Here is a 288,358-nt window from a genome sequence, read left to right as displayed (position 1 = left end):
TCACGACCTCTGGATTGGAAACCCAGCACGCCGCTAGTCGAAACCCATCCCCTACCGGTCAGTATTCCCAGTGAGCATATTTACTCTTTTAAGGGATCTGACTTTGCCGAGCCAGACAGGAATCAAACCCATCACCTTCCGCTTACAAGGCGAAACCCGTAACCTCACGGCCACGGAAGCTCGGCAATTGTCGGTGTACAGGACGCCACACTGTTTAATCATTTTCTGGCGTACATTCAATTTTGAAGTCAAAAACCAGTCATCGAATTGGAAAAATAAAATTATTTTTCAAATTTAATTTTCCTGAATTGTGTGCACCTACGTCGAAGACCAAGATTGTTTACTTTTTGCTCTTTGGTCTGACAGTCTTGGTCTGAAAGATTTGGTCTGACAGCTTTATCATGGATTTTGGTCTGGTCAGGCGAGGGATAGGACACATCACCTTCCTGATCGCCAATCATTTAAAATTAGGCCCTTTTGAAATGTTAGCCTTGATTTTAAAAAAACTCAATTATTGTTTTCGTAAAGATCGAAAAATTTCACAAATGTTCCATATTTCAACATTGAAAATTGGACCATTAGTTGCTGAGATATCGTCATTAGTGAATAGTGGGTTGTTTGAGTGAGACTTGGAAAACATCAATTTTCCTGTTTTTAAATCTTTGAATGGCAATATCTCAGCAACTGAGGGTCGTACAGGGGTCAACATAACATATTGATGCAAAATATAAAAAAAAATTCTCAGCTCCCCAAAACTATTTTTTTTTTCAAAAGTGGGCAAACATAGGCACTGATTTAAAAAAAAAAATAACTGCTACTTAAAAAAAGTTACCTAAAAATGGCTATAACTTGAAAACGGTGCACTTTATCAAAATTTCACTAAAATACTTTTTGATTGCATATTCGTTTTAACGTCAAAAAATGAAGCTGAACTTTTTTTCGATTTTTTGAAAAAATCTGCATTTATTCAATATTTAAATTTTTTGCCCATTCTGGAAATTTCTGAAAAGTTAGCATTTGATGTCCAAAAAAACAAATCATTAAAATAATTAATTTTTAGTGACAAAAAGTGAAATTAAAAATCATCAAATTTGTTTTTTCTTAATGATACCGATTTTTTTATTTTCATAAATCATTTTTGTATGGACAGCTGCCAAATTTGTATGGAAAAATATATGGACAAACTAAAGATGCAAAATGGCTTCTTTGGAAATACCGTTGGTGGTTTCAGTCGGATTAAAAAATACAAAAAAAAACAAATGACCAAAATCTCAGAGAATTGTTCTATTAGCTTCTGAAAATGACCAATTTTGCGCAGACGTCTGCAATCGAATATTGGATTCCTTATAATAAACATGAATTGTAATTTAAAATATTGTTATAGTAAGATTTTTCAATAAACTCCAAAAAACAAGGCGGAAAAATAAACTGCATTCAACAAGCAGTTTGACGTAACGAAAAAGCATAAGTTGTGTCCAAAAAGAGATTAAAAGAAAACAAATCAGGCCTAATTTACCTAAAACAAAATCAAAACGCTAATCCGATATGATGTATATCCAGTTATAATCGACGGCTCGTTTCGGAGCTGTCACCCCACAGTACAACACCCATGATAAATGAATAATCAATATGTACCCGACTAATAAAACTTCATTCGATTCCCATTTTCCGACAGCCGGCGTGGAACTCATTAATGGGGTGCGGCTTTGTGTTCGAGCGCTAGCGTTACACAAATAAACCACAAAGCTCATTGAAGCCACATCAGCACACAGCCCGAGAGCCAGCCAGCAGTGTCCACCAATCCCCCACCCGATCACACGTGGAAATAATCAATGCTCCACCGACATCAGCATGGCGATGGTGTGGCATGCAGTCATGTAGGCTGTCTATTTATTCATCCATTCATTAATTTATAGCCGTGTTTCCGCGGATGTTTTCATAATTCTACCTGGCGAGCGCGGCTTGTTACCGCGTACACACACTATCCACCGGCCTACCAAAGGGTCATCAGAAATGAGTGGAGCACATCCGCATGAATCATGTATTGATCCGACATTTGGTCTAATCAGAGCGTGCATTCATGGAGTCGTTGTGTTTTGATTTGCCCTAACCATGGTTGAATATTATTTTAATTTAGCTTGTAAAAATGGGCTAATAACGTTTGAAAATTAAATTGATCGTCAATTACCATCGAAAAATCAATTAAAGCTGGGGTTATGGAGTCACAGTCCCACCGGTATTTTAACTTATTTGGAGAAGCCAGAGTCGAGCTTAAACACTGTTTCAGACAAATGCCTAACGACAGGAAAAAAGGCGGTCCTCGTGGAAGGGACTGTTTCATCAAGAGTCGTTGTGCAACATGCGGAGGTGAACACAAAGCTCAAGCTTGCAACACAATCAACGAGAACATTGAAGTTAAATGCTTCAGTGGCGGTGGCGACCATTCGACCAAGAAACGAAGCTGCCCAAAACGTGCAGAGTTTGTAAAAAATTGACAGCAAGCGACGACGAGGCACCAACCAAATCGTCGCTCTCCACAATAACTTCTGAACCATTTTTTATATGAAAACAACACTGCTTGACTGCAAAACTCGCGAGAAACAAGTAAGAGCACTTGGAGGGTTCATTTTAAAATAAAATTCGTAGATTACTCGTTGTAATGATTTTGAATATTTCAATGAATTTAGTTTTTATAGTTTTAAGTTTTTTTTTTCTATCTTTTTTATCCAAATGTATTCAATTCATTGCAAAAGTTTAAAATAATTGGAAGTAAAAAATTAAATGTGAACAGATGAAGTGCATTATGAGATACCACTTGACATGTAAAAGAAATGTAATTATTATAAGAAAGTTCAATAAACATATCAATAATTTCAAAAAAAAATAATATTGGAATCCATCGAAAAAAATCAAAAATGGTTTTATAACCTCTTCCATTTTTCGTAACTCAACAGTCAAATTAATTGGGACATATAATTTTATGGGTAATTTAATGTATCGTCAGTGGGGGTGACTATGGGTCAAAAAACGATACACCTCTCGTATTTTCTTAATAACAAAAACAATTTAAATAACATCGAAAATCTTTCAACCTAGATTTGTTCTTAGATAGTTTACTAACATTTTCCCAAAATATGGTGGATTTTGATGAACACTACCTTAAATGCCAATTGTTTGAAAATTGACCCAATCTCACCCCTTAGAGGGGGTGACATTGGGTCAAATGAAACTAAAATGATGCTCAAATACAACGATATGGTAAAAACAAGTCATCCAACAGTGTTTCTTGTTCGAGGGAATCGTATTGACACGCTACAATGTTTGAAGTGGAGATTTTCAAACATTTGGGTAGTTTCCGAGCAATTGATTTTTCGAGAGGTCATTTTTGGCCAAAAACGTACCCCAACTTTAGACAGCTACCAAAATAACAGGATTTGTTCTAGGAACGAGATTTTTTCAGCGAAGTCATCTTAAGATATCCCCTACACAACCCTTTCAACAGAATTCATTTTCATTGAGAAGAACCTGAGAAATGGTAAAATTCGTAAAAAATCACTTTGACCCAATCTCACCCCCCAGACCCAATGTCACCCCTACTGACGATACTTCTAGAACCTTCAATAACCCGGAAGGGTCATCTTCTCATTTGGAACAATCTGCAAAAGTGTAGATAAGACATTGTTTTGTTATTGTGAGAATGAACCAAGTATTACTATTTCTTCCATCTAAAACTAATTTGAACTAATTCTTAACACCAACTTTACATATAGGCCATTCGACAGTTTTTATGTCTGTCTAGTATGTGCTTCCCCATTTATTCAGAATGCGAATAAAAATTATTGGTATTTTCATTGCTTAAGCTAATATTTACATTAAAACAACCATAATTCGATAGAAATGTTAACATAAACAAATCGGGATCGTGCAATTTTAAAGCTGACCTGACTAATTAAAATAACAATAACATGAACTTTCATCTTTACATATTTGAGTGGGTTCGTTTGTACTCACTGCACTAATAGGAATTAATATTTACATGATGCAATCCAATTAAATTTGTTGCATCATAAACTCTCACATTCTTTCCCCCACTCTCATTCCCCTCCCTTCCCTTCTGCTGGTTTCGATAACTTTAATCAGGCAGATTGGATTTCCGCATGACAAATCAAATCAATTGGCTTCGCTCGGTTTAACATAAAATCATCGCTAAAGGAAAAATTGACGCGATATATCTGATTATTAAATTAGCATATGGGACGCTGAGCGGGATGACGGGCAGAGACGGGAGCGGTCTTCCTGCCAACCTGTCCAATTTGTACCAAAGTCGATTGACACACATTGCCACATTAGCGGTAGTCTAGATTCCTACACGTGTGGCGTGGCAGTAACTGTGGCAGAACGCACGTACGGCAATGTGCCAATATTTGCCATCGTTGCTAATCCCTTCCACCACCGCTGCTGCAGCAGGTGGAGCTTCGTCATCGTTGATCAATACTCACCCTCCCCTCCCGAAGTAAGACCAGATCAACCTGGCGGGTGGTGGCGGTTAAATCGGAAAGATGCTTTGAATATTTTATGCAAATATTTGCGAGTTAGATCGAACACACATTTTCCAGATTCAAGACGATTATCGCGAAAGATGTGTTGCTGCTGTCTCAACCCCACCTCTTGCCCTCGTGGGAGGGAATAAAATTATAGATATTTATCATCGCGCGGCGACGACTGCGTCAGAATTTTCCTCGCGACACACATTCGGAATCTGCTGTAGCCATTTCGCAGGATCTTCCGTTAACCGTTTCATTGGGGGAATGTGTGTAAGTTTTTGATCAAAAATTCCACGATACTAATATTTTTTTGTAAAAACCGGAAGCTGAGAAAAAAGCAAAGCAAATTGGTCCTGCCTATAAGGATACATGTTATGTTTTCGTGACAAAGTGTGATATTTTGCCGTTTAGTTACACAGCAAAAAATTGTGTAAATTTTGAAGGTGTGAAATTAGAGGGTTTAATATTGTCTGTCTGTGTGGATCAATCGGATCGCGCACTGGACTCACAATCAAGAGATCACCGGTTTGAATCCCGAGCCAGACGCAAAAAAGTGTTAATATACACAGAAAAAAAAATCATGGTAATATTACATCTGGGAAGGGGTACATCTTTTAAGTCAGAAAAAAGGTGTAATTTTACCTCTGGAAATGTGTAATTTTACCACTTTTCTGGTGTAATGTCACTTTTTCAGTCTAAATTGAGGTAAAATTACATCATAAAAGAAGTAATATTCAACCTTCCAAAATTAAAGCTTCCAAATTTACATTATTTTTTTCTGTGTAGGTATTCGGTGCCCTCTCCCCGCGCCATACCTTCACACTTAGGAGACCCGGGAGGCGGATCCGTTGACTAAACCGCATGTTGTTACGTCGATTCCGTTTCCATATTATCTCTTTTTTGATGAAATTAATTTTAATTTAAACTTAAATAACATTACAAAGAAAAAGTGGTAAATTTACACACATTAAGAGGTAGAATAACACATTTTTCTGACAAAAAAGATATACTTGTTCTGAGATGTAATACACTCTAACCCCGATGGATGACACCAACTGTTGTCAAACAAACGGGATCACTATTTAGTTTGACACCCCTTTTACACGGAGATCACAAACACACTACCAAACGTTTGTTTTGATAGTGTGCGCGGTCGCCGTGTAAAAAGTTACAGTTCGTTTAGTTTGACTTTGACTAACCGAACTTACAAACTAAAAAAGTGTCAAATGAAAAAGTGATCAGCCACCGAAGGTTGAGTGTATTACCATGGGTCGTATGGAATCATCAGAAAACTCCTGCAGTTTTTTTTATTATTATCTGCTATAGCCATTGGCACTAGTGAACAACAAAAACATCCCCTCCCAAATCCCCACGGGACTGTATGGGCGTAGCCTTGGAGCACAGTGTGGAAATTTACGTTCTTAGATATTCTTGGTTGTACCGGGCAGCAATCAAATTGTCTAAGAATATTGAATTGACCATTGTGGCACCCCCTACAGCGTGGTGCAGACCCGTTATGCTATGCTATGCTATGCTATCTGCTATAGCATGTTATGGAATCTTGAGTGATATTTGTGTACTTTTTTCAGGTCGGATCACCCTTACTAGTATACAAAACAATGTTCAATTCAATCATCCGATCTATCTAGTCGAAAAGTTGGAAGAGTTGGCAACCCTAACACTAAGTTACAACTATTTAAAGGGTTTATAATAATGTAAATAAGCAAAAATGTCAATTGAAGGTATGGCATTTTAAACTAATAACAAATAAATTTGGAGACATTTGGTTGTATATGCCGAAATATAACTATTTCAAGTAAGCAGTTTTAAAAAACGGATGCCGCGATGTCTCACCACTTTGACCACATTTTGGAGAAATCTGGTTAAACCGAGTATTCATATAACAAATCGTCATTTTTGATTATGAAGTCGGTGTTTCAAGTTAAAATTTAACCCATTTAAATTCATTAAAAAACTGAGATGTTTTGAAATGTATTCAAAAGTTTTGCAAGTCGCTTTCCAGATATACCTAGCAAGTTCGAGAGATAAAACATTTAGACTTGTCCTGTCCAAACTCCCACCACGCACCGGTTGCAGCAACTCGACCTGAACTTGCGTCGTTGAACCCTCGAAAATTCATATTTCATCCCGCGCTGGCAGCGAGCCTCGCTTCGCTAGAACGAGTGTAGAGGTCCCTACACTTTTCCGGATCATGTACGAATAATATTTCACGGCCCGACCCCACCAGGAGTGCGCTGCCGGGGATTCCTTCCTCTTGACATATCATCCTCCCGTCACAATTTTGCGCAGAGTGGGGTGGGGAACGCAACATAATCACAGCCTGTAGGAAAGCGAAAAAAAAAATCAATCTTCTTGTGTTATGAATCTAATATCAGACATGATTGCTTTCCGCGTGGGAATCGGGCAGGCCGTCGTCGTTGAGCTCATCCTCGCATTCTGCACACGGCGGTGGCATAACATTCGTCAGTCCGTAATGTCGTGTTGTGTAATTTGCATATTTCAGGGAGGCTGCAGTGTAGAATTTTTACAAATTCTAGATAGGTTTATTATTAAGATTAGGTAATCTGGTTACAATGTAACTTTTTAAGAGAAATATTTTTACGCTTTATTTTTTTTAATTATTTAAAGTCTTTAAAACAAACTATGCACACATGGAGAAAAAAGAATTCCCAAAATCGTGAACAAGCGTTCATGAAAATGTGAACCAAGAACAAAGTGTTCAATTCCCATGGTACGATTTTGAAAAACGTACCATGGCATTTGAACACTTTATTCGTGGTTTTCATTTTCATGAACGCTTGTTCACGATTTTGGGAACCCTTTTCTCTCCGTGCAGTTCACCAACGTCAGTTTGGAAATTTTCGTCAAAGAACAGATGGACCAAACTAGAATTTCGAAGCGAATTATAAAATTGTTCTAGTTGCATATTCTCGTTTGAGACATCTGATCTTTGACGAAAATTTCCAAACTGACGTTGGTGTACTACGCTTAAAACGAAACGAAACTATTGGCACTACGCCCCCCGGGGCATGGCCTTCCTCTAACGTGGGATTTCTGCTCCAGCGCCTCTGACGAGACAGGAGAAACCGGGACCGACGTTTTACTTCACCATCCGATAGAAGCTCAGTGGATAAGGCGGGAATCGAACCCGCGTCTCATAGCATCATCGGGATCGGCAGCCGAAGCCGCTACCCCTGCGCCACGAGACCCACGTACTACGCTTAGTTTGTTTTTAAACACTTTATTTGTTAACTTTACTTTAAAAAAATCAATTATTCCACTAAAACACTTATGCGTACAATAAAAGACTAATTTCTAGGTACCTCGATGCTACTGCCTAAATCCAAAGATTGATCCATAACTATAGGCGTACAGGCTATATTCTTAGCTCGATCTGGCCATGGGAACCCATCCCTCTAAGCTATTCTTTGTTTCTATGTTTTCTTTTAAAAAAAATCGGAACGAAACCCAGTTTTTTCCACAAGAAAAAAAACGCAATTACCAAACCTGTCATGCATGTTGCGAGCTTAGTTTTGTCCCCAAATTCACGTGCTGTGACCACCAGCAGTGCACTGGTTGGTGGCCTGACCCTTGAGCAGTTTTTTTTTTTTTTTTTGTTTGTTAGGATCATAAAACTTCAACAAAAGAACGCGCTCAAACTCAGCACACTCACAAACACGCTGCAAAACATAAAAGTGAACGGGTTTGAAAACTAAACTAAACAAACAGACTATCCTTCGCCTTTTGACAGCAAGGAGCTGACGACAAAATAGTTGAGTGATCCGTTTTTTTAAAAGCTTCAAAAATCGATTAGTCATAGCGTTATTTCTATGCAATTTCGTTTTTTAAATTGAGTATTTTTATTAAATAATATCAAATTTATTTCTTGGTCACTCTATCACCTGAATGCTTGCCTCTTTCATGTCTTGTGACACAACCCTAGACACTTTGGAAGTTTTCTCTGCCATCAGGGGAACGCTTTTCCCATCTTTGGAGTGTACAAAGTTTTCCGCTTCACAGGAAAACGCAGCAGCACCAGAGTATTGTGCTGTCGGTACACAATCGTGCGAGTGTTTGTGCACACGGAGATCAAAGGTTGACGGTTGTTGGTCACTTTGAACTACCCTTCAATCCGGGTAAATTCTTTGACAGCAGCAATCAAGGTTTATTGATACTTGGGTGTTTCAATTGATTGCACAATTTTAAACAGGTTTTTCTCTCATTAAAAAAAGGTTTTGATGACATTGGAAGACTAAGTTCCATAAACCATTTGTGTTGAATTTCTCAAAATAAAATATTACACCATCAAATGTCTCACCTCCTAAATTTTCAACTTAAAGTTTGTATAAAATTAAACAATCATAAAATCAACAGAAATATTACCAAAAGTGATCAGTTAAATACATTGATCTACAAAGGCCAACTCAAAACTTTTCCAGTAGCCGCATTCCGCAGCCAATAAGCTTAAACAAAAGCAAAGCCCCATTCAGTAGAGAACTTTGCCCATTCAATAAAACACACCACCACTGTGCACACTGTGTGCTCTACTGCAGATAGCGGCAGTGAAAAATCACACCTTAACCGGGCTGAAAAAAAAACATAAGAAAAACTACCCCCACCTGTGCACCTGGAAAACTGCCCCTGACGCCACATTAACCCCCTCCCAAAAAGTTCGCCCAAAGGACATATCCATTCCGGGTCCAAGTTTTCCCCGTGCGTCAAAGTTTTCGCCTTCTCGCTCGCTCGCGACTTACTCTGAATGGCTGCGTTAAATTTCACAGAAAATAAAATCAACATTAAATTTAGCTTACAATAGCACGAAAAGAGCAAACATCGTAAGTTGATTTCCACTCCCGGAGAAGAATCGGTACTTTTCTACTCAGCCGTGTCGACATCGACTCCTGCTCCTGGTGATTCCATGTGGGTAATTCTCTACCAACTCACACGAAATCGGGAAAACTTTGTCCTAAGGGGTAACTTTTGTCCCTGATCACGAAACCGAGGTCCGTTTTTTGATATCTCGTGACGGAGGGGCGGTACGACCCCTTCCATTTTTGAACATGTGAAAAAAGAGGTGTTTTTCAATAATTTGCAGCCTGAAACGGTGATGAGATAGAAATTTGGTGTCAAAGGGACTTTTGTGTAAAATTAGACGCCCGATTTGATGGCGTACTCAGAATTCCGAATAAACGTATTTTTCATCGAAAAAAACACTAAAAAAGTTTTAAAAATTCTTCCATTTTCCGTTACTTGACTGCAAAAAATTTTGGAACATGTCATTTTATGGGAAATTTAACGTACTTTTCGAATCTACATTGTCCCAAAAGGGTCATTTTTTCATTTAGAACAAAATTTTTCATTTTAAAATTTCGTGTTTTTTCTAACTTTGCAGGGTTATTTTTTAGAGTGTAACAATGTTCTACAAAGTTGTAGAGCAGACAATTACAAAAATTTTGATATATTGACATAAGGGGTTTGCTTATAAACATCACGAGTTATCGCGATTTTACGAAAAAAAGTTTTGAAAAAGTTGGTCGTCATCGATCATGGCCATTCATGGTCACCCGCGACAGACACGGACGACGAAACAAAGAGAAACGCAAAAAGTAACTTTTTCAAAACTTTTTTTCGTAAAATCGCGATAACTCGTGATGTTTATAAGCAAACCCCTTATGTCAATATATCAAAATTTTTGTAATTGTCTGCTCTACAACTTTGTAGAACATTGTTACACTCTAAAAAATAACCCTGCAAAGTTAGAAAAAACACGAAATTTTAAAATGAAAAATTTTGTTCTAAATGAAAAAATGACCCTTTTGGGACAATGTAGATTCGAAAAGTACGTTAAATTTCCCATAAAATGACATGTTCCAAAAATTTTTGCAGTCGAGTAACGGAAAATGGAAGAATTTTTAAAACTTTTTTAGTGTTTTTTTCGATGAAAAATACGTTTATTCGGAATTCTGAGTACGCCATCAAATCGGGCGTCTAATTTTACACAAAAGTCCCTTTGACACCAAATTTCTATCTCATCACCGTTTCAGGCTGCACATTATTGAAAAACACCTCTTTTTTCACATGTTCAAAAATGGAAGGGGTCGTACCGCCCCTCCGTCACGAGATATCAAAAAACGGACCTCGGTTTCGTGATCAGGGACAAAAGTTACCCCTTAGTACAAAGTTTCACGCAAATCGAAGAGGGGTCGGGGCAACTGCTGTGTGAGTTGGCGGAGAATTACCCATGTTTTTTTTTTCGAGGTAGAGGAAGTTCTCTTCTTTGTTGGCACCAGTCAGCAGACTTTCGCACAACACTTTTCCCACCCGCACACCACGTGTGTGTGTGTGTGTGGGGAACGCGAAACTTGGGTGCGCAAGATAGTTGGAAAAGGGTATGTATTTTTAAAATATGAAAAATTAAAAAAAAATATTCTTATATTTACAATCATATTAAACTCAAAGTTCAAATGTTTTGGAATCTGTAATTTATTTTAAGATTTTGAAACATTTTTTCAATGTATCAAATATTTTATGCAGTTTTTTTCTTTCGACTCTGACCAAAGTTGGCAACAACAATAAAAAAAATGATGGCCATGGTTTCAAAATTTAAATGAGTCCAGTTTGCAATATTAAGATAAAAAAGTATTCGCGAAACTTTGTTTTTGCAAGATATTAAAATATACATCTAAAACTATTACCAAGATAAATTATAAAAAATACTATAAATTAGATTATATCCGGGAAAAATAATAAAAATTCTTGGAATTCCTGACATTTCATATTATATCATAGGCCAAGCAAAAATAATGCATTTTGAGATTGTTTAGTTGTTTCTAATTATTTTTTATATAAATATAAAATTTCAGCGAATTTCCCGAAGCAATGACCTTTTGAGCACTGATTAAAGTGCAATATTCATTTATGAAATTATGTTTTTGAGTGTTTCTAATACCAGTCCTCAGTGAGAAAGGGAAATACTCAATGTTTCTGTTTTTGCATTAAAATTATCAAAATATCGCTATTTTTTCGAGTGCTTCGTATACCAAAAAAAAAATTTTTTTGAAAACAATATTTATAGTTAAAATAAAATATAAGTAATATTTTTCTAAAGGTATGTAGAACAAGTAAAATCAATTATTTTTCAAATATTTTTATAATTCAGTATCATGGTTCAAACGTGAGATTGCAAAAATTGCGATTTTTGAAATTATAAGTTCATTGTTATCTTTAACTAAAAGCAATTCCCACGAAATAAGCCACTTAATTAATTGTATTTTTTGCATTGTTTAAATTTGCCTAAAACTTTGTGGGTGACCTTCTCTGTGGCAAAAGAAGTCATGTTATGTTTTCGGTTCGACCATATATTTCTCATACAGATACAGGGTTAAAAATATTTTACTGATAATTTAATTTACTTTTTGTCACTTTTATTAATTACTCAAAAACATTTTTTTTATGTTTTTATGTGTGTCACAAAAATGCCATCTGCAAGAGAACTTTTTTTAACGAGCTATGAATCTTTTGAAAAATTTGGTCAATATGGCATTTTTTAATGAGTTTAAAAAGGTAAAATCACTTGGCTCTGACAGCTCCGAGAGAGTAGACTTGTATGACGTGCGCGCAAAAGGCATCGTGCCTCGAGTTGTTTGACGGATAGAGATGTAAGAGACCTTCGAGACGGATGATTTCCAACTCATCCCCAGAAATCGGAAGCGGAAGAAGACCCCTGAGATCACCGGAGCTGTCGTCGGAGAAGGAAAAGTGGAGCAGAATGTGCTCAATAACAACAAGTTCAGCCCGCTAGCGAAAACGAAAACAACAACAATGCCAGCCCAGCAGGAAGAGGAGACGCCCCGGCGGTTTCACCACCCGGACAGTCAGCAGGTAAACAAAAGCAACGTGGTGAAGAGCACCACGGATTTTTACAAGCTCGTGGCAATAGTGGAAAGTTGTAAATTTGGTTTCAACCCGATTTACAAACTAACCCGATTTGGAACCAAGGTGACCTGCTCCTCTGTATAAGATTTTGACAAGTTGCAAGAGCTCCTCAAGAAGAAGAAAGTGGAATTCTACACCCACGAACGGCGGAGCGAACGAAATCATCGGGTAGTTCTTCGTGGTTTACCTGATGAACTGAAACCGGACGAGGTCAAGTACCTACTGAAGAGAGATCTCAAGCTGGACGCGCTGGAGGTGCATGTCATCAAGCGGAAGCAAAAGTCCACCGTGGATGAAACTCCGTACATTGTGGTCTTCCCCAAGGGATACACCAATCTGAAAAAGCTCTCTGCAGTGAAAGTTGTGGCAAGCACTATCATCCGGTGGGAGGCCTACCGGAACAAGCGGCCGAACGTGACCCAGTGCAGGAACTGTTTGCAGCTGGGCCATGGGACCAGAAACTGACACCTCAAGGGGAGGTGCAACAACTGTGGGGGTCCCCACAAGACGGACGAGTGCAAAGTCCAAGAAGCCGAGCCGAAGCGGTTTGCCAACTGCTCTGGAGCCCACGAAGCCACGGACCGCAGCTGCCCCAAGCGTGCGGACTTCATCCGGAGGCGCCAGCAGGCGTCGAAACTGAAACCGCTGGCAAGGAAGGCGGAGAAGCAAGGTCCAGCAGTTCCGGCGTTTACACCGGCGGAGTTTCCTCCGCTGCTGGGCGCAGTTCCGGACGGAAAATCGAAGGATCGCTCTCGCCCCGCAGGAAAAAGCCAAGGAAGCAGTGGCTCCCGAGACGGTGGAGCCACGAAGGAGGAAGCCGGGGAGGTGCTATACAGTTCGGCTGAGCTGTGGGGCATTTTCTCCGAGTACATCGGCAGGTTCAAGACCTGCAAGACCCGCTTGGACCAAGTAACACTCGTCAGTTACATGATCTCCAAGTATGGAGTTTAAGGAGCTGTTTTTTTTTTTTTTTTGTTGTTTTATATTAGTTATTTAACGATCCTCGGTCCCAAGCTGATAAAATCAAATTTGCAAACGAAAAAAGTTTTTGAGAGAAATTTCCATTTCGGCCTCAAAAACATTGTGACAATGCCAATGTTTGCCCATCACAGAAATTATTTTTTTTAGATCAAAAACTTTCACATCAAAATAACTCTTGCGCTTTTTTCAGGGAAAAAATAGGGTTAGGTTATTCTAGTTTTTCACTGAAAAATGTCTCAATAAAAATTAAAATGACTGATGTATTATTCGGGACAAAGATTTTCGGGTTAATTTTAATTTTAAGTGTCTTTTCGGAAATGTGGGGAACTGTCATTGATTCATATGTTCTACGAAATGCTTGCAAAATTTCCTTAAACAATCTCAAAACTAGATTTTTGTATTCAATTACTCATCCAAAAGTATCATTACTAGTTTCACTAAAACAGCTTTCAAACCTTGCGTCTCAACCAGCGAACTACAACTATGTAGTTGCACTAGAACTGAGTTGAATGGGGCGCGAAAAGTCATGTAGGATGTGTGCTGTTGCTGTTGCAAACATGCAGGGCAAGAGAGAAGAACTTTTCCACAATCACCAACGCTAGCGTGGAAAGACGTCGAGCAATGAAAACGTTGGTGTTTTCGGTAGAATTTCGTATTTTTCCCCAGCATTCAAACATGATTGGAGCTTTCGGGTGTGTGCGTCAGTGTTTGTGGGGTGGTAAAACTTTGTTCCCCCATGTATAGAGAAAGCGCGGCAAAATAACGAGAGGAAGTAATAAAAACTTGCCCGAAAGAAGTTAAAATTTAATTCCGCTAGTTTTTCGCAAGCTGCCGCAGCCAGCTCACAAACAGCTTTCTGAGCAAAACTCCATTCCTGGAGTCGCCAGGGGGGTGCTCCGTATCTGCTGCTGAGGGAGGGTGATTTTTTTCAAGATTTTAGTTTTCAGGTTTTTTTGTGTTCATTTTCTCTCACTTGCCAACTTTGCACAATGTGTTTGCACGATAAATTTGTTGATAGAGTGAAGCACAGCTATGAAGAATCAAGTTAACGAGGTTAAGAAGATTTGAGATTGTTTTGTTACTTATTTACTCAATAATAAAACTTCTTTTTGAATTATTAATATTATCAGAAACAATTTTGACTAGATATTAAAAGAGAAAATAAAATTGAATCAAACAATAGGGCAATACATTAAATTAAATTCTCAGCTCCTGATCTTTACCTATCAAATTGCTAATCCTAATTCTAAAATAGAACCAAGCACTAACTTTTGTCGCACAACTTAAGTTCGCATCATGAGTTTGGTGAGACAAAGTTTTCGCAACAGCACTTGGGCCAACGTCACTAACTTCTCGCACGTGTTTTATGACAAGTCCTCGCTCCAATAACCCCTTTTCACCCACGCACACAATGGCACCAAATTCAGCTTGTCTATACTCAAGGGAACAATTAGGGTGACACAATACGAACGCTAGAGCAATGGGGTAGTTTTCGCGACGATTGGAGCACAACACTAAGTGCCATTTGCTTAGAAGGTATAAAATGCACTTCTCGTGTCAAATTTGCTAGATTAAATGTTGTTGGGATCGTCAATTGGTGGGATTTTGAAAACAAGTGATTTAAGTACATTTTCCAGAGATTTTACTTTGATTAAGAAGCGGTCTTTGAATCCTGTATGTCATTGAATATTTCATGAATCAATTTGTTGATTTTACATTTTATTCTGCTTCATTAAATCAAATTGAAATCTAAGCAAATTTAATTTTTACTTATTGGGCTACATAAAAATACGAGATGATGGAGAATCATTCTGGCAAACATTATTTTAGTAAAGCTGAGCAAATTTCCTGCCATGGTCCTTATTAGACTACTTGATTGGACTGCTGATTGCTGAGAAAAAGCATCTTAACTTTTAAAATTAGCTTAAAATGAGTATCACCCAATTATTTTTCGGCAACCGACAGCCCAATTTACTTAGTCTTCAAATGATAGGTGTTTGAAAATATTTCTGCAGGTTTGAATTATTTTAATTAGCAAGAATGTAACATTTTTTATAATTATTACTTTAAAAAGCCAACAAATCGAAACTCTGTTATAAAAAAAATATGAAAGAAATTTGATTTTTCATTTAAAATTGTGTTTTCAAATGATGTCTGACTGTACTGTATGTTTGTAATATTCCAAAAATATTTTCCACTTTTCAAAAATCATAACTTTATTATGCATGTAAGTTTGCCGCAACATTATATATTATAAATAGCATTTCATAAAATTTGTTTCTTGTGACTTTTTATGAAACGTCCCAATCATAGACCTTCAACTTTGCCGAAGACACCAATCTAGAGCGTCCAATTTCCCGTCCCTGGAAAAAAAATCCTGGGAATTCCCGAGTTTTAGGAGATTTTGTAAATTTCCCGGGAATTCCCAAAATTTAAGCGGAAGTATTGATTTTGTTATCTTTGTGGCACCAACCTCTGAAAAAATTACATAACAAACATAAAATTAAAGAATTTAATTTGATTTAATTCACTTCAATTAACTCTTTATATTAAACGAAAAAGCTTGTCTGAAATTTTAATGTCGAAGGTTATGTCACATAATAATAGCCACGTAGCCTAGTGGTAACGCTTCCGCCTCGTAAGCGGTAGATCTTGAACCCCGATACCGGCTCGGACCAACACAACTGGTGATCCCTTCTGGTTTCGATTGCTTAGTAAAGGGAAGGTAGTGTATCGTCACAAACTGGACCTTATCAAGACACCTTAGGAAGACAACCTATGGAATGTTAGCATTAACCTTAACATGTTAACATTAAGTTGAATAATAAACTGTCACTGAATCCGCTTTGTAAATGCCGCCCCGATAAGATTAAAAATAAACCTTTACACTTAAGGTATTTGTTTCTATTCAATTCAATTGGTGCTTATTAGAATTTAACAGTTCTGCTCCAGGATGTTACATTTGCAATTCGGAGATTTGGAGAACCTTTCAACTGAGATCAATTCATAAGCCTTTACAGGGAGGGTATATGTTTCTAAGTTTAAATTTTGCTAGCTGCGTGCTCTTTTAGGGAAAATAAATTTTGAGAAAAACCCCTAGATCTATGGTATTCGTTTTTAAAACAATGTAACATCATGTATTTTTGAAGAAGTAATAATCATTTTTGATTTCCATAACCAGATGATTCCATTACTTAATTGGATGAAAATAAAGGACGAATTTACAATTTTATTTACATTTTGTTACATGGTTTCCACCATACTACAACTGGAAACTATGTAAAAAAAGGAAATCATAAAAAAACTACTTCATCTTATATGAAAGGTGCCCAAAGAATGCACACATATTCAAGCAACTTACTCCAAATGCTTGTATTTTTTTAGTCTACCAATAGTAGATAGATATTGATCTTTTTCCAGGATCAATCAATTTCTAATCGATTTCTAATTTAACGAGAATTCCCGGGAAATTTGCTGAAAATTTCCCGTATTCCGGGATTTCTGTAACCCCGGGAAACTGGACACTCAACACCGGTCAGAAAGTTCCTTCTCAATGTAAATATTTTCTTATATTCACATGCCAATTTCATATGACCAGCCCTCAACATTTTTTTAAGTCCAGTAGATTTGGAATTTAAGACTTGTATAGACAAAATCTAGAAGAATAAGCCACGTTGCATCATGAATCTCCATGCAAAATTGGAGGCAGTCAAAAAAATGCTAATAAATTATTAAAAAGTTTGTACCTCGAGAAGGGATTGTCTATCCGAAGTTTTGATTATCTGAATGTTTGTATGGGGGCTTTGGATAATCGAATCACGAACAAACTTTTTGGTCTGGGTTTTGTTTTGTTCTAGAGTAATTTAATTTTTTTAAATCCAAGGTGGTGCTATGATGTTCATCTGATTTTTTTTGTTTTATTTTGGAAAAAATATTACCTATTTCTTACAAAAATAACATTTTATGTGTATTTTAATTTATAATTAAAATTAAAAAGCTTTAATTATCATAAAAGCTGAGCTTAAAACTTGAACGATTCACATTAATGTAACCCCTTTCCAGTTTCTTTAAAAAAAATGTGACAAAGTGAAATGTTCCAATGTCACCTCCTTGTAACGTGGTTACATTTCGGCAGCCCGCATATAATATTATAAACACTTCCGGAAGAGGTATGATATTACTTTTTGGTTTTCCGGCAAAACTTTTGCGCGCACTCGCTGCTAATTCCCAGCAAACGCTAATGTGTTTTATGGGAAACTTTTGTCGCAGCTTATCTCTAGCCTAATTGGCTGCATTTTGAGGGAAAATTAAGGCGCAAAACTTTCCCTGCACCAAGTTTGCTTGTTTTTCGGCGTTTGTATGTGTGCTCGTGCGTTTTCCAAACTGACGCAGACATAAATTCCATGATAATTCTGTTATCGGTGGTCTACAAGTTCTTTTCTGGATTGGAGTTTTTTTTTTTCCCGTGCCATTTCCTCCAGTCAATTTTGCGGTGTGCACATCAACCCTCCTCAAAGGCAAACCAAAAATGGAAACGTTTTGAGCAAACCCCTTCATCCGTTCGAAAATCGTTCTTATTTTCGCATTTCCCGATGGAGATTTTCACCCCCTTCTTCCAAGCTCCTCGCAGGCGCCTTCAAGGGGCTGTAATCGCAGCCGCACTGCTTCAATCCCGAAGCAGGAGGAGATTCGGCGAGATGTCCCGGGGAATAAATGCGGTTAAGCTTCATCTGCAATTTTCCTGCGCTTAGCTTCGAGATTGAATTTGCAAAATTATGTTAAAACTTCTTATGCGAACGTAACGAATACGTGCCCGCCCAAGGTTGGAAAAGTCCCCCACCTCTCCCCAAAAAAAAGTATCAAAGCCATGGAAAAGACATCAGACGAGTGATGGGTACGTGTGTGTGTGTTTGTGTGATTCCAGAAAGAAGAGAGAGAGAGAATCCGTAATTCGGGAAAACCGAATGGGAAAATACCGTAACTCAAAGCTGGAAAAACGACAGAACGATTTGATTGAATACGAAACGCTCTCTGCGGCATCCCGGTTGATGGGTTCTGCTGCAGACGTGGTGTGTTTTTTTTTTTGGCTTTCTTCATCAGCTTGAGGAACAAATTAAATCAATTGTTTTTTTTCCTTTGAATTTTAATCTGAATAAGGACAAATAATGCAATTGTGGATGAAGTAAAGACGTCTCAGTTATCTCAGTCGTCTCAGTTAAGTGCTTCAAATTACTAAAATAAGAAAAAAATTGTGAAAATTCTCTTAACTTTCCAGATAACAGTATGGTGCTACGATGCTCCTGTCAACAGATACCGTGTTCTCGAAACTGGTCTTAAATAGGTTTTTTTGCTTAAAAATCACGTTTTAGACCGGTTTGAGCACGATAGCACCATAATTTCTTGGGGAAAGTTTTAGAGATGTGTTTCAATTTAAAGCTATTGTGTTGTTTTAAAAAATTGTAAAAATAATAAAAATAAAAATCAAAATGTAAAAAAATGTCATACAAAAATTAAATGCAATGCGCAAATTGTACCATTTTTTATTGTAGAAGTCATTGCCAAGTCTGATAAGCAAGCCATAATTATTTTTTATAAAGAGAGTGCTGCAGTTAAGCTGAGTAAAAAAAGTGATTTTTTTAAGGCTTGTTCTTAGGAAACTAGAAAATTTTGCTTAAAATAAACAAACAAATGCGTTAGAAGTGCGTCAAAAACTACACAGCAAAAAATCCGATGGTAAAATCGCATGCAAAAGCATGCACATCACCTTCGTCAAAATAAACACTTAATATTACACACTGCATGTACAATTTTTGTAAACACAAAAATAAGTTGCAACCGACGGGATTCAAACCCAGCACCAACAGTACGGACTGGCGCCTTAGCCCGCTTGGCCATCAGACCGATGGAGAATGGAAAGGATAAACGCATATATGAGTTTGACATTTCGGTCAAGTAGGTTTCCCATACTGATTGGGTACATATTTCAGGGTGTAAAATCACATAAAACTGCATAAAATAATGCAATATTTATTTTACACCCAGGCCTTTTACACGCAGCTGGATTACGATTTTTTTAGCTGTGTACTGTATTAATAAAAGTCTTAGACAAAAAATATAAACACTAAAACTCAAATTCATTCTTTTTCTTACTAACATTCAAATTGAGACAAAAAACCTTGCAATAAAAGCTTAACAGCAGTATATTCATTCAAAAGCTTCTTTTGAAATGAATTCTGAAATTTGAAGCCAATAGCAAATCTTCCATCGAATTTTGAGAAACACACGGAAAAAAGTTGAATTTTGGCATGTTGAAAATTTGGTAGGTTGAATATTACCTCTTTTGTTGAGTAATATTAGATAAAAAAAATGTGTAAAAATGTGAACCTGACAAATACTCATCAAAAACTGATGAAAATTCATCATTTTCTGGGGTAAAATTCATCATTTTTTTAACCACTAAATCTGTCATCGTTTCCTGGTGAATATTACCATCTTTTTTTCTGTGTATTCAGATTGTAGTCCCGATTTTCAACAGTTGGCGGTAGTGACTTAAAGATAGTTTGTAAAATATGTTTCATTTAAAAAAAGGAAATTCTAAACTCACCAAAACTTTGCATTGCCATTTTTCAATCAATTTCATAGTTTTTTTAAGCTTCTCTGGTCGAGTCATATCAAAAAGTTAATAAAAGAGATATATTTCCGTATTAACTTTTTAATAGGGCAATAAAATTGTATTATTATCTACACGATACGATTCTCTAATTTCAAACAAAAAAAAAAACAATCGATGAAATTAACGACCACACACTGCTTTTTCCACCATTACACCAGCATCAGTGTCCAAGCCGCTCCACCTTCCGATTCCGGAGCGGGGTTCACTATTTACAGTTTCGCTTACAAGATAGATTATCCTGCGTCACGCCAGGCACCGAGTACAGCAGCAAAGCACTACGTCATGGTAGACCACTTCAACGCAGCCCAGCGGTGGGTATTGTTTTTCCACACTTTAACTTTTTGTTCCACCCTCAATTTCCCTCCGCCGCCGCTTCGGGTATGGAGCAATTTTATGAGAAGTCTGCAGTTTTTCCTCACTTTTGTGGAGAGTTTCCCTGCGGGTGGCGGGAGAGGCGTGGGGTAGTAACAACGTCTTCTTTCCCAGGTCCATCTTCAACTAGCAGCGCTGTGGTGGTCCCAGAGAAGAAGATGATAAATTACTTATACTTCACACTATGGGCACTAGAGTGTAACAAAAATGACTTTTTGGCGGGCATTCAAGGGTTTGTTCCGGTGGGCATATTAAGCCCAAATCCAAAATATGAGCTTGATTGGACGTAACAGGAGCTGGCGCTCCGGCCTTCAATTTTAAATGGGATTTAACCCGTAAAAAAGATTGTTTTAAAAATGTTACTTTTTGAGGCATTTTGGCCACTGAAGCGTTTATTTTCAACATCATTGGCGTGTAGGCCAGATCCTTGCGCATCTTTTGGTATATATAACATTGAAATTTGGAACACTCTGGAGCTCGGTACAGACCTTCAAAGTTTGGCATTTTTTCGAAAAATCGTCCCCGGCAAAATCAAATGGCGTCTAGGGCGTCGCGAGGCGCGACGCATATCTTTTTTGCCGGGACCGATTTTTCGAAAAAATGCCAAACTTTGAAGGTCTGTACCGAGCTTCAGGGTACTCCAAATTTCAATGTTATACATACCAAAAGATGCGCAAGGATCTGGCCTACACGCCAATGATGTTGAAAATAAACGCTTCAGTGGCCAAAATGCCTCAAAAAGTGACATTTTTGAAAACATCTTTTTTTACGGGTTAAATCCCATTTAAAATTGAAGGCCGGAGCGCCAGCTCCTGTTACGTCCAATCAAGCTCATATTTTGGATTTGGGCTTAGTATGCCCACCGGAACAAACCCTTGAATGCCCGCAGGCCCGTAGCCAGGGGGGGGGCTTCCGGGCTGCAGCCCCCCCCGAAATTTTTTCCAATTTTTTTAAAATTGAACTACCTTAAAAAAATCTTAAATCAATGATTGTATGTTCTCTTCCCAGAAATAATTTGTAAGATAGAGAATCAAGAATTGATTGATCAAACTAAGTAATTTGCCTGTCCATTGCCGGGCTCAGTTTTTGTAGATTATGGATCCAAAATTTGGATATTTGAAAATTGAGCTGCAGATTTGAACATTGTTCCATTCAGTAACATCTCATTTATCTTGTAGTTTTAGCATTACATTGTTTAGGATGGTCCAAATCTGGGCTTACTTGGGACTATCCCCTGAAATCAAAGATTTACGCATCACTAGCCTAAGTTCCAAAATTTGAGCTTTTTCTGACCACTGACCACCAAGTTTGGGCAAAATCGTCAAATTGTATGGAGAAAAGCCACTGTTTCAGTTTTTGACCAATGGAAGGCGCAATAACTATCCAGTTCTTATCAATTTTCAGAACTAATATCTTCATTGAATTTGGAAAAACTTTCCCGAAGACACCTTATTTTTTTTGGGTTTTTTGTTAAAAAGTTATTAACCTTCGAAAATAGCAATTTCCGAGCGGACTGCTCTAAGGGGCTACATAGAAATAATTACCGTCAAAATAAAAAAAAAAAATCAAACCATCCACATTAACGACCCCCGGGTCTTTTGTGGTCTCTATTGCAAGTTTCTGCTCGAACCTAGGAGTCCGAAGGCTTGAATGGGGAGAGCACCCAAACCTCTTTTTACTCCAAGGAACCTTCCACTCCAGTGTTTGAACTGACGACCTTTGGATTGCGAGTCCAACCGCCGCCAGCGATTCCACCGGAGTAGGCTTGGTTTGGTGTGTTGTTTGTACTTATGGCATGGAGACGACTCCTACACCTGGATTGACTTAACGGCCTAACAACAACCAAGGCCGGGACCGACATTTTACTTCCTCATCCGATGGAAGGTTGGAGCAGATGGGAATCGAACCCAGAATCATCCGCTTACAAAGCGGACAGCGTAACCATTCGGCCACGCACTGCCACCGTAATTACCGTCATCTGGGGCGAATCGGGATACAGTCTGAATAGGGACAGCAAAAATCCTTAGATCTTGTTGTCTTATTTTTGATTGTAGAACTTAAGTATGACCCCTGAAGAACCATAAAATAATTTAGAATTTTTGGATTCAATGTGGCGGTCAAAATGGAGGTCAAGAAATATTTCTGGTGTTTTTTTAAAGGTCTAATAAACCAAATTTCCAGTTTTTCCTTTTTGGATGCTTTTGAAACCAAGCAAAAACTTGGTGTATTGGACCATTAAAAAACAGATGCCGAATTTGATGTTAAAAACAAGCAAATAAAACATGCCGATTTCATTTGTTCCTGATTCGGTTATCCGAAGTCCTTCGAACTTCGGATAATCGAAACTTTGGATAATCGAGGCTTCGGCTAGTCGAATTTGGATTGTAAAATTAATAGCCCTCCTTTATTTGCATTAAAACCATTAAACTGTTAATACATTTTTTTTCTCTACATTTTCAAAATTTATCATAATTTCTCAAAAATATTTAGATTTTGTTTTCAAAAACGAAAGCATTTAATATGAAAAACATTTGAGTGAATTTTGACTATTATCAGAAATACAATTCTAATTTTATCGTTTTGGTTTTAAGAATATGGTTAGTTACATATCTAAGACCTTAGAGAAAAATGTTTGAGAAATATCTGTGTGTATTTTTTTATTACTTTTTCGTAAACCTTTTTTCCGAAACCACTCGTCCAAAATGCTTTCTTTTGGTCACATTTTTTAGTTTCCACCGTGGCCAATCTCCAAGCTTTATTTAATATATCAAAAATCGGAAGATCAACTAAGTGAATACTTATTATCAACTAATTTTCACTTTGTGCATGAGCTTGCGATTTTTAAAGGAAGAAATAAAATGATAAAAATATTCAAAACGTTAAAAAAATCTAAGCTTGGATTCAAAAACTCTGAAATTAAATTAATTAAACATCACTTTCAAATTATATAATTTCTGATCAATAATTCATTTTTAAACTATTTAATTTCTATTTTTTTGATTTTACAGATTAGAATTTGCATTTTGAAAATTTTAAAATTTCTTTATTATTTTTTTTTTATATTTTCTTATTTCTGAATATCAATTGTAAATATTTTCCAAAGTTTATGTTGCCACCTTTTCAAAATGGACCAAAAACAGAGAGCAAATACAATATTTAAAAAAATAGCTTCACAATTTTAATGGAAATAACTTATTTCGATTAGATCTTTTTAGGACCAGCGACCAGGTCGGTCCGGAAAACAAATTTGAAATGTTTTTCCTGCTTTGATAATCATATACGACATGTTTGGGCTCGTTTAAAAATATTTAGAATTTTTGTAACATGTCGCGGAACCGCGGAAAGTTTTTTCTCACGAAAAAGGATTTCGCCATCAGCTAGATATTTTGAAAACTAATGATGCAAAACAACTGTACTGATTTAAAGTGTGTTTTGAACACTTTTAAAATAATAAAAATATAGCTTGTAGTTTTGATTTGTAACCCTCTCAACTTTGGTCAGAGTTTAGTGACATAAACTTCAGAATAATATTCGCAACGGCTAATTGCAGATTTAAAAATTTTACACTTTCAAATTTCTAAATTTTCATAATTTTTGATTTAAATTTTTTTGGTATAAGACAAAGAAATGCCAGAAATCAAAAATAAAAATAATAAAAACATAAAAAATTTAAGATAACAATTCAACAGAATAATATCAAAAAATCTGAAATTCCAAAAAATAAAAAATCTAAAACTGAAAAATTAATAAAATAATTGATACTTAAGAAATCCTAAACTAAAAAAAATATCATTTTAAAATTAAGTTATTCAAAATCCAATAAATTATGTTTTTTCAATCTTAATTTTTGGATGCTTTAAATATTTTTATGTTTGAATTCTAGTATTCCTAAATTAATTTATATTTACCAGAAAATTAAGTGATTTTCTTTATGGCTTTTCCCTTATTTCAGCATTTTAAGATTTACCGTTTTGATAGTCAGCTTCATGAGGCAATTCTTCAATATTATTTAAGCGAATACATTATTTTCAAACGTTATTTTCAGTCGCATCCAAATAAACAAATCAAAATCTCATCAACACATAGGGTACGTTATCCATTAGTGGACCCCTTTCCTATAGTGGACCCTCTGAAGGGTTTTTAATGGAAAATTCAATAAAATCACAATTTCAAGCGTGTTGTTGTCTACAAATCTTTTATTTGGCATGTTCAGCATCATTTAGAACAATGTTGACTGACATGAAATTGTCCTTTTCACCAAAATAAGTGTTTTGATTTGGACATCTGAAATCAGCCATGGCCACTAGCATTTTCACAACAAAACTGCATTTATATTTTATTATTGAATTAACCATCTAATCATTTTTTGACTGATTATTTAACTTCAGCAAGTCGAAGTAATGTAAGTTTAAGGATATTTACTAAAATAAAGCGAAGAAACGCAATTTTCTAGCAAAAAATATGAGGGTCCAATATAGGACAACGAAAATCCAAACTTTTCCAAAAGTGGACCCCTATTAATTAAACCTTTAAAAAATGAAGAAATTGTGTATTTAAGCAAAAGTTTCTCTAAAACATACAATAAATGCATGTTGTTATTAAGTTAAACGCATATTTTTTCAATTATGAGTATAAATATAGCTGTTTTCATGTTAAAAGTACCAATAATGCTGAAGCCGTAAGAATTTATAATTAATCAAAACTATAGTTAATTGTACTTAACTGAAGCACCATAATTGCAGTTTGAAATGATATTTTATAATAATAAATCAATAACAAAACTTTTTTTCCAATAAACATGCGTGGTTTTATCAGCAACTGTAAACAATTCTATTGTTTAGTATCGGTCAACCATTTATTTAATTAGTATGGAAAAAAATGCATCAAGATTACTTTTTTTAAATTATTTTTATGTTTACAGTGGTTTTTGAGACGTTTTCTCTGATCTTTTTCGGAAATAAATGTGTTTAAATGTCTGTTTGGTTTTTTGTTGTTTAAAGCCAAATTTGTTAACAAAAAATATTTGTTTATGATGAAAAGTGTGCAAAATCCATCTTTTATTCATTATATCTATCATTAGACCTACACCATGCATCAAAACATCAAATATTGGTTAAATTTGGTATAAAAATAACAGTTTGCCTATAGTGGACCCGGGTCCACAATCGGATTATGGACCCGGGTCCAATATAGGAAAAAGGGGTCCACAACAGGCAAAAAAAACTTTTTTTTCAATTGGCTATTTTTCTGCTCAAAAACAAATAACTGATGAAACAAATAGTCAAAATTGTTCGAAAGACTTCAGTTTTCATTGTTTTGTACAAAGGGTTACGAAAAAGTGCTTAAAATATTGAAAATTTGTGAAAAATGTGCTTTGGCTCTACTAGGGGGTCCAATAATGGTTAAAATACCCTATTGCTCCCGAAGAAATATCAAACGACGCTTTTTGTTTCTGTTCCTTTTCAGCTGCGTACCGCTTAAAAGAAGTCTTTTCGTAAACCTTTTCTTGACCGTTCCTTGAGATTTTTTTGTATGGAGTTTTAAGAGTCTCCGTACTACAGGACATTTTTTAAAATTTTGGTTTGAAAGTAAAATATAGTTCTTGTAGCAAAATTCAGACTAAGATTTGATTTACAGGAAAAATGTAATTGATTTAAGAATTCTTACATAAAGTATTGTTTACTTTTAAAACAAAAATTTAAGATTATAATTACACATGATAATTTCAAAAAAATCAGAAATTCCAAAAATGAAAAAAATCAAATACATAAAAAATATAAAATAATTACAACTAAAAAAATCCTTAAATTATAAAAAAAAAACATTTTTTATCATTTTTAAATAAAGATATTCAAAAAATAATTTTCAATCATTTCAATAAATTATGTTTTAATAATCTTATTTTTTTGATGCTTCGAATATTGGTATGTTTGAATTCAAGTGCAGACTAAGATTAGATTTACAGGATAAAACTAATCAATTTATGAATTCTTACATAAAGTTTTCTTTATTTTTAATTTAGCAAGGTTTCGTAAATATAAAATTTCTAAACCATAAAATGTGCAGGATTTTGTTCCTAGAGTCAAGATATTGCTTGAACAAACATCGATTTTAATAAATGGTTACAATCCTAAATTATTAAACATGTATATAGATTAAAATTTTATTAAAAAATTATCTTTAGAATTGAGATCTGATTAAATTTTTTTGTCATGTTTTAAAATTTTATATTTGCTCAAATTCTGGACCAATTATCAGAATACAATGAGTAATGAATTTGAAAATGGCGTTTAGTCGGAATATTAAAGTTAAACATGATTCGTTTTAATGTTTGATGCAATCGAGGAAAATTTTAACGGTTACATATGCATTTAAAAATGGTTACATATGCATTTAATTTAATACATTTTATCTAAATTTTTTAACACATTAAAATTAAACACAGGCACTGATTTTTTTTCTTCAAATATATATTTATTATAGGCCTACACAGAAAAAAAGTGAATTTACTCGACACGGAAAAAATGAATCACATGTAAACTCAGTTGATGTAAACTTGAGATTCGACGTAATTTTTTTTTGTTGCCATGGAGACACTTCAGAAGCTGAAATTTCAACGATTATATTTTTTTGTATTTCATTAAAATTATTTATTTTTGATAGCACCAGGAGCTTCGCAAAATATGAAATGGCTTCAATAGCTTAGAACAATTAAAATAAAACATTGTTTAAGTTTGTTTATAAAATTTTAAGAAAAACAAATATTCCAGTTATGAGTTTTATGTTGTGCTAGAAAAAATGAAAAATGTTAGATAAACCATCACAATTATCACACAGCTGAAAATGTAAATCCAGACGGTTTAAAATTTCTCTCAGTATAAAATACAGAAAACATAATACTTATGGTTAGATAAATCGATATTTCTTTTAAAAAAAATTTATGCTTTCAAAAATTTGATTCAAGTTAAGTATATTTTAAATTTTGCGACGTTTATCACGAAATTGGATTACAATTAAACAATTCAAGAAAATGTAAAAAAAAACACTTTCTCTACTCCTTTAATACAAACTAGCTGTTAAAATAAAGAAAAAAAATGACAAACGAGTTTCTTGAATAAATACATTGATAACTTAATATGAAAATCTTCGAAAACTTTTTTGCATACATTACATTAAAATTTTACAATTCATCTCAATAATTATACCACAAACCAAGTGATGGTATAAATGATTTGCTGATTTTTATACTCCTTGAATTTTTGCACCCAAGCCCCCCCCGAACAAAAATTCTGGCTACGGCCCTGAATGCCCGCCAAAAAGTCATTTTTGTTACATCCTAATGGGCACACACGTACGTGCAACCGCACGCACACATACACTAGGCCCGGAGCAGTAGGAGGCGGGAAATCCCAGAACCATACTTATCTACGAGGGGAAGTGGGGAAGGGTGGTAGGTACTACACAGCATTCTTTACCGTTAACCCAACCAACGGCTAGACAAGTTCTGTCCCCCCGGAGAGGACCCTGCCAAGGACAGGCAGTCGGTGGACAAACGAGAAGGTTTAGGATCTGTGATGGCGTCACCAAACAGAGCAATGTGGCGTGGTACTTTCCCCGAGAGCCAATTTCGTCACCACGACGACGTCCCGTCAAGAACTAGGCCTCAGGAGCTCCCTCGAGGGGTTTACGCGGCTGACACAGAGATCGATCTATCAAAGGAAGGAGGATGGTGGCCTGGTTCTGATGTTCGATTAAAGGTGATAAGATGTTAAAGGTGAAGCTAGGTCATATATGCAAGCTTTTGAACAAGAAAACAATATTCTGATGGAGCATTCTTTTGAAAAAAAAATCTTTCAATGTTTATAGCTCTATTTAAATTTTTGAAAAGGTTTTATTATGTAAAATGTAAAACGTGCTGTTAAAATGAAATGATTAAAAAATTATTAAAAGATTCTATCATATCAACAACAACAATTGACATTTAATACAACCGATGAAAAACATTGTTCGATACTTTCTGAACTTGACATGAACCGGCCGCCACCTTTCTGCCAGTCCCGTTACGGAGAGTAAATTACATCTCAACTGACAAGCCCTGAATCCGACACTGCATCGGACATTTGTATGACATCCTCCGGGAAAATGCTAGTGGAACGTAGGCCAGCTTTTGTAACCCATCGTACCCACAGTCAAATGACCTTTAAAATGCTCCCTTCTCCCCTAAGCAGCACAGTCACACCGAAGCTAATAAATGCACTAGGTTTGTCGTAAAATGTCATAATTAGCTACGCTTTACGTGTGTCCTCGCTAGCCCGCGTATGCGAAAATTTCGCATGAATTAAGTGGCAGTCAACACTACTCAACTCAACTCAACGAGTGCTGCTGCACGTCAAACGAGAAGAGTGCTCATCGGGACGATCGGATTCGGTGGTTAAGTCCTTGGACTGTCAATAAAGGATCAAATTTAATTCCTGGGATATGAGTTTCGCTCTACTGCCACGCTGCTGCTGGGGATTAATTGCATTTCAATGTTGCATAATTCACTGAACTGGCAAATGATGGATGACCTGATTATGTCAGGTTCCATCGTGCGAAAGCACCAATTGAAGTTGATAAAATTAAGAGCCGTGTAATTACAAACCCCCGGCTCAGATAAATCTGACGTTGGCATGGTGAAAAATAGCCACAGGGTCAACAATTGCCTGTTTATTTTTAAAAATAAGCACTCTTTGTCGAAACCCATGAACAAATGTCCGGCTGCTGCTGCCTTGATCTGGGCCCCGCGAAGACAAATGGTTCCGTACGGTGATTTATGGGGTTGCTTTCTACACTGTAACTGGGCTGGTTTTTAACACTAACGAGTATTTTGCACGAACAATTTTGATGTATGGCCCCGTTCGGCTAAACTGTGTTGTTAGCTTTTCTGTTTTGGTAAGAAAGATGTTTGAAAATAAACTATTGAGAAAATTACGCAAATCGATGCATCAAAGCAAAGAAAACATTTGAATTTGTTGGAAACATAATTTAAAATGACGAGAAAAACTTCTGTACATACAAATTGAGTAGTACATTTTAATGTTAGTGGTGATTTGGAAATTTATAAAATCCATGACATTATCATTGATGTTGATAATTTTGTCAAGGAGATGAGAAAATTTAACAAACGTTCGTTTTTTGAACATTGAATATCGGATCGATAGTAGAAAGGCCACATTTTAGCAACCAACTTTATGATTTTCAAGCCAAGAAAATACATGGCTTTTTCGAGTCATATATTTATACAACATGGTTGGAATATGGCTATTTCGAGTCGTATATTTACACAACAAGGTTGGAGTAATCCACCGAGTGTTGAATATTCAGTTTAACAACGTGTTGCATACAACATTTTTTTTGCAATTCCGAAAACCCCCCTTGAGTGGAACTTGAATTCAAATGTCCATGTGTTCAGTCAATTCGCCGTTCAAATAGAAACAATACAGAAAGGTTTTACTTTTCAATACATGTGCTGAAGAGTACAACTTTTCAGCACTCATTTTAGTGCAGAAAAATATAACTTTTCGGCCCTTGTTTAAAACAAAAACTCATCATAAGCTTAAAAGCTATTCAATTTCAGAAATAATAAATCTTTCCAAGCTTTTCAAGATAAATTATTTCAGCAAACATTCCTGTGATTCAGTAAACTCGGTGAAATATTTTGGCAATATGTTTCCCAAAAAAACACACTTGTTTATCAAGACCTGCACACGTGGGCGCGTGTGCTCTAGGAAATTGAATCAGCAGCCAAAAATTTATGTTCGAACGGATACCGTCAATAAGTGTGCAACGGAAAATCCTATTAAAATTTTAATTAAAATTTAATTTTAACAATAAACCAATTAATCCCGCATCCCGTTACTCGCTGCCGCAACGCTGGCTCCAGTAGCAAAAGCCAGGCAACTTGGTTCGGGAAATTGGGTGATAAACAAAGCGACGGGAGCATCATTTGCCACCCACACCGGTCCATCATAATATTGGTTTCGCGCGTAAACCATACCACACGTTGTGCGTGCGTGCATGTGTGCGTTGTTTGCAGTCAGCAATTTCCGTTGACCAGGACTCCAAACCGCATCATCATCAATTTGGACCCCCGCCCGGAGACGACACGGCGTCTGGTCGACGGTGCGTATCCAATAAAGTCGCAGCTGTTGATTTGCTGGTCATTAGCGTTGTCCTGTCTCCCTGCTGGCTGGTGGTGGCCAACAAACGGCTGTTGCATGTGCACAACGCCATGTCCTTGGCTTCGACTCCGTTTATTTCCTGCTCAACCACCTATGAAACCGCGAAGCAAATCAATTGACAGTGCAATAATCGCACAATATTGTGCGTGTATGGTAAACTGAAACACACCCACGCACACGTGTGTACATAAATATGTTTGGTGGGAAAGTGGAAACGCACCCCCTTTTACCTCCCACGCTCGTTGACTTCACGTGAGTGAGAGTAGGTGATGAAAACTGTACCTTATAATGTTTGAGTGTCTGTAGAATTGACATCAACTGAATTAAATGGTATCAACTGATTTTGAAATCTATTAAATATTGGTACATTTTTTTTGGGAGGGACATAAAAATGTTATTTCAAAACTTTAAAATAAAGTAAAAATCACATTGTAGTGACGTGTATTTTTCGTTCAGTGATAAACTGTCTGGAAATATAACAAACATAAAAAGTCAAAAAAGTTCATGCTATTTCGAATTTCTCGCGTAAAGAGTTTTCATTATTTTAGTTTCACAAAGATACCATACCCATATAGACCCCTGTTGATCGGGTAAATATCTGGAGTTTTTTTAAAAGGTCCAATAAACCAAATGTCTAGTTTTTGCTTTTTGGGTGTTTTTGAAACCGCTTTGAGTCAGGGGTATTAAAAAACACCTAAAAAGCAAAAATGGTCATAGCTTCCAGAAGTTCCTGGATGAACCCATGACAATCAAACATACCGCGTGTCCATCGTGGTTCATTGGAGCTACCTGAAGCTACACCAATATTGACCCATATAGACCTCTGTTGATCAAGTAGATATCCAGGGCATGACTTCCAGGAGTTCCTGGATGACCCAAAACAATCCAACATACCACAAAGTGTCCATCGTGGTCCACTGAAGCTACCACACCCATATAGACCCCTGTTGATCGGGTAGATATCCAGGTCATGGGTTCCAGAAGTTCTTGGATGAACCCTAAACAACCCAACATATCGCAGAGTGTCCATCGTGGTTCACTGGAGCTACATGAAGCTACACCAATGGATACCATACCCATATAAACCTCCGTTGAACGGTTAGATATCCAGCGCATAACTTCAGGGAGTTCTTGGATGACCAACTAGATTCCAACAGATCACAGAGTAACCATCGTGGCTCACTAAAGCTACCTGAAGCTATACCGATGGTGATATTCTGTCCATAACTTCCGGAAGTTCTTAGATAACCAAGAATATCCGAACATGCTTCGAGTATCCAGCGAAGGTCATTGAAAACAATGCGCAGTGGTCCAGATCGCAAAACTAAGTGGAATATGAATTTTCCGAAAAATTGTGAAGTTTTGGAGCTTTGGTGCCTTCAGAAGAGTTGTTTCAAATGGAAAGGGACAACTTTTGGTTTGGTTGGAAATTAGGGTGGTTCACTATTAGGGTGATTTTGAAAATCTAACTTTTCCGGAATATTTTTGGGATTTGTTTCTTCTTCTAAACAGTTGTTGGGCTTACCAATCCAAACAAATTTGTCCAAGACACCAATATTTCATCTCGTTATCCACGCCTTCTACGACCAAATTTATAGGAAACATCTGAGCAAACCTTCAAAAATCAGTTTGGTGAACGTGGCACTTCAGGGTAAAGTTTTAGAGAAAAGTGATATTGGGGGCACTTTTAGAGCTCTAAAAAATAAACATTTTTATGTTTTGAAAAGTCAATTTGGACTTAAGGGTCAAAAGTTACAGAATTTTAAGGATAAGGTGCCAATTTAAAACTTAAATATTTCGAAAAAGCACCAGTCAAATTTAAGCACCAAGTTGCATTTGATAGAGGAGATCTAGCACTACAAGCGCTGAAAAAAACCTAGGGGTGTTTTTTTTAAAACTCGAGTTATTTTCATTTGAAAAAGTTTAATTTTCAAGGGAAACCTTATGGGACCACCCTATCGAAATTCTAAAAGTGTCCAATTATATGTTTTTTATGTAATTTTGCCCGCTGAATCTGAATCTGCCCTCAGAATTGACCCAAATTGTCAAAAATCGATTTTTGGTCATATTTTGGGTTTAAATGATATTTTTTCATGGAAACCCAAAATGTGACCAAAAATCGATTACTCGACACTTTAGGTCAATTCTGATGGCAGATTCAGATTCAGCGGACAAATTTACATGGCAAATCATATAGACAATTTTCAGATTTCATTAGGTTTTCCCCCTTCATTCCCATAAGGTTTTCCCTTGAAAATTAGACTTTTTCAAATGAAGATATCTCGAGTTTAATGAAAAACACCTCTGAGATATTTTCGTTTGTAGAGCTGGATCTCTTCTTTCAAATGCAACCTGGCGTTTTAAATTTGGCTTGCGCCTTTTCGAGATATTTAAGTTTTAAATTTGTATCTTTTTTACGAAAAAATAGCTGTTACTTTTGACATAAAAATGTTTATTTTTTAGAGCTCTAAAAGTGTCCCGAATATCACTTTTTCCTAAAACTTAACCCTGAATTGCCACGTTAAAAAAACAGATTTTTGAAGGTTTTCTCAGATGCAATCTATAAATTGCTTATATAAATTTGGTCGTAGAAGGCGTAGATTATGAGATACAATTTTGGTTGTTGGACAAAGTTGCTTGGATTAGCAACAACTCTTTAGAAGACAAAAAATTCCCAAAAATATTCCTGAAAAGTTAGATTTTCAAAATCACCCTAATAGTGAACCACCCTAATTTCCAACCAAACCAAAAGTTGCCCCTTTCCATTTGCATCAACTCTTCTCAAGATACCAAAGCTCCAAAGCTCCAAGCTTTTTTGGAAAATTAATTTTTGATTTTATTTTGCGATCTGCACCACTGTGCAATGTTTTTTTCTCCCGTTGAACAGGTAGATATCCTACACAGAAAAAAATATGTGAATTTACTCGACACGGAAAAAATTAATCACATGTGAACTCAGTTCATGTAAACTTGAGATTCGACGTAAACAGTTGAATCACACGTAAAATCATGTTTTTACGTATAATTTGTTGCAAATTTACATCAAATTGCATTTAAATTTAAAGGTTTAATGGCGTGCAAAAGTGTTACATCATAAATGATGTAACATTCGGAAATATTTTTTTGTGTGTAGTCAAAACGGTAAAACCTCCACCCGCGTAAAATCAGTTCGCGTTATTTTGAACTTTTCGTGTAAATTGAGTTCGCGTTATTTTGAATTCGTGTTAAAAAAAACCGCGTCAAAAAATCCGTGCAAAAAGCCGTCGCGTTAAAACAGATTTGACCCTAGATTGCAAACTCAGACCAGAACTCTAATAGATTAGCATCCTGCGACAAACTTGCAAATCATCAAATTTTATGAAAGTTTTTGATTTTTTGCATAAACTTCAATAATATATTAATTTTTAAGGCAACCCATGAAATACTTGTTACTTTCCTGCTTTGGTGCACGTGAGTTCAATCTATAACCGCATATCGGACAATGTACAGCCCAAGTGAAAGTGCGTTAACTAGAATAAACGACTGATCCTGAACTGGTGCCGGGCGGACACCCGTCATTATGCATAGCACTGAAAGGCGCTCGAAACGCGTGGCGCTGATAACTGACGACGACAGGACTTTCGTGTCGTCAAGCCGCCTGACCAGAACACCACATCGAGTGGCTCTCCAAAAACGGCAGAGGACCCGGACCAGGAGGGGTTGACCAACTCTGACAAGCCCAGCAAGGGAATCTATATAAGTATATTATAAATCCAATTCAAAAAGCGGCAGGTACGTGACCGTTGACCACTGGGGGTGGTCGTAGGTGGTGAAGCCCTGGACGGAACGGCGTTTGGCGGTCCGCAAATATCTGGCTGTTGCGTTCGAGTGCCTATTGAATTAGGAATTGTTGGCCGGTGACAAGCTTGCAGCTTTGCATCAGATGTCACCGGCATCGCGTCGATGCATCGGGGGCACCGTACGCACTATGGGGTTTCAGGCGGCCATAAATCGAAAAACCGACATACTCTAATTATTTTTTTGGTATTTTTTTTCGAAAATAAACATTCTAACTAAGAAAAATCCGGAGTTTGAAAGTTGTAGGTTCAATATTCACTGAATTGCAGACCTTCAAAGGCGAAAATGGTAAGAAAAAACATGTTTTTTTGACAAAAAAATGATTATTTTTCATAGTTGTACTGTGTAGCTGTTTATGTATTTTTTCCTGCATCATTATAAATATTCAGAAAGGTAATTGATTCAACTTTTCAATAACATTTTACAAAACACACTTTTATGGGCTAAAAAAAATAATAAAAATCAATAAAGATGGATTTTTATTCAAAATTTAGTTTTTTTCAACTTTGTTAATGGAGTACTTTTTTTGTGTGCATTTGTGCGATCTGAAAATTTTGCAGCTTAAAATTTGAACCATGTCCTAACTTGTCTCCAAATTTCAAAGTGCACTTATGTGCACTTTTTGAGTTATGCCATTTTGAACATTTTGATTCATGCAAGAAAATTAATGATTTCGCGTATACGCTTGGTTAAAATCACATTATTTACCTGCGGAGGCAGAAATGACGTACCTGCTATGTATGTTTTGAAATTGATTTGATATTCATGACTTTGTTGGTACCGTAAACTGGGGTGACTTTGATAGCCCGGGGTGACTTTGATAGGTTTTTCAAATGCCCGTCAAATTAATATTTAAACATTTTTGAGAATTTTGAGTATGTAAGCATTAAGGGAAAGCTTATTATCGAACATATATGCAAAAATGTGACTGTTACATTGGATGTATCAAAAATAGTGGCCAAATCAAATTTCTATCAATGTCACCCCGGGCTATCAAAGTCACCCCAGTTTACGGTACTTAGGTACGTTTAATAAAATTAGAAATTCCTATTCTAAGTATTTTACAGAAACGATTCGTCGAATATTCATATCAGTTCGTTGTTGGGTTCTTTTGAAAGTATGGATAATAATACCGTAGTGTCCCTGTACGATATAACGAAGCACTATTCTGAAAACGTGAGAACTGCTTTCGAGTATATTTGTAAGAATTACAACATTGCAGAATTATCACATGATCAACTCAGGAAAAACCCACAGAGGAAAAACTACGCATGCTGTTCTGTAGCTTCAAAACGAGGTATACAAAAGCCCATAGAAGAAGTTCATATTTTAAGTAATCTAAAGACAATCGGTTACATAGTGATTTTGATTTAGAAGAATTTATCGTGGAAAACGTGAATTTTGCAAGTGGATCAACCAAAAACGTGGACGAGAATCCATACAATGTTCCATAAAATAAACCGTCTAAAATTCTAAAACACCGCAAAAATCAAATTTTAATTGGAGGGGGATGGGGGGGGGGGGGTCTTCAAAGAGAGGTGGATTTAAACTCAAGAAAAAGAGGAGGGAGATTGAACGTAAATCAGAAACTTTAACATAGCATAAACCGCCATTCCGTGCATCAAATAGACAGAGCAAGAATATCAAAATTCACCACTTTAATGCATGTGGCCTCAAATATATGAAAAAATCGAAAATTAAACTTTTTTTTTGGAAAAATATCAAAATTCATTTGTTTTCATTATACTAAGTACAAACAACACAAAAAAGTCACAAAAAAGCAAAAAAATATTTTTGGCCGCTCGCTTATATGGAAATACCCCATAGTGGTACGTTTGGGTCTCGTGGCGCAGGGGTAGCGGCTTCGGCTGCCGATCCCGATGATGCTATGAGACGCGGGTTCGATTCCCGCCTTATCCACTGAGCTTCTATCGGATGGTGAAGTAAAACGTCGGTCCCGGTTTCTCCTGTCTCGTCAGAGGCGCTGGAGCAGAAATCCCACGTTAGAGGAAGGCCATGCCCCGGGGGGCGTAGTGCCAATAGTTTCGTTTTTCGGTACGTTTCCACACGTTTTCAATTGAAACAGGTGGATTGGGTAGAGCTGAGTTTACCTGACCGCCAGCACCGATGACCGAACTCTGGTGACGTTGTATTGTTCTAAACCAGTGGCAAGTGCCATATGACAGAGTGTCCTTGACGATGGCCGTCGATGATCGCTTCCAATTCATTGCTAAAACGGGGCTGTCAGCGAAATTTGGTTGATTTGCCAGAACGTCCCAACAAAATCTAATTAAACGGTTTGAAGCAATTCTTTGAAATTTAATTTAAAAAGTAGGGAAAAATATATAGATTTATGATTTTTTTTTTTTTGTTTTATTTTTGTTTAAAAAAACACCAAAATAAATTCTTTAAAAAACAAATGATGACTCTCGACAAACCCACTGCACAGCTGCTTCTGCGTTTGAAAAACTTTCCCCAGGAAAGCTTTCCCCGTGGTAAAAAGCTACTGTATGCATCGCACATGCTTCCGCGAAAGCTGACTAAAGTTGGTGGTCTCTTGGCACCTCTAGCAAAAGTTGAAGTTTCGCCCGAGTTCAGGATCTTTGCCTGGGTCTTGGAAGCTGCAACACTGTCGTCTTTGCGAGACTGTTCCTTGGGTAGAAAACGGATCGCGTACACTTTTTTGGCTCCCGTGCAGTCAAACTTTGGCGTTGGCGATGACTCGGGGTGGTTTTCACGAGGAAATATACGTGGGAAAGCTACTTTTTTTTGCTCCTCTACCAGGTGCTATATGTTTCTCGCAAACACATATGTCTGTATTAGCCTTGTGGTTCCGGGTGCTCTCTCTCACACGCTTTTTTGCTAGAAAAGTTGGCTTCGTGAAGTGAGCATTAATTTTTCCTCTCCGTAAGCAGAAAGTGGGCCAACAACTTATTACAGAGAAAAAAGGTGCGCCAAACTTTGAAACGTCACAAATGTGCTCCATTCGCGAGATGCAATGAGGTTTTCCTGGCACTTCTGTGGTGTAACTAGCATCATGTATCCCACCCACACACACACACACACACAATTTGGCAGCTCTCGGCAAAATGCAAAAGTTTTCCCCCGTCCCGGGCAACGCCAAAGTTAAAAGTAATGCAAGTGCAATATGTTTTCGGGGTGTGGATTGCAGTGTGACGGTGAAACGATTGTTTTGCGACGAACAAGTTTCGTCGGGGCGGATCATAACCTGGTGGGAGTTTCTGTCGGAGTCTCGGTAAAAGGTTGAGACCTCAGGTATACATTTTGAGGAGATCATTTTTATAGTGCTTTGTAGTCAAAACGTATGAAAAAAATTAAGTAATTCATTATTTAAAAAACCTTACTAAAACCAAAAGGAGCACAGAAAAAAGATGAATTTTCAAGGTTGAAAATTTGGTAGGTTGAATATTACTTCTTTTTGAGTAATATTACCTAAAAAATGTGTAAAATGTGAACCTGAATAATATTGACCAGAAACTAATGAAAATTCATCATTTTCCGATGTAATATTACACATTTTTTTGACACAAAATCTTTTACCATTTCCTGATGAATATTACCATCATTTTTTTTTCTGTGTACATCCGGGGGGAGGGGGGGTTAATTTTGGCCGATTTTAGCGTGACATACTTTATGGATGACGCCTTACAGCTTTTCATCGGTCTGATGGCCGAGTGGGCTAAGGCGCCAGTCCTTACTGTTGATGCTGGGTTTGAATCCCGTCGGTTGCATTTTTTTTTTGTGTTTGCAAAAATTGTACATGCAGTGTGTAATATTAAGTGTTTATTTTGACGAAGGTGATGTGCATGCTTCTGCAATCTGCATGCGATTTTACCATCGGATTTTTTGCTGTGAAGTTTTGTTAATATTATTGGTCAATGTTAGTGAACCCCTTAAACATCTATCTCAAATCTCTCTCGTGAGTCGTTATCGATTCAATTCAATAAGGGATTGTACAATAAATTATGTTCGGACGATTATTGCATCTCACCGGATTGGTTCCTTTGGGTATCGTATACTAAACACCCGCACTCTTCCAGGAAACAAACAAAAAATCCGAAGATCTGCTTGTTAACACGCACTCTTTTAGATGAGTCTCCACAGTAATGAAAATAAATTTTAAATAATGAAATAAGTTTCAAATTTGGATAAAAAAAACAAAAATTGTTTGAAACTTTTTACTTTGTTCTACTAAGAAAACTTTTATTTTGCTATCTCTTTGGGATGATTTGAAAAAAAAATGTATTTTTTTCTGTGTATTATATCTAACTAATGAACCGGCAAATTTATAGTCCTGACCGGCAAGATCGTAAACAGCACAGTTGGCACGTGCCCGACTTTCTAGTATCGTCTAGGGGCGCGCGCGGGTGTGAATGGGTTATTTGATGATCATTTTCTTGAAAGTTACCGGCACATTAGCTACACGCGATCTCAAAGTCGTCTAGGGGAAGGTGGGGCAAGACGACCATATGGGGCAAGAGGAACAATCGCTCGTACGGCCTTAATTTTTACAATTTTGATTATTTCCAGTATGAGGAATTGTTGCTAGCAATGCAATTAGCTGATTCTACTACCACATAACCGCCAAAACGACGTAAACGCCACGGGGCATAAGATTTAATGAAGTTTTTTGAAAAACCTTTGTTTTCTTATAATATTTGGAAAGTACAAAATAAGGCTTAGGGTTCGTTATAAGGCTCATTTTATCAAAATTCTATTTTTCCTAGATCAGTAGTGTTCTTACCAATGATTTGCACCTGTTAGAAAGTATGATTTAACTTTTGGTTATTTTTGCTGAGAGCTTTTAAAAAATCTTGTTCCGGTGGGGCAAGTGTACCATATGGATTTTTAGTATGGAAAAAAATTCGAATTGCTGCAACAACATATTTTATTGGGAAATAAATACAAAAAAGTTCTTAAAAACTGATAAACAATTGTTTAAAAAATGTTTTTACAAAATAAAGTGATACTATGAAAATTTACTATTTATCATCTTAGTAATTTTTTTTTATTCGTAAAAACGATCAAATTTTTAGTAAAATATTATAATTTAACCTAAAAATGAAAGAAACGTTTCAAATACATTCTAATCCGATGTTTCAAAGTGATAGCAGTTCACTTGTTAGCAAATTAACATGTTGTTTCATGCATTGTTCCTCTTGCCCCAACGGGTTGTTCGTCTTGCCCCACTAGTTGAGTAGAACGTACGGAAAATCAAAAATTTTAAACTCGTTTTTTAACATTGAAAAACAGGATTTTTTCAAAATTTGTTCTATCAAAGTCTTAGTCAAGACCTGAAATAAGATGATTATGAAAAAATCCGACAGATGTTTTAACGTTTTTAATGGGTTTTGACGAGCATTTCCTTAGCTTGTTACACTTGCCCCACTTTCGCCTAGTTGGTTGTGGGTCTATGGTTGTAGCTATTTTTTCTCTAATGGGACCAATCGGCACTCTAGGTGTGCCAATTAGGTTGGGGAGGTTTGGGCAAACTGTTCACATGTTGGGGATTTCACTAAAATTATTTGACTAAATTATGTGCAAAATATTCTAACTGAACATAAAGCAAAAGCTATTATTTCTTCTCGTTTACTTTAGATCTAGCGACATCTCTTGATCAAATTGTGTCATGAAAGTTTCATTCAACTCCATTCTCCTGACGCTTTGGCATTTAACGATAATTGATTATTCTATATGTGGAACATTACCCGCGATCCAAATTGTTAGAATACTGCCATTAGCATCAACTTTTCCAATCGCCAAAATTGGCAGAAGGAAGTAGGTACTTTGGCTGGAAAAACTTTCACCCCCGGGAGACGCTGAATTGCGTGAAAATTGTTTTCTTCCCTCATCAGCTAGCAAAACGGGAAGACGGCTTCGAAATTAGGCTTGTGACGTGGGAACACGCGAACGCTTCGCGAGTTCGATACTTTCACGCAGTTAGACCGAACTTGTCGTAATGTGTGCATTTTCCGATCCCGCCTCTCCTGGGAAAATGCCCCAGAAGTCGTCCCACGACGACGAAATTTTCCTGCAGCCCTGCCCCGGCGACTAATAGGTTTTAATTAAATAATGCTTTTAGCGGGTGGCCGCCACCACCTGTTGTAAGTGATAGTACGGTGTGGCGGGTAATTAGAGCACCGAGTTGATGGTGCTAGCTTCTGCTGCTGGTGTATCGTTGCCGATGCTGCCATTAAAACGCGCGCGCACCCACCACACACTATTATTACAGCAAGGACACCTACGCGCGTTCCTTGGGATGATGCGGGAACATGTGGTACACCTGATCAGCTTGAAATTGCGTTACTACCGTTGTCTAATCATCCAATTTTATGTTTAATAAATTAACATTCATAGTGATTAGAAGATGATCTGGAAACAACGCCTTAAAAAACGAGCAGACTCCGATTTATAGAGATTTAAAGACTGCGACTCTGACTCCGAACTTAGCTCTCGAAAATGATGCCAACTCAATCTCCGGTTTCTCAGAATTTGCCGGCCCAGACTTTGACTTCGTCTCCGGGTCCTCAAAAAGTATCAAACTCTACTGACTTTGACTCCACAGTAGGGTGACAAGAAATATTGTAAATATCCATCATCATCATCATCAAACATTCGGATTAATCGGAAAGGAACTTTTAATACTTATTCAACGAAGTAAAGTCATATGGTTCTGAGGGTCAGTTTCCTCAATTTGACCTTGAAAAGTTCCATTAATTCCACGTATCTCAGGATAGTGTAGTCCAATTTTGAAACTATAAAACCAAACAGCATTCCGTAACATTTGGTGTTTACGTGAACTTCCTCGGTTCATATTCTAAACCTGAAATGTTAACTGAAGCTTGAAGAATGATTTAGGATGTATTTGGAGAACTGAACATAAGGAGAACTGTAAACTAGAAGAATGTTAAGAAGCTGATTCATTATATCAAACAATTTATCAATGCATTCTACCTATTTATGAATACGGATTCAACACGTATGAATGGAATAGTTTATTATTTATTTTTTATTTTTTTGTTAACAAACTTAGACAGCAGTTCCCTAGCACGTCGTGCTAGGGTTTCCAAAAAAATGTCAATTTTGGTAAATTTTCACAAAACCAATATTTTTCAAAAAAACGTAGCTTCGCTTCATTTCAACAAATCGACGTCGTCGTGCTATCTTGTCGCACCCGCCATTTTGACGTTCCGAGAAAAACGCGTTTTAATGTTTGACCTTGAATATTCAAAAACGAGAGCACGCAATGTAAACAATAACAAACACGTTTTGTTTGGCTCACCATTCTGTGCATTGTCCCAAAGTTTGGTTGAAGTTGGTTGCTGGAGTCCCGAGTTATAATTACAAATGTTTACGGTAGTCTAGCTTGTACGTGCGACAAACGCATCCTGACTTTTCTGGCCTGAAATCCCTTTGGCCTTTTGTCGCACTTACATCAATTTTCATGGAGTGACAAGATAGCACGACAAGATTGAAACTACTTTCATATGTAAAGTGACAAAAATGCACGGAGTTTTTTCGGTTTTTGTTGAATATCTCAGGATTGAAATCGAATTTTGGGGATCTGTGAAGGTCAAAAGGTGAGGCATTGTGAGCTGCACAAAATGGCTTTCTTAACTCAATTTGGCCCAAAATGCACGTACGACAAGTTAGCACGATGGCGACGAAATGTTAGCTCTCTCGGATATTTTTTATCGAATTTCTCAGGACATTGTACGTAACATACCCAAAAATGGGAGAGGTTCATTAACAGGATTTTTAGTTACGATTTTTGCCTTCCCCACTTTACTGAGGAAAGGCTACAGAATCACTCGAAAAATGAACTTTTTAATTTGACCTCGCAGACCCACTTTCACGTATGCCTATCGACTCAGAATCAAATTATGAACAAATGTCTGTGTGTGTGTCTGGATGTGAGTCCGTGATGCAAAAAAAAATGAACTCAATTTTTCCGGACTGGCCGAACCGATTTGGACCATTTTGGTCTCATTCGATTCGTCTTGGGGTCCCATAAGACCCTACTTTATGTTATGTAGTTTAAAAAAGTACTTTAAACATATGCTGAAAACGATTTTGGCTAATGTTCGGAAGATTGTAAAAAGGGTGGTTTTAGTAAGTCTGCCTGTGTGGATCAATCGGACCGCGCACTGGACTCACAATCCAGAGGTCGCCGGTTCGAATCTCGGGGCGGACGCAAAAAATTCTAAGTGTAAATATAGGTATTCGGTGCCCTCTCCCCGTGCCCATACCTTCACACTTAGGAGACCCGGGAGGCGGAGTCTTGTCGCAAAAAGAACGATACACGCCTGTGGATCCGTTGACGAAACCGCAAGGTTTAAGAGGGCCACATTATAAGGTGTTACGTCGATTCCGTTTAGTAAGAAAACCCATCATGTTATACATTTAAAAAGGTGTTCAAAAGACCTTTCAAATGAGCCTAAAATATCGAAGATCTGACAACCCTATAAAAAGTTATTAGCACTTAAGTGTTATTTATACACTGTTTGGAGGTCGGATCTCAGATATTTCGATAAAAATGATGTCCGAGTCCGTCATGCAACCCGTCGTTAGTTAGATAATTGGAAGACCTTTGAGAAGAGCCTACAACATCGAAGATCTGACAACCCTATGAAAAGTTATGATTACTTAAGCATTAATTAAACACTTTTGTTTAGGCCAGATCTCAGAAATTAAGCAAGAATCACCTCAAAGTGGATTAAGTAACGATTTTGAAAATAAAATCTGTTTTTTTTAACGTGTCGCAGGCAAAACAGAAAAATGACAAAAAGCGGAAAAATCTACTACTTTCACTAGAAAGTTTTTAATTTTGCACTTTAACAAGCGTATAATTGCTTGCAATGCCAATAGATCATTATTTTTTATCATTTAAGATCTTTGCTTTTTTTTTCAAAAACTAAATCATACAATTGACACACACAATGGTATCCAACTTTCTTCCAAAATTCTAGCTGAAGTTTTTTGGCTTTTTTATTCAGTATAAATAGAGAAAAAGACTCATTTATCCCTCAGCTTTATCATTAACACTCAAACGCTCGGGTAGTCATTTGACCCCTATTTTTTTCTTAGAAATCCCATAACTTTTGATAGAATTGACCAATTTGGATGCTTTCGGTTGCAAAAGATCCAGATTTGTCTATATTTTGAACTGCCAGATGGGGGACAAATGTGGTCCATTTTTACCGGAGATATTCCGGATTCTGTTGGGGTACCTCGGCCCTCCTATATGGGTATTTGGCCAATATAATAAAAACTTTTCAACAGAAAAATTTCGGAAATGATGCAAAACTACAAGGCATCATCCTAATACATCATCCTGCAAAAATAATTGACATGGTTAAGTCCTACGGGGCAGCGGAGCCGGTTCCAGTTGGGCAACAATTGACATCAGCTCAGTGAACCGTTTCCGGATAGAACCTGTTCCGGTGCCCGAAGGTCTTCAGCATGTCATTTATCTATGCAGGATGATGTTTTAGGATGATTCCTTGAAGTTTTGCATCATTTCCGATTTTATTCTGTTGAAAAGTTTTTATTATATTGGCCAAATATCCATTTAGGAGGGCCGAGGTACCCCAACAGAATCCGGAATATCTCCGGTAAAAATGGACCACATTTGTCCTCCGTCTGACAGTTGAAAATATAGACAAATCTGGATCTTTTGCACCAGGAAGCATCCAAATTGGTCAATTCTATTAAAAGTTTGAGTGTTAAATTTTACCAAATTTAACTAGTTCAAGCTAAACAATCAATTAATATTCAGAGCCTCGCCAATTTCTCCAACACCTGATGGTCAAATATTTACCATGAATGAATAATGGCAATCATTACGCAAACTAAGCCAATCTTTTCGATAAACAAACCTGCCTCTTCCAGCCACCCAGAAAGTAAATCAAGACTCTCTATATTCCACACCACCCAACACTCAGAAGACGTCACCGTTGAAAAGGAAACGTTTGTTTATTTAATTCATGGCGCGCCTCCATAAATTCCAAATTAGCTGTGTAAACAGCTTTCATTTCCGGCCATCCGTTCCGAACGATGAGGCGAACGATAAAAATGTCCGCATCGCCTAAACAAACCCGGCTGGAGCTGGCCACCTGCTCCGTCCCTAACCGCGAGAGATCCTCCAAAAACCGGCCCATTATTGCGGTCATCATCGGCATCATCTCCATTTATTTTGCGCGAAACTCGCGGCGGAGAATCCCCCATAAATTTCCATCACCTCTCGTCAGGTGGGGGCGCCACCATCGAACCCTTCCGGTGTGGTGTTTGAAAATCTTGGCTCTTTGGATGACTAATTACCAGCTTGTGAAAAGTGGCGCGTAGGACCGCCGCCGCCGTGCCTGACCCGCGATAATCAGGTTCGCCGGTCAAAACGCAAGCCATTAGCCACAGTGGATCGACGTCCGGGGAGCGATGCAGGACTAAGGTGGAGGGCAGTGGTGTCAAAACATTCAAATGTAATATCAAGAATTTAAGTTTTAACTGGATTGATTATAACCTTAAATTTCCTCCTTTATAAATCATTTTAATGCTACTTGGCTTTGGAAGTTGCAAATATTTTTCAAAGTTATTCCCAAGCAAGGTAAGTTTTGCATATTTTTAAGTTTTTCTTGACTTTGGAGAATACAATGTTCTAGTTACATTAAAACTAAAGTTTTATATGTTTCATATTAAATCTGGGGTTTACAAATGTATTGTAACCAAAAGCAACATTAAAAATAAGATCATCCCTGTCCCATTGTGACCCAAAAATAAACAGCTCTTCTAGCGCCACCACTGATACCCGCTGAGTGCAAAAGCTTTTGAGCGAATAAAAATAAACACAATAATAAAAATAATAAATTAAATAATCTAAAAATTATGTCCACCTCAGAATTATGACGCACCTTATTTGTCACCGCGCAAAAGTGGTGCGTCCGCGGATACCGGATTGTCGGGCCATTATACCCCCAGAGAGAGAGAGACTAGGTCACCCCCGGCAACACCTTGCTTCTGCCCGGCAACGGTGAATAATGACACCGTTCAGCTACCAACCCCGCACACACAAAAGTGTTCATCCCGACCGGCCGGGAGAATCGGCATAAACTTTTCCGACGAAGGGTAGCCGGCACTTTGTACCTGACGGCCACATCAACGCGGGAAAGCTGAGATTTATGAATTAATTTGCTTATTCAGCACGCGATGTCGTTGGCGGACGGGGTCATCGCCGGCGGCTAATTGTGCGTTGGCCGAGGACCTGTGGAATGAAAACGTTCGTTGATGGAAGTTTCAATCCCGGGCCGTCATCTTCGTTACGGCTGAGATGATGCTCAGTGTTGGCCGAGGAGAGGGGAATAAAATGAAAATATGAACGCATAAATCTCCGCCATCGTTGCCCGGCAGCAGTTTCCTTGGAATGACGCTCGAGTTAAGTAGATCCAGGTGAAGTGACTTTTCATTCAATGTTTTATTGGCACTTAACAACTGGGTGATGAAATTGTGGATAATAGAGTGATGCAAATACTGTGAAAATTTTGGTAATGTTTTGTTGCTTCAACGTACTGTAAATCATTCTAAGAAGTCGTTAAACAGCATAACAGTTATTACAAAAAATATTACAAAAAAATCAAATTTTAGATAAAAGTTCCTTTGACACAACAATTCCACATCATCATTTCAGGCTGCTAATTATTGAGAAACAAGTATTCTTTCAAATGTTCAAAAATGGAATGGATATGGATCCGTCACTAGATATCAAAAAACCACAAAATCGTGATCAAGGATCAAAATTGCTTGAAGTTTGACGGAAATCGAAGAGGTGTCGAGGCAACTTTTTCAATTACCATTCGAGATGATGGGTCTAGGACAGTGTTTCTCAACCGGTGAGGAATTCCCCCTTGGGGGAATTTGGGCATTCTTGGGGGGAAATGAGGATGCAAAAGAAATTCAAAATATCTAACGTGTTTGCAAAAAATAAATAATTTTTTGATACTTCCTTAGAAATCCTTCATGTTTCCATATGAATTACAAACATTTTGATCAGTTCTTAAAAATATCTATAAAAAAAATATTTTTATCACATCTTGATTTTTTTTGCAGTTTGTCGATCATAATCATTTTCATATGTTTTGTGATTTTGCTGTAGTTTTATTCTAAGCTGCTCTTTAAACAAAGTTTTGAAATAATTTTTTATGATGTTTTTTTAGAATTATGGTGTGGATTATGGTGAAACAAGAACAGTAAAAAAATTATCATTTAGCTGTAAGTTTCAATTTTGAGTTTTGACAAGCAGTTCCTTCATTGCAAATAAAAATAAAAACAATATATGAGCAATTCTCTACCAAAACCGGAAATGGATTTTATTTGTATTTTTTTATTTGGCTCAAACTTTGGCCAAACATTGAATATTACGCCCATTTAAAATGCTAGTCTTGATTTAAAAAAATTCAAAATAATTTCTCGAATGTTTCATGTGTTAAAATTGAAAATCGGACCATTATTTGCTGAGATATGGTCATTAGAAAACGGTGGGTTTTTTTGTGAGATTAAGAAAACTTCAATTTTTGTGTTTCTTTTTCTTAAAACAGCTCTATCTCAGCTATCCGAGGTCCAATCTTCAATGTCTCTTTGATAATTTCATAGCAAATTTTCTGAACTTTTCAAAAAAATATTTTTAGAAACGGTCACTCATGGTCACTAATTTAAAAAATTGAAAAGCTGCAAATATTTCGCTAAAATCAAACTTTCGGTGGCTATATCTTGAAAACGGAGCCCTTTATCAAAAAATCTGTCAAGTACTTTTCGATTGCAAATTCAATTTTGCATTAAAAAATAATGTTAAAGTTGTTTTTGCATGAATCTTCGATTTTTTTTCCAAAAATCACTGTTTTTTTTTTTTCAAAAAATCATAACTCGGCGACAGTTTTTTAACCATGTTTCTCTATGGCTCAAAAGTTGCGGATTTTCATTCCCTAAAACAGAAACAAAATCTCGAAAATCAAAAAATACGTATTTTGGCACATTGAGTTTAAGTGAAAAAAAAGTTGATAAAAAAACTGATTTTTTTTCCGTGTACCTATTTTTTTCTCAGAAAATTTTTTTGATCAGAAGTTCACTCAAAAGTTACAGCTGTTTGAATATTTACATACCATTTTTGTATGGACAGCAGTCAAAATTGTATGGAGACTTGTATGGGTGAACCAATGACGCAAAATAGCTTATTTGGTCATAGGAAAGGCCCCACAAAGTTTAAGTCAAATCAAAAAATAAAAATTGTCGAAATCGGCCGATTTCGTAAAGAGTTGCTCATATCTGAAACAAATTTTATGTAAGATCGAACTCTTTTTTAATGTTTTGTTTTGCTATTGTAATCTTCTATAATAAAAATATTGAATCAGACAAATTGAAAAGAACAAAAAAACATTGTATTCACAATCTCAAATTTAATATTATTGTATGATTCATTTAGTAATGATTTCAAAACATCAGTCTTATTTTAAAAATTTAATTTAAAATTATGTAATTTATTAAATTTTACTAAAAATACTTTTAAATGAGGGGGGGGGGGAATGAAGGTCTTAAAAATAAGTCAAAGGGGGAATGCAACGAAAAAGGTTGAGAACCGCTGGTCTAGGAGGCTTGATTAAGAAATTCATGTTTCGAGTGATTTTATAGCCTTTCCTCAGTGAGGAAAGGAAACAGTTTGTAATGTTTAGTACGAAGTTTAGTACGAGTTTCAAATTAAGCGGTTTTTTTAAATTTATTTATTTTTTGTAGGAATACAATTTACAAAAATTAAAATTTTGGAAAATCTCAAGAGATACCCCCTGTCTCGATTCTTAGGCAATAATAAGTAACTGTGCCAATTTTGAGCCAAATCGGTTAAGGTATGGGAAAAATTGCAAAAAATGTATGGGGAAAAACATCGCTTCAGGATTTTGACAGCAGGTAGTGCAGGTGTTGCCCAAAAATGTTCAAGTGTGAGATTCTTGTAGGAAATTCAATTCCTCTTCGGCAAAGTTGTAGGAAATTGATTTTCCTACAAGAATCTCACACTTGGACAATTTTGGAGGAGACCCGCGCCACATGATAGAAAAATACTGAAACGATGTTTTTCTGCACACAATTTTTTCGGGCGACTCTTAATTCTTAACCGATTTGGCTCAAAATTGGCACCTTATTTTTGGCTAAGGAATCGAGTCAGAGGGTATCCCTGATGTCGATTTTTTTATTGTCACCCTAATGGAGACTTCTATTTCAACAGTTATTAAAAAATTTAAACGTTTTTTTTTTTAACTTTAAAAGAATCAGCAGAATAAACTCATTTCATTGCTTGATGCCAGATTCACCACATTGGAGCCTCAGCAACAATTCCACCCCAGCTAAATCGATCGGTTAATCCTATCGGAAATAACGCCATCAATTTCAAAGTTTTCGGCGCAAACATTACCCCGTTCGGAAACTTTTACTACCGGCTCCCCTCAAGCCACCTCAATAATCGAAAGTGTCACCACCTGGCCCCCCACCTCTACCTTAAGATCCAATACTTATTCATGAGCGAATCCAATTTCCCGGCAACGCGCGGGACGGATTATGCTAATTCTGGGCACACCTCTCCAGATGAACGCAGTCCACCACTCCCCAACCAGTCAGCGCTTCGAAAGGCTTCATTACACGACCGAGTGATATTTGAATAGATTAGGTAAATCTATAAAATATTTTGCTTGAATATTTTCCGAGATCCGATGCAAACTTTATGCCATCCCATTTTCCGGGAAATTTGCTGTGCCGCGACACTCCCTCTCGTCGGCGCGGGTACTCCATCAAGTCACTGCCGACCCACTCGAAAAAGTGAGGGCTGGCATCGTATTTTATTTCAACCCGCTCCCCCTCCACAACACCAACCAAAAAAAAAACTCTCCGCCGTAATTGGTTCAGATTACGGAAAATATTTGGGGATGATTTTTTGTCGCACCTCTCGCACACCGGAGAAGCCCTCTTTTATCCCACTCGAAGCATTCTTGTGAACCTTTTACCCTCTTGTTTGTTGTCACCGAACCAGGACCAGTATAAACTCGACGTTCGATTTTCTCTACTTCCACCCAAATCGGTTCTCTTTATGATTCGAAAGATTTTCCACCGGTCACCGGGAAAAAAGGGGTTCTCTCGCCGAGTATTAGCATCTATTTTATTGAAAATATACATTTCCAGGCGTGTGCGTGTGTATTTGTGTGTGTGTGCTTTAATCCTCGGAGGATTTTGGGTTGATGGGGACGCTGCAAAAGTGTTTGAAATCATGGGAAATTGAGTTGAAAATTGACCGGTACAGGGTTAATACACGATCAGTGAGAGGAAGAATGACGCCAGTGGAGCGGATTTGTTGGCATTTTGGACCCAAATTAGCATAAAGAACTCGAGCTGTCAATCAACGGTGGAAGGGCTGTCGTTCTGAGTGATTTTATGATCACACGTGAAACGATACATTTTCTGTTTTTATCAAGTTGGTTTTTGGATACAATCATTTTTTATTATGGATTTCCTTGTATTTTATGTATATTTGATTATTTAAAAAGAAAAATGCTGTGATTTTTTGAAATTTCTAAAACTAAAATTGCAAGGAAGAACAATGAACAGTGATCTGGATCTCTTCGCACCATTGTCATTGTCTTTGTCTTTGGCATTGTTCCTCTGTTTAGAAGTTCTTTTTGAGCCACTTTGGATTAACGAAACACTTTACTTTTCTTGTTTTTAATGTTTTGGTTTGCATTTTTCATTCATTTTTTCACCATTACCTTTTTTAATTTGATGCTAGTTTTTCACATTTTATACTATAGAATGATACAATTCTCATTAAAATTGTAAAAAAACGTTGTGGCATAGTCTGGGATATCACGAAAAATAATGCATATTTATTTTCAAATTAAATTTAGGAAAAGTTAGTGAAAAACACTCATCATGTAGTAAACTACAGTTATATTTTTCAGTTAATCAATCTTTTTTTGTTAATGTAGTTCTTCAGAATACGATATGCTTTCACTGGAATCAACGGATTAAAGATTCAATTTAAATTACAAAGCCACTGATTGACCTGCCCAATGTTTGAACTTCACCCTCTCATTCTCTTTAAAGATAGCCTAAATCCACAGCGATAAACATCTAAATCCTCACTCAAAGTGTGTATTTTTCATCCCGGTTTGACTCTAGCAGGCCCTACACCTTACGGCACCATAAATCTCGCCACCAATTGATTGAGGTATTTACCCCCGAAGCGATCCTCAAAATCTCGAACCGCCCCCGCGGCGACGCTAGTTAAAATGTCGACTTTCGAGATTTACAGAGTAGAGTCCGCTTGTCGATCTTAATCACGGTACTTAATCAACCGGGCGTTTCCCTCTGTGACGAGCGAGATTTCGCTCATGGCTATGACACGGCATCGGCGGCTTGACAAAAAGTACCATTTTCCAATCAAAGATAAATCTTTCCTGCTCCCGCCTCACGCCGCCCCCTCCGGTCGATGGGGATGTCGAGGACGTTACGATTGTATGAAAAAGGGCGGACAAGTCAACCAAAATGGAGTGCCACGTCCCCGGAAGTCTTCTTTCCCCCCTGCACAGTATTAGAGCTACTTTAATTTCGCATCTCTAGCGAGGGGGAGGGGAGCGATCGCATTACAATAACAATGAATGGCTGAAATTGAAAAACTCTTCTAATCTCGAAATCGTTTTCCGCAAATCCCACTCTCTACTTTTGCTATTACTTTTCAATAATAAAACAAACATTTTCCCATCGCGAGCTGATCAATCGAGATCGAGCGCCTTTGGTTCGGATTATTGAGGGGGTGGGAAAATCGACCAAAAACCACCAACTCTGCCGCGACGAACGTGGTAGGAAATCTTCGACACTGGCTGGGCTCGGTAGCAACAACCCGTGGCAGTGCCAGAGCGGAAAAGGATGGACCACGATGGAGACTCTTTGGGGTTCCGGGCTGGGCGTTTCGTTTGGATGGTTCCGATATCGGCTTCGGTTCGCGAAGCACGGTGGGTTTGCATGGAAAGCCTGTAGGTTAAACAAGTTGTTATTTTTTTATAATTAATATGAATATTAAAAATAAATGGTATAATAATAATCATTTTCACTTCACACTTAGTAACTATAAATTTTATTTCGTATTTTTAGTACTCGGGGGTCAGTTTGAATTTTCAATATGATTTTAATTAAAATGATCAATACAATATATGTATGTTAGACAAAATAACAATATGAATAACAATATTTCAACTACTGTGTTTCGTTGATCACAGATAAAAAATAAAAATAAGATGAAAAAAAAATGGAAGATTTGATGATTTTGAGTCATTTTGGTCATTTTAGTAATTTTGGTCATTTTGGTCATTTTGGTCATGATGGTCATTTTGGTCATTTTGGTCATTATGGACATTTTGGTCATTTTGGTCATTTTGTGTCATTTTGGTCATTTGGATAATTTTGGTAATTTTGGAAAATTTGATCATTTTGGTCATTTTGATCATTTTGGTCATTTTGGTCATTTTGGTCATTTTGGTCATTTTGGTCATTTTGGTCATTTTGGTCATTTTGGTCATTTTGATCATTTTGATCATTTTGGTCATTATGGTCATTTTGGTCATTTTGGTCATTTTGGTCATTTTGGTCATTTTGGTCATTTTGGTCATTTTGGTCATTTTGGTCATTTTGGTCATTTTGGTCATTTTGGTCATTTTGGTCATTTTGGTCATTTTGGTCATTTTGGTCATTTTGGTCATTTTGGTCATTTTGGTCATTTTGGTCATTTTTGCCATTTTGGCCATTTTGGTCATTTTGGTCATTTTGGTCATTTTGGTCAGTTTGGTCATTTTGGTTATTTTGGTCATTTTGGTCATTTTGGTTATTTTGGTTATTTTGGTAATTTTGGTTATTTTGGTTATTTTGGTTATTTTGGTAATTTTGGTAATTTTGGTCATTTTGGTCATTTTGGTCATTTTGGTCATTTTGGTCATTTTGGTCATTTTGGTCATTTTGGTCATTTTGGTCATTTTGGTCATTTTGGTCATTTTGGTCATTTTGGTCATTTTGGTCATTTTGGTCATTTTGGTCATTTTGGTCAGTTTGGTCATTTTGGTCATTTTGGTCATTTTGGTCATTTTGGTCATTTTGGTCAGTTGGGTCATTTTGGTCAGTTGGGTCATTTTGGTCAGTTTGGTCATTTTGGTCATTTTGATCATATTAGAGCGTCCAATTTCCCGGGGTTACAAAATTCCCGGGAAACGGGAAATTTTCAACAAATTTCCCGGGAAATCCCGGGAATTCCCGGGAAATTTAAAATTTAGCGAAAATTATTCTAATCCTGTTTCTGATTGATCTTTTGCAACAAAATTGTATAGAACAGCAACTTTAATGGTCAAAATGAGTGTGAGGATCAATTAATGGCTTGACTGCTTGTAAAAAATCATGCAACTTTGAGAAATTATATAAACTTTCTAATTTTTAAATCTTTCAAATCGTTCCAAATGAAAAAAAATATTATTAGTATTTTTAATGAGAAGGATTTTTTGAAATCAAAGTGTTTGGACAGTGAAAATCTATGCTCCACAACCATAAAATTGCTTTTAAATTTGTCTCACTGACCATAAAAAAAAAACAAAAAATTCAACTTGATAATAAATAAAAAATCATTGAATTTACCTTAAAAATCTAATTTCTAGCGCTTTTTAACTTGAAACACTTTTTTTTACTTGAAAATTTGATACGAAGTTGTTTTTTAATGGTTTTTCATGGTTTTATGATATGATTTTAGTTATATGGTATTCAGCCTAATAAATCAATTAGATTAAAATAATTTTGAGTATTCAAAAGTGGTTGAAATTCAACGATATTTTTTCATATATAACGCCCTTGGTAGCTCACGTGCTTCATAAATTTATAACTTCAATCTTTAATTTCTCGAATACTTAGAAACACATTCTTTTCACACAAACCTTTTTTAAAAATTTGATTATATCAGTTCAATTTCCATCCAACATGTCCAAGGTAAATAAAAGTCAAGCAAATCTCAATGTTGATCTTGGCCGGAAGATGTAAATATCTTATTTTCAAATGATTTTCCAAAAAAGCATTAAAAAAGGTTGTCAAAATAAAAAAGTTCATATTCATTCCATAACAGCGCAAGTTTTGTTGTCCAACATATAAGCAAACAATATTCCTAGTAATGAATGCTTCAGAAATAATTATTATCTGAATTAAAACTTGACATGAAATTTACAGACAAGCTGATTAGTTAAATATTAACAGTAGATGGAAATAAATAAAATCAAATCAGGTTCTCCAATTATCACTTTTTGTATAATTTCAAAACATTGATGCCAAAAAGGTAGGAAAATGTATTCTTCTGCTTGTATTTCGGGAATTCCCGGGAAATTTACAAATTTCCCGGGAAACGGGAAATATTTTTTTTCGGGAAATCCCGGGAATTCCCGGGAATTTTTTTCCCGGGACGGGAAATTGGACGCTCTAGATCATATTGATAATTTTGGTCATTTTGGTCATTTTGGTCATTTTCGTCATTTTGGTCATTTTGGTCATTTTGGTCATTTTTAACAAGTTTTAAAGATTATGATTCCTGAATGCTTATTTTGTCGTTTTAAACCAAAACAAGGCAATACCTATATTTATTTAAACTACTCGCCATTTTCAAATGTTTGGCTAGATAATATCGAAGGCCGCCATCTTAACCCACTGGGCCCACAAAACGGGGTACGCTCAGTTTTTATGGGAGCTGTCAACATGCTCCCGGGCTGCATTTTGGTCATTTTGGTCATTTTGATCATTTTGGTCATTCGGTCATTTTGGTCATTTTGGTCATTTTGGTCATTTTGGTCATTTTGGTCATTTTGGTCATTTTGGTCATTTTGGTCATTTTGGTCATTTTGGTCATTTTGGTCATTTTGGTCATTTTGGTCATTTTGGTCATTTTGGTCATTTTGGTCATTTTGGTCATTTTGGTCATTTTGGTCATTTTGGTCATTTTGGTCATTTTGGTCATTTTGGTCATTTTGGTCATTTTGGTCATTTTGGTCATTTTGGTCATTTTGGTCATTTTGGTCATTTTGGTCATTTTGGTCATTTTGGTCATTTTGGTCATTTTGGTCATTTAGTCATTTTGGTCATTTAGTCATTTTGACCATTTTGGTCATTTTGGTCATTTTGGTCATTTTGGTCACTTTGGTCATTTTGGAAAATTTGATCATTTTGGTCATTTTGGTCATTTTGGTCATTTTGATCATTTTGATCATTTAGGTCATTATGGTCATTTTGGTCATTTTGGTCATTTTGGTCATTTTGGTCTTTTGGTCATTTTAGTCATTTTGGTCATTTTGGTCATTTTGGTCATTTTGGTCATTTTGGTCATTCAGTCATTTTGGTCATTTAGTCATTTTGGCCATTTTGGTCATTTTGGTCATGTTGGTAATTTTTTATCATTTTGGTCATTATGGTCATTTTGGTCATTTTGGTCATTTTGGTCATTTTGGTCATTTTGTTCATTTTGGTCAATTTGGTCCCTTGGGTCATTTTGATCATTTTGGCCATTTTGGTCATTTTGGTCATTATGGTCATTTTGGTTATTTTCGTCATTTTGTGTCATTTGGGTAATTTTGGTCTTTTTGGTCATTTTGGTCATTTTTGTCATTTTGATTATTTTGGTCATTTTGGTCATTTTGGTCATTTTGGTCATTTTGGTCATTTTGGTCATTTTGGTCATTTTGGTCATTTTGGTCATTTTGGTCATTTTGGTCATTTTGGTCATTTTGGTCATTTTGGTCATTTTGGTCAGTTTGGTCATTTTGGTCATTTTGGTCATTTTGGTCATTTTGGTCATTTTGGTCATTTTGGTCATTTTGGTCATTTTGGTCATTTTGGACATTTTGGTCATTTTTGTCATTTTGGTCATTTTGGTCATTTTGGTCATTTTATTCATTTTGGTCATTTTGGTCATTTTGGAAAATTTGATCATTTTGGTCATTTTGATCATTTTGATCATTTTGGTCATTATGGTCATTTTGGTCATTTTGGTCATTTTGGTCATTTTGGTCATTTTGGTCATTTTGGTCATTTTGGTCATTTTGGTCATTTTGGTCATTTTGGTCATTTTGGTCATTTAGTCATTTTGGTCATTTAGTCATTTCGGTCATTTTGTTCTTTTTGGTCATTTTGGTCATTTTGGTCATTTTGGTCATTTTGGTCATTTTGGTCATTTTGGTCATTTTGGTCTTTTTGGAAAATTTGATCATTTTGGTCATTTTGATCATTTTGATCATTTTGATCATTATGGTCATTATGGTCATTTTGGTCATTTTGGTCATTTTGGTCATTTTGGTCATTTTTGTCATTTTGGTCATTTTGGTCATTTTGGTCATTTTATTCATTTTGGTCATTTTGGTCATTTTGGAAAATTTGATCATTTTGGTCATTTTGATCATTTTGATCATTTTGGTCATTATGGTCATTTTGGTCATTTTGGTCATTTTGGTCATTTTGGTCATTTTGGTCATTTTGGTCATTTTGGTCATTTTGGTCATTTTGGTCATTTTGGTCATTTTGGTCATTTAGTCATTTTGGTCATTTAGTCATTTTGACCATTTTGGTCATTTTGGTCATTTTGTCATTTTGGTCATTTTGGTCATTTTGGTCATTTTGGTCACTTTGGTCATTTTGGTCATTTTGGTCATTTTGGTCATTTTGGTCATTTTGGTCATTTTGGTCATTTTGGTCATTTTGGTCATTTTGGTCCTTCGGGTCATTTTGGTCATTTTGGTCATTTTGGTCACTTTGGTCATTTTGGAAAATTTGATCATTTTGGTCATTTTGATCATTTTGGTCATTTTGGTCATTTTGATCATTTTGATCATTTTGATCATTTTGATCATTTTGGTCATTATGGTCATTTTGGTCATTTTGGTCATTTTGGTCATTTTGGTCATTTTGGAAAATTTGGTCATTTTGATCATTTTGATCATTTGGTCATTATGGTCATTTTGGTCATTCTGGTCATTTTGGTCATTTTGGTCATTTAGGTCATTTTGGTCATTTTGGTCATTTTGGTCATTTTGGTCATTTTGGTCATTTTGTTCATTTAGGTCATTTTGGTCATTTTGATCATTTTGGTCATTTGGATAATTTTGGTCTTTTTGGTCATTTTGGTAATTTTGGTCATTTTGGTTATTTTGGTCATTTTGGTCATTTTGGTCATTTTGGTCATTTTGGTCATTTTGGTCATTTTGGTTATTTTGGTCATTTTGGTCATTTTGGTCATTTTGGTCATTTTGGTCATTTTGGTCATTTTGGTCATTTTGGTCATTTTGGTCAGTTTGGTCATTTTGGTCATTTTGGTCATTTTGGTCATTTTGGTCATTTTGGTCATTTTGGTCATTTTGGTCATTTTGGTCATTTTGGTCATTTTGGTCATTTTGATCATTTTGGTCATTATGGTCATTTGGGTCATTTTGGTCATTTTGTGTTATTTTGGTCATTTGGGTATTTTTGGTCATTTTGATCATTTTATTTGGACATAACAATCCAAAGGCCGTCAGTTCGAATCCCGGGGTGGATGAAAGCTAAGGTGTAAAAAGAGGTTTGCAATTGCCTCAACAATCAAGCCTTCGAACACCTAGTTTCGAGTAGGAATCTCGCAATCGAGAACGCCAAGGCGAATAATTTGATTTTTTTTTTTTTTTTGTAATTTCGGTCATTTTGTTCTTTTTGGTCTATTTGGTCTTTTTGGTCACTTTGATCATTTTGGTCAATTTGGTCATTTGGTCATTTTGATGTCATTTTGATGTCATTTTGATGTCATTTTGGTGTCATTTTGGTCATTTTTGTGATTTTGGTCATACTGGTCATTTTGGTCATTTTAGAAATTTTGGTGTAGGCCACTTTGGTCGATTTTGTAATGTGGATAATAATGATCCTTTGGTCATTTCGGCCATTTTGCGATTTCGGTAATTTTGGCCACTTGGTTGATTTGGCATTTTAGCAATTTTGATTGTTTTGGTCTTTTAAGTCATTTCGGTCATTCTTGGTATTTTGGTCGATTTGGTTATTTTTTGTAGATTTGCTTATGTTTGTCGTTTTGGCAATTATGGCAACCTTTAATCATTCTACAAATACACATTATTTGGTTTTACCTTTCTACAGCGGGCTATCTAACATTCAAGGGTCCTGATTTTCGGTTCAATGAACAGAAACCACTCACTCATCAAAAAAATAAATGCACAATTTAATTGATAACATTGATTTTAGGCAACCCAAATCAATGAGTACAACGCAGCGCAACAGAGAAAAAATGTTTTCAGTTCAGAGTGATCGGCGACGTTCGGCCTGCCTGAGCCGTTCGGAGACTGAGCCGATCAGAGAGAGAAGGAGAGTAGAAAAGAGAAAGTTCGGGAGCGAATGGTTTCAAAGTGACAAACAGTAGGAATTCATCAGGGCAGTATCGCGTCGCCTGCTATTTGTGCTCGCGAATGGAGTGGTTGATTTTGAGCAATCAGGACCCTTGCTAACATTAAACCCTTTTACTCAAAATTTAATAACAGATAAACGGGAATTGTCTCAACAACAGCTTTCGATTGCTTGCCTTGAGATTAAAAGAATATAGCTTCTCACAAAAACCTTTCAATTTTTGGGTCGTATCATCATCTTCAATGATGAATCCTAACTAAAACTGGTTATTTCACTAACAAATTATCAGGTTCCTGGCACTTGTGAAACAAACTGACATGTCGGACGCCTCTAAAGTTGTCTCAACAACTCCTATCATAATTCTCAAGAAAAATATAATCTCAGTATTTAATGGTGCATCGATGATCAGAATTCAGAAAAATCGAGGTTGCCATAATAATTTTCGAAACTACAACTTTTGGATTAAATAATTGTTACAAATTATTATCGCTTGAAGCTGAATTCCCTATTATGTGTCAGAGCAGTAAGGAACAAATTTTGTTTCCTGAGAAGTTTTAACTAAAAATCCACGCATATCAACCCCACCGTGCAGCGGAAAACCGCCCTCAGCATGCTGAAATAAAATAAATATCCTTCAGATTTAGAGTGGAATTGGAAAATGTGCTTCACACCACACCATCCACTTTTGCTTTTCGACTCAATTTCACTACTGCTAAACTCCTGCTTTCCACCCTTCCCCCCTTAACCAGATTGGAGGAAGTGAATGTGTCGTCGTTGCCTGGCTCCCAGTGGAGTTGGGGCGCGCGCTCGGCATGCTTGTTAGAACGATTTCTCACCCAAGATATTACGTCTTCGTTTTTGGCAATAACTCTTCGAGTATTGCGTTTTTCAGCAGCGCTATTTATTTCGAGCTGTTTTTTTTTTCGTCCTTGCCTCCACCCAGCATGGCAAGATTGTTGTCTTGATTGATGGTAGACAGGCGAAAAGAGATTTGATGAATAGTTGAGATTCCTATATCTCGGAGCAGTTGGGATTCTGTCGAATGCTGTGGAGTAGGGGGAAAAGGGAACGGAACCAAACATTTTAAATTGAAACTTGTTGTTGAAGATTACGCAAGATGTGTGCTTTGTGGGAATGATTGAAATTTCTTGCTGATTTTTTTTTATCTCGTTGCTTTTTCTCGTTCTAGCAAAGCTGATAATTTATTTCCAAGTGTTTGATCCGAATTAAACCACCAAATTCATTCTGCTTTTGAAGCTTCCACCGATGTCTAACAAATCTAGCAGCGTTACGTTCTAGTAAAATCCGAGTATTCTCTCCATGATTGCGCGAATGTAACGTCTCATTTCACGATACTTCTACTGCACTGACGCTAATCATGCCCGTCGTAGCAGAAAGAAGTTTTCCACTGAAAACAACATTTCTAACAAATAAAGTGCACTGTATGGATGCTGTGCTGGTGCAGTGCAATGTGCATTCAACCGATCACATTCATTGTATGCAGTGAGTATCATGTTCCCAGATTTTCTAAGAAGCAGCAGAAATGCAACGCACCGAGCTTTCACTTGGAAAACTGCATTCACGAGGGACACACGTACGTCGAGAAGAAGCACTTGTTGTGGTGGTGCACTAGAATTTATCCAGGTCAAGTGTCAACTATAATTAGTGTTCCCCTGTCGAACGAAACACGTCTCTTCCTGAGGCACACGGCACACGAAGAATTGCAACTTCGGATGCTTCTTAAGGTATAAACCGATTATGAGACTATTATTTACTCTTGTCCATTGATCCGGATTGATTGAAACTTCACTATGGATTCCGATAATTGATTCAACTTTCGACACTATTGTCTAGAGTTTGAAACTTTGCTGAGCACCTTTACTCTGTCGACATTATAACGCTTGATCAAATTCAATCTTTCCCCTGAGCCGAAAGTAATAGTACCTCGAAGAGTGCTTCGCATAACTAAAACTCTCAAGATTTACAAGGCACCAGTTCTCGGATACGAGAGTCTGTGCTGCAAATGCATCTACCCATCTACCAACCAGTAGCCAGGTCAGTTCCAAAGTATGCCAAGTATCGCTTAATGAACAATGGTAAAAATCCCAATAAAAGCTCATCACAACCTATCCCATCCCATCCCTTATCCGACGTGATTCAAACCGACTGTGGAAGCATCGAACTCAAGAGCAACTCAAGTGTAAGATTGAGGAGCTTTTATTTTAAAATCCTGTACCGTACCGTCCTCACCGAGCCATGATCATCCATGGATAAAGGTATTGCCTGGTGCTGGTTCGAGAAAAACTTTCAGCTCTGATGTGTTGTACACCCTTATTTAAAACTCGAAAGTGTTTTTTGCCGCCCAGAGTTTTCTCTCAAAGCACAGTGAGCAGAATTGTGCCGAGAAGAGCACCGGAAAACTACTTCTGATGTCGATAAATTCTTGCAAAACTGCCTCTCAACTCTTTGCCCGTTACGGCATCTCATGGCCAAAGTGTGCCGGATGCAGTGCAGAGCAGCAGTGCAGATGAAAAGTTCCCGCTTGTTTCCCAATTTCGAATCAAGTGTGCCCGGTTCAGTTGACAATTAAGGGGGAAGAAATGTTTTTCGGACCGAAGGGTGAGAAAGAGGTATATTTAAACTGTGTTAACTCTCTACTGCCCCAATTTTTTTCGAAAATTTTTAGGAGGTCATTTTAGGCAACTTTTGTTTTACAAAAAACTTGAATTCTCTTGTTTATATTTTCCTTGTTTCATTTTAAGTATTTAATTTATGTTTGTTTCTGATAGTATTTGCCTTACTCTACCATCTCCAATCATTACCTTTTACCTATCTACACGGAAATCGTGAATTAGTTTCACGAATGCGAGAACCACGAAGGAATATATTCACGTTTATAGTGCAAATGCACCATACTCATGAATAAATTCCTTCATGGTTCTCACATTCGTGAACTTAATTCACGATTACGAGAATTGATTTTTTTTTCTGTGTAGTTTTTTTTCATGTTTTTACAGCCAATTCTTCCTTTTTTTTCTTCCTTTTTACAATATTTCAGCTGTATATAAAGGTTAATTACTTTATTATTCATCTTAAATTGAAAAAAATATTTATTTATTTTTACATTCAACTCACCCTACAAACATCAATGCAATCAAAAATCGGAGCGTATGGTACGGTATGTCCACGTTTCCTTCCTCCTATGTAGATTCTGTAAAATGTGATCCGTTCTCAGAATCCTCTCTGTGGTAAACACATCGTAGTAGGGCTGGCCGATTTAATTTTTGCAACACATTTACGGGTGTTCTCATTTGTACTGCAATTATGCATAATGGCAAGAACAAGGCTTGGGCGTAATTTATTCACAAGACTTTCCAGCATGTTAGATTAGATTAGATTTTCCAGCCTCTTCTTCATTATTTTTTTTTTTTTGCTTATTTTTTACATTTTCTACTGTAGAACGATACCATTTCATTTTGTTAAATAAGATCTCATAAGGACTTTGTTTTTATAATAAAGGAGGTACAAACTAACTCGCACTTTTCTGTGGTTGATACTTGTTTGCAGCAAATTCAATTTAAAAAAATATGCAGGCTGACTTTTCTGCAAACAGATGCAGGCAAACTGATTAACTGTCAAAAAGTGTTTGTCATAATATAATACCTCCTTAAGGCATAAAATCACAAAGCACTAAAAAAATGCTTTCAAATCACAAAGCAGACATTTGATGTCAATTTCTGACACGTTAATTGAATTCATAATATTCAAATAGCCATGCTTTGATCTAGTTTAATTTGAAAAATCATTAATTCTTAGATAATATATTAAAACCATTGACAGTAACTGTTGCAATGTGGATATTTTGTTGCTAACAAGCATTTAACAATCCTGCAAGTTTTATCAGAAATTGATCATCAGACCACCAGATTTGACAGCCACACTTCAAACCCGTTCGACCCCATCACGAACGCATCCATCAACTTCAAAGGATTGTAGAGGGGGGGGAGCTATTGTGACAAGAGCTTTTTCGGACAATGCCGAATGCCCTGAGGCGGAAAATTACCCCGAATGATGAAACGCTTCAGCAGACAAAGGCGACCGCCATCATTCCTTTTAAAGTTCGCTCGCTCGCTCGCTCTCTAATCTAATCTTCCCATATTTGTTTAGCCAAACATCATCAATCACGGAAGAACAAGCTCATCAAAACCCGCCACTTTTCCACCGGTCGCCGGTTGACCACTGGTCCAACGTTCCCAGGAGAAGCCTTAATAAATCCTTCTTTTAATAATCAGCAATCGTCGCCTATAAATACCGAGGGGAGCAGCCGATAAGCATCGTGTGACATTGTTGTGTATCTTTTATGACCACATTTAATATACGGCCTTCCTGGGAGACACAAATTTCCATAAATTATGCTTTTCAATAAGCAACACCATCTGGTCCGCTTTCCAGCGTCTTCTTCGAAGGGTAAAGGAGGGGTTGATGAATTTTCACTAGAAACACACATAAACTCAAATTTAGTTAAGTGTAAATAGACACACACGGGTGGAGAAGAAGAAAAAGCTTCCCCTATCATTAGCAAGAAGGGTCATCACTTTTCAAACATTTGGTCAACCGCCATAAGATGAGTTTTCCTTTTTTGTTCAAACACCCACACGAAGATACCGCAACCACATGTAGGTTTCCATCAAAAGTTTGATTATGAAAACTTGACCAAGCGTAAGACGATGATAGGGCGAAATCCGGGAAGGGTTTCCGAAAGTGTTTCTTTTTAATTTCCAATTTGAAATTGATAAACTGTGTGCGGGTTCGTCTTCTGTTCCTATTCCGGGAACCCACATCAATCTCATGTTGTTATTTCTCGGTATGCTAAACTTGTTTTATTTGATTAGAATGTATTTTTGCCTTGACAATACATTTAAGGGGTTACATACATGTAGAAAATCACAAAATTTCATGTTCAGAAAATTTATTGAATCCACTTAAAAGATGATTTTCAATCACTCCTGAAAGTTTCATGAAGATATTTCATGATTTAACTGAGTTAGAGACGATTTAAGCTCAGAATTTTGCCATGCGCAAAGCCAACTTTCTAACTTTCTGAGCGTTTTTCTCTGAACACCAAGTTGATTTACGGGTGCCACGATATCTCGAGATGTGAAAGACCAAATTGGCTGAAATTTTGGTTGAAGACTCTTAAGACATATCCCGTGTGCATGACGAAGCCTGATTTTGAAATTTTGAATTTTCAAAAAATAAAAAAATGGCGATTTTTTTCATGAAAACCAGTAAAATATTTATTTTTTTTTTTTAAATAAACTTTTTGAAAATCGGCCTTCGTCATGCACACGGGACCGGTTTAACGAGTCTTCACTAAAATTTTGAGCCGATTTGGTCGAAGCAATGTTGAGATATCGTGGCACCCGTTTTTTGAAACTGCTAACTTCAAATAGCTATATCTAGGCAATGATACAACCAAATATCTTCAAATTTGTTTTGTTAATAGATGAAAATGTATATTTTAATGCCCTGAAAACATATTTTGAAAAAAGCTTAATTGTGTGCTCAAACCGACCTCTGACATTTTTGCCGATTTACATGTATGTAACCCCTTAACACTAAAACGCTCGGAAAGTCACGCTAAACCTATTTTTTTCTTAAAAATCTTATATATTTTGGTAGAATTCACCTAACTGTATGCTTCCGATTGTAGAAGATTCAGATTTGTCTACATTTTTGACTGTCAGAAGTGGGAAAATTATGGTCCAACTTTACCGGAGATATTCCGGATTTCGTTGGGTACCTCGCCCCCTTCGTATGTGGGTAAATATAACAAAAGCTTTTTCACAGAAAAATACTGGCAATAATACAAAATTTGAAGGCATTACCTTTATGAATCATCCTGCAAAAATATTTGATATAATTAAGTCGGTTTCAATTGACGTTAGCTCGGTGCACCGTTTCCGGTTGGAACCAGTTCTGGTACTCCGTAGAACTATACCATGTCAAAAAAATTTGCATGATGATGTATTAGTGCATGTATTTTGAGCCAAATTGAATAAATAACGCCATTTTGTGCAGCTATCAATGGCGCACTTTTTGAACTTCACAGATCCCGAAAATACGATTCTATCCCTGAAATATTCAATAAAAACCGTAAAAATCCTGTGTAATGTTTTCAATCAACTGCGCCGCCGAGCGGTAAGGATTGGCGCATATGATGTGATATTAAAGTAATTTAAAGATCAAAGTTTATCTCTAACAACTATATTATGTTTCTAAATAATTATTGACATCGACGTTACCACTACCGCGGCCTAGCACTTAATAATCGAATCAATTCCCTGGTAAGACACTCGATGTCCCCAGGGGAAACCCAAAAGCCCACATCAGCAAAGCTGGCCGTGTGCTGCAAAAACTGCACCGCCGCGCGGAGCGCTCGTCTGTGCTGACGGTGTGAATAAAAGCACCTTTGGCCACTGTGCCCAACTCAAGTGAGGGTCTTTGCTATAATTTAAGTTAGGGTAGGTCGCACGGACTAAGTCCGGTGCACAACGCACCTAAGAAAGTAGTTGCGATCTTATCATGTAATATTACAAACAATTTCATAAAATAATGCAATTTATTTTTACAGCTGGATTACTACTTTCTTTGCTGTGTTGGTCAAACATTAAAATTCGTTTTTTTCTCGGAACGTAAAAATGCAACTAATATGAGTTAAAAAATGGACTTCGATATATCAACCGAACTCAAAGTACCGTAATCTGGGGTGAATCGGGACTACAGTCTGAATAGGGACAGCAGTCTTTAGAGCACTTTAAGCTTATAAATTTGGAAATGGATGTACACATTTTGTTGGCCTGAGTCTATTCTTACCGAAACCAACCAGAAAAATCAAAATATTGTGCTCCAACATGGTTAAAACTGCTGTCCCAATTCGCCCCATGTGTCCCGATTGACCCCAGTTTACGGTACCATGCTTCTCCTTTAAATGATTTCCCAGTACACTTTGCTGGAGACCCATGGTGCTTTATATTCAATTATTGAACCGAATTCTGTTTTTTTTTGTTTTAGAGATCATTTCTTTGATTCCTGTTATTAGATGTTCACCATCTTTAGATATGTTACGTAAAACATCCTAAAAATTTATAGGAAAATATTTTCAGCTGTGATCTTATTGACCCCGAGATCTAATAGGAACAACCAAACATCGAAAACAAGCAAGCGACCAGGCCTGCAAAATGTTTCCAACCCAGCGTACACATGAAGCAAACCAAAATGTCAGTTCACTGCTAGCATCTGACTGAAAGCCTACTGTGTCCGTTCAACCACTGCCGCCTGACTCGTGCCGGTCGGCTGCTGGAGAATGAGAGACGTGAAAAAATGAGCTTTACTCTCTCAATTCGTGTCGTATGACTGACTCGTAAAATCCTCTCTAAACACTATTTTGACTATTTTTAAACAATTGAATGGTTCTAGACTGTGCAAAACACTTAAAACAACCATAACTTATATTCAAAATTACATTTCCACGCATAAATACCAACTTTTTGTGTAAAAACTTGTTTCTTTATGTGTGTGCGTGCAACGTCGAATGAGCGTTGGTCGACTACTGCCTCGCATTGTAGCTGCTCAGTGAGCTAGGGCACTCACGACTGAGTCGGGTTTGTTTATGTCACGGTTTTGCGGTTCAGTGAATGGATCTGAAAAAATCGTGTATGCGTCGCCGATTTTCGCGTCAGGACCCCTGACATTTTCAGCTCTGCAAGCGACAATAAACCAAACTACTAAATATACTGAAAAATTATACCGGCCAAACCTAGGCCGACTCCTAGGTGTAGGAGTCGCCTCCCTGAGTAAAAAACTGCCTCGGTAGAGTCGCTGGTTGGCAGACTCACAATCCAAAGGTCGTCAGTCGAATCCCGGGGTGGATGGAAACTTAGGTGTAAAAAGAAGTTTGGATTGCCTCACCATTTCAAGCCTTCAAACATCTAGTTTCGAGTTGCAATCTCGCATAAGAGAATGCCAAGGTAATGCTTTAAAGCGAAAAATTTGATTTGATTTAGTTCTGACTATCCTAAACTTGAAAAAAAAACAATTATTGGCTAAAACATTGTTTTGGAATTTTAGTTCTTATATTGAGATCGTTAATATACAAACAAAATTGGATGTTCAACGCAATTTAGTCTGTTTACAATTTTAGTTCTCTGACATCGATCAATTTCGATTGATCCCTGTAGTTTTGGTAAAATTGGTATATTTCCTTAGCAAAAATCAATACTCAAACATCAGATTTTCAATTTAAAAAAATCTTGGAGTAAAAATAGAATTTCAAACGCTATTTTTTTATTTCAGCAGTTACATCGCTATTGAACATACTTTTATTGAAACTTTAGATAATATTTCCTCGGAACGAAATCAATTATGGCACAGGACAAAAGGTGCATGAAATAACACTGATTCAAACACCTAGCTGATGCCTAATCAAAGGTGTGGTTTATACAAGTGCCCCGTTCAAGCGTTAATTGAACAGATTGAAACAAGTTGTTACACTACATTGTTAGTGGTCGTTAATATATTTATTGCCAATTATTTTTCAAATTAATCTCATGCATACTATATCTCCATTTGCCGCAATAAACTCGCACCTATCGTCCTATAAACATTGTTTCACTAATCTTTTTTTTCCCCACATTTCGAAACAAAGCTCAATTGCACATTTAAATAATAATGAAACAAACTGAGTGCAACCGATTACCGCCGCGGGATGTTTTGTGTGGTTTACAAGCAACAAAGTGTTCATTTTTGTTTGCGATTGCGGGGCCAGCCAGCGCCGTTTAATTAGACGACATCGAGGGTTGCGAGCCCAATTTATCACGGAACTCAATTCCATAAATTACCGTCCACCTCCGGCCAAGGCCACGTATGTGTGTCTGCAGCCACTCAATTTGGTCAAATTTATGTCCAATCCAGTAGCAGTTTTTTTCTTCATCCGACGCAGCGCAGACAAACAAGCCGTATTTCACACCTTTTTTCCAGTGGTGGTGGTGGGTGGGTGAAGTTCCGGAGAGTGTGTCCGGCGAAAAGGTTACATTGTTGCTGGCCTCGTCGTCGAGCCGGATCAGGAAGTAGAATGTATTTCCACGCGAGAACATTCATCGGGTGGAAGCAATTTCGAGGCTCGGTCAATCCCTGGGATCCGATGTGTTCGGTAAAATTGAATTTCTATGTTGACAGCACACCACTATTACTGCCGGGGAGATTTTGCGACAGGGGTGCTCAAATTTGGAAATTAAACAAAAACCAAATTTTCCAAAACATTCCGTCTAATACCACATTTTACAACAGTCACTGCATGTTTTCACATATTTGAAACTATTTACCGGTACACATCAACCATAGCTTTTGCATCCAGATTTCTTTTACAGACATTTTTGTTTTACTGACATTTTTCTTTTACAGAAATTTTAGTTTTACAGACATTTTTGTTTTACAGACATTTTTGTTTTACAGAAATTTTAGTCTTCAAAATTACAGAAACTATCGATATGATTATTTATTCATCCCCAAAATTAATGTCTTCAAAGTTATTCACAACAAAGTTTGAGTATTTTTACAATCAGATTCTTGCAAGATAGGGTCCATAAGAAGACAACAACTTCCTTGGTTGCTGTCACCCTTAAATTCAGGCTCAAAATTTACTTACTTAACATGCTAGTTTCCTTAGATCGCTTTCATTTTTAGAAAAAATAATAATATTTTACTAATATTTTGATCGTTTTTGCGAATAAAATAAAATGCTTAGATGATAAATTGTAAATTTTCATAATATATCTGTTTTTTTATAGGGACAATTTATTTTAACAATTGTTTATCAATTTTTAAGTACTATTGTGTATTTATTTCCCGGTAAAATTTGTTAATGCAGCATTTCATACTTTTTTTTCTATACGAGTAATTCTCCGCCAACTCACACAGCAGTTGCCCCGACTCATCTTCGATTTGCGTGAAACTTTGTCCTTAGGGGGGGGGGGGGGACATATGGGACATTTATGCGAACATGGGCAGTAAAAAGTTTTAAAAACCCTGCCATTTTTCGTTACTCAACTGTTTAAATAAATTGAAACATTTCATTTTATGGGAAATTTAATGTACTTTTCAAATCTACATTGACCTAGAAGGGTCATTTTTCATTTAGAACATTTTTTTTTTCATTTTAAAATTTCGTGTTTTTTCTAACTTTGCAGGGTATTTTTTTAGAGTGTAACAATGTTCTACAAAGCATAGAGCAGACAATTACAAAAATTTTGATATATAAACATAAAGGGTTTGTTTACAAACATCATGAGTTATCGCGATTTTACGAAATAAAAGTTTTGAAGTTTGTTACACTCTAAAAAATTACCCTGCAAAGTTAGAAAAAACACGAAATTTTAATTTGAAAAAAAAATGTTCTAAATAAAAAATGACCCTTCTAGGTCAATGTAAATTCGAAAAGTACATTAAATTTCCCATAAAATGAAATGTGCCAAAAAAAATTCTAGTTGAGTAACGGAAAATGGCAGAGTTTTTAAAACTTGTTTAGTGTTTTGCCTTCCTCACTGAGGTAAGGCTATAATCCTGCTCTGAAAATGAACTTTTTATTAAAAGCTCCTAGACCCACCTTCATGTATACATATCGACTCAGAATCGAAAACTGAACAAATGTCTGTGTGTGTGTGTGTGTGTGTGTGTGTGTGTGTGTGTGTGTGTGTGTGTGTGTGTGTGTGTGTGTGTGTGTGTGTGTGTGTGTGTGTGTGTGTGTGTGTGTGTGTGTGTGTGTGTGTGTGTGTGTGTGTGTGTGTGTGTGTGTGTGTGTGTGTGTGTGTGTGTGTGTGTGTGTGTATGTATGTATGTGACCAAAATTCTCACTGAGTTTTCTCAGCACTGGCTCAACCGATTTTGATCGAACAAGTTGCATTCGACTTGGTTTAAGGTCTCATACATCGCTATTGAATTGTTTGAAGTTTCGATAAGTAGTTCAAAAGTTATGTATAGAAACATGTTTTCGCAAATATCCGGATCTCAATTATATGCACGTAAACGATGTCCAGATCCATCATCCGACCCATCGTAGGTTAGGTTTTTGAAAGGCCTTTCCAATGAGTCCAAAACATTGAAGATCTGGCAACTCTGTCTTGAGTTATGACCACTTAAGTGATATTTATGTACTTTTTTGAACCCGGATCTCACTTAAATGTATGTAAACTATGTCTGGATCCATCATCCGACCCATCGTTGGTTAGGCAATTGAGAGGCCTTTCCAATGAGTCCAAAACATTGAAGATCTGGCAACCCTGTCTCGAATTATGACCACTTAAGTGATATTTATGTACTTTTTTAAAGCTGGATCTCACCTAAATGTATGTAAACTATGTCCGGATCCATCATCCGACCCATCGTTGGTTAGGCAATTGAGAGACCTAGAGACCTTTCCAAAGAGTTCAAAACATTGAAAATCTGGCAACCGGGTCTCAAGTTATGACCACTTAAGTGATGCTTATGTACTTTTTTGAAGCCGGATCTCACCTAAATGTATGTAAACTATGTCCGGATCCATCATCCGACCCATCGTTGGTTAGTCAATTGAAAGGCCTTTCCAATGAGTCCAAAACATTGAAGATCTGGCAACCCTGTCTCGAGTTATGACCACCTAAGTGATATTTATGTACTTTTTTGAAGCCGGATCTCATCTAAATGTATGTAAACTATGTCCGGAACCATCATCTGACCCATCGTTGGTTAGGAAATTGAGAGGCCTTTCCAATGAGTCCAAAACATTGAAGATCTGGCCACCATGTCTCGAGTTATTACCACATAAGTTATATCTGTTTTTTTTCTGGAACTAAAAAAAGCTGAAATGTGTGTCCAAACCACTCATATTACCCATTTTTGGTAAAAAGTGAGGAAGGCATCAACCACATAGGTGGATTAGGTTAGTTTTTTTTTTCAAATTTCTATCTCATTACCGTTTTAGGCTGCAAATTATTGAAAAACACCTCTTTTTTCGCATGTTCAAACGTGGAAGGATTTGATAAAATGAACTTAAAAATGAACCCTAAGTCAATCTTGTGTACCGTGACGTTTACGTCATTTTGGTGGTTATGTGGTGGTAGAATTAACTAATTACATTTCTAGTAACAATTTCTTGTATTGGAAATATTGGAAATTTTAAGAAAAACTATCGTACGAGCGATTGTTCCTCTTACCCCATATGGTCCCCTACAATTTGATTGAGGCCTCACAGTTATTCACAAAAATTTCAACTTTAGTACATTATATTTTTCGAACATTCGAACAACAGTTTCGTCCAAACTGTGCCATCTTTTCAATTACCTCCCTTATCGGTTAGCTACCCCTGTCCAGACCCCGAACTCCGAACCAACTTACTTGATATGTTGCCCCACTTATCGTTCCGCAGAGACAACCCCGGGGAGTCCGTCCGATGTTATCTGCTGGCCATGGCTAACCCCAACGACTGCTGGCTGGGGGGGGAAAACATTACTTTTCACACGACATCCGAGACTCCGACACTGTTGGAGAATTGTTGTCTCCGAGATTGGAGGCCCTCCCCCACTCGGACCACCTCAGATGTATGTGTGTGATGAACTAGGTTCGAGAAATGTCAAGAAGTATGTTCGCTCGGTGTGGGCATCCCTTATCCAGACACGTCCAAATACGGTCACATTTATGGGGTTTCGGCAGGAAGAGAGGGGTTGTGGAGGGGTAAAGGATTGTCGTTACTCCGGTTGAACTAAGTAGTTCTTCTTACAACACAAGCGCTGAAGACGAAAGAAAATGTTTTCCACGAGGATTTTTTTTTTCGTTCTACTTTCTGAGGGCAACTTTGAAACCATATAAGATGCCCTTTTCCCTTCTTTTTGTCCTTTTCTTTAAACTCTGTTTGACACAATCGAGATAAATTCTCCAGGACACACTGCTGAGGGACGCGCCGTTATCGTGTCATCATGGCGTACATGTGCTTCCCCAAAGTTCGTGTTTTCTTCGCTGAAAAGAGTACACACTTACTGTGGGAGGGATGCCATGCCATGCCAAGTTTGCAACTGTCTTTACTTAACTACAATGTGTATGGGGGTAAAGTTTCCGTACACGCGAACTTCCTCTATAACTCGAAATGGATGAGTGCACGTGAGCTTGTTTGCTGAAGGGATGAGAAATTGCTTCAAACTTCTTTTTCTAGCATCAACCGTAAATTAAAATGCTATCAATTGAAGCAAATTATGCAATCTTGGCTAACGAGCATATTTCAGCTCATCGATTCATCAGAACACAGTAAGTTCTTCAGAACCAACCAGGCAAAAACTTCTGGTTGACGAAGAACAACACTCCAAACATTCCTACAGTTCACCACAGAGTGAGTGTATGGTTGATATCTGCAATGTGGGTTATAACTACCATGATGAAGAATCTGGAATAGTTGCTTTTCCAACCCCCCATGCAAGCGAAACGTTGGATTCGTGTTCTGGTTCGGAGCCGGAGACACATATTCGAGTGCTGAAAAAGCTTAAAAAATGTTATTCCTCAAGATCCCCCCACTACGAAACCATGGGAGGGCGTCTTGAGAGCAATGTAATCTCCTGGAGATGCAACATTGTCTGATGCGGGATATATTTGGTGGTGGTTGATTGTCATGTTTGTGGGTGGGGCAGCATTGCCATGGATGAAAGCATCGAGGGGAGGGCAATATAGATAAAAGTAATCGTTTGACAGTCGGAGTGAATGGAGCTTCATTATCGCAGCAAATTATTTTTGACAATAATTGCAGTTTAGATGGCAGTCGTGAAAAGGCAAGGAATGTTACTGATTTTTTTCCTTTTGAGAGTATGTTGACTTTTCGGCATAACATTGAAAAGTCGTCGTATATGCATTGAAAAGTCGTCGTACATGCATCCGCTCTGAGTGCTCTTGGTTGATAGAATTACAATATAGTTTTAAAGCCTATTTTCATGTATTCAAAAATCTTTATGTAGCTTTAGGCAGCATTTCTATTATTTTTATTTTAAACCATTTCCAACCAACATTTTGTTAGTCTTCAAGCTCCTCTATTGTTTAAAAAATCTCCAACCAACACAACCGATCCTTGCCTTCAGTTCAATGCTCTCCACTACTGGCCCAGGTGCCTGCAGGCGACCGTAGGTTCATTCCACGTGGAATTTCACAAACATAATAGACCAGACCACCACCGTGCTGTACCAACGAGAACCGACAAATGGCTCCCCAGCCATCAGCAGACCAAATCAAAACGAAACAAGCCAAATAAATCGGCTTCGCTTTTCCGAATCCTCTTTATAATGGAGCTCAAGTGCACACACAATAAGCCACCCAATACCACCCACCCACCCACGATTTCCCGTTGGGTGGCAATGCGTTTATTGTGTGTGCGGGGCTGGCTCCTCTCCGGTACTAGCTGTGGTGAGCCACCATGGTGCGAGCTATTAATCAAAGCAAATTTCTTTTCCCCTCCCAGCCGGTTCTAATCCAATAACAAATGTTCCGCTGTCGTCAATTCATTAGATATAATTCGATTGGATTCCGCTTATTTGGGGCTTGCTCGTATCCACCCGGTTTTTTGCTCATAGAAATAGACATAAAGAGTGACTAGGCCACGGGGAAAAAATGAATGGTTATTGTGGCATTGAGCTCGTACTAGAAGGGAGCAGAAATTGTTTGCTGCCAGGTGGAAAATGTGCGTCGAATAGATGTCGGAATTGAAATGTTGAATAGAATGAGCTAGCATTATGATTGGCTTTTTGGGAAATTTAGCCATCATTGTAGATTTGTATTGTCATTATTACTTGTTAAAAAAAAAAGCTCTGATGATTAAAAAACTTCAAATGGCTTTCATCTGCTACACAGAAAAAACTATTGGAATGGTAAAAGATTTTTTATCAAAAAAGTATAATTTTACATCATGAGAAAAGGGAAATTTTCATAAGTTTCTGTTGAATTTTACACTTTTACTAATTTTTAAGGTAAAATTCAGCTATTCCACGTCAAACAGTAAGTCTCAAATCAAAAGTGCTCCAATTTGGCTCAAATTTGGAGTGGGAGTTCTTTAACCCAAATAATTAGACCCGTATTTTTTTTTGTTTGGTGATTAGGGTGCACCTATCCAAAATAGGGTGGTCCAAAAACTTGCATTTTTCGTCGATTTTCGCAAAAAAGCACATTTTTCAAAAAATCATATCATATCTGAATATTTGAAAAGGCCCTATGAAAATTTAATTTGCTAATTTGAAGGCCCGGGACCAAAGAGCTCATATCTGAAAATATGTTTACCTCTTAGAAATAATAAATTAAAATAATATTCCCAAAACTTAAGTATTTCATTTCTGGAGTGTAACTGTTATGTATTAGTATGCACAAAACGGGTCAATTTTGCGGGCATTTAACACAGTAAAAAATAATGTAAATTTGGAAGGTGTAATTTTGTAAGGTTGAATATTACCTCTTTTATGATGTTATTTTACCTCACTTTAGACTGAAGAAGTGAGAATACACTAGAAAAGTGGTAAAATGACTAATTTTCAGAGATAAAATTACACATTTTTTCTGACATAAAAGATGTACCCCTTCTTAGTTGTAATATTACCATGATTTTTTTACTATGTAGGGCATAATCCTCTAGGTCAGCGTTTCTCAACCGGTAAGGAATTCCTCCCTGGGAGGAAATTTGGCCATTCTAGGGGAGAGGAATGAGGATTCAATAGAATTTCAATTGCTTTAAACGAATTTGCAAAAAAAAAACATAAATCATTATTTGACAATTTTATGCAACTTTCAGTTTCTTCGATTAGTAAGAACGACATTACTTTTTTCCTAAAATTTCATTTTTAGGACAGTTCTCCAGTAAAAGTTGAGTATTCGAATATTATTTTATAGTTTTTGATTTTTTTAAGTTTTCGGGAATACTATTTATAAAAAAAAAATCTGGAATTTTTGCAACTTTCAAGCTTAAAAAAAACGTAATTTTCAAGTTTTTTTTTAGTGGGTTTTTGTCTTTTTTCATATATTATTGTTTTTTTATGATTATTAGCAGAACACTGAATAGTATATTAAACAAGAGTAGTTTGGTGAAAATAAACAGAAACAAATTTAATAAAACTGTCATAAGATATTTTTTCGTTTAGATATTTATTGTTAGCAGGGATGGAACAATCGCGAAAAAATCAATTTCGCTTGCGAACTTTCTTCACCCGCGAAAGAGAGAGGAGGCAAATCACGCAAAAGAAAATCGCTGCCGAAATTCTCCAAGAAAATCAATCTGATGATGATTTTTTATGAATTTCCTTGTCAGCACCACTCAAAAATATTTATTTCACTTTGATACACACATTGCCCATCTACAAAATGTGACAGGTTGTTTTTCGACGTGTGACGTTACACTTGCAAGTGTAGTAGTGAAAAAGATGTTCCGCCGAATAATCAAGACGATGATTTTTTTAGATTCTTTTTACCGATCTTTCGTGCACGAGAGAGGAGAGCCATGCTCCCTTCGGATTTTTTTCTCTTAATGAACATGCAAAGATTTTCTTTTGATGATGATTATTCCATCGCTGATTGTGAGATTTATTTAATTATATATGATCAGTTAAAGACAAAATATAAAAAAAAAACAATTCTGTAGTTTTTAATTCATTCAAATATAAAAAAAATATGTATTGACAATTAACTAATCTTTAGAAAGTTAAATGAAATTTGCGTTCAAATAAAAATGGACAGGAAATGTAAATCACAACGCATTATAAAAAAGAAACCTGCATTGTCTGTACTTCAATTTATTTCGTAATTTACACATTGATTTGTTATGAAAATTGCAATCTTTATGCAAACATTTTAAATTTGTGATTTTATTTGTGCATTGAAACCAATAATTTCAAAATTGTGGTTGGGTGGGGGATTGCAGGGATGAATTATGTTCTTGAAAATCAGCCAAGGGGGAATGGAACGCAAAAGGCTGAGAAACACTGTGCTGAGCACGAATCCCAAACCTGAGCTTGATTGATTGCGATAGGACCTGGCGCTTTGACTTTGCATTTTAAATGAGATTTAACCCGTAAATTCAGTGCGTTTTTGATTTTGCCAGTTTTGAGAACCTTTAGGATTTTTGCATTTTCAAAAACCTCATGAACTCATGACCCGTGTTCCAGGGAACCACTTTGCCGAAGAGTGCGAAAAGATTCATCCACTACTTAAAATGTTACAGAATTTATCACTCCGCCGTTGAAAACATCCACATCTCTTCTGGCAACTCCTCGAGTAGAGCCTGCGTAGTCATTTTTTTAAAACGCAGTCTTGTAAAAAGACAAAAATGGATAAAAAAAAACGATTTTTGCAGATTTTTCGAAAAAATATTTCTCGAAAAATGATTGGATTACGAAGCTTGATCTTGAGCCGAAGTCAGAAGCAAATCCAATACCTCTCTTTAGTAAGAAAGACACAGACTTTTTTCATTAAAACTACGATAACCTTCAAAGTTTAGCGAAAGCCTATATTTTTTGGCACTAAAATTTCGTAATTACGCAGCTAATGATACCCAAAAAAGTATATGTCATTGCTTAAATTTTAAAGTTATCTTATCTCGAATTTCTGTGATTGAACTTCTTGCATTTTTTGAGTCTATTACGTAAAATAGAAGAACTTTTTTGATTTTACTTCCATATGAAACTGCTGTATATATTTTATTGAGAAATTCAAATACTGACTACAAGTTAATATCTTTTATGTTTTAATTTTATGAATATTTCAAAATCCATATTTTTTACATTTTCAAAATGTTTTATTTATTTGTTTGAGAGGACAAAGATCCGCAACTTTTAAACCATAAAAGCATGGCCAAAAATTTTGCCGACGAATAATGATAAAAAATGAGTTTTTTAAATATAAATTTTACACGCTTTTTTGGCTATATCATCATTGATTCCTAAAAATATTTTTTTTTAAGTTTGAGAAAACTTTCAAAAAAATTGCCAGACATTGAAGATTGGTCCTTTGGTTGCCGAAATTCAACGAATAAATAAAAAAAAAATCTTAAGAAACAAGAAAATTATTTTTTTAAATTCTCATCAGAACAGTCTTTTTTCAGACCAAATTCACCAACAAATAGATTCCTAATTAGAAGCTCTTAGCTGCAACTCTGGAAAAAAAGAGAATCTCCACACATCCCAAAACAAATGGTTCATTAAATGCGCTCCAATTCTTCCCACATATCCGCAGCAGCTGGAGGAAAGTGGTACCAGGGTGAGCCGGGATTATCATCACGTCATAATTTATCACGAATGTTCACTTTTCCCACATCCTTACTTTCGTCCTCAACCATCGTAGCATCGAATCGTGTGTGGTCTCCTTAATTCCAAGCCCGAGAAGAGCTTTTCACAGGAAAGTCAACGCGAGGAAAAAGGTTCGAGGTTCTACCACGTGGGTGTGGGAATTATTTGGTGCTGTGACTTTGGCTGAATACGACACTCCCCGGATCCAGAGTGGAACCACATTTACATGAAACCGACTCGAGACGGATGAGTTGCAACCCCGAGTGGGCGATGGTTTAGGTTTTGAAATTTGGGAAGGTCTTGTGCAGCGTGGAATTTGGAACCTGACTGCAAAATTTAGAGACTTGGAAAGCAGATAAATTAATTATATACTTTTGGGTTTCAACTATGAATTTTGATTAAAATTTTCATTTGGTTCCCAAAATTTTAAAAAATACCAAAAATTTAAGAAATGCTGAATTTTGCAAATCTTTCCAAATCAATGTAAATTTACCATATTCCAATGAGCTCTGAACCAAGTAGTAGATTCCAGCCATCCGTTAAAAACATGGTACACCACACTGGATATGACCGGTAAAACCATGCTAAGCCAAGTGCTGACAGTCGGGGAGAAAAGTGACTGACACATAAAAAACCTGCCCTGCTCGAAAAACAGAATGTAAGTCGAGAGAAGGGATCACCCAAAAATAAGGGGCCGACCAGATTGACTAATTAGCCGGGCTTAGTAGAGAGGAACAGAGGTACTGCCAACGAAATTAATTAAATCTGAGATTTATCGCTTTGGCTTCCAAATTTCAGATGACAATTTGTTTCAAAGATTTCACAGGAATAAACTTTTCTTCCATCAACGCTGTTTTTTTTTATTTCGACTCAAAAAACACTTCTTCCCAACCTGAAATTCAAATTCAATTTTCGGATTAAATTCCGTCAGCGTGCAGCTTTTGGATCCGACCTCGGATAAAAGATTTATTTTGTTCCCTCCAGAACGCAACTATCGCGAGTGGGAAAACTACATCTCTCATGTTTGCAGCAGTTTGGAGTATCATGCATAATATCCGTGTCTATCGTGGAGTCTTGGAGAAGCACTTTTTTGCACACGCGTGAAGAAGGATCTCGTTTTCCCGAAAGTGGATTTCACTGCCACTTCCTTTCATCAGCGACGACGACGACAACGAGCTTATACGTCACCACCAACGTGCTGGGAATCTGCGTTGCGTTTTGCTAACAGAAACATTCGTGGCAATGTTGAACACTTGGCGCGAATTGGGTGTTTTTGAAACAATTTTATGCCACTGGGAATGTTTTTTTTTTCTAAGCTGATGTTGCTCTAATGGAAAATGTTTTTAAAAATGTAATGCAAAAGTCAGTCGGTTTATTTTATTTTATTTTTAATAATCTTATTGTATGGAAATCGGCAAAAGTTGTATGGAGACTTGTATGGACGAACAAATGATGCAACAGCTATTTTTCGCTTAAAGCCCAATCTATCAGCGTTCAGAGAACTAAATTCAGTTAATTTTTTTTAAATAGCTTTTGTAAAAATCAACGAACATCACAATTTTTGAACCACCCTAACACGGTCTAACGATTTCGGTCAAAAAACCCTCACTCAAATTTCGGGCCCGATCGAACAACTTTTTAATTTCTTTATTAGGGGAAGGTGGGGCAAGACGACCATGTGGGGCAAGAGGAACAATCGCTCGTACGGCTGTAATTTTTACAATTTTAATTATTTCCAGTATGAGGAATTGTTGCTAGCAATGCAATTAGCTGATTCTTCTACCACATAACCGCCAAAACGACGTAAACGCCACGGAGCATAAGATTTAATGAAGTTTTTTTCAAAACCTTTGTTTTCTTATAATATTTGAAAAGTACAAAATAAGGCTTAGATGTCGTTTTAAGGCTCATTTTATCAAAATGCTATTTTTCCTAGATCAGTAGTGTTCCTACCAATGACATGCACCTATTACAAAGTATGATTTAACTTTTGGTTATTTTGTTGAGAGCTTTTAAAAAATCTTGTTCAGGTGGGGCAAGTGTACCATATAGATTTTTAGTATGGAAAAAATACGAATTGCTGCAACAACATATTTTATTGGGAAATAAATACATGAAAGTACTTAAAAACTGATAAACAATTGTTTAAAAAAATGTCCATACAAAATGTAGTGATATTATGAAAATTTACTATGTATATTCTAGGTAATATTTTTTTTCATAAAAACGATATTTTTTTTAGTAAAATATTATTATTTAATCTAAAAATAGAAGAAACCTTACAAATACATTCTAATCTGTATATATAAGTGATAACAGTTCAATTGTTAGCAAATCAACATGTTTTTTCATGCATTGTTCCTCTTGCCCCAACGGGTTGTTCGTCTTGAGTAGAACGTACTGAAAATCAAAAAAAATGAAATCAATTTTTTACATTAAAAACCTGGATTTTTTAAAAACTTGTTCTACCAAAGTCTTAGTCAAGACATAGAAAAAGATGATTATAATAAAATTCGACAGATTTTTTTTACTTTTTAATGGGTTATAACGAGCATTTCCTTAGCTTGTTACACTTGCCCCACTTTCCCCTATATCACATTTCTTTTCAAACGTTAAAATTGGTTCAGCCGCTTACGATTTTTGATAAAATGAGGTTGATAAATGAATTGCGAGACTAATTATTTTGCCTGAGGATCTTTTGAGACAAATCGAAGCACATTTTTTTTTGTAAGAATAATAGGTTTGAAAAAATAGTAGTTTATGCAACAAGTTGCGAAAACAATATTTTGTAAGCAAAAGTCGTACAATTATCCAACGAGGTTTACCGAGTTGAATAAATCTCGCTTCCTTTTTCAAAAGGTTCTATGTACATAGGAAATCCATGGCGACTTGGTGGTTTGGAAAAAAAATCTAGAAATACGATGAGTGCTGAAAAACTAAAGTTTTGCAACGAATTGCTTACAATATTTTTTGCAGTTCCGAATAACTTTTTGAATGGAATTTTATGTCAAACATTTATGTGTTAAGTCAATTTAAAAATGTTACTTTTCGATACATGTGTTGAAAAGTTCAACTTTTCAGCACCCATTTCAGTGCTGAAAAGTAGGACTTTTCGGCACTGGTATTAACAGGTCTTGATTTTCAAATCTGTTATTTTTGGTAGTTGAAAGTAGGCCGTTTTTCTAGAAGGCAGGAAAAATGTACAGTTTCACAGCGGGATTGCAAAAAGTTTTTTTTTTTCAAGACATTTTATAATATCTAGAGCAACTTATGTTTTCGATACTCTGAGATACGAATTTTTGAAAATAAAAACTGGCTTTTTCGACTCGCCACGCGCAAAAATGGAAAATTGACGAAAACGAAAAAAAAAATCGACTTTTTTCACTAAAACTGTGATAACTTGAACATTTCAGCGATGACCTATACATGTTAGGGTACCAGAATTTTCGTAATTGAAATACGCAACTTTCCGAGGAATCAAGTAAACATATTTTCAAACATAGGCCCTTTTGGTCCCGAGACCTTCAAAACAGCATTTTAAGTTTTCATACGACCTTTTCAGATGTTAAGCTAGATTTTTGAAACTTCTTACTATTTTTTTCTAAATAGCCAAACTAATCACCTTTCTTTTGCGTCTAAGACAGCTAAAACCGGATGAAATGGCGCGGAGTTATGATTTTTTAAAAAATGTGTTTTTTTTTGCGAAAAATGACGAAAATTGCCATTTTTCGGACCACCCTTACACGGCGTATGTAACCCTAATGGCCTAACAAAAAAATACGGGTCTAAATATTTCGGCCAATGAACCCCCAGAAAAATTTTGAGCCCGGTCGGAGAACTTTTTTTTCGAATCCTGCTGTTTTCGTATGGAATTGCTGTATATAAAGCAGTGATCCCCGTGCACCGCGTTCAACCGCGTTCTCTGTTTTCTTTACTCGATCAAACACCAGCACGGCGTGTGCACGCGTACAAGCAAACCTAAACTCAGCCGTGTACAGTCTGTACGCGCACACGAACCTCGAGTTTAAAACCGAACCTTGCACCCCGGGTACAAACCCCGTGCAAGCCGACGACGTAGAAAAGAGACAAAAATAGTTCCCTCACGCTCCCTCTGCTGTAAAGCGGTGTTTCATTCTCCGCTGCAGTCACACTACAGTGTTTGCCACAGAGAGAGTGAGAAGCAGTCATTTTTTCGTCTCTTTACACGCTCTTCGCTCGCACGACGTTGTACCCGAGGTGTGCACCCCGTGTTTACACCGCGTGTAAACTTGAGTGCGCCGTGCGGGGAGAACTCGAACATGGCAGCCTGGTGTGTTTGAGGTTCATCTGCACCGAAAACTTGTACGGCGTGTACGGCGTGCGCGCGTTTCGGGAAGACTGATATAAAGTTATCTTTTTGAGCAGGAATATAACCTTACCTCAGTGAGGAAGGCAAAAAAAAATAATGGAGACGCACGATTCCTCACCTGACTCAAAAACAACTATGCCTCTCCATGAAACATTATTCTCTAAATTCATCACACTGATCAACCCAGTGCGTATAAATACACCTCCACCTTCTTCAACCAAAATAGCAACAACAACTACATCTCCAAATCGCATCTCTAGCCGGGTAAAGCTCTCTCCACCGAGGCGAAATATGAATATCTGTATGAATTTCTTTTAATATTTTACATCCGAGGAATTATTTATGATTTTCTTCTTCTGTTGACGTAGCAATTTTTCAGCGCGCAAAACTTTACAGATCTCGGCTGTAGTCGCGCGCGCGCACACACACGCCTGGATGTCATGTCGAGTCAGATTCAAGCGCAGAAGAAGACGAAGAACAAGATTTGAGCTTTTTCCGGAGGGTGGCAGGCGGGAGTTGTTGGTTGGGGTTCAAGTTTTGCATGCAAGTGCACACGGGCCCGGCCCTCCCGCGGTGGTGCTCAGCATGACGCAAAAGTGCCGGATTTTTGCCAAAAAGAAAGATTACTCCGCGTGGTGTCAGAGAGAAGTTGCGAAAACGGATCAGCTTCCGGTTTCGGAAACCGTAACTAAACTGAATTCGAGGGGCTGCGTGGGAGGTTGGAGCTTTCAAGTTTTCCCCCCACCCAGAAACAGGAAACAGTTATAAAACACCAAGCTGAGCTGCTACTGTTGGGAAATTCGCTCGATTTGGCGTTGCTTGGTGTAAAAGTGCACCTGGGGTCTCCTTTTCTGCATCATTACCTTTCGCTTTAAATGGGAGATGATTTATTGCGGTGTGGCTGCGGTGAAGAGCCGGAAAAGCTGACTTTGTGCAAATGATAACCCCCGATCCGAAACCACTGCACCCGCCTCCAGTTTGCGTTTCCACCCACGTATTGAGCAGCTGATAGATGAGGATATAAATTTGGTGTGGCAATTCGCAAGCACATCTACGAAATGAGGGGTGGTTTGTGATTTGTCGCTTGCTGATGTTTAGATTAATTGATCATTTGGTTCACATTTGAGTCTGTCGAAATTTGGATGAAATCATCAATCAAGTTAAATTACTTTTGACTGTTTCCATTTTAGCTCCTGATTTGCTTAAAAATATTATTACTGTTTTAAAATTTCATCCGGCCCTTGAATACTGTTCACTTACTGTCCTTTTAGATATAAAAATAATAATAATTCCATCAACTAAAGTGCAAACAACGGTTGCCTGAACACTTTTTTTTAGCACTTGTCATTGAAAATTATAATCAAAATAAGTTCTAAATTAAAAAGGAAAAAACGAATTCTGGTTAATCTTGGTTAAAACACCCGATTGAAACATTTCTTAAAAGTTTTTGAAATAACTCCAATCAGATTAAACTGTATTTGGCCAACTCTGGTAACACAAATAATATCGCTCATTCGTACTTCATTCTTTCTAAGACTCTTTTCAAATAGAAGTCTCAATCTTCTTGAAGAATCCCTTCCACCGCATTTTTTTTTTTAGTTTTATTCGATGATTACCGTTTTCTTTGAGGAAGATTTTTACTTTCTTAAAATTTTCCTCGTATTTTTTTTTTCGTTGCAAATATTTTTCAAAGTTAGGTCAGAGTGGAGGGACGAAAAAAAAAACGAAACTATTGGCACTACGCCCCCCGGGGCATGGCCTTCCTCTAACGTGGGATTTCTGCTCCAGCGCCTCTGACGAGACAGGAGAAAGGAGAGTGGAGGGACATAAACTTCAAAAAATATTTGCAACGGCCTTATTCATTGACGCATTCGAGATCTGCCTGCCTGTCAAGGCAACAGAATCCTGTCCTTGATCGTTCCTTGTCGTTCCATCCCAAGCGAATCACACATTTCCAAGAAGTTCCATCAATGGTACAATCCCGGAGGGGAAAAAGGAAGAAAAAAATGACCACGCTGTCACGGGCGTCCCCAATCGCCTTAAACGCGAAGCTGGCGGGCACGTGGGCCGAGGCTGGAACAATCGGACATGTCCACGCGTTTCCTCCTCGCGGCTTCTTCGCTGAATGGGGAACGACCACCACCAAGCTCAGCTGTTTTGTGCGATGTTTATTTATTATTTTTACTCACGTTTCTCCGGGTGACCCGAGCTCAGATGAGTCCACCACGACGAGAAGCGTCGTACGCACGAGCGTCTCTTTTTTCCACCGCGAAGTGACACGTGGCTTGGATTGTGTGTGTGGGGGGGGGGGGGTACTCACAAAAGAAAGGCAATTCTCTCGAAAGTTGTCAGCTGATTCGCCCTCTGACGATATATATATTAGCGTTTTAGTTTTACACCAATAAAATTGGTTACATAAATATCTAAATTTTTTAAAGGTCCAATAAACGAATGAAAGACAAAGACAAAAGCTTTTACAGTGAAACCTCTTTTTATAAATTAGAAAAACGTAACTCACCACATTTTTCTAATTTGTCGATTTCTCTGGAACGACGCAACACTTTTGCAGTCTTTTGAAAACAATTTATAGGTTTTGTCCAAATCTACAAAATGCTTTTTAAAGCTTGCTGAAATATTGTATAATTTTAGAGAAATTGACGAAATGAAAAGGGTAACGCCACCGCGTAAAAAGAGGTTTCTCTGTAAGACCTTTTCAAAAATAAAACTTTTGATATCAATATGAGACAATCCATAAACCGCGTGGACACTGTTTTGGAAATCTCAACATTTTTTCAGCAAACAAAATCTATTTAAAAATTAAGACACACGTGTGAAAACATCGGGACGATAACGATAGATAATCGTTAACGTTATTGTTATTCCGATAATTCTATCGGCGGTAATTTTATCGACGATGACGGAAGATAGCTTATTTTTATTTTATTTCTAAAATTGACTTAATCCAACCAAATAAGTTTGAAATTTCAAAGCACTCTCTAAGAATTTCTTTTTGATATATTAGTAAGTTTCACAGAAAACCGTATTTTCTCGGGAATTCTCATTTTTTATAATACGCAGTATGGGTATTAAACGTTTTGAAATACTGCATGCATTTTCACTGTTTAAGAGTCCTTTTTTGATAATATAAGTAAATTTCAAAGCAAAATTCTAAAAAAATCACAAATTACCGTTTTTAAGTATTCAAATTTACATAATTTGCAATATGGGTATCAAACGAAGTGAAATTTGGTTTTCTTTTTCGTTGTTTTAGTATTTTTAGAATAAAATTCTCTAGTTTGCACAAAGTACCGTCTTTCCAAAAAAAACTCAAATTTTTACAAAATACCGTATTTTTTTCGAAAATACTAAAATATCATAATTAGCATCATGATTATCAAACGAAGTGAAATTTTGTATGTCTTTTCACTTGAATCGAGTTTTTTGGACAAACACTCAAAAAAAATCAAATTATTCGCTCTACAGCATTGCCTTAGCGTTCTCGATTGCGAGATTTTTACTCGAAACTAGGTTTTCGAAGGCTTAGGGGAGAGTGGGGAGACTTAATCCCCGAGGACACTTGATTCCAAGCCTGTATCTCGTCAGCTTGTTGGTAAAACAATTAGCTTTGTTCTAGAAAGTTGTGCGAAATTGACTAAAACTCATTGTAGAAAACAAAGAAAAGCATTAAAAAATGTTTAGATTAAATTACACACATATTTCTAAAAAGTGCTGCAAAAAACTTCCAAGAGATCTTTTTTCTTTGTTTTGATAAGTATAGAAAACACTCAAAAATTATTCAAAACAATATTTTTTATGCATGAATTGTTTGATAAACATATCAACTCCAAAGCCCTTACGCGTTTGACGTTAAATTTATCGTCATACTATTTTTACAATCAATTTTTTAAAAAAGTGCGTTTAGGGAGACTTGATCCCTGCATTTTTACAGTCACTGGAATCAGCCTCAAGATTAAATAATTGGGCTGGGTTTTCGTACATAGTTTCCTTTAGTATATTTGTACATAACATACTGCAGTTTGAACCATTTTTCAAAAGTTTTTGTAAACATGCTCAATTTTGGTCTAAAAAAGAAAATTTTAAGTTTTTAAATATTTTGCATGCTAAACTTGTTATATTTTGAACACAAACGTACAGGTTTAATGTGAAATTGCTATAACTTATAAGAAATTAACAGTTTGGATGAATAAGAAACATTTTGCTTAAGATTTCTTAAACATGTTGAAAGGGGGATCAAATTACCCCCAACATTTTGAAAATGCCGGTTTAAAATATTTTTTTAAAACGCTTGGTATGATTCGAAGAATTTATCTGTTGAAATACCCTTATTAGCCAAACATATTTCAATGTTTATGCTTTCAATTCATGCAAAAAGTTCATAGTTACGTGAGAAATTGACAGAGGTATGTGCGATACAAAAAAGGGGATCAAGTCTCCCCACTCTCCCCTAATTGTTGAGACAAATGCAAACCTTTTTTTACACCTAAGCTTCCATCCACCCCTGGATTCGAACTGACGACCTTTGGATTGTGAGTCCAACTGCCTACTAGTGACTCCACCGAGACAGGGACACAGGGAGACGACTCCTACACCTGGATTGAGTTAACGACCTAACCCTCTAGGTTAAACCGGGGCCAACATTTACTTCCCCGTCCGACGGAAGGCGTGGTCAGACAAATTTCGTCTCGAAAAATGCCACCGGGACGGTCTGGGATTGAACCCAAGCCGACTGGGTGAGAGGCAACCACGCTTACCTCTACACCACGATTCCCGGCTCAAATACTCAAATTTTCTTAAAATACCGTTTTTTCATAATTTGCATTATGGGTAACCTACACAGCAGTTGATACTTTGTCCAAAGGGATAACTTTTGGCCCTGATCACGAGTCCGTGTTTTGATATCTCGTGACGGAGGGTCGGTACGCTCCTTCCATTTTAAAACATGCCAAAAAAAGAGGTGTTTTCAAAAATTTGCCACCTTGAAATGGTGATGATAGAGAAATTTAGTGTCAAAGGGACATTTATGTAAAAAATTGATGCCTGATTTAATGGCGTACTCAGAATTCCGAAAATAAACGCATTTTTCATTAAAAAACACAAAACAAAAAGTTTTATAACTCGGCCGCTTTCCATTACTCAACTGTATTTTTTTCTGGAACATGCCATTTAAAGGGAAATTTAGTGTACTTTTCGAATCTAAATTAACCCAGAACGGTCATTTTATCACTTAAAAGAAAATTTTCATTTTGAAATTTCGTTTTTTTTAACTTTGCAGGGTTATATTTTAGAGTAGAACAATGTTGTACAAAGTTGTAGAGCAGATAATTACAAAAAATTGGATATATGAACATAAGAGGTTTGCTTATAAACATCACGAGTTATCACGATATTACAAACAAAAGGTTTCAAAAAGTTGGTCGTCGTTGACATGGCCGTTCATGGCCAAACAAAGAGAAACGCAAAAAGTTATTTGTAACTTGTGAGTAGATACTGAGCTCAATTTTCTCTTCATCTGAATTACTTTTTCTTATTCTTGATTTTCTGTGCTTTTGCTCATTGTTTTTTCACACTTACTACCAGTCTTTGTGAAGGGATACCGAGCTCGATTTGCTCTCCATCCGCATTGACCTTTACTCAACGATGATTTTTATATTTTTTTAGTAGTTAGATTCAAAACCGGGGATCGGGTAGGGAGCATCAGGGCAGTGGACAGTATGCTATAATGGCGGAGACTGGTTGTGGATAGTGGAAGACCAAAACTACGTAACAAGGGGAAAATAGTTTATTAATTGAACAATTCTTACGGATTGTACAATTAATGCATCTATTGACCTCTGTCGGTCTCCAGCTGTCTGCCGCGCCCTTTTAGGCCCCCAACAGGGTGCGAGCCCTGTTTTTCAGCTTTGTCAGACTTTTTTCGGAGTTATTGGAGATTATTGTCGGAAGGAGATTCTTTTCCTCTGAGGACACTGTGAGTGATTTTGCTTGTTCGCGTCCAACCACCCCTTTTGGCCCTTCATACGGCAGTAATTTGAAGATGCTCCCTTTAAGTCTGAGCCACTGTAGTTCTAGGCAACCGCTATATAGCTCATCCGTGTGGCCCTGTTGATTATCACATCAAATCAAATCATATCAGTACTCAAATTTTCACAAAAATACGGTATATTCGAAAATACTAAAATTTTTATAATTTGCAATTTGAGTATCTAACAAATAAAGTATTTTGTGAAAATTATTGTATTTCATTAAAAAAACTTAAACATTGTAAAAATGCAGGCAAATATTCAAATAATCGTTAGAAAATTATAAAAAAATCAGTACTTTAAAAAAAATACTTCATTAAATAGTCATGTCCGGAAAATCTGGAGTGGTTACACCTTATTCCCTTTGATTAGCAACTTATTTCTAATAGACTTCGAAAAAGTTTTGTTTTCTGAGATTTTTTAGAAATAGGAATAGAAAGTTATTGTAAAAGTGTAGCTCTTTATACTTAATAACGAATAGTGGTTTTATTCGTACATTGAACACAAATGATTTTTTTCGTGAATAGTCACCGAAAATAACAGATTAAAGGTTTAATTTAAATCCCAGATTCACTCCAAAGAATCATATTTTTCCGACGAATCGATTGTCATCGCCATCGCTTCATCCAACCGGGAGATTTTCTTCTAGTAAAAGAAACATGGGCCAGCTGGTGGAATGACCGGTGTATTGGCGAGTTTGGTATTGTCTCCCAGAGTTGCTGCAAAATGCTTTTCCTTTTCGGAATGAATGAATGAATAGAGCTGAATAAAGCAGGGCACTGTTTGGGCCCGTGTCTCCGAGAGTGGCCCATTCAGAACAGTTTAATGAAAAGCAGTTGGGGGGAAGTAACAAAAAATAGCACGAATATAAACTACAGTTCTTTCATCCCTCCCAGAAGAGTCTCTTAATTGAAATGTCAACAATATAATTTTTCTCTGTTGTTTTCCATCCGCAATTTTTTTTTAGTTCACTGTGGTCCCCGATTTCAGAGCGTCACGTTTTTTCCCCCCAGGCCAGCGAAAAACTTTCGTTTTGACCCCAATTTGCTGGACAATCGGAACGAGGGGATAGTGTAAGCTTTTCTTTTTTTGTTTGCTCCCTCTGATTCAAGCTTTGAAGTCATGAGTATCGTTTTCCCTAACCCTTACCTCTTCCATGAACATGCGGAGGAATAATTGTCGATGCAAAAATTGGATTGCAACTTGAACTAAGGGGGCGAGCGCGGCAGAGGGTTGGGGAAAATCATTCTAGCGAATGAAAAACCAGACAAAAATTAATGGCCATAGCGGACCACAAATAAACGAATCCAGTTCCTGTCGATTAGAACGACCAAATGAACTAAAACAAAAAAAAGTAACTGTACGTATACACACCACCAGTCAGTCAACCCGGCGGAAACGATAGATGAAAATTGGACCCCATGATCGAATTACGGGCAAAGTTTCGGGTGGGTTGAGCCCCGCAAAACCAGGAACCAGAAATTGGATTCGACGAACCCATTAGGGCTCTCCGAAGGGGAGGTTTTTGCTTCATCTGCTTCAATCATAACCGGAAAAGAGGGGTGCCGCTGGAAATAAATGAATGGATGCGGTGAGGAGCTTTGCTTTTTCCCAAGAAGAAGCTTTTACGAAACGGTGGAGACGGATGGTGGTTTGAGGGACAAAAAGCAATGTGAAAAAGCTTTGTACTGTAGAGATAAAGCTTGGTTATAGCGAGATTTGGTAAATCAGCTCTTAAAAGCTTTTCTTATTTTAAAACTTAATACACTCCTCTTCATTATGTCATCTCTATGTTTTTTAAAATGATGTTTTTATCGCGGTTGCTGTACTCCGAAATTTGACAAAAAAAACTAACTTAATCCACCAATGTGGTTGATGCCTTCCTCACTTTTTACCAACAATGGGTAATATGAGTGGTTTGGACACATATTTCGGCTATTTTTTTGAATCCAGAAAAAAAATGTACACACATATAACTTAAGTAATCATAACTCGAGACATGGTTGCCAGATCTTCAGTGTTTTGGATTCGTTGGAAAGGTTTTTCGATTACCTGACCAACGATGGGTCCTTTGAAATTTGGAATCAGGAATTTGAACTTTGAATATGAACAAAAAAACGAAAATGAATCAGGTGGAATTCGAACTCACACCTTTGGATTGGTGGTCTGAGACGCTAAGCAGTCGGCCATCAGAAGATTTACACTGTTGCAGTGAATTGATCCGTAGTGTTGAAACATGTTATCTTCTCATATTAAATACGCGCTGATCCCTGATTTGGCTGACGGGATTGGAAGTCTAAATATAGATCGAGTTTCCTTCAGATGCTTGCTTCTATGTTTAGGCGGGGCCGAACAATGCCCAGCGACCTCGGAATTGGACCGCAAGGAGCACTGTCATTCTGAAACGGGTCGTTGGAAGCAGCGCGAGGGCTATCACCACCTAATACCCGGGATTGAGATAAGTTGTATCAGCATTCGGCATATACAAAGTCTGATACAAACTATACTTTCCCATAATATCGCTACCGGTTAGCGGGTATTGGATTGGACCACACACCTGACCAACGATGGGTCGGATGGTGGATCCGGACATCGTTTACATACATTTAAGTGGGATCCGGCTTCAAAAAAATGCATCAATATCACTTAAGAGGACATATCTCGAGACAGGGTTGCCAGATCTTCAATGTTTTGGACTCGTTGGAAAGGTTTTTCAATAACCTAACCAACGATGGGTCGGATGGTGGATCCGGACATAGTTTACATACATTCAAGTGAGATCCGGCTTCAAAAAAGTACATAAATATCACTTAAGTGGTCATAACTCGAGACAGGGTTCCCAGATCTTCAATGTTTTGGACTCATTGGAAAGGCATTTCAATTACCTAACCAACGATGGGTCGGATGGTGGATACAGACATAGTTAACATACATTTAAGTGAGATCCGGCTTCCAAAAAGTACATAAATATTACTTAAGTGGCCATATCTCGAGACAGGGTTGCCAGATCTTCAGTGTTTTGGATTCGTTGGAAAGGTTTTTCGATTACCTAACCAACGATGGGTCGGATGGTGGATCCGGACATAGTTAACATACATTTAAGTGGGATCCGGCTTCAAAAAAGTGCATCAATATCACTTAAGAGGACATATCTCGAGACAGGGTTGCCAGATCTTCAATGTTTTGGACTCGTTAGAAAGGTCTTTCGATTACCTAACCAACGATGGGTCGGATGATGGATCCGGACATAGTTTACATACATTCAAGTGAGATCCGGCTTCAAAAAAGTACATAAATATCACTTAAGTGGTCATAACTCGAGACAGGGTTGCCAGATCTTCAATGTTTTGGACTCATTGGAAAAGCCTTTCAATTACCTAACCAACGATGGGTCGGATGGTGGATACAGACATAGTTAACATACATTTAAATGGGATCCGGCTTCAAAAAAGTGCATCAATATCACTTAAGTGATCATAACTCGAGACAGGGTTGCCAGATCTTCAATGTCTTGGACTCATTGGAAAGGCCTTTCAATTATATAACCAACGATGGGTCATATGATGGATCCAGACATAGTTTACATACATTCAAGTGAGATCCGGCTTCAAAAAAGTACATAAATATCACTTAAGTGGTCATAACTCGAGGCAGGGTTCCCAGATCTTCAATGTTTTGGACTCATTAGAAAGGCCTTTCAATTACCTAACCAACGATGGGTCGGATGATGGATCCGGACATAGTTAACATACATTTAAGTGAGATCCGGCTTCAAAAAAGTGCATCAATATCACTTAAGTGATCATAACTCGAGACAGGGTTGCCAGATCTTCAATGTCTTGGACTCATTGGAAAGGCCTTTCAATTACATAACCAACGATGGGTCGTATGATGGATCCAGACATAGTTTACATGCATTTAAGTGAGATCCGGCATCAAAAAAGTGCAAATATATCACTTAAGTGGTCATAACTCGAGACAGGGTTGCCAGATCTTCAATGTTTTGGACTCATTAGAAAGGCCTTTCAATTACCTAACCAACGATGGGTCGGATGATGGATCCGGACATAGTTAACATACATTTAAGTGAGATCCGGCTTCAAAAAAGTGCATCAATATCACTTAAGTGATCATAACTCGAGACAGGGTTGCCAGATCTTCAATGTTTTGGAATCATTGGAAAGGCCTTTCAATCACCTAACCAACTATGGGTCGGATGATGGATCCGGACATAGTTTATATACATTTAAGTGAGATCCGGCTTCAAAAAAGTACAAATATATCACTTAAGTGGTCATAACTCGAGACAGGGTTGCCAGATCTTCAATGTTTTGGACTCATTGGAAAGGCCTTTCAATTACCTAATCAACGATGGGTCGGATGATGGATCCGGACATCGTTTACGTGCATATAATTGAGATCCGGGTATTTGTGAAAACACATTTTTATACATAACTTTTGAACTACTTATCGAAACTTCAAACAATTCAATAGCGATGTATGGGACCCTAAACCAAGTCGAATGCAACTGTTTCGATCAAAATCGGTTCAGCCAGTGCTGAGAAAACTCAGTGAGAATTTTGGTCACATACATACATACACACACACATACACACACACATACACACACACAGACATTTGTTCAGTTTTCGATTCTGAGTAGATATGTATACATGAAGGTGGGTCTATGAGCTTTTAATAGAAAGTTCATTTTTAGAGCAGGATTATAGCCTTACCTCAGTGAGGAAGGCAAATCAGTTTTTAAGTAACTCAATCATGATTTAAAAATATGATCAAAGTAGGAAAATGCATTTTGAGTTTTTTTCAGTTGATAGCGCGTCTAATATATTTATTTTGCTTCCATATTTCTCGAGTACATTTAGAAGAAGAAACCTTAAGAACATGTGCCACAGCCTATAGACCAACACATTATTTTTTTAAATTGGGAACACACGAATCGGTTTATGAAAAATTGACAATGGCTGACCCTTAGTTCCGTTCATGATACCTAAAATGGTCAAATACACAATTTATTCTTAAAATTATTTGTTTCATTCCGGAACGCCACTGCTTCTGAACAATCATATCTGGCCCACAGGGCCAAAAGTTTGGGTACCCTAATCTAAATTAACCTAACTTTTCTTGCATGGTCATGTTTAGGATGCCAATTAATTTTCATCAAATTTCTTAAAGTCTTAAGTTTCATAAAACGTAAAAATGTCGACCGAGCCACGGAAACGCTTTCGCCTCGTAGGGAATTCAACCCATTTTAATCAGTCGTTCGACCAATTCTCATCACTTTTGCAGTTTCCCGCTATTAAATCAACATTTTAAGATACATCAACAATGGAGAGTTGCTTGCTCACTTTTATTTGAGCTATTTATTACTTTGGAACAGTCAAAAACACTTATAGCAGCTGTAATTCATGATCAAAGTGCTGATATGCCGATAATACACGCAGAAAAATGTTTTGTAGAATCAGCCTGTACGAGGTTTGAATCAACAAAATTTTTGTTGAATATAATCAACGCCGATTTTGCGTTGAAACAAACCTTGATTTTCTCAATTCCACAAAAGTCTTTTGTTGTTTAGTAAAAGCTGCTTTGACGTTTAGCGTTGATTCAACAAAAATAATGATTTTCAAATAAACAAAACGTTTTGTTGATTCAAATATGCCTTATTTTTCTGCGTATAGAAATAGGCTGTGAAAGGGTATATTTCCCCTAGATCGGGGTTCAAATCCCGACTCGGGGCAACTCATCTGGTGATCGTTTCCCTTCTGGATTCGGTTGCTCAGTAAAGGCCACTGTGCGGTCCACTTTGCCTCTACAGTCATCCCACATATTCGGAACACCCACAAATTCTGAACACTTTTGTAATAATTTGTCAATAGCAAACAAAATGCATCTTTTCTGGTGACCCTACTATTTTTAGGACCTTTATTTTTACATTCTCTTGCTATTTCACTAGTAAAAGTAGTACTTTTAAAACAACAAACTGCATTTCAAGACTAATTTATTCGGAGCAGCAAAACACTGCCTCCAAATTGCCTGTTCCATAATTGTGGGATGTTATTGTACCTCCCACAATTGTGGAACACCTGAATTTAACTGATATTTTCACAAAAAAAGTTATCAGACCATTCATAAAACATTACTTTGCTTGAATTTCATTGGTTTCAGTGTGTGAAGTCATTATTTTGTATGAAATGTTTACTCCTGGAGTGAACCAAAGTTTGTTTACATCCGTAAGAAAAATGTGTTCCGAATTTGTGGATTTCATGGGTCAATGTTTTTCTTTGAAAATTTGATGTAAAACGTAAAAAATTACAGTCGGTCAACACATTAATCGAAAGATCTCAATACAAGCTTTCACATGAAGGTAGAAACAAATCATTATGTTCAATAATCGATTTTCTATGATTTTTTGAACGTTGGCCGATCTGTAAACTGTTCCGAATATGAGGGATGACTGTATACTCTTCATGGGTCATGGTAAAAATTTACCATTTTTTATTGTCGATTCTTCTCTGGGCGAGAAGAGATTAAATATTATTTCTTTAAGCGTGGTAAACAGTTGTCGATTGAGCACAAGATAGAAAATTGTAGGAAATTCACTCAGTGTTTCAAACAATCAAAAAGACTTTTATAATTCAAAGAAAAGTTTTTTTTTGTTGTCAAATGCCTTTTATATTTTTTTAAACCTAGATTTTTTTGCGAACAAAATCTTACAAATTTTTTTTAGTTTTGTAATTTGTTGCTTGATTGAATATTATAAGTCAGGGGTGTTCAAAACTTATGAATGACGGGCTAAATATGAAGTTCACAGGAGCTTGCGTTCTGAATTGTATTTTTTTAATTTGAAAAATATTATTATATTATCTATAAACTAAAAAAATCATCGATCGATCGAAGGGGGACCCGTGGTGTAAAGGTAAGCGTGGTTGCCTCTCACCCAGTCGGCTTGGGTTGGATCCCAGACGGTCTCGGTGGCATTTTTCGTGACGAGATTTGTCTGACCACGCCTTCCGTCGGACGGGGAAGTAAATGTTGGCCCCGGTCTAACCTAAGGTCGATGACCATGGAAGCTAAGGTGTAAAAAGAGGTTTGCAATTGCCTCGACAATCAAGCCTTCGAACACTTAGTTTCGAGTAGGAGTCTCGCAATCAAGAACGCCAAGGCAATGCTGAAGAGCGAATAATTTGATTTGATTTTTAACTTTAGTGATAAATCGTTGTTCAAGGATTTTTCAAAAAATATTTCAACAATTTTAATAAAAATCTATAAATTTCATTCTGCAGTGCGTGGCCGAATGGTTACGCTGTCCGCTTTGTAAGCGGATGATTCTGGGTTCGATTCCCATCTGCTGCAACCTTCCATCGGATGAGGAAGTAAAATGTCGGTCCCGGCCTTGGTTGTTAGGCCGTTAAGTCATTCCAGGTGTAGAAGTTGTCTCCATGCCATAAGTACAAACAACACACCAAACCAAGCCTACTCCGGTGGAATCGCTGGCGGCGGTTGGACTCGCAATCCAAAGGTCGTCAGTTCAAACACTGGGGTGGAAGGTTCCTTGGAGTAAAAAGAGGTTTGGGTGCTCTCCCAAGCCTTCGGACTCCTAGGTTCGAGCAGAAACTTGCAATAGAGACCACAAAAGACCCGGGGGTCGTTAATGTGGATGGTTTGATTTTTGATTTTTTGAAATTTCATTCTTCCTACATGAAATGTTGGGTACTCTGATTCGCAACCCACACGTTATGAGGTCAAATCACAAGGTGGAAGGTTTTTAAGTACAAAATAAGTTTGAGGCCCAGAATAAAAAATCGTGCGTCATGATTTATAAAAAAAATGAGAAAACTCACTCTTTACGTGTTATCTACATTGTTTCTATAAGATAGATTTTTCAACACAATATTTGTTACATTCAATCGGGATCACAGTGTGGAAAAATTATTAGATTTATATCAACAAAATCTAAAAAGGTTCACAAAAAAACATAAACTTCGCACATTTCTGGAATGTTGTCTTATTTTAAATTCAGTCTGTTTGAAAAACATTTAAAACAATTTTAAGGTTGTTACAACTTTTTGGATTAATCTTAACATTTTTTTTTTTTCAAATCTAAGAGTTGTAAGATAAACATGGTTTTTTTCTGTTGAACACATGAAACGACATGATTGAAAACAATTATTTTCTCGGATGTCTCAAGAGAGTCCTCTCGGGGATCGATTTAAATTGAGAGAGTGTTGCCAAAGATAGTTTTCAAATTTTCACACATTTATTTACTTATTCAGCAATAAATACAATTAGTAAAACTTTAATTATAGTCAAAATGCACGCCCCCCGTGGATAATTCACTCGTAAGCACTCAACTCGGAGCGGTCCATCGTCGTCGGGTTGGGCTGCTCGTAGATCGGCGACAGTGCCTTGCCGCGGTGGTTGAACGTGTAGAACGACGGAATGTTTCCGAGCGTTTCCCAGGATTTGGCCTGCAGGTCGACCGTCGCCCGGATCTCCTTGAAGTCACCGACCACTTGCAGGATGTTGTAGATGATGAGGAACAGGCTGAGAATCGCTTGGAAAATTATCTAAAAGGCAAATGAAAATTGTGTGAGTGAGTGAAATGAGTACAACCGGAAGTATCAATTTTTCACTTACATCCACGGGGAGATTCGAAAACTCTTGGTCCGTAATTCTCAGGTAAGCACGATCTGAAAGGTAAAAACATTGCATGTTTTATGGCTATCAATCAACTTCAATCACATAACTTACGTTGTGCGGCAGAATAGGCAGCATGCAGAAGCGATACAAATCCGACGAAAAGGGCAAATTTGTTCAGGAAAGCCATTTTTAGTGAATTTTAAACTTAAGAATCAGCTGAACAATTTATGTGATTTTTCTTGTGGCGCACGGGGAGACAGATCTGTCAAAACAAATCTAGTACCTCATCTTGGTACTCTAAGGAAAATTATGCTTCCGTTTTTTCAATTTCAAAAGCAATTCGATTCGATGTTTTTTAACCGTATGCCTCAACAACCAAATTTGGGAACGCAGCTGTGGAGGTTCAACGTACACTCAACCCCCGGTGGTTGGTCACTTTTTCGTTTGACACTTTTTTAGTTTGCACCCCGTTGGTTGGTCAAAGTCAAACTAAAAAGTGACGAACTGTCACTTTTTACACGGCGCTCACGAACACTATTAAAACAAACGTTTGGTAGTGTGTGTGAACTCCGTGTAAAAGGGGTGTCAAACTAAAAAGTGACCCCGTTCGTTTGACAACAGTTGGTGTCAAACCATCGGGGTTTGAGTGTATAAAATATTTAAAATTCCCGCCGAATCTTAAAAAGCAGAATATTGAAATTAAAAGGGCAGATTTAGTTTTTTGGTCGAAATGGAGTGAAAAAAAAGAAGTTGTCTTTATAGATGTCGGCCATCGTGTCACTATTTATTGCTAGTACCAAACAGCTACCTCTGTATTATGAGTCCCCTGCGCTGTCCGATTGATCCACACTCGCAGGTCCAAAATGAAGTAAATCGGAGTGAAATTAAACTTGACAATAATCATACAAATATCTATGTTTTTACTAAAAATACAATAAAAATCTGAAATTTTTAAATCAAACCAAACAACAAATTCAAAAATATGTTGTTGGAGTTTATTTTATTAACGTGACTTTAACCTACAAAAATATGAAAAACAAACATTTCAGAAATTTCAAATAACATTTTTTTTTAAATAATAAAGAAAATTCGAGAGAAAATTTCAACAAAAATCTGAAATTTGGAAATTCAAAATAAAAAAATTGCAGAATTGAATAATAATTATAATATTAAAGTTTTTATAAATTCAATAGCTCAAAAATGTTAAAATTCGAAACGAATGTACAAGTCTGAATTCAAAAAGTTTGAAAATATAGAAATTCGTAAATACAAATTTCCGAAAACCTCGAAATTATAACAATCAAAAACTCTATTTCTTCCAAAATTAAAAAAATAAGAGCTTGGAAAATTAAAAAAAATTAGAATTTAAGAATTTCAGAATTGGGTTCTTAAATTAAGCTTAGATTGCTGATATTATTGTTTACAGCGATAAAGCTTATTTTTCTGAGTACAATGACCCTTTGTACGACCACAAAGAGTTTAAAATGGATTTTTAAATCAATTTTGAAAAATTAACCTCGCGGTCCTTCTTGACAGAAAAGTTCCTACTTGACAGCTCGTTCCAAGGGGACCATAGTTGATCCATCAAAAAAATGTTGTCTTGTCAAAAAAAAATTGCATTAAAATGAAAAAAAGTGATCAGAAATGGCTTTTAATCGTGTTTTTTACCGTTGTACATAAAAATTTACATAGGGCTTTAGTACCCAATTTAAGAATTTAAGAATTTAAGAATTTAAGAATTTAAGGATTTAAGAATTTAAGAATTTAAGAATTTAAGAATTTAAGAATTTAAGAATTTAAGAATTTAAGAATTTAAGAATTTAAGAATTTAAGAATTTAAGAATTTAAGAATTTAAGAATTTAAGAATTTAAGAATTTAAGAATTTAAGAATTTAAGAATTTAAGAATTTAAGAATTTAAGAATTTAAGAATTTAAGAATTTAAGAATTTAAGAATTTAAGAATTTAAGAATTTTAGAATTTTAGAATTTTAGAATTTAAGAATTTAAGAATTTAAGAATTTAAGAATTTAAGAATTTAAGAATTTAAGAATTTAAGAATTTAAGAATTTAAGAATTTAAGAATTTAAGAATTTAAGAATTAAAGAATTTAAGAATTTAAGAATTTAAGAATTTAAGAATTTAAGAATTTAAGAATTAAAGAATTTAAGAATTTAAGAATTTAAGAATTTAAGAATTTAAGAATTTAAGAATTTAAGAATTTAAGAATTTAAGAATTTAAGAATTTAAGAATTTAAGAATTTAAGAATTTAAGAATTTAAGAATTTAAGAATTTAAGAATTTAAGAATTTAAGAATTTAAGAATTTAAGAATTTAAGAATTTAAGAATTTAAGAATTTAAGAATTTAAGAATTTAAGAATTTAAGAATTTAAGAATTTAAGAATTTAAGAATTTAAGAATTTAAGAATTTAAGAATTTAAGAATTTAAGAATTTAAGAATTTAAGAATTTAAGAATTTAAGAATTTAAGAATTTAAGAATTTAAGAATTTAAGAATTTAAGAATTTAAGAATTTAAGAATTTAAGAATTTAAGAATTTAAGAATTTAAGAATTTAAGAATTTAAGAATTTAAGAATTTAAGAATTTAAGAATTTCAGAATTTAAGAATTTAAGAATTTAAGAATTTAAGAATTTAAGAAGTTAAGAATTTAAGAATTTAAGAATTTAAGAATTTAAGAATTAAAGAATTTAAGAATTTAAGAATTTAAGAATTTAAGAATTTAAGAATTTAAGAATTTAAGAATTTAAGAATTTAAGAATTTAAGAATTTAAGAATTTAAGAATTTAAGAATTTAAGAATTTAAGAATTTAAGAATTTAAGAATTTAAGAATTTAAGAATTTAAGAATTTAAGAATTTAAGAATTTAAGAATTTAAGAATTTAAGAATTTAAGAATTTAAGAATTTAAGAATTTAAGAATTTAAGAATTTAAGAATTTAAGAATTTAAGAATTTAAGAATTTAAGAATTTAAGAATTTAAGAATTTAAGAATTTAAGAATTTAAGAATTTAAGAATTTAAGAATTTAAGAATTTAAGAATTTAAGAATTTAAGAATTTAAGAATTTAAGAATTTAAGAATTTAAGAATTTAAGAATTTAAGAATTTAAGAATTTAAGAATTTAAGAATCTAAGAATTTAAGAATTTAAGAATTTAAGAATTTAAGAATTTAAGAATTTAAGAATTTAAGAATTTAAGAATTTAAGAATTTAAGAATTTAAGAATTTAAGAATTTAAGAATTTAAGAATTTAAGAATTTAAGAATTTAAGAATTTAAGAATTTAAGAATTTAAGAATTTAAGAATTTAAGAATTTAAGAATTTAAGAATTTAAGAATTTAAGAATTTAAGAATTTAAGAATTTAAGAATTTAAGAATTTAAGAATTTAAGAATTTAAGAATTTAAGAATTTAAGAATTTAAGAATTTAAGAATTTAAGAATTTAAGAATTTAAGAATTTAAGAATTTAAGAATTTAAGAATTTAAGAATTTAAGAATTTAAGAATTTTAGAATTTTAGAATTTTAGAATTTTAGAATTTAAGAATTTAAGAATTTAAGAATTTAAGAATTTAAGAATTTAAGAATTTAAGAATTTAAGAATTTAAGAATTTAAGAATTTAAGAATTTAAGAATTTAAGAATTTAAGAATTTAAGAATTTAAGAATTTAAGAATTTAAGAATTTAAGAATTTAAGAATTTAAGAATTTAAGAATTTAAGAATTTAAGAATTTAAGAATTTAAGAATTTAAGAATTTAAGAATTTAAGAATTTAAGAAATTAAGAATTTAAGAATTTAAGAATTTAAGAATTTAAGAATTTAAGAATTTAAGAATTTAAGAATTTAAGAGGAGCGGCCGTGGCTGACTGGTTACGGTGTTCGCTTTGTAAGCGAATGGTTCTGGGTTCGATGCCCATCTGCTCCCAACGAGAAAGTTAAGAACACATAAATTTGAAATTGAACGAAAAATCAAAGTCGCTCTAGGCCACGCTCAAGGCGGGGTTCGAACCCTCGTCCTTTGGATTGGTAAGCAAGAATGCTAACCACTAGGCCATGACGACTTGGTGAGCGTGGACTGGAATTAGGAATACTGTTACAGAGAGCGAGTTGTGGCGCTATAACCACGGCAAATAGTGTCCAGGGCATTCGTGGAAATACAATGTCCCATCCCAGAGGATCCCGGAGTACCAAACCTTCTTAGCATGGTGCTCCCAACGAATACAACCAAATCTCGGAGCGTATGGTGGTGTGTCCCCACGCTTCTTCCTTCCCTGTCGATTCAGAATTGTGTTGTTGTTCGAACACTCAGTGCTCAAACTCAACCCAATTACGAGTCATCTCTGTGATACGGCTTTACGCAGTAGGCCTGGCCGCTTTAACGCTTGTGATGTCTCAATGCTAGGCGTCATCTAACCTAAGGCACTCTCCAGGATCCCTTCGAAAGATTGGCTGCGCTAGGGTCTGATTAGATTAGATTAGATTAAGAATTTAAGAATTTAAGAATTTAAGAAAAAAATTAAACATTTGTACCCAATTTGTACCAGCCTTATTAAGTAATTTCCAAATTTCCAGACTTCCTAAATTCCTAGTTTCCGAATATCCTAATTTCTTTATTTCCTTATTTCCTAGTTTCCTAATTTCCATATTTCCAAATTACCTAATATCCTAATTTCTTAACTTCCTAACTTCTTAAACTCCTAATTTTATGATTTCTTAATTTCCTATTTTCTTAATTTCACAATGTCCCAATTTCCTAACTTCCTAATTTCCTAACTTCTTAACTTTCTAATTTCCTAGTTTCCTGATATCCTAATTTCCCAATTTTCTAACTTCCTAACTTCCTCACTTCCTAATATCCTAATTTCCTAAATCAATTTTCTAATATCCTAATTTCAAAATTTCCTAATTTCCAAATATTTTTTATTTCCTTCTTTCATTATTAATTTTTTTTAATGATAGTTTTTCTAGTTTTAGAATTTAAGAATTTCTAATTTTCTGTTTTTTTAAGAAATGTTCAATTATTGATTTCTTAATTTTGTTTATAATTGTTGTTAAAAGTTTTTGAATAAACATTTTCAATCTATTTAATTTTAACTTTTGAATATTTTTATTTTTTTTTATTTTTTCCTCGAAAGAACGAACTTTCCGAACTGTCAACTTTTCTTGGGGGGTCACGAAAAGAACACGCAACATTTCTTGACCGCGTTCCTTTCGACCCGTACTAAAAATTAAAATTATTATAATATTAAATTACCATTTTCCTGGTGGGGTTTAAAGAGTATCTAAAGGTCTATAGGCTGGTTTGCCGCGTGTCCTTCTCGTGAAAACGCGCAATATTTAAAAAAAAAGATTGCATTGATCTTTAATATATTTTTTTAAATTAAAGAAATGAATCTACTCATTTGCCATGGTCGATGAGGCAACACGCAAAACCAAAAACAAACATCGCACACATTTTGACAGCTCATCCGCTATGTTAACGAATCCCGTTACAAAAGCCGGACCGTCATCGTCGTCGCCGACTCGGCCCAGGCAAAAGAGGAGGCTTCACCGTCGCCATCGCGAGCGGCACCCGTTCATTATACGATTGTTGGCATCGAGTACCAGAAGCAAATAACGAGAGCGCTCGGCAGAAACGAGAAGACGTGTGAAGAAAAAGAAGACCAGGAAAAAAAGAGGAATAAAAAGGTGACTTTTTTTTTGCAAGTTGGAGAAAAAATCGGCAGCAGCAGCCTGCAGGAGAGGACAAATTAAAACGCGTGACGCAGCGACACCTTCCCCCGGGGACGATTATCCAGGTAATTCCGGAGCTAGAGAGGTTTGAAGGGAGGCCTGGGAACACGTTTTCCGCGGGGGGCCCACAATGGCGAGCGAAAAAGTGACTCGCGCGAGGAAGGCCATATTTGATTTTCTGTCGATGGGGCATTTTTTTCTTTTCGCTTATCGGGATTTTGCCCACGGCGGCGGACATTTTGGCCACGCTTTGGCAGTGGGGTGGTGCCGCTTACGGGTTCCGGAACCGGGGCCCCGTTCCGGCGTGACGTCAGGAGGTTAAACTTTTTCTTTTGTCTTGTGGCGGCGGAGAGCGAAAAAGAGGAAGCTCGCGGTGCGACGAAGAAAACGAAGCAGGCGGCGGTGACGACGAAGACGGAAAAAAAGGAAAAGAAGTTGCAAAGTTTAGAAATTTTTAACACTTCAAGCGCTTTGCCACTCGAAAGATTGAGCAGCTAAAAGTGAGAGTTCAATACTCCTTATTACGTCGTTTTGTAACAAATCACTTCTCGGTGAGTGTGTGTGTGTTTGTTCGTAGAATTGTCCCCTGCCTGGAATCTTTCCCAAATCTACTAAAATTTCTCGCCTGCTGCGATTGCATAAAATGTTAGCTTCCCCGACACACACAAATACCGTAGTCATGGCCAACGTGCCCGCTCCTCGAAGGACGGAGTTTCGAGGCTCTTCTTCGTCTTTTTGTTGTTCCTCGCCCGAGAGTAGTCCACGCGATCGTCGTCGTCGGAGTGTGTTGTACTGTTACTACCTCCTTGCCTACTTGGATGATTGCTCGTTGCACAGACGTACTCCATTTTTGACGCTCGCTGTGAACATAACCTCAAACTTGTGTGTGTCGGAGGAGGTTGGTTGGCTTTGCTGGTCGCGTTACGTGGTTTGGCGATAACCGAGTGTATTTTTTTTTGAGAGTTTGACGTGAGGATGAACTTGTTGCAGTTTTTATTTTGCTGTTGGGAACAAAATTTCAAATTGATGAAATAACTTGAACCTCAAAAAGTTGGTAAAAACAAACATTTGTCTTAAACAATCACATTTCATATTGCATTTATCTAATGAGGTTTACCGAGTTGGACAAACACGGCGATTGCTGAAAAAATCTCGGGTGAGTTTTCAAAAAGTCATAAGAGCCACCGTGAGCTCCGACACTTATTTTCGTTTTTCTTTAAATTGAATTCATTTGCTTATGATCTGATACGATATTACGGTCCTTTTTAGCAACGGAGAGGCAACTAAGTGGATCACAACGTCTCGATTATGTTTAAACTTTGAATCCAGTGGTTGTGCAGGCCACTCCAGAAGGCTCCGTTGTGCTCTTTAAACCACGATCGGATGATTTTAGCCGTGAAAGATTCTATCTCTGTCTGGAAAATGTATCTTCATCAACGGAAGAACCTAAATGCTCCACTAAAAACACTAAAAATAAACATGGTTCTCCAGCACACCACTGTAGTACTCCGCCTTCCTGGTTCCCTTTACGGCAATTATCGGACCAACACCGTACCATGAAATTGCATTCCAAATCATAACGGAAGCGCTCCTCTATGCTTCACTGTTGACTTAAAGCAGTCTAAATCGTACGATTCCTTGAGAGTCGCCTCGTCCGAATAAACGACCTTTTTTCCATTGGGCGATTCTCCAATCCTTGTGAGCCTTGGCACTTCGCTGCACGCCCATGCATCCTCATTCAATGAAGCTCTCGCCGTACTGTACGCGTAGATCCCGGTTCTTCAAGTGAGTCGTTTAAGGACGCCGTTGCTATAACCACGATGATCCTGCGATCCACTCTACGATTCGTTTCAGGCTCCGCTTCTAGCGACTGTCCAATGGTCTTGATTTGTCTATATTTTGGCGATCGGTGGTTTTCCAACTCCCAACTAGAGTTAAAGCTTCAAAATTGGCTCATTTTTCAAAAAGTTATGGGCATATTTGAAATTTGACAAATGTTTGCCTGACGCGATCACTTTGTCCAACCCCTGTATCTTCTATATATGATTCATAAAAAAAACTTACCAACGGGACGAAACCCGCTCTAAACGAATAAAAGGTGCAGGGTAAATGCTACAACTAAAACCATCATGACGAAGAACTTTCGATACCGTCAGTGGGGATGACTATGGGTCAAAAAACGATACGTAGATTTGTTCATAGATAGCTTACTAACATTTTCCCAAAATATGGTGGACTTTGATGAACACTACCTTAAATGCCAATAGTTTGAAAATTGACCCAATCTCACCCCTTAGAGGGGGTGACATTTTAAGTCAAATGAAACTAAAATGATGACAATTTCTTTAAATTTTCACCAGATATCGTGCCTTTCGAGCTAGGTACATGGTTCTGAAAGGCAAAACTCAACCAACTGTCAAATCTAATGCGGTTTTTAATTTGCTCGATTGAATTGAGCAACCGCGTCCGTGTGCCTTCATGTCAGCGCTGCTATAGAAAGTATATTAAACTGTTTCTGAATGTACGATAAAAAAGAAACATAATTTGTGATATTCTCTCGACTCGATTCCAAGTCTATTTTGCACAAATGTTTCTAAAGATTTTCCCCTGTATAAAAATATCATGTTTGTGTTCACCACTGAAATCTGCTATCGTAAAATGCATGAAGGTTACTTCACAAACCCCAACTGATAACGGTCGTGTACACTTGCCCACATGCCGATTGCGTCCCCCGTTGCAACACGCGATAAGAAAAACTCTAACCATTTTATGTGTTGCAACTCAATTTCAGATCCAAAATTGGTGGCAATCACGAGCGCAGCGCAGGTCGCGGATCCCCCTCCCCGGCCGGCCAGTTTTGGTGCGTGTGGCCGCCTTCCGGCCAAAAACCAGAAGTTTCCTACAACTCGCAAAGCTCTCCGCCGCGGATGAGTGCAAGCAGCAGCAGCAGCAAACTGTGATCCTCTGAACAAATCCCAGAAGCGTTCTGTCGAATCGAGTAAAAAACAAGAAAAAAAAATTACAGACTTTAGCCCCTTTTTCTCGACGGTTTTGTGTCGCAGAAGGAGTTTGGCGACGGTTCGACGGACGGTCCGCGCTGTGTGTGAGTCAGCTGTTTTTCTCTCGCGCGCAACACACATACACACTCACGTTTCAATTGTACAGAAAAAAAAGAAGAAGAAGACTTATCAAGCGTAATTACTCAAAGTGCATGGTGTTGAAAAAAGAGAAGAGAAAAAAAAAAAGTTTTTTACAAGTGATAGCAAAAGACACACAGTGAAACACACAAAGGCGAAAAGAAAAAAAGAATTTGGTGGGAGGTGAAGAGAGCAAGACTTTTTTAATTTATTATTTATATATTAGCTGTAAAATACCACAAGTAAAAATCAAGTTGAAAGTGTGCGCGTCATTGTGTGCGAGTGAGTTGCGAGCGCGCGGTGGAATTGGAACGTCAAACAAATGCTACCGAGATAACACACACACAGAAGTCTCTACGAAGAAGCGTAAAACAAACTCTTAAAAGTAGTGTGAATAAATCAAATTAAATTGTAAGCTACATTAAACCATAAGGAGTAATTTTAAACCGCAAAGCTGAAACACACGAGAGAGAGAGAGAGAGAGAGAGAGAGAGCGAAGGAAGAACCAACCAAGTTGTTTTTATACTATCAAGAAAAAGAAGATTCAGTGAATTTGTAGCCTAAGTGTAAAACAAAACAAAAAACGTAGAAGCAAAACTACCAGTAGAGGATAAGCCAAGCTCTAAGACGCACTCTACTACAATCACCATGATGACTGAAACGCTGAATTCGAACAACCACCTCGGCCAGAAGGGGTAAGGGCAGCTTCTTATCAGCTCTAGCAGCGGTCGGACGGACGGACAGACACTAATCAGTGTGTTGTTTTTCTTTCATTTCTTATCGTTACAGCGAGAAAGTGGACGACATGGGATGGAAAGCCAAACTCAAACTACCGCCCAAAGATACTAGAATTAAGACTAGTGTAAGTACGCAAGTCTGGTAGTTACGAGAATAAGAGTAAAACGATGTTCTTACCCCTCTTCGCAGGATGTAACGGATACTCGAGGCAACGAGTTTGAGGAGTTTTGCCTGAAGCGCGAGCTGCTGATGGGCATCTTCGAGAAGGGATGGGAGAAGCCCTCGCCGATCCAGGAGGCGGCCATCCCGATCGCACTAGTGGGTAAGGACATTTTGGCGCGGGCCAAGAACGGTACCGGCAAGACGGGCGCGTACAGCATCCCTGTACTAGAGCAGATCGATCCGACCAAGGATTACATCCAGGCGCTGATCATCGTGCCGACGCGCGAGCTGGCACTGCAAACGTCACAGATTTGCATCGAACTCGCGAAGCACATGCATATCCGGGTGATGGTGACCACCGGTGGTACCAACCTCAAGGATGATATTATGAGAATATATCAGAAAGGTAAGATTCAGTCGCCATTACAGATAAGCTTCCCCTTTACTCTTAAAATGATGATAAATCTCTCAGCCATTGAGATGCCCTTCGGGGGCACCATTGATGCAAAACCCAAATTGCCAATTTAACTGAACTCACTCCAAGCACAAAACTTCATCCCCACTACTAGATCTAAAACAGAGACACTAATGCGTTTCCTCGCCTCCCCCCCTCGCCAACAGTTCAAGTGATCATCGCCACGCCCGGCCGTATACTGGACCTGATGGACAAGGAGGTGGCGAATATGGCCAACTGCCGTATGTTAGTATTAGACGAAGCGGACAAGCTGCTGTCGCAAGACTTCAAGGGCATGCTGGATCATGTCATTATGAAATTGCCAAAAGAGCGCCAGATTTTGCTGTTCTCGGCGACATTCCCACTGAGCGTGAAGAACTTCATGGAGAAGCACCTGCGCGAGCCATACGAGATCAACCTGATGGAGGAGCTCACCCTCAAGGGTGTCACCCAGTACTACGCGTTCGTGCAGGAGCGGCAGAAGGTGCACTGCCTCAACACGCTCTTCTCCAAGCTCCAGATCAACCAGTCGATCATCTTCTGCAATTCGACACAGCGTGTCGAACTGCTGGCGAAAAAGATCACCGAGCTCGGCTACTGCTGCTACTACATCCACGCCAAGATGCAGCAGGCGCACCGGAACCGCGTGTTCCACGACTTCCGGTCCGGGCTGTGCCGGAACCTCGTCTGCTCCGATCTCTTCACGCGCGGTATCGACGTGCAGGCTGTGAACGTTGTGATTAACTTTGATTTCCCCAAGATGGCGGAGACCTATCTGCACAGAATCGGCAGATCCGGCCGTTTCGGACACCTCGGTGAGTTTTCAATACTACTAAACATAACCTCGAACCCCTAGAAAAAAAAGGTGCAGGTGGTTATGTTACACATGACCAGTATGACAAAGAACTTTGCAAGATGATTGTTGAAATTTTCGATAAGAATGTCCGGTCCAAATTTCCCCATGATTCCCTTATAATTACATAAGACAACTCTTTTGTGAATAGTTTTAAGACATAATAGGTCTATTCCCGTACTTGCAGAATTGCAGAATTTCTGCAGGATCTGCAGAATTCTGCAGCCAGCATAAGTCACTTTTTTGCAGCACGTTCCCGTACTTTTCAGTACGCTCTCTTCAACTCTCTCTTTTGCAGAAGTTCTGCAAGAAGAGAAGCGGCAAAACTTTTGCCTGGGTAACGCGTTCCAGTACTTTTTCTGCAATATTGTACACAGTTGAGTGGATTTACTCAAATTGGGTATTAAAGTTTTTTTAATTATTTCAAAATATAAAAAAAAATGGTTGCCGAAAAAGTAATTGAAGCAAGTTTGCCTCTAAAAAAGGGAAATTATTTTTTTATGCAGCACAACATTTTATAAAATCAAGGATGTATTATTTATTAAGTAACTAGAAATTAATTATGCTTAGGTAGAAATTATATATTAGAAACAACTCAAAACTTTTACATTAGGTAAACCATTTTACAAATGAGAGTGGCAGGTACGTTTAATAAACCTGATTTGAAAAAAGACAAACAAAGGTTTAATATAGAAGGGACCAAAAATACATGTTTTAATAGCAGAATGTTTGAAAGATTATTCAGGATAACATAAATAGATTATGACTGGATGCCTCACGAGAGAACAAATTAAAAAAAAAAATGAATCACAAACTCAAAAATTTTAAAACACATAAATTAAGAAATCTATAAATTAAGAAATCCATAATTAAAAGTATAAAAAAAAACTAATATTTTGAAATTGAGAAACTTTTAAAAAAACATAAATCAGATATTTGAGAATTTTAAAAATGCAAATAATTATATCAGAAAAATTAATAAATAATAAATCACAAATTCATAGTTTAAAAATTCGAATAATTAAAAACTAAATATTTCAAAATGTTTAAAATTTCAAAAAATAATCCTAATTTTAAAAATTCAAAATAAACATAATACAGGTCGAAAAAAATCGAAATAAAAAACAATAGTTTGAATATTTATGGGTGCAGAACACCAAAAATTCAAAAGCTATAGTTAAAAATAATAAGATAGAAAATTAAATAAATTATAACTTCAAAAATAAGTAAAATTAAAAAATTCTTCCAATCAAAAATTTTAAAACAAAATTATAAATAAAAAAGAAACAGTCAAAATTTCCAAACTCTAAATCGTTTAAATATGTGTTTCTAACCGAAAATATGACTCCATGTGTATTTTTATGATTCAAGATGGCGAAGAAATTAAGAATTTAAAAATTGAAGAATTTCAGAGTTTCAGAATTTCAGAATTTAAATTTTGACAAAATTACATCATTTTTTTGGTTCATATAAGAATACAAATTGGTTGCGCCGTTGAAGGTACAATTTACGATCTGCCAATTAAATTTACCTATTATTTTAAAACACATATTGAGTATCTTCAAAATCAATTTATGATCAAAAATAATTCCTAAACAAATATTTATTTGAAATTATTAAACTCAAAAGAAATGTGTCTTTTAAAAGTTTTTAAAAACTATTTGTTTTTAAAGTACATTTTTTTGTTGAGATACTAGCCGTGCTGTAACACTATGGCTTAAGTTTTATCAGGTAAAAATATTAACACTAAAAAAATCGCTTTATCATTTACATGAATAAACTAAGCCTGAAATCGTTAACATAAAAAATCGTTCTCAATAAAACCAGACATAAAAAAACAACCCCAAAATTATTTATTATTACAAATAATAATAAAATGCTTGATTTCACCCAAATTGCAAATTTTACGTAAGCGTGTACTCAACATCCATCACACCGATCACACCAAATTGCAGTAACTTTTCAACAAGAAAGAGAAGAGAGAGCTTGCAGAAAAGTACGGGAACGGTTTTGCTTCAACTTCTACCTCTCTCATTGCAGAAGTTCTGCCTGAGAGAAAAGTTACTTTTGTTGCAGAAAAGTACGGGAACGCTCTGCTGCCGTTTTTGTGCAGAATTGCAGAATTCTGCAGTACGGGAATAGACCTAATATCAACGTCCTATCGAACTAAGGGGACGGAAATTGCAAATGGAGCTGCAATAGAAATCAAGGTGAAATCAATCGACTTTCCCTCACCACTCGAAAGTTATCAAGATGCGGAAATGTTTTTGCAAGGCTGTTGCAAGCAATTGGCGGCAGCAAAGTAAATTTCAACAGCATACATTAAAACTGCCCTTTCAAGGGCTCTAATTGAATTCGAAATAGTTATTCTATATTTCCAGAAACAGAATTTCGCCGCGGCATAATAAAAAGGCAATCGCAGTAATCGATTTATTACTTCAGATAATGGTCAGATGCATGTGCAGTATCAAAAACCATAAAGTTTGATACCCATATTGCCCTAACTTTTATGGTTCGGCAAATGTCCCCTCATCGGAACATCCGCGGGGCCTCCGGCCACTCCGGATTGTAGCCAATACTTCCGAAATTTCAAATTTCATGTCCAGTATCAAAAACCATGAAGTTTGATACCCATACTGCCTCAACTCTTATGGTTCGGGAAATGTCCCCCCACCGGAACATCCCCGGGGCCTCCGGATTGTGGTCACTACTGCTGAAATGTCAGATTTTTTGTCCAGTATCAAAAACCATAAAGTTTGATACCCATATTGCCCTAACTCTTATGGTTCGGCAAATGTCCCCTCATCGGAACATCCGCGGGGCCTCCGGCCACTCCAGATTGTGGCCAATACTTCCGAAATTTCAAATTTCATGTCCAGTATCAAAAACCATAAAGTTTGATACCCATATTGCCCCAACTCTTTTGGTTCGGCAAATGTCCCCCTTCGGAACATCCGCGGGGCCTCCGGCCACTCCGGATTGCGGTCACGACTGCCGAAATGTTAAATTTCATGTCCAGTATCAAAAACCATCAACTTTATCGCAACCACAACCAACTTGACCCAAAGGGAACTGGTTCTCGATCAACACGGAGACCCCTTCCTGATGCCGTTAACCGGAGCCTTCCGGGATCAGCAGCTTGACCACATCGGTCCCTAACGTTCTTCCTTGATGGCCTGCAGCGACAATCCGTCCCGTTCCTGCGACGGCCCGAGCCATTTCGGTGACCGCTCCACGTCGTTGACCGGGGGAAATTTCTGCTGTCCCTTCTGATTTTGCAACTGCCACTCGATGTTGACTCTTCGGCTGTCAGAAAATTTTGAGCTTGAGTGGAGATGATTTTAGATACATCAATCTCACGTCTCTCGGAGAGGATGATCGGGAAAGGTTTGTTCAACCAATAAGCGTGAAGGAAAAGGAGGGGAAGTCTGCGAAGAGGGGAAATCACCACGTAACGATTTCGCTTCGCAAAAAATTGGGTTCCGATCTTTTTATTCATTCTCTTTACACATACTACACACCACCTAGAGCACCAAACAGTGCGTTGCAAGTGTATTTGTAGCAAGAAAGCGCCATCGACTGTGGATTTGCTCGTGTGTGTGTGTGTAGTAAACCACACTAAAATTGTGTTCGCGGAACCACACTAATATCGAAAATCGATTTTCCCCAAGATCGATCGGATGAGCAAACTCGTGAAGGGTAGTTGCACGGCAGAAACCAGGCGCACACAAATGAAGCTCCCCAGCCCGCGTTTGTGTGTATGCGTTGATAATTTGGTGCTCTTTCAAGCCCCAAACTTGCCACTCGATTTCCCTTCCGCACACACAAACACTCACTACCGTACCCAACCAGATTTTTAAAGAATACTCTTTCGTGTGAATTGGCCCTGAAAAGGGCCATTTTAACGTCTTATGACGATGATAAAACCATGCGATGATGACACTCCAAGTTGCCGGCAATTTTCCCTCCCGCGCCTGCTCTGCCTCTCTTTCCAATTTTTCAATTCTCTCCTTCCTCTCGGCGGCTCTGCTGTGCTGCTGCTGCTGCTGCTTCTCGATCCTCCTCGTGCAAAGCTTCGGACTCGTTTGAGCTTCAACCGGCGGCACGGCGCTCTTTTATAACCTCGCTTGGCTGTGACGGCTCGACGCTTTCGAAGCAGTGGCAGAGAGCAAAATTTGCTAAGTGCTAGATACTTGAATCTGATTAATGTGTTCGGGAAAGGTTGCGCTCAACCAATCAGCGACCGGGATTTTCCCGGTCTGAATTTTTATTTTTCATCTTAACTTTTGAGTACTTTAACAAAGTTTTATCAACTTTGTGAGGTAGTCTACTTGCAATTTAAGACTTCCCCTTTCGTTTGGTGGATAAAGCATGCAGATTGCTTGAATTGGGTGGAAGATATAAGCGTTTAAACGATTACACAAATCGTTACACTTTCGCTTCGCGAAATTTTGGATTGACACCCGTAGACAGTGCCCTTAGGACAAAGTTCTTTGTCAAAATCCAAATCCAGATAAGTCACCGAAAATTGCAACCGATTGAGTGGATGGCAGTTTCGAGATTATTTTTGTGTTGACCGGCCCCGTGGCCCAAATGGTTGCTGGTTCTGCCTCACAAGCAGAACTATCAGGGATCAAATCCTGGGAGTCTCCTGTTCACCAACTTTGAAATCGGTATTGATTCGTACAAGTGTTTTCGTAGTTTATGGATGGCCCTAAGAGGGACAAGAAAGATGAAAATGTTCGAAAATCTTGGCCATTTTCCGGGCAATTTTTTTTTCTGTGGGTTTGTTTAACATGCCAAGCTGAACCGAAAAGCGCTTTGAAATTTATTTTTATTTTTGAAAAAAAATACGATTTTAAAAAAGATTTCTTTTACAGTCCAGACTCGATTGTCCGAAGGCCTCGGAAAAATTTCCCTTCGGATAATCGAATCAGGAGAAAAAAAAATCGCTCTTATTTTTGATTGTTGAGCTTAAGGTGGTAGATGGTGTCTTTCACTTTTGGGGCAATGACTGTCAATGATGGTTCTGAATTCGGGCTTCAGAAATAGTAAATTAGAATGAAAAAATAATCACTGTGTGTGTGTGTGCAACCAACCAAACGGGACCACGCGATCGCTTCTTACAAATTGAGTTGTTTCCATGTATTTTTAGATCTACATTCTATACATGGAAATAACTCCCATAGGCATTTTGAAGGTGTTAGCTCTGCCGAGCTTCGGTGACCCATTTCTACGCTGGCTAGCCGAGCGCGAGGTACTTCAGCTTTATCGACAAGCCCCGCCCTGAAAAACGTTTGCATCAATCGGATTTAAACGTTATTTAGAACTTCAGAACCCTTGTCACCCCGACTCGAGCGACTTTGATTTTTCGTTCATGTTCAGAGTTTCAATATTTCCTATACTTTCTCGTTGGGAGCAGATGGGAATCGAACCCAGGACCATTCGCTTACAAAGTGAACACCCTAACCAGTCAGCCACGGCCGCTCTTAAAAAAAACTCGACAATAATCGAATATCAATTTTCTGGCTGAAAAGTTCAATAATAAAAAATATGAAAATTTTAAATAAAAATAAATCAATACGAAAATAAAAATTCAAAAATATGGAAAAACTAACGTTTAAAATTTCTGAAATTTCAAATTAAAAATAAATTTGAAAAATAATAAAGGAAATTTCAACAGTTTTTAATATCTGACATTTGGAAATAAAAAATATGTAAAATTTAATAATAATTTTATTATTAAAGTATTTATAAATTCAAAGCTCAAAAAAATAAAAATTCGAAACATGAAAATTTCAGAAATTTCTGGTTAAAATTCCAAAAGTTTTAAAAATCTGAATTTTAGAAATCCTAAAATACAAATTTACGAAAAACCCGTAATTCTTACATTCAAAAATTCCATTTAGGCCGTTGCAAATATTTTTGCGTTGCGGTGCTGTATTCAAAACATTTTTAAACAAGCCCAAACATGCTTAATATGATTATCAATGCAGAAAATGCATTTTAGATTGTTTTCCGTTGATTAGACTTCTATTTTCATGGACAGTTTGAAGTTTTTTGGAAAAAAATTTTTGCTCCCTTGATTTTTCAGACCAATTTTCAAGGGGGAGGAGCGACATAGACTTTGAAAAATATTTGCAACGGCCTTTTTGAAAAATAAAAAAAAAACTAGAATCATAAATTAAGAATTTAGGAATTAATTTAAGAACTGAAGATTTTAAAATTTTAGAGGTTTTGAGTGTTTGAATTTAAAAATTTAAGAAAAACATTTAAAAATATTTGTAGGGGATTTGAGTTGTAAATAGCTCAATAAGAAGTGAGCAAGCAACTTTCTATCAATAGTTGGGCAAAATTTGTTGTTTAAATAGTGAGAAACAGCAAATTGGATGGAGTTATTTCGTATATAAAAAGGCAGTTGCAAATATTTTTCAAGGTTTATGTCCTCCTTCCCGGCCTGTCGGCCTGAATAATCAAGGGGCAAAAAAATATGTTTTCGAAATACTTCCAAATTTTAATGAAAATTTAAGTTTAATTAACTGAAAACAAGTTAAAATGCATTTTCATGCCTTTATTATCATTTTTATCATGTTTGAACTGCCTTTCTACGCATAATTGTCCCATGTAATTTTTGGTCGATTCTGACTTTTTGTAAATTTTTTGTTAAGTTTGACGTTTATTTTCCGAAAAACAAATAAAATCTATTAGGGTAGAGAAGTCATCAATGAGACACGGGGAACAATGATAAAATGGCTCTCACAAGTCGTAGTTTCAACCAATCAGGCTCATATTTGGGGGAAAGGTGTGTCTACTGGATACACGTCTGCCATAATAGTGGCTTTGGTTATGGACGCTCCCTTACAAAGTTATTCATAAATGTTTGATTCTGGGGTGTAAAAGTAAATTATGGACAAAAAATACTTTTTCGCTCGTAGGCTGCCATTTACACTAAAACTAATATTTCTTCAAATTTCTTTCGACGTTCCATAGGGATTAAGTTGGGCTACAATGTCCTTTCATTAGATTTGGCCAAAATTTAGAATATACCCAGAATCCAGGGCTGTCCCATTGTTCCCCATTCATTTCAGCCCATGGGTAACAATGAGACACTTTGATTTTTTTTCAATAAACTTTTCAAAATCGATGGAAATCTTTCAAAACATGAATTAAAAGTGATTATTGGCATATTTATAGAGTTTAAACTTCATTTCACCAAATTTCAATACTTTTTGGTGTAACTTTTGTTATTAAAAGTTTCATGTTAGCAAAATTGCTCTAAAATGTTCAAGGCAAGTCACCTGCAATGGAACAATACAAAAACATGATGTTTTACTAGAAAAGTATTGATTTTCGTTGAGTGTCTCATTGTTCCCCAACTGTCTCATTGTTCCTGCCAAGTGCGTCTACAATGAGACAGTTGAATAACTCTGGCTGTAGATGTCGGATCGATCTCATATTTTGGTCAATGTTAGAACACATTAAAAGAAAGATAATGCAACTAAAAGCTCATTAAAACATGCTAATGAAAAAAATAGAAAAATCGTTGAAAGTTGAAAACCAAAAGTGTCTTATTGATGACTACCCTACCCTACTTTGTTCGGAAACTCATTGAAAACAACACCAAGTCTGTTTGTCCCATCGTTGTACTTCTACGCATAATTGTCCCACCAAGTATTTTCTTTCACGAATTTATCAGTTTTACGACGTTTTGTGTCTTGTTTACCTATTGTGTAGCAAGAGGATTACAAATAAGATTGATAAACTGCTAACTGGGATGATTAGGGACTTATGGGGTGAATGGGGACTCACGGGACAATTATGCGTAGAAACACAAAAAACGGACGAAAAATTTCAATTGCGTTTTTCTCAGTTGCACTTTTTTGAACATGGGACACTTATGCGTCGAACGGCAGTGAACACCTTTGAATTTTTTTTCGTGAAATAGGGGAAATTCTCGTATGTTTGGCAGGTTAAGCACTCGCTCCTAACTCCATCCAATTTGCTAATTTTCACTATTCAAACAACTAGTTTTGCAAAACTTTTGATAGAAACTTGCTTGCTCACTTCTTATTGAGCTATTTATCACTCGATTTCAGATGAAAACGCTTTTAATTAGCATTAATTGAATGTCGAAGTTCTGACCTGCCAACATTAGAGGCACGCTGGAATTATATGCTGTTCCCCTACCAATGTACAGTCCGACGAAAAGTTTTTTTTCCGCGAAAAAAAATCCGTTGATACCTCGATATTTTGAAAACTAATGATTGGAAAGCAACCGGGCGCCTGTAAAATGCATTTTTAAACACTTTTTTCGTCTAAATGTTGATACCTTGGCTTGTAATTTAAATTTTGTTTTGCCCCCCTTTCGACTTTGGTCAGAGCCGACGGACATAAACTTCAAAAAATATTTGCAACGGCCTTTAATTGCTGTTAATTTTTTTGAATAGGTATCTCTTTAGTTTTATCTCCGAAAAAAAAACCTCAAGCGCGCACACCGTCAAACGCGCTCATATCAAACTGTCAACTTTTCTTGGGGGGTCACGAAAAGAATGCGCAACATTTCTTGACCGCTTTCCTTCCGATCTGCATACTTAGCTTTAAAACTGATTTTATTTACTAGTCTTCCTAACATTTGTCTCTCCTTCCCCCCTTCCAGGTATCGCCATCAACCTAATCACCTACGAAGATCGGTTCGATCTTCACCGCATCGAGAAGGAGCTCGGCACCGAGATCAAGCCCATCCCCAAGGTGATCGATCCGGCCCTGTACGTGCCCCGGCCGGATGACCCGAACAGCACACAGGAGGAGCAAAACATTAGCAAATAAGTCTACCAACTCCCCTCGCCCCGAACTTCTCCATACAATTACATAAACAACAACAGCAACAACAACACACATCCCTAGAATAAACAGCAGTGCGCGCGCAGAACGAGAGTGCCGCCCCACGGATCCTCCGCAACAGCAGCAACATCAAGAACAACAGGAACACGAACAAGAAACGTCCAGCCGCGGCTGCCCCGAAGATTTTTTAACCCTCGACCAGAGGAGGAGCGCGCGTCGACGCGCGCGCCGAACAAACGCAGCAAGAGAGACACAGAGTCGTTTTCGGACCGGGGCAGATCTGCGTGGGGTCACGGCGGTTCCGTGCGCGCGCTGTAATACACACACACAGTTACACAAGGATTTAATTACTAGCGAGAGAGAGAGAGAGAGAAATGGAGTCTTCAAATTATTACAGAGAAATTTTGTTCAAGGAAACAAGGGTAAAAACCAACTTTTTAAAGATCGTTCTATGAGAAAGAGAGAAGCAGCCTCAGCGGCAGATATCGATGAATTTGAGCAAACCGGAAGAACCCTTGAACATGCTGCGCGTGCGCGCGCGACGAGTGAGTGCGGAAAACCAGTGCGTGGAGATCGAGTGCACGAGGAGATTTAGGAATGAACGTCGATCGCGTGGATGGGAAGCAGAACAAAAGAGGAAATCATCGCGTTGTGTGCGCGAGCAAGGACTAGAATAACACAACATCCACACACGTAAACTTTTTTATCTGATTAAGGAGAAGCAACAAGGTAGGATCGCTGAGAGCCGCGCGTCGTCGGCAAGGGCGAACCCTAAAGAGACGGTTCTTGTAAATAGACACACACACACTTTTTTCGTGGGAAAAATTGAGGTGAAAACAAAGAGGTCCTTTGCAGAATAATAACAACACTAAGAAAAGGCAAACAGGTTCGTCCAAAGTGGCGCGCGTGCGCGAAGCGAAAAACTGCAGGACTTTATTAGTTATTTAGTGGAACAACAACCAAAACACACAAACACACACATTCTGCATTCATCTGCACCGCCGCGGAAACTCGGAGCGAGTAGTAGTACTGGGAACACTGCAAATATAAACAGAGAGAGAGAGATAGATTTTTTCTACGCGGCCAGAAAGCGCGCAACGCCAGCAACAATACGGTGGGAATGAGGTTTTTTTTACAGCAAACGAAATAAAGGAAACTTGAAAGTTTACACTCTAGGAGGAGAAATGTTTTAGAACAAACAAAAACACGAAAGAGAGCAAGACTTGCGCGCGCAATGTCCCCGGGTCAACTCTCGCTTGAAGTTCCCCGCCATCGTCGTCCAACTCACGGTACTAGATGTTTTTCAGACTTTGTTTTTCCATCAAATTGTGTTAGTTTTCCGTTCTCACTAAAATTGTTAGCAATGTTTTCATTGAGCGTTTGCCAACACTAAATTTAGTTTTGTTTCTACTCAGAGTAGATGAGATGAAAGCTAAGCGCTCGATCGGGCAGAATCGCAGAGGTCAGAACTCAAATTCTGAACAATTCGTCAAATTTTAGGGCGGTTTGACCGATCGGCGCAAGCTTCATCTATTCCACACACACTTCTTTAGTCCAGAGTCTAATTTGGTTAATTTTGTTCAATGGTAGCGTGTTGGCCGAAAGATTCGCTCCTGTTTCGTGCGGGCAAATCAAGCGCACTTCAGCTTGGCTGAAGCATTTAACACTTCAAATGCGCGTGTCGCGCCGGAAATAGGAACAAATCTTTCGCCCAAAACAGCACACATAATTTCGTCTAGCCTAATAAAGAAGAAGATAATTGTTTACGCAAAAGTGCGATGCTGCAAAGGGGATCGAATTGTTCGCGTTACTTTTATAATTAGGGGTTTTGGGAAATTTAAACGATTTCTTTCGCGGAACAGGTAAACTTTGCAGCACCGCGTTTTTCTGGGACAATTTGTAGCGCGAAGAAGGGAGAGAAGAGCGGTGACTCTTCGTTTAAGAAGAGGGCGCTCTTGGAATAACACAAAACGAACGCAAAACGCAATCAACTAGTTCGTTTAGTCGCCAGTGGCGACATTCCATTGATGAAATCTGCGAATTTTGAACTCTGGTCACCCTAATTTGAATGGAAGTCCATTTTCGATCTTTTGAGAAATGCCAACTTTTGAGTTGATTCAGAATTTCTGGTTGAAGGTCAAAGGTAGATTTCCTGCAGCGTAACTAAAAAAACTTTCCGAGGGTGAAAAGTGATTAAAAATCGCAGATTTGTCGATTAGTTAAATTAGTTTGCCTCAAGAAAGGCAGAGCAGGAGAGAAGCAGGTCTAAGCGTCTTGGGCGGATTCCAAACGGCGCTGCCAACAGGGAAACAAGTGGTTCAAATTTGCGTAACTCGTCACACATACGCACGCAACATCCCGCCATGTGGCGAACCTCAGAATCTCCGGTACGCAAATTTGAACCGGCAGCTCGTTGGGTTTCCCCCTAAGACGCGCATTAGACGAGTCCAATAAAACAACATCCAGAAGAAGAAAAAAAATTGGACACAAAACAACAACCAAACATGTGAATTCAGGCATAAAAAACGAATTGTGATCTCTATCAATAACTGAAACAAACAAAAAAGAAGAAGAAGATAAACTAACGCCGAGGAGAGTTGATTTGTTAAACTTTCCTCCTCCGATTTTGTTTTGTTGCGCAGTCGCGCACACCCCTTCCAGTCTCTGTTAGTTTCCGTCTTATTTTCTTATAAGTGCAATCTCTAGTTTTGTATCTTCAGTATTTTGGACAGACACGACACTGACTGCCACACACGGTTCGTACTAAACAAAAAAAGTTACAGAGTTTTTATTGCATTAGTGTCAACACAGGTCGGCAGGCTAGCATTTGTCTCGTACATTTTATTGGTTCTGAAAGTCATTCTTTTTAACTTTACTACACTAACAGAGGAAGAGAGAGAGAGAGAAAACAATTACTTCAGAGTACCTGTTATTTACACGAAAAAAAAAATCAAGCCGTTAGAAAATACCAACTAATAAATGGCAATTTATTAAAAACAAGGGTCGTAGCACAACACCTTAAAGCGTGCCCTGAAAACTGTCAACCACGCGCGGAGATTCGCCACAAATCAAAGCCAAGTTTAATCCTTCCAAATGACGTAAATCGTCGCGCAACCGCGCGTTTTCAAGCAGTAGAATTTCAAATTCCCCCCTTTAAAGAAAAAACGTTTGGTCCCACGTGACCAACACCATAGAGTTAACAATGCAGTGGAATCAATCAGTCCAAACCAACAACAACACTTCAAACGAATACCCCCCTCATTCTTGTCATTTTGCCCCGGGATAGCAGTTTTGATTGGCTTTGATTTGTGTGAGAAAAAATAAAACAACATCAACAAAAAAAAAGATCGTTTTGACAAAACTAGTTCTAAATCTATTTCCTATAATTTCAAATAGAAAAGTAAGGGAAACAAATTAACATGGAAGAAGAAAAAACCGGAAGAAAAACTAGTGATGTGAGAAATACGCGAAATTACCGTACCTGATATTTGTTATTGTGAGGAATATGTTTAGAAAAGATTTTAGAGCAACGCAAAAAAAAAAACAACAAAAAAATAAAACTGCTATCAAACCAACCAACTCGAACCTCTCTTTTGCTTGCGGTGTAATGGAAAAGAAAGAAAATGTCCGTTAGCTAAGTATGGAGATCGGAAGAGTGCGGAATTTGAATTTTTTTGAATTAAATATACTTTATTGAATCTTTCTTATAATAATTACATTTGGTTTACATAATAAGTGGTCAGCTGTGGCTCTTCAGCTTTAGTTTGCTTTTCGTGATTTAAACACTGTTCATGTTCATAACTTTAAAAGTATATGATTTATCATTTTTGTAACACTAGGTACAATGAAGAAAAAAAAATTTATTTAAGAAAACATAACCTAACCTAAAACTAACTTAATCTTACCATAAACTAAACCAATCCTTGAATCAAGGGGTATTCAGATATAGCACATTTTTCCCTGAATTTCAAACATTTTTCTTGAATCTTCTGATCCAACATTTTTACTTCTGCTAATTCATGAACCTCACTTGATCTAGTCCAGCCAGGAACATTCAAAACCATTTTGAGTACCTTGTTTTGGACACGCTGGAGCTTCAATTTATGAGTTCTAGCGCAACACTCCCAAACAGGTACTGCATACTCAATAACGGGGTAAATTATTTGTTTGTATACTGCTAGCTTATTTTTCAAAGAAAGCTTTGATTTTCTGTTAATTAAAGGATACAAACACCTGATGAGAATGCTGCACTTGTTCAATATTTTATCTACATGCTGTCGAAACAATAGTTTCGAGTCAAGTATGAGACCTAAATATACAACTTCCTTTGACCAGGGTATTGAAACATCATTCATTTTAATCAAAACATCATCCTTTGGGACAAATCGGGCCGATTTGGAAAGTGGAAAAATGATGGTTTGAGTTTTGGCTGCATTTATGCGAATTTTCCAGTCGCCAAAGTATTCGGAAAGAACGTCAAGACCCTTCTGAAGACGGCCGACTAAATATCTGGTTATTTTACCCTTATAAATAACGGCAGTGTCATCAGCAAAAAGTGACAACACACCATTACCAGGAAGAGTAGGCAAATCAGATGTAAAAATATTGTACAGAAGTGGGCCAAGAATACTTCCTTGGGGAACCCCAGCATCAATGTTGAATAATCCAGAAGCAATCCCATTCAGAAAAACCCTGAACGATCTCTCCGAAAGATAGTGCTGGATAATTTTGATAAGATACATTGGAAAACCGTATAAATATAGTTTATGTATCAAACCATCATGCCAAACATTGTCAAAAGCCTTCTCAACATCCAACAAAGCCATAGCAGTTGATTTAGACTCAAGCTTGTTCTGCTTGATGATTTTAGTTACTCTCGTAAGCTGATGAGCAGTATTATGTCCCTTGCGGAAGCCAAACTGCTCGTTCAAAATTATATTATTATCGTTGGTAAAATCCAAAAGCCTTGAATAGATGACCTTCTCAAAGAGTTTGGACAGACTACTCAAAAGACTAATGGGACGATAACTTGTTGGCGATGTTGGATCTTTTTGAGGCTTCAAAATTGGTATGACTTTGCCCAGCTTCCAATTGGTGGGGAAGTAAGCAAGTTGCAAACATTTATTGAAAATATTGGCTAGATGTTGAAAGAACTGATCACTCTGTTTTTTCAACACTAGATTAAAAATGTTATCAAAGCCAGGAGCTTTCATATTTTTCATTTGTTTAACTACAACTTTGACTTCCTCACCAGAAACATGGGAATCTGCAGGAAATTCAAAGGTAGAGTCATTGATTGTTGAAATACTATTGGCAACTGATGTTTCTTTACGGCTGGTCATGGAAGCGCCAAGATTATGTGAACTAACAAAATGAAGCCCAAGTGCATTTGCCTTTTCCTCGGATGTAATCAAAGGAGAATCCTCAACAATAAGAGGAGGAATAGGCTTTGGTTTGTTTTTAAGAACTTTTGAAAGTTTCCAAAATGGTTTTGAATAATTTCCAAGCTGGCTTACATGTTTTGAAAATTCTTGATTTCTAATATTGTCAAGTCGGTCTTGTATGATTTTGTTCAAATTGTTAACTGAAATCTTTTTGTCATAGTCCCCAGTCCGTTGATATTGTCTCCTATAAACATTCCTAAGTCTAATCAAGTGTTTAGTATCTACGTCAATATCAGTTACCTTAAAATTAACAGGAACCTCCCGAACGTTGGCAGCCTCTGCTTGGTTGATAGCCTGCTGGATCACCTCCAGCGAACGATCAATATCGGCAGAAGTTTCCGGGTGTTGATCATAGTCGATGTTGCTGTCGACCACTTGCTGAAACTGCTGCCAGTCAACGTTGTGGTAATCTTTCCGGGTTGGTTGCCGCTGCGGAGTAACGGAAGCTCCAACCTCCACAACCACCGGATAGTGATCAGAACTCAACTCTTCAAACACCTCAGGATGAGCCACGTTCTCAGCCATATTGGTAATGAAGAAATCGATAATTGAGTGATTCCCAGACCGAGCCACCCTCGTTGGACGATCCGGACTCACAACGTTGTAGTATCCGTTTTGCAGATCGTTGTGCAGAATCACTCCGTTCCGATTCCTCCTGCTGTTGCCCCAAACTTCATGCTTCGCGTTGAGGTCACCAGCGATGATGTACTTTGCGCTCCGCCGTGTCAGCTTCTGGATATCGCCCTTCAGTTTTGCTGCTGAACCATCTCTGGCATTCACCTGACGTGGGCAGTATGCAGCAATGAAGAGTACTGGGCCAACCGAAGTGGGAATTTCCACTCCAACGGCCTCGATGATGTCCAGCTTAAAGTGTGGCAGCCGGCGTGGCTTGAGATCACGATGAACAGCGACAAGCACACCTCCTCCTCCAGACGTGGTCCTGTCGAGCTGCGTCGCAATCTTGTAGTTTTGCAGATAAACTTTTTCACCGGGCTTCAGATGAGTTTCCGTGATGGCAGCTACGTCGATCTCCTTCTCGCGAAGAAAATCCACCAGCTCTAAGTTCTTCCTCCTAATGGAGCAAGCGTTCCAATTCAGCAGCTTGAGGGACCTACGATCCATACTGGATGACGAACGAGGTCAGCACTTCAATCTGCTGGGTCTTGGTTTTGCATCCACGCAGTGCAGCGGACATCTGTTTGAAAATATTGAGGAGTTCGGTTGAGGTGTAAAGATCATTACCATTTTCCTCAACTGCTGATTCTTGGGTTGGTCTTGGCTCTTGGCTGAAGCCCGGTGGTGGCGGTCTCGGCTCCTGGCTGGAACCCGGCCGTGGATGATTCATCTCAGCTCTCTTTCTGGGATCCAACGGTAACGGTGCCAAGTTCGGGACCTGGCGTCGCGGTTGAAGAGGTGGAAAATTTTGCTCCACCAGGGCTGGAGGAGTTCTACGACGCTGAGGCTGATTCTTCGTCGATGCTTGCTGCCGAATTTTCACGAACTCAGCTCTCTTGGGGCACTTTCGGTCGGTTGACGAGTGCTCACCGTTGCAGTTGAGGCACTTCACCAGCGAATCTTGGATGCACTGGGATGTGATGTGCGCATCGGTACCACATTTGGCGCAACGACGCTTCAGGTGGCAGTTCTTACCTCCGTGCCCGAAGCCCAGGCAGTTGAAGCATTGTGTGACGTCACGATGCACTGGTCGGTATCGCTCCCACGACACGATAATGTTGAAAACCGCTCGAATTGCCTTCAGCTCAGGAAGCGTCGTCGATCCCTTAGCCAAATGCAGCAGGTAGAGCTGGTCACGGTACTTGATGTCTTTGTTGCGTCGGCTCATTTTGTGCACGGCCAACACATCCAGTTTCAAAACTTTTAGCTCGGCAGCTAATTCCTCCACTGGCATGTCGTACAGACCTCTGACGACGATTTTGTACGGCTTATCCATGACGACATCATGGGTAAAGTACTCCGCCTCGTTTTCGGTCAAGTAATCCTTGACCAGTTGATAGTGCTGCCTGGATTGCACCAGCACCTTAAATCCGTCCTGACACAGACGAATGTTGCCTTGGACTTTCCCAGACTTGATGAGTTCAACCAGCCCCGCTCGAAAGTCGATCGTTGCTGCTGATTGCCGCACATAAAAAGGAGGCAGTTTCTCCTTTCGCTGTTTCACTTCATTCTCCTTTGCTTCCGCTACCTGGTCCTCGTCAGGCAGTCCAGCAAACTTGTTGTTCTTCAAAAGCTGCTCCTCGTGCGATGAAGAGTTCTCCTCCTCCTCATCCATCGGTACAGTACCGTCGCTCTTTTTCGTCTTTTTGCTGTTCGATGTCACTTCCAAAAGCACCTTCCTCTTGGAAATCCCCGGTTTTTGGCCATCAGTTGGGGCCTCAACCTTCCTTTTGGAAATTCCCACTTTTTTGCCTGCTTGAGCCGCAGGTAGGGCAATATTGCCGGCGTTTTGCGCCGGGACGCGACGAGTCATGTTGATTCAGACAACCTTCACCAACGAATGCTCGGATAACAATGTGGGAAGAGTGCGGACAAGAAATGTTGCGCATGCTTTTCGTGACTCCCCCAAAACAAGTTGACTGTCGTTTTGGATAGGGACGCTAAATAGGGAGACTGGTTGAAGTGAATTTGACATATCCAAACGAGTATTTGCCTTTATGAACAGCTAAACCTGACAGTGTTGGCCAGCTCAAAATATACGTTGCCAGATCGATTTACCCAAGTCTGACCAGTCTCCCTATTTAAGGGTCTCTAGTTTTGGACGGTGTGCGCGCTTGGGATTCTTAGGAGAAAAAAAAAATTAAAAATAATAAAACAAAAAAAACACAAACTCAGGAGTTCAAAATTTCGCATTAACTTTTCAACAGGGCTAATTTGTAGACGTAAATAAACAATCTATCCCACTTGCTCTAGTGACAGTTCACGTTGAGTAAGAAAGGGATAGGCTGCTTGTTTATATTTAGGGATTCGCCTTATTGAAAAGTTAATACGGAACTAGCAAAAACGACTTTTTTCAAAATGCTTCAATCCTAAAGTTCTTGAATTTCTTGATTGTAAAATTTAAAAAAAGAATAAATTCCTGAAATTCTTCAATTCCTGAATTTTTCAATTCTTAAATACTTAAATACCTTATTAGTTAATTTTTTGATCATTTGACTATTATAATTTGTTAATTTTATAATTCTTTAAAATTTTAATTGTCAGTTTTATTCAATTTGAAAATTGTTGAATTGAAAAAATATCGTTACTTGATTTTTTAAATTGTACAAAATTTGAATTTAGATATTCTTAATACAGGAAATCTTTATCAATTGATTTTTTGAAATTAAAAAATCTGAATCTTGAATAGGGTTCTAAAGCCTTATGTCAAAAAAAAAAAAACATTTTAATCATTTTAATGCAAAAAAAAATGAATATTTTAGTATTTTAGAAATTTTGTATTTAAGTATTGTATTTACACGCAGAAAAATATGTTGTAGAACAGCCTGTACGAGGTTTGATTCAACAACGTTGATTATAATCAACGCCGATTTTGCGTTGAAATAAACCTTAATTTTCTTAATTCCACAAAAATCTTTTGTTGTTTTGAAAAAGTTGCTTTGACGTTTTGCGTTGATTCAACAAAAATCTTGATTTTCAAATCAACAAAACGATTTGTTGATTCAAATATGCCTTATTTTTCTGCGTGTATTAGCACTTGAAAATTGCATTTTTACAGCCGCCATATTATTGTCAAACTCGACTACAGCGAGTAGTAATGTTAATGGGAAAAAATAACACATTTTGTTCGAATAAAATTAAAATAATTATTCAGTACTTCACTGCATGTCTTTATTTGAAGAAAATCGAATGATTGCCTTGTTTAAAACGATTTCTAGTACTGTGTTTTACAATTTTACCTTGAACCAGTTTTCTTTTGTTATAAAAACTTTTATAAAGGCAATGAAAATGTTTGGAAATTTCAGAAATATATTTTATTTTTTTGTTTTTTGGCGTTGTGAATAATCATGCTTCAATTATGGACCCATTTTATGATATCTTTTTTCAGTAAATTATTGCTTAATTTCTAATCAAATCCAAATAAGCGAGCAAGAGGAGTGTACTTCTTAATCTAGTACTTCTCTCAAAACAACAACAAGAAAAACATCGCATTTTTGTCACCCCAAAAGTCACCAAAAGTTCGCAAATGTCAAACGCGCAATTTCCAATGTTTTTGTTGACATTCTTTGCCATGATAAGAGGGCACGAACCGACCTTCTAGCGATAGTAACGAAATTGTGCAAAATAATGAATATTTACCTGAAACGATGGTATGTTGGGAGGGAAGTTTGTCGCTACGCTTTTAATCTAACTATTTTTTAACGCTCCAGTGTGCCACGCAACCCGTACGCTGCCATAATCTACCGAGCGCTCGGTTCGTCCGAGGTGGCCACGGCGCTGCGGCCCTTTTACTTCGCCGTCCATCCGGACCTGTTCGGGAGGTACCCGCAGGAGCGCCAGGTCAACGAAGACTCCCTTAAACTGCTGAGCGCCCACCTGGAGTCGCTGCTGAGCCAACGGCGCGTTCTTCCTTCGACACCAAAAATACTCCCGTTCTACGTGCGGGCCTCGAACGCCCCGGAACACCGCGGCATCTTCAAGCTAGTCAAGGTTCAGATGGAACGAACGACCGACACCAAGCTGGTGCTGAGAAAGATACTGGAATCGTGCAATCTGTCCACGGAGTTTGTGGAGAAAATGGTCTCGACGGCGGCGACGACGACGGCTGGCGGCAGTTCCAGAGGACAAAAGTCAAGGTCAAGCAGCACAGGAGGAGGTGGTCAGACGTATCGGAGACGAGCCGAGCAGGATGAGGAATCGCCGTTCGAGAGTGAGTTCGACATCTTTCAGTTTCGGGTGAAGAAAGCGCGGGAGAACGAATCGCTCAAGTATTGGCTACGGAAACACTTGGTTACGGCGACGGTGCGGATGAGGGCACTGCAGGAGATGAAGGACGAGGACGAAAAGTTGCGGGAATCGATGGTGAAGTTGATGGGGGCGAAGGACATTGTGTACGACTGCGGCTGGAACGCGGAACACTTTGGAGGGTGTTTGAAAAGTCTCGAACGGTTGGTGGCGTTGCATCCGAAGGCGATCGCGGGTGTTAAAGATCGGGTGGTGGTGTTTGCGTCCTTCACTGGAGTGAGCCTGGATGGGCACATAATGCTGTTTACCGGGGACGTGCAGGAGAATTGGTTGGATGTAAGTCAAAGTCGCTTTTAATTGGTTTTAAATTGTTTAAACAAATTATAATTCTCGTAGCTTCTTCAAAACGTGGAAAAGCACGACGCGCACCTGCGCAAACTGCCCGCGTACGAGCACGCCTTGTCGCAGGTTCTACGCAACATTCGCGTAGGCCGACGCAAGTTCATGCCCAAAGCGCAAGCCATGGCGTACGCTTCTCATCTGCGTAAAATAACCACGAGCTTGCTCGATTACCTCAGCAAGGCAAAGTACCCGAAAAGTTGGCCAACCGATCTGTCCCAGTTTGAAATTGTGGTCGAAAGCGAAGCCGGTCCCCTGATGGTCAGCCCCACCGGCCAGCTCATCGTTCCGGCGACCTGCCCGGGTGTGCTGCTAGTCGACTTTCTCACCAATCACCTCGAGGAATCGCTGCACAAACAGCAATCGTACAATCTGCACAAATACGTCGAGCGGGATCTGCACGCGCGTTGCGTTCAACAATTTCGCCTCCTTTCGCTCAGCAAAGACGATTCGGTGACGCCCGACCGGATGATCGAGTGTCTGGAAAAACTGCTCACGGAAGCCGCAGGTTTCGAGCTGGCCGACGTGCATCTCAACGTGACGACGTACTACTCGGTGCTGACCGACGGGACGGTCTGCATTCCGTGGGATTGGAAATGAAGTTAATTTGTAGTTCAAGTCCCTGCTTTAATGTACAATGTTAAAATGCTTGGCTGCTTCCAAAAAAAGAGAGGAAGAGATAGCTTTCGACTGCAGATTTGTTGATTGTTTTTTGTTTAACTCTGAAGAACTACTTCATACTAGAAACTTTCTCGGAAAAGAACTGGTATCCTAGCTTTAGTAAATGTTTACTTAGTATTAGTACCAAATTTAAATTGATACGGACAAGACAATAAACAAAATTTACTATTTTATGTGATTTAAGTAGCTGTAAAAAGTGTTAATAAATTGTAGAACTTTAAATACATCAAACGTGTTTTTTGAATTTTCTCAAATTTGAAAAAGTTTTACAGAACAAAAAATTTAAACTCAGTTGTTAGAAGCAACCATTTTGAACACCTACAAAGCCGGATCTATTGTTTTATGAATATCGCACACTAGTTTTTTTTATCGGGTAAAAATTACCATCTTTGCCAACATTTGGATGAAAATCTGAAGATTCAAATGTATTAATCTATTAAAAAATCAATAGATTGCATGATTCTTGAAAAAAAAAAAAAAAAAAATAACACTCATTTATAAAAAAAGAGCAGATCTCTTTGAAATTCAAAGTTCTTGCTAAAATTACCATTCTTTTGAAAATTATCTATCTTCTTAAAACCAAACACAACTTAAAACTGAAAACATAAAACTTAAAACTTAAAACTTAAAACTTAAAACTTAAAACTTAAAACTTAAAACTTAAAACTTAAAACTTAAAACTTAAAACTTAAAACTTAAAACTTAAAACTTAAAACTTAAAACTTAAAACTTAAAACTTAAAACTTAAAACTTAAAACTTAAAACTTAAAACTTAAAACTTAAAACTTAAAACTTAAAACTTAAAACTTAAAACTTAAAACTTAAAACTTAAAACTTAAAACTTAAAACTTAAAACTTAAAACTTAAAACTTAAAACTTAAAACTTAAAACTTAAAACTTAAAACTTAAAACTTAAAACTTAAAACTTAAAACTTAAAACTTAAAACTTAAAACTTAAAACTTAAAACTTAAAACTTAAAACTTAAAACTTAAAACTTAAAACTTAAAACTTAAAACTTAAAACTTAAAACTTAAAACTTAAAACTTAAAACTTAAAACTTAAAACTTAAAACTTAAAACTTAAAACTTAAAACTTAAAACTTAAAACTTAAAACTTAAAACTTAAAACTTAAAACTTAAAACTTAAACATACTGCCGCTCGAAGCTAGTCCGTCCCAAATGTAATTTCGTCAATTTTTAGGTAATTATGTAGTTCGCTTCAAAATCATGTAAATTATCAGAAAAAAAAAACAATAAAATTTGGTACTTTGTTCTAGAAAACCAGAAGAAATCCACTTTTTCGTGAAATTCCAACACGTAGTCTTATGGGCGATACAAATTTGACATGCGTTTTGCTCGGCTTGCTGTTTTTACATATGGGACGGACCCGATTGGAGCGGCAGCATACATGTATGAACAAGCAAAAATCTATGAAATCGGCTGATTTAAACAATTTTTTTTTAAACTTTGGAAAATATTTGCAGCGGCCTAGATAAAAAAAAAACAATTTTCCAACATCCGGTTTATTATTTTTTTTATATTTACAGAAAAACCACAAACTAGTGCGTCCATCTCGGGAATTCCCGGGATTTTTCCAAAACCGGGAATTCCTGAATCCCGGGATTTTTTTTATTTTGTCCCGGGAATTCCCGAAATTGAAAACAAAAAAATAGATCAACAGTTGAATACTTAGTAATCGATAAGAACTTCAAAGCATTGAAATTTGTATTCGGCATATATCAGGATTAATTTGGCTTATTAGGGAAAATTGTTAAAATTTTAGTTTACAGATCCGCAAAATGCTTTGCGTCTCAAGTATTTTCTATTATTTTTTTTAAATAGACGTAGTATTATACATATTCACATATATTTAAACTTGAAAAAAGTATAATATTAAACAAATTAACTATTCATAAAAAAAACCGGCATCTGGAGCAAATCAGGATAAATGTAACGAATCAAGATAGATTTCCAAATTTATTGCTCAAAAATCTCCTGTGCCTATTCAGACTGCAGTCCCGATTATCCCCAGTTGACGCTAGTGACTTAAAGAAAATGTTTGACATATATTTCAAATATAAAACATAAAATTCTACACTTATCCAAAGTGTATAATTTTATTTCTTGTTGTTTTAGACAGTTTCATTGAAATTGTTCAAGCTTTTGTAGTCATGGGACCATCCATAAACCACGTGGACACTTTAGGGGGGGGGGGGGGAGGGGGGAAGGCGATTGTCCACGATCCATACAAAAAAGTTTTTTTTTTTGTATGGACAATTGTCCACGAGGGGGGGGGGGGGTGTAACAGATTACCAAAAAAGTGTCCACGTGGTTTATGGATGGTCCCCATGCTATATAAATAAATAAATAAATAAAAGAAATTAATTAAAAATTGTGCTGCATTTCAATTAAAAAGCACATCAAAGAACACATTTTTAAACTGTTTTAAACTATATAGGACTATAAAGACTGCTGTCCTTGTTCAGATTGAAGTGTAGCTTATTACCAAATAACATTTTTGAGTTAATTCTATGATTAAAGCTAGAAAAACATAACAAATATAATGAAAACATAGATTGTATAACTGTTTCAAAAAATTCCCGAGATCCCGGGAATTCCCGGGATTCAAAAAATATTTTTCCCGTTTCCCGGGAAATTCAGAACCCGGGAAAATTGGACGCCCTACCACAAACTTTGAGCCAAAAATTGATTTGTTGAAAAAAAATTGTTTTTGGAAAACACAGAAATTTTAGCCATTTTTTAGGACGTTGCAAATATTTTTTGAAGTTTATGTCCCTCGACTATGACCAAAGTCGGAGGGGGGGGGGGGGGGGGGGGCAAAAAAATAAATAAATAAAAAAAAGTATAAAATTTTTAATTACGAGTCATGGTTTCAACATTTAAATGACAAACGTGTTTTAAAATGCATTATACACCTGTCCAGTTGTTTTGCCATCATTAGTTTCCAAAATATCTAAGTATTGACGAACATTTTATTTTTGCGAAATTTTTTTGCGATGTCGTACATTGGGATTTCATAATTCAAAACATTTTTAAACAAGCCCAAACATGCTAAATATGACTATCAATGCAGAAAAATGCATTTTAGATTGTTTTCAGTTGATAAGACTTCTATTTTCATGGGAATTTTGCAACGGCCCCAATGTAAAACCAAATTTTCAATCGAAAAGAACTTCACATTTTTTTTATCAAGTGCACCATTTTCAAGATATAGCCTTAACTGAAAAAAAACTTGTTTTTTATTTTTAAAAAAATTTCTTCGAATGTCCAATCCTGAAAATGTATTTTTCGAAAAGTTCAGTAAATTTACAATAAAATTGCCTAAAAGGCATTGAAGATTGAACCTCTGGTTGCCGAAATACAGCGAATAGAAGAAAAAGAAGAAAATTTTAGTTTATTCGTTTTCCAGTTCCTGAAAAAGTTTTATTTTATCTCTGGAACATTTAAAATCGGGCAATTGGTTCTTAGATCGCAAAGAATTCGAACCAATGAAAATGAATTTCTCTGTGTGTCACAAAATTAGCCTGTAATTTTCAACTGACGATATTTCGGAAACTATTGGTCCTATTTTCATTGTTAAAAATTGTTTTTTTTTAATTTTTCTGATCTTTTCAATGAAAAGCTCCATACAAAAAAGATTTGTTTTGCATGGAAATTGAGGAGGGAGTGGGGGAGGGGGAAAATCACTAAGAGTGTCCACGTGGTTTATGGATGGTCCTTAAATTAAAACATTAATTTAATGGTGTATATAATTTATTTGACTCGTTGATTTGTCACGAAAAGCACACAATATTACGGTACGGCATCTTCTACGTGTGTCACATAAACTATGTTTGGTGGATCGACTTTTTCTCGTTCACTTACAGTATTTAACTAACAATTGCAAGACCACATCTAAGGCAATACAGTTTACACGGTGGTGATGATTTGACGTTGACGGGACGTTTGAAAGATTGGTTTAAAACGGTGTGTTTAGTGTATACATGGGTAATACGCTGTAGAAATCACTAGTAACAGAATGTTAAGCGGTTAGTTAAAACCAGCACGAGGACGATTTCGTTGGTGTTTCATAAGTATTTAGGTTCAAGCTAATTACACATTGATTTGTAGTTATTGTTAATACCTGGATGGCGAATATTTGCAACGGAAGATTTAAAAACTGAATAACAAATTTAATTTATACAAAGTAAATAATATTCTTAGTACTAAGCTGAAGCAATCCACGTGGTTGATTTATGCTTTCTTAACGTTAAAACAAGCAGTTGTATTTGTAAACTGGGTGGAGTTGTGGAGTGGAGCCAATGCGTGGCCTGGTGGATTTGGTCCCAGATTTGTTTTTCCTAGTAAGTGGTCACGGTGGAGATTGTCTGCTGCTGCTGTTGCGTCTGGACGGAACGGGTTCCCTGGGCGATTTCGCCGGCGCTGACCGCCTTATACTTGAGGAATGCGTCGTACCCGTAAGCGATCATGGCGCAGTAGCCGAAGAACTGAAAATTTGAAAATATGTTTTATTCTCTACAAAATTCCCAAAAAATGCTGCTTAGTTCCAAAACTTACCGCCGCTGCCTGGAACGCCTCGGCGTTGGTGGCCGCTGCCAGCGACGCCGCAAGCATGTACAGCAGCGTCCACGCCGCACAAAAGTACATCTCTATCTTGAGCCACGGAATCTTGTGGAACTTTTCGCACACGTGAAACAGGTAGAACACCAGCATTATGCCGGTGAACCAGAAGCCCATCATGGCCACGGTGTTGAAGAACGACCCCCGCGAGTGGTAGCTGAAGTAGGACACCTCGATGCAGATGAATCCGATCAGGTTCAGGACGCAGCAGACGATCTTGATGATGCCTGGGATGGTGCGGATATACTCTGGGTCGTACCGGATGTACGGCTGGGTCACGGTCGTCGTTTGCGTGACCGTCGCGGACTGCGTGTAATCGGCCATGGCGGGGCTGGACTTTCACTGGCTATGCAGGATTTGGTGTGTTGCCCCTGGGGGGTGGAAAGTAGATGGATCGTAAAAGAGAGCTAATTTGCATATATGATATAGTTGTGGATACTACTTTCAAGGTGGCACCTTATCAAGAAATAAAAAAATCAATAACCAACCTAGCTGACCATCGTGAAAGCTTCACCTTAAGTTGGTGCTCGAACCTGGCGTATGATGTCTTTACAGCGCACACACATTCAAGCGCGCAATAATAAAGATGACTCAAAATATCTTCTAAATTACTCACATCTGTTGCGCTCATCGTCTTCTACGCAAGAACATCTCGATTCACGCAAAATGACACCCAATTCTTGGGATGGGGGAGTGGTGCCCTGCTCAATTGATGGGATTCGTAAGCAACAACTTACCTGTAGAGAGACTTGACTAGAATGGGTATCGACTGGATCTTGGTCGGAAGCCAAGGACGACCTGCAAAGAACGCTGGAACGTCTAAGCTCAGGTTGATTTCTGCTCCGCCCGAGGTCAGGTTCTTTCTGGATACGCTTCTGCACACTACACTACGCGACGACGTCTTTGACAAAATGTGTGAAAATTTAAGAAAAGACAAAAATACTCGAGTTTCGACCACCAGTTTGCTCTTCTGCTGGTGGATAAAAAATACTATATGTTTATAGTGTATATCGGTTACACGCAGACAGACTGCGATTATGGTTGACTTTTGGAGGCGTATTCTCCGCGCTCGGTGAGTTGCTTGCAGCTCGGCTGAAGTAATCATCACCTCTCTATCACATCATATTACATTACGTTTTGTATTGCTTTTACTATTGCTCCAAGTATTGGTACGATACATCTGGATACATGTTTGAATTTGGCTTAATGAATCAATTATTGCTGAGTTTCAATTTCAAATGATTTTTATCAACCGAAATTTTTGCCAAAAAATCATTCAAAATTATTAGCCATTTTCAAAACCTACTCCAACAACGTGTATCCGCCAAACTAGCAACATAGTTGTTATGCGCCAGAGAGGGAGTCATGCATGCGGTTGAGCAAAAGGGTGTGAGTGTGCGGGTGAGTGGACCGTGGCCGTAGTTGTGAGAGGTCCACCCCACGATCGACGAACGTGAAGAGAGCGCGCGTAGAATGTCAGAGAAACAACAAACCAAAACAACCACCCACCCAGCAACCCTTGCCATGGCAAAGTTGAGAATCGACGAAAGAGTGCATACGACGATCGGTGCGGCACACGTGACATGGTGGCGGGATGTTTGTTGAAATAAAATAGTACCGAATTAGAATCGTTATTATTTTATTGATTTTTTTTTATTTATGCTGAAATAATTATGAAGAAACGAAGAAAAAACATCTAAGGACAAAATCGATATTTTCTAGCCAAACATTTCATCAGGGCACAATAGCAAAGTGTAAACATTCAGGATTATTTCACTATTTCATTCAAACACTCCCCACAATTATTTCACTATTTCATTCAAACACTCCCCACATGCCTTCCAAGAATCAGATTGACAGCAAACAATTTTTTATAGAAATTTTTTTTTACCCCAAATCACAAAAATAGTTCATTTTTCGCCCTTTACTTTTTCGTAGTTGAGGAACTAAAATGAGTTTTTTAAAGATATGAGTATTATTTTGAAAATTAGGGCGTCCAATTTTCCAGGGTTCTGAATTTCCCGGGAAACGAGGAAAAAACCCGGGATCCCGGGAAATTTTTCAAGCAGTTATAAAATATATGTTTTCATTATATTTGTAATGTTTTTCTAGATTTAATCTGGGTGCGGAATAGTGGTTCGCAAAACGGCCTCAATTTGGAACTGTCAAAGTGGAACCAATTTACTGTTCGCCAAAAGTAGAGAGTATTGTTATCGATCATAAAAAATTGTTTGTTTTTTTTTTGAAGAATGAAAAAAATGTGTGGCTTTTGAGGACCTGGAGTTTAAGTCAAGAAATCTTAAGAAAGTTACAGGTGAGATCGTCATTTTTTATAATCATGAATGGAAGTTATTAATGGAGTCGATGCGGTTTTATCCATCCAAAAGTTGTCTTTATTGCTTGATTCCGTTTGAAAACCTGGTATACTGAAAATCTTCTCTGTTTGTTGGATTAGTTTCGCTAGAATTAGCGATGTTTTTTCGCTGGACCAGAAAGAGCTGCAGGAATAAAAAATCAACCAGGGAATTTATCTGCAACATCGCAGAATGACACTCTCGCCGCAGTTCTTCGTCACCCGTAAAAAAGAGAAACCTCTTCTAACCGATCGATATTTGAAAATACACACTATTTTCCAGCAAAATATGTAAAATATTAGAAAAAATGAAACACAAGCTACTGATTATAAAACAGCTCATTTTCCAGTAAGAAAAAAGTCATGCTTGTGCTTGAACAGCCTCCTACTTTGTGGATGTAAACAAAGTGGGACCATTCGAAAATCACGTTACGCATTCTCTCTATTCATCACCCAGGATTTAATCATAGAATTAGCCCAAAAATGTTAATTGGTATAAAGCTACACTTCAGTCTGAACAAGGACAGCAGTTTTCAGATAGTTTAAAACTGGGTGATGAATAGAGAGAATGCGTAACGTGATTTTCGAATGGTCCCACTTTGTTTACATCCACAAAGTAGGAGGCTGTTCAAGCACAAGCATGACTTTTTTCTTACTGGAAAATGAGCTGTTTTATAATCAGTAGCTTGTGTTTCATTTTTTCTAATATTTTACATATTTTGCTGGAAAATAGTGTGTATTTTCAAATATCGATCGGTTAGAAGAGGTTTCTCTTTTTTACGGGTGACGAAGAACTGCGGCGAGAGTGTCATTCTGCGATGTTGCAGATAAATTCCCTGGTTGATTTTTTATTCCTGCAGCTCTTTCTGGTCCAGCGAAAAAACATCGCTAATTCTAGCGAAACTAATCCAACAAACAGAGAAGATTTTCAGTATACCAGGTTTTCAAACGGAATCAAGCAATAAAGACAACTTTTGGATGGATAAAACCGCATCGACTCCATTAATAACTTCCATTCATGATTATAAAAAATGACGATCTCACCTGTAACTTTCTTAAGATTTCTTGACTTAAACTCCAGGTCCTCAAAAGCCACACATTTTTTTCATTCTTCAAAAAAAAAACAAACAATTTTTTATGATCGATAACAATACTCTCTACTTTTGGCGAACAGTAAATTGGTTCCACTTTGACAGTTCCAAATTGAGGCCGTTTTGCGAACCACTATTCCGCACCCAGGTTTAAAATAGTTTAAAAAATGTGTTCTTTGATGTGCTTTGGAATTTAAACTTAAACAATTTTTAATATATTTCTTTTATTAATTTCTTTATATAACATGACTACAAAAGCTTAAACAATTTCATAAAACTGTCTAAAACAGCAAGAAATAAAATTATACCAGGTATTGTAAAACTTTGGATAAGTAAAGAATTTTACGTTTTATATTTGAAAAATATTTTTAAAATTATCTTTAAGTCACAACCGTTAACTGGGGATAATCGGGACTGCAGTCTGAATAGGTACAGGAGATTTTTGAGCAATAAATTTGGAAATCGGTGTACTGATTGTTTTGTTATCAGAACATTATTCTAAAAACAATAGCTTAAACAAACCAAGGGAATGATGGAAAGAGAGGAATCACAAATCCGTATAAATAATTTCAAGATTGTTCAGGTGTAAACCGAAAACGCGATCAAAAATTAAATTAGAAGAATAAGGCTTTTAACTGCTTATTTAATTGTCGCTGTACAGGCCGCCGCACGTTTTAATCATTTTCTGACGTACATTCAATTTTGCAGTCCAAAACCAGTCACTGAAATGTAAAAAATAAATTCTTTTTCAAGTTTTCTTTTCTTGATTTGTGTGCACCTACGACAAGGACCAAGATTGTTTACTTTTTGCTCTTTGGTCTGACAGTCTTGGTCTGACAGATTTGGTCTGACAGCTTTATCATGGATTTTGGTCTGGTCTAGGCGAGGGATAGGACACAGCACCTTCCTGAAACAAACAGCTATCTTAATTCGCTACATTTGTCCTGATTTGCTCCAAATGCCGGTTTTTGATGAATATTTTTTTTTTTTCATATCATACTTTCATAAGTTTAAAGTCATAAATATCTGTGAATATTATACTAAGTTTATTTAAAAAAAAAATAGAAAAAAATAAAGACAAAGACGGATCCGTTAACTAAAATTTTAACAATTTTCATTAATAAGCCAAATTAATCCTGATATACGCCGAATACAAATTTTAATGCTTTGAAATTCTTATCGATTACTAAGTATTTAACTGTTGATCTACTTCCATCCCCAAATCTAAATTTCTAGACCAAAATTTGGTTTGTTTTCAATTTCGGGAATTCCCGGGACAAAATATAAAAAAATCCCGGGATTCGGGAATTCCCGGTTTTGGAAAAATCCCGGGATTTTTGTCCCGGGAATTCCCGGGATGGACGCACTAGTGAAAATTAACATAAATTAAAAAAGCATTAAAGCTGAGTTGAGGAGAATGGTGTGTTTTATCGAATGATCAATCAAAATACCATCAGTCAAGATTCTTTTTCGCTCGAATCGCGGTTTTTGGTTTTGTGCCCTAATGAAATGTCTGGATCGATTTTTTTTATTATAATTATGATAAATATTGAACTATTTTGATTATATTAGTACACCGATGCAAATATTTTTTCAAAAGTTGGGGACCACAAAAAATAAAAATTTTAATAACTAGCCATAGTCTCAACACTTGAGTGAAAATATTGAAGAATGCATTTTATACTAGTTCAGTTGATTTGCAATCATTAGTTTTAAAAAAATGTAAGATTTGACAAACAAAAATTTTAGCGAAACTAAAAACTTTTCATGGACTGTACATCGAAAATATTCAAAAAAATTTTGAATAAACTTAAACATGCTAAAAATTATTCTAAACGCAAGGGAATGCATTTTCAATTGATCTAAAAAAATTGCACTTCCATTTTCATTGAATTTTTCAACTCTTCTGAAAAATATTTTTTTCTGCCTTCTGGACATTTTGCCTTAAAAATATTTTTTTAGAAAAAAAGTTCCTGGTTAGAAGTTCGTTTCAAATATTTATAATTCCACAATATGTTTATAAATTTTAACCTTGCCTATTTTTGCCTAATTGATTTTTTTTATGGAATTTTCCTTTTTTAAAGAACAATCCATTGCTTTTCTCACCCCTTTATCATAAACCATTTAACTACCACTTGGCTCCATTAAATCCCACTAATCCTCAGCTACAAATCCTGTCGGCTGGTCGGTCCAGCTGCCAATTCTTCAAACGAGACACTTTTACTTTCCATTCTCACCGAACCAAGCCAAACCAAACGAAGAGCTGCCGGTGCTGGGCGTTCCGCCTCCAAATTGTGTGCTCCACCGTGAAGTGTATTGAATTAAATGTTTTTTTTTGCCATGTGTGTCTCGCCGTGTGACAACCAACCATCCATTTCACATCCCTCATCGCCTCGTGAACATTTCTCACTCTCACGGCTAACCCACCAGCCACTTGGGTCCACACTCTGTGATGATACAGGTTTCACGTCAGGCCGCAGTAGCAGCAGCTGTGTCGTGATTCGGAGTGAGTGTTGTGAACATGTCACAGAAATTTCGGTTTCATTAGTCGCGCACATGTCGTCGATCATCTGGGAGAGGCGATATAGGGAAAAAGAACCCTTGCAATCGGGAAAAGTGATCATTTTATGTGGATGTAATTATCATTCATCGTAATATTTTATGAAAATAAAAAAAATCTTTTCCAATCACAAAAATTCAGAGCAGCTCATTTAAAATTAAGTTAAATGAAATGTTACAGATGGAAACATTATCATGCATAACATTGTTTCATTGTATTTTGAACTGACAATAAATTAAAAATACATTTAAAAATATGAAGCAAATGATTCTAAAGTAGGGTGACAATACAAAAAAACAGACATCAGTGATAACGTCATGATTCGAAATCCGGACACTTAGTAGCATATCATTTTTGTTATAGCTGACAAAAATCATGTAATAAGTCGGAAATGAAGAAATATCATCAGGATATAGTATTAACAGTCAGTTTTAAGACAATGCATGCAAAATATGTCTTTTCTAACAATTTTTCATCAGAATTTGAAAATTAAAATGACCTTTTGTGCTTCGAATCCCGGACACTGATAAAAGCTGATTCGAAATCCGGACACTTTTGCTTCGAATTCCGGACACTCGTTTTTGCTAATGAATCGCACAAATTTGGACTGAAATGTTAGTGAATAGCATTCTTTAGGTCTCAAATAAGCTGTTAAATCGATATTTTATATAAAAATTTGCTTGAATTTAAGGAAATCAAAACCATAAATTTCTGCTTTGCCTTCCCGGTGCTTCGGACGCCTATGAAATAATTCACGTGAAATGTTTCACATTTTTGGTAATCTAATAATTTTATTTTATTTAATTGTTTTGACATCAACTACAGCTTTCAAACAAACTTTAAATGAAAGTTGATGTTAGAATTCATCAAATAACCAAGTGTTGGAATTTATAATGCGAACTTATATCCAAATAATTCATAAAACAAGATGAGGTGTACGGGTTTCGAAGCGTCCGGGAATTCGAATCATGACGTTACTTCCTTGCTCAAATCTTTAGGCAAAAATAAGTAAATGTGCCAATTTTGAGCCAAATCGGTTAAGGTTAAGGTCGTTTTTTATCGTTGCAGTTTATATGGGGAAAATTGAATTTTTGTGCAGGGTGGCGAAAGTGTTGCCAAAATATCGTTTTTTTTTTCGAAAGTACTCAAATTTTCATAATTTGCAATATGGTTATTTTTAAATACTAAAATTTTCTAAAAATACCGTATTTTTTTGAACATACTCAAATGGTTATAATTTGCAATTTGGGTATCAAATGAAGCGAAATTTTAAATGCTTTTCACTTTTTTTTTAGTCTTTTAGAAAACACTAATTTTTTTAGAAAATACTATTTTTTACAAAATACCGTATTTTTTTTGCAAATACTCAAATATTCAAAATTTGCAATATGGGTATCAAACGAAGCGAAATTGTATATGTTTTTTTCACTTCATTAGTTTTTTTGTTGAAAATACTGTTTTTTGGCCTTGAAATTACAAAATACCGTATTTTTTTCGAAAAATACTAAATTTTTTATGATTTGCTAACGAATGTGAACGAAGCGGAATTCGATATGAAATTTCTTTATATTAGTTTTTTTTTTATTAAAATGGTAAAATACATTGTGAATATTTTAGAAATTTCTAAAATAACTCTAATAAATTGAAAAAGCATACAATATTTCGCTTCGTTTGATACCCATAAAGGGTTATTTTAGAAATTTCTAATTGAGTACTATCGAAAAAAGGTAATTTGTAAAAAAAATGCAGTAAAAAAATAATAAAAAGATAAAAAAGAATGTAAAAATTCACTGCGTTTTATACCCATACTGCGAATTCGAGTGTTTTTGAAAAAAAAAACGGTATTTTGTAATTGTATTAGTATTTTTCATAAAAACTCTGATGAAGTGAAGCAAATACAACTTTGCTCCGCTTGATAACCCAAATTGAAACTTTTGATAATTTGATGATTTTCGAAAAAATACGGTATGTTGAAAATTTTAGTATTTAAAAAAATATCTGGTGAAGTGAAGACCTACAAAAAAATTGAGTAATTTCTGAAAATACGGTATTTTATGAACAATTCTGAGCATTTATACTTTGAAAATTACTACATTTTCAAAAAATATTTATTCTTGGTGAAAGTAATGAAAATTATACACGATTGTATTGAATTTAACCGATTTTAGAAAGATTTCAAAAATGTGTTATCGTCCATTATCGGCGACAGGATTATCGCCGATGGGATTATCGAAATAACGATAACGACAAACTATCGTCCCAACGATGACGATAACGATTATCATTATCGTTAGACGATAATATTATCGACGATAGTTTTATTGATTAGCAACCTTGATCCACACTAGGCCATTTATATTGCGTTTAATAACAAGTTTTATGATTAGAGGTGGATCGATTTTTTAAAAAAATATTTGTTGTAACAGATTTGTAAGATAAACATATTTCGGCCGATTTTTGAGTAACATGCATGGTTCCAGAGCTTTAAGGTCACCCAATTGTAAAAAATGTTTTTAAAGTGGAATATCTTTTGACAATCAAAATAGATTTACAAATTTTAAAAAGGATTTTGAAGGGAAGGACATCCTCTAAAACAGGGGTGCTCAAAGTTTTTGAAGGCCGGGCCAAATTTGAAGCTCAAATGAGCTTGCGGGCCAAATTTACATAAAAGGCCATTTAAAAAAAAATAGGTTGAAGTTGTCTGAAATTTCCGTTATTTTTAAAACACTTTCATTAATAAAAAATAACAATATAAAAGACAAAATGTCACTTTTTTATCAGAAATGTTGATATTATTCTCGACGAAAAAAAACACTTTGGCGAATAACACGTATTCATCGAAAACAAACAAAAATTCAACCATCCGACCATGATCAAAATGATTCTGAATGCAGAGGAATGCATTCTTAATGGATTTCAGTAGCAAGTTGCACGTAAATTTCCTTGATATTTTGAAGTTTTTGAAAAAAAATTTTTTTGCTCCTAGTTTTTTGATCCAATTATTAAAAGCTTTGTAAAATATTTTCATCAGCCTTGTTCGTCCGATTTCAACATTTTGTCTGCCTGAATCAAATGGTAATCAATTAGATTAGTTATCCACCTGTCATGAGTTTGAATCCCGAGGGTTTCTAAGTGCAAAGTAAATTTGATGGTCATTTCATGAAAAGGGTCATTATGACTTCTCATTAAGTTTTAAACTTCCTAGCTCGAGAAAAAGGGGGAATTTCCATACAAATTCCCCCTTTTTCTCGAGCTTGGGAGTTTAGGTGTTAATATTGAAATAAATACTTATTATGCAATTAGCGCAGATTTCTACCAAAGTCTAATTCGAACCTGTTATAAATATTTCTAAAAATGTTTGATGAAAGTTTGGACAATATTAACTAGTTTACTCAAATTGAAACGTGTGAAATTGTTTTAATTATTATGATTATTGGACAAAATATTTGTGTCGTAAAATGGGGATTAAAATATCAATCTTATTTTTATAAACAAAAAAAGGCCAGCATAAAAATGTAATAATTCTAATTTTGAAAAAGTATAAAATTGCTTTACAAGTGTCAAACGTCAAATCTCGTGACGGAGGGGTGGTACGACCCCTTCCATTTTTGAACATGCGAAAAAAGAGGTATTTTTCAACAATTTGCAGCCTGAAACGGTGATGAGATAGAAATTTGGTGTCAAAGGGACTTTTATGTAAAATTAGACGCCCGATTTGATGGCGTACTCAGAATTCCGAATAAACGTATTTTTCATCGAAAAAAACACTAAAAAAGTTTTAAAAATTCTCCCATTTTCCGTTACTCGACTGTAAAAATTTTTGGAACATGTCATTTAATGGGAAATTTAATGTACTTTTCGAATCTACATTGTCCCAGAAGGGTCATTTTTTCATTTAGAACAAAATTTTTCATTTTAAAATTTCGTGTTTTTTCTAACTTTGCAGGGTTATTTTTTAAAGTGTAACAATGTTCTACAAAGTTGTAGAGCAGACAATTACAAAATTTTTGATATAGACATAAGGGGTTTGCTTATAAACATCACGAGTTATCGCGATTTTACGAAAAAAAAGTTTTGAAAATCGGACCTCGGATTCGTGATCAGGGACAAAAGTTACCCCTTAGGACAAAGTTTCACGCAAATCGAAGAGGGGTCGGGGCAACTGCTGTGTGAGTTGGCGGAGAATTACCCTTTAATGTTTGCCTCAAATCCTCTTCACTTTTATCGCTTTTTTTCGACTCGATAACTGGACTTGATTACTGGAATGAATCAGATTGTTCCTTTGCTATTTGTAAACTGAAAAAGTTTTTCATGCCTATTTGAACACTATTAAAAATTGTGAGACAATCAGTTATAACTTTTATCATTATAAAAAGCTATGTGCCTCATTGGCTAAACAGCAACCTGTTTTCTACTCGAAAATCAAAACGCAAACTAGCCGTTAGCAGAGACGACTAGCTGGCAGGCATTTCCCAGCTGTTTTTAAGTGGATCTTGTTGAACTTCTAGTTCGCTCACGTCGCGCCCGGCCCGGCTCATAACAAACATGACGGACTGTGACTCTTGTGACTGCCTACCGCGGACCTGGTGTTCGTTCCTCCGCCCGGCCAGATCCGCTGGGGACACGAGGACGCCACCGATCAAGCGCAATAATTATACCACACGAATTTTCTCTCACTCTGGCTCTCGTCTCAGCCAAGTCTACCACGCTGCTCTAATTGATGAACATATGCCCAGTTAGTTTTGGCAAGTTCTTTGCAAAATCGTCTTTGAAATGGTTTGATTAAAGATGATAATCCTAAACTCTTTTAAGTATATCATTATTTATTTTTAAATTGTTTTTTATATTTTGTGCAGCTTTTTTAAATAACACGTTTAAAACACAACAAACAACAAACGCATAACATCATTTTCAAAGTATTGGAATCACTGCGTTTTAATATTTACTCATATTTTTAAATTGATGACTAGATTAAGCCCAAAATGCACGTGCGACAAGCTAGCACAATCACGACGATTTGGTATTTATGAGTATCAATGAATGTTCAGATATTGAAAAATCTGACTCCCCAGAGAACCGGTCATTTATTTTTCGGTCCACCCCGCCACCAGCCAGGCACGGTGAACAAGCCGAATGGTGGACGCCCTCTCGGTGGGACACGACATCCGTCAGTACTTGTTTGAGTCTGCAGCAAATCACAGAGCTCTCAAATTCGCGGTCGCGACACCATCATCCCGAGACGGCCAGACGTGCCCGGCGGTGGTTTGCAGCTCATCTCATCCCTCAGGGCGTCGTCGTGAACTTTGAGCCGACTTGGGTGCGTGCGGGTGGCCACTTTCATTGATACTCAAGAACCAGCTGCAGCTCCCAGTCTCAGGGTCGGGGTCAGTGAGCAGACAGCAGAGGAGGTGGAGGCGCACGGTGATTTATGCTCTTCCGCCACATGCTTTCGCTTGCATCGGAGTTGCGCTAGCTTCCGTGGCGTTCAACCACGATCAAAGAACTTGTTTGGTCCCAGTTATTCATGTGAATCGCAGTCGTGCTGATTCTGGTTCGAGTTGCCGAAGTTGGGCCAGGTTCAGGTCAAGTCGTCGTGAAGAGAACCAGAAGGTGGCCGGCCTGGCCTGGTGTGTGGTAGAGTATTGTGTAGTGTGCCTGTGAAATGTGCCAAAATAGACAGGGGTACGATCTGTTTATTTTCATCATCTCGTAATATAATAACAACATGTGTTCCGCCGGCCGAAGCCAGGATCAACAGTGAAGTGGCTGTAAATGATCTCGGGTGTGGTGTCTGTCTAAGGTGTGCGAGAAAATGGCAAAAGTGATATAGTACACTGAAGAGTTCAGAAGGTGGGATCGCTCAGGGCATAAGTGATTACCCAGTGGGGCTTTAGAACTGCTGCTGCTGCTGTTGGTGTACCTTGGCAGAACAGTACCGGGAAACGGTGAGTTGGGTGTAGGGTTTTGATGATATTAGGAAAAGAAATAAACTTTGGGTACAATTCTCACTAAATCAAATTATAATCTGAGATTAAAGAGCTTTTGAAAAAGAAACTGATCATTGTGAAACCAACAATTGATTTGAATAAATTTAAGGTCGTAGATCGAAGGTCCTTCACTTATGGGACAAAGACTGTCAATGATGGTTCTGAATTCAGAGTTCAGAAATAGTAGATTGAAATGAAAAAAAAAATGCCTCTACAAACAACACAAAGAAACCCATTTTTGATTGAAACATTCTGAATCAAGATTTGAATGTTTTTCTAAAACAAACATGGCCGCCAAATGACCGATTTGGAATGATGCCTTCCAGAGCCTTAACTTGTTTACGTTCTAAAAATATGTTTTTTTATTATGTTGAAATATTATTACATAGTTGAAGAGCATTTAACGAATGACAGAATGAATACATTAATCGAAATAAATAAAAAAAATGTTACAAATTCACGCTTTGGGCATGAGTAAAGGAAATTGAATGTAGTTTTTTTAAAGACCACAGAACAATCATTCATGTTGCTAAAATATTGGAATTTGGTCCAAAATAATGGTTTCTATGCTGCCTATTTCGTGCTTTCCATTTCATTAGGGCACAAAACTTTTGTAAACAAGAGTGTATCCCTCTCACACCTTATGCAAACTGTCATTTGAGTGAAAGGGATACACTATTGTTTACAAAAGTTTTGTGCCCTTTTGAAATGTTAGGCTCCATTTCTGAAAAAAAATTAAATTATAATATTTAATTGAGGTTAACATGGGATCTTAATAAAATTAACCATTCGAAGGTTGAGTTAAAGTCACTTTGATTCAGGGCTGCCAAACATCCTGCCCGCGGGTCAGATCCGGCCGTGATGGTTCTTGAAAATTGTTCAATGACTGGTCTTTTAGACAGTTCATGAGATATTTAATAAATAAGCTTGAGATCAAATTTTCAAAATTTAATAAGAAACATTCATTTGTTTTTTTTTGTGCTTAAGTAATTGAAAGTGCAATGCTGATTCAACGTAAAAGTTTGGTTTTTGTCATTTTTGAATACCCTATTTTTATTTTATTTTTTTTTGTCCGAATTATTTTTTTTTTATCTTTTCCTTAATAATATATTCTTTAAAATAAATTATAGAATTAATAAAAATACAGAAAAAATAAACCAAATTGAAAATTTTAAACCATGAGTACCGTCATCTAGAGCGAATCGGGACTAAAATCAAATAGTCAAATAAGTTTTAAAGCATTTCAATGCTTGAAATTTGGAAATCGAATGCAATAAAAGTTTTGTAATCTTTTTTTCAGAACAACTATTCAGGGATAAAATTTTGCTTGAAAAAAGTTTAAAAAAAATATGTCCAAGGAATTATGTAGCAAAAACACATTTTTGATAAACTTCAATGCTTTTAAGAAATTTGAAGAACAATGAATGAAAGACAATTCGACTTGTTATTTCCTATATTGTTTAAATTTTTAGTGAAATTGAAATCATTTTAAAATATTTTGTATAAGGCCGATGCAAATATTTTTAAAAGTTTTTGTCCCTCGGCTCTGGCCGGAGTCGAGGGGGGCAAAAAAATAAAAAAATATAAATATTAAAATAACATGCCATAGTTTCAACATTTGCATGGAAAAAGTGTTTTAAAATGTATTTTACACTAGTTCAGTTGTTTTGCAATAAAAATTTTCAAAAAAAGTTAAATTTGACGAAAACAAAAATTTTAGCGAAAAAAAAACTTTAGCGATAGTAGACATCGAAAATTTTCAAAAATTCAAAAGATTTTTAAATCAACCCAAACATGCTAAAAATGATTCAGGGGAATTCATTTTAAATTGATTTTAATTAATTACACTTAAATTTTCATAAAAATATTGAAGTTTTCTGAAAAAATATTTTTTTGTCCCCTGATTTTTCGGGCCAACATTGAAGGGGGGGGGGGGGACAAAAACTTTAAATAAAATTTGTACCAGCCTAATTTTGAAATCAATATGAGCATTTGAACAGTAACACTTTTTTTGCACAAAAGTTTTTTTTTCCAAGCTTTATTTGAATAAATTTTATGATTGCAAAACAACAGGAGTCATGCATTATTGCTATTTTCAATTGTCAATATAGTTGTGTTTTTGAAACTTAAACAATAAAGTTTTAATGATTTTTTTTCAAATGATGATAATATTTTATTTCATTCAATCGACAAAAACAATTACAATAAACTTAAACAATTCCAAATTGCAATTATTGAAAAAAGTTACTCTGTTAAAATCAATGTACGGGAATCTTGTTTGTAAGTAATACTTTTTTATTCCTTTGTTTTATTCTAAAATCTTATCAAACATAACGTCCGGCCCGCCACTGCTTGATAAAAATTAAATTTAGTCCACAAGGCCAAAAGGTTGGGCCCCTGCCTTAACAACAAATAAATAAACAACATAATTCGAAGATTATTACTGTCTCAAATAAATGAACAAACAAAACAGCATAAATCGTCGCAATTTGCAACACGTGCATTTAAAAAAAAATAAAAAAAAATTAATTAAAAATGCAAAAAACTGCCCTAAGTATAATTTCAAACATTTTATTGATGAAATGTAAAGGCTTTTTTCATTTTTATTTGAAGCTATACAAGAAAAAAGAACCTACACCCAAAGGAAAAATATATCTCAAAATCTGCAACATTGGATTTGCTGCAGAAAATGTCATATTTTATAACATTTTTTGCAGCAAGCCCGTAGATCATTTTTGCCCGCGTGTAAAAATTTCAGCGATCTGCAGTTCTCACCAACACATATAAAGCTGGCCCGTCCCCGAGCAACACTCCAAAGAGAAGCATATGTTGGTGCTCTTTCACTAACTTTTCATCAAGCGTCCATGGCGCGGTGGTAGCGTGTCGGATCAATAACCAAGAAGTTGGTGGTTCAATCCTCGTTTTGCTAAGTGTTTTTTTTTTGTGAAATACAACCAAAAAGCCGTCGGTAATGACGATAATTGTCGGTAACGGGCAAAAATGTCATACTCCTATATCGCAAAAAATGCATGAGGACAGATTTCATGCAGATTCTGATATACTTTCATGCCGCCATGCATCACAATCATGCGACTGCCAGTTGGGTGTACGAGATGAATGTGGCAAATGAAAATATAAAATGGACTACTGTATCGGAACAATGAATGAAATATGAAGTCATAGTTATAAAAAAAAAGATTAACTTTAAATTTCAATGGATTTAATAAGTTTCTCAACCATTTTAGGTTGAGCTAGATACAATTTCCAAACGATCTTTGAAAATGCTTAGGGATGAACACTAGCCAAATTCATTAAAAAAGAAATTGAAGTAATTTGCACCTTTGAAAGTTATAAAACGTTCACCAGACAAAGTGGAAACATTTGGACGTTCAAGCAGATTATGATTTCTTGTGCCATGTTGGTGAGAAGAAAGTTCGAATTTAGTATTTGTATGAGTTTGGTTTGATAAACTTTTATTGTAACACTTCGGAAGAAACCGGTCAAGAAAAATTTCAAATGAGCATCAGCGGCAGCGAAAACAAGCTAGAGAGGGTGAAGAAAAGCCCCAACAAAACGTTCCCTCTCTTTTGTTCTGCCGATCGTAAAGCTGTTTCTTGACTCCCTTTCTTTTGAAGAGCATACCGGCCCTATATATGAAAGAACAAATTTGAATAATGTAAATTCCTCTGACAGGCATGATGTTTTTTTTTCTTTTGCATATAGATCAACGGTATGACTTCTAAGTGGAAGGTTGAAAATCGATTTAAGAAATTTGTTTTATACTATTTGAAGTTTATATAGAAGATAATCGTAAGTATTTCCCCAGACGGCAGTTAAGTAAGACAGTAAAAGGTTGAATAAAGAATGATAGATCAGAATAAGAACATTTTTTGACATACCGTACTTGTATAAAGGGATGCAAATTACTTCAATTTCTTTTTTAATGAATTTGGTTAGTGTTCATCCCTAAGCATTTTCAAAGATCGTTTGGAAATGGATAGGGGAAAATTCAGAATGCAGAATTATATCAATAGAATATAAAAAATAACTAAAATCATCTATCGAATAATGATGGAATGCTCTTACCAAATTAGGATTTTTAAACAAACAGCTTAAATTTTTAAAACATTTTTCTTTAAAATTCCCTGTAATAAGCTTAACTGAGATTCAATCTAATGGACACAGTTGGATGAAACAAACGTTCATTAAGATTTTTTTTTCGAGAATTCTTAGATAATTTATTATCATTTATGCAATGAAATTTGTACGAAAACTTCTGAGTGTATGTTATTTTCCCAAACTTGTGTTACACTTACTTTTATTTCAAACCTCATGAATATTCTAAAAATTTACTAAAATTCCTTCTAATTCAACATTCCGCCCACCGTGCCATAGTGTAATAATTTACACAATCAATTTCCACATTAACCTAAATATTGCGAATATTTAAACGCCATAGTCATACCAGCGGTGTTTCCCTTCGGCCCAAGCTGGATCGTGTAGGAAAGTTCGCGGCGGGAGGGGTACGTGATTTTCCCGCTTTCCCGAGTTCGGGGCCGTACATCACAACGAGAGCAGCATCATTTGTTAAACTTTGCAACCTTTAGTGTATACAAACAGCAGTAGAGTGTACTCTGAAACTTTTTGATATTTTCTTTCATTTTTTTCCATAATTGGGTTGTGTGGAGGGGAGAATGGGGGAGTGGATAGGAAATGATCCACGCTCTTGAGAATGGATGTTTACACCATTTGGGCGTTTTGTTTACGTTCCTAATTACTTCAAAGTGGCTCGCGTATTCAGCGTACAGCAGCAACAACAACGCCAGAGATCAACAACATTTTTTGAGAATGAAAATGTAGCCATGATCTGCTTTGGGAATGCAAGAGCATTTTGCGCTAGTGTTTGATTGGGCTTAGGTCAAATTTGGTAATTTAGCCTTTTTTGCAAAAATAAATAAATAAAAAATAATTTTACAATACACTCAATACACTGGTTGGTCACGTTTTTTGTTTGACACTTTTTAGTTTGTACTCGTTGGTTTGACAAAGTCAAACTAAAAAGTGACGAACTGTCACATTTTACACGGGCTTACACACACTACCAAACCAAATATTTGCTAGTGAGTGGGAGCTCGGTGTCAAATTAAAAAGTGACCCCGTTCGGTGACAAATCAACGGAGTTTCAGTGTACCTACAGTTACTTATTTGGAAAAAGATCACTGATAAATTTGGAGTCCATAGTGCCATTTGTATGTGAGTAGAAACTAACACAAAATTGTACACCCAAAATTCAGAGTCGAGATAATCGTTCTCTCAAAATTTATTGAGGGCTCAGTGCCAAAAGCGATAGAATAATGGTACCAACTCACACCATCATAACAAATGAGTTCATTCGTTAGTTGAATCAATAAATCTCCAACAAGTGTCATACATCGACTTCTGACTTCTCCTTGGTCACCAAGCTGTGGTGGCCGAGGCAGCTAAGTCATTGGATTGGTTTGTCAAAGGTCTCTGGTTCGATTCCCGTTGTCGACACTTTCGGTTTTTTGTTTGACGGATGAACTTTTTTTGCAAATGAACCTCGAGAGAATAGTTCTATCGCCCATCTCGAGCTGTGTTCTCTGCGTCCGTGAATGGTACCACTATTCTCTCGACTCGAGACCATCATTCTCTCGGACTAGCGCTGCATGTTTTGGGTGTACTCATTCGTTCGTTGTGGCTGATATGATATAAGCACAGAATTGATAAGTTAAAGGTCTCGGGATCGAATCTCGTAACTGAAACTTTTTTTGCAGCTTAGCTTTTTTTTTCAAATTGACAATGAAAATAATGAAAATTATTTTTTAAACTTCTTTTTGTTAATTTCGTTAAAAACAGTTGTTTGGAAGAGAACACCTATATTGGTATATTATCTCTTTATGACGTTTCTCACATTTTTTTTTGCTTTATTCTGGGTTGAAAATATGCAATTCCAAAGTCCGACCCCATCAAAAGGATCAACATGCATGGCATATTTACCGTGGTGGGCTGCGAGGATCTTTTCGCGCCGCGAGGCCAACCTTGGCATGTATTCTAAAACCGGTGTCGGATCTACATCGGCGACGTCGTCAGTCTATTTTTTGATCGGCGCGTCGCGCCTCCCGCCCCCTCAACCGTGTCACCATTATTATTCGCGCCATTTTCACCTCAAAGTGCTTTTTATTTAAAGCTTAAAATTCAACGGCCGGGGGAAAATCTCGGCTAGGGTTGGGTGAAGGTTTTGTAAATTTAATGTCACAGTGTTATTTTAATTGCTCTCACGCAGATTAAGACATTGTGAGTGAGCGCGTCGAGGGGGAGATCGTCGTCAAATTTATTTCGCTAGTCGGTGCTTCTAACTTTCTATTGGTGGGGGTGGGCAGCTGACGTACGTACACAGTCCGCGAGCTTCTGATCGTGATGATCTGCAAGGTGGAGAGATGCTGCTGGTTGGACTTCTGGTAGGTCGGATCTGATATTGCTGTGGGGGTGGCGCGTTGGTTTGCTTATTTAAATCATTCTTCTTCCAAGAAAGTAATTTATTACACCGTGTTCGGAGATCTTGACATGATGGAGGTTCCGTGTGGATATTTCGGGACAGTATTATAAACAAATGGCTGCGATGCCGTCGAGAATGTTTTAATTTTGGAAAAGATCACACGAGACCGATCGCGATGCCATTTGGGCTAGGGAGCGGGGATGTCCTCTTGCTTGGGTCATCGGAACGCACATGGAAATGATTTTACGATTGAGAATGTTCACAGCGTGGTATTTTTTCAAGGTTGAACTTTTGAATGTTCTGTTTCATCAGCCAAACAAAACCAACTAAGCGAAACTTCATCTTTCTCTCAACCCCCTTTTTACGCTTTCGTTGTACTTTTACATGCAACGTTAAGCTTACTCAAATCCTTCTCTACTATCTTTCTGCGAACAAAAACATGTAAATCTGGTAAAATCTTTTGCTAAATGCTAAATGTATGACAGTTTTGAAAAAATGCAAATTATTCAAAAGATAATATTATAATTGCCAACTTCTTTTTCAATCAACGTTTGCATTACCTTGAAAAAAAAAAAGATGTTAAGAACCTTTTCATTCACATCAACAAGCCATTTCACCGACACTCAATCCGGTATGCACCTGTTACCGGGTTCAAGATCGCCACTCCACGTGCGTCAGCCAATTTATACGACCATACCATATTTATACGATTGTCGGAAGGCGCTTGTAAATTGTTTGCATCTGAGGGAGTTGAAGATCCGACCCGATGGTCTTCCGGCAACGTTTGCGAATGAAAAAGTGTTCTCCGAAGTGGAACCAAAAATGATTCACTTCATTTGGCGCATCCAATCATCCGTTGTTGGTCCCGGCGGAAAAATCAAGCTAATTATTAAATTCCCCTCACGGGACCACTTTTTTCTCGTCATGTATGCTATAGTCTGCTCGTCGGATTTGGACTCTTGGCAGCTACCACTCAGAGAGAGGAGGCTGCCTTCGGCGGAGACATCTTGAACTTTGGCGCCCGAATCTTGAACAAGAAACAGAAGTTGTCTTATGACGTGCCAAATAGACAGCCAGGCAGCGCATAATAAATTTAATTAAATTTTTCCCTTACATTTTACAAAATAATAAGGCCAACGTGCGATCATGTCCCGGTACCGCGTCATCTTTGGCGGCCTAGACTTGGGCTGGGATGAACCGGGTTGGCAGGTTTGTACTTTATTATTGCCGAAATGGCCGTTGTGCACTTGTTTGCGCGATGATGATAGTTGTAGCCATAGCCGTGCAGTATCCCATCGTTTATTTGCCAAACGACCACCCAGCCCAAGTCGGTGCTGTATAGACTGACGTAAAGTGACGATGAGTGATATGAATGGGTGTAAGGTGCACGGGATTGTTGAAGTTGCATAAGCAAATAAATGTGTGGTGTGGCGAATTTATAGTAGAAACATCTTAGTTAAACCATTTTCTAGCCTTATATATCCGTATGGAGGGGAAATATACCCATTTTAAACACTCTAAGCCGTTCGACCAATTCTCATCACTTTTGCCGTTTTCCACTATCAAATCAACATTTTCAGATGTACCAACAATGGAGATTTGCTTGCTCACTTTTATTTGAGCTATTCATTACTTTGGAACAGTAAAAAACACTTTATGAAAGCTGTAATTCATGATCAAAGTGCTGATAGGCCGATAATAGAAATAGGCTGAAAAAGGGTATAGTTCCCCAAATACTTGTAAGATTTTTTTGTTCTGAATAAATTGATCAAATTGATTCAAAAAATCCATAAAAACTAGGATAGAACTACTCTTAGTGCTTAGAAATAATCAGATTTTTTTACAATCTAATTATTTTCCAATTTCAAAACACAACTCTACATTTTTACGTTGATGTCAGTGAACGCTTCAGTTTCGCCAAGGTATGGCAGGTATGGGCTCCCTGAACATGCACCCATCGACTGTATTGAATTTTAGTGAATTCCCTGCCAATAAATAAAATGGTAAATTTCAGGTAAATATGCTATGGAACTATCATGAGCGTGTTCAGCGAGTCAAAATCTATCTAACCTTGATGAAATTGAATCGTTTACTGACATCAACTTCAAAAATGTCGTGTTGTGATACAGTCCAGACTCAAGTTAATTTCGGATAATCGAATCACAAATTTTTGTTGTTGTTTTCTTATTTTTGATTGTCGAGCTTAAGGGGTAACATACATGTAAATCGGCAAATGTCAGAGGTTGGTTTGAGCACACAATTAAACTTTTTCAAAATCTGTTTTCGGGTTATTAAAATATACATTTTCATCTATTAACAAAACAAATTTGAAGACATTTGGTTGTATCATTGCCGAGATATAGCTATTTGAAGTTAGCAGTTTTAGAAAACGGGTGCCACGATATCTCAACATTGCTTCGACCAAATCGGCTCAAAATTTTGGTGAAGACTCATTAAACCGGTCCCGTGTGCATGACGAAGGCCGATTTTCAAAAAGTTTATTTATAAAAAAGATAAAAATATTTTTCTGTTTTTCATATTAAAAATCGACAGTTTTTGATTTTTGTATTTTTTGAAAATTCAAAATTTCAAAATCGGGCTTCGTCATGCACACGGGACATGTCTTGAGAGTCTTCACCCAAAATTTCAGCCAATTTGGTCCATCCCATCTCGAGATATCGTGGCACCCGTAAATCAACTTGGTGTTCAGAGAAAAACGCTCAGAAAGTTAGACAGTTGGCTTTGCGCATGGCAAAATTCTGAGCTTAAATCGTCTCTAACTCAGTTAAATCATGAAATATCTTCATGAAACTTTCAGGAGTGATTGAAAACCATCTTTTATGTGGATTTAATAAATTTTCTGTAAAATGAAATTTTGTGATTTTCTACATGTAACTCCTATAAGTATGACCCCTAAACTACGCTGAAAAGATTTAGAATTTTTTAATCAGGGTCGCATAACTCGAATTTGATGTTAAAAGCAATAAAAAGTAGAAAACAAATTGGGTAATTCTCTACCAACTCACACGAAATCGGGAAAAGTTGCCCCGACCCCTCTTCGATTTGCGTGAAACTTTGTCCTAAGGGGTAACTTTTGTCCCTGATCACGAAACCGAGGTCCGTTTTTTGATATCTCGTGACGGAGGGGCGGTACGACCCCTTCCATTTTTGAACATGCGAAAAAAGAGGTGTTTTTCAACAATTTGCAGCCTGAAACGGTGATGAGATAGAAATTTGGTGTCAAAGGGACTTTTATGTAAAATTAGACGCCCGATTTGGTGGCGTACTCAGAATTCCGAATAAACGTATTTTTCATCGAAAAAAACACTAAAAAAGTTTTAAAAATTCTCCCATTTTCCGTTACTCGACTGTAAAAAATTTTGGAACATGTCATTTTATGGGAAATTTAATGTACTTTTCGAATCTACATTGTCCCAGAAAGGTCATTTTTTCATTTAGAACAAAAATTTTCATTTTAAAATTTCGTGTTTTTTCTAACTTTGCAGGGTTATTTTTAGAGTGTAACAATGTTCTACAAAGTTGTAGAGCAGACAATTACAAAAATTTTGATATATAGACATAAGGGGTTTGCTTATAAACATCACGAGTTATCACGATTTTACGAAAAAAAAGTTTTGAAAAAGTTACTTTTTGCGTTTCTCTTTGTTTCGTCGTCCGTGCCTGTCGCGGGTGACCATGGACGGCCATGATCGATGACGACCAACTTTTTCAAAACTTTTTTTCGTAAAATCGCGATAACTCGTGATGTTTATAAGCAAACCCCTTATGTCTGTATATCAAAATTTTTGTAATTGTCTGCTCTACAACTTTGTAGAACATTGTTACACTCTAAAAATAACCCTGCAAAGTTAGAAAAAAACACGAAATTTTAAAATGAAAATGTTTGTTCTAAATGAAAAAATGACCCTTCTGGGACAATGTAGATTCGAAAAGTACATTAAATTTCCCATAAAATGACATGTTCCAAAAATTTTTACAGTCGAGTAACGGAAAATGGGAGAATTTTTAAAACTTTTTTAGTGTTTTTTTCGATGAAAAATACGTTTATTCAGAATTCTGAGTACGCCATCAAATCGGGCGTCTAATTTTACACAAAAGTCTCTTTGACACCAAATTTCTATCTCATCACCGTTTCAGGCTGCAAATTATTGAAAAACACCTCTTTTTCACATGTTCAAAAATAGAAGGGGTCGTACCGCCCCTCCGTCATGAGATATCAAAAAACGGACCTCGGATTCGTAATCAGGGACAAAAGTTACCCCTTAGGACAAAGTTTCACGCAAATCGAAGAGGGGTCGGGGCAACTGCTGTGTGAGTTGGCGGAGAATTACCCAATTATTATTTTTGTTCGTTATTCGATTAACCGAAGTCTCATACAAACCTTCGGATAATCAAACTTCGTATAATCGAAACTTCGGATTCATTTGAATACTGTTTATCGAAGCATTTATTTTTACAAGTAGTGATGTAATACGTATGACAAATATGTCAATAAAATTTATTGTGGCATTTAGTGGATATTTCATGCTGATTTCAGACAAAACTATTTTTGACAATTTTTTTTGTATATTGATTAGAAAGAATAGTTTTGTTAACAAATCGCCTGCTGTGTCTTGTGACATAGACCATTTTGGTCGAAAATGAGTTAATGATGACGTTTTGCTATTCTTAACAAACACTACAAGATGCTTTAACCCGATTTTGGGAACTCGCTTCCGTTTCCCGGATATCGCAATACACACTTGTGACGTAAACCAATTTATCATCAAAATGATGGTGCACACTTGTGACACGTCATGCATATTGTTGGAAAAGGTAGAAATTTTTTCTTGTTTTTCACAAATTTATGTCGATACACTCTTTCAAAAGGCAATGCAATCTTTTGTGTTTGATAATTTACTGATTACCAAATTATTTGAAACTTGGAGCGTTTGTTAAGCGATGGTAAACAAACCGATTGCTTCAAAAAGTTTGGCTCTATCGTTCATAGTTTTGAAAATATTTATCATCAAACTTTAAAAATACATTTTCTCGAATAGGACTTAATGGTCGTTGTCACAAGATAGCACACAACAGACGAAATATATATTTTTGCAGCCTATGTTGAATGCAATGATTCATAATTAATTACAAATTAATGTGAAACTTAAATCATTTGTTTTTTTTAGACTTGATGCACGTCAACCAGACAAGAATAGAACAAGATTTTTGCGATTTTTCATATTCTTCAACGGTTTTCCCCTCAGTAAAAAGAAATGATCTACTGTACTTAATGATTTTCATCATAGAAAATGATGATATAATATTTTCAATACCATCTCCACACAGCCGCCCATTCCACAGAGTCCGAACATTTTTGTATCAACCACACAAAAAATAAATAACAATTGTGTGTCGGCGATTAACTCGTAAAGCGTGGCATCGTTGCGAACGAAATCCGATAGTTGAACATGTGTAGCACATAAAAAAAGAATCTAACTCCCGAAACGCCACCCCACACTGACCACTGACTGCCGAATCCTTGGGGTTTTTCTTCGCTTTTCTTCTGTCTGTCTGTCTCTCAAACTGTTTATGTGACGATGGTTAATGTGCGTCGCCATGTGTGTGTGTGTCGCTTCTCCATAAACGTCCGCACGCGTCCAGCTGGCGTTCAATCATGTGGCAGTGGCCTAGGTCTCACGCCGACCACCGACCGTCCCCAGACTTCAAGAGAGAGCACAGCATCCGTTGCCGGTTGCCATTGTCGTCGTTGAATCAAAACTCGCTTCTGACCGGGAGGGTTGCACGAGAGAGGTGTGGTAGGATGATGAAGAAACCGCCTTCGAGCTGACCAGGGGCCTTTGTTGACCGACAGACTTGGGGTGAGGACCAGAGGAAGCTCTCGAGATCTTCATTGGACGGTACTCTGCAATATCCTTGAATCGGAGGATGTGGGGTGGTTCCTGCGTGAAGACTGCAAATAAGAATCGCAATTGCAATATGGTCAATGAAAAAAATATCCCCTTTTTTGTGCCACTGAATAATAATGTTTTTAATTTCGACATTTATTTATAGATTATTTTTAATTCTAAGCTTTGTTTATTTCCTTTGTTTAGTTATCCACAAGCTCCAAACATTTTTGGTGATCATACAAAATGGTCATGTGGATGTTCGAAAGTCGGTAACTTGAGATGGAATTTGACATATTTTATCGTGACATTACAACGCCAACGGTTTGTCTATTTTTTCAGTTTTTTGAAGGGCGTCCAATTTTCCCAGGTTTAGAATTTCCCGGGAATCGGGAAACATATTTTTTAAAATTCCGAATATTCTCGAGACTTCGGATTTTTTTTTAAACAGTCATAAAATCATGCTTAAAATTATAGACTTACTCAATACCATTAATTGGTGATAATCTACACTCCAATCAAAATAAGGACAGCAGTTTGTAAATTGTACTCTATAATTACTTTACACACTTCTTGATAAAGTGCACCGTTTTCATGTTGTAGGCATTATAAGGTGATTTTTTAAAGTGTTTACTTTTCTGCAATTTAAAAATATTTCATGAAGGGAGAGGCAGAGAATTATTCAGCTAACTGGTTATTCCCCATATTGTAAAATTAGGCAATTTTACCCTATCAAGTGCAGTCATGTACGCCTTGGCTTTGACTTTGGTAGAAGGCTGTTTTATGCTAAATACATTTTTTTAAAATGTGTATGAACATTTTGTTACGAGGGGGAGGGGGAATTCAAAAATACTACGTTTTGCGTTGCGTATGTGAAATTTTTTTCCGTCTCATTTTTACGAATCATCATGATTATAAAAAAATACTCCAAATATATACAAATCTACGTATTTAAATAAAACTAAAAAAAAAATATTGCAAAATGGCTATCAATTCAACGGAAAACTTTCATACATTCTAAAGTAATACAGTCCAGACTCGAGAATATTAGGCCTCGATTATCAAAGGTTTCGTATATCTGAAGTTCGATTATCCAAAGTTTTGTATGGGGCTTAGGATAATCGAATCACGTAAAAATTTTTTTCGGATATTAATATTTCTTTCTTTTAATTTAAAATTCGATTTCTGAGACCAAGTTTTATTTAAATTTTAATAGTTGATTGTCTAAAAAAAAGTAACTAATAGCATTTTTCAATATTTTATCACTACAATTTTGGCAGCCATTTTGGCGTGGTTTAAGGGTCATATTTAAGCTCAAGAATTGAAAATAATATGCATAACGATAAAAAAATGTGATTTGATTTTCCGAAATTACATTTTTCCAAGACCTGCGGAAAATCGAGTCTGGATTGTCGTATTTTTTTAAATACTAAAAAAATTTCATAATTTGCTCGTTTTTTGTAAAAGTAATTTTTTTAAAAATCAAAATCAATTCTTTGTTGAGCTACTTTTTTTTCGTTTCATTGCATCTAGAGCGGGAGTAATATATTTCGAGCTTTCAAAAGATTTAAACAGTGTTGGTGTTCTCGCGCTCTCGCAAGAAACAATCCTCTCTCTCGAGTTCTCGCCGTGAGTCTCGAGCTGCCGAGAGAAACTCACCGATTGTTCGTGCTCTCCTTCGCTCGTGAACGGGCATTCTCGCGAGTCAGAATTGCCCGTTCGCGAGAAGTTGAACGTGTTAGAAACGAACAAAAAAACAACACATCGATTGAAGTTACACCTCTATACCGGTTCGCATTCATAAGCCTGATAAACAAATTGCTAGCTTGGAACGAACGGCTAGTACGAGGCGCTCGCGAGCGCTCACGGCGAGAGTGAGAACGCGAACGAAAATGCAAGCGCGAGCGAGAAGAGAAAAGTACTATAAGTTCTCTCTCTCGCTCGCGAACGAGAAATGCTTTCCTTCTTCTCGCTCGAATTCCAACACTGAACTTAAACGTATTTTTTTGCATGAACAGAAATCAATAATTTGCGTTCAACAAATCGGGAAACTAGTCGCAAATCTATCAAAAAGTGTTCAAATTTCATTTTACGTTTCAAAAACTTTACAATTTTACCACTTTGTCCGTGTAGGTCCACCCTACCGCACTAATTTCCCTGTTTGAAACCGATCCGGTTTTTCCTATTGTCGGCCTATACTGCAGCAGCAGTAGCACCAACCACCGACCACGCTGACCACCACCGTCAAACCCGAACCGAGCGAAAGGAGGAGGAAAAACCGTCGGAAAACTTTGTTATTGTTTCGCTGTGTGTTTGTTGTACTGACCCCCGACCCCGTGTCACACGCGGGCCATCCACGAGCAGCAGTCGGCAAATGCCCCCCGAAGAAAACGGAGAAGAAGTAGCAGCAGCGGTGCTTCCTTTTTGGCCTTTGTCCCCCACCCTTCCCTCGGATGTACAGAGAGTCCACCCATCAGCATCCAATCTGGTGTATAGAGTAGCAACTCTCGTCCTGGCAGACTCTGGGCACAGCGGAGAAAGACGACGCGAAACGGCGAAACAAACGAAACAGTTCGAGCGCCAGCAGCAGCAGCAGCAGCTGTGTGTCGAGTTCGGGTTTAGTCAGTGTTTTTAGTCGAGCTTGCCACTTTACGTCGAGAGCGTCGTGGACGTCGCCCCCCGACTAATCGGTCGAGTTGTGCTTAAGAGCGAGAAGTAAAAGGATAAACGCGCGCGAATTCGTTCTCGTCTTGTGCCGCAAAGTAGGTTGAGTGGTTTTTATTATGCTGAAATCTTGGTTTTAATTGTGCATTATGTAATGATTTTTGTGAGGCTTGGATAGTTTTGCCGGAAGCTTTAGTTTGAACGGTACGACATTTGGAAGAATTCTACCATGATGAAGTGGAAGTTCGTCACATGGAGTATATTAACGGTTTTTGAGAACGAATGGTGCAGTTTGTCAGTTGTGAGCAGTGAAGGGACGCAACAGCAATACGACAAATCGAACAATTTATCGCCAATAATCTGTTGATTATGCGGAAAGTCCCAGGCCAAGTATCTTTTCTCTGCATTTTATGGCCGTTGCCAAGTACGACTTTTTCGTGCCGTATCATATGTTTCGCGCTGGAAAGCAAAGTCCAAGAACAAAGCCAAAGAATTTCCGAGGATACTGATTTGTACATGTACAGAACAAACGGCAGTGGTCGCAACAACAAAGATTCAGTAGCATAGGGGGACTGGTTCGTTTATGTATGTTTGGCGTGTACAGCAGAAGCAGCATCACTCCCCAAATAGGCCAAGGGAGGCCAAGTATTGGCCACTGTGTGTACCAGAATCCGGGACCTGGTATAGGATGATGATGATGATGTGTTGCCAAGCGTTCAAATCGTTTTGACTATGGCCCGAGATGCAGAGAGTGAAGTGGTGGTTGGGATGCGGTGGACTATGGTTTAGTTACAAAACATGATGCTGTGCCTGCTGCTGTTGTGGCTGCTAGTGTACATTAGCATTTAGAGGAGTGAATTTCAACGAGCTGTTTTACGTTGGATGGAGCCGCATGGTGGTTTTGGTTTGATTGCGTGGTGAAACGCTAAAAGGGTAGAGCGTGATGTTTTTTTTTGAATATGGAAACGTGTATGGTTGAGCAAGCAGGTTTAAAGCTAGTGGTTTTAGTTGTTTTTCAGCGTTTGACCTATCGGAACAGTGAGTTCTGGTGAGTTTGCATCAACACTTTTTATCGTTGAGTTGATCTCTTGGTACTCTCTTTTAAGGTTTGGATGAATTAAAAAACGCCGGATAACAAGGTGAGCTGAACTCAGCTTAATCAACGTTTGTGTCACTAAAGTTTTCATAATTTTGTAACATTAAAAGAGAACTCTAGAGTTCTTTGTGGAAAGGTATTATAAGCCATGGAGAAATTCTCAAGGTTTTTCAAATCGGTTTTTATGTGCATTGCCTATATTGATATAAGCCATTTTCCATCATAAGTTTTTCCATACAAGGCTCAATTCCGTTATGCGGGCTGGTCATATGCGAATTCGCGAATATTCGAAACTATTGCTCTGTGGCCATACTTTCATACTCTTAAAAGACAGCTATGAAGTAAGTTCGTTTTTCGTTCTTTGTGAAGGGACTTATCTGAATTTCGGGATTCCCAAAATACGTAAATACGATATAAAAAAAATGTTTCATGAAATTTTACAAGGTATCTTTTGCGATAGGATTGTACAAATCTGGTACCGGAGATATATTTTTTTAAATCACGCTTTTATGCTAAATTTAATTTGCAATCGAAGATGACCTCACACTTTTTAGTTGATACAGAGCACCGTTTTCAAGGAGCGAGTTGTGGCGCTATAACCACGGCAAATAGCGGGGAACCGTCAACTGAACTAGTGTAAAATGCATTTTAAAATACTTTTTGCATTCAAATGTTGAGACTATGGTTTGTTATTTATTTTTTTTTATTTTTTGACCCCCCTCGATCCCGGCCAGAGCCGAGGAACAAAAACTTTGCAAAATATTTGTTTTGGCCTGGCCATGTATGTATTATGTATGTAATATGTATTTTTTCAAAAAACTTTAAAATATGAGTTCTCTCAGATTTCGGTCATTACATTTTTTTGTATTTTCAATCCGTCTGAAATTTTTTTGGTGCCTTCGGTATGCCCAAAGAAGCCATTTTGCATCATTGGTTTGTCCATATAAATTTCCATACAAATTTGGCAGTTGTCTATATACAAAAATGATTAATGAAAATTCAAAAATCAGTATCTTTTGAAGGATTTTTTTGATCAATTTGGTGTCTTCGGCAAAGTTGAAGGTATGGCAATTTCACTAAAGTTCTTTTTGATTGAAAATTTGATTTTACATCGAAAAATTAAGTTGAAAAATGTTTGCGACCAACATATCATTGTTCAAAAAAATCAGTATTGATTCAAAAATGCATAACTCGGTCAAAGATTTTTTGCACAGCCTGAAAATTTCTGAAGAGTTGGCATTTAACGCCCCCTTAAGCATATCAAAAAATAAAAAAATAAATAGTACTTTTTTTGCAAATCAAGTTTTAGTGACAAAAAGTTAAATTAAAAACTAACTTAATCCACCTATGTGGTTGGTGACTTCCACACTCTTTACAAACAGAGTGTGACATGATGGGACACATACATTTGAACACAAATTTCATCTATTTTTTTTTAGATCCAGAATAAAAAAGTACACAAATATCACTGAAGTGGCCATAACTTGAGACAGGGTTGCCTGATCATCAATGACAAGTTTACAAACATTTAAGTGAGATCCGGATATATGTGAAAACACATTTTTAATACATAACTTTTGAACTACTTATCGAAACTTTAAACAATTCAATAGCGACGTATGAGACCCTAAACCGAGTCTAATGCAACCGGTTTGACCTAAATCGGTTAAGCCAGTGTTGAGAAAACTGAGTAAGAATGTTGGTCACACACATACACACACATATACACACACATACACACATACATTTGTTCAGTTTTCGATTCTGAGTCGATAGGTATACATGAAGGTGGGTCTACGACGTTTCTGAAAGAAGTTCATTTTTCGAGCAGGATTATAGCCTTACCTCAGGTGAGGATGGCAAAATCGCCAATTTTTTTTACCGTGTATCATTTTTTTCAGTGTAGTTCTTATCCATACCTACAACTTTGCGGAAGACACCATAACGATCAAAAAATTCCTTCAAGAGATACAGATTTTTGAATTTTCATAAATCATTTATGTATAGACAACTGCCAAATTTGTATGGAAATTTATATGGACAAACTAATGATGCAAAATGGCTTCTTTGGGCATACCAAAGGCACCAAAAAAGTTTCAGCCGGATTAAAAAATTCCAAAATTTAAATTAAAAAAAAAGATCGATTTCGTAGAGACTGATCTGCAGTAATGTTGATACCATTCCAAATTCATTAATGTCGTTGTTATTAATTAATTTTTTTTTTCATCTACTGTTCAGCTTCGAAGTTGTTAAACGAAGATAATCGCCGAAGCACAAGTGGAATGTGGTTTTTGGGTGCTTAAATTATGGCCTTTTATGGCATGTTTACAAACTGCAGTGCAGTGCTTGTGCTTTCAAGATTCTTATCGTCACAGTTGATTTGTTACCCCTTAGCGAGCATATTATGTTAAGCACTGGAATATCGTTCCTTTGATCCAATGTACTGCTCTGCCAAATTCTGACGTGAGTCATTGCACTGTTTTGATTTCCCATCCCCACACACGTCCAGCTTTCCTTGAACACATTAAGCAGCCTCGCCAGCTCCTTTATTACGATGAGCTGATGATGAAGAGCAAACCATCGGCGAAATTGAAACACATGTCTCGGTTCATTTTTCAATTTGTTTCATCCCAGACAAGCTAGTAAATACTAATGCCCACCACCATCACCCACCGGCTGCCAGGGTGGTCTCTCGTTGAAAGATTTTCCACCCACCTGCAGCATCTTCAGCCGAGAATCCAACAAACTAATGACGACGACTAAGACGTCTGGTAAACTCGCGGAACGCACCTCTTAGTAATGTTTTTTACCTGTGACATTTTTTGGTGCGAATAATGTTAATTTAAGTTCAAAAAGAAATAAACCAAACATGTCATGATTTTATAAAAAAATATATACATTGTTTTAGAAACTTTATTAACAATCCATTTCAAACCAGGCGTTGCGCGACCATAACCACCATCATCATCGTCGTCGTTACGATTTGTTGCTGTTGCTTTTGTGGGGGTACACGAGAGGAAAAAAAAGGAAAATTTATTATTTTCCTCGCTCCACATGGTTCCGCCCACCCACCCAAAACGCCACCGATTGACAGCTTGTTTCGGCTCAGTCTGGGCGGGGTGGCGTGGCGTCGTGAGTTGGCCGGGGGTCTGCACCGTGACAAAATTTATGAATGAAATTTTATTTTTGAACCGAACCACCCACCCCCTTCCTTGCGTGGTTTCACACACACACACGTACATACAACATCACACGTATACATTAACATTCATCGTTCGTTTGAGCCGTCCCACTCATCGGAACAGGACGAGACAAGATGTGCGGTTTTGGGATGTATCGAAATTTTTGTCATTGTTTTTTGATGTTTTTGCGTTGTGACATCTTGTTGTTTTCAGTGTATTTTGGTGATTTTGTTTTTGTTTGGTTTTCACTGGTGTGCGATACAGTCGTATCGGAGCGGTTGTAAAGTACCTTCAGGTATCACTCAAAGCTGTTAAAATTGTCATTAAGTAATTAAAACTGAAATTGATTATCTTTTGTTTTACTCAAGGATTATTTGTAGTTTTTGTTCATTATTCTACAGCAACTTTCATCTATGGAAAAGATTCATTTTCAATTTGTTGAAATTATTCCACAATCATTAGATTAGTTTAAAATGCATAGGTCTTGGCTTTTTTTAAACATTTGATATCCTTTACTTTGCATTTGTAATGGATTTTATCTGGCTGGATCTTTGGTACGGATTTTACAATATTGTTAAACATTCTTTTGTTTTGCACATTTGAAAGGGGCGGTTCGACTTTGCTCTTACGACCTTTCATTACACGCTTTCAAATGGGACGAAAGGCCGTAACAGAATGACGAAGGCAAACACTGCCTGCCTGCCTGGACATAATTTGAACCCGCTGACATTCTATATAAATTATACAAAATATAGCCAAGTTCAGAAATTTAATTTCTCGTAGAAATTTCAAACTGAAGTCAAAACGGAGCAGTCTTTTCATCAACTTTTGATTAATTTCGTTTTTAAATCGCTTGAAAAAACAGCTACAAAAAGTTCCCGACAATTCATACTGAAAAGCTGATAACGTTAAATACAGATTATAAAACGGAGAGTTGGTAGCCTAAAATATCCCATACACAGTAAAAGCTAAGGTTATTTTTTAAATCAGTTGGTTGAATATAATTTCTTTTTAAATGTAATTTAACCTCAATTCATAAGGAATTTGTGAAATTTCAAATAAAATTATGTAAAATTTTCTCGATGTAATATCACTTTGATTTTTGTTGCTGTGTTATTAACGTTAAAAGATAATGTTATTGCTAATTTTTATTTGGTTTTTCTAATTACAGTTTTTGTTAATATTTTTATTCAGACCGATCTTAGAGTGCATAATTGGCAAAGGGAGCGCGTGGTCGTAAAAAATATGCGGAGTGAAAAGTGATTTCTTTTGTGATTTTCAAAGCCCTTCCTATATCATCGTTGATCGGAAGGTACGGCGTCGGGTGGATTGTGTTTAAATTTTTCGAATAAGGTTTAATTTTTTATTGCAGTGAAAAAGCCAATTCTATATAATGAACGAAAGACGCACGGACAATTTGGATCGTTGAGTTAATAGTGGAGCAAATTAACTGTGTGTTAGTGATTTATTACTACGGGACAACGTACCCTCTGGGCCAGGAGGCCCTTAAGACGCCCCTGCCGGTTGGTCTTAGAGCCACGACCGGACAGGGGTGGGCTCGGGGCCTCTTTTGCGCGACTGGCGTGGTTTTCAAAGCAAGGAGCTCTAATTTGCAAGGCGGCTCGGATAATCAAAAGGACAAACCCTGTAATAATCACTTTTAGACGGTTTTTATTTTACTCACTGTGGGCGTGTGTGTGTGTGTTGCGGGGGGCATGCTGGAGGCTTCTTGAAGATGGCGGCTTCTGCGGTTGGCCGGTGGGAGGCCACGTGCGGTGCGAAGTCGGCCGTTCTCGGCGATCTGGATGGCCTGGTGCTGGAGTTGTGGTGCACGGTGCACGATGCCACGTCCGCTTGCTGGAACTCGTGGCGGTCTTTCGGCTACGGTGGGGCCGAAACTGGCGTTGTTGGGTGTCACCGGCGGCGTACGTGCTGTCGCCAATCGCCGGTCGTCGAGCTGCTACCTGGACCTCGTGGGTGATCGCCTTTGTCGCCGAGGTACATGCGGTTTCCCTAGGCAAGCGATCCACCAACAGCTTGGGATGCGTCGGTCGTCCTGCCAGCGGCGGGACGAGGCTATCCGACGACGGCGCTGTTCGCGCAGCTTCTAGAGTCCGGTCTGCCCTTCTGGGCAAGGTGCTTGACCGCGTGGGCTTTTGGTCCAACGAACGTGCTATCGTGGACTCAAATTGGTAATTACGGGCCCTGAGGGACCAACCGTGCACGTAGAAGGGAGAGGTTAGCGAGCTGGCCAGGAATTTGGGGGATCACACTTGGGGTTTACAGTTTTTTTGTTAATTATACCTGATACAATTGCTTTCTCCCGTGGAAGCAACTTTTCCACTTCTCACAACGCAGTAGGTATAGATTTGCACTTGATCACTTGATGACGGGATGACGATGTGGTTCGATCAGTAGTTGGTGTGGAAAAGGCCTAATCAGTGAACCCAAGATCAATTGTTGGCTCGCTCTCGCCACGAAACCTCTTTTATTCCCTTTTTCCTTCTCCCATGCATGCCCTTAATCCAACTGGCAATCTCCCTTTTTGGGTCACGATGTATACCCCCCCAACGTGTGTGCTGTTATAGTGTTTTTACAAATATGGTTCCCTTCGGTTCGCGAGTAACGTGTGCTTTATTTGATCTTTTTCCCTAAACTGTGCTCTGTTGTAATATGTTTGTGAATTAACCTTTTAATTTTAACGAATGACAAATCATTTTAAACAAAACAACACAAACACCCCTATTTCTTAAAGCCCTACTAACAAGTTAAATCGTTAATTTATAGCAATAAACCCTACTCCTATTTGCAACCATAAGCAATGGTTAGCAAAATGGATTGCTGATGTCGTAACGGTAACAGATTTTGTGTGTTAACCAGAAAGACCTTCCCATAGCATCGTTGCTCGGAAGGCTCGCCGACGGGTCTGTTATGAAAGTCCTCCCCATAGCGTCGTAGCTCGGGAGGCATCGCAAAGCCAATACCTTATCCCACTAACCCAAAAAAAATAAATCACGTGATGCTTGAAGGAGATGCTGTGGATTCAACGGTCTCAAGCGGTATCAACAAGTATATAGCGAAAAACTAAGTGCTTGATGAGTCTGCAACTTCAACTATCGGACTAACATTCCTCCCTTTCGTTGAACTGCAGGCTTCTTGGGAGGGCGCCGGTATTGACTAATAAAGTCGGGGTCTTCAGGGGTTAAACAGTGAACGGATGGTTGGCTCCCACTGATCATTTTTGATTCATTGTTTAACTTCAGGTGATCTGTCAATAACGGAGTAGCAGCTCATTGGCAGTCAACCATGCTCATGCTCATGCTCATGCTCATGCTCATGCTCATATTTTTATTCAGACCGATCTTATTTTATTCAGGATTATTTCCCTTTACTGTGGCCAACGAGGAAGGTGTTATAATTAACGGTGATAATTTAAACATTTTAATGTGACAAATTTTGTAAAATGAATTATGCATCAGTACAGTTGTCATCAATCTTTTTTTTTAAATTTTGATATTTAAAAAATCCACGAACCGGATTGATATTTGGTTGCTTTGAAATGTGTTCTACAACTTTCCCGAAGAGAGTATGTTGCTAGCTTGCTCCTGGGTAATTCTCCGCCAACTCACACAGCAGTTGCCCCGACCCCTCTTCGATTTGCGTGAAACTTTGTCCTAAGGGGTAACTTTTGTCCCTGATCACGAATTCGAGGTCCGTTTTTTGATATCTCGTGACGGAGGGGCGGTACGACCCCTTCCATTTTTGAACATGCGAAAAAAGAGGTGTTTTTCAAAAATTTGCAGCCTGAAACGGTGATGAGATAGAAATCTGGTGTCAAAGGGACTTTTATGTAAAATTAGACGCCCAATTTGATGGCGTACTCAGAATTCCGAAAAAACGTATTTTTCATCGAAAAAAACACTAAAAAAGTTTTAAAAATTCTCCCATTTTCCGTTACTCGACTGTAAAAAATTTTGGAACATGTCATTTTATGGGAAATTTAATGTACTTTTCGAATCTACATTGTCCCAGAAGGGTAATTTTTTCATTTAGAACAAAATTTTTCATTTTAAAATTTCGTGTTTTTTCTAACTTTGCAGGGTTATTTTTTAGAGTGTAACAATGTTCTACAAAGTTGTAGAGCAGACAATTACAAAAATTTTGATATATAGACATAAGGGGTTTGCTTATAAACATCACGAGTTATCGCGATTTTACGAAAAAAAGTTTTGAAAAAGTTGGTCGTCATCGATCATGGCCGTTCATGGTCACTCGCGACAGACACGGACGACGAAACAAAGAGAAACGCAAAAAGTAACTTTTTCAAAACTTTTTTTCGTAAAATCGCGATAACTTGTGATGTTTATAAGCAAACCCCTTATGTCTATATATCAAAATTTTTGTAATTGTCTGCTCTACAACTTTGTAGAACATTGTTACACTCTAAAAAATAACCCTGCAAAGTTAGAAAAAACACGAAATTTTAAAATGAAAAATTTTGTTCTAAATGAAAAAATGACCCTTCTGGGACAATGTAGATTCGAAAAGTACATTAAATTTCCCATAAAATGACATGTTCCAAAATTTTTTACAGTCGAGTAACGGAAAATGGGAGAATTTTTAAAACTTTTTTATTGTTTTTTTCGATGAAAAATACGTTTTTTTCGGAATTCTGAGTACGCCATCAAATCGGGCGTCTAATTTTACATAAAAGTCCCTTTGACACCAGATTTCTATCTCATCACCGTTTCAGGCTGCAAATTTTTGAAAAACACCTCTTTTTTCGCATGTTCAAAAATGGAAGGGGTCGTACCGCCCCTCCGTCACGAGATATCAAAAAACGGACCTCGGATTCGTGATCAGGGACAAAAGTTACCCCTTAGGACAAAGTTTCACGCAAATCGAAGAGGGGTCGGGGCAACTTTTCCCGATTTCGTGTGAGTTGGTAGAGAATTACCCTCCTATAAAACGTTTTAGATGAGTTTTGAGGACGCTGTGTCTTCTTTCAAGAGCAAGTTAGCACCATATACTCTCTTCGGGAAAGTTGTAGAGCACATTCCAGAGCATACGAATGTGAAGGGACCATCCATAAACCATGTGGACACTTTTATGGGAATCTGTTACGCCCCCCCCCCCCCCTCCCCTCGTGGACAATTGTCTATACAAAAAAACTTTTTTGTATGGATCGTGGACAATCGCGTTTTGCGTCATGATGGTCATCCTTGTAGCATTAAGACTGCACCTTTTATCATGCTCATTGTTCCCTAATTAGGCTTCATCCATAAAGTACGTCACGCTAAAATCAGCCAAAATTTACCCCCCTCCCCTCCTTTGTCACGCTTTTCCTATACTTATAACACGCAATGTCACACTTTCTCAGACTCCCCCTCCCCCCCTAGAGTGTGACATACTTTATGGATGACGCCTTACTGAGTGTTCCATCTTGGCAATTGAACTCAATCACAACGACTAATAATATCGTTCCCTTTATTGATCAAAACCCTTCAAGGTTCAAACCCACGGGAACAAATCAATTTTTATCATCTTGATAAGATTTGCTTGCCAGCAAACTCACTTATCTCTAATGGTGCATTGCAATGTCCATTCAATAGAATAATTGACCGACGCACCGTGCATGCGATAAGCAAATTAAACTTCTCTGCTTTCAGGCACAGTCTGGGTTCGATTGTATGCCTTGGAATGATTTTCATGCTTTACAAAGGTTCATAGTTGGGTGATTAGTGTACGGTCGAGATTGAAAAAAAAGCAAGCTGTATTGATTGCTCCCTGGCGCACGTTGAGGTAAAAGCGGTTTGATTTAATTTAGCCATTCAATTGAACCCCGCTCTGATTGATACACACTGGGTTGATTTGACATGTGACCGGGGTTTGGTGGGATTGTCTGCTGGTCACGAGAATTGCATCCATTACCAACAGCGTAGCGCAGGTTTGGAGTGTTCTTTATGGATCTGGAAAAAGGTTCGCTTTTTGCGGTTCAAGTGCTTTTTCCCCGGTCAAATTGGTCTTTTCTCTCGAGAGATAGTCAGAAGTGGTCTGTATTAGGCCATAGTGCACTTATTCTATCGTTTCCCGTACCGTGCTGAAAGGTTCCCGATATAAATAAACTGATGAAAGCATTTTTGGTGTGCTCTTCTCGTTGCAGGAACTCGCGTGTACCTGGATGCTACAAATTAAACAAGTCCCGCAGCAGCATCCGACGTATTTCTGAAGAGCGGGAAGATTTTAATTGGCGCAAAAGTTCAAACGGTTACGGCGAAGATGAACCGGTGTTGCTGACACCGGGTTGGTTGATTTGGTCGCGAAAGCCGCGTGGTATGACATAAATTCGGCCGTTGCGCGATAGTGAACAGATCGACAGCAGGTGATGTCGGCCGCGGACAGGCGCAGTAATTTAATTAAATCCCAGTGCGATACTATCGTGTCGGGCTCGGCGATTGATTTGCTCGCGATCACGAGTGACGACGACGATGGTCGCCAGGAGCACGAGGAAGATCAGGGTAGCGGCGTGATCAAAAATAGCTACCACACGTTGTCGGTCAGTGGAACGCGGAACGAGGACCATCACAGCAAGACCATCAACGCACGCCGCCGGTGGAAGCTGCTTGCCAAGGCGCTACGCCACGACTCAAGTGAGGATGATCAATTTTCAAAGTTCAACCTGATCGAGTTTGATCGGGCGGGCGATGAGAAAGACGAAAATATCTTCGTATACCGTTTGGCCGACCGGTACCGGCTGAAGATTCGATTGATCGGTGAACGACCTTGGACGGCCAGCGAGCTGATGGGATTCAACAATACCGGCAATATCTGTGTGTGGCCCTCGGAAGAAGCCCTGGCCTATTTCATACTGTCCAGGCTGAACATATTCGAAAACACCAACGTACTCGAACTGGGCGGTGGAATGACCTGCCTGGCCGGTCTCATACTCGCGAAGTACGGACTCCCTTCGTTTGTCCACGTTACCGACGGAAACGAACTCTCCGTGGAAAACGTTCGGAAATCACTCAACCTGAACAAATTTAACTGCACCATCAAAACGTCCGTACTCAAGTGGGAATCCGTAGGAAGTGATCACGATGCGAACCACCCGGAACGAGCCCGTTACCAGTTCATTCTGTCGGCGGACTGTCTCTTCTTCGACGAATCCCGGTCGCACCTAATCGATGCCATCTGGCTGTTTCTGGCCGACGATGGGATTGCGCTCGTTACGGCACCCCGTCGGGGTCACACTCTCACCCACTTCCTGAACGAGTGCGTGGCCAAGGGCTTCTACTACGAGCTGCTGCACTGCTACAACGAGGCGATCTGGAACAAACATCTGGAGCTGATCAAGACCGAGGGCTACGACGAGAACATCCACTACCCGCTGCTAATAAAAATGTACAAAAAAGATTACGACCTGGACCACGCCTGATGGCAGCCCGGCACCAGCAGCAGCAAATTCCAAACCCTACTTAACAAAAATGAAACGAGTTTTGCGATCTCATGGCACCAATCAAAACTCCGTCGACGGTAGTTCAAGTGTAGTGTAATAGAAAAAAAGGGATTGAAGCAAACTAAACGCTTACGTATTTTGTGCAAATCAGTGCAAATCTAGTCATTAGTAAACCAACAAATACACTCTAGTCAATTGTTCACAAAAATGCGATACGCAGGGTTGCGATTATTGGAATATTGTTGTTGTAGTAAGACTTAGGTAGTTGGTTTAACTTAATAATGTAGGAGTGAACATTTGAGGACAGGATAGAAAAAAACTCATTTGACTGAATGGTTGTTGAGATGAAGAAAAATGAAAATTAGTTTGTAATTTGATGTTTGCTTTCACTTGCTTTGGAACGGACCTAAAGTTATTTTTAGAAATAACGTCATGATTCTAATTCCCGGAAGCTTCGAAACCCGGACACCTCATCTTGTTTTATCAATTATTTGGATATAAGTTCCCATTATGGATGTTAAAACTGTGTTATTTGATGAATTCTAACTTCAACATTAAGCTAAAGTTTGCTTGAACGCTTGAAAATATAATAAAGAGTTTAACAAAAACGCGAAACACTTCACTGAAATATTTCATAGCCGTCCGAAGCACCAGGAAGGCAAAGCAGAAATTTAAGGTTTTGATTTCCTTGAGTTCTAGCAAGTTTTTATATACAATATCGATTGTTTTGATGTTAACAGCTCATTTGAGACATAAAGAATGCCATTCACTAACATTTCAGTCCATATTTGTGCGATTCATAAGCAAAATCGAATGTCCGGAATTCGAAGAAAAAGTGTCCGAATTTCGAATCAGCTTTTATTAGTGTGTGACCGAGCCACCCAAGTAACATTTTTTCCAGGAGTTCTACAAGAGCTCTTCAAGATAGCTACAGCATAGCAGTTTGGACCGCGGTAGGATAAAATTCTCTTCAAAACTTCTTCAGGAGTTTGGAAGAGTACTTGAAGAGAATTTTATCCTACCGCGGTCCAAACTGCTATGCTGTAGCTATCTTGAAGAGCTCTTGTAGATCTCCTGGGAAAAAAATGTTACTTGGGCACGTAGCCCAGTGGTAACGCTTCCGCCTCGTAAGCGGTAGATCGGGGTTCAAATCCCGGCTCGAACCAACACAACTGGTGATCTTTTCCCTTCTGGAATCGATTGCTTAGTAAAGGGAAGGTAGTGTATCGTCACAAACTGGACCTTGACCTTATCACGACACCTTAAGGAGGCGACCTATGGAATGTTAACATTAACCTTAACATGTTAACATTAAGTTGAGAATGAAACTGCCACTGAATCCGCTTTGTAAATGCCGGCCCCGATACTCTTCAAGGGTGTTCCCCTCAGGAACTGGGAAAGATTTACTAGAGATTTACTTTTATGACACTCGGGGTTCGAAGCACAACAAGTCATTTTAATTTTCAAATTCTGATGAAAAATTGTTAGAAAAGACATATTTTGCATGCATTCTCTTAAAACTGATAATTCTACATTTCCAACTTATTACAAGATTTTTTGCCAGCTATAGAAAAAATGATATGCTACTAAGTGCCGGATTTCGAATCATGACGTTATAGCTGTTTTCAACCTTTTTGTAGCAAGAAGTTGATATAAAATTTGTGAAATTCTTCTTTCTCTAATTCAAAGGGTAACAAGGAAACAATTATTTTATGGCATCGTATTTTGTACATTTTTTTTGTTGTATGACTGTATGGTTTTGTAATTTTTTTTTTTGAATTTCTTCATATTATTTTTCTGAAATACTTAAATTGAGTAAGGGACCCAAAAATGCAGTCAATTTAAGAAGTAAAACTGAAACAATGATTAGAAAAATAATAACAGGAAAGTCAACTAAACTGAAAAAATGTTGAACCAAAGTGATTGTTAACGGAGCGGAACATAATTGTGTAGTATTTTGTTATTTATATAAAAGTTGAATTACTGCAACAAGTTTGAGCCACTGTTATGTAAATGCAAAGTTTATATTTAATAGACATCACAAACACAGTTTTGTATCGTCGGATTAGCCACTCGGATACACGTCAATTCAAGTTAAGCATAGAATATCTAGTAGTTGTTATTATCTTATAGTAGTTAGACTAGAAAAAGCGAAAAAAATAACTGACCATAATCACTCAAACTTCCACCTTAGCAACTTGCGTTACAAAAGTGCTTCGATTCCAAACAGGTACAGTACACACACCCACACGTTGTTGTTAGTTTAGCGCTAGAAAATGTTAAGACGACCAAAGAAGCTTAGGTACAATACATATATCAAGTGCGAGAAGAAAAGTGCAATTGATAGAGCCAGCTCTGAAACTGACTCTCTAATTGCGGATTGTTTGTTGCGAGAACGTGACTTTTCGGAAGAAATAATAAACCCAGCTGCTCTGTTATGAAACTTAATCTGTCGTAGACGCTTTTAATAAATATCCGAAAAATAAATAAATGAGAAAATGCCTTTCACCACTTAGTATGGATGGAGTCGCTGTGCCGGATGCATTTGGGTGTGATAACCTCCCTGGGTGTGGGTGTGCGTATGACTGTGGGGCAACATTCCAAGGCCCACCCCCAGCGGAGTTGGTCCCAGACTGTGGTGGGGTGCGATGGCAATCGGTTGCTGGATTTGCGTTTGCGGGGGCGGTGGCATCAGCGGAACCGTCGGTGGCATCGGATTGTGGATTCGGGCGTGATGATTCAGGATGTCCGCCGTGGCGAACACTTTGTGGCACTCGATACACTTGTAACTTTCGGTAGACCGATCGTTGAGGTGGATCTTCTTCTTGTGCGCTACCATATCCCGGTTGCGGCTGAAACTCTTTGCGCAAATATCACAGTGGTAGCTTTTGATGCCCGAGTGGGACACCATGTGCCGGGTGAGGTCACCGGAAGTGATGAAAGCTTTGTTGCACGAGGGGCAGACGTGGTCCCGCTGGTTGGAGTGGATTTTCTTGTGGGCCTGGAAGTTCCCGAGGGCGGAAAATTGCTTGCTGCAAATCTCGCACTGGTACGGCTTTTCACCTGGAGGGCATCGAAATAATGTTGAGGTCTTGGTATCCAATTGTGATTGAATAATTTAACCTTACCGGTATGCGTCCTTAGATGTATCGACAGATTGTGCTTCTGAGCAAATCGTCTGGTGCAATAACTGCAAGCAAACGGCTTCTCTCCACTGTGCGTCCTTAAGTAGATAGTATAAGATATATTACAAGAACTAAAATGTTTCAAAATAAATCGTTTACCTCAAGTGCATCTGTAGTTGAGCGGCACATTTGAACGTCTTATGACACTGGTAGCAGGTTTGTGGAAGCTTTGGTGTTGGCTTGGGACCTCGCTTCTTACGGTCCTCCGGTGGCTTGGGTTTGTATCTGCTTCTACTGGATTTCCTGCAAAGCAAGATCATGTTGATGATGTGTCAACTAGCTTTAAATATGTTAAGCAGCCATACTTTTTTGTAACTTTTCGCTCGGAATCCTCCGCTTTCTTTGCAGTCAGCAGCCATGTATCATCCGTCATGGTTTCTTTGTCCATGGAATTACTGTACACTCCGGTCATCAGCCCAATGTACTGTCTCAGTCTCATATCCGAATTTTCACACTGTTGCTTCAGATGGAAGGCGACTCCCAGCCGGTACATGCAATTGTTGCAAATCGTCGGCGGTAGACCATCGTTTTTGGATACCTAAATTATGATTCATTAAATTTAATCAAAAATGCACAAAACAACTTGCTCACAAACCTTAATATTGGCACACATGACCAGCATATCCGCAGGGGCCATGGCCACCAGATCCGTGCTGAAGATAGACGTAAACACACCTTCCTCCAAACAAACCCGACACAATCTGCTAATGTTATAATCCATGGCCTTTAATTATGCCACAACTTTAAACCATTCTCGCCCAAAAACCCAGCACGAAAAATCCAATTATTGATGGGCCAGCTCGGGGTGCACTGTTTATGTTTGGCCACTCACCGAGAATCGACGAAAGGTTGTCACTTTCGTTCCGGACACTCACGCCGCGTCTCTGTGGCAGCCATTTTTGTACATTTGAATCCATCTTCTATTTGGCGCGCGCATGCAGTACCTACCTACTTGTTGCATGCAAGTTCACGTGCACTGCGAGCAAACCACGTGTTGCGTACGAGTTTTGTAGCCGGGGTGATTTCCGTTTGATCGATATCCTGACCGGAAGCGACAGGCGCGTAGCAACCGGCGATTTAGTTTATTACTGACGCCGATTTTCAAGTTTAAGGACGGTTGGACGAACAGGCTGCGTTTTAACTATGAATCCCGAGGAGAACCCAACTTCGATCAGTGTCCAGGCGGATGAGTTTAACGCGTCGATCGTGGACCAGTCGGGGGTGCTGGAGAAGGATCACCCGTTGCTGGAAAGGTTCCAGCAAGCCCTTAAGGCTCACCTGCTGCGGGTGAAGGACCAACTCGAAGAAGAGATTGCCGAGTTGGATCATCGGCTGGAGCAGAATGAAAAGGACTCCGAGGAGGTCGGTGCCCGGCTGTATGATCTGCAGGAGGAGATCGATAGCCAGAAGGAGCTGCTGGATATCTACGGGAAGGAGATCATGGAGGTTTCCGCTAGACGGAAGGTTGCCGAGGAAATGGCTGCCGGTTACAAGAAGGAGTATGATGAAGAAAACCTGAAGCTGAAGGAGTTTAAAAGGATCCATAACGAACACCTGGTGGAACTGGATAATTTGACCATCCTGGAGGCCGAGTTCTCCAAGTGGGACCAGGAGATCAAGGACGAAATCGCGGTTGCCAAACGGGTTGCTAGCAAAGACGTCAAGGACCAAATGGCAGCGGCAGAGGAAAAGAGAAAGAAAGATTTGTTGGTGTTCAATCTGGATGCGGAGGTTCGCAGGAAGGAACGTGAACTAGAGGGAATCGAAGAGCAGATCAAGGAACAGGAGGGTGCTACCGACGTGATCAATAGAAGCTTGGCGGATGCCAACTCAGATCTCGAGGTGCTCCAACATGAGCACAAACGACTGTTCCAAGCGTGGGGAGAAGTGATCGTAGCCATTCAGCAGCGTGATCGAGTCCTTTCCAGAACTAAAGAAGAATTGGAGTATGTAGCATAAGTTGAGGAAGGCTTTCTCAAAATAAAATAATTTTGTTTACAGGAAAGTTTACGAGGAGCACAAGGTAATCAAGAGCAAGACTGATATCACCAAGAAGACCGCTGCCAAGGAAATGGAACAAAACGAAAAGTTGTCAGGGTTCAAGGCAAGAATCCAGGGCGATATCAATGTACTGGAAAAACAGGGTTTGTATACTCGATTCGCACTGAGTTCTATAAATAAAATGTTTATTATTAAACAGTTAACAAAGAGCAAGAGGAGGAGGACAAGTTGACGCGTGAGTTGGATCACTACGCGTTGATTCTGGAACAAACCGAAGCGGACATGTTGAAGGCTCAGCAAGAGGGACTGCTGATCGCGAACCACCTGAAATCGCTTCGTCAAACGTTGAACCAGCAAAATCAGAAAAAGTTCGAACTCGAAGAGCAAATACTGGAGCTTCTGCAGGATCAGATTACCACCGATAAGGCGGGAGAATCGCAGGGCAAGACACTGCGTGAAACGCAGGAGAAGCGTAGGGAGCTGGAAATCGGAATGTCCGATACGGAGCACAAGCTGTCTATTGCACTGCTGGACTTGGAGAAGTGGCGCGGAATTGTGGAAAAGTCCAAGGGAGAAGTTTCGCAAATTAAGGTCTAGTTGCTTACACATGCTTTGGAAGTTTAGTTCTGGAAGTTTATTTCACAGAAAGAGCACGATTCTCTGGACAACGAGGCGAGAAAGTACGACGACGAAATCAAAATCATTAAGGAAATCATTGCGACCAAGTTGCGCAAGCTGGACTCGTTGAATCGTCAGCTGGAGCAGTTGATTACACAAGCCGGCGGTCACGAACTGAATCCGGACGAGCTGAAGCTGCTGGACGTGCAGCACGATATCCTGGAGCTGGACGCCAAGATAAAGGAAGCACAGGAAAATTGGCTGAAGCTGCAGAACAGTGTCGTAAGCCTGTCGGAGAAACGTGTGCAGCAGTTGAACGATATCAATTATTCACGAAAGAGTAAGTCTAGAGTCTCTGGTTTTAATAATTTGATCAAATTGTCTTTCTTTTCAAACAGAGCTGTTGTTAGTCGAGCAAAAGGCTATCAAAATCGAAACGCGCCTTGAGGAAGTCTTGAGCGAGAACCGGGAGATTGTACGCTCTCTGTCGACGCTTAATTCACGACTGGACACGGTCAGCCTGGAGCTGTTCAAAACTAAGAAAACTCACGAGAAGGAAGAAATGGAGTGTGAGATTTCGCACCAGCAAACCACGGAACGTTTGAGAGAGGCGGAGCTGTCCGTGCTGAACCTGGAGCAAGATCTGGCCGATTTGGGCAAGGAAATTGACGAGTGCAAGCAGGAAGTGCTGGACAAGCACCGCGAAGCGTTGTCGTGGGAGACCAAGTACAAAATGTCTTACGAAGCGAAGAAGTTCAAGGATGAAGAGTCGGCGCAAAACAGCGAGATCGGCATCATGAAGGCCGAAATCCATCGCATGCAGGTGCGATTTACGCAGCTCAAACGGATGCAGGAGAAGCTGGTTACCGATTTGGAGAATACGGTTCATCACAGGGAACACATCTTCGATTCCGTCAACGCAAGGGAGAAGGTTTACGGGAGCAAGTTCAAGTCTCGCTCGACGATGCAGCACAAGATTAACGAGTTGAAAAACAAGCTGAAAATAGTCTTTGGAGAAATTTCGGACACCGAGAAGAACTTGATCGAGATCGATACGGCTCAGAAATTGCTGCAAGCGGAGATTGAAAACAAGTCGCAGCAAATAGAGGAGGAAAAAATTCAAACCAGTCTGATAAAGTCGGAAATCGAGCAGGCTACACTGTTGAAACAAGAGGTATTTCACAAGCTTTGTTAAGGTGAATTGGTTGAATATTTCTTTTTTTCAGAACTTGGATTACATCGTACGTCACCAGTATCGCGCTAGACGTTACCGTGCCTTTGCCGGCGCTAATCAGCTGCCCAAGTTCCGGAACGAAATCCTGATTCAGGCCGACTTGCAGCGCCAGCGCGAAATCAACGAGACCATCGGTGGGATTGTGGAGAACTTGATGATTGATTTTCCCGGACAGAGATTTAACCTGTCCAAGATTTGGCAAACTTTGAAGTAATTTTTTCAAGTGAAATTTTGGTTTGGTTTGGATTGCTTCAGTGTGAATTTCGAGTGAGATTTATTCAAAACAATTAAATAAAGCTTTTATTTCCGAACAACAATACACTGTAGGTGCTGAGGTTTGTTTTACGTAAATGCATATCAAAAAGAAAATTCTAATCTAGGAAGGGGAAGCGTTTGCAGTACTCTGGGTCGGAAGTTTGCAGGTATTCGTTGAGCTTGGTATAGTATTGGCCGCCTTCCTCGTTGACGTGCAGGTCATGCGCGAGTTCGTCCATTTCTGCGCAACAAACCGCCTCGTGGAACCCGCCGAGGAAGCTCAGGAACCGGAATGTGTTGTGTTTGATTCTGAGCACGTGGTTGTCGTGGATTTCGTGGTGCCGTTTGTTGAGTGTTACCTTTACGGCTCCGGCAGGTTGTTGTACCATAAGAAGAGGTTCCACCGAATTCAGTTCGAGGTTTACACCGGGTTCATCAAAAAACTTCATCACGTAGGACACTACCAGGAAGCATACCGCGTTCATCGGAAAGGCTCGCAGCAGAGTTGAGGCCAGACCTCGGGACAGGAACGAAAGTCCTTCTTCGGCGTAACTTTTCCGTAAGCAATCCTTGATGCCGTTGTACTGTGGCTTTCCAGTCATGCCGTCCGCTTGCAGCCTTGATTTTACTACATCGATGGGGAACGTAAATAACCAGGAGATGGTTCCAGCCAAACCACCGGCCATTAGTATCGTAAACGGCGATGGATCTGCTACGGATCGGACCATCATTTCGTACGAGACAAAGTAGCTGGAGAATCCGGGCATATCTCTCGCCGCGGTGATCCCCAGGCCTCGGAATACCCCTCTGAATCCTTCGTTCCGCCAGATAGATCTCGTACATTGCATTGGTCCCGAGAACTTGAGCGCTCCCTTCGGCAGGTTATCCTGTAGCTGAAGTCTCGTTTTCACCAGCTCCATTGGCGAGCAGATAAAACTCTGCGCAAGTCCGGCCGCTGTTCCGGCCAAAAAGTGCGAGTACAGTGAATCCGGATCGGAATTGTTTCGCTGAACATTGCCGTACACTCCGAATACGATTGCGTTGACTGCGGCCACCCCGGCCATGGGACTAGACATGCCGCGGTACAGCCCACGGACGCTTTCTTTGGCGATGATCTTCCGGAAGCAATCCAGCGTGCCCTTGTACAGTGGATTTCGGTGGTCTTGGGTTTGCAGGTGGACTTTGATCGTATCGAACGGGTAGCCCACAACGACGCCGGCACATCCTGGAAATAAGTGGACCGTGTCATTGGGGATCAACCTGAGGGTTCAACCCGAGCACAAACAAGTTTACGAATGTGATGAGATGCAATGATTGCGTGGATGAAAATATTTATTATGCTTTGGCGAAAACAACGCTGACGAAAGGTCGATGATGATGAGGCAATATTATGTGAAAATACCCATTTAGGTGATCTTTACTTTTGTTGGAAGCAACTTGCCATGTATAAACAACACAATCTCTGTTGAAACCATGTGCTTACACAACAGTTTGAACACTTTTGGCCAAAATGATTTTAATTTAAAATTTTAGATGTTGCGTACATAACAATGGTATAACATGCAATTGGTAAATATAAGACATTACAAGTTAAAACGGAGATCATGCGAAACGGACAACCTTTTCGGTTTATGAACTCATACCTCCTAGACATCCTGCAGCAAAATCAAGCGCCATTTTAGTTTCTATCGGTGGATTTTTAACACTGAAGGTTTACTTAGGCCAAACGCAAATTTAACAATTTGACAAAGTTGGTTCAAATGGTGATCAGGATTATTTTAACCTGAGTTTTGGTACGAATTATTTGATCAGCCTTAGATGGAGGTTGGCGATCTGTAATCGATGTGAATATATGGTTGAGAGTTTAGTTTTGGAATTTTCTTAATGCGAAAATCAGTCTAAATTAAATATTTCATAAAATTTTATTAATAATGTTTCTAAAACAAAGGGTTATGTTGAAATTTGTAACAATCTACAACATTATGTTCTACTTAAGTTTATTCTACTCGAATCTGAAGCGGGAACCACCCCTCTTAAAAATTCTCTACCTTGAGTTCTTCTTCTACGACTTTTCTTCTAAGTGCGTCATTGACGATCTAGAAATTCACAGTTAAACCGAATTCTACTTGATAACAACTAGATAGAGCATCAAAATTTGCGCCGATTGCCGGTGTGGTTACCAGGACATAAAACCGAAAGCAAATTCAAACTTTGATGAACTGTTCACCTTAGGCTGATAAGACATTAGCACGTAGTACCACGTTGGGCACCGAAGGTTTTGCCTTTGTGCGGAGTGGAAAGTTTTTGCAAACTCAAGTTGGGAAAAAAGTTTCTGGAAACTTCTATAGTTTTTGGAACGGGGAATTTAGAGGAGAATGCACTTAAAAAGCTCAGCGAATTAAAGTTCTTACCTTATACTAATAGCACGTCGAATTCGATACGGTGCAATTAGGGGGTGACACAATGGTCATGAACTGTCTATAAGCGGTTTTAATTTGCAGTGAATGCACATCAACACCATTTCTGAAAAGTATCAGCCCTGTCGTATGTGCGTATCCAGGTCAACCCGTGACTGGACAACAACTGGTTCAATTTCACTTGGTGGGACACTAAGGACACGCTAGAGTTCTTCTCTTTCTCACTGTTTGTTAAACATTAATCCAACGATTGAACTTTCACAAACTTTTTGCGCAGTTAACTGCCCGGTAATCTCTCAGAACAAAAAAAAAACCTCAACTTGGACTATCGCGGTTCGGGTCCTGGACTAATACTCTCCTCGAGGGGGGTCTCGGCCGAGGGCGTTTCGACCGCGCGTTACGACGTAAACTTCCAGACTGTGACTAAAAATCCGAGTGTCGTCCCTATACTGAACAAGTACACTGGACCACGCAACGACTGACACTGATCATCGACTCGACGGAGGAGAGTTTCGCTGATCTCTGGCCGTTCCAGGATTGGCTGATCCGTGCTTGTAAACACGAGCGTTATCAGCCGTTAAAAAGATGAAACAAAAAGTAAGAGCATCATGAAGAGTCGTGGATTGATAAGGATGAGCCAGCAGCAGCATCGGCAGGACGGCTTGGTGGGGGCCTCAGGAGGGATCCACGAGGATCGTCGCGATGTACTGGAGCTCGGAGGGAAGAAGAAAGTACATCGATCTTCGCGGAAGAAGGTTATCTCCTCGTGCTGAATGGGCACTTGAGGCGTATTACCGTTAAACTAGGCAACTGGACTGATCAGTACTGGCAGGCATAACGTTGCGAACGATTCGCGATCCTTGTTTGTCAACTGATACAGATTTTTCAAGGTTGAGTGCGTTTACGCAGTTTCCTTGTTTAAATTTCTTCTATAAACTAGAATTAAACATTAAGATTATCCTACCCTTGCCAAAACCAGTAATTTCAACCGAAGTAGCCACTAAAACACCACGCCCCTCCATCTGTTATCACGTGAGTCCAACTGAAATTTGGCTCCTCCTCCCGGACGGTAGACGCACGTGCTCAAGCTTCATGATCACGGGATTGACGCACGAATTGAGCACGAGTTTCAATTCTGGTGCAATTAACGAAACAAAAAACAACATTTCGTCTGGACGATTACTGATATGACCAAATCCGGCTTTTCAGGCCATATAAAAAAAACTTATAGAAGGATGTCTGACTGTTGAACTTTTGTTTGACAAGTGCCATCTTAGGTTCGTTTAGAGAGACTCCTAGTAATATATTTCTCCCATTCAAGTTGTGAAAGCATCACGCTCGAGTTGTGTTGTAACTGATACAAGGCTCGTACGCGTGTAGCTGAATCAATGAACTTAACAAACTAGCGTTTGTAATATGAGTGATGATGTAATTTCAAAACTGCGTGAAACAATATATTGAGCTACATTCCGCTGATAGTGGAACTTTGTCATGGTTTTGCACTAGTTTTTACTGGCGTAGAAAAGTTTTGTATGGGTTTTAGGTTAGCCACCTAGTTGTAGTTCAAAGTAAGTCACGAAAATCTGTACTAAACTATGCTTTTTTCATATCCAAAAGAATAAACAATCATCAAAATAATCGGATTTATACAATCTTCATCAATTCAAACCAGATTGCATGCAAAAAATGCACTATATTTGTTTAAACAACAGTCTGTGTCAAACCATCGGGGTTTGAGTGTACATAAACATCGATTTTCAGAGGTTATAGAAAGACTGTTATGAAAAATATCATAACGTACTGTCAACTGGAGTGAATCGCACAGTCTGAATAGTGACAGTTGTTTTAGAACACTTTGAAATTTGGAAAACGATGCACTAGTTTTCTTGTTCGATGTCTGTTCTATATGAAACTAGTCAAAAATATCAAAATATTGTGTTTCCATGTAAAATTATCATTTGAACCCAAAATAGGACCAAACATTGATTTGTTGACAATTTGGCTCAATTCTGAGGGCAGATTCAGATTCAGCGGGCAAAATTACATGGAAAATCATATTTTTGGACAATTTTCAAATTTCGTTAGGGTGGTCCCATATGGGTTTCCATCGAAAATTAGACTTTTTCAAATGAAGATATTTCGAATTTAAAGAAAAACACCCCCGAGAATTTTTAGCGTTTGTAATGCTGCAACCTGGCGCTAAAAATTTGACTTGCGCCTTTTCGAGATATTTAGGTTTTAAATTTGCTTCTTTTTTACCTTAAAATGCCTGAAAACCTTAAGTCCAAAATGACATGTCAAAAAATAGAACTATTCATTTTTCAGAGCTCTAAAAGTGCCCCGAATATCACACCCAGAACTGGACATCGGTATACGAGAGGATAAAGAGAACGATTCGGTAGTAAAATGGTACTGTGTGCGGACTGAGAGGATAACTCCCAAAATTAACGAGAGTACTTTACTCATGGGTTCATCTTCAAAAATAGTTCATCTATCAAAAAAAAAAGTACCGGTACTGAGACTCGACCCCAAGACCTTCGGCATATCGAACCGTGCCTTTGCCGTATGGGCCACCATGGTTAGGTGACTAAGTGGCGGTCATTTGTCCATATAAGCTACTCAATAGGATGAACTGTTCCAATGAACGAATGAACACGCGAGAGGACTATACTCTCGCAAAATAGCACATTCCTATCCTATCGTTCTTTACCTTTGGGTGCACTTTTCTCTAAAACTTAACCCTGAATTGCCACATTAAAAAACTTGATCTTTGAAGGTTTGCTCATATGCTTTCTATAAATTTGGTCGTTAAAGGCGTAGATTACGATATACAATTTTGGTGTCTTGGACAAAGTTGCTTGAATTGGCAAGTCCAACAATTTTCTAGAAAACAAAAAAAAACCCAAAAATATTCCTGAAAAGTTAGATTTTCAAAATCGCCCTATCGTGAGGCAACCTTATTTTCAACCAAACCAAAAGTTGCTCCTTTTCATTTGCAACAACTCTTCTGAAGACACCAAAGCTCCAAAACTGCACATTTTTTTCGGAAAACCAATTTCCACTTATTTGTGCGATCTGGATCACTGTTTAATGGAGACGCATGGTGCTTTATTTCTCATCAACAATATTTCCTTCCCCTAACAATTGTTCCACCCTGTGCTATAAATTTCCCAAAACAAAAAGAAGTCCTCCACTGCTCTAATCAAACCCCCACCGTCCTTGAATGTAAACACACGGCGGCGGTCAGATTATAATGTTTTGTTTTGATCGAAGTAAAACCCTCCCCACCACGTGCACCTGTGCGTGTGTGTTGGTGTGGAAAACTCGCACATGCGCTCCACCCCATTATGGCAGCGAGACATTTTCCGTGCGCTATAAAGAAATTTCTTCCCTCATTCTGGTGCGTAAAATTTGTCACACCGTCTCGAGTCGCGCTCGAATTCCCGCAAATTTCTGGATATCGCGATTGATCTCGGTTCCGATTTCGCTGTCGTCAGCACGGGGGAACTCTTGTGAGTTGAGTTTTGTTGTGTTTGCGACGCTGATCAATTGGGAATCGCTCTTTGGCGATAGATTTTAATTTGTGCCAATTGAAGTGTGACATCGCGCGGTTTCGTCGGTGTGGGTGTCTCCCCCCAAGTTGGTGTGTGAAGAAGATATTTTGTGACGGGCGACAGTCTCGTTCAGACTATCGTCATTCTAGTGCTGAATCCGCAGTGTGTTGTGCAACTCGGACGTCGACGGCGATCTCGTGACTTTGGCTCGTTTTCCGATCGATCGATGAAGTGTTGGTGAAAAAGGGAGCAATGAATCACTTGCAAATTTCGACAGATCCGACATTGCTCGGCGTTGAGCTGCCGGAATCGCTGACGACTTCGCCATCGGTTTCGACGTTCTTGCCCGAGGAGGACGCCTCCACATGTCTGCTCCTCCCGGGAACTCCGAGCCCTCCGTTGGACTTTACCCACCCGCTGACGCCCAGCATGGGCAACGCGGACAACTGTGAAACGGGAGCCGGCGATGATCCGGCAGCGGAAACCAGCTCTTCAGGCAGTTCCGGAATCGGCATGGTGGGCGGCTGCACTACCGGCGCCTCCAACCTGTTCAACAACCACAGTGACTACCAGCATCTGCGCAAGAAGAGTGGAACTGAGGAGAATGGAATGCATCCCACCGGAGGGGTGATGAGCATCACCCTGACGAAGGATATGCCCGGCTTTGTGCACTGGAATTGGCCGCTGATCCGGAAGTGTACCTTCTTTGTGTTTCTGTCCGGAATCATCGCCATGGTGGGCATTGTGGTAGCGATGATTGCGACGCTGCCCAAGTCGTGCAATCCAGCGTGAGTAGATTGAGGGATATTGTTTTGCGTTTCAAGTAGCATGAAGGTCATTAGAGGTGATGCTGCGGGTGGAGACGTTTGCAGAAAGGCTTTCTCTGGAGGCTTATGTTGGTTTTTATTTGTTTGACGGTTTTATATTTACCTTTGGGATAGCAATCGTCATAACAATTCACTTGATAATATTGCGCCTCCATTAAACATTTCGTTGTCTATTTGATGGAGACACATGATTTCACCAATTTCTTACCCCACAAAATAAGGGAACTGGTTATGATTTAAAAATTCAAACAAAATAGAAATAGATTTTTGAAAATCCATTTCAAAGAAATTCTAAATCAATCAAACACTAACCTACTTGTTTTTAAAGAACTGCTATTTTTAACGAAATAAAAAACAGTCTGAGCATGAAGCACCAGGCGTCAACAGAAAAACGTACTGGGAACTCATTTCCAACTCAAGTTGGAACATGTAGTATACTTTTAGTAGAAAGATAGTGATAGTTTTAAGTTTTGCAGAGTGTGTTCTGTGATTTATAAAAAAGATATGTTAAAAAGGGATGTTTTCCCATACAAATTTCCTTCAAAAGTTTAATCGCTTTGCACAAATTAGGGACTGATACAATTAAACTATTTTTTTAAGCTTGTATAGAATCGAAAAAAGTACAAACTAATTTTAAGCTTGGAAATTTTCATGATTTTTACACCCTACCAATTTTATAATGTAATATTTGTAAGCGATTTTCATACTCCCTAAGCTTATTGATGATATGTTTATGGGTAACTCATTAAAAAATATGTTGAATTGTTGATGCTTAGGGATCATTCTTCTATTACGTAACGCAATATCAGGGTTTCTCCTCCCCCAATTTTTATTACATTTCGTAACAGATCCTAACACTTTTCCCCAATTCCAGCGTCACCTGGTACAAAGGTTCCGTCTTCTACGAGGTATTCCCGGCCAGCTTCCAGGACACCAACGACGACGGGCTGGGCGACATCCGAGGGTTGATTGGCCGAGCGGAGTACTTCAAGGGGCTCGGAGTCGGTGCGGTCCGGCTTAACTCGATCTTCCCCTCGAAGCACTACCCGGACCACTTCCAGGAGGTGACCTCGCTGACGGCGGTGGACGAGGTGCTCGGCAAGGTTGAGGACTTGCAGAAGTTTGCTGCCGTGCTGCACGAGCGGAACATTTCGCTGGTGCTGGACTTGCCGATCTATCCGTTTGTGAACCACCTGAACCCGCCCACCATTGATGTAGACCATTTGCCGAACCGTACGAATGACGATGTTCCGACGAGCGAGTTTCTGCGACTGGCGAGGTCCGTCAAGGGAGGAGAGGAGAATGTTATAACTAGCGTGCTGAGATTCTGGCTGGCAAAGGGAGGTGTGGATGGATTTTACATTAAGGGGTTGGAGCACTTCCACGATGATCCGCTGCTGTTGGAGAATATCAAGGAGTGGAAGTACACACTGGGTGGAGATCGCGTTCTTATGGTTAGCAAACAGTTTATTGATAAACTAGCTGAACCAATTGTTGGTGAGGTTTTGAATCACGTCGACTTGGTGGACGTTCTTTTGGATATGACTAATGGGACGGAAGTGACAGCGAATGTGATCAGAAGTGCCGTTGATGGATCGTTGCTGAAGCACACTGAACATGCGTGGATTCACTGGAGTGTGGGAAGTGTTCACGAGCGTCGTTTGTCTTCCGGTCTTAGTCCTAATGCAACGTTGGCCGCCACGCTAACGCAGCTGATGCTTCCGGGCACGGTTAACATTTTCTACGGTGATGAAATTGCCCTCGAGGAAGCTCACGATCCGACTGGAGAGCACACCGATACGCAACACCTGCACCACCTGACTGCGATGGCATGGAGTGGTAGCCAGAATCAGTTTACCGGAAGAGGAACGTTGCCCTGGTTGCCGAAGAGTGCATCCGCTTCGTTTCATCACTTGGACATCGTGCTGGAAATGATTGCCCTGAGGAAACGGTCACCTTCGATCTACCTGAACGCGGTTATCAAGGAGGAGCAAATGTTGCCCAACACGGACGTCAAGTCGAGCCAGAATGATATTCTTGTGCTGCAACGGTGGTACCCGAGACGGAACTCTTTTGCGTGCATTACCAACTTTGGGGTGAAGAACGCCTCATTGGACCTGACGGCCATGTTTTACAGTGGAGAAATTGTCGCTGGTACGTCGACCATACGGGAGCGAGTTTATTTTGAAAAGTTCAACGTTGATTCGCTAGAGACGGTGATTGTGAGATTACACAAGTAAATAGAAAGGGTGACAACAGATGGTTTTTTTTTTGTTTTTGATTCATTTTGGATTTTTATTTTATGGAATTTCTTACAAAGAAGAAAATTCAAATAATAACTAGCCTACAAGTAACTTAACACCCTAGCTTGTTCTGTACATAAGTCAACCTTAGCTGTGTTGTATAGAGTAGAGAGAATGTTAATAAAAACTATTAAAAATAACTGTAGGAAAAACATAACGATTACTTTACTACACCCTACACAAACAGAATTCGTGTTTTTATTCCTTGTTGCTGTCAGTGATTCCCTCAAAATAATCGCTACCATCTTTTCGCTCCAAACAATGAAAAAATAAAATAAAATATCGTTTTAAATAAAATTCAACGTAACCTAAACCAATGCACTTGTGCACCACTTAAATCGAGGTTTCCTACAATATAGGTATTTTGAGCAAACATGTACCTCACACTATCGCAAATTCGCCCCAGGTTATCGGTTAATGTGTTTTTTTCTTGTGTGTGTATTTTCAATCCAATCAAACTCTTATGGCGCACTAAACTTAGAATTTCGATTCCAAAGAGGGCTGGGGCTCCTTCCTGACAGATGAATACCTAACTATACAGTTAACGTCTCAAATAGAAATTTCTGATTGAATTTTACCCATTCTTGCATATTCTAGGTCATTAGTCTTGTCCTCCTTGTGTGTGTGCATTCAATATACTCTCTATCTAGGCTAGAATTCCTTTGTTTTGTAAACGGTTTCTACTTAATGGATAAATTTGGCACTAATTTTATGGATTTTTCTTTTTCGAACTACAATCAAACCGTTAAGCGTTTGCACTGAGGATTTTCTACCATGTTTCATAAATCGTGAATTAGTGTGTGTAAAAGTGCCAAAATTGTAAACTTCCGGAGGGTAGCTTCCGAAAAAAGAGAATTCCATTCATATTGTGCCTTTTTGTTTCGTGTGCAGAGTGCGGTGGACTACACTCCTAACGTGATTTTTTTTTAATCTGTTACTATTTCTATCATACAACAGAACTAGGGTTGTGTGCCTAAAAAGAGCTTTTAGTGACAAAAAATCCTGAGTAATTTCCGCTAGAGAAAATTAATAATTCTAACACGTGCGCCTTTTGATTACCATTTTCAAAAAAAATATTCTGTTATTCGATATCGTTTCCGACACGCACACCATTTTTTCCCGTGTGGAAAATCGCAAGAATGCTTGGAACGAACGGGTGGGACAAACTTTAGTAAAAGTAAAATCAAAAGACATGACGCGGAAATAAAGTTTTGAATGTTTCGCGAAAGAGGGAGTGGGGCGCGCGCTTTTCGGTGGGGTCACATTGTGTTTACGTTCCAAGATCTTCCTTCCGGTTTTCTCGAGATTCGGCGGTGGCGTCTCCTAAATACATAGCAAAACTTATAGGGGTCCATTTTATAAAAATGCAAGTAACTGAATTTTCTCTCCCGAATCAAGACGGCAAACATCTTAGCGTTAGCTTAGCGTTAGCATGACACAAAAGGTTTCCGAATGTAAAAGTCTATCGTGTTCCACGTGTGCGCACTCCGTCGTCTCGTCTCGTCTCGTCTTCCCTTCAACATGTGTGTTAGGCACTGGGTTGCGAGGAGCTGTAGCTCTTCTGTTTGGCCGGCGTCGGGTCCATCACGTAGTTGTTGCCCTCGGTGGCCGTCTGGCCGGGCAGCGGCGGCAGCTTGTCGTTCGGATGCCGGTGGCTCACGACGGACGTTTTGCGCGGCTTGACGAGCTGGGTGGTGCTGAGTCCCGACACCGGATACTTGGTCTTGGGCGCACCGGCAAGGATGTTCTGCTGGGCGGAGGGGGTTGTCGGAGCGAGAGCGGGCGCGTTACCAACACCCGCCGGACTGCCGTTGGCGGCGGTGCCCATTTTGGGGTGTTTGGGCATAACGAAGGCACGCGTTTGCTTGAGCAGCGACCGATCGTGCATCAGCGCGGAAATCAACGGGAGGTCAAGGTTTTTGCTCTTCTCGCGCAGTGTTTTGATGTCGATGGAGGTGTTTGTGCTCAGCGTGCTAAAGTCAAAGTCCGGGTACTGCTTGCGGATTTGCGCCTGCAGTTTTGCGCTCGGTCCGGACGGTTTCGTCGGGGTAGGTTTCGCGGGTACTGTAAAAAAGGGAAGGAATCAGTACTGAAGGGGTGGACTTTGAGGGCATATGTAACCTACCTTCGGGAGGTCTTTCAACCGTAACGCCAGTCGCCGTCGCCTTTGCGGCGGGTGGAGTTTGCTTCTCCGGGTTGGGCAGCGGGATGGGTGGCTTCCGGATGGCTTTCCTCGTTTCGTATGGCGGTGGTGGAGGAGGTGGAAGGCGACGAATTTTGGGCGTACTCTCGACCGAGTTCAGGATGTTGTCGTCGGAGCGGGATCGGACGAACATCGACGACGAACTGCTGGACACTGGTCGGGGTCGAAGCGGTGGAGGTGGTGGAGGTTCATACGATGAGCAGAGGCTAGCTATCGATGGGCTGTACAGCGGAGAGTAAGCGCCGGGCAGCTGCACGTAGGTGTCGGAGAGGTTTTGGGTTGAGGCGTATCGCGAGTTTGAGGACAGTGCCATCGAGAGGTAAGGGGTGCTTCGGTAGATTGCATGGTTCTTGCACGCGTCCCAGCTGCGGTTGTGGGCCCGAACAGTGTGATACGCAAGGTACGGCGGCGGTGGTGGGCTTTGAGCCATAGCTGCCAGGATAGAGCCTTGCTTCGCGTCAAGATACTCCTGTTGACTAATGGAGGGATCTTGGATCGGGTAGATGACGTAGTCTACGTCGCTGTACAGCTGCTGTTGGTACAGTTCAATCTGGGAACGTGCCAGTTGGCCAGTGTACACGGTTGCTAGCGTGTGCGCCGGTGGTGGAGGTGGAGGTTGTCGTGGAATCGAAGGTGGTGGAGGCGGATGGTACTGACGTGGCTTGATTACCGGCACAATCACACAGGCTCGATGTGGAGGCTTCGGAATCTCCGGATACGGTGGCGGAGGCGAGGTAATGCTTTTATGGTACGGAACCACCGGGATACCGATTCCGCTGGGCGTTGACGGAGTTGTTGTGACAGTGGTCGTCGGAATGGGAGACTGCGAGAGATTGCTGATGTTGTTGATGGTTGGTGCTGCGAAGCTTGGTTTGGCCGTTTCTCCTACCACACTGGTGTGTGCCTTGAGGATGTTGATCGCTGGTCGGGTGGTGATGAAGCGTGCTGGCACCTCCTCTGGTATGGATGCTTGAACGCTTGGTGGTGCGACTGTCGCTACAACGGGTGGTGGAATGAGCCGTTCTCGGACCATACTGGTTGGTTTCTGGGGGTACGGCGGAGGATCTCTCAGTGGAATTACCGGTGCCTCGTCCGGACGTATGTCGGGACCGCGCAGTCCGGTGGTTTCGTGATGAGCATTGTAAGGCGGTGGTGGTGGAGGAGGTGAGTCATCGTCGCTTACCAGACTCAGTATCGTTTGCCGCTGCGCGAGTGGCAAGTTACTGTCGATCCGTTTTGGCGGAGCTGGAGGTAGAACTTCATCGTCGTACTCGTCTTCCGTTGGAGCCGTATCTTCACTGCCTTGCAGGTAGCTCTCTCCTTCCAGTGGCAACGGTAGCGTAACGTAGTCACAGTCGGAATCCAACGTGTGGCTGACCGTTTTTCGAGACGGGTAAGTTCCTCGACCCACAATCAGATCGGTTAGCTCTTCCGCGCTAAGAAGCGTGTGCTTGTTATCGGTAGGATCGCTGCCATCGCCTCGGAATGATCCCGCAGCGGACACATTCGAGTCCGAACGCATTCTGAACTCGTTGATGTCGCTGTTTAACCGCGTTCGGAAATCCCCATCCACAGAATCGATAGGCTCGAGAGGTTCCGCAATTTCACTCTGACACGGTTGGAAGCTTCCGTAGTGCGAACTTTCGTGCGATTCCGATTCGGCAATTTCCGACGATTGACCGGTCATTTCGCTGCTATTCATCGTGTACACTCCACTGGTTTCCGTAGGCGGTACATGAGCGAGGGTGTAAACTCCGGAGTTGGTTTCCTCTTCCTCCTCGTTGATGTCATGGTCCAGGCATGTGCTCGTGGCGACACTCAGCGTGCTGTTCTGCGCTGTGTGGCTGTAACCCAGCTCAAGGCTGCTGCAGGTGGATGTTTGACGTCGTTCGATGGAACTGCCGGCATTGTTTTGAGGTAGGCTCATGCAGTCCGTCGCTACGACCACCGTGCTACAGGTGGACGAGCACTGGGATCCGATGTTGTGCTGTGATGAAGGAGACGACTCACAGTCCTTTACCGAACGATCCTTGGGTTCGGTGCTGTCGCTGCTTGCCGATCGCGTTGTGGTGTTTGACCGCATCGAGAGAGCCGCTAGGGTGTCTTCCAGATCTTTCAGCGAGACTTGTCCCACCGATGAGGTTTGTCGACTTACGCTGGGACAGTCGAGCAGATGGGCCAGGGCGAGACTTTCCGTCGATGGCGCTGCCAGCGTTGCCGTTGGTGGTGTGTTGATCATAATTTCGAGCTCATCTTCGGAATGGACGCGATCGCTTACGATGCCGGAGGTAGTATTCGAGCTGGTACTGGAGATGACCGATATTCGCTGGTCACTTTTGCTTTTGTAGGGAAGGTTGAGCGCCCGGGAGTACAGGTACGGATACCCGTGAATGCAGCTGCTTTCCTCTTCTTCGCGCTTGATTGCTTCGGTGAGTCGCGGTGCAATTTTCATGGAAAATTGGTGCGTCTCCCGGCACAAGGCTAATATCATTTTGTTCTTGTCGTCGTTGGCGGAGTACAGGATGATTTTGTTGTCTCCCGATCGGATCTCGAACTTCTTCCGATCGAAGCTGAGCTTGCCGATGCTTGGCCAGTTGAACGTGGTCGCCGTACTGTTGTCGAGCGCGATACGGATTCCCTTGGCGTAGATGCTGAGCGAAACCGATCCCAGCCCGGGCTCGTTCTTGGACTGCTTCATTCGGAATGTGTGCGCGTTGATGACCTCGTTCAGGTTGCACGCCTCGCGGATGTAGTGAGTTTCGGCGTCCGCTCGGGACATTCCGCGGTTTTCCCGATGGCAAGATGAGAGCGCCGAAATGCCCCACGCAGACCGCAGCATCGGGTTGATGTACTCCTCTGGCCTGAAGTATTCGGTGCTGTTGGCGGGTCCATTTGTGCTGCTGCTGGTGGTGGTTGCTGCAGTGGACGTCGAGGCGGTTGAGGTGGTGGTGGCGACGGCTGCGACAGCCGAACTGCTGCTGGTATTGTTTGCGTTGCTGGTGGTCGTCGGAGTGCTGCTGTTGCTGCTGCAACTGTTGGTGGTACTGCCGTTGGTGCTTGCCGCCGTACTGCCGCCCCCTCCGTTTTCCTCCTGCAGGTCACCCAGGTCGGCCTGGAGCGAGAGGCCACCGAGCAGCAGCAGCGACTGTTCCGAGCACTCCTTCGGCAGGTCCCGGTTGACGGCATTGTACTTGAGCTGCAGATAGTAGTTGTGGCGGGACACCTCATCTCGCAGCATCAACGGGCTCTCGATGTAGAACTGCACGCGGAAGTGTAGCTCCAGGAGAGGTTTCCCGTTTGCGTCGAGGCCCTGTGGATGGAGGGGCGGGTGGGAAAAGAGAACGCCGTTTAGTACACGTGGCTAACGTTTGAGGAACGGAGTTGTTCACAGTTACTTACGTGTGTGTGCGACGAGCGCCAGCTTTTCGGACCGTACTTGGACAGTTTGCTCTCGGGATCGGCAAAGAGGTACTCGCCATCTGTGGAACGATAGAAACCGAGTTGGTATAATTAGCACTTGATTGAAAATATTTCAAGGACTGTTTGTTGGTTTCTGTACTGCTGCGAGATTCGGCTTTTAATTGTAAGTAGCGGTTCCGTGAGAATTTGTGTCATTCCACGAGGACGAGGCGCAATCAAGTTCAACGTGGAATAGGTCACCCTGGTAATTTTCGAGACCGCAAAGCTACAAGCAAATTTCATTTGCGAATCAATTTTCAAACTTTACGACATCATAAATCGGAATCGCCGCGATGATCGGTTCGCTGCGAATATCCAGCTTGGAATGCGACTTCAATGCAATTGCTGATAAAAATTGTGTGTATGAACAGCAGTTGTGAGTGGAATGTGAGTGTGCATGTGGTGCGACGAGGGGTGTGGTAAGTACATGTAAATATTTATAAATGGCGCCAGCTTCGCATCATTCGCGATGAGTCGCAATGTGGAGAACACACTCTGACGGCGTCTACATCTGTAGAGTGCGCGTAGCTCAACTCCCCGATACGCACTATGGGGCTGGCCTTGAATTCTGGTGACGTCAGACGCTCGAGCAAACCCTTCGAGGGACCCCTCGGCCAGCCAGCCATATGATCGCGCTGAGGCGTTCAACACGTCGTCAAACGCGCCCGTTTAAAGTCGATCGGAATGCATGCTAATTAAACTTTTTTTGCGTTTAGGAAAGTTTGCACCACAACAGTGTGATTGTATTGGTATTGGTCACCATAGGAGGAGAGGGGGTTAGTGTTAGGTATACCGCGCGAATTCAAACTCGTTCTGCTGGCAGTCATTAGATGGCGGCTTGACGAGGGACAGACAGGTGGAACGCGCACAACACACACACACACGCGCTCAAACGTAGTATCAAATATCGCAAAAGTGTGTGCTTTTTTTGCAGTTTCGCTGCCGCGGTACAGGTACAGGCGGCATTTTATGATGACCATCACCGTATTTGCAAAGTTGGCTACTTTGGCCGTGTAGTGGCGTTAGAGGGAGCACACACTCACTTTGCATGATGCCAATTTGGTGGATTGCTAATCTGGGCAAATTTGGTGCGAATAATTTGCCATTCATTTTTTATTATTTGATTTTGAATAGTTTAGCTCTCTAATTTTGCAATAAAACATAAATAAAATAAATGATTTTATCGAACCCGGAAATTCAGGGGCAAACTTTTTTTTTTAAAAAAATCGAAAAAAAAAGATGCGCTATTTTATTAAAAAGTTAGTTTGTTAGCAGGGGCAGGTCAATATAATTGAGCATCTAAATATTTTCATATTACAGTCTAGACTCAATTATCTGAAGCTTCGATTATCCGAAGTTTTGATTATCTGAAATACGATTATTCGAAGGTTTGTATGGGACTTCGGATAACCGAATCACGACCAATTTTTTTTGTTTTTAACATCAAATTCGAGTTGTGCGACCCAATTTTAGTCAAAATTGATGGGCTGATTGTCTGTTCAATCACATGTCGCATTTTGTCAATATTTCATCACCGCCATCGTTGATTTAAAAATTAGAAGCCACTTTAGTCAAATTAACAATTTGTTTTCGTGATCCGATAATGGCCTATCTACAATCACTTAGCTTAGAATAGTTAAGTAAAGTAAAACTTAGAAAATGTACACAACTTACGGCCGTCATCCACAATCAACTTAGAAAATTTGCTGGGCTGATATACGTTGCTATGCAGTTGTTTGTTTACCTTTGATATGGAAACGTCAACTTACCGTAGATTTTGAAATTTTCCAAACCATACGTCAAGTTTCTAATTTTATTCCTTTTCATTGTAGAAGATCAGATTCATTTCCATTGATTCAAACTCCTAAGCTAAGTGAAATTTTCTAAGTTAAGTGGTTGTAGATAGGCCATAAGCCGAAGTGATTTTTTTCCGAGGCCTTCGGATTATCGAGTCTGTAGACTGTATGTACAAAAATATTATATTTGAATGTACAAAATTAATTAAACATTTAATTTGACAAACCTGATTCGCTTTGAACAGCCCCAAAGTTCAAACAAGCCCCAACGTGCGCGCGAATGCGCAAAAAAGAAAAGAAAACGAGAACAAAAATTTGGAATATTCAAATCTTTCTTTTTCTTTCTGTTCGCGTTCGTTTCGTTTTGTGGCTCCCCTTCGCTCCCTCTCCCTCCCCCCTCACGCTCCCAGTGGATTTCTTCCCGGCCATCGTCTTTCGTCGTCGTCACGAAGCCAATAACCGAGGGCTTGAGCGTGCGCGCGCGAGCGAGCGTTTCGAGAAACGAGTTTTATTCGATCCGCGCGTCGAGAGTCGCGCAATGTGTCCACTTCACCACCACCACAACCACCTCCGAACCCCGCTCACCATCGCGAGTGTTGAGGTTGCGCGTTTCTTTCCCTTCTTTCGAATCCGACTGGGCCGACTTTCGCTCCTCACACAAAAAGCACACATACATACACATGTAGTGGCAGCCACGAAGATAGAAACAAAACCGGACTCGCCCATAAGCCTTGAACTCTCCCTCTTTGCGCGCGCGTTTTGAATTTGACACACACACCGGCACACAAATACACAGCCAAGAAATCGTTTCGTTATGACAAAAGGAAGGCTTTTCACATTTTTCTTCTGCCCTCCAAAACGAGAGTTTTCTCAACCGCGGTGTGTGTGTTTCTTGGCATGTCCTGGCCATAGCATAAATTCCCCCCTACAGCCACACACACACAAACACACACTCACGCCGATGCACAGAGAGGAAAAACAAACTCGTTAAAATTTTAATCGCGATCGCGTCCAATTTCGGGGGCCCCTCTCTGGACCAGTTTTGCGCGACGCGATCGTCCAAAAAATGTCTTCCAACAGTTTGGTCGGGGTTCCTCGCCGACGACAGCGTTCAAGTCACCCGGGGTTGATGTCGAGATTTCGGTCGGTTGGTTTCGGGTTCGGTGGGGAGGGAAATGTCGAGACCCCGGGAACCTTTAATTTACATAATCGATTTGTATTTGTCATCATCAATTTTACTTTTGGACGTTGATTTTCCGTGGTACGGTTCTCTCGGTTCTGACAGCGCACGCAGGTTTCGGTGAGCCTTCTTCGGGGAACCAGCTTTTGAGGGGGGGAGAGACACCAATGTTTGCCATAAGTATCAAATTCTTCAAACGTTTTGGGTTAGTTTGAATATGAGCTTTTAACAAGTTCCCAATGTTTGAAATATAATTTTCCACCCAAGTAACATTTTTTTCCAGGAGTTCTACAAGAGCTCTTCAAGATAGCGACAGCATAGCAGTTTGGACCGCAGTAGGATAAAACTCTCTTCAAGTACTCTTCCAAACTCCTGAAGAAGTTTTGAAAAGAATTTTATCCTACCGCGGTCCAAACTGCTATGCTGTAGCTATCTTGAAGAGCTCTTGTAGAACTCCTAGTTTATGCAACAAGTTGCAAAAAGAGGATTTTTTCAGCACAAGTCGTACATTTATCCAACGAAGTTCACCGAGTTGGATAAATACGAAGAGTGCTGAAAAAATCAAGTTTTGCAACGAGTTCCATATAACATTTTTTGCAATTCCAAAAACACACACTGAGTGAAATTTTATGTCAAATTTTTATGTATTTTGTCAATAAATCGTTTAAATCAAAAAAATGTTGAAAAGTGTTACTTTTCGAAACAAGTGCTGAAAAGTTCAACTTTTCAGCACCCATTTGAGTGCTGAAAAGTAGAACTTTTCAGCATTTATTTTGCTATTCGATTTTGTTATTTTTGGTACAGAAAAGTAGGCTATTTCGTCGTTCAAGAATGACAGGAAAAGTAAGTAGTTTCACGACGGAATTGCAAAAATATTTTTACCGGAAAGCTCGTCCAATTTCCCATAAGTTTGTCTTTGACCACATTTCAATTGGATGTATGGGCTTACAGATATAAGCTTATTACATTCCTCATTACTGAAAACATAATGTTTCTTCAGTGATACAGTCATCCCACATATTCGGAACACCCACAAATTCGGAACACTTTTGTGATAATTTGTCAAAAGCATGCCAAATGCAGCTTTTCTGTCGACCCTACTATTTTTAGGACCTTTATTTGGACATTCTTTTACTATTTCATTAATATAAGTAGTACTTTTAAAACAAAAAAAAACTGCATTTCGAGACTATTTTATTCAGAGCAGCAAAACGCTGCTTCCAAATTGCCTGTTCCATAATTGTGGGATGTTATTGTGCCTCCCACAATTGTGGAACACCTGAATTTAACTGATATTTTCACAAAAAAAGTTAGAAGACCATTCATAAAACATTACTAAGCATGAGTTTTATTGGTTTCAGAATGTGAAGTCATTATTTTTTTTTTAAAATATGTACCCCTGGAGCGATAAAAAAGATTGTTTACATCGTAAGAAAAAAGTGTTCCGAATTTGTGGATTTAAAGGGCCAAAGTATTTCTTCAAAAACTTGATATAAAACGTTAAAATTTGCAGTTGTTCGATACAGCATTCAAAAGATCGCAAAAACAGCTTTCAAATGAAGGTAAAAGCGAATCATTATGTTCAATTATCGATTTTCTATGATTTTTTGAACATTGGCCGATCTGTAAACTGTTCCGAATATGAGGGATGACTGTAGTAAATTAGCTTATATCTGTAAGCCCATACATCCAATTGAAATGTGGTAAAAGACAAACTTATGGGAAATTGGACAAGCTTTTCGAGACTGAAAAATCAAGTCTGTCATATAGAAATTGCCAAAAACCATCAAAAACCTATTTTTTCAACATTTTTATTTTTAAACCGCTGTAACTTCACAAGGATTGGTTTTTTTTTGAATTTTTAGTGCAATAAACTATTTAAATTTGACTAAAATATGATCGCAGAATTCGAATTTGATAGTAAAAGTAAGGAAATAAAAAAAATGACACTTTTTTGGTTCATGATTCGATTATTCGAAGCCCGTACAGACCTTCGGATAATCGAGTCACTACATACTAGAAAATTAGCTTAAAAATAGACCAAATCATTAACCTGACAAAAAATTGTATTTTTGCAACACTTACTTCATTTGCTTTGAAATTTGAGTATAATTTATATATTTTTTTAAACAAATGCAAATTTTACAAACTCAAGTTCATATATTAAATTTAAAAAATCTCACTTACTTTTTAAAAATTTTCAAAAAGAACTCAGAATTTTATACTCTGATATTTTCCTTATTCTCAATTTTCCACAGTTGATATTAATTTTTTTCAAAGTTTTGTAACGTCATGATTCGAAATCCGGACACTTAGTAGCATATCATTTTTGTTATAGCTGGCAAAAAATCATGTAATAAGTTGGAAATGAAGAAATATCATCAGGATGTATTATTAACAGTCAGTTTTAAGAGAATGCATGCAAAATATGTCTTTTCTAACAATTTTTCATCAGAATTTGAAAATTAAAATGACTTGTTGTGCTTCGAATCCCGGACACTGACAAAAGCTGATTCGAAATCCGGACACTTTTGCTTCGAATTCCGGACACTCGATTTTACTTATGAATCGCACAAATTTGGACTGAAATGTTAGTCAATGGCATTCTTTAGGTCTCAAATAAGCTGTTAACATTAAAACAATCGATAGTTTATATAAAAATTTGCTAGAATTTAAGAAAATCGAAACCATAAATTTCTGCTTTGCCTTCCCGGTGCTTCGAACGCCACTGAAATATTTCTAGTGAAATGTTTCGCATTTTTGGTAAACTTCTAATTTTATTGTATTTAATTGTTTTGGTATTAACTACAGCGTTCAAACAAACTTTAAGTGAAAGTTGATTTTGGAATTCATCAAATTACACAGTTTTGAAATTCATAATGCGAACTTATATCCAAATAATTGATAAAACAAAATGAAGTGTCCGGGTTTCGAAGCGTCCGGGAATTCGAATCATGACGTTATCGATCTCATCTTAAAACCGCTCGACCATCTCTACCGTTGCCCCCCGGTCGGCCAACGAGGAATCTCGTCCCCGTAAAGGCACAGGGCGAGGCTCTGAATGCTGTCGAACAGGAAATTTGCCTCGGGACATAAACGGGCGCGCGAGATATCTTCTACCAGCTAGCTGGAGACTTCGCTGGTGGAAGAGAGAATCGAGTTCGAGGGAATGCGGCGACGACGACGAGATGGCAACGCGCGCGCGCTCGCTCTCGAAGCGAAAGATCAGGCAAAAGAAGATTGTACGATCGAACAACAACAACAACAACCGGCCTGGAGAGTCGCGCGATGGAGGAGGGAGAAGAAGAAGCAGCAGCGAGATGCTGAAATGAAGCATTTTGGGAGGAGAAGGAGGAGATGGAGGGGAGAGCAGAAGCAGGGTTGGAAAAACGAAGCATGAATAAAAAGGCAAAGGAATTTCATTTCACGAGAGGCATCAGGAGAGGATCCAAAAGACATAAGACGCGTGTTTAGTAATTCAGGTAGCTGTTGGACCCGTTGTTGTTGTTGTTGTTTTCGTTTGGGCTGATGTTGATGGTGTTGTTGTTGTTGTTGTTCTGCCTGCCAGCGTTTTTCTTCTTCCTCTGTCTCCCTCTCCCCGACGACGACGTTCGCTTATAATTTGTGTACCCATTTCGTCGACAACCTGGGCCGCGTCCTGCCACGACGACGATGATGATGGCTTTTCGAGGTTCGGGCTTGGGCGCGAGATGGCTTATCTGCCACATGTACCAGCCAGCGTATTTATGACAAGATGGAGATTTTGTGCATCGTTCGCCCCCGAAAAGCGATCATCGAAAACGCTGTTTTTACAGGGATTTACCTCGGAAAAAAGGCGAATGTCTAGATCTGATAGCGTGCCCCCTCGTGAGGCTAATGATCGAGATCGAGGGGGAAGCGATCGCTATCAAGGGAGGTCATACTTTGTAAAGAGGTTCAAATGTTAAGGGACGATCGAGCGTCGTGCACGCTCCATTAGTTTCACCCGAAAAAATGTCGAGAGAAAGAAAAAGATGTGCACATAAATTCTGCTTGCCACTATAAATCACTGGATCAGTGTCTTAAATTGCAGCCATCCTGGGCCCGTGGAGCAAGAGCAAGGGAAGAGGAATCAATTTCCAAATTTGATGAAAGGACGTGAATGTAAACTTATCGAGTGATTTCCTGACGATGCCTTCAATTAAGGTTTTGAGAACTGTTTGAACGAAACTCGTAAATTGGGGTGCGGTGCGGAGTCGTAAAAATTATTCGAGTAGGATTTAAAAATTGAATTTTCACGTATTTTTTTTATTTGGAGTGCAGGTTTCTGGTAGGCAAAATTGGTTAGACATGGCTTTTGTGTCAATATGACCACTAAAATAAGAAAGACTGGAGTGCGTGCAGACGACGAACCTATCATTTTGATAACAGAGCAGTTCTCTACAAAATTGATCTTTTTTCTTAAATTTTAATTTTTGTATTTTTGAATCTTGCTGAAATTTTTATAGTGCTTTTGGTATGCCCAAAGAAGCCATTTTGCATCATTAGTTTGTCCATATAATGTTCCATACAAATTTTTCAGCTGTCCATACAAAAATGATGTATGAAAATTCAAAAATCTGTATCTTTTGAAGGATTTATTTGATCGATTTGGTGTCTTCGGCAAAGTTGTAGGTATGGTACACTCAAAAAACATGATACATGGTAAAAAAAATTGATGATTTTTTATTAAACTTTTTGTTACTGAAACTTGATTGAAAAAAAAAGACTATTTTTTTTCTTATTTTCTGATATGTTTTAGGGGACATAAAATGTCAACTTTTCAGAAATTTCCAGGTTGTGCAAAAAATCTTTGATCGAGTTATGAATTTTTGAATCAATACTGTTTTTTCCTCAAAAATCGAAATATTGGTCTCAAAAATTTTTTAACTTCTTTTTTTTCAAAATAGTCGCAGTTTTTAATTTTTTTAAATTAGTGCACATGTTTGCCCACCTCTGAAAAAAAAAAAAATTTTGAAATGTTGAGAAAATTTGCTATATTTTGCTTTTTTGAACTATGCTGATACAATCCTTAGTAGCTGAGATATTGCCATGCAAAGATTAAAAAACAGGAAAATTGATGTTTTCTAAGTCTCACCCAAACAACCCACCATTTTCTAACGTCGATATCTCAGCAACTAATGGTCCGATTTACAGTGTTAAATTATGAAACGTTCGTGAAATTTTCCGCTCTTTTCGAAAATAATTTCAAATTAAGACTAACATTTCAAAAGAGCCAAACATTCAATATTACGCCCTTTCGAAAATTTTGAAAATATTGAGTTTTTAGTGATTTTTGGCACATTTATTGAGTTTTCACTTCATTGAACCAAACAAATACAGTTGTTTTGTATAGATATAAGGATTTAGTGTAATTTGAATACTTTTCAATATAACTTTTGTTGTTTGAAGCTTCAGGTTTTGGTAATTTCTTTAAAGAAGTATGGCGTTTAGAGCAACTCTGGGCTTGGATTCAAATACATTAGGAAAAATCTAAATAAAATTTAAATTTGAGACAAAAGAAATTGAGCAATTTTATTGAAAAAATACCTTTCAATATTTATAAAAATTTCATCATTTATATTGTTTTCTTCAGTTCATAGATTTGTACATAATTCCGGGGTGACATTGATAGAAATTTGATCAGGCCACTAATTTTGATGCATCCAATGGTACAGTCACATTTTTGCAAATATGATCGATAATAAGTTATCCTTTAATGCTTTCATACTCAACATTTTCAAAAATGTTCAGATATTAATTTGATGGGCATTTGAAAAACCTATCAAAGTCACCCTAGTTTACGGTACTAATTTAGTAACTTTCTCAAAGAAAACTTTGATGATTTATAGTAAATTACGAGATTGCCAAAGGTTTTTTTTTCTAAAACAAACATGGCCGCCAAATGGCCAACCTCGAAGAAGCCTTAAATCTCACAGCAGCAACATCCTTCATAAAGTCACAAAATCTTCGGCTTGAGGTGCCTGACTTACCGATGAGCACGGCCAGCCCGAACAGCTCGGTGTCCAGCATGCCCTGCTTGGAAAAGTGCAGACATGTCTGGGCGTAGACTTCGCGGACGCGACTTTTTGCTTCGACTAGGAAGTACAGGGTGCGTGGCTGGGGCGTTCCTAATAATCTGCGGAATTCGCGGAAAGAAATGCAAAAAAAAAAGACACAAATTAGTTTGGTGTTGGGATTTCGCTGGCCGCTGGTGATTTATGGTGGCACACGTCCGAACGAGGTCACACAGATTAATCACGTGGCAGGCCACCTCTCGTGCCGGGGGCGATCGTTGACTTTTACTTACTTTAAGGCTAGAAATCTGGTACCCGGAGGTAGAGGGCGGGACGGTGGCGCGCAAACCTCTAAGGGTGCGCTGACAGTGCAAAAAGCTCGCATGCTGCATCGTTACCAGCTGCAACTAACTTTTACGAAAGAGTTCCTGCAATTGAGAGAAAGCAAACAGAGGGTGAAAAAGAGGGTTTTTATTTAAATCACTCGTGGTTTGGAATGTTTGGGGACGGTGGGACGGTGGAGGGCGGGGTTATTATACGCTCAACATTGTGTTTGTGAATGTGTGTGTGTGTCTTATACAACTTTTCAATATCCCTGATGTTAACGGAGCTGCTGGACCTGAATCGGGGAGGGAAAATTCGGTAGTAATACACGAAGGCTGATGATTTTCTTCGTAATTCAGGGAGAGCTTGAAATTGGAAAACCACCAGCCATATAATTATCCTTTCGTTCGTGCTGCTTCTTTTCGAAAGGGGCTTCGCGGAGAATGTTGCCTCGAATTCCGTCCACAGAAGATCCTTCAGCTGCTGCAGCCTGTCTTTCCGAACTTCAATATTCGGGAATGGTTCGCTCACGTTCAGAACATTTATTACGCTTTTTTTTCTCTCCATGCCCTCTTCTGTTCAGAAGGGACTGCTGCAACGATCGCCTTCAGCGAACTTGACGCAGCAGCAGCGATGGAATTCTTCGTCTTTCTTCACGTTCAGTTTTCTCCACTCTCTGAAGATCTCCGAAGACCTGACCACAACGGGCAGCCTCTTCAGCGAACACGAACAGATGGTGAGTTGTGAAAAGAGGTTTTTTCCTACATCCCTTCGGGTAATAAACCAAAGGAATGTGGATCCGTTTTTTGTTGCTGTTGGACTCGTTGGTCGCGCGTTCTTGGTAGCGTGATCGTGGTTTGGGCTTGGGCTCTGCTCTTTTTTTTATTGTTATTATCGCGTTATTATTCTCTTCGAAGAGGCCCTTGGATCGCGCGCTGTTGCTTCGCGTGAGCTGGAGTGCTTTTATGTCGGGGGGTTCGACGAGGACCAGCAGCACATGTGCACGCTAGGTTCTTGACGGTTGCTGGTTGGTAGCATCTTGAGATTGGAGGAGGACCACAAAAAAAGGATGGCGAGTGCGATCGGAGCACACAGGTTGCAGCTGTCTGCACCGGACAATGTGTTTGAGCGGTGAGGAACTATTATTGAGTACGTTGCAGTAGTCAGAACGGGAACAAATTGAATGAGTTTGTGAAATTCTGAGTGTTTTGTTGAAAAATCTAAAAAAGTACACTGAAATAAAAAAATACAAAATTTCTTTCTTTTAGGAATTTTGCCTGGTTTTCTTATTTAGTTATTGGGATTTATGGATTACTAAATAAAAAAGAGGCAAAATTCTAAAAATTTTGGAATTTGGTACTTTTTTTTATTTTAGTGTAAGGGGTTTTACTTTTAATGATCTAAATATCTCGTAGACGAAATAAAAAACATTTTTTTGCACGTTTGAAATTTCCAAAAAATTATGCCAAAATTTAATTGATTTGAGCAACTTGAGCCTCTACACCCAAAAAGTAAATTATTCATGTTTCATTCAACTTTCAATCACTTAAGGATTGGAAATTAAAACTTTTATAATTGGGTTGGATTTGATGATATGGAATGTTTCATGTGACCTGGCCAATGCTTTGAAAAAAAAAATGAGTTTTCTGGGCTTACTTATTAATATACGACACTTTTTGTTATCAAATTAAGTATGCAGTAATTTTTGTTATCTCCCAGATGATGTTTTGATACTTTAAATAGCGACTTAAATTTTAATGATTTAAGATTTTCATTTTATAATTGATCAATTTAAATACTTGGTTCGCTGGGTCTATGACGCCACAGTCGATTAATACAATGAAAGTAGATTTTTTTTAATTGTCATTGAAATCATGATCCAAAAATGTTCTCGGCCTGTCTTATTAGGCTGGTAAAAATTTTTATTTAAAATTTTTGTTTTAAAATTTTGGTTTATAATCATGTTTGCCTGTTTGAGTCAATCAAAAATTATTTAGGTGTATTTTCGATGTACAAAGACGCAAACAATTTTTTTGTCAGATCTTACATTTTTCATAAGTCAAAAGTCAATGATTGCATATAAACTGTACAAGAGTGTAGGGTAGGGTAGTCATCAATGAGACACTTTTGGTTTTCAACTTTAAACGATTTTTCTAATTTTTTCATCAGCATTTTTTAATGAGCTTTTAGTTGCATTATCTTTCTTTTAATGTGTTCTAACATTGACCAAAATATGAGATCGATCTGACGTCTACAGCCAGAGTTATTCAACTGTCTCATTGTAGACGCACTTGGCAGGAACAATGAGACAGCTGGGGAACAATGAGACACTCTACGAAAATCAACATTTTTCTAGCAAAACATCATGTTTTTGTATTGTTCCATTGCAAGTGACTTGCCTTGAACATTTTAGAGCAATTTTGCCAACATGAAACTTGTATCAACAAAAGTTACACTAAAAAGTATTTAAATTTTGTAAAATCCATATATTAATACCAAATAACTTTGTATTTTTGGTTAAATGAAGTTTAAACTCTATAAATATGCCAAAAATCACTTTTAATTCATGTTTTGAAAGATTTCCATCGATTTTGAAAAGTTTATTGAAGAAAAATCAAAGTGTCTCATTGTTACCCATGGGCTGAAATGAGTGGGGAACAATGAGACAGCCCTAGATTCTGGGTATATTCAGAATTTTGGCCAAATCTAATGAAAGGACATTGTAGCCCAACTTAATCCCTATGGAACGTTGAAAGAAATTTGAAGAAATATTAGTTTTGGTGTAAATGGCAGCCTACGAACGAAAAAATATTTTTTGTCCATAATTTACTTTTACACCCCAGAATCAAACATTTATGAATAACTTGTCAAGGGAGCGTCCATAACTAAAGCCACTATTATGGCAGACGTGTATCCAGTAGACACACCTTTCCCCCAAATATGAGCCTGATTGGTTGAAACTACGACTTGTGAGAGCCATTTTATCATTGTTCCCCGTGTCTCATTGATGACTACTCTACCCTAATGCATTTTCCATTGGTTTTTCCATTATAATATTGAAATAGCGGCTGTGATTTCAATTTTTATATATTTTTTTATTTTGTTGCACCTCCTTGACCAGGGGGAGGGAGAAAAACTTTTAAAAAAATTTGCATCGGCCTTAAGCTGAATGTCGAAATAAACATTGAGCTTAAGTACCCAATTATTCAGATATAATGGTAAAGAAGCTAACGTGAATCGCTCTTTCATCAAATATAGTCAGAATAAAAAGCTCATAATGTTCCTTAGTAGCAAACTTTTCGAACATCAATTTCTACCAACCATTGTTTGACCTGTGAAAATTACTGTGCAATTTGTTAATTAGTTGGAAAGTACAGTCCATACTCGATCATCCGAAGGCCTTGGAAAAAATTTACTTTGGATAATCGAAAATTTGGCATTGGTAATAGGTAACCAACCATTCAATTTTAACTGAAATGGGGTAGCAGTAATTTAATTTGATGTGAAAAGTAAGAAAAACACCATAAAAAGGGTTGAATAGAAAACATGTGGAATAGTTAATTGTAAACTAAACCTGCAAGCAAGTTTCAAACCAAATGAACAAAGTAAATTGTTTCAAAAAGTAGTTTTTTTTCCAATCAAATTATTTTTTTTGCTAAATTACCATTTCATTCACAAAAAAAACAATTATCTACGATAGAAAATTATGATTTATGCATTGAATATTGAACACATCTTCTAAGGATCGACATTGAGGGCTAGTTTGAATTTTATTTATATAACTTTATGTATTTCTCGAATAATTCTACAGGAATTAACAGCAGCTAGTTCCTTGATAGGCTTAATTCATGGTTTTTCATATGTTTGAAAACTGTGAACGTCTTTTGGAAGCTATAATTCAAATTTGCTGATAAGCTGAAAATTGGGGACAAATGAGAATATCCCTAATTTTGATTAAACCTAAAACCGTTGGATTGTATGATTCAAGAGCCTCCAAATTTGGATTAGGACCAAAAAAACATTAATAATAAATAAACAATGTTTTCAGTTTACGGTATCATTAAGTTGAAAAAAAAAAAATATTTTTTCCGCAAATTTAAGTAGTTGAAACAAATTCTAGATATGAATTATGTGCAATTTGAAATTAGGGATCAAATTTTGGCACGAATAATTGTTCAAAACTCCTTGCAAACTACCGGTCAATTGTCTAACCACTCTTCCTTAACTCTCTATTGACAGTGGTTGATCTAGAGCACCACTCATTTTTAACTCAAAAACAAAATATCATGACGACGAAAAGATTTTTCAATCTGGACTGCTTTATGTAGAATGTTATCCGTCAGCCATTCAAAATTCATCAATTTTGATCAATAAAGTGTCTAATAGTAATGTAAAATGAAAATAATCTCGAATTTGCACTGGGCGAAAAGGGGTTAACTAAGTTAATTTAAATGCAGATGAGCTTTTGAGATCATAGAACATACTACTAAACGCCTAGATTTGAGATAAAATAATTTGCAAAAAGCTTTCAATAAGATGTTAGGAAAAGATAAGTGCCGAAAATAATTTAAATGAGTTTAATTTTAAAGATAGCATTACAATTCTTTGAACCAATAACCGAATAGGATTTAGAGTTTTTGAATCGTCCGGATTATTTTTATGGTATTTTGGATAATAGAAGAATCCAATTATTTTAAGGATAAGCTATTTTCATAAATAATTTTTTGTGTAGTTTTTTTTTGGCTTTTCCAAACATGGACAAAAATATCAGCTTAAGAGTCCATCAGGAAATAATTATTGTTATATCCAGTAGATAATTTCCTCTGCTTGAGTCTTAGAATTGTCAAGCTTCTCGTTCAATTCTGCTTCCAAACCTGTTCTAATCAATTTTACTGCTTTTGAAACACTACAATCACAGCTCCACGAAAACCACAATTCTTCCCAGTTCCAGCCATCACTGTTACTGCACGGGACAGGTGCATAAATCTGCTTAGTTTTTTGTTCTTCTTCGACACAGTCAAGTGTACATCGGTGCAAACAGTAGCCAACACAACCGCGTCAGCACATGTAAAGAGTTGTAATTAGCAACCGCACACACACACACCCAAGTGCCACTGGTCATTCCGCGCACCGCGAAGTAACCCCGGGGACACTCGAGGAGTCTTCTGACCGGGCCCCGGCTTCGGGCTACCGGTGTTACTCCTTGTGCGGTGGTTGTGTCGTTGTTCGTCGTAAATTTTTAACGACCCCCGAGACTCCCGGTGTTACACACCCCACCGAAAGCCCGATCTTCCGATCTTCTCTTCTTATGCTGTTTTTTTATGTACTGCCCGTTGCATGCCTGCAAGTCACACAGAACCACTCGTGGCAGTCCTGTCTTCTTCGAGCCAGCTCTACGTGAAGCTTCACAGCGACGAATTCGCGCGATGTTCACGAATCATCTCACCAGGATCCTCTCATCAACATCATCGCGCGCGTCTAGCTTCGCTTCTTTAAATGCCTCTTCTTGGCCGCGAGCCAGCAAACACACCAATTTCTTCGGACCTTTTCCTCTGCCCCGCTGTGCCTTCTCATTCGCGAATGGAATGCGTCTCGAGCTTTTTTCCTCTTCTTCTTCTGCTTCACTCTCTGTCTTCTTCGTCTTCTTTGCTTGCTTGCGCTGGTTTGCCCTGCCAGCTTGCTTGCTTGCGCTATCCGAGAGTTTGATCACCGCACGCGCGTTCTCTTTTCAACCGATTCCGAACTTCGAGCAGCTTCAGCACTCTGTGGTGAATAGCGACGAGCTAAACCGAACGAGGTGTCGTAAAATTTTGCTTCATTCAGCGAAAAAAAAAGTTGCAATAATCTGGCGAGAGAGACGGATATCCGCCTCGACATTCACAAAACACACTTTTGGTTCCAGCGCTGTTCGGGATCACTGTCAGGGCTCATCGCTGAGCGGACTGCATTCCTCACGAGTAATTACAGGTCTTCTCATACGAGCATGCACACAAACACACACGATCATGCACACATTCCACAAGTACTCCGCATTCGAAAATGCCTCCAAATCCAGCGCTCTGGCACCAATTCCGTACGCTTAGCACTATCGTAGCACGTAACTAGCTCTGTATCAGCACCAGCAGCTCCGTAACCCCTTTTCAAAGCAGATTTACAGCCCCCCTCATCAGCAAACACGCTTAGCATAAGATTAACTTTTCGGAGCTTTACGCTCGCGAAACCACTTACATCACTGTAACACACAGGGTGACGACAAACAGGAAAAAAAATAAAAGAAATCCAATTCCACTAAACTCGTTCCAATCACACTACAGGCCACAGTGTTCACACACTTAAGGATCTCCTCTATCGTTCGACGCGACTCTCCAAAATGGATCCACTTGCCCCAATACGCGCGGCGCGGCCACGGCGGTCAATTCCGTGTGTGTTTCTCTGTCGTGTCAGAGCGTCGACGAACGCGTACCGTTCAGCTAGAGGGTAGCAGCACTATGTGAGAGCGCGCAACGCTACGCGAGCTGGCCAAGCCGCAGAGAGCGCCGAACGAAGCGTAAGTCAACGCGAGAGAGAGCGGCATTCCAACGCAAGAGAGAGAACGTGCACGCGCGCTCAGTGAGCGGTTCAGCGCGATCGCACCAATACATACGCGCCGTGCCATGGCACAGCGGATCGCTCTGGAATGCGGCTGGCCTTCAAATCGGTCTCCTCCGTGTGTAACTTTTATGAGTAAACTCAAACAAAACGAAGGTGCGCGCTCTATTAAAAACGCTACAGAAGGCAGCGGCAGCAGAAACAACCAGGAGAAGCTCTCAAAGTCAGGAGGTAGTCGCGGAACGCCGCGTGGCTTGAATCTCCAGATTTTCAGGGAAACGCGAAGAATCTACGTTCCACGGCTATCGCCAAGAGGGGAACCTCCAGTGATAATTACATTTTTTTGGTCGAGTAATATATTTATTTTGCTCCACCAGACCTGCCCGTTTGGCCAGCTTTCGGGCGGAGACCTTCTAAGGACAGGTACCGACGACCTGGACCTGGATGCCCCGAGGGTAGAACCACACTTTAGAGGAAGAAAAACGTTCGTAAACGCACGGCCAACGTGGAAACTATTCAGCTCATTTACCACAAAAGGAAGTTTGACCTTTGAGAGACGGCGTGTGTGTGCGCGCGAGCTGCGGCCTCAAAATTCCAGCGAGTCCAGCTTGGAAGTCCGTCGCGAGCGAACGTATGATTGATAATTATTAGGGTTAGTGAAATTTCACGATTTCGCGGACAGCGTGAAATCCGCGAAATTTGGCTTTTTCCGCGAAATCCCGTGAAATTTTATGTTTGTGTGAAAATGTAACGATTTTTCGCAAAATAATTTATCAAACTCAAAAATGAATAAAAACAATCTTGTGAACTGCTGTAGAATTAAGCGAGTGAATACCCTGGTTAAATTACTAATATAGGGATAGTGATTTTTGACGATTTCGTGGACGGCGTAAAATTCGTGAAATTTATCAATTTTCTAAAATATGAGGGTACCAACCTAATAAATATTTCATCCAAAAGACTATTTATTTAAATTTTATTAGTTTTCAATTAAAAAGCTTGAATATATATGTATGTCAAGTTGATATGAACCATTTAAAGAAATGTTCAGATTTTTTATTTTTTTTAGAAACTAAATAAATTTGGTAATATTTTCAATTGATGTATTAAAAATTATACTGCTATTTTATTTTAAAGGTATAGTTTTGAAAGAAATTAAAAGAATTAAGTTTTGTTTTATTCAAAATAAAATTAAGAATTTTTTATTCTATCTTTGGAATCACATTTTAAAAACATTTTTTTGGCCTGTTTATGTTAACGATATTTGTTTATTTCGGTGGATAATTCCCGTGAAAGTAAAAAAAATACAACTTTTCTGTTTACTTTAAAATAAAAAAAAAGCGATTTTGTTAACTTTTTTTTTTTTTTTGCAAATTGATTTTAAATTTAGTTTTTGAAAAGTGAGCTAATTTTGACTGGACAAGATTGTTAAATCTTGCTTTGATATGAAATTCAATAAAATGTAAAATGATATAACAGATGCAAATTAGCGAAAATAAACTAAAGTCGAATATTAAAAGAGCAGTTCAATTAATGAGAATACGCGTGCCCTACGCGTATTTCAAAATAAATATAGAGCCAATCCATAAACCAGGAGGTTTATTTTTTTTTAAATTTGGAGATTTTTTTTGTGTCGCATTTAAATTTAGTGAAGATTTTTCTAGTTCATTGAAGAATAATATTTAATGAAGCATAAAAAGTAGTTTCTGTGTTATTTAAACAATTATTTAAACAATTTTCAAGTTCCGCGAATTTTGCGTGAAATTTGGTGTTTTGAAATTGAGGTCCCCGTGAAATTTGTAATTTTCGAGCGTGAAAAATCACTAAGCCTAATAATTATCAAAAAAACTCTTCATAAACGATCATGTTACATCTACCGAGGACGTGAGGACGCGCATTCGGTTGAAATCGATCCCGCGGGCTGTTGGATTCTTGGTCGAATGAAAAATGGTAACAGGGTGGCACCACTTTGAAAAACACTCAAAATTATATTTGCCGATAGGTTAAGAGTTTATCAAATGCAGATATGGTAATGCTTCGGTTATAATCTAATCTAAATTTACCATGGCGTTGTCGTGCTATCTTGTCGCATGTTCGTTACAAAGAGCGCGTTTTAATGTTTGACGTTGAATAAACAAAAACAAGAGCACGGAATTTGAACAAAAACAAACACGTTTTATTTGGTAGACCATTCTGTACATTCTCCCGATGTTTGGTTAGTTTGGTTGCCGAAGTCCTGAGTTATAATTACAAATCTAGACTTTTTTTAAAGGTCCTGTAAACTATTGTGTTTCATATGTTTATTAGGATGGCTAGAGATGGTCGATTTTTCAGAATATGTTTTTCAAAGTTGTATGGGAATTAGTATGGAAGTACCTTTTTTGCCTTCCTCACGTTACTGAGGAAAGGCTATAAAATCACTCGAAAAATGAACTTCTCAATTAGACCTCCAAGACCCACCTTCATGTATACCTATCGACTCAGAATCAAATTCTGAGCAAATGTCTGTGTGTGTGGTGGGATGTTGATCAAAAAATTGTCACTCGGTTATCTCGACATTGGCTGAACCGATTTTGTCCGTTTTAGCGTCATTCGATCCGTCTTGAGGTCCCATAAGTCGCTATTAAAAATTATGCAGTTTGGTTAAGTACTTCAAAAGTTATGCTAAAAAAACGAATTTAACAAAAGTCCGGAAGATTGTAAAAAGGGTGGTTTTTGTAAGAAAACCTGCCATGCTAGGGTAGAGGACCCAGAAATCGCCCACTTTATAGTGGCAATCTAGGAAATTTGATGAGAATTTGATGACAATTTATGGTTTTCGGTTCTATTTGTTGTAGAACGTTGATAAACTATTTGATTTTAAGTTTCCACAAGGTTTTTATCTTTTACATATTCATTTTTGATAAAATTTTGCATTTTAATAAAGTGCTCTGAAGAGCCTATTTTCGCCCCCCTAAATCCAATTTTCGCACACCCTTGGAACCAGTTTTCGCCCACGACAAAAATCAAGAAATCAAATGAAATTATGACACAAAGCTAAGCAAATATGGTCTCATATTGATACACAACATGTTCCCGAAGCTAAATTTCATTGATGTGCACAAAATGTACATATTATAAATTGCGGTTCAAAAAATCCCAGGAGTTTTTTTTTAGATATCCTACTTATTTTGAGATTCTCTGTCTATTATTACTAAAACCAAAACATGTTCTCACTCACACTTAAAAAATTTGACTGAATCAAAATTTGTGATAGAACTCATGTGTCCCTGTTTACCCAAGGGGCACACAGTTACAATTAGCTCCATGTTGTTGTTGATTTTGTTAGGGGAGCTTTAACCCATTTGCTCCTGAATTTACTCAATGTAAAACATCGAGTACCTCTTAATAAAAATATTAAAGCACATGTGTAACTACTTCTCTGCCTGTGTGGAACAATCGGACCGCGCACTGGACTCACAATCCAGAGGTCGCCGGTTCGAATCCCGGGGCGGACGCAAAAAAATTCTAAGTGTAAATATAGGTATTCGGTGCCCTCTCCCCGTGCCCATACCTTCACACTTAGGAGACCCGGGAGGCGGAGTCTTGTCGCAAAAAGAACGATACACGCCTGTGGATCCGTTGACGAAACCGCAAGGTTTAAGAGGGCCACATTATAAGGTGTTACGTCGATTCCGTAACTACTTCTCCATCCTCTGCTTAATTTGTTCTCCTATGTACCAGTAAACTTTTACAACATTTGAACCAAAACTCCTTATGAATGAAAGTTATTTAAATAATTATTTAACCTTAAAAAATAATCTAGAATGTTCCAAATATATTTTCAAGCACACTTCGCTGCGATTAGAAAAGTTTTTATGGCAAACGAAAACTGGTTCCAGATAAAATCTTAAAACACCATACTAGATTTCGCTCTGGTCGAAAATTGGATCGAATGTTTTTTCATGACCCCAGAAATCGCCCATTTTATTTTATTGAAATAACCTTTGGTAAACGTTTAAAACAGGTAAATCACTAAATTTCCATGAAATTCAGACATACAGTGAACTAATGAATTATTCATTCACATTATTTTCGAACAAAATGAGTTGTTTTCCCTCATTAACATTATTACCCGCTGTAGTCTAAATTGACAAAAATATGGCGGCTGCAGTAAGGCTTTTTTTGAAAAGCTTATAAAAACTTAAAAAACAATAGAAATTCATTGGGAAAGTTTCAATTAGTACTAGAAATGAATGAATATGTAAACCTGCATAATAAATTCAACCAAAAAACGGTATGAGTTTGCTAAATACAGATTAAATTCAGTAGGTGGGCGAAAACTGGAGCAGGGCGAAAACTGGGTCCCCTACCCTATACATTTTTAGAAAGGTATTTAAAAGACCTTTCCAACGCGTCCAAAACATTGAAGATCTGACAAATCTATCAAAAGTTATAAGCACTTAAGTGTTATTTATACGCTTTTTGGAGGCCGGATCCCAGATATGTTGATGAAAACGTTGTCCGGATCTCTCATGCGACATATCGTTGGATAGGTATTTAAAAGACCTTTCCAACGCGTCCAAAACATTGAAGATCTGACAAATCTATCAAAAGTTATAAGCACTTAAGTGTTATTTATACGCTTTTTGGAGGCCGGATCTCAGATATGTTGATGAAAACGTTGTCCGGATCTCTCATGCGACATATCGTTGGATAGGTATTCAAAAGACCTTTCTAACGCGTCCAAAACATTGAAGATCTGACATCCCTATCAGAAGTTATAAGCACTTAAGTGATATTTACGCACTTTTTGCATTTTGGATAGCACCCTTTAAATGTGAGGAAGGCACCAACCACCTAACGTTTGGATTAAGTAACGTTTTTACATTTTAATTTTTATCATTTTTATTTCCCACGAAATTTTTCAAACCAACACAATAGCGTTATAATTGAGAAAATCCCCTATATTTTTCCCAAAGAAAGTATTGTGCTATCTTGCTCCTGTAAAAAGATATAGCGTGCTCAAAACTGGTCTAAAACGTGTTTTTTGCTCGGAAATCCCGTTTTAGACCAGTTTTGAGCACGCTGTATCTTTTGACAGAAGCAAGATAGCACAATACTTTCATCGAGAAAGTTTTAGTGAATTTTCTATTGAATTGGTTTGAAAACTTTAGTGGAAAATAAAAATGATAAAAATCAAAATGTAAAAAGAGGGTTTTTCCATACTAATTGCCATACAAAATTTTAATGCATTGCGCAAACTGTGGACGCATCCAATCGCTCCCAATTTTAGTGAGTTGTTTTGAGGCCCAAAAGGCATAAAAAACTATGTTTTGCTTTAATTTGATGTTTTTTTTTTTAAATTTTCCATATATTCGACGAGCCAGTCTAATGTTTATATGAAATATAAAAAAAAAACTCTAGAAATGTTTACGGTAGTTGAGCTCGTTCCTGTGTTAATCGCGTTTTGACCTGAAATCCCTTTGGCCAATTGTCGCACTTACATTAATTTTCAGGCACGACAAGATTGAAACTTCTTTCATATGAAGAGTGACAAAAATGCACGGAGCCTTTTTGTTTTTTTTGAATATCTTAGGATTGAAATCGAATCTTGGGATTTGTAAAGGTCAAAAGGTGAGGCTGCACAATATGGCGTTCTAAACTCAATTTGGCCCAAAATGCACGTGTGTTAAGATAACACGACAACGACAATTTGCAGTACGGCATATTGCATTGCATACATTGAAACATAATAATCATTTCAGTGGCCAGGCTTACTGTGTTGAGTTAACTGCAAGTAAAATTCGTTGGAGTGTATTGAGTTGGAGTGCAAATCGTGGCTTTCATTTCAAAAGGGTAGGCTTTTTAACAAATAGTGCATCCTTCTGACACCTTATGTAAACTGTCATTTGATCGAAAGGATGACTCTTTAATTGTAAAGCTTATGTGCCCTTTTAAAATGTAAAAGATTTTATTAGAAACATAGGTGTTGGAATAAGACAAGTTTCCACCATTATCACTAATATGAGATATCAAAGAATCTTGAAAAGCAAAGAATTTTTAACATCACTGTTCAGTTTCCACCATGATCAAATTCTTCAACCGCAGAAGTTTCCTCGTATTACTCTCGCGGCAACAGATGATGGATAGAAAGAAAGATTATCAACTCAGCGTTCTCCTCTCCTTGAACACGCAGAATGAAAGAAAATACCAGAAAAAAGCCACATTTTTTCTTGGCTTTTTCTCCTCCTCTGATGGCCCGGATCTTCCACGACAGCACTGCAGGTCGGGTCGTAACGAATTTCTTGTCTTGCGCTTTCGTTTGCTCGTCGTGGTCCGTCCGCGGTCTTTAGCCATGGCAGATTCTTCTGACCTGGTCTGCCGCTCTCCCGCCTTGACGTGACCCGCAAAGGGTGGGGTACCTCTGCGCGCGAAGATCCGGACGCAGTATGTCGCGTGTTCATCGTGTATAGCCTCTTCTGAGGTTGTCCGAGGGTATGACGCACCTCGGATTGGTATTTCATCAAGGTCTGTCAGTTTGGAGCGTCGGTCGCGGGTTCGTGCGGTGCGCCATGTCTTAGGGGGGCATCTCTTGCAAGAGTTTAGCGTCAACCTTCTTGGGGGAGGGGAGGGGGAAGCCGTGGTAGTGCATTTTGTGACAGGGAGAGGGGTATCGACAAGCGTGTTGAAAATAATATCGGACACCAGCGGGGCAAAAAAAAAAAGGAAATTAAACTGACAGTGAAATGGGAGATTTCATCACCCAGAAAACAACGGCGCATGGGCGCATTGACGTCATTTGGATTTGGCTTATGGAGGTGACCAATTTGGGATTCCACTGTAGTTTGGCTATTTGTTTTGGTTCGTTTAGATTATAATTTAATTGACGGATCGAGAGAGCACCAGCGAAGCGTACGCGCGCGGCCAACTGGTTTTGCGTGCCATGTGCGCGAAAGTTTGCGATCGAAACACGATACGTATGTTTTATTGACCAATTTTGCGTAAATTTATCCTTTGGTTGTTTTTTATATCTCATCTGTATTTAAAAAGTATTGGAATCGGGTCTCGTGGCGCAGGGGTAGCGGCTTCGGCTGCCGATCCCGATGATGCTATGAGACGCGGGTTCGATTCCCGCCTTATCCACTGAGCTTCTATCGGATGGTGAAGTAAAACGTCGGTCCCGGTTTCTCCTGTCTCGTCAGAGGCGCTGGAGCAGAAATCCAACGTTAGAGGAAGGCCATGCCCCGGGGGGCGTAGTGCCAATAGTTTCGTTTTTTTGGAATCGACAAACATTTGCAAAAAAAAATTTTTTAAAATAAATATAAAAAAAATAAAATTTGGCTTGCAAGCTATTTAAAGAGGATTCCATCAAATAAAAGCATTTTTTTTCTAAGAAGTAAAAATTACAAAGAAGTAAAGACAATGTCGATTCCTGAAACCTTGAATTGATTTTTGTATAGGAAACCCCAATTGAATAACATTCAACTTCTGCAGATTTTGACCAAATATCACCGAATTTAAATTTAGGAAGTGTCAACAAAGTTGATTTCAAAAAGGTGTTTGTGTTGTGTGTGGTGTGCAATTAAACAAACATTCGAAAATCAGTCAATTTATTTTTATACTTTCTTAGGGATCTTTCGTCAACCATACGGCCTTTAAATTGCAAATTCAACAATATTTTTGAGTTCAGATTAAAATTTTGTGTAATTTAAAGCCTATTTTAAGCTACCTATTGTTTACCTGTTACACTCTCAAACAACTCATCCTTTGTTCTCAAAGTTATAGAGCAAGCAAAAAACTGAAAGCTTCGAAAAACTGGTTGAGAGAGAATGATCTATATTGCATTGACATTGCAAGATAATTAAAAACACCTTTAGTGAAAATTAGTCGAGCAAATCGGGGACATTCACCAAAATTCAAAAGCAATTCATTTTCTCAGATCACCCAAAACCCAACCTCCCAAACATGCTTGACCCACATGATCGATTTCGCTACGCCGAAGCCATAAAAATGTGCGTATCCACGGAATGTGTTCCAAGCCAAAACCGCCCTGGCAACTTCGGGTGGTGGATGCTCAATTCGCGGCCTATATCTCGCCAGAAATGCCGCCCCGGCCATCATTTTCTCGCTGCCATTACAATAATTCTTGCCCGGGTACCCGTGATGTGTGGAATGCGAAGCATCTGGGCCGATGATCTCTCCACCCCTCCTTTGCCTGGTGGTGCAGCAGCACTAACATTTGGTGCATTTCACGGTTTATTTATTTCAACTCTGCTCGATATGGATACAGTGCCATCATCCAGTGTTGCTGCCACCACCCGCAACTCCCGAACAGCTCTCCCACAGCTCGGTGGGACGATGCTGCCGGTCAGGGATGGGAAATCACCGCGATTCGTGGCGTAGATTTTTGTGAGGACCATTGCGAGTTCCGGGCCTTCTTACCCCAACCTTTCGATGGCTTAGCGATGCTATTCGCGATGTAACGTAACATTCCCATGCCTGCCAGCTCGCGATGCGTTCCAAGCGCATTCCTGCAGCGAACGATGCCTTCCATCGCTCTTGCTGTGCTGCATCCTTCTCCTCCCGTGCATCAGAAGAGGCAACGCACATTCCAGCATACTTTTTTTTTGTCTGTTCATAACGTCATGATTCGAATTCCCGGACGCTTCGAAACCCGGACACCTCATCTTGTTTTATTAATAATTTGGATATAAGTTCGCATTATGAATGTCAAAACTGTGTTATTTGATGAATTCTAACATCAACTTTCATTTCAAGTTTGTTTGAACGCTGTAGTTAATGTCAAAACAATTAAATTAAATTAAATTACAAGATTACCAAAAATGCGAAACATTTCACGTGAAATATTTCATAAGCGTCCGAAGCACCGGAAAGGCAAAGCAGAAATTTATGTTTTGATTTCCTTAAATTCTAGCAAATTTTTATATAAAATATCGATTATTTTGATGTTAACAGCTTATTTGAGACCTAAAGAATGCCATTCACTAACATTTCAGTCCAAAATTGTGTGATTCATTAGCAAAAACGAGTGTCCGGAATTCGAAGCAAAAGTGTCCGGATTTCGAATCAGCTTTTATCAGTGTCCGGGATTCGAAGCACAACAAGTCATTTTAATTTTCAAATTCTGATGAAAAATTGCTATAAAAGACATATTTTGCATGCATTCTCTTAATACTGACTGTTAATGCTACATTCTGATGATATTTCTTCATTTACAACTTATTACATGATTTTTTGTCAGCTGTAACGAAAATGATATGCTACTAAGTGTCCGGATTTCGAATCATGACGTTATTCATGACAGGATCCGAAAGAGCCGTTCTTTACCTCCGCGACGAATCGTTGAAGAGTTCCCGATGTGGTGTAGCTCATTGACTCGTACTAAGAATTTTATCGCCGCATCAATTCCGTAGAATACGACACGCATTGCGCCTCTCCGGAACCAGCTCGGGCTCAACGACATCGCCCCACATGTCATTCGGCGGCGTTGTTGGTGGCGGGATGTTCTCGATAATTGAAATACGGAGAGGAGTAGCTACTCGTCGGTTGATGTTTAGGGCATCTCTAGAAGACCCTGGAGCCAGCGTTACACTTCCCGAGCATGGGTAAATAACAAGGGAAATGCGTAATAATACCTTTCTCTGGTATCAATACCATATTTTGGTATTCCTGGACCCTTTAAAATTTGTCTTAAGGATTATGTAAGAGTAACATTTGGTATCATACCAATTTAAGGTATTATTTTGATAATGCAAAATTGCAGAATTTGTCAATGGTCGCATACCACATTTTAGTATTCTTTTGGTATTACAGTATTTTATCAAATTCCTCTGAAACTATGGGAAAATTTTGACCAATTTTGACAAAATAATTGATTTTGCGCTAAAATGATGTTTCAAAGCGAATTTAATTGAAAACCGGAAATTTCCAACTTGATTTTAATCATTTTTGATATTCCCCCTAAAGAAATGACTTGAAATTGTGGAAAAGGCAGGGTGCCACATTTTGGTATTATTTTGGTATTGAAAGGTTACATAAAATTCCTCTGAAACTATGGGAAATTCTTTTGATAAATTTTGACGAGATAAATAATTTTGCGCTAAAATGACTTGCAACCCAAAAATGTTAAAGCTGATTTTCAAAAATGTTTGCTACGCCCGCTAAGATTTTTTTAAATCGTTTAAATTTCTCTAAGTTGGGATTACCAAATACTTTGAATAACGTGAAAATCGACAGATTATTGAATTTTGGTGAATTTCACTCCAGGTTTATTTTAATAACCCTTATTGTTCAATCTTGTTATTTTTCAGAATCTTCAAGAACTTCAAGCACAGGCCGTTCATCAATGACAAATGCATTCGATGTGGTCACTAAGAACAACATGGAATCTTCAGGTGAGTAGATTTGGCTGTTGCATATGGATCAGCTATGAGACGCGGGTTCGATTCCCGCCTTATCCACTGAGCTTCTATCGGATGGTGAAGTAAAACGTCGGTCCCGGTTTCTCCTGTCTCGTCAGAGGCGCTGGAGCAGAAATCCCACGTTAGAGGAAGGCCATGCCCCGGGGGGTGTAGTGCCAATAGTTTCGTTTTCATATGGATCATTTCTGTTTTTTTCACTAACTGGAACTGCTGTACAAAAAATGGTATGAAATTACCAAATTTTGATATTACTTGTTAGAGATGGGCAAAAAAAGAGCGAACCGCTCAAAGAGCCGGTTCACTGAAAAGAGCGAACGAACCGTGGCTCACAAAAAAAGAACTGCGGTTCTTTTTTAAACTCCGGTTTTGTGAAAGAACCGTTTCAATATGGCATGATTTTTGTTATAAATATAATTTATTGTATTTCCGAAAAATGTAACATTAAATTTGTTTTTGAGAATTGAAAATGCAATTTCAAAAATGTCAATGCTTATAAAAATTAATCCCAAAAGTATACGATTTTCTAAACAAAATTAAATAAACTTTTCAGTGTGCAACTGATAGTTCATTAAAGTAAAAAACGTTCAAATTTTAATGAAAATAGAAATCTTATCCACTGAAAACAAATTAAAAAGCATTTCGGTTTAAAAAAAGTTTATCAATACTTCGATATTTTGAAAACTAATGAACCTAATGGGGATGTGCAAAATGCATTTTTAAACTCTTTTTTCATTAAAATGTCTTGCTATTATCTTTTTTGCGACTTTGGCCAGAGTTGAGGGACATAAACTTCAAAAAATATTTGGTATGGAAAAATTTATAAAAGTCCAATGTGAAATAAGCATAAGCATAAGCATAAGCATAGGTGCCCACCCGCAGTTGCTACTCCGTTATTGACCAGGACCTCCAGAAGTTACATCCACGAGCCGTGGAAGATAAGTGGGAGCTATCTTTCCTCGCTTCGCAACTTCTCAAAGGCCCCTATCATGCTGATCAATACCGGCGCCGGACACGACCAGTGGTAGGGTCACGGGGAAGTGGATGGGAATGTTAGTCCGATACTTGAGTGATAGAGAACGCCCAATCGACTGCATCTCCGACAAAGTATCACATGAGTTTTGAGGGGGTTAGTAGATGGGTATGAGGTCAGGATTCACGAGTGGCAGTGATGTGACCATGAGCATTTTGTTTATCGGTTGAAAATTTTAAATCTTAGGCAGCCGGCTGCGGAAAGATAGATAATTGATCATTTAAAAAGTTTTTTTTTATCGAACGCGTGCCAGCCGAGCAGTGGTGCTATGGGCTGGACTTATCAGTATATTTTTACAATTTAGATAACGCGAGCAAATTTCAAAAATAGTAAATAAATGACGTTTGTCATAAAATCGATCGATGCCAGTTGGAATAAATTTTTACGATCATTTACGATGAAAATTATCGCGAAAAGAACAGGACTGCGCGTCCCCTGAAGCACTGCACTTATGATGTCCAATAAGTTATAATAACCAATCACCCCATGCACACAAACAGCGACATAAAAGAAATGAAAATGAGCATGCAAAAACAAGACAGCGCGTTCGCGTGGTCAGCGCACTCTTATAAAAGTCCAATGTGAAATAACTTATAAAATCACACGATTCTTGAAAAAAACCGTATTCATTTAAATTTTGAAAAAAGAGCGAAAGAGCCGGTTCAAAGAGCGGCTCGTTTTTAAGAGCGAACGAAAATGAGCGGCTCCTAAAAAAGAGCGGTTTTGCCCACCTCTATTACTTGTGCTAATACCAGCAACCAAAATGTGCTCTTGGTTGCCCATTAATAGATGGTAAAATACCGTGAAATCATACCAAAATCATGTATGTGGAAGACCATAGGAATACCAAAATCTGATTTTCCAAGGGCGCTGGAATACCTAAAAATAAAACCATGGCAATACCAAGTTTTGGTATTCAAGCAATGTTCAAAAATCCAGAAGACCTCAACTTGGTATTGAAATGGTTTTATTTTGAGGTATTATTTTACCCTTGGAATAACATGGTATGGTATTGCTGTGTCCTTCCACAGACAAGACTTTGGCATGATTTTATGGCATTTTACCATCTATTACTGGGCAATCAAGGGCACATTTAGGTCCCTGTTATTTGCCCAAGTAATACCGAAATTTGGTATTCCCGGTTTGCTCGGGTTAGGGGGTGCATTCCTGGCAGTCTAGCAAAGCTTTCAATGACTCTTCTTTTGACCTCCACAGACCCACAGTCACTCTTCATAAAAATCAGATCTGATCGTGTACTCTTGACACACCCTGCAAGTGCGAAATTTGGCTAAAGGGAATTTAGTAAGAGGACGTTTTGTCACACGTGCACGCCCGACTACTGTGAACAAATTTAATTATAGCTCTGGACTCTGGCAACCAAATTCAACCAAACTTCGTGGCAATGCACAGAACGGTCAGCAAAAAAAAGTTTGTTTGTTATTGTTTACATTGCGTGCTTTAGTTCGAAGAATCGAAAAGCAACATACGACAAGATGCCCTTCTGGGCAAAATTTCGACTTAAAACTACTCAAAATAAAATGAAAACTTCTCACAAAAAACTGCGGTCCCAATTAGAGTCTTCTGGAGCCCAATCTAAGCGCGTTACCAGCCCAGATTCCCCGGCTTAATGGCATTTCGCAGCCCGAAGGCAAGAATTTTAATTACAACTCTTCTCCACCGCCAGCCAACCAAGCCGCGTATCCATTGATCGGGTTCCAACATCAAAAAGGTGGGAATTTATTCTCCCCATTCTCGGCTGTTATGATAGGTTGGAATTTCCCGTTCCATGGTGGACGCGGATTGTGCAAAATCTATCGCGACGACGATCTGCCCGCCATCATCATCATCATCAGACATCAATTCTGGACTCGCGCGGCTCGCATCGCCCCGACCGTGGAATGTGGTCTGGGCCACTTCTCTGTCACTCTGGCGGATGGCGGCCATTAAATGGACACACAATGCCAAAGCAGTTCAAATATCAAAACGATACACCTCGATTGGCAGCGCAGCAGCGTCAAGCGGTTATGACGGTTCATGAATGTCTTATGCTGTAAGGTTAGAGCCGTTTTAGTTTTTTGGGTTCAAATTTACATGATAATAAAAAGAGTTCCTGAAAAGGATACAAAATTTAGACAGCCTCAATCTCACCCCTTCCAACCTTACAAGTTTCAGCACTTCTGTCGAATACTCCACGTTCAAATCTATGCTCGTCGAACAAATGACCAAACAAAAAAACCTCAACTCCTGCCAAGAGACTTCACATCAATGAGCTGTTTGGTTGTTAATTTTCAGGTTGATTTTATTCAAAGGTGCTCATTAACGTTCGCAACAGGTGCTACCCAAGTCCCTGAATGTGTTTGTGTGTGTGTGTTTGCGAATCTCGAAATTTGAATGCCATAAAAATAGTTTTTTTTTGTTTTGCTACCTCAGCTAATAAGAAATATTTCAAGTCTCGTCGAAAACCCATTCAGGGGGGCTAAAATTATTGCAATATTCATTTCGTGAATACATTGTATATGAATGTTTTCTCCATTTTGGTTCGAAAAATGTTTATTTGACACATTCTCCGGCAATGTACACCTTAGGATGAAATTTTGAAAAGAGTGTATGAGCTATTTGGATATTTTTCCTCGATTCTAGACTACTTGAAGCTTCAATAATCATGGTTTTCATTAATTGATCATTTGAATATCATTTTGTACAAGTTGGTTAGGTTATGCATCAATTCGTGATAAAATCATCGTTTTGAAACATTTTTCTAAAAACTTCTGGTTTTCAGCGAAATAAAATCCAAAAAATATTCTTTTGATTGCATTTTGTAGGTTTTTAGTTGTACTAAACGGAAATGTCATGGGTTTGCAGTTTATCTTAAGTTAAGTATTTTTTCAAACTAGTGTAAGTTTACCATTTTATTGCGTTGCAACGTCACGAAAAAGGGACATTTGTTTATGTCAACAAAAAACTAAACATTCAATCATTTTGATATTTCGGATGCTCTTTGTACTTGGAAAGAGCTTTCAAATGCAATCTAGAGCGACTTAATTGGTTGTCTAGATCCAAAGTTACAACAGGTTTAAGTTTGCGTTGCAACGTCACGAAATTTTAAATCATATTGGTCACATGACAAAAAAGGTGTATGCGTAGTTGGTTGTTGAAGATAAAAGGGTACTAAATATTATATATTTGTTATATAATGTTTCCGAGCATATTTACAGAAGAATTGTACATGGGTCATTCACAAATTCCGTCATTTAAGTTTGATGCAACTCGAAAAAAAAAGTATTTTATGAAACTTGTTGAACAAATCAAAATAGACCGATGTTCTCAAGGGGGAAAAGTTCTAAAACTTTCAAAAAAGTAATCACGTGGTTACTGGATGGCCCCTTTATGTTAAACTGATTTACGTGAGGGTTCATTCTAATACAACACAATGATTTTTTTTTATCCCACACCCTTATGTAAGTCAAATTACAGTGAAATTCATTAAACAATAAAAATCACGTGATTCGATTGTTTTTTTTTTCACAAACTTTTGTCACTCTGTTGTTGGACGAACCCTTACTTAAATAAGTTATATGCAACGTTTTGTTGTTCACAATTAAAAATGTTATGTTGCGCAGTTAAACAGTTATATTATTTCCTCAAATTTAATTTAAAAAGCACAAAAGTCAACAAAATAAGTTACGTTGTTAGCAGATCACCCCTTAGGGGCCAGGAACAAACGATATGGGCACTTTATTTATAAATTCAAAATAAGCCCTCCTGAAAACTTGAAGCTCCTCACCTACCTTCTAAAACTTCCACGTGTTTTGTAAGTTGCCCAAAATTATTAAAATATTAAGGGAGCGTTCTTGCATTACGTAACAAAACATTTATATTTTTAGACCCCCTCCACCCCCTGGAAATACATTTCCGATACACTTTTTTTGTATAAATCCTCGAACCCTCCTCCCTCCCCCTTGATATTACGCCGTTACGTAATGCATGGACGTCCCGTTACATGGATAGAGGACGGGAGAGGGGGGGAGTTTCCTTCGTGATAATGGAATAATACAAAAAAAATATTTTGAAAACCCTTTGGAAAACTTCGTAAATCGTACTGCATCTGTGAAAGCAGAATAGGGGGAGGGGGGGGGGGGGGTTCTAACATGGGCAGGCCAATCAATTCACATGTCCTTGTACTGTCTATTAATGTCTTATGATCAAATTTTAACCTACAGTTGTTCAGCCTAACAAAAACTATGATTTATTTTGAAACTATAATTTCGCAACGAAAAATCCTGTTTTCAAAAACAGAGCGTTGCAACGTCACGAAATGTAAGCGGTCTTAAAAAATCGAGGATTAATTTTTTCGAAAAACTAATGGTTGCATTCGATTTGTTGGCCAATTTTACACTAAAAATGGAAGAAGAACCCCAAATTTGCCGTTTAACAGAGCAGAGTTAATGGCGAAACATGAATTGGGTCAGGATTGAGAAAAAGTCACGCGTTGCAACGTCACGCTACATATCCCCCTCTCAAAAATAGAATATTCGCTTAAAATAATGTTTCAACATTGTTTCATATAGGAAATTTAATGTACTTTCCGAATCTGTAATAACATATGTACCTTTTCAATGTAATTTTTGAGTTACAGCCGAAATACTGAAAAAAGAAAATTCAAAGCGTTGCAACGTCACGGCGGAATGTGTCATTTATATATTTGCTGGAGTAGTGCGTGTGACAGTAAGTTGACGCTGTCGTGCTATCTTGTATTACGTCGCTTTTTGACGTTCCGAGAAAAACGCGTTTTAATGTTTGACCTTGAATAAACAAAAACAAGATCACGCAATGTAAACAATAACGAACATGTTTTGTTTGGTTTACCGGAGACCCGGGTTATAATTACAAATGTTTGAGGCAGTCGGGCGTGTACGTGTGTCAAACGCGTTCTGACCTGAAATTCCTTTGCCCAGTTGTCGCATTTCCGGGTTTGTCAAGATAGCACGACAAGATTGAAACTTCTTTGATATAAAAAGTGACGACAATGCACGGAGTTTTTTCGGTTTTTATTGAATATCTCAGAATTGAAATCGAAATTTGGGAATCTGTGAAGGTCAAAAGGTAAGTGTTGTTGAGTTCTTAACTTGGACCAAAATGCCTAGCGATAAGATAGCAAGACAGCAACGAAGTGTACTCTTCAAATTGAAACTCTTGATGAATATTAATGAACAAGAGTGCATTTTTTGCAATTTTTCGTGTACACGCAATTTGATCAAGTACATACTAATGTCAAATGATTAAAATTACATGATTTTTGTATAATATAGTTAAGTCTATATGAATTTATTTAAGTTGTTTATTTGGAAAAGAGGAGTTGGCTCATTTCCACAATCAGGGCATTTTAAAGAGCTGGAATTGGAGTCCATATTCGCATTCTACGCATCTCCCGAAGTCGGAGTCAGAGTAAAATCGCTGTCAAAGTTACCCAACTTCTAGCCCTGTAGTTCAGGTTATCTGTGGCAAGACTCAACGTAATGTTTGTACAAAAATGCTTAGAGCTAATGAAGTCATGCCAACTCGATGCTGAATATGATTTCTAAGTAGAAATGAAACTTAGATTCGGGACGTAAGGGTACTATAATCCTCACAACAAAGCATTTCCCCCCACGACATGCTAAGCAATTTTCACCCGTCCTGTTAGCAGGTCACCCAACTTTGCATAACCGTGCACGCTGCAACCAACCCACCGGTAGCCCATTCTCGGCGATGACCTTTTCCTACAATAGCCACAATCGACCCCACGATACCCGGTTGGCCTCGGCCATATCCGCAGTCTAGCGCGCGCTCTCTCGCACCCATAAAATACCAAACTCGTGTCCTCCGTTATCATCTTCGCGTGAGTAGCCCATAAAAATTCCTTCGCTCGATGGGCCCCTAGTTCGTGGGGCCCAAGAACGGCCATCGACTCTTGCGGTGAGCCCCGGACATTCTTGAAAATTTTCCCCGCCAGCCGATCGAGCGCAGCTCAAGCTCACGTCAAGTCCGCGCCAAGATCTCTTGTGGCCGGGCCAATTCAGGAGAGCAGGCCAAGAGTCCACCTCGCTGAAGAGATATTGCTGAAAACCGTTGATCGCGCGGGCAAGAAACGAAAATCGGTTTGCAGACTCCGAGTTGTTGTTGCTCCGTTTGCTGAAGCAGAGGGGTGGGCCAAGCCACGGGATGATCGTGGAACCAGGGCGGGACGGGACGGAGATAGCTAGACCACGATTACGCGACCACATTCTGCCCTGCGGCGAAAGAAATATTTTTCTACGTTGGCGCACTAACACTTATATCGTGGTGGAGCTTTAGTTGGAGGACAGTGCTGGGAAAATCAGTCCAAATTTGAGATATTTATTCAAAAATTGTTTCAATCCATGAAGAGCAAAAGTCGTATCAATTGCTTACAGCGTATCCTAGAAAGTTTAAAACCGTCCAATTTCACCAAACATTTTCCCAACACTGCCCCAACAAGGGCCAAGCCTACAAGGCGGGTTTGTAGCGCTAAAGTACGCCACCGAGCCTGTTGAACTATCGCTCTCCAGCTCTGTGCTGCTATAGAGGCCTACAGACGCGGAGGGAAATCGGCTCGAGTCTGTAGTGTGTACCACAAATCGGGGCTGGTCAAGGGGGAGGTTAAAATAACGAATACTTCGAATAAAATAGAAAAGGTCAAATTTTTGCTGCAAAAGCGAACCACATACCCGGGGTGATGGCGGTAGGAGTGGAGTTCAGCCGGAGTATTGGATGGTGGAGTTGGTTAGTTGATTCGTACGAAGATTTGTACGGTGCGGTTTGGCAGAGTGATTGAGAAATATGGACTTTGCCGCTAACGCGAAAGCGGTGTAGAAAAGTTTGCTTTAAAGACAGTTGTAAGAGGTTGAATTTTATTTTCTGCTGCTTACTATCACAAATTGAAGATATTTGTGATACTATAACGATAAATTATAGATTGAAGTAAAAACCAGCACACAGGAAATAAAAATCTGTTCGCAAAGTCAAGAATGAAAATTCTTGAAACATCTAACATTCAATTGGACGAATTTCTTCAAATGTTTATCTTAAACAAAAACCTTAAAACCTTACTTTCAAGCTGATATGGCAGCACTTGCTGCTACTACAGAAATTATTAAACGATTTCTTCTTAACCTCCGAATTATAAGCTCATGAGGTTTTGAAAATTCTTCAAATCTCAAAAATTAACAAAAGCAAAACAAAATTAATTAATCCTTTTGAAATTGTTTGTCTTAAGACGCTATAATTCGCAACTAATCGGGTTCAAACATGCGATTCGGGCTCTATATACCAAGAAGATCATCCCATGTAATGACATAATTTATGAGCTAATTCTCCCAAAAAGCTCTTGCTTAGTCTGTTACCATCATAAAAATCATAAATGTTATGAAAAAGCCCATTATAATGAAGTAAGAAAAGAGCTTTCTGCGGGTAACAGTTCAAACCAAGTTCTAACCTCAAAGGGCACATCATTTTGCATTCCTGAGGGCACGGTAGACCGCAACAGCCCAGCGTGTACGTAAATCCGCTAAAAGTAGCTAGCTGACTCACGAACATGGTTCAACCCGCCCCATAGAGAAAGATACGATAGAGAGTTCAACAAAAACAACAACAGCTACAGAAAAAAAAACCGGGAGGTAGAGAAATAGTGCCAGAAACATAACAGAAAATTTACAAAGCAGAAAATCACGTGTTTCATAAATAAGCATTCCACTGTTATTTGTAGCCTCGGACCTCCAACACCCCACCGCACCGCATACCTTCAACGTAAAACCCTCACGATTTTAAAACCGAGAGCCTACGAAGAAACAGCGCTAGCGTAAAACGTTCAACCACAACCTTAAAACCGAAACTACTACAACCACGTGGGGTCTAGCCAAGCGAGCGCGCGACTCCGCGCGGTTTAAGCCATACCAACACAGCTTAAGCAGGCTGAGGTTGTTGATTACGCGGGTGTGCGGGTGTGTGTGTGTGTCGAGCAATGTTTTTGTACCGAGCCGATACGCGGTAGTTTCCAATTTAGGCGCTTTGCTTGACTTCAATTGGCTTCTAGTTTTACGGTACTGCATACAGAGTGGGGCTGCTACTATAGTGTGTAGCTTAGATAAGGTAGGAGGTCAGGCGTCATTGTGAGGAGTATTGTTTGAAGAGTTCAACTTTGCTAAAAGACATTTGGCAAGTTCAAGTTTTTTTAGAATACAAAAAAAACCAATATTTTAATGTGGTATTCACTAGTAAATTTGGTATTTTGAGGAATATGAACTGATCAGATTTTTCAAACAGAAAATATAAACTATAAAAAAATCCAGGCAGATTTTTTACATAACTTGTATTTAAAAATCGATCATTCTTCAGTATTTTTTTAGTTATACTGAATGACTGACAAATTGTTTTGGATTACATAAAAAATAATTACAGAATCAATTAGAAATACACTTATTCCAAATCCATTTAATTTTTTTAGTTGTTAAAAATTAAAATTGCATGAGAATAAATCTAAACAAATATGTTTATCATTTCTAAAGCCAATGCTCATTTCGTTTACAAAAAATATCATTTAAGAAAATTGCATATTTAATAACTTGTGCGATCGATTGAAAACTGTTAAGAAAACATTGAATTACGTTTAATTTAATTACCGTAATATTAATTGGGCGTAATATTCAATGTTTGGCCCTTTTAAAATGTTAGTCTTGATTTAAAAAAAAATAAAATATTTTTTTTCAAAAAGATCGGAAAACTACAAATGTTTCATGTAATAACATTGAAAATGGCACCATTAGTTGCTGAGATATCGTCATTAAAAAACGGTGAGTTGTTTTGGTGAGATTTAGAAAACTTCAATTTTCGTGTTTCTTTTTCTTAAAGCAGCTCTATCTCAGCAACCCGAGGTCCAAACTTCAATGTCTCTTAGACAATTTTATAGCAAATTTTCTGAACTTTTCAAAAAAAAAATATTTTTAGAAACGGTCACTCATGGTCACTATTTTTAGAAATCGAAAAACTGCAAATATTTCGCTAAAATCGAGCTTTCAGTGGCTATATCTTGAAAACGGAGCCCTTTATCAAAAAATCTGTTAAATACTTTTCGATTGCAAATTCAATTTTGCATTAAAAATAATGTCGAATTTGTTTTTGCATGAAACTTCGATTTTTTCCGAAAATCACTATTTTTTCAAAAATTTATAACTCTGTGGCAGATTTTTTGACCATGTTTCTCGATGGCTCAAAAGTTTCGGATTTTTGTCCCCTAAAACATAACAAAAAATCTCGAAAATCAAAAAATACGTATTTTGGGAAATTGAGTTTTAGTAAAAAAAACGTTGATTAAAAAATCTGCATATTTTTTTCGTGTACCTATTTTTTTCCCAAAAGTCCTCAAAAGTTACAGCTATTCGAATATTTACGTACCATTTTTGTATGGACAGCTGCCAAAACTGTATGAAGACTTGTATGGGTGAACGAATGACACAAAATAACTTCTTTGGTCATAGGGAAGACCCCCACAAAGTTTGAGCCAATTAAAAAAATACAAAAAATAAAAATGGTCGAAAACGGCCGATTTCGTTGAGAGTTGCTCTCATGACTTTATTTATATATTGCATGTTTATGACGGTAGCACAATTGTTGAAATGTATACAGCATTTTTTTTGATACCTTTTGTTTTTTTATTAGACCAAAATTTTGTTTTTTACCCTCCTTTCTCGATCTAGACCAGAGTAGAGGAATGAAAATTTTTGGATTAAATCCCTCAAAAAATATTTTGTTATAAAACTGCCATCAGTCAATAAGAATGTTATATTCGATTATTTTTGTCATAAAAATGTAATTTATTATTCTGGATTTGTTTAAAAGGATATCGTTTTATCTACGGTCATTGCATTACTTTTAAGCGCTCTTCAATTATTGTTTTTGTTATATAAATCTATTTTTCCTTGATTTTTTTTATTTCAGTAAAACTTTCTCTCAGTTATTTTGGGCATTTTCAATTAGAAGGTCCCAATTCATATTTTTGAAGTTTTTTTATTCAAATGGGCAGAATATTTAGAAAAAGTTTCAATATTTGGTATAGATAAGGCCAATGCCAAAATTTCAAAAAGTTTGTGTCTTTCGTCTTATCGAATCTTATAGCTCTGAGTAGAAAAAAAAGCTCCTTTAATTAAGGCTGATTTGATGACACTAAGAATAACTAATTTATCATTTCCAGAGTATTTTTTCAAAACAACCTATGAGTCGTGACCTTTTGAGAATTTCGTCAAAAGAAACACTCAATATTACACGCTGCATGTACAATTTTTCTAAACACAAAAAAAGTTGCAACCGACGGGACTCAAATCCAGCACCAACAGTTAGGACTGGCACCTTAGCCCGCTCAGCCATCAGACCGATGAAAAATGGAAAGGATAAACGTATATGTGAGCTTGACATTTCGGTCAAGTAGGTTTCCCATACTGATGGCCTACATATATCAGGGTGTAATATTACACAAAATTTCATAAATTAATGCAAAATTAAATTTATACTCAGGCCTTTTACACGCAGCTAGATCATTACTTTATTTGCTGTTTAGATTTAATGTATCTTATCAACTAGTTGTTTCATCAACAAATCAAACAAGGAAAATTTAAGGATTTTGTCTCAGTTCTTTAAAAGTAAAAGGTTTATTTTAAATGACAACATATTTTTTTGAATATTTCAACCACAAACTGCTTAAAACTTAAACGGTAATCTTTGTCAAAATTTGCTGGTATTTTTTGATTATTTTTTTTAACAATTTTATAGTACATTTAAGCATGTTTTTTGCCTTCCTCACCTTACTGAGGAAAGGCTATAAAATCACTCGAAAAATGAACATTTTAATTAGACCTTCTAGACCTACCGTCATTTATACATATCGACTCAGAATAACCAGCTGAGCAAATGTTTGTGTGTTTGGCTGTATGTAGACATGTGTACCGAATCAATGTCACTAGAATATCTCGTCACTGACTGAGCCGATTTTGACCGTATTGGCCTCATTCGATTCGTCTTGGGGTCCCACAACTTCCTATTGAAATTTATAAGATTTAGTAAAGTACATCAAAAGTTATGCTTAGAAACTGCTGCATGTAAATTTCACAATTTGCAAAAAAGGGTGGTTTTTGCATGAAAACATGCCATATCATATATTTTTAGGAAGGTTTTGAAATGACCTTTCTCGTGGATTAAATTGGATTTTCGAGATCTGACTTACCTATCAAAAATTACAAGCAGTTTAAAAAATGATCTAAATTTACATAACATCAAATGGTTGGGTCTGATCGCCACGAAAAAACCGTGTAGAGGGATGCCATTTTCTTCAAAGGCGGTATCTGTATCATCATGACAAAAAGTCTGTAGGTAGTCTGTTTTTTTTACTCATCACTTATTTTTATAAGGACCTCTTAGGTGCTGCGATCACGTTAGGGGAGATCCATAAACCATGTGGAAACTTTAGGGGGGCTGGAATCTCTAAATTAGAGGAAGGCACTAACCACCTAAAGGTGGATTAAGTAACGTTTTCATTGTGAAACTACCAATTTTTCTTGTTCTTGTTTTCATTGTTGTATTCAACATGTTTCAAAACATCGGATTTATCCAACTCGTCAAGGAAACATATATGACTTATCAATAAAACGGACCTCAGATTCGTGATCAGTTCAGATCACGCAAATCGAAGAGGGGTCGGGACAACTTTTCCCAATTTCGTGTTAGTTGGTATAGAATTACCCAAATATTATAAAAAGTTTGTTTTTCTCTTAAAATAATCGGAAAAACTAATCTTTATATTGAACATACTTCTATCAAAAACTTCCAACCTTATCCCTCACGTAACACAAATCCCGCTCCTGACTAATCGCGAAAACAATAAAATTCCTCATCGCCATTCATTCTCCCGGATACTCGCGGCGTTGGGGTCTGATCCGGGATTACTTCGGCTCGACAGCCCCCAGCTGGGTACAATTTCATCGCAAAACGACTGCTGCTGTTGCTGCGCCTATCGGAAGTATTAATCGCATGTGAGGGAAGAGGGTGAAAGGGTAGGGATCTCTGGAATGCCAAACATTCGCGCCCGATGAAAGACCCATTCACGCGGGGCACACAAAAGCCGGATGATGCGGCCGCTGGGGCCCAGGTGGAAAAATATTTATCTATCCAACGCGATAAAAATCGAAAGCCAACCAGCTGTGGGCTGCTCGCGCGGGCCACTCGACTTAAGGGGGTTGATATCAGCATACCATTCCGGTCGCTCACCACACTTTTACCCGGATGATGATGATGATGGCCCGTTAGCAGGCTACTACCGCGAGACGACAAACTGTTTTGGTGGTGAGGATCCACTAGCCACTACCGCATTGCTGGACCTTTGAGGTAAAGCTCAAAGGTAGCAGGAGGTTCAAAAACTTTGACTAATGGGCGTTGGTGACAATCGAGTGACATCGCGAGGAACTTGAGGTTCGAAGACTATCTTAAAATGGTTAAACATTTGTTCCTGAGTAATTCTCTAGAATAAGATTAAAAAGATAAGTTTTGTTCAACCAATTTATACAATTTTAAGTGTTTCAAACATAATACCATGAACTTCCACTGATCGTTCGGCTCAATTAAAACCGTTTCTCACGTGGGCCAGAAAAAATAATCACCTCGACTGTGAAACATTAAACCCCATCTTTACTGCTAGCGAGGGAGATTGGGGGAGGTAGCTATCCAACCAAAAATGGGCATCGGAATGCTAGTGACTGTATCTAAATTCCAATCTAAAGCTCATCACTCACCACACGTTGTTGTTGCGGTCCGCAGCCGGCGATGCCTGAGCTGTCGTTGATTTGCATATCTAATTAATTAAGCTCTCGCGTTCCGTTTGTGTGTGAAGGGTGCTGCTGCCTCTCGAGTGGGTGGGGGTGAGTCTTCTCCAACGCCCACACATGTGAGCGTGTGTGTTTTGTTGGAATATGATGAGGATTGCGAAGCAGATCGCTTTATAATTTGCATTTTCTCGACGTTTTTTAATCCTCCTTAGCGGGTGCTATTTTTCGAAAACCAGCTCGCGGGGATCCTCTCGGACGACGGCTCTGGGCCTGGCATCATTCAATAAATAACAAAACGTATTCATTCATAACTCTTGGCCGGGGACGCCCACGCGCCCGAGGAGCAAACAAAACGACGATTTCGAAAGGCATCCATTCACCAGCTTCGATCTGCCTGGTTTTCAGGTCGTCGTGCCCCGCGAATCTCCCAATTAAAGTTAATTAAATAACCGCTCATTTTCTGAACCGCAGCCAAATTCGCAGAGGAGGAGGACTCAATCATTTCCCCGCGCGATATCGAATTCCGGCGTGGTTAATGCTAATGAGAGATATTTCCTCACAGCGATGAAATATTCCTTCATAAATTACCTTTTCGGCGAAGAGCCCGCAAACTGCCAAAAAGGGGAGTTCCATGGGATCGTCCTCTTCGCCCAAGACGATCAGCACGACCTCAATGGCGAAGCTTGCTGAAAAAAAAACAGGATTTTCGAGTCCCCACCTGCCCCCGTGACAGCCGCCCCGCGTGTTCGCCGATTTATTGCTCGATATGATTAATTGAATGTCATGTTGGCTAGCGAGAAATTAATTAAAGATCGAGCCATTGTCTGGTATGTGGCCTGTGGCCGGCGGGGTGTCGCATTCCCAGGCCTTCGAAGACCTGCGTTGACGTCCTGCTGCAGCGCGCTGTCTTCGGGTCTACGCACGTTGAGACCGGCGTGATAAAAATTGCAGTCGTGAGCTGGGGCTTTCAACTTGCTGTGATATCTCTCTAGCTGGGAGAGCAGATTTTTTTTGTTCGTTTCGAGGTTAATTAATTTATATCCGCATTTATCGAACGTGTTCGACAGTTGATCGTAATTAGTGTCTGGCGCTACTCGGCAGCGAGTGTGTCATTTTGCGCGCGCCGCACGGAAAAGTGTGGGAAATTACGCGGGTTAACCGCGAGTGAGTTTGGTGGGAATCGATTGCTGCACCGGACGAAAGTTGATTGAAATGTCGTGATCCATTGGCCAAGTTATGATTTTCATACTGGGAGTCTTGTCCATTTATACTTGAAGCTGAACAGAACGATTTCCCACAAATGGTCAGTTTTAAAATTTACGAGACAAAAGCACTTTCAAATTTCATTTTTGCAATTTCTATGTAAAACTAACTTTAAATGTTGTTCTCGAATGACGAAACGGAAAACTTTTCATCACCAAAAATAACAGTACCGAAAAGTACTTTTTGCAACTCCATTGTAAAACTGTTTACTTTTCTTCATCATAAATAACGAATCGAAAAAAAGAAATTTCCGGTACAAAGAAATAAAAGTTTTCTTTTCAGCACTCAAATGTATGATAGATAGTTGACTTTTCAGAACTCCTACTCACAGGGTGTTTTTTTAATTGCAATGTTAACGGCAAATAACATTCAGAAATGAAACAAGGTGTTCTCGTTCCAAAACTAGATTTTTGCAGCAATCGTCGTATTTATCCAACGACTCATGCTGAAAAAATCGTATTTTTGCAACTTGTTGCAAATACTACTATTTTAATTGAAATGGACTGCTTCTGAATTGTGAACAGATCTTTTTCGATTTTTGTTGTGTTAAAGATTTCAAAAGTCCTTTACAAGTACTTACGGTGAAGTTTTTTTTTTGAAGGAAAATTATACAGCAACAAAACAAACACACACACATTTTGATTTATAACGCTGTCATTAGGTGTACATGTCGAGCTTACCTGGAAAAGAAAGTTAAAGTAAATGTTAGTATTAAAAGAAATCAGACTTTAACAACTGTACTCACAAGCTCAAGAAAAAGGGAGAATTTATATGGAAATTATCCCTTTTTCTGATGCTTGGGAGTTTAGGTGTTTCCGGTTTAATAAGAATATTGACAGGTCTCGGGTTTCATCAGCAAAATTTGAAAAAAAAAAAAATATATAGTTCAGAAAATGTATTAAATCCACTAAAAATATGTTTCCAATAACTTCAGAACCCAAGTTCACATAAATATCCCACATACAAAAACAGCAACCTGCGAAATCCGTGAAATAAGTTTGTCCCATACATCAAGCTACGTGTTAAATCTATCGTTATTTCGATAATTCTATCAGCGATTACTCATTTTTAAAATCATTTTAAAATCGACCTTATTTAACCAAATTGTGTTAAATTTTCAGTGCTTCCACCAATAATATATATTTATTGAATGTAGTAAGTTTCAAAGCATAAATACTCAAATTGTTCACAAAAACCGTATATTTCTAAAGTACTGAAACATTCATAGTTTGAAATATGCGTATTGAACGAAACAAAATTTTGATTCTTTTTACCTGATTAATGTGTGTTTGGAAAATACACATTTTGCTAGGAAAATGTTTTTTTTTTGGAAAATGTATCAAACGAAGCAAAATTTTGCTTGCATTAAAACAAAATTAATATTTTTTTGGAAAATACAAAAATTTTCACAAAATATATTTTTTTTTCAAAAATACTTAAATTTTCAAAATTTAAAATTTGGGTATCAAACGAAACGAAATTTTGCATGCTTTTTCACCTAATTAATATTTTTATTAAATAAACAAAAATCACAAATGGCATTCGTTATCGTTATCGAGTCTCGAACAGCCTTGGAACAGAGGCAGTGAAAGTTTCATGCACATATTTCATGATTAAAGTGGGTTACAGACGATTAAGCTTCAAATTTTCCATGCGCGAAACGAATTTTCTGAGCGTGTTTCTCGAAACACCGAGTTTATTATTATTATTTTTTTAAAAACATCATCATGGATCAAATTGGCTGAAATTTAAAGTAATGACTCTCAAGGAATATACTGTGGGCCAATTTTGTTTTTTAAACACAAACATCGAAAACTGTATTTTTTACATTTATGACTATTTAGATGAGGGTTTATCCTCTTTAAGGAAAAATCATGTACATAATTCAAATCAAATCAAATTATTCGCTCTACAGCATTGCCTTGGCGTTCTCGACTGCGAGATTCCTGCTCGAAACTAGGTGTCCGAAGACTTGATTGTTGAGGCAATTTCTAACCTCTTTTTACACCTAGGCTTCCATCCACCCTGGGATTCGAACTGACGACCTTTGGATTGTGAGTCCAACTGCCTACCAGCGACTCCACCGAGGCAGGACCCAGGGATACGACAACTACACCTGGACTGAGCTATCGACCTAACCCTTTAGGTTAGACCGGGGCCAACATTTACTTCCCCATCCGACGGAAGGCGTGGTCAGACAAATCTTGTCTCGAAAAATGCCACCGGGACCGCCTGGGATCGAATCCAAGCCGACTGGGTGAGATGCAACCACGCTTACCCCTACACCACGGTCCCGGCCACGGTATATAATTGGGGTTCTTTTTTTTGTAGCAGCACATTTTGATAGCTTGAAAAGTTTTGCAATTAAGTTTTAGATTAGATTAAGTGGCTAAATTCGAAGATTGCGTCGATTTAGAATATACTCCTCGTGATGGTTTGCGTTAAAATTCAAGAACATAATTTATGAACCTGTTACTCCAGGTCTTCAAGACGATTTTGTAAATATCAGAAATAGGAAGATAGCAAGCAATCTATCGAGTTTAGACATCGAATTTTAGTTGACATTGAGTTGGCTACTATGCATCACAATCTGTAAGATTCAGTTAGAAGACACTATAAACACTGTCATTCTCTAATTAAAAGTAAAAGTTGCATAAAAACAAAATAATGTTCATCAATTTGAAAATCAAACAACAATCCCGATCATAAAAACAGTTTTTATCACGCTTAATTTGCATCTTCAAAATAAGCAATTAAAAACTTTCTGAAACCATCGCAACCAAACAATCAAAATTTCATCGACAACCGGGAAGAAACCTTCCCCGCCTTGGCGATCTTGATGAGGTATGCAAACCCTCCCCAAAAAGCCGCGATTGCGCTTGTGCTTGCACTTGATCGAGCCACGGTTTTATAGCGCACCTCCGATCGGCCAGAAATTGGCGCGCACGCAGCATGATTTCGGGCCCCGCGGGAACCTATAAAAATTAATCAGATCATGGTGTTTTTTGATTGCCCGCAGAACGTTGAAGAACGGTGATGCGAGCCGAGCGCGGTTTGAGGAATGAGGCAACGGGGTCTGTGTGTTTTAATTAAAATGATCCAGTCGCGTCCAATATATGTGTTTGTGTGTGTACGGGCGTCGGACCTGTTGCTGGCATGAAGGAATTCCAACGAAAACAAACAAAAACAAAACGAAACAAACACAGCCCACTTGTGCTAATTAAAATTTAAATTCGTACAAACAAAAGTTGGCGCCTTCTCCTGGGCGCGCTGGGAAAAATTACGACGGCGACGACGACGGTTGATCGCGCGGTCCCGATTAGGGCAAGTGCAATACCTGAAGGCCTCCTCTCCCCATGTCGCGTCGAGATCGTAAAAACCTGAAATGAGTGCTTTTTCGACAAGAATGTTGATGCTACCGGTTTGATATCGTTAAAAATGACAAAATAATTACGACGAGTAGCAGCAGCAGCAGCAACAGCAACTGCTATTGAACTTGACGTCGGAGCCATCTCTCGGTCATCGTTGTTGTTGTCGTTGGTCGTCGTAGATTCAACAGCTCACAGGAAATTGGCTGGTAATTACAGTCATTGTTCGTCGCGATCAGAGCGGCACAGTGGACATGTAACGTGAACTGCCGTGCTACCTCCTATGGAGAGAAGAACTTCACGGCGAGTCGGGGCCAGCAGTTAAGGAATTTGCGTACACGTGCTTTTAGGTTCATTAGATTGAAGGTTGCGCACATCGGCATGCGGAGAATGAGCTCCGATGACATCTCTACGTGGATGGCCTGGGTATCTGTGTAGGTTGCGGATTTATTTGATAGTGGGATCTGGTACATTTCGCCAAATGACATATCATCGAATGGAAGGTTCGCTAAAGTTCGTTTTACCGGCATTTTGCCTTGCTCACTGAGGTAAAAATTCTCTAAAAATTAACTTTTCAGAGAAAACTCGTACACCCACCTTCAACTAAACAAATGTCTGCCTGTCTGGTTGTAGGTGTGTAAGATGTGTAAGATCCCCCATTGAATCCCTTGCAAATCTACTTAGACAACCACTTTCAACTCATTTCACTGATGCCATGTTACCGAGCGCGCGCGCAACTGCGTGACACTTCCATTAAAATTCAGTAGCGTGACCATCCGCCCTGCACGAAGGAGTGCCCTCGTCTGAAGGTCACATTCCATGGCCTCGTTCAGCTGGATCGCCGTCAGCGGCAGTTCGGTGGCAGTCGAGAGTTATTCCGGGACCCCGAAATTAGTTTTGCCCGCGGGGCCTGCGCTCGCAATCATGAAGCAGGAGATACCGCGGCACCCGGGAAAAAAGGAGTGCCCTTCAACGACGACACACAGGTTGCAGCACCAGAACTGCAGTGGGCAGTCAACCATATGGACGATGCGTTTCCAGTTCAAGTTCAACCGCGGGGAAAAATGAAGGGAGAAAACTTCTGTGGGTTTGGTCCTCTCGAATATATGACAGCCCGAGCTGCTACCACTCTTGCGGGGCCTCTTCCTGTCTCTGTTTTTGTGGTATAATTTAATCTTTTTTGAGGTTGGAAATTATAAAGTCGAGGGGCAGTTAAAAAACATTTAACTTTTTTTTCTCTCTGCCTTCTGCCAAGTCCTGTTTGGCAGGGGGCCCTTATGTTCCACACTGCTGGAGCCCCGGAGGCACCTTGGCCGTGCCAGTTATGGCCTCGAATTCCCTTCAGGGTCCTGGATTCTTCAGCCGTCGAAAATATATTACTTGTTGCTTCTGGATAATTTTAAGGCTCACGCAAATTTCGTATTATACCGAGGCTCCCTATCGAAAGGCAGAGCCAGAGGAGGAAACTAATTTACGTTCCTGTCTTTTTATGGGCTGTTTGTTTCGAGGAATTCATCACTCTTTTTTTGCGTTTCTCCTCCAGCTCGATTTGGACTGCGGTGTGGCTACCGGTGGAACCTTCGCGCAGGTTGCCGGAGGCGACTTGACCGAACCGGAGAGCAGCAGCAGCTTTGTTAATTTCATTTTCGGACCAAATCTCTCGCTGATGAGTGGCCAGTTTGCTCAAACTTCCAGAATTTAAAGCTGCGCCTGCGGGGGCAAGTCGTCACACAGACTGTTGTTGCTGCTGCTGCTGCTGGTGAATAGTTCTCTGGAATTTGACAGCCAATTTGGATGATTTTTGTGATTAAAAGCAAAACATTTATTTTCTTGAAGAAGTCTATTTTTATTTAAAAAATCAATTGAGTACATTTCTATTTCATTTTGAGATTTGAAAACAATTTTTAATTGTAAGCTAAACATGAAAACAATTGCCCTAAGTTTGCTTGAAAAGCAAGTTCTGTCAGTGGAATAAAGTCCAAAAATTTATTTCGATTTGGAACCAACTTAGTCTAACTAAGATCCGAATAAAAACTTTAAGGCTCGTTCGATTACTTATCCAACGATAGGTTAGACGATGGATCTGGACATAGATCTCATACAGATAAGTTAGATCTGGCATAAAAAAACACACATAAATAACTTGATACAGGGATGCCAGATCTTTAATTTTTAGAGGTATTAAAAAATAATTTTGAAAAACTAATCAAAATTGGGTCAAAGAAGGATGCGGATCTTAGCTTCATTGCAATATCTGAGAAACGGCATAAATATTCTAGCAATCGCTTTTTGAGTCTGGCACTACTTTATAACTTTTGAACTACTTATCGGACATCCAACCCAGGGTTACCATTTCAAAATTTGAAAAATCTGGCAAAGTATTGATTGAAATTCTGGAAAAATCTAGCAGACGAAAATCTATCAATTCTGAATAGAGAAAGGGAGGAAGAATATGAATAAATTTAAAAGTTTGTAGAATTCAGATGGTTTAACAGATTTTGTGGCGTCAAACATGCCGAATATGCACTTTTTTTACGCAAATAAGTTATATTTATTTTTATTTTTAATAAAATTCGTTCATTTTTATTAAAAAGTTGTTCAAAATGGGCATAATGTTAAAAATGTGGCAGAATCTGTCAATATCTGGTACAGAAAAGGGTGAATCTTTGTTCTGGCAGACACTTGAAAAATCAGGCATTCCCAGATTTATCTGGCAACCTTGCTCAAAACAGCTAAAATCGGACGAGCCAGAATTGAGCAAACTGGGCAGAAATTTTGAGCACCAAAACGAATACGCACACAAACACACACTCACAGACGTTTGTTTAGATTTTGAGTTGAAAGGTATGCATGATGGTGGGTCTACGAGTTTGTGAGTTTTTATGTTTTTTGAGTGTTTTTCACATCTTGAACAGCACAAACATATTACTCAAGAAAAATTATCATTCCAGAGAACTGTTTTGACAATATTTTTTTTTTCGGTGTTCCATTTCGCAGAAGATGATGATGATGATTGCACGTCAAATCTGCTGCTGCTTCTGCTGCAAACTTCGCTAGAGGAAATGGTTTTCCTCGAAGCAGCCTGCCTGAATCACCACACACCACTCGGAATGTCCGTTTCGCTCGGGGAGTCTACTCGAGAGAGCTGTGTTATTACCAAATCGAAAAGCATTAGTGTCATCCAATTATCCGCCGAGCGCATTTGACGTCAATTAAGCTGTTTGGGTTGCCCCCCGAGGGGTCGAACATTCCTATGGTGACGGGGAGGTTTGTGCGTAAAGATTTGTTCTACCGAGTGGAGCCACGGACGTTGTCATTCGTCACCCGAAAATCATACTTCCTACGTGCGGCTGTTTCTTGCTGGATGATTCAGAACTCGGAATTCGATTGTTTGTGCTTTTATGAGTGAATCGTCAATTTTTGGCAGTGGGACAGTTTGATGATTAGTTGTGCGGAATTTTGTACCTTTGATCTTTGAAGCAAACAAATCGAAAATTTACAATAAAGTCATAGACTCTACTTAAAAAAATCTATGTTCAAAAATTTTAACAGCTCATAGAATGCCATAACTACTGTCCAACTCACAAATCACCGAGATACCCTAACCAGCATTCTCTTAAACTTTCTTACTACAGCCACATTTGAAGTTTCGGAATCGAAGATTTGTGACCACACGAAGAAGGGTTTACTCACGGGAAACCTCTGGCAAATGGACTTTACTACCGTAAAATTCACTTTCTACCCACGAATAATAACAGACCAGGCCGGCTGGGACTGCTGGAGCGTGTACATAAATCTGCACCACAACCAGCAGCATAGGTACTTTGTGTACACGCTAGTCGTCGTCGGACTTGGGGTCCGGAGTTGCGGGAGAACCAGCTGTGAAGGTGGACTTCGTTACGTTGTACAAACCTCCAAAGAAATGGAGGAGGAGGGAGTCCAGAAAATCATGGAAAGATTATTAACTTACTCAAGTTCATTACCATTACGGTTTAGTTGGACTCGTCATGGTCGCTATGGTCTGTGTATTTGCTTCCGCATCAGTTCTCGCAGTGCAACAAAACAGTAAAGAGCTCCGTTTTGGGAGCTATTGTTGTTGGGCACCTTTCTTTTGAATTAAACGTGATTTTTTCTCTTTATTTTTACTAAAGACTTTGGTCTTCTACCCTCAGTTTTCTTGAGAATCATTCAACTATATGATTCTTGATCTAAGGCAATGCTTTTCCATACAGTCCAGACTGAATCAACTGAAGTCCTCGCCAAATTCTCACCTCGGACATCTCATTAGATTACTAACTTTAGTCAATACCGGTGCCCTCCCAATAGGAAAGAATTTCAACGAAAGAATAGTAACGTTTATTCAATGCTTGAAGTTGTAGACTTCATCCTGCATCCATCATTAGGTATTGATAGCTCTATTTGTATTTATCATGCAATCATTCACGTTATGGTATAACTCAGTGGCGGCTCATAGCTACTAGCCCAGCTGGCCCACCCCCACTACCAATTCCGAAGCTAGTCACGTTTCAAACTTTGAACAAAATCATTAACCTCATACTGGTCCTCCAGGTCTCTCCGTCCATCACAATGCTTTGTGATACTGCCAGAAAAAAAAAAAAACTGTTTTTAATTTAAATTTTAATTCCTGGCGCCAGCGCAGCCTGCCTGCCTAATCGAGCGCAGCCGAAAATCAATCCGCGGGTCCCCGGAGCTTGCCTGTGGCTATGGTTCCGCATTTTTCCTTCCCCCCGTTGGCTTTTGGAGGACGGAAGCTAATGCCCATTTGGAGAGAGAGAGACCCGGGGAATCGTCGCGACATCATCGCTCGTTTTGGAGACAGCTCCAAGGTGCCAGTGAGGAATGCAGCCGCCGTCAGAAGCCTCGTCGACGAACGTGATTAGCCGCGGACTGGAGGACGCGTCGTGATATTTTACTTCATTTTATTTCGCCGTTTTCAAGCGGACTCGACAAAACTTGAGGCGCGTCTCTAATGCGGCGACGTAACCGCGCGCCGATGTCCTCTCCTGAAGTGGCTACCGCGCCTGGAGGCCACCTTAACCGGTAGTGCGGAGGGGGTACGGGGAGGTGACGCACGTTGACGAAACTTTATAATCACAATGGATTAATAAAATGGATACCTCGGTGGAGAGACTCGACTCGAAAAGGTATAGCGATAATTTAGAAAGCGTCTTTTCAAGCGCCTTAATGATGCGTTGAAATGTTGAAATTAGCTCGAGAGACCCCGGGACGGGTTGGCCGGTGTTGTCTCGAGTCATCGTGTACGTTCCGGGTTCGTCACCTGGGATCGCTTGGAGTACTTTCGAAATGGTTTATTCCTGATTTAAAATGTTTCAATGTTTTGCTTCAGTAGTTTAAAATTTTATTTTAGCTTAATTTACCATCTCTAGAAAAGAAAGGACCCTCTACCGCTTTATTTCTTTCTTGAAATTTTTAATTTTGAAAATTCTGCATACTTAATATAACATAAAAAGTAGGGGATATCAGTAAGCACAGTCATAGTTAACCCCAGAAAAATATTGTTTGTTTTTCAAAACATAAGATTTTCAAAAAAAATCTAAAAGTTCCACTTTTCAATGCTTTTTAAAAATTCGAAGTTAGATTAAAATAATTTATCTGTGGCAAATTTTAAAGGGGTTGTCGTACGCACAGTAACGTACGTGTGAAGTTTGATACGTCGGATGATAGAGTTTTTAACATGTCCCCAAGGGGCTACCTGAAGACCAGAATGGATAAGAGAACAACGACATGACCATGGATTGTCATATTTTTTTAGTTTCATGAAGTTTGATAAGTCAGATGATAGGGTTTCTCTCATATTCCGGAAGTGTCCTTAAGGGCCACCACCTGTAACTGGTTCCACAGTGGCCAGGATGGGTCAGCAAACAACGGCATGACCAAAGATTAACACATCTTTCAAGTTCATGAAGCTTGATGTGCAACACATAAACAGTCAAGATAACCGATCAACAGGTATCCGGGAATCGGTTCCAGACTAGCCGGAAGTAGCCATTATATAGAAAATACTTGTCGGATGCAACCCAGAGCTTCCTGAATGGTTGAAATTGCCGTAATTTGGTCGTCAAATTTGGGGTCTCAAAAAGGTATTTTTTTCGGTTGTAGCCGATTTTCGGTTGCCACAATGACCGAATTCGGGTTTTCATGGCAGTTTAGGAAACGGGACATCCTAAGCTTTCATTTGAGACTAATGAACCGGATTTATTGCGATTTTTAAAGGATAAATGTTGAATAGAACCTTTTATGTATTTTTTATGGACGCCGGAGGAAGGTTTAGAACATTTCTGGAGTTTTTTTTAAAGGTCCAGGAAACATTTTTTTTGCCTTTTCGGGTATTTTAAAACCGCTTTGTGTCAGGGATATTAAAAACATCAAAAACATTAAAAAAAATTTTTGGTTATTGGAACATTGAAAAACAGCTCTTGATGTTGACACAAATGTGAATAAGTGTTTAGGAAGAGTATTTTGCAGCTTAGTTAGTAAGAAAAGTTCATGTCTGCAAAATCGTGTTGTTATGTAAAAAAATAAATAAATAATTTTACCAGATCTTCATGAAATATGATTAAGCCGTAAGTGAAGTCCTTGTAGATAAAAAGAAGACACTTGTGGTTAGCACTACACAGCAAAAAATCCGATGGTAAAATCGCATGCAAAAGCATGCACATCACCTTCGTCAAAATAAACACTTAATATTACACACTGCATGTACAATTTTTGCAAACACAAAAAAAATTTGCAACCGACGGGATTCAAACCCAGCACCAACAGTAAGGACTGGCGCCTTAGCCCACTCGGCCATCAGACCGATGTAAAGCTGTAAGGATAAACGCATATATGAGCTTGACATTACGGTCAAGTAGGTTTTCCATACTGATGGGCTACATATTTCAGGGTGTAAAATCACATAAAATTGCATAAAATAATGCAATATTTATTTTACACCCAGGTTTTTAAAAGGAACCGGGTTGACACTTTTTTAGCTGTGTAGCAGTAGTGGCTGGCAGCAATAAAGTCAACTTCGTTCGTATGTGAATGTGACCCTAAACCTGGTTTAAAGCGACCAAATAGCAATAGTAGAGTAGTACGGGGCAAAAGTGCGCACGGGGGAAAGGTGCGCACCAGACTTTTAAATACTTTATTTCAACCTAAAAAGTTCATATTTGTGTTTTCGACTTGTCCTAGGGTCAATTTTAAGTATTTACAAAAATAAAGTGAAAAAATTTAAGTTTGTGAAAGTCACTTTTGGGCTATTTTGATCTAATATTTGATGTTTACAAACTAAGGCTTACAAAACTTCAGGTTCACGAAATCTTTAAAACCATTTAACTAGTGTTTAGCCTTGCCAATTACCTTGCTAACCCTTGAAGAATTTTAGAATTTCCTCTTCTTCTTATTTTTACCATCATTTTTCCTTAAAAAGAAATTTGCGGGTCAAAGGTGCGTACTAAAATTTCCATACATTATTGTATGAAAAAAAAATTCAGCCACATTGGATAATTTTTATTTCGGATAAAAATGATTTAAAATCATTGAAAAATAGTATTTGTGACAAAACCGGACGAAAAAATATAACCTATGCGAAAATATAATGGGTTTTAACCGTAAAAATGAGTTGTATAAGTACAGCTTAGTTTAAATTAGTTACTATACCATAAAATTATCTTCATTTGGGGTAAAAAACAACATCCAACTGATAACTTGATGAAAAGTTAACTTTTTTTAAATTAACTGAAAAATTACTTTGCCCCGCATAGTGCCCCGTATGTGGGGCAAAGGTGCGCACTTCATTTTTGCCTTCCTTACGTTACTGAGGAAAGGCTTTAAAATCACTCGAAAAAGGAACTTCTCAATTAGACTTCCTAGACCCACCTTCATGTATACCTATCGACTCAGAATCAAATTCTGAGCAAATGTCTGTGTGTGTGGTGGGATGTTGATCAAAAAATTGTCACTCGATTATCTTGACATTGGCTGAACCGATCTAATCCGTTTTGGGGTCATTCGATTCATCTTAGGGTCCCATAAGTCGCTGTTAAAAATCATGCAGTTTAGTTAAGTACTTCAAAAGTTATGCTTAAAAAACGATTTTAATAAAAGTCCGGGAGATTGTAAAAAGGGTGGTTTTTGTAAGAAAACCCGTCATGCTATACATTTTCAGAAAGGTATTTAAAAGACCTTTCCAACGCGTCCAAAACATTGAAGATCTGACAACCCTATCAAAAGTTATAAGTTATATGTTATTTACGCACTTTTTGCATTTTGGATAGCACCCTTTAAATGTGAGGAAGGCGCCAACCACCTAAGGGTGGATTAAGTAACGTTTTTCAGCGCAATTGCCTGGTTCTCTAGATGTAAGCGATTTGAGGTAAATCCTAGTACTACATTTTGAAGGCCATGGACAAAGGTACCATTTGGTATATACAACGAATCAAGACGCCAGTGATGTTGAAATAAACGCTTCAGTGGCCAGAATGCCTCAAAAAAGGACATTAAATCCCATTTAAAATTGAAGGGCGGAGCGCAAGCTAATGTTAAGTCCAATCAAGCTCATATTTGGGATTTGGGCTCAGTATGCCAACCGGAACAAACCCCGGCTTACCCCCTGCCCGCCAAAAAGTCATTTTTGATACACTCTACTATTCATATCGCTTAAAGTCAATTTTACTTATTAGTTGGTGGTGGAGTTGTTAATGTTAAAAATTCTTTTTATATACCAAATTAGTATTTTTGATTGATTTCAATGTAAACAAAACATGATTGAAATTCAAATCAAATTGTCTTAAAGATATGGCACTCGAGATCACTTTAAATTCATTATCATTAACCTATCAACTATTAATCTTATTATAGTCTCTATTATTATGATTTTTTTGTTCGGTTTTTGGCCTTATCGAGCCCGATTTGGGTTGTTCAATAGAGGGTTAAATGCCAATCAGTGCAGCATCCTCGAAGTGTTCCACGGTGAGATCCGGTCGGACTATTCACCGTGGATGCTCGAGGCTGCTGGCACCTCCTGCTCCCGCATGTGGCAACACACTTGGCTTTATCCTCTCGGACGGATCAAAACCGTTACAACAGCAATAGCAGCAGCAGCAGCACCAACAGAAGCAGCGCTCAGTCACTATTAATCATAAATGAGATTAAGATAAGAAACAATTTAGAGCTACTGGTTTTAACCCGGCAGCAGCATCACGCGGTTGGGCCCATTTGGGTATCCACCGTCATCTCGGCTGCCGGCGAGCCGTTTGGCCAAGCACTCTCTGACGAGCTGGAACTAATTCGATTCGAAACGGACCTGACTACCCGGGACAGGGCCCAAGCTGGCTGACACACGGGACAGGGCGCAGACTACACCAGATTCTGACGAGATAAGATGGTTGCGACTACATTGTGAAGAAAGTCGCCCAAGATCCCAAGACACACCTGGGGAACGCTCTCTCGAAAGTCCGGCTCCGTTTTGAAAGTGACTCAAATTATCCAGCCGGTTTTTTTTTCGGTCGATCGGTGCGTAACGACGGTAGCTGATGCTGGCCCGCTGACATGGCCCTTTGAGCGCACACGGCATAAATTTATTCATCTCTCTCCAGATTAAGTTGTGTACAATGGGCAGGAAACACCCACGCTCGGGGGAAACGTGAACAGTGAACAAGTACGTGAGCGCGTGTTTGGTGGTCGGAATTCGGGCTGAGCTTTCCAGTTGACAGACAGCAACCGTTTTTGTTTTGAGCGGTTTAGTCATGCAAATTAGGGAGCCGATGCAATCGTCTAGGGTGGTCTGGAGCGCATGTCAATCACGATGTTGAGTCAAAATTTAGTTGGACCTCCGAGTGTCGTTCACTAGGTGGCCACTTTAATCTGGACAACATTTGCTTAGATGATCAAATTCGAAACACCAAGTCCATCTGTTTCCACGTGTGTTGTATATCTTGCAAAACCATCGCTGCCAGAGCGTATCGCGTACCCCGTACAGAATTATGTGACATTGGAATTCCACGCCACGTACAATGCCAAGCCGCAGTGCAAGCAAGTCCTGGCCCTAGCCGCAAGACCCGGTTCTGCGTAGGCATTTTGGGGCTGTGCGTCTTCCATACGGCTAGAGCATCGTGTATCGAAGGGTATCGGAGGCACTGCTATTGCGTTGCCTATACTTGCGGACAGCAAACTTGTAGCAGCATAAAGGTACTTTTAAGGACGGGCAAGCGCATTGGCCGACGGTCAGAACAGGCATTGGAGAAACATGTTTTTTTTTATTTGTTGCATAATTATTGTTTCCCTAATCGAAATCAAATTTTCAACATGTTCAATTCAATTCATTTTATTTACCGAAATAACAATTTTACAACTTGTGCGAATAATTGGTTCAAAGAGATTTGGTGTTCCTTGCAACTATTTCCTTTTCAATAACCGTTTGGTAACATAAGGTCCTTCATATGCAATTTAACAAAAACTAGGGAAAATTTGGCCAAAAAACCCAGTGAGATTTTTTTTTTATTTTCAATTCAATTGATTTTATTTACCGAAATAACTATTTTACAACTTGTGGGAATAATTGGTAAATTTTCAACTTATGCACGAAAAACCAGAAGAACAGGGTTCAGACTTTATCAAGTGCATAAAAATCTGAAAATCATTTTTAAGTTTCCTCATTGGGTAATTCTCCGCCAACTCACACAGCAGTTGCCCCGACCCCTCTTCGATTTGCGTGAAACTTTGTTCTAAGGGGTAACTTTTGTCCCTAATCACGAATCCGAGGTCCGTTTTTTGATATCTCGTGACGGAGGGGCGGTACGACCCCTTCCATTTTTGAACATGTGAAAAAAGAGGTGTTTTTCAATAATTTGCAGCCTGAAACGGTGATGAGATAGAAATTTGGTGTCAAAGGGACTTTTATGTAAAATTAGACGCCCGATTTGATGGCGTACTCAGAATTCCGAAAAAAACGTATTTTTCATCGAAAAAAACACTAAAAAAGTTTTAAAAATTCTCCCATTTTCCGTTACTCGACTGTAAAAAATTTTGGAACATGTCATTTTATGGGAAATTTAATGTACTTTTCGAATCTACATTGACCCAGAAGGGTCATTTTTTCATTTAGAACAAAATTTGTCATTTTAAAATTTCGTGTTTTTTGTAACTTTGCAGGGTTATTTTTTAGAGTGTAACAATGTTCTACAAAGATGTAGAGCAGACAATTACAAAAATTTTGATATATAGACATAAGGGGTTTGCTTATAAACATCACGAGTTATCGCGATTTTACGAAAAAAAGTTTTGAAAAAGTTGGTCGTCATCGATCATGGCCATTCATGGTCACCCGCGACAAACACGGACGACGAAACAAAGAGAAACGCAAAAAGTAACTTTTTCAAAACTTTTTTTCGTAAAATCGCGATAACTCGTGATGTTTATAAGCAAACCCCTTATGCCTATATATCAAAATTTTTGTAATTGTCTGCTCTACAACTTTGTAGAACATTGTTACACTCTAAAAAATAACCCTGCAAAGTTAGAAAAAACACGAAATTTTAAAATGAAAAATTTTGTTCTAAATGAAAAAATGACCCTTCTGGGACAATGTAGATTTGAAAAGTACATTAAATTTCTCATAAAATGACATGTTCCAAAATTTTTTACAGTCGAGTAACGAAAAATGGGAGAATTTTTAAAACTTTTTTAGTGTTTTTTTCGATGAAAAATACGTTTTTTCGGAATTCTGAGTACGCCATCAAATCGGGCGTCTAATTTTACATAAAAGTCCCTTTGACACCAAATTTCTATCTCATCACCGTTTCAGGCTGCAAGTTATTGAAAAACACCTCTTTTTTCGCATGTTCAAAAATGTAAGGGGTCGTACCGCCCCTCCGTCACGAGATATCAAAAAACGGACCTCAGATTCGTGATAAGGGACAAAAGTTACCCCTTAGAACAAAGTTTCACGCAAATCGAAGAGGGGTCGGGGCAACTTTTCCCGATTTCGTGTGAGTTGGTAGAGAATTACCCCATTAGTTAAAACCATATCAAACTTTTAAGGTTTGGAGACATTTTATTTCAACTTTCTGAAAATGCATGTATTGCAATATTTTTATTACTAACGTTTATATCGGATACTTCGGATACCTGCCAACTGAGGAGTCCTCATGTGAAGTTCTTTAGAAAATTATGCGAAAAGTTTTCATGGATGAAGAAAAATAAAAAAAAAATCATTTTATAAAAAAAGCGTGAAATCAAACTTTTTATCAAAAAAATATCCAGCAGTTTACATCAAGTTATAATCGTATCCTCCTACAAATTTCCAAATAATAATTGCATACACCAAAAACTCCGAGAGAATGATGGCTTCGAGCCGAGAGAAAAGTGGTACCATTCATGGACACAGAGAAAACAGCTCATAAAAACAAAATGTTACAATATTTTTTTAATTTAAAGTTAAATTAAAATAGTAATAATTCAAAATACCCCAAAATCATCATTCGGATTTTTTTTTTGAAAAGTTTGTGTTGTGATGATTTTTTTTCACGCTTCCTGAGTTTTTCGCCCTTGCTGGAGACTTGCTCACGCGCTTTTGTGTCTGCCAAAACAAGGCAGAACCATTCCAGGCTCTTAATGAGCTGATGATGAAGTACATCTGCAACGGTAAGCTGTCTCGTGCGGCGAAGTTTTTCGACGTCAATAGAAAGAACACACTGTGATTTAGTTTTAAGCATTTCTATTTCTATCTTTTTCTATAGCAAATTATAGAAGTTTTTTTTCCTTCTCTTGAAAAATCCATTGATGGAATATCCAATTTCATCAAAATGAACTAATGTACAAAACATAGTTGAAAGGAACTCCGAAACTCTATTACGTTATCAGAAATACGAAATTGTGAATTGATTATTTACTTATAAAATAAATTGAATTGAATTAATGAATAAAATATTGGAAAAAGTAGCACAATGTTCCAAGTTAAAGAGAAAGTTCGATTCAATATGTTTGAATTTTTTTTTTTCAAAAAATCAAATAAAATCTAAAAAAAATCTTAACGTGTTAACATTAAGTTAAGAAGTAGCCACTGAATCCGCTTTGTAAATGCGGCTCTGATCTCTTCATGGGTCATGGGAAAAAATTAGTTACTTTATTGTTACGAGGTAGTATTTGTAAATTTTGCTCGGTTTGTTCTAGAGGTCGTATCGAGGTGTCCTATTTGGATGAAACTTTCAGCGTTTGTTTGTCTATGCATGAGATGAACTCATGCTAAATATGAGTCCTCTATGACAAAGGGAAGTGGGGTAAAACGGGCATTGAAGTTTGAGGTCCAAAAAACATGAAAAATCATAAAATTGCTTCCATTTGCGACAAAAGTGCAATGAACATCCAGGATTTGTTTTACTTTTTCTCATAGCTTTTGCAAATTACTGCTAAAAATGGATTTTTTTTTAAACCTTAATATCTTTTTGAAACAACAGCCTCCAACTTCCATACTCTCATAGGTCAAAAGATTAGGTAATATAAGCCTACGGAATTAACTTTTTGGCCAATCGCAGCTTTACGATTTTTCTATAACAAACTTTTTACAGCGTTATTTTTTGCCCTAAAGCCGATACACACTGGTAAAAAACTCGCCCTTAATTCAATTGTGTAAAAATAACAAAATAAAAACAAATCTCAATTATGATTTTCTATTTTTTTCTCCTTTTTAAACAAACCAATAAATAATAAAAAAATATAAAATATGCATTCATAGGCTGCAGAAAAGCAGCCTGAATCATTGTTTTTTTGATGATTTTGGTTTTATGTTTATGCATAAAAGTAAAAACAACAAAAATTATAAGATTTGTTTTGTTAATTTTCATTTTTTTTATTATAAGTAAACTGCTATGTTAATAAGCTTAGAAACACTTGCAAAGCGTCGTGAATTCGCCTCTCTCTCGTTCGTAAATGATCTCATTGCAAACCGAATTAATTCTCCAGAGTTGTTACAAACATTAAATTTCTATGAACCCACACGCGTATTGAGAGCACGTGAGCCTTTCGCATTGCATTTTCACAGAACTGACTACGCTAAACACGGGCCCATGAATAGAATGATGGAAACTTATAACAGATATAATAACATAATCGATTTCACAGTGGCAAAATTCACCATGAAAAAACAGTTCTACAATCAAAGATAGATGTTCCCCCCTTGTAATTAGAAACTAAGCAACGATCATGTAGTCTACGTATGTTTGACGAATAAATAAATAAATAAATATAAGTCTCTATTTTGAAGGACAGTCATTCCACGTTTTCAATATAAACAAGGTAATGTACATTGGAAATTAGTTTCGAAGCAAATTTGGCGATTCTTATCACTTTGAGTCAAAGACCATGTCGTCATTTGTGTGCTATCTTGTGACAACGACCATTTAGTACTTTTCGAGAAAATCGATTTTTAAAGTTTGTTGGTAAATAATTTCATTTCATACTGTGAAATAAAATCAAAATTCTTTCTTGTTATTTGAAAACGTAGAAACCCAATTTAAAACAATTTGAGGTAGCCTATCGCATCTTTTCAAAACTTTGTCGACATCAACATCAGCCGATTCCATTATTGCCATTTTGGCATCGGAAAAATCTCATGTGTTTGCCACAAAACGTTTGAAACGCTTGCCTGCTTGAAATATTCACGGAAATATTTCACAGCGTTATTTGGTTTGTGTCCATGGTGTCGCGGCAGCAATATGGCTGACAGGACAGGCATCGAACTACGATGCACTGACATTTTAGCAAAGCATGGTAGTGACTATGCTTTCGATGTCGGTCATCTTACGATGCTCGTGCATCGAAAATCAAAAGTCGGAAAATCACATTTTCGGGGCTTTCCGGCAACTAGTATTTGTTTTTATTGTTCTTACTGCCATGAACAATCAATCTTAACTATTTTACCACTTAACTAGGTCGAAAAATATGAGTTTTCGACCAAATTTGGCCACGAGCATCGAAAGCCGCTTTCGATGTCAGTCATCGAAAAATCCATGAAAATCCATCCATAGAGCCAAACTTTTTGAAACAATCGGTTCGTATACTATCGCTTAAAAAAGTTTCAACTAATTTGGTTACACCATGTAAACAAAAATCCGAAAAGCACGTGTCACAAGTGTGTTTCGAAAGTAAAATTGTACTACGTGTCACAAGTGTGCACAGAATTCCCATACAAACTAAAAAAAGTTCAAATCAATACTTTAACCGACTTAATCAGTATATTTTCAAAAACAAAAGATTGCATTGCTTTTAGAAAGTGTGTATCAACATAAATTTGTGAAAAACAAGACAAATTTTCCACATTTTCCAATAACATGTATGACGTGTCACAAGTGTGCGCAATCATTTTGATGATAAATTGGTTTATGTCACAAGTGTGTATCGCGATATCCGGGAAACGGAAGCGAGTTTCCAAAATCGGGTTAAAGCATCTTGTAGTGTTTGTTAAGTATAGCAAAACGTCATCATTAACTCATTTTCGACCAAAATGGTCTATGTCACAAGAGGGCACACAGCTGACGATGTGTCACCAAATGACGTGCTACGGTGTTGACTTGGATCAAATAGCTGACAACATTAGATACGAAAACAGCTGTTTGCAAGAAATATTATTTTCATCGCATTTTTATCGTTTAGTTGAAAAGTGACGTTCAATCTGTTGATTAAATTTGATAGCAAATGACGCTTATCTAAATGAAACCGTCAGTACCCATTATATAAAAGGTTCAGCCACAATGTTTACAAGTCGACAACTCTTATCAGGCGGACTACCTTTTAGCAAGCTTGCAGTGAGACGTTTACTAAGTATGGGAATTTCTTATAACTCAAAGCTTCAGAAATTAACTGTTGATATCTCGCAAACAAAAAAATAATAACAGTGAAGCACCCCTCTCCTTACGATTAGGGGGGGCCTCGCGCCTAGTGGTCCTCTCCAAGCCCAAGGAGGTTCACGATTTCCGCATTCCACCGCGCTTGCAGTAAAGCTGTTGAACTCCGCCTAGGTACAGAACACGGATGACAAACGGAGCAAGCTACAATCTTACGCGATTGTATCTTAGGAAGGGAAATCATTGAGAACTGTAACTTGCCGGTCGTAAGCCCGGGTAAAGGAGGAACGTTGAGATGGAGGCTGTTCTCTGCCTCCATTTTGTAAAACAAATAGTACGGAGAACCTACTGGAGGTTATCTTAGGGTAGCGTGCAAAATTGGCATGCTATCCAAGTAAACTACCTCCTATATTTAGACCCCAATCTACAGTGTCACGCGACCCGTGCCAAGAGATGTATGCCTGGGGGGGTCTTTAACATTGATTCCAGGTCTTAACGGAGCCTGTGCGGCACCGGGGCACCCCGCACAGTATCTTGCTCCATCTGTTCCATGCAGGCTCTAGAACGGATGTTTAATTTTCCTTGCAGTTTAGTGAAATCAGTATGATGAATGAATTAGACCCAAAACGGAGTGCCAACTGCTCCCAACAGTTGGAAAAGACTGAGGAGAAGGAAGAAGTGAAGAAAGGAAAAGAGAGTGCAGTAATAGAGGAGAAGATCGAGAACATGGAGTGTGGGGGGGTTGATGACGGGGATGGAGACGATCTGGAGGACCAGCTCGGCGACTTGGGCCTTGACGGAGGCTCGTCGGTTTCTTCATCCGTTCTTGACTCACCCCAACGATCTATGGAGGTGGATGCACCTGAGGACCAAAGTGCTGGTCCTGGGATCCCACCAGGTGACAACGATTCGTTGCATTCTTCGGGGGACACTTCGGGGAGCGTGACGCCTACTCCAGTTGATCCAGCCGGAAGCAACAGGAAGCGCAGGAAGCCAGGCAAACCGAAGATGACCAACGCACAACTTCGCCGAATGGACTACTTTGTCCGGAACGGACATCCGCCCAAGGAAGCGCGTGAACTTGCACTAGTGCCGGTAGAACAAAACTACCTCAACAAGCGCCAACGATCGAAGGATGAACCTTCGCCGAACAGCAGCGGTCAAGGTAAGGGACCCGATAAGAAACGGATTAGAAACCGTGGATCTGAAGGACCCGCACCACCACCGGCTGCCCAAGCCGGGATGATCTCCTACAAGGAAGTGGCTGAAGCGATCCATGTCGCTGTCATTCCACTAGGATACCCCGCCAAAACGTTAACTACGGAAGAGCTGAAAGCTATCCGCACGCAACTGCTGGACCTGATTATCAAGCTGGAGACACCCGTCGTCAGACCGAAATACAGGAACTGCACTTTCAAATACGGTTATCTCATCCTCGCTTGCGCTGATGAGGCGACCGCTGGCTGGACAAAAGAGGTGGTGAACAAGCTTCAACCATGGGAAGGTGCGGAGCTCGTTGCTGTAAACCTTGCTGACCTGCCAAAACAAGTCCTATTCTTGGGATATTTCCAAGACAGTCTTCAGTACACCAGTGAGGACATTATAAGACTTGTCCAGAACCAAAACGATGACTTCCGCACTGAGCAGTGGAAGGTCGCTCGCAGAACGGAACACTCGAAGACCATCGAACTGCTGATCGAGATGGATGAGAAATCCGCGGAACAAGTCGCAGCGCAGCACTTCCAACTGAACTACACGTTTGGTAAGGCACGTCTGCGGAAAGTTACGGGATCAACGGCCAACTCCGACCAGAAAGATTCTGCTACCTTGACAGGGAAGGTTCAAACGGAACATGTTCCGCAACCACCTGCTCAGGACAGTCAAATTACGGAGAGGACGGTTCTATCGGGCGCTCAACCGAGCTGCTCGCAACCACTTGACCGGATTGACGTTACCGCGAAGCCAGGGACGGTTCTGCAAAAGTCTGAGTCTGAATCCAAGCAACAACCACTTGGAAGTAGTCGCAAGACGAAACCAAGGAAGGTTCCGCAAGGTGCAAGCTCAAACAAAAAGCTCCAACCACCTGGTTCTAGCAAAAACAAACAGAGCAATCTGCAAGGTGTTGGTCGTGGTCCCGTAACTGGCCGCATTCAGCCACTGGAATCTGCCATCGCGGGAGCATCCAAGAAACACGGCTCTACAGCTGCGGGTAACTGCCGCCCAAAACCCGGGTCACTAGCGGGTCCGGCAACTGGCAGTTCCTCATCCCAACAATGAGCAGCATTCGCTGCTTGCAAGTGAATCTCCATCACGCGAAGGGCGCCTCCAGTGTCCTAAGCCGGAGATTCACGAAAGAGCAAATAACTATTGCTCTACTACAAGAACCGTGGGTAAACAACACGAAGATTCTTGGATTACCAACACAAAACAGTAAGTTAATCTACTGCAACACTCAGTCTAAGCCCAGGACTGCCATTCTGTTGCGCTGTGGTATTAAATATACTCCCATTACAGAATTCATCCAGCGAGACATCGTTGCAATCACGGTAGAAGTCCCCACAGCCACGGGAAAACAGGAGCTGATAATTGCGTCGGCTTACTTCCCAGGTGACCAGGACGACGTACCGCCACTTGAAACCACAGCTTTCGTGAGATACTGCAGAGACGTCAACAAACCATTTCTAATTGGATGCGACGCCAACGCACATCACACGATCTGGAGCAGCACGGACATAAATAAAAGAGGTGAGTGCCTTCTTGAATACCTTTCGTCAAACGATGTCAATGTATGCAACGAGGGAGACAAACCTACTTTTATCAACGCTATTCGACAAGAGGTACTGGATCTCACCTTGTGTAGTTCCTCAATCTCCGAAAAAGTTAAAAACTGGCACGTTTCGGACGAGCCCAGCCTATCTGACCACAGGCACATTGTCTTCAACATCGAAGCCAGGGCGCTGGAAACTGAGGAATATAGAATTCCCGCTAAAACGGACTGGAATGCCTTCAAGGAACACCTGCAAGGTACGCGAATGCCGATTAATCCAAAAATTCGGACTCCTATGGAACTGGAAACTGAAGCGGAAAATCTTCAGGGAAGGATCATAGAGGCGTTTAACGCAAGCTGTCCGTTGAAAAAAAGGAGGGTGTGCCGTGACGTTCCCTGGTGGAGCGAAAAGCTGGCAGATCTTCGCAAAGAAGCAAGACGCTTGTTCAACAGGGCTAAACTCTCGGGAAACTGGGATGCCCATAGAGCAGCTCTCACCAAATACAACGCTGAGTTGCGGAATGCTAAGAAAGAATCGAAAAAAAGATTCTGTGAAAGCATTGCGACAATGCCCGTAGCTACCCGACTACAAAAGGCGCTGTCCAAAGATCACACTAATGGTCTTGGGCAATTAAGAACGGAAGACGGTAGTCTCACGAAAACAAACAAGGATACTCTGGACGTGCTTATGTCCACTCATTTTCCTGGATCATCAACTAAGGATGAAGCAGTTACCAACAGACCAGCGGACTTCAACGTGCGAAGAAGCGTTCCGGTAGAGGCAATCCATCTTGCTCGACGTATGTTCACAAGTACGTCGATCAAGTGGGCTCTCCATGCTTTTGAGCCCCTGAAATCTCCTGGACCCGACGGTATACTTCCCATCTTCTTACAAAAAGCGGGCGACATCATCTTGCCCGAAATGATCACAATATTTCGCTCTAGCTATATTCTAGGATACATCCCGGAAAGCTGGTGCAAGGTTAAGGTGATCTTCTTACCAAAGGCTGGCAAACCTGACAAGACTTTGCCTAAAGCCTTCAGACCCATAAGTCTGACATCCACGCTGTTAAAACTTATGGAAAAAATCACGGATAATTATATCCGCGCGGAGTTCCTGAAAAACTCTCCGCTGCACAGGCATCAACACGCTTACCAATCGGGTAAATCTACGGAATCCGCGTTACATCATCTGGTGACGCTTGTTGAAAAATCACTCAGGCATCAAGAAACGGTTCTAGGGGCGTTTCTGGACATTGAGGGAGCTTTCGACAACACATCATACGGATCAATCAAAACGGCACTTCTCAACAGAGGAATAGACGCTACAACCACGAACTGGATAGAAACCATGCTTATAAGCAGGGAAATTTCTGCATCGCTAGGAGATACAACTGTAGTCGTGAAAGCGGCCAAAGGATGTCCGCAAGGAGGGGTACTCTCACCCTTGCTTTGGTCGCTAGTTGTAGATACACTTCTACAAAATCTCTCCGAACTAGGGTACGAAGTCATAGGATATGCTGACGATGTTACCCTCATCATCAGGGGCAAATGTGACGCGACGATCTCGTGCAGGTTGCAGTCAGGTCTCAACTACATCATTCACTGGTGCACACAAGAGGGACTATCCATCAACCCCAACAAAACCGTTTTAATTCCTTTCACTAGGCGGAGAAAACATAACATTTCTCCGCCGGTGATTAAAGGTGTTCGGCTCGACTTCAGTTCTGAAGTCAAGTATCTAGGAGTTTTCCTGGATCGCAAAATGAACTGGAACTCACATCTGGATTACGCCGTTAAAAAAGCAATATCGGCCATCTGGACCTGCAGTAAACTGTTCGGAAAGACCTGGGGCCTCTCGCCTCAACTGGCTCTCTGGTCTTACACCACCATAGCACGACCGAGGCTAACATACGCGTCTCTCGTATGGTGGCCAAAAGTGAACGAGAGGACGGCGCAAGCAAAGTTGAACAAGGTTCAGCGGTTGGCCTGCCTCTCCATCACAAGTGCTATGAAAACAACACCGACCGCTGCAATGGAGGCACTGCTCCACATTCTACCACTACATCTTTACGTCAAGAAGGAAGCGGAGAATGGAGCACTACGACAGCGAAGGCATAACATCAACTACGAAGGTGATCTAACAGGTCACCTGCGCATCATGAAGGAGTTCGACATAACTCCTCTAGTAACAACAGTTACAGACTGCATGGAAGCGAGACCCAACATAGACACTCCATTCGATACAGTTGAAACAACTCGTAGACTCTGGTGTGCTGGGGGGCCAGAACTTCCACCAGGAACTATCTGCTTCTATACAGATGGCTCCAAAATAGGTGATCTCACTGGAGCTGGGATCTTCGGACCAGGGATCAAACTATCCATCTCGATGGGTAGATGGCCCACCGTTTTTCAAGCAGAAGTCTATGCTATATACTCCTGCGCTGTGCATTGCCTTAAAAAGAACTATAGGCATGCGAAAATCGGTATATTCTCGGACAGTCAGGCAGCACTGCTAGCTCTGAAAGCCGCAAGGGTGGAGTCCAAACTCGTTTGGGACTGCATCGACGTACTACGGGAGCTGTCCCGCCGGAACAAAGTATCTTTGTTCTGGGTACCTGGGCACTGTGGGATCATGGGGAACGAGTTTGCCGATCAGCTCGCTAGGCAGGGGTCATCGGCTAAATTTGTTGGTCCTGAACCATTTCTGGGTACATCAAAATGTGCTGTAAAGTACGAGTTAAAAAAATGGGAGGATAACCAAATTTCTTCCACATGGTTTGCAACACAGGGGTGTAGACAAGCCAAAAACTTCATTACACCAAAACCTGCAATTACCAATAAGCTTATTGGTCTAAAACGTAGTGAACTGCGCACTGTAACGGGGCTGCTTACAGGGCACTGTCCTGCAAAGTATCACCTCAAAAAACTCGGTATAGTTGACAACGACATATGCCGCTTCTGCAACACAGAGCTGGAAAGCTCTGCGCATTTGCTCTGCACCTGTGGAGCAATTGCTACTCGAAGGCTGAATTCCCTAGGAAGTCGCCTTCTCTCGCCATACGCCGTATGGCGCACTCATCCCAAAAAGATGATCAGTTTCATGAACTGTATCATACCAGAATGGGATAAAAGCACAGGTCAGCCAACAACCAACTCGCTACCCCCATCAATGGGTACGAGTAACCGGCTAACTGTGTAGAGTAAACAGGGATACATCACAAAAGTTAGTCTCAAGGACGGACGAGGTGATATCAAACCCAAAAGCCCAATTTGGGCATAAAAAAAAAAAAAAAAAAAAAAAGCTGTGTTGCGGCGTTGCTGCGAAACTTGGCTCAAGTATCCTCGCGCAGCTCTAGCTTTTGCGGTCGGCGGCGCGGCATCGGTACTGTTCGAGTGCTTTCTGGTGTGAACTGGAGTGGCCCCCAAGTGGCCACTCATTGGCACTTGCACAGCGGGGCGGTAGAATCGAACGGGAAATTTTGCACGCAGTCTTCTCCAATTTATTACGTCATTTGGGTGGCGGTGAGTGCGTGTGAGCTAGGGTGGTCCCTTTTGCTGCGGGTGAAATTGACGAAAACTAGGTTGCTTTACCGATCGGGTAATCCAATCGTTACATTCCAATGAAAAGTTTCAAAGCAGAGTTTAAAGTAAATATTTCAATGAACACTCACCGAATCGCTAGGTGTTAGTTCGAGAGGTGGTCGTCGAACACCTTAGTATTTCTCCCCATCGCCAGCCACGGTGCCATATGTGCCAAATGCTAAGCGAAGCCCATGCCACACTCCCCGCGGCCCAGACACTTCAATCACCCCCCAATCAGCTATGTAAATAAGCTGTATGAGTAAGCATTTATGGCATTTTTTTTTTATTTCCCTCGAAAGGGTTTCTCCCTAGTGAGTCGCGAATGCACAATACCTTCTGGAATCCAGCGGAGAGTGCTCCGACTTGCAAATCTGGTCGTCCCCCTCCGTTCTAACCAGCGGTGACGTACCGTATCGTGCACGTTCAGACTGCTGGGCAGTTTGGCTGGAGGAACCTCACCTCGTCAGTATAAATTTAATTGCATATTGTGGCACAATTTATTTCATTACTATGCAAGTTTTTTTTCGCGCTGGCGCGCGCGCTCCCTGCTCGTTTCGAACGTATTGATCACGATCCGCGAAATACCAGGGAGTGGCCGATCGGAGCAATCGGAGCGCTGTGACACCAGTGGCCAACTTGGTGTGAATTTGGGTGAAATGTGCCACGTTCCGGAACTGACCTTCTGGCTGGCGGGCAGGTGGGGAATTTCGAGCGTCTGATTAGCATTTGGGTGTAAACTGATTTATGGTGCTATTTTGCGAAGTTTATATCAATTCGCAAATAGTGCATATGACTCACGGCGATTCCTTGGATATGCGACCGCTGCTGATTCATTGGTGGAATCCACTTAATTCTCTCCACGTCATGAAGGAAAATTTGATGTACTTTAAGAATTTGCAACAAGTTTTTATTTTTTTATTTAGGTTACAACCAAACCTTTTATGTTTATACATAACAAATGTAATTATCTTCTATACAACTGTGTAAAACATTGTTACACCCCAGTCTGCGATCAGCAGAGAAGCGAGTCAGCCGTGCGTCCCTCACAAACCAAAAAAGTGCTTAAAAAGTGCAAAAATGCCTCACGGCAAGAAAAAGAGGCGGTCCTCACCAGCAGGATCGACAGATTTGAAGAAGCTAAAGAATGACGAAGCGCTACCTGCAAAGCCAGGCAGTTTGAGCAAGGACGCTCAAAAATTGTCTGGAAACCAGTTCGCTACCCTCCCTGTGGACGTGAGCGAGAAGGAAGAATTTGAACGACGGGAAAAGTTGCCACCCATTTTTGTGAAAACAACGTCATCGGACTCGGTGCGAAAGTGGCTGACTGGATTTATCAAATCTGGTGCTTTACGAGCTTCCATTCGCTTGTGTGCTGATGGACTCAAAATTCTGCTACCTACCAGAAAGGATTACAACTACGTTCGGGATTTCCTGAGCAACACAAAGATTGAATACTACAGCCATGACGATCCAGGTAAACGCCCCATGAAACAGGTCCTCCGAGGCCTGTATGACATGGATGTGAGTGTGCTGAAAGAAGAGCTCAAATCTCTGAAGTTGAACGTGATCGAAGTCTTCAAGATGACGAGACACAACAAGGACATCAAGTATCGTGATCAACTGTACCTGGTTTATCTCGAGAAAGGATCGACAACGCCGTCTGAGCTGAAAGCAGTTCGGGCAATTTTCAACATCATCGTGACTTGGGATCGTTATCGTCCAGTGCACCGTGACGTGACACAGTGTTCGAACTGTTTGCAGTTTGGACATGGTGGAAGGAACTGTTTCATCAAGAGTCGTTGTGCAACCTGCGGAGGTGAGCACAAAACTCAAGCTTGCAACACAATCAACGAGAACATCGAAGCCAAATGCTTCAATTGCGGCGGCGACCATTCGACCAAGAATCGAAGCTGCCCAAAACGAGCTGAGTTTGTAAAAATTCGGCAGCATGCGACGACGAGGTACCAACCAAATCGTCGCAAAACACCACCAACTTTCACGGACGTGGATTTTCCTGCTTTGGCGTCACCTGGAGCGGGATCTGTTCGAGTGGTTCCAAATCTGCAGCCATTGCCGTTGAATCAGCGGCAAAAAGTTGCAGAGAATACAATACCTCCAGGCTTCAGTCAGCAACCGAGGGAAAACCAACCAGCATCAACGGTTGAAGGCAGTAGTGACCTGTTCTCACCACAAGAACTTTTGAACATTTTCATCGAGATGACAACAACACTGCGTGGTTGCAAAACTCGTGCGGAACAAGTAAGAACGCTTGGAGGATTTATCCTAAAATACAGTTCGTAGTTTACTCGTTCTAGTGATTTTGAATATTTCAATGAATTTACTTTTTTTAGTTTTAACTTAGGATTAGTTGTTAAATTGTTTTTTTTTTCTTTTTTTACCCAAATGTATTCGATTCAATGCAAAAATGTATAACAATTTGAAATAAATAAATGAATGTGAACAGTTAATAAGAAAACGAAAAATATAACAAAGATGAAGAGCATGTAGCCATGCCACTTAGAATGTAAATGAAATGTAATTATTATAAGATAGTTCAATAAAGACATATTTAATTTCAAAAAATTTCAAATAAAATTGTTACACCCCAAAAAAATAATATTGCAAAGTTACAAAAGTCACAAATTCTAAAGGTGTTGATTGGAAAAGGGCAAACCGTTTTCCGATATTTGAAGTTAATTTTGAGCACCTTTTAATCTACGAAAAATATTACTTCTGTTGTTTCATGTTCATTTCTTACGTTCCAAAGTCCAAAAGTGAAACACAATAGCTTTTAAGCCCTTTTAAAAAAACTTTTCATTTTCTTTTATTTTTTGTTGTTTTATTTACACAGAAAAAAAGTTGAATTTTGGAAGGTTGAAAAATTTGCTGCTTGAATTTTACTTCTTTTGAGTAATTCTACCTTATAAAATGTGGAAAAATATGAACCTGATGAAAATTCAACAGTTCCTGGTGTAAAATTTAATTTTTTTACTGATGAATATTACTTTTTTCTCTACACGGAGAAAAAAGAGTTCTCAAAATCGTGAACAAGCGTTCATGAAAATGGGAACCTCGTACAAAGTGTTCAAATTTCATGGTACGTTTTTCAAAATCGTACCATGCAATTTGAACACTTTGTTCGAGGTTCTCATTTTCATGAACGCTTGTTCACGATTTTGGGAACTCTTTTTTCTCCGAGTACATTTAAGTACTAGGAATTTTCCTTAACCATCACCTCAACCTCAACAATTATCTTTCACCAATTTCGTGTTTTTCATTTTTTTCCAGACACTCTTTAATTGTCTGCATTTTTTCACTTTTTATGCTTCTAAATTGTCATACACTTTGAAAGAAAACATAGCATATTAAAAGCCAACGTTGGCCAAAAAACATTTTTGAACAAAATTACAAATCACATCAAGTCTAACCATCAAATTTAATACTTTCAAAAACATTGAATGTTCTTAAAAAAGAAAAAAAAATGATTCAAAATTAATTTTCGAAGAGTTTAAAGAGGCAAAGTTGGGTAATTGCTTTGATACGACAGTAGAACAATTCTATCTGAAATATGCGTTGAAAAATATACCTCAAACAATAAAATATGCATTTTTCAGTTTTATATTTAAACATTTCGGTTTGTAATTTATTACAGATTCCGTTGTGCCATTTGCCTATGTTGAGGTTTCCCAACATAATCAGTTGTGTATTAGCCCAAATTCTGTTTCAATCCAGATACTACACAAATGCACAAAAGGTTCCGCACATATCCTGATATTCTTTTTAGAAATTTCGCTGAAGTATCCAAAGTATTTAATTATTTGAATTCAACATTGAAGTTAATGTAACTAGTTGCTAAATTAAGATTTTGGCAGTACAAATTGTAGTCGTAAATACGCAAAAATAGAGTAAAATGGAAGGTTGAATATTACATCTTCTGTGATGTAATTTTAACTCAATTTAGACTGAAAAAGTGACATTACACCAGAAAAGTTGTAAAATTAACAAATTTTAGAGGTAAAATTACACATTTTTTCTGACATCAAATATGTTATATTACCATAATTTTTTTACCGTGTACGACGAGTGCTGCAAAATCTGAGATTTGCAACGCTTCACATTTACTACGCAACATTTTCTGCAACTTCAAAAACAAATAATTGTTTTTTTTTCACTCAAGTTCGTAGTGAAAATTGCAATTTAAATAAGTTTCATAATAAACTTTCAAGCACTTTTATGAGCGACGAAAATCGGGCCATTTCGTCACTTCATAGGACAGGTGAAGAAGGTGGTTTTACAATAGAGCTGCAAATAAATACATTTAAGCCGATACGTTGACCTTTCGTTCTGTTTAAAATTGTAAAAATAATTATTCCGAATTATTTCTAAATATGATCTTAAAACCGTTTTCCACGCCTATTTCTAAATGTGGCATACTACAACGCAATTTGACTCGGTAGCTACCGTGGTACGTTTGCAGCCAGCCACAGTCCCGCGTGCTCACATCTCGAGCAGACTTGCAGAACCGGAAAATGGCACGAAATTTCTGGCAGTTTCCCGCGCCTACCCGCCGCTTGCACCTTCTGCTCCCCCAAACTACTTATGAATCATTGGAAGCAAACGCGAAGAATCCCGCGAGCCGTGACAAAAAAGCGCGCGCGGAGAAGCAGAAAAAGAAGAAGAAGAAAAACAACAAACTGGATCTTGGCACTGGTGGAAACTGGACCGCGAACGGTGGTGGAAAACTGGCTCGACTGGCTGGGCTGACGTGACTTCTTGACTTGGACTCTCCAGTCAGGGAGGAGGGGGATGGTGAATTGGTAGTGAGTGTGTTTGTGAGTGTGTACTGAGAGACAGTTATCGATCGGTCGATCGACGACCGAGCTTTGGACGTTAAGCAGTGGTTGATTTCGGTTTAAAGCAGTGCGCATTGATGGAAAATGGTTTAATTTTTGAAGCTTTTCATGTTAAGAGATTTTCTAGACTTTGTGTCGATTCATTGAAACTATTTCAAGAATAATTTAATATCAAATGTTTTGTGATAACCAGATTTCAATTGGAGTCAAACGTTCCAATGATTTGATTTTAAATAAAGTAAGTTAATTAGTTTTTTTAATCGTTTAATGTGGGCCGATCCCGGTGGTACTGCAATACCGGGCCAACCCGCGGCGGTCGTGGAGCAAGCCCCTAGGACGAACCGCCTGGATACAAAAATCAGTTTAACATTTGTTGTCTTCCTATGGAAGAGCTATCAGATGTTAAGCTGATAAGAACAGATACTACACTTTGATCTTAGCCTTTAGGCCGAGAAGCGATAACTGGAAGGGGATTTAGAATGCGAACTGGATCGCCAAAGACCTCGTTTGAATAGCGATTTCAAAAAGGTATTTGTTGCTAAAATTATTGTTCTTATTGGATGTACGGGTAGATTTTTTTTTTGTTTTTTATTGTTCATATGGGAATAACATTTCTGACAGAAATATTTGATTTAATGTTGTAAAGAGAAAGATGTTTTACCTGTTCCAAATATTTTTATGACCATCAATCATATACAAATTTGTTTATTTCAGGCATTTAAGAAAAAATGGGCTTTCGAACTTTCGATCGAACTTAAATTAAAGTTCAATTTAAATGAAGATTTTTAATTCAGTGGAGAGGCAGAATAGCCAGAACGAAAGTAAAATATCTAATTGTCTTGTTATGTTGAACATTTAATTTTCTTACAGGAATGTGTTGTATTATACAAATGTTCTTGTTTGGATTTATTTTTTACTTGTTGTTTCTAGTTAGGTAGATGATTTTTTTTGTGAAATCGCAAGAAATCTTATTGAACGAAATTCATGATAAATGTTTTTATTTTCAAGGACAACTTTATTTTCACCAATCCAGCATTAGAAAGATATTTCAAGAACTTTTTACAGAGCACGATTGGAGCACAAAATCTCTTTTTGTTAAGCTCTTCATAACTATGCGAACCATACATTTCTTAAACATTTAGAGTCGTCAAATCCCAAGGACTTAATTTTAAAAAAATACTTAATCTTAAACTATGATGTTGTAATGGATCATAGGTAAACAAGTGAAGAATGATCAACTTTTGGTAAGAGCAATTCCATGCCAAATAGGGAATCGGTTGTACCGGACACGGCGTGTTTTCTGGGCAACCTTAAGGAGAAAAAATAGTCATCGATACTGTCAAATGTGTCTTAAAGGAAATTTTCTCAGCTTTCCAATGCTTCTTAGAGCGAAATATTTCATTCTTTTTTTTATGTTTTTTGTTCTAAATTCCTCAATTATTTATTTAAAACTTTTTAATATCAGTTCAGGAAACTTGTCAAATGATGTTTTTTATGTATCATTCACTCATCAAAATGTGCAAAATAAGGTAAGAAACAACTTTGTAGAAGGTTGTAAATCGCTAAACATTTCAAAAATTAAGTTTAACAGAGTTTTTGAATATATGGGATTTATTCAGAAATGAAAATCATAAATCCGAATTAAAACATAATTTTTACAAGAATTATTAGATTATTACATAATTTTGTGTACAAATATCACCCGTCTACTCGGATTTAGCTTGAATTAAGCTGATAAAACCGATTTTTTTGCAAGTTTGAGATTGATAAGGGTATTACCAGATTTTTATGAAAAAATATCATATTTCCTCAACCAAACATTAACCAGTTGCATGGATACAAAACATGTTTTATACTCGAAATTGTACTAAAAATAACTGTGGTAAGCTTCACTTTTCATGAGTATGAAACGATTTTTTTAATTTTTATTTTGTATGAAATGATCAAGGAATCAGCAATGTTAAAGAAGTCTTATCTTATCTTTTTGAAACGTTTTACAAATACTTTGATTTTGGTTTGGAATTGAAGCTTCTGTTTGATTTTTTCTGTTAAATAATATTTTATATTTGTTCAAATTGAAAAAAAATGTATGTGATAGTGTTTTCAACATTCAAAGTAAAAACACACGAATTTTATTCCTAAATTTAAATGCATTTTCAACAGTAATTTTTTTTTTCGTTGTTTCATATTGATGAGAATATGACTTCTGAAGCTTGCAACAGTAATTTGTAGTACATTTTCGATTTTAAATCATCTTTTGGATCCATGTTCCCGGTTCATGTTTGCTTGAAGAATTATCATATTTATTTATAAAAATCCTATAATAAACTTAACAATCTCAAACCTGCAAAAAACGATTGTATCAGCTCAATCAGAGCAGACACGTGATATTTGTACACAAAAATTATGTAATTATCTTTTAATTCTTGTAAAAAATATTTTTAATACGGTCATAAAATTTTCATTTCTGAATGTATCCCATATATTCAAAAACTCTGTTAAACTTAATTTTTAAAATGTTTAGCGATTTACAATCATCTACAAAGTTGTTTCTTGGGGAGCGTTCTTTTATTACGTAACGCGAAAAATCGGACTTTTAGACACCCTCCCCCCCCCCCTCGTAACAAAATTTCCATACAATTTTAAAAAATTTGTATGGAGCGTAACACGGCCTCCGACCCCCCCTCTCCCCCTACTGCGTTACGTAATAAAAGAAAACTCCCTTGCCTTATTTTGCACATTTTGATGAGTAAATGACACATAAAAAATATCATTTGACAAGTTTCCAGAATAGTTATTATAAAGTTTACAATAAATAATAAAGGAAATTAGAACAAAAAACTTAAAAAATAGATATCTCAGAAATTTCCCGATGAAACATTTCGCTCTTAGAAGCATTGGAAAGCTGAGAAATTTTCCTTTAAGACACATTTGACAGTAGCCTTGACTATTTTTTCCTAAAAAGGGTTTGTTCTAGAAAACACGCCGTGCCGGACCCTGTCCGATTTCAATGAAACTTTGTAGACATGTTATCCTACGCTTATATAAGCCGTTTTTGTGTATATGGGGCCAGTTTCACACGATAATGATATTTGAGAAGGGCGTAAGTGTTTTATTTTTTTTTGTATTTCGTAATTTAAATATTTCTGCATCTCGAAGCCGTTGCATCGCATCAAAAAGTGATTGAAGAAAAACATTGTAGGAAATTTGATGGACTTTCCGAAAAAAAATACACTGAAAGAAAAAAACACGCCACTTTTATGAGATTTTTTGATTTTTAAGTTTTAAAGTCAAATTTGAAAGTGAGCTCACGATTTTTTTTCGTTCAAAATTTTTGTGAAAATAGCTTAAGATGTTACAAAAATTTACAAAAAATGCAGGATGGAGCAACTCACCTAAAAAAATACAAAAATCATTTACTGAAACTGTTTTTTTAAAGGGCTCTAAAAGTCAAAGTTTTCAAAAACCGAATTCGGGAATCGATTCTCCAGACAATTTTACATAAAAGTCTACATATAGATACTGCCCTTAGTCCAATCCTTGTGAAGTTACAGTGGTTTTAAAAATAAAAATGTTCAAAAAAGTGGTTCTTTGCTGGTTTTTGGCGATTTCTATAAGACAGACTTGATTTTTCAGTCTCGTAAATATTTTTATTGGAAAGCTTGTCCAATTTCTCATAAGATTGCCTTTGACCACTTTTCGAAAAGAACTCGTTTTTTATTACTTAAGCTAATTACTATCCAGGTTACTACCATCCACTGAACTACACTGAAAAAAATATTCTGTTTTCAGTTGTGAGTATTGCAATTAGCTTTTTTTCATCTACGCAAAAATTATAGAAACCATAATAATTGATAAAGGAATAAAGCACATTAGGTTGGATACAAAAATTTATTCAATTCAAGTCAGTTTTACAAAAATTGTCCTGTAATTTTTGAGTTTTTTAAGGCACTAAACATGCAACGTTGCCATATTGCTTTTTTGAGTAGCCTTTTGCAAAAAAAATCTTTGATATAATCAAAATTTGATTTTTCAATCCCAAAAGCCGAATCAACTACCAAAATCAGCTGGGCAACCCTCTGTTGAACTGTTTTCGCTGAACGATTAACGCACCAACCAGTCCCAATCCTCAAGCCGGAATCTCGCAACGGATTCGGAGGCCCCCAGACAGCACTTCACCAGCGGCTCAGACAGTTTGGTCGGAACCGATAATTGTTATGGTTGCAGCTATTTCTCCGTGGTGCCTTGCTTCCTCTCCTCTGATTCAATTGTGCGATTTTTCCCTCTCACTCCAAAGTGGAAGCACGTGTTTGGTGCTTATTAAATCCAATCAACCATTTTTCGAGTCAGAGCTTTGCGCGATAGGAGCGGAAAAAAAATGGGCTAATCGTCTCGAAGAGCTTCTCCGGGCGAGTCTCGCGCGGAGGTTGCCCAACAACTTGAACGGAAAGGGTAGAAGGAACACCCCGCCAAAATTGAGCTATGCGCGCGGACGATTACGCGATAAAGTGGGGAAATAATAAACCATTTTTCGAGCTGACCACGCTGAATCCGCTGGAATGTTCCATGCGTGCTGTGCTGTGCGGCCAGCTGGTCGAGATCGCGCTGGTTCAGACACGCTGGAATTGTTTGGTTGGTTCAACTGTCTCGCGAGTTGCTGCGAAAGCAAACCTCCCCCCTCGATTCTTCCTTTAACCCCCTTGAACCCGGCAAAAGCAAAACAAACCATCATTTGTTTACATTCATTGCTCAAGCCAGACGCGAACCGCAGAGAAAGAAACGCTAATTTGATAATGAAAGCAATTTTTCGTACTTTATTCGACTGCAAAGTGGAACAAATTTGGCCGTGAACAGATTTTGATTTTTTTCATTTTCCTATTTGATGAATCACCCCAAAAAGAAGAAAAAATCAAATCAAACGGAAAATTCCGTTCTAAGCGCGCGATGATCATCTCCCAGGTCACGGGTTCGATTCCGGGCGTGAACCAGTTTTTAGTGGAACAGTAGAGCTAATTACGCGCACACACCACACCGCAAGAACTTCGAGCTGACATGAATGGGTTCCTCTGCTTCCGCTGCGAACTCTGTGTGACGTTGATCAATGCATCGCGCAGAATGGTCGTTGATTATGCCACCATCACGGGCGTGTGTGTGTGTGAGTGGTTGAGCGTTTGTTATGGCACGGGTAATTATGCAACACCATTTCCCTGGGCTGGTTCGACCACATTGGCCGTTTGGCCTCTGATCTGTTGAATGCGTAAGTCTAGCTAAACTGGTTTCCTTGATGGTAGTAGGCAGCTATTGTTAAGATGCTCTTTACTGGAGTTTCATGAAAAAAATATTGCAATTATCACAGATTGCCTCTTTTTGACGAGCTTAATAATTCGTCTAATAAAGTGCAAATCTAAATTTGGTAAATCACAGGCATAAGACAACTATTTTACAAAATCCGTGGTGTTAAATGTTTACATGATAGATCAGATATTATTTTTCACATCAAGTTCAGTATAAATTTTTGAAATAAAAAATGTCTTGATAAAACCATGGTCAAATCGGTACAGCACAATTTGTCAACGTAAAAACGGCAATTTAATTACTTTTCTCTACAAAATATTCCGCCTACACGGAGAAAAAAGAGTTCCCAAAATCGTGAACAAGCGTTCATGAAAACGAGAACCACGAACAAAGTGTGCAAATTTCATGGTACGTTTTCCAAAATCGTACCATGGGATTTGAACACTTTGTTCGAGGTTCCCATTTTCATGAACGCTTGTTCACGATTTTGGGAACTCTTTTTTCTCCGTGTATAGAAAATTTATTAATTTGTAAGATGTTGTTAGTAATTAAATAATTTAAAAAAATCTCAGAAAATAGAAAATATGCATAAAACTTAATTCTATAACAATGTTTCCTTCAGAAGTACTTTAAAAAAAGTGATCACTTACACAGTAACAAAATCATGGTAATATTACATCTGAGAAAGGGACATCTTTTATGGCAGAAAATATGTGTAATTTTACCTCTGAAAATGTGTAATTTTACCACTTTTCAGGTATTATGTCACTTATTCAGTATAAGTTGAGGTAAAATTACATCATAAAAGAGGTAATATTCAACCATCAACATTTACAATATTAAGTGTCTTTTTATGTCGAAGGTGATGCGCATGCCATTGGATTTTCTGCGGTGTGCTTGCTTGTCGATTACTGTTTTCCAAAGGTTTTTTTTTGCAATTTGCTTTTGGACTTTTTCAATTCTAAATTTCTCAAATTACCCATCTTTCGAATCGAAATTTTTCAGATAATATTAATAGGCAATTGTATACTTTATTAGGACATTTTACCAGAAATGAAAACACAAATGGCTGTAGCTTATATAAAGAACAATTTTATAAAAAAAATTAACATACCTGCTTTTAATTTGCAAAATGAAATAATATTTTATGGTATATTTTCAGTATTTTATATTAATTTTTATGTAATCAAAAAATCATACCTCTGTGGAATTAATGTTGTCTAATGTATATGATAGGATTTCAATTTATTTTATAAATATTGTTCAACTGGTAAGACTTTTCAATCGATAAATATTTTTAAAACGTTTACTTGGCTGGGTAACACAACGTAAAATTAATAAAAATTATCTGAATTTTAGGTATAGTAAATACAAATTTCCATGTTTGCGAAAAAATCATTATTTTTTTTTGTTAAAGTGACAATTTTTGTTGCCACCAAAATCAATTTTGTAGAATGATCAAAAAAATTGCAAATGAAACGTACCTAAAACCAATTGAAGTTGTTCTTAGTCTAAAACTATCAAACACTTTTAGAGTATGTTTTACGTTATGTTTACACAATAAGGCCGTTGCAAATATTTTTTCCCTCGACTCGGATCAAAGTCGGAGGGGGGGCCACGGTATCAACATTTGAATGAAAAAAGTGTTTAAAATGCATCATACACCTGTCCAGTTGTTTTGCAATCATTACTTCAAAAACAATTAGAATTATTGAGATTTCAGTAAATTTAACTGATTTCAGTAATAAGACTTTGGTGTGATACTTCTTTAGGTCTTTTGAACTCTTCTCTACACGGCCACACCATTTTGGTTTGTATTTAACGGTGCACACCAACCAGAGCTTTTGTACCATTTTTTTTGATATTTTAGTACATTCAAAACAACGGAACTATTGTTATAATTTTTTATTCATCCCCTAAAGTACTGTCTACAAAGCGATTTATAACCAAATTTGCCCAATTTTACAATCAGGTTGTTGCAGGATTGGGTCAGTAAATTTGAAAATTTTGGAATAAGAAGACAACAACTTCCTTGGTTGCTGTGCACCCTTAAGTCGAATTTTCATTTCGCAAAAAAGAATCCTCAACCTATCAATGTCACCCCGGCTATCAATGTCATACCGGTTTACGGTCCTTTGGATTCTGGATCATGGTATAATCGAAACTTCGGATAATCGAGGCTTCGGAAAATCGAGTCTGGACTGTATATTAATAATGTTACAACACGGAAAAAAGTCAATTCTCGAAGTCGTGAAATGTGTTCATGAATTTATTCAATTGTGTTTTTATTAGAATTTAACTGTTCTGCTCCAGGATGTTACATTTGCAATTCAGAGATTTGGAGAACCTTTCAACTGAGATCAATTCATAAGCCTTTGCAGGGAGGATACATATTTCTACGTTTAGATTTTGCTAACTGGGTGTTCTTTTAGGGAAAATAATTTTTGAGAAAAAACCCTAGATCTATGTTTGGCTTAAAGACTAATATCACAGTTGTTGGCGGAGGAGTGCTTCGATGAGCGGATTCGTTGACATCCCACACGAAGTCCTGAAGGTTCTCGTTGCCCTTTCGATGCTTGCGTCGACGGTGTCGACGCCGGCCAGCTTGTGTAGATCGTCGGTCGGGTACCACGGGTCCAGGTTGTGCACCATCTTGAGCAGCTTATTCTGCTTCACCTGGAGTCGCTTACGGTGCGATTTGGCGCAGTTGCCCCAGACCGCAGCAGCGTAGGTCAGCATTGGACGGATGATGCACTTGACCACCAGCGACTTGTTCTTGATGCTCAGCTTCGACCGCCGATTCAGCAGGGAGTGTGTTCATGAATTTAAGGAAGAAATATATTCACGTTTATAGTACAAATGCACCACACTCATGAATAAATTTCTTCGTGGTTGAACACAATTCACGATGACGGGAATCGATTTTTTTCTGTGAAAACACGATTGATTTCTCAAGCCCGTTACAGTTCATCAAATGCATTCCTCCCTTAAAACTAAGCCTGATATCAATCCCCTTGAGAACTCCCCCAAAACAACCCAGTTCCCATGTCAAACCGCCAACCAAATGCGGGCCCCATCAAGAGTGGAAAGAAAGTTCAGAGCTCCCCAAAAATGACCAAGCTCCAGCCCAGCCAGGGACAACTGTCTCTCTGCCTCGGAGGAAAGCTCACGATTCACACACACACACGCTCGAGAAACTAAATATCTCTTTTGGATTTCGTTGGCAGCGCGCGCGAACGTCGCGAGTTCGAGCCCACTATAAAGCAAGCATGAGGAGGGAAAAAAATAAAACACCGTCAATAAAACGAAGCAGAAGCAGAAATAGTTGACGACGCGACGATGCTCGAGAGAGGTGACTTCCCTGGGCGGCTGGTCGCCGTCGTGGTCAACAGCAGCTCGCCACCAAGACCACGACGACGAGGGGCTCTCACGTTGGTATGCGGCCAAAGACCGTGCGCGAGCCGTTCAAATGCGCGGCTGTGGCGGTGACCACTTTTGGGTCACCCGCTCGTTGGAATGCCGTATTATGAAACTATCAGCGACACGAAATTCCTGAGCCGCTCTCTGCCCGCGACCACTTCTTGCAACCCTGCCGCGGAGTCAAGCTTGCTGGTTTGGCGATTCGCTCCGTCACGTTTCCCCGCGTGTGATTCAAGCTGGTGAGAGTGAGAGCGAGTGAGAGAGAGAGCCAGTTGGGGAGCTTCACTTATACTTTGGAGCGGGAAACCTAATATGGTACCAACACTAAAGTGCAGAACTTGATGATCGAGACAGTGCTGCTAGTTTATGGTTGAAAAATATCAACTTCGTAAATCAAATCACTTTTTACGTCAACAGGATTTACTGTTGTTCATGTGACATGTGTTATATTATTGTATTCGGCTAATTTTAATTTCAAGAAAACCAAGATATAGGAGCCAGTGACGAAGTGTAAAAAATCAGAATATGAAAATTGAACTTTACAGCTGCGATGGCTCATCTTCGATAGTCGGAAAAGTTTTGAATTGCAAAGTTTTTTTTTTTGACTCATGGCGGTTTCAGAAACACCCAAAAGGCAAAAAATCAAAATTGTTTTAATTTGACCTTTAAAAAAATCTAGAATGTATTCATTTGGTCACGTTTTTGTCGTCTATAAAAGTGCTTCAAAGTTGCACAAAAAAGAAATGTGGCTCACACAAAATCGGAATAAGTTGCCTCGACCCCTTTTCGGTTTTGCTGAAACTATGCTCAGGGATCAATTCCTGATCACGAATCAGAGGATCATTTTTTGATATCTCGTGACTTTGGTACGATACAACCAATGTAATATTTCAGGATTTTTACTAAGACTTATTTTTCAGTGATTTGTACAGAGCGGATTCATCAATTAAAATGGAACTGAATTAGAATAAGCAAATCCGAATTCGCTACCTGGAACGACTGACGGCTACTGCACGAAACCTCGTGCTCGAAAAATTACGAACAAAGGGGTCGAAATTTAAACGTTAGTTTGAAAACCCACCTTTGAGGTTTGAGTGCTTATTAATTCGCAGGCATTCTAATTAGCAAAATTCGAATTAACGAATTGAAACCGTGAAGAGGTAAATATCTGGTAACAAAAGAAATTTTGTATAAAATTGGACACCAGATTTGATGGCGTACACATTATTCTGAAAAAAATGTTTTTTTTTTTATTTTAAAAAAACTTATTTTTTGAGAATTGTAATGTACTTTTCGAAACTGCAATAACTTATTTAAAAATTATGTGTTTCGTCATTTTGGATGGTTATTTTTTAAGTGTATCAATGTTCTAAAAAGTTGTTGATCAAACAAACAGCAAAAGTTTGCTGTATAAATATAAGGAGAGTTTGCATGTATTCAGAATTTTACGAACAAAGTTTTTTCACATTTTTTTTCATTCGTGAATATTTGAAAAACAAATTGGAAAACTCAGCAAATTTTGTACAAAAATAACTACATAATTTTATCTAGTGCATCAGGATATTACGGTATATTATTACGAATTCTACGCCAACGTTAGGTGCCCGATGGAAATACATGCTGTAACCCTAATTCAAAATGTTGAACAAACCAAACCTAAATTGTATTGAACATACTCATGTTTTGGCAACCCTGCCTCCATTCCTCTCCGAAAGGGTTACGATTGACTCTAAAATTGTTGTTTTCTCGAACAACCACACATCACATCTCTCGGCCGGGAGAGTTCACGACTTTCAAATGCTATGCCCAAACCTAAACTCGCAAGACCAGCAGTGGCAGCAGACCCTCACACCTAGTTTACGGGCGGTTCAAAAATTGAAATCTGACCTCCTATCAGCGCGCGTTGGGGTTGCTGCATTCGCTGAATTTCTTGCGGTCAACGTGAGACAACACACAGGGTGGCTCGGAAAAAAAAACAAACTGAGATGATTCTCGTCAACACTTACCATCGATGCTGGCCTAATGATGTTTTCGGGTTGGTGAAAGATACCGAAGCTCGGTTGGGGTTGTCGAGATTAATCCAAAGTTTGTTGACGATGTGTTGATGGTGATGAGTGATCTTAAATCGCTTTGCTACACTGATCAGGGATCATTTGAACGCGATGGCTTTGATTCTTTCACAATTTCCTGGTTCCAAGTTACATTTTTGCTTCTTCAAACATTCATTCGATTTCCGGTCACTTCAAACTTTATTTATTGTAATGCACGATAAATTTCTTGATCTTTTTTTTTATTTTCTGCTGTTTGCTCCAGCACACACACTTACACTCTCTTGGGGCCGCGATCACATAAAATTTATGATTCGAAAACAAATATGCAAATTTTTCCTTGCTGCCTCAAAAACCATAAATATTTATATCTGTGTATATTGTTATATATTTCACACTTATCGATGAGATTGGAGAGGTTCGATTTGGAATGTTTGGAAATTTTACCAAAGCATGAATGTATTTGGAACTTTCAAGCTGGTTTTACTGAAAACTGTTATGTTTTTCCTTGTTGCACTTTAATGAAATGAAAACAAAAAATGCTTCGCTAGACAAAATACTGCAACGTGATTGAAGCAAACTGCACATACAAACACACACACGGCCGTAAAAGTGCACTAAATCGGCATTAAGATTGACAGCTATGCCCTCCTAATGCTTCTCAGCCCGGTTCCCGCTTCTTTGATGTCAATTTTGTTTTCTGCGTAGTTATCACGCGTCAGCTTCCCCAAGTTTGCGCGTGGGGCTATTTTCCAGAATCTCCCGTAAAATTACATCCCCAACTCGTTGCGATTAACAGTAGTAGCAGCACACACCGTCACACCGATCGCATCGCATACCACCGCATAGCCGAGGGGTCGCTCGATGGGTCAAAATCTCGCGCGCTCCCGCTCTCGCTCTCTGTCAATCTCTCTCACGACGAGGGGTCCAACACGCACACACACGAGTTGTTGTGATGTTGTTTGGTTGGAGTGGTACAAAAATCGCTTGCAGCTTAAGCGAGTTTCTCCTGTGAACTAAACTGGCGCTGGGAAGAAAATATTTTTTAAAGCACACACAACGACGAGCAGCATGTGCCTGGCAAACACGTTTTCTCGAACCAATACCAGCGAAATCGGGGGGATCGGTTTGATGGTGGATGTGAGCCCGGCGGTGGCAAAACATAGCATTTTGAATGGCAGTGTTTGTGAGACTGGATTGGGCAGCCGCGTGTTTTTGAGCTGTGATCACTTGGGGACTTGCGGGAAACATCGGGGAAAATAATATACAACAAATGGCAAATGCAACAAGTCGCGGAAAGGGGATACAGTGTGAAGCTACTTTGAATAATTAGATTTCCTGAGAAAAAATATGCCTTCTTTCAGAGTTTTGTAAATAACTGAACAGTGATAGTTAGTAATCAGATGTTTCAGATTTTTACATATTACTACTGTTTTCAATCAAACAAATGGAAACAAGAAGGAAACAAGGTAATACCATGCGTCTCCTTTGAAGAGCATAATGTGTTCATGGAGACGCATAGTAGATTATCTGTTTGCGTAAACGGATAGAAACCCAGTTAGCAAATCCGGTAACTCTCTGTTCGACGTCGTCGTGCTATCTTGTCGCACCCGCCATTTCGACGTTCCGAGAAAAACGCGTTTTAATGTTTGACCTTGAATATACAAAAACGAGAGCACGCAATGTAAACAATTACAAACACGTTTTGTTTGGCTGACCATTCTGTGCATTGTCCCAAAGTTTGGTTGAAGTTGGTTGCTGGAGTCCCGAGTTATAATTACAAATGTTTACGGTAGTCTAGCTTGTACGTGCGACAAACGCATCCTGACTTTCCTGGCCTGAAATCCCTTTGGCCTTTTGTCGCACTTACATCAATTTTCATGGAGTGACAAGATAGTACGACAAGATTGAAACTACTTTCATATATAAAGTGACAAAAATGCACGGAGTTTTTTTTTCGGTTTTTGTTGAACATCTCAGGATTGAAATCGAATTTTGGGGATCTGTGACGGTCAAAAGGTGAGCTGCACAATATGACGTTCTTAACTCAATTTGGCCCAAAATGCACGTACGACAAGTTAGCACGATGGCGACGTGTTGTTGATTTTGACAAAATAGAAATCTGGAGTTTTTTTTAAAGGTCCAATAAACCAAATTTCCAGTTTTTGCTCTATGGGTGTTTTCGAAACCACCTTGTGTCAGGGGTACTAAAAAACACCCAAAAAGCAAAAACTGAAAATTTGTTTTATTTGACCATTTAAAAAAAAAAAAAAAAAAACTTCAGAAATGTTATCAAAATCTTCAACTGTTTTTTGCCTTCCTCACCTCACTGAGGCATGGCTATAAAAAATCACTCGAAAAATGAACTTCTTAAATACACCTCTCAGATATACCTTCACGTATACCTATCGACTCAGAATTAAATTCTGAACAAATGTCTGTGAGGATGTGTGTAGACATGGTTTTTTTCCACACGATTATCTCAGAACTGGTTGAACCGATTTTGGCCGGATCCGCCTTACCCTGTTCGTTTTGGGGTCCCCTAACACCCAATTAAATTTTATTCTGTTTAGTGAAGTACTTTTAAAGTTATGCCATGAAAAAGTTTTTCGGTAGCTGCAAAAAAGGGTGATTTTTGCATAACTTTTTTTTTAATTATGTTGCTGAATACATCATTTTGTCTCGACAAAGATTTATTTTTTACTGAAGTATACAACTCATAAAACATTGTTTACTAAGACTAGGGGGACAGCATGCAAATCCATCGTGCACCTAATGTTGGCATATTAGCACTTTTAAATTCAATTGCAGCCCCCCCCCAACCCTTTTTACTTTTTTTTGGAGAGTTGGTAAAAAAAGAATTGATAATTGCTGTTCTGGTAAAAACAATAATTATAATAATCTTAAATTACAACCTAAAATACAACATGATTGTGAGGAAGGCCCGAACCTCCTTAGGGTGGATTTAGTAAAGTTTTTTATATTTTAAACAACAATGTTATCAATTTTGAATACATTAGCAGCGAAATCGAGAAAATTGTTAGCGATTTTGAAACATTTCAAAGTTGTCGAATGCAACAACAGAGAGTTACCGGATTTGCTTACAGGATTTCTATTCGTGTATGCTTTAAACACTGATTATATTTTTTGAAGCATTCAAATCTAGAATTTCCAATTCTTCTTGGTTTCCAAATTTCTTGGAAACGGCAAATTTGTTACTGATAATTTACTCTGGTTCTGATTCATATTTTTTCATAAACATTGATAGGATAGCAAATCAACTGTTCGCAAAAAATCAAGCAACTTTCTAAACCAAAAACCATCACCATAAAATTGCTTTAAAATTTGTTTCTGTGACCAGTTTGAGAGAGTATGATTAAGATTAACATTGACACATAGAGTTTTCAATGACTAGTATTTTCTACTTGCTTATGAATAAATAGATGAGCAATTAATTTACCTTATAAATCTAACTTCTCTTGCTTTATTACCTGACACAATACTTTATTAAACCACAACTCAAAGATTTCTAATATTCTCAGTGAGTTTTGAAGTATCCCGAGCAGGGGTAAATAACACGGGAATACCATATTTTGGTATTACTTGGTATAATAAAAAATACCAAAATGTGCCCTTGGTTGCCCAGTAATAGATAGTATAATACCATGAAATCATACCAAAATCATGTATGTGGAAGACCACAGGAATACCAAAATCTGATTTTCCAAGGGCGTGGGAATACCTAAAATTAAAACCATGGCAATACCAAGTATTGGTATTCAAGCAATGTTCAAAAATCCAGAAGACCTCAACTTGGTATTTAAATGGTTCTATTTTGAGGTATTATTTTACCCTTGGAATAACATGGTTTGGTATTGTTGTGCCCTTCCACATATAAGACTTTGGTATGATTTCATGGTATTTTACCATCTATTACTGGGCAACCAAGGGCACATTTTGGTCGCTGTTATTTGCTCAAGTAATACCAAAATTTGGTATTCCCGTGTTATTTACCCCTGCTCGGGTTTGAGGATGCACGATTCCAACTGAATAGGATTCAACACAAATTCAATATTAAAAGGATTTTAGAACGAAGTTCGAATACCACATGCATACCAACATTTTGGTATTGAAAGAGTTATTTCATTAAATTAACAAAGATTGACATTATTTTTTTGAGTTTATCGATTATGACGCAAAAGGCACACAATGGTAAATAAAATCCATTCTAAAATTTAATTTTTTTCACGTTAAACCTATTGTTGTCGTAAATTTAATCGTCTAAATATATAAATGTTTTTCTAATCAATTTCAAATGTATCAGCATACTTTTAAGAATGTTAAAAATCATTTAAAATAGATTTTTTTTTATGAATCACCTTTATTTTATAATATTTTTATTTAAAATACCTTTACAATATCAATGTATGGTATTCCCTAATTTATAAAGATTATCAAATGACTTTTTTAGACCAAAATAAAATAGTTGGCTTTAATTTGGAGTAGATTTGCGTTTTTAAGTATGTAAGTAAGTATGTCAAAATTCGATATTTTTCTAACATTTGCTCAATAACAAAACAATACCAAAATTTGGTATAATACCAGAGATTGGTATTAACTTACATTGATACCATTGAATGGTATTATTTTGCATTTCTCTTGTTATTTACCCATGCTCGGGATGTTTGCATTTTTGGGTACTTTTTATAAAATACTAATTATTTTTTTCATGATTTTTAGGGTATGGTTTTTATTTCACGATTAATAAATTAATAAATGATTTCGGCAAAAAGTATTTTCAAAACACAAAAAGTTGTTTAGAATTATACTATGAATTTACATCATTACACAATCAGGCTTAATTTGTTTTGATACGTAATCCTTTTATGCCTTTTGGTAGATCTCGTGCTTCAGAACATTTTTACTTCAAACTGTAATTTTTTGAATACTATTAAATAAATTGAACTAATTCTTCATGCACAACCACATTTTGAGATATTTGAAGGTACCAGTTCAACTTAAGTTTATTTTGTTCTTGTTGAACAAAAACGTTAAAAAACCTCATTTTTGCAATTCCGTTGCAAAACTTATTACTTTTTCTGTCATTCTTGCATGACGAAAAGGCCAACTTTTCTCTACAAAAATTAAAGTTACTTTTCAGCTTCGAAATGGGTGCTGAAAAGTTGAACTAGGTGTTTTTCGGAATTGCAAAAAATGTTGTAGGGAACTTATTGCAAAATTTGATTTTTTCAGCACTCGTCGTATTCATTTAATTCGGTAAACCTCATAAGATATATCTTTTTGCAACATGTAGCATAAACTACCATTTTGATCTTGGCGGGAAAATGATATAACACCAATTGTCTTTGGAAAGGTTATCAAAATTCTGATACCGTAAACCGGGGTGACTTTGATAGGATTTCAATTTGTTTTTAGAATATTTTCCAACAGGTAAGGTTTTTCTCAAGATTATTATTTTTAAAACATGTACTGGGGTAGGCCACACAAAGTCCATGCGCTATTTTGGAAAAAAAAGTTTTTTCAATAGTGTTTAGAAAAATAGTTACGTTAAAAATTCTTGGTTTTAATTCCGGGGTGACTTTGATAGTCATAGTTTTTCTTGTTAAAATCATATTTAAGATGTTCAAACTTTATTTGTACGTTAAATGTACCATCACTAAAGTAGCTGATATAGTTTTTAAGAAAAAAAATCAATGTTTATATTAAGTTAACTAAGTTTATCAGCTTTTTAACAAAATACATATAAATTGTAGGTAAAATTGTTAAAAAGTCGGAATTTTGCCTGAAATTTGATAAAAATAGTTTTGTTGATAAAATTATCGATTTATATTGCATTTTAAACTGAATTTGAAGCACGAATCACAAGTTTTCACATTTTACATGAAATTTGTTCAACTGAATTTGCCTATAAATTTGGAGATTTTGTTTAATTGTGTTTCAAAAACACATATTATTTATTATTTACAAACTTATTTAACCTTCTCCTAGTGGAAAATTGTCCAAAGAATCCGAAAATGCATTCCGTTTTCCGATTAAAAATCATGTTCATTGAGAAAGTCATGACACTTTGAGAAGTTTAAAATAATGACTTTCATCCACATTTTCTTAACTATAGTTAACTAACTTTATAAACTTTTCAAAAATTTATGAAAAGTTCTTCATGAGGTACTTTGAACACTTCTCTACCACGGTCAGTATGTTCCTGAACCATTCCTTACGTATTTTAATTGTACTCTTCATTTTGCGGAAAAATCGCAAACCTATCAAAGTCACCCCGGCTATCAAAGTCACCCCGTTTTACGGTAGTTTATTTTCATACCAAATGATTTATTCAGAATGTTAAGTGAATTGAATGAAATAAAAATAAAAATCTTTCATTTATTACATTGTTTTGTACATTTTCAAAAATAACTAGTGTTAAAACGTAAAGAAAACGTATACTTCCGCTTGAGTTTTGGGAATCCTTGAGAAATTTTCAAACTTCTCAGGAAAGGGTGATTTTGTTTGTTAGTTGAATTCTAAAAAATATTTTAGTTTGAAAGTGTGAATGAATTTTCTACAATTTGCTTTATTGCTGAGACATTGTAGAAAAAAGGCTTATTTGTGTTGTTGCAGAATCTTAAAGTATATAAAGTTTCCCTTAAAATTACATATCATACATCATTTTATTTTAGTTTAGTAATGTTTTTTTTTAATAGAGGTTTATACGACAAGTTGCAAAAAACGGATTTTTTCAGCACGAGTCGTACATTTATCCAACGAGGTTCACCGAATTGGTCAAATACGGCGAGTGCTGAAAAAAATCAAGTTTTGCTACGAGTTCCATACAACATTTTAAAAAACATCCATTGGGTGAAATTATAAGTCAAATGTTCATGTATTTTGTCAATAAATCGTTTGAATCAAAAAATGTTGATACAGAAAAGTAGGCTTTTTCGTCGTTTCACGACGGAATTGCAAAAAATATATTATTTCTTTCAGAAATAATTTGAGGCCAGATCTCAGATATTTTGATGAATACGTTGTTCAGATCTAGCATGCGTATTTGAAAGACCTTTCCAAGATTGATGATCTGACAACCCTATCAATAGTTATAAGCACTTTTAAATAATGAGTGATAAAGCTTAACGTCTTGAACTTGAACTTAAAGGGGAATGATGTGAGGAAGGCACCATCCACCTTACGGTGGATTAAGTAACGTTGTGATTTTCAACGATTCTCGAAAAAACTATTTTTTTTAAATCATACCTTCGGTACGGCTAAACAAAATCAGAAGATAGATGATAAGTAGGACATTTAGTTACAAATAGTGTACTGATCAAATAAAAACATTATTTGCAGTTTCAGGACCAGGAGCTCATCGCAGAAAATATTCTTTTTTTATTTTTTTTTCGTTTTGCGTTAAATTTCTCAAAATTGCGAATATAATGGGATTTTTGTGTCTAAAGAGTTCATGACCGTATTAATTTTTGACTCCGCTTCGTTTAGGTATTCATACCTTGCCAGAAAGGAGAAAAAATAATTTTCAGACATTGCGTTTTGAGACCGTCACATGTGCTTTCAGTAAATTAATTAATGACTGCGTGAAACAAATTCTTCAACCATCAAGACGTATCAATCACTCTGCAAAAGTGTATAATTTTTGCCGAAATTTTCGTCAACCGTGTGCATATTTTGATGTTAACCACTTATTTGCATATTTTTCGATTTTCCCTCGTGTTTTTTTCTGTTGTTGTCTCCAACTCACTTGAGACTTTCGAGAACCTGAGAAGGCAGTTTCATTGAGTATGTACGAAAATCATAAAGTAAAAAAAACGGGAGGCCTCCATCCAGCATCCAGCGCGGGTAGTATTTATCTTCACACTCGCCCGGGTCCCCTGCCAGCCCCGGTTCCGTGGCCACGTCGTTACGCGTCGACGCTTGCGGGCCTGCTTCTCTTCGCTTGCAAAAGATCGCATTGATAAACGCGTACGGTAGCAGCCGGAAACCGACAATTATTAGTTGTTTAATTTAATAAGGAAATGTTTAATTACGGCCTGAACTTTCCTTTCAGCTGACGTTCGAGCGCGTTGAGGCCCCTGTGCCACGGCTATAGGGAGGATGGTGGTGCGTATATTTTGAGACTCTGTCACTCGGTGACGATGACTCCGGCTGGGTTGGAGGAACATGCCCAAATGGTAATCATAACATCACAGTGGCCTGTATCAGTATGCGACGCTGAATGTGTGATTTTGGTGGATGATGTGTCGTTTTTAGGCGATGTTATGCAATAGATTGTCTGAGAAAAAAAAAACACTTTATTTTCAAATGGATATGTTTGGATAAGTTTATCGAAGAGAAAATAAAATTCGAAATTGATTCATAATTCATGGACCTCAGCTTCATAATCAGATACCAAAATTACAAAGTATCACACAAATTGAAGAAGGGTCTCGCCATTTTTCCCGATTTCGTGTGAGTTGGCAGAGAATGTCCTTATCATTTTAAATGTATAATTCAATCCCTTGTGTAATACTATACCCGAAATTCCGAGTCGAGAGAATCGTTCGCTCAAAATTTATTGAGTGCTCAGCGCCAAAATCGAGAGTATAATGCTACCAACTCACACCACCATAAAAAATGAGTTCATTCGTTAATTGATACAATAAATCTCCAACAAGTGTCATACATCGACATCTGACCACTCCTTAGTCACCAAGCTGTGGTGGCCGAGGCAGTTAAGTCATTGGGTTAGTATGTCAAAGGTCTCTGTTTCGATTCCCGAAGTCGACATTCATTTTGACGGATGAACTTTTTTTTTTGCGTATGAACCTCAAGGGAATAATTCATTCGCCCATCTCGAGCAGTTCAGTTCTCTGTGTCCGTAAATGGTACCACTATTCTCTCGTCTCGAGGCCATTATTCTCTCGGACTAGAACGGCCCAGTTTTGGGTGTACAATTTAATATTGACTGTTTTTATGATTTAAAAAAAAAACGATTACCATGCCCAGTAGTCCTATCGCCGATGCCGATATGTTGTGGTCAAACGGCCCCGGTTTTGGAAGCTCCAAAACCGTTGAAGTCACGTACGCACGAGGCATCTCGATTTCGGGCGCTCGATAAGGGCAGCTTCCTTTACGCAACCACCAAATAGGGGCCACGGCAGGGCACATCGCGATCTCTCGGAGTTGACCCGGCCACCGCTTGCCCAAGTTGGCAACATTTCTCCCCCCAACCCAACCCAACCCTTCCCCCACTCTGCCTGGGATGTTGTGTAAAATTTCTCTGCCCTCGTCGTCGTCGTCCAAATAGCCTCCTTTTTCGTATATTTTAATATCAGGTGTCGATTTAAGAAAGATAATGAAAAAGCATCATGCTGGTATCCTCGCGCGAACGCTGCTTCTCCCTCGAACCAGTTTTGTGGTCCTGGGTGGGGCTCCCAGTTGGGGGGGATGGGGTGTTGGTGGGACAAGCTGCGCGAGTGAGATGTAGAGATCGGCCAGGCGAGATGGCAGGCCTTAAAAAAATGTATGCAGATATTATGTCCGCGCGCAAAGTTTCAACATTTTTCTTCGGTTTCGACCCCGGTCGTCGGTTGGGGATGTTCAATAATAAGTTCAAGCTAATATTGATTTATTTGTCTTCGTCTTTAACAGACTGTTTTCTATTAACAAATTATTATCTTAAAACTATCTTTAGTCATTACATAGTGTCATAAAATGTTGTTGTAGAAAAATAACATTTAGACTGATAATTTTGAGGCAAAATATTTGTTCATACCACATATCAGAAGTCAAAAAATGTTGTTCAATACAGTTGTCAAAATCGTGGAACAAATGTTTCTTACAAATTTTTGCAATGGAATAAGCGATGTGGGACGATAGTTGATCCATCGTAAAATTTTGCCTTGTCAATTTGATTTTATGCACTTTAAAATGTAAAAGTAATCATAAATGGTTTTTCTTACCGTTGTACATGAAAATTAAAATTCAATAAACAAGCTTCTTATTAGACATAAAACAAATTATGAAGAATTCTAAAAGTTATCCAAACAAAGAACATTTGTATGTATCGAAGCATTCATGTTAGAAAATAAAATGCAAAATAATTAAAATTAGCTAATTAGAATTTTTAGAAATGTTACTGCTACAGTTCATGATTATGTGAAACTATACTGGATCATAAGACCATTCAAGATGATTGAACAATAATAATGTTCACAAAATTGAACAGAAAAAAAACAGTAAAAATCTTCCCTAATCAGGGTTAAGGTTAATATATTTTTCTTTTCAGAAACGATCTTCTGATGTTAAGAATAAAACAAAATAAGATAACAATTTGTTCTACCCGTTAGTCCAATTAGATCAACTTCTTTAGCAGCATCAACTATTTTGAAATCGCTACCCGATCAGGGTTTTGACGATCCACTTCGAGGTCTAAAACCCCTTACAGTTATCGCTTCTCGGCCTAAAGGCTAAGATCAAAGTGTAGTATCTGTTCTTATCAGCTTAACATCTGATAGCTTTTCCATAGGAAGACAACAAATGTTAAACTGATTTTTGTATCCAGGCGGTTCGTCCTAGGGGCTTGCTCCACGACCGCCACGGGTTGGCCCGGTATTGCAGTACCGCCGGGATCGGCCCACTTTATTCACTAATCAAAAAATGGTTTGATTACACAACTCGACATTTTTTTTAAGTTGATGTCAGTAAGCGCTTAAGTTTCTACACGGTAAAGTCGATTTGGGCTCCGTGAACAAGCTCCAATCGATTGAATTAAGTTTTATCTAAGCCACTGCCAATAAATAAAATTGTAAATTTGGGTATAAATGGTTTGGAATAATAATTAGCAACCATGCGCACCCACGTTCGTCTATGGGGGTAGCAAAAATAAGGGGGGCGCATGGTTGCTTATGATGATTGCATAGCATTTATACCCAAATTTACAGTTCTATTTATTGGCAGGGAACTCATTAAAAATCAATTCTGTTGATTGGAACGTGTTCTGATGCAGCGTTGCCACAACGTAGGGGAGAGTGGGGAGACTTGATCCCCGGGGACACTTGATCCCAAGCCTGTATCTCATCAGCATGTGGGTAAAATAATTAGCTTTGTTCTAGAAAGTTGTGCGAAATTAACTAAAACTCATTATAGAAAACAAAGAAAAAAATTAAAAAATGTTTAGATTGAGTTACACACATTTTTCTAAAACGAGCTGCAAAAAACTTCCAAGAGATTTTTTTTTCTTTTTCTGATATGCATAGAAAACACTAAAAAAATATTAAAAAAATTATTTTTTGTGTATGAATTGTTTGATAAACTTATCAATTTCAAAACCCTTACGCATTTGATGTTAAATTTATCGTCATACTATTTTTACAATCAATTGTTTAAAAAAGTGCGTTTAGGGAGACTTGATCCCTGCATTTTTGCAGTCACTGGAATCAGCCTCAAGATTAATTAATTGGGCTGGGATTTCATACTTAGTTTCCTTTAGTATAGTTGTACATAACTTACTGCAGTTTGAACCTTTTTTCAAAAGTTTTGTAAACAAAAATTTCCAGCTTTTGTAAACATGCTTAATTTTGATCTAAAAAATAATATTTTAAGTTTTTAAATATTTTATATACTAAACTTGTTAAATTTTGAACACAAACGTACAGGTTTAATGTGAAATTGCTGTAACTTATAGGAAATTAAAAGTTTGGATGAAAAAGAAACATTTTGCTTAAGATTTCTTCAAAATGTTGAAAGGGGGATCAAGTTACCCCTAACATTTTTAAAATGCCGGTTTAAAATATTTTTTTAAAACGCTTGGCATGATTCGAAGAGTTCATCTGATGAAATACCCTTATTAGCCAAACATAGATGAATGTTTAAGCTTTCAATTTATGCAAAAAGTTTTTAGTTTTGTGAGTAATTGACAGAGTTATGTGCGATACAAAAAAAGGGGATCAAGTCTCCCCACTCTCCCCTACAGATATTTGAGTACATAAAAAAGCTCAAACGAGTTTAACACTTCAACTTAACATTATTTTAGCAATCTGAACAAGTCAAAACTTAAAGAAACTGATACTCTTTTTACTACAAAAATCAAACCTTTGATTAATTGCTGAAATCATATGAAAACAATTTTATTGAGCTTGAATATGTACTCATATATCTGTACGTGTGGCAACGCGGGTTCAGAGAGCCCTAATCACCATATTTTGACGTCGAGTTGTTGTAATGTTATGAATCATTCTCAAATAGAACCTTTTTATGTAAACTATCTTCCACGAATTGCCAAATAAACCGAAGGTACTGCATAGTTTGCTTAAATTCTCGTTTTTATAATTATTAATTTCTTGATTGTCAACTTCTTCAGCAGGAATCGGTCAAATGTTTGATTGTATTTGTAAAAAAATCTCAATCTATGTTTTAAAATGGTAAGAAAAAGCCAAAAAAGTTTAATTTAGGCCTAATGAATATATTATTTCAAAATTTAAATGCGTCTGTACTTTTTTGTACTAACAGGGTAGCTACATCCTAGGATTTCCAACAAGCATAGCCAAATAAAGCACAGAGAGCATCGTTTAAAGACAATATCAAAACGTTTGCGTCTAGTATAACGATAGCGTTTAGTGAATTAGAGAATTAAAGAATTTTATATTAAAAATGAAAAAGAGAACTTTACATAAAAAAAGAAATGAGAATTTATTATTAACATTCCTTATCGTCTTCAAAGTTTACAAATGAATAAAAAGTTAATCAAACAGTAATAGGTTACTAAACTATTTCAATGACCTTCTAATATTAAAATTATTTAATTGTTATTAAATAGACAACCACTCAGACCGCGGCCCGCCATCGCAAGAGAGCACGATCATCAGCGGCTCGGGGCTTCGCCGTAAACGGGCGAAGCACAAACCGAGCCAATTTTCACGCTCCAGACGGGCCACTATGTCTCATCATCGTGGGTGGGAAATCTTTTCCTTTCGGAAAAAACTTGTGGTGAAAACTTGCCTACAGAAATGATCCTGTGAAGCACAGTCTTGCCTGAACGTTCGAATTGGGCCAGCTCTACTCGTTCGGCGGCTCGTTTGCTCTAGCGATGGGTTGGTTCGTATTGGAGGGGTCGTTCATAAATGATGCAGATATCAATCTGTTTGTTTTGAAACGCTGTTAATTACTAAACATGATTTTTTGAACATTTTTCTGTCGTAATATAATATCTATTTTTGGCAACAGCATTCATGAATGACCCATTCAATATACACTTTGTGCCTCAACAGTGCTGATCTATATATATTTATAGAAGTGCGGTTACTGAG

The 288,358-nt window shown here is 38.3% G+C and overlaps 11 protein-coding genes and 3 non-coding genes across 18 annotated transcripts; 7 read left to right on the top strand and 7 right to left on the bottom strand.

The window, feature by feature from the left end:
• Positions 1-95,047: 95,047 nt before the first annotated feature.
• On the bottom strand, positions 95,048-95,721 carry LOC120415708 (ER membrane protein complex subunit 5). Its single transcript, XM_039577302.2, has 3 exons — positions 95,561-95,721; positions 95,447-95,499; positions 95,048-95,376 (listed from the first exon to the last, which is right to left on the bottom strand). The coding sequence occupies exons 1-3, from the start codon at positions 95,634-95,636 to the stop codon at positions 95,143-95,145; spliced, it is 363 nt and encodes a 120-aa protein (XP_039433236.1). The 5' UTR covers positions 95,637-95,721; the 3' UTR covers positions 95,048-95,142.
• Positions 95,722-101,032: 5,311 nt separating this feature from the next.
• Positions 101,033-116,589, top strand: LOC120415720 (ATP-dependent RNA helicase me31b). Its single transcript, XM_039577315.2, has 6 exons — positions 101,033-101,264; positions 103,991-105,031; positions 105,126-105,198; positions 105,264-105,642; positions 105,858-106,505; positions 115,200-116,589. Exons 2-6 carry the CDS (start codon positions 104,985-104,987, stop codon positions 115,367-115,369), a joined length of 1,317 nt encoding a protein of 438 aa, XP_039433249.1. The 5' UTR covers positions 101,033-101,264; positions 103,991-104,984; the 3' UTR covers positions 115,370-116,589.
• Positions 116,590-125,021: 8,432 nt separating this feature from the next.
• On the top strand, positions 125,022-127,050 carry LOC120415719 (T-cell activation inhibitor, mitochondrial). The gene is made up of 3 exons (XM_039577314.2): positions 125,022-125,153; positions 125,214-126,084; positions 126,145-127,050. Exons 1-3 carry the CDS (start codon positions 125,131-125,133, stop codon positions 126,745-126,747), a joined length of 1,497 nt encoding a protein of 498 aa, XP_039433248.1. The 5' UTR covers positions 125,022-125,130; the 3' UTR covers positions 126,748-127,050.
• A 3,534-nt stretch (positions 127,051-130,584) lies between these two features.
• LOC120415716 (CKLF-like MARVEL transmembrane domain-containing protein 4) lies at positions 130,585-132,570 on the bottom strand. 2 transcript variants are annotated; one of them, XM_039577311.2, is made up of 3 exons: positions 132,207-132,570; positions 131,407-131,840; positions 130,585-131,336 (listed from the first exon to the last, which is right to left on the bottom strand). In XM_039577311.2, the coding sequence occupies exons 2-3, from the start codon at positions 131,791-131,793 to the stop codon at positions 131,190-131,192; spliced, it is 534 nt and encodes a 177-aa protein (XP_039433245.1). In that variant the 5' UTR covers positions 131,794-131,840; positions 132,207-132,570; the 3' UTR covers positions 130,585-131,189. The 2 variants fall into 2 exon arrangements, with proteins under 2 accessions (XP_039433245.1, XP_052563889.1); XM_052707929.1 differs by lacking the exon at positions 132,207-132,570 and adding an exon at positions 131,958-132,072.
• Positions 132,571-142,662: 10,092 nt separating this feature from the next.
• Positions 142,663-171,147, top strand: LOC120415714 (calmodulin-lysine N-methyltransferase). Of its 2 annotated transcripts, none has more exons than XM_039577308.2 (2): positions 142,663-143,418; positions 168,992-171,147. In XM_039577308.2, exon 2 carries the CDS (start codon positions 169,214-169,216, stop codon positions 170,261-170,263), a length of 1,050 nt encoding a protein of 349 aa, XP_039433242.1. In that variant the 5' UTR covers positions 142,663-143,418; positions 168,992-169,213; the 3' UTR covers positions 170,264-171,147. The 2 variants fall into 2 exon arrangements, with proteins under 2 accessions (XP_039433242.1, XP_039433243.1); XM_039577309.2 differs by lacking the exon at positions 142,663-143,418 and adding an exon at positions 158,513-158,648.
• A 1,568-nt stretch (positions 171,148-172,715) lies between these two features.
• On the bottom strand, positions 172,716-174,200 carry LOC120415701 (zinc finger protein 429-like). Its single transcript, XM_039577292.2, has 5 exons — positions 174,065-174,200; positions 173,775-174,007; positions 173,569-173,712; positions 173,413-173,507; positions 172,716-173,347 (listed from the first exon to the last, which is right to left on the bottom strand). Exons 1-5 carry the CDS (start codon positions 174,188-174,190, stop codon positions 172,797-172,799), a joined length of 1,149 nt encoding a protein of 382 aa, XP_039433226.1. The 5' UTR covers positions 174,191-174,200; the 3' UTR covers positions 172,716-172,796.
• Positions 174,201-174,606: 406 nt separating this feature from the next.
• On the top strand, positions 174,607-177,679 carry LOC120415700 (coiled-coil domain-containing protein 40). Its single transcript, XM_039577291.2, has 6 exons — positions 174,607-175,415; positions 175,471-175,613; positions 175,670-176,061; positions 176,116-176,428; positions 176,487-177,262; positions 177,315-177,679. Exons 1-6 carry the CDS (start codon positions 174,613-174,615, stop codon positions 177,534-177,536), a joined length of 2,649 nt encoding a protein of 882 aa, XP_039433225.1. The 5' UTR covers positions 174,607-174,612; the 3' UTR covers positions 177,537-177,679.
• Positions 177,596-180,470, bottom strand: LOC120415702 (mitochondrial basic amino acids transporter). 2 transcript variants are annotated; one of them, XM_039577293.1, is made up of 3 exons: positions 179,989-180,470; positions 179,221-179,410; positions 177,596-178,802 (listed from the first exon to the last, which is right to left on the bottom strand). In XM_039577293.1, exons 2-3 carry the CDS (start codon positions 179,252-179,254, stop codon positions 177,694-177,696), a joined length of 1,143 nt encoding a protein of 380 aa, XP_039433227.1. In that variant the 5' UTR covers positions 179,255-179,410; positions 179,989-180,470; the 3' UTR covers positions 177,596-177,693. The 2 variants fall into 2 exon arrangements, with proteins under 2 accessions (XP_039433227.1, XP_039433228.1); XM_039577294.1 differs by lacking the exon at positions 179,221-179,410 and having other exon boundaries at positions 179,989-180,469.
• A 2,911-nt stretch (positions 180,471-183,381) lies between these two features.
• On the top strand, positions 183,382-186,818 carry LOC120415704 (neutral and basic amino acid transport protein rBAT-like). The gene is made up of 2 exons (XM_039577298.2): positions 183,382-184,336; positions 185,250-186,818. Exons 1-2 carry the CDS (start codon positions 183,801-183,803, stop codon positions 186,613-186,615), a joined length of 1,902 nt encoding a protein of 633 aa, XP_039433232.1. The 5' UTR covers positions 183,382-183,800; the 3' UTR covers positions 186,616-186,818.
• A 441-nt stretch (positions 186,819-187,259) lies between these two features.
• Positions 187,260-276,041, bottom strand: LOC120415703 (protein expanded). Of its 2 annotated transcripts, none has more exons than XM_039577297.2 (6): positions 275,004-276,041; positions 201,645-201,779; positions 201,328-201,473; positions 192,281-192,360; positions 188,804-192,191; positions 187,260-188,742 (listed from the first exon to the last, which is right to left on the bottom strand). In XM_039577297.2, exons 2-6 carry the CDS (start codon positions 201,734-201,736, stop codon positions 188,207-188,209), a joined length of 4,242 nt encoding a protein of 1,413 aa, XP_039433231.1. In that variant the 5' UTR covers positions 201,737-201,779; positions 275,004-276,041; the 3' UTR covers positions 187,260-188,206. The 2 variants fall into 2 exon arrangements, with proteins under 2 accessions (XP_039433231.1, XP_039433230.1); XM_039577296.2 differs by lacking the exon at positions 275,004-276,041 and adding an exon at positions 207,904-208,174.
• LOC120415705 (uncharacterized) lies at positions 253,243-256,919 on the top strand. Its single transcript, XM_039577299.2, has one exon. The coding sequence runs from the start codon at positions 253,681-253,683 to the stop codon at positions 255,352-255,354; it is 1,674 nt and encodes a 557-aa protein (XP_039433233.1). The 5' UTR covers positions 253,243-253,680; the 3' UTR covers positions 255,355-256,919.
• LOC120415726 (U2 spliceosomal RNA) lies at positions 264,547-264,742 on the bottom strand. Its single transcript, XR_005605253.1, has one exon. It is a non-coding gene; the product is annotated as a U2 spliceosomal RNA (small nuclear RNA).
• A 9,459-nt stretch (positions 276,042-285,500) lies between the features above and the next one.
• LOC120415727 (U2 spliceosomal RNA) lies at positions 285,501-285,696 on the top strand. The gene has a single exon (XR_005605254.1). It is a non-coding gene; the product is annotated as a U2 spliceosomal RNA (small nuclear RNA).
• Positions 285,697-287,871: 2,175 nt separating this feature from the next.
• Positions 287,872-288,081, bottom strand: LOC120415728 (small nucleolar RNA U3). Its single transcript, XR_005605255.1, has one exon. It is a non-coding gene; the product is annotated as a small nucleolar RNA U3 (small nucleolar RNA).
• Between the last annotated feature and the right edge of the window lie 277 nt (positions 288,082-288,358).

This window comes from Culex pipiens, chromosome 2 (assembly GCF_016801865.2).
Source record: "Culex pipiens pallens isolate TS chromosome 2, TS_CPP_V2, whole genome shotgun sequence".
NCBI lineage: Eukaryota > Metazoa > Arthropoda > Insecta > Diptera > Culicidae > Culex > Culex pipiens.
Note: the sequence above shows the minus strand (reverse complement) of the source record. Positions and strands in the feature narration are given on the sequence as shown.

What these genes read in the sequence shown, in the direction of transcription:
- LOC120415705 (XM_039577299.2), top strand. Translation starts at nt 253,681, where the DNA reads ATGATGAATGAATTAGACCCAAAACGGAGTGCCAACTGCTCCCAACAG.
- LOC120415708 (XM_039577302.2), bottom strand. Translation starts at nt 95,636, where the DNA reads ATGGCTTTCCTGAACAAATTTGCCCTTTTCGTCGGATTTGTATCGCTT. An exon ending in TGCCTATTCTGCCGCACAAC is followed by an intron (nt 95,500 to 95,560) that starts GTAAGTTATGTG and finishes TTTACCTTTCAG; the next exon opens with ATCGTGCTTACCTGAGAATT. An exon ending in TTTCGAATCTCCCCGTGGAT is followed by an intron (nt 95,377 to 95,446) that starts GTAAGTGAAAAA and finishes TTTGCCTTTTAG; the next exon opens with ATAATTTTCCAAGCGATTCT.
- LOC120415701 (XM_039577292.2), bottom strand. Translation starts at nt 174,190, where the DNA reads ATGGATTATAACATTAGCAGATTGTGTCGGGTTTGTTTGGAGGAAGGT. An exon ending in CAACTACAGATGCACTTGAG is followed by an intron (nt 173,508 to 173,568) that starts GTAAACGATTTA and finishes TATCTACTTAAG; the next exon opens with GACGCACAGTGGAGAGAAGC. An exon ending in ACATCTAAGGACGCATACCG is followed by an intron (nt 173,348 to 173,412) that starts GTAAGGTTAAAT and finishes GATGCCCTCCAG; the next exon opens with GTGAAAAGCCGTACCAGTGC.
- LOC120415700 (XM_039577291.2), top strand. Translation starts at nt 174,613, where the DNA reads ATGAATCCCGAGGAGAACCCAACTTCGATCAGTGTCCAGGCGGATGAG. An exon ending in CAATGTACTGGAAAAACAGG is followed by an intron (nt 175,614 to 175,669) that starts GTTTGTATACTC and finishes ATTATTAAACAG; the next exon opens with TTAACAAAGAGCAAGAGGAG. An exon ending in TATCAATTATTCACGAAAGA is followed by an intron (nt 176,429 to 176,486) that starts GTAAGTCTAGAG and finishes CTTTTCAAACAG; the next exon opens with AGCTGTTGTTAGTCGAGCAA.
- LOC120415702 (XM_039577293.1), bottom strand. Translation starts at nt 179,254, where the DNA reads ATGGCGCTTGATTTTGCTGCAGGATGTCTAGGAG. An exon ending in TGCTGCAGGATGTCTAGGAG is followed by an intron (nt 178,803 to 179,220) that starts GTATGAGTTCAT and finishes ACTTATTTCCAG; the next exon opens with GATGTGCCGGCGTCGTTGTG.
- LOC120415714 (XM_039577308.2), top strand. Translation starts at nt 169,214, where the DNA reads ATGTCGGCCGCGGACAGGCGCAGTAATTTAATTAAATCCCAGTGCGAT.
- LOC120415704 (XM_039577298.2), top strand. Translation starts at nt 183,801, where the DNA reads ATGAATCACTTGCAAATTTCGACAGATCCGACATTGCTCGGCGTTGAG. An exon ending in CCCAAGTCGTGCAATCCAGC is followed by an intron (nt 184,337 to 185,249) that starts GTGAGTAGATTG and finishes CCCCAATTCCAG; the next exon opens with CGTCACCTGGTACAAAGGTT.
- LOC120415703 (XM_039577297.2), bottom strand. Translation starts at nt 201,736, where the DNA reads ATGCGAGCTTTTTGCACTGTCAGCGCACCCTTAGAGGTTTGCGCGCCA. An exon ending in ACCAGATTTCTAGCCTTAAA is followed by an intron (nt 201,474 to 201,644) that starts GTAAGTAAAAGT and finishes CGAATTCCGCAG; the next exon opens with ATTATTAGGAACGCCCCAGC. An exon ending in GGTTGAAAGACCTCCCGAAG is followed by an intron (nt 188,743 to 188,803) that starts GTAGGTTACATA and finishes CCTTTTTTACAG; the next exon opens with TACCCGCGAAACCTACCCCG.
- LOC120415720 (XM_039577315.2), top strand. Translation starts at nt 104,985, where the DNA reads ATGATGACTGAAACGCTGAATTCGAACAACCACCTCGGCCAGAAGGG. An exon ending in AACCACCTCGGCCAGAAGGG is followed by an intron (nt 105,032 to 105,125) that starts GTAAGGGCAGCT and finishes TTATCGTTACAG; the next exon opens with CGAGAAAGTGGACGACATGG. An exon ending in ATACTAGAATTAAGACTAGT is followed by an intron (nt 105,199 to 105,263) that starts GTAAGTACGCAA and finishes CCCTCTTCGCAG; the next exon opens with GATGTAACGGATACTCGAGG.
- LOC120415719 (XM_039577314.2), top strand. Translation starts at nt 125,131, where the DNA reads ATGAATATTTACCTGAAACGATG. An exon ending in AATATTTACCTGAAACGATG is followed by an intron (nt 125,154 to 125,213) that starts GTATGTTGGGAG and finishes TTAACGCTCCAG; the next exon opens with TGTGCCACGCAACCCGTACG. An exon ending in TGCAGGAGAATTGGTTGGAT is followed by an intron (nt 126,085 to 126,144) that starts GTAAGTCAAAGT and finishes TAATTCTCGTAG; the next exon opens with CTTCTTCAAAACGTGGAAAA.
- LOC120415716 (XM_039577311.2), bottom strand. Translation starts at nt 131,793, where the DNA reads ATGGCCGATTACACGCAGTCCGCGACGGTCACGCAAACGACGACCGTG. An exon ending in AGGCGTTCCAGGCAGCGGCG is followed by an intron (nt 131,337 to 131,406) that starts GTAAGTTTTGGA and finishes TCAAATTTTCAG; the next exon opens with TTCTTCGGCTACTGCGCCAT.